Raw genomic sequence first — 288,358 nt, forward strand, 5'->3', positions numbered from 1 at the left:
TCTGCCACTGCAGGAATGCAGTGGACCAAGGGTGTGAAGTTCAATAATCTTCAGGAGGTGCAGTGAGAGAATGGAGGAATTTATAAATGTATATGACAATTGAGACTTTAGACTTGCTCACTGGCCTCTAAATTACATCAACTCATCAAAAGCACCGCTGCTCAGATCCAGGTTCAGAAGAGAAATATTTAGGGTGGCACAGTGGTTAGCACTGTTACCTCACAGCGCCAGGGACCAGGTTCGATTCCCAGCTTGCGTGACTGCCTGTGGAGTTTGCACATTCTCAACCATGTCTGTGATTTCCTCCAGGTGCTCCAGTTTCGTCTCTGATGGGGATAGTATAGAATTCTTAGTATGAGGCCCTTCATTTTAGTTTTACTATAACAAGGAGACTAGGTTAAGGTAATTATAAAGTGCCTTATATATAGTGAGAATTCACAGTGCGCTTGGAACAAAATATGTAAAGATATTATAAACTGTATAAACACAAATTAACCAAGTATTATAAGGTTAAATTGTATTTTCAATATATATGTATTGTGTGCCTTAGCCAACTTCATTCTGAATGCAGTATGATGGGAAACACAGTGGAGACAGACCAAATTCCTTTAACACAATGGGGCACAGAAAGGCAATTTCTCTTATCTGTTTGGGGCATGTGAAAATACGTTTAATCATAGGCCTGGCATTTAAGGGAGTAAATCCGTTCATGGGTAGCAAGGCTGGAGCAGTCTCTTAAGCTGCTAAAGGAGGCCCCGGTTCCAGCGAGAGAGTGATTCCTTTTGCCAATTAAAAATCACAGATGTTAGCTATGGCCTTGGACACTGGAAATGACATGGGTTAGGTTTCCTAGGTAAGGGGGAGGAACCTACATGGGCAATGGCTAAGGTAATAATGTCTAATATTGTGATTCGACCCTCCAGTCTAATTGACGAGACTGGGTGGGATATGGAAATGTTCAGAATAATATAATTTTGCCTTGCAATATTAGCTGTGAGGGGACAGTTAGCCCTCATTGACTGTGTCTCCCTCCTGATGCATGAATTAGCAAATAAATTCCTTTTCATTCTTTAACCATATACTGTCTTTCACAGTCTTATGTGTTGGCTGAGTGAGGTCAGCTATATACAGGGCACCCCAGGGACACCTTAGAAAAATTCCTCTCACACACTCCAACGATGAGTGGATTAGGTGGATTGGCCATGCTAAATTGCCTCTTAGTGTCAGGGGGTCTAGCTTGGGTACATGCATGGGGTTATGGAGATAGGGCCTGGGCGGGATTGTGTTGGTGCAGACTCGATTGGCCGAATGGCCTCCTTCTGCACTGTAGGATTCTATGATTGTGTGTGTAGGTTAGTGAATTAGTCATGGTAAATGCACGGGGTTCCAGGGATGGGGTGTGGCCTAGTGTAAGATGCTGTTTTAGAAAGACAGTACATACTTGATGGGCTGAATGGCCTCCTTCTGCACTGTAGGGATTCTGTGATATCTAGATATTCAATTTAAAATCTCGAGGTATAAGACACATGAGATTACTCATTTTGAATTAGTTGGTCACAACATCATGGGCCGAAGGGCCTGTTCTGTGCTGTACTGTTCTATGTTAGTCATAATGTAAACATTTTCATTTATCTGGCTAACTTGAACTAAAATAGAACTGAAAGTCACCTTTTTTGATTGTGAAGCACTTGTGTTGGACAGATTCCAGTTTTTGATGTTTTGTCTATGGATGTTGTCAGACGTTACCATTTCAGTAACTTTACATGAGCAGTCCTTCGCCAAAGTTGCATAAGACAGTGACATTTGTAGGATGCTTAAGAAAAGTTGTTTCATATGTTTGCCGGTTAAAGAAAACACCACACAACTGGCATGCAAATCATCCCAAAATATCAACCTATTAATTGAACTGCCCTACTGAGCTCAAGAAGAGTATTATCTTTTACTGACTTCTCGGTTCAATGCATCCCCACAGAGCACCTGATATGTTACACCAGCTACGGATGGTTACAGGTTAGGATCCTTTGCTGTAATACATGCTTTATGGATATTGGTTTTTTGAAAGCCTGCATTATGTACCTATATTAACTGCTGTTTTGTTTGTTTAATGAAGGTCAATCTCAAGATTGACATTTTCTATCTTAGTTCAACGTAACCTGTTTCATTCGAGTAAAAAAAGTAAAGTTTATTAGTCACAAGTAAGGCTTTCATTAACACATTTCATTAACACCGCAGTGAAGTTATTGTGAAATTCCTGTAGTTGCCACAGTCCAGCACCTGTTGGGGTCAAATCACTTAACCAGCACGTCTTTCAGACTGTGGGAGGAAACCGGAGCACCTGGAGGAAACCCACGCAGACACGGGGAGAATGTACAAACTCCACACAGACAGTGACCCAAGCTGGGAATCGAACCCGGGTCCCTGGCGCTGTGAGGCAGCAATGCTGCTAACCACTGTGCCACCGAAGGCATTGCTGATGGCTTTGAAGTGGAAAAGGAAACAACAAGAGAGCCCAAAGCCCACGGTTACATCCTATAACATTTCTGAAGCATATTCTATAACATTAAGAGTATGGAAGTCACGCTAACAAAAAAGTGACAACGGTGTAGATGGCGCACAGCTACAATGTCCTCCACAGTCAAATGGCCCACTGGCACTCACATGATGAATGATCAATGCTGACAGCAGACTTGCGAGGCTGCCAGTCCTGTGAAATTGCAAAGGGAGAAGGACACAGAGTGGTCAGCTGCCTTCCTGAATAAAACTGAGTGCGGCTTTGCTAGGCCATACCCGAGGGCAGATGATAGTTGACCACATTGCTGCAGCCACGTCTGGGCCAGAATGGGGAAAAAAAATGGCACATTTCTATTCTTACAGGAGATTAGTGATCGAGATAAGTTTTCACAATCTGGTAGTTTTATGGTCACCATTACTGGTACTAGCTTTTAACTTCAGCTTTATTTAATTTAAGTTCCCCCAGCTGTCTTGGATGGGCTTGAACTCACATCTTTGCTCTCAGTTCTCACTAAGGGTCAACCAGACTCGAAACGTTGGCCAACTTCTCTCTCCACAAATGCTGCCAGACCTGCTGAGATTTTCCAGCATTTTCTGTTTTTGTTTCAGATTGCAGCATCTGCAGTAATTTGCGTTTATCTTTGTATTGTTTGCCTGGGTAAGTGGATTATTAGTCAAGTAATATTACCACTGTGCTACCGTATCCCCCTTCCATGAAGAAAAAAATGAAAATCTCATCCAGGAATTTCTGTAGTTGTTTTTATTATAAATGTAATTTACAGATGACATAGATTGCTTTTTTAAACTCTGCAATTAAACTCAACAATCAGTGATTACTTAGTAAAAAAAATAGCCATGAAAGCAATTTTAACTAAAGCATAAAATACATTGCTTAGTTCTGTATGCAACCACAAAATTAAAATGAGCAAATTTTCCAAGACTGCAATTTGATGTTAAGAGGCAAAAAACATTTATTGAATGTAATTTCAGAGATTACATGCAGTGATCTGCAAATTAGTCTGCTCCATTTAAAACCATTTAGAAAATTAGCAGCCCTTTCTAACGCATTTGAAAAAAAAAATGTTGGCAGCAGTATGCCTGAATTTAATACAATATATTGTATGGATTCAGTTTTTCCTCTTTTACAACTTCACCCATCTCCCGTACCCCTTCTTCAAAGTTTGCACTCAAAAGGGGAACAAATGCAGCTCCTTTTCTAGGTCAGTTTAAACACTTCAGCATAAATAGAGATTTCCCTCTCCCCCCCACACAAACCATAGAAGTTAAAGCTTGAGGGACTCGGCGTAGATTTAAATGCGACGTCTCTCCATGAGATCGTCATCACTTAAATCTGAATCATCGTCATCTACCTCCCCCTCAATGACTGATCGTTTCCCTTTGCAACAGGAGACGATTAGCCCAATTAGGAAGACCTGTGAATACAAAATAGTCCCATTAATGCAAAGCATGAATTGAAACATTTCAAAAGGTGACTTTTAAAAAAAAACAAAAACTGCTCACAGTTACAATATTGACTGAAATAGAGAGAGAACACTGTAGAAACTGGGTCACAGAAAATAAGTAATGTTGAATAATGGGGTATCAAACACTCCCAGACCAGGTAAGACAGGGCCAAATTCTTCTTTTCATCAGTGTAGGCTCAAAACTTCCAAAGCACACTGTTGACTACAGTAATGTGACATTTACATTCTTTGCAAGATGCATCCTTTTTTCCCCAATAAGTGAGACAACCAGCTTAATGCCAAATTGTGGGATGTTTTATATCCATTGTACGTAAAAGAAAGTTAACTGATTAAAATAAAAGCCTTGCACATTCTGCATGTGTTATTTTGGAAGACAGGCCTGTAAATCATTTGCTCATGAAATTCAGCACTTATAGGCACCTTATCCCCCCAACACTGTTCTTGGACTTGAAATTAATGAAGAGTTTGTTCCATGCTGTTCTCAGGACAGGAAGGACACATCTGCCAATCTCACTGGGCACCAGATACAAATGCCACCAATTGTCTCAGGTTTCTTTACGCCAGCCATATGACAGATGGAGTTGAATCCCATGTCAACTCTGAAAGGAAATCTTGGGAGAGACAGGGACAATTGGAGTGCCAGTGACTTGGGTTCTGCTGCCTTCCCCATCTTGTTCCACTGGAGTTACACAGCTTTCTGTGGAAAATCCAAGCTCTGTGTTTCTCCCTCCAAAGAATAAAAGAATGAGGTCCATATAGAGTCAGAGGTTTACAGCATGGAAACAGGACCTTTGACCCAACTTGTCCATGCCGCCCAGTTTTTACCACTAGTCCCAATTGCCCACATTTGGCCCATATCCCTCTATAGCCATCTTATCCATGTAACTGTCTAAATGCTTTTTAAAAGACAAAATTGTCTACTACTGCCTCTGGCAGCTCATTTCAGACACTCACCACCCTGAGTGAAAAAATTGCCCCTCTGGACCCTTTTGTATCTCTCAACTTAAACCAATGCCCTCTAAGTTTAGATTCTCCTGCCTTTGGGAAAAGGTGTTGAATATCTACCTTATCTATGCCCCTCATTATTTTATAGACCTCTATAAGATCGCCACTAAGCCTCCTACACTTCAGGGAAAAAAGTCCCAGTCTATCTAGCCTCTCCTTATAACTCAAACCATCAAGTCCCGGTAGCATCCTAGTAAATCTTTTCTGCACTCTTTCCAGTTTAATAATATCCTTTCTATAATAGAGTGACCAGAACTGTACACAGTATTCCAAGTGTGGCCTCACTAATGTCTTGTACAACTTCAACAAGACGACCCAACTCCTGTATTCAATATTTTGACCAATGAAACCAAACATGCCAAATGCCTTCTTCACTGCCCTGTCCACCTGTGACTCCACCTTCAAGAAGCTATGAATCTGTACTCCTAGATTTCTTTGTTCTATATCTCCCCCCTACCATTAACTGCCCTGATTCGATCTACCAAAATGTGTCACCTCACATTTATCTAAACTAAACTCCATCTGCCATTCATTAGTCCACTGGCCCAACTGATCACAATCCCACTGCAATCCTAGATAATCTTCTTCACTGTCCACTATGCCACCAATCATGGTGTCATCTGTAGCTTAAAGTTGCCAAGTCAGGTACGTATGATTCAAGTGGTAGGCTAATGTTTTGTAATGATCCAAGGTTTTCTGTTAAGTTTTAGTGATAGTTTTAGTGATAATTTCAAGGATAAATGCTGGCCAGCAGTTAAACTAAAATAGCAACCAAAACAATATACTTACTGCAATGAACACCCAGTTGCCAAAGTAGTACACAACATTGAAGAACCAGAATTTGTGAAGAAACAGATATGTCCTTGTCACTGTGCACTGATCTGAAAAGTAAAGACAACAATCAAACTCTGAAATCAAGATGCATACTGAGAGTCAGATAACAGAGGCAATTTAGTTTGTATCCTCAATTTGCTACTCTCTTGCTTCTTGATCCACGTTAAGTACCCTCGAGTACTTTTGTGGCAGGCAACTAACAGCTGCAGCATGTTCAATGCAGTCTAAATGTGGAGATGTTCACCTGACGAAGGAGCAGCGCTCCGAAAGCTAGTGGCGTTTGCTACCAAATAAACCTGTTGGACTTTAACCTGGTGTTGTTAGATTCCTTACAATGCAGTCGAAGCCAATGATTCACTGAACAGGGATTGAAACCAGGAACGTGAATGGATTTCCTTCTCCTCCACACTGGACCTCAGTTTAGCTAATTCAGGCAGGTTAGGGATTGAACCTGGACCTTCCTGGTCTGTATATCTCTGCTACTCACTGTTGTAATCAGCTGAACCAGTAGAGTAGGTCAACGTCATTTTCTTAAAGTAAATGGCATGCTTGTTTACTTTGTACTCCCACTTTCATCTGCCTTTTGTTCCCATTTAGGATATGCACATGAATCTTTGCAATAATTGAATGCTTTGTCTTCATAAAGGAAGAGTGTGGTGCAGGCGTGACTCATTTACCTATCGCATATTAAATTACAGCACTGAATAACACTACACAAGTTCAGTGCTGAAGAAATACAGTAACTATGCACTCGGTAAGCTTGCCTCTTGAACATACATTAACTAATTGCAGTGTGTGACCTTCTTTCAATCTACCGAGTTACTTCAATTCAAAATTAGCCAAAAAGTATCAAATGAAGTCTCATGAAAGCTTAATGGAAAGAGTATGCAAAGGGTTACCGATAAAACCTTTCACTTGACTACTGCAAGGATATTTCCTGACTCGGCCTCACCCTCCAAACCAAATTGAGTTACCTACCGTCTTTGCTAACTTAAATTGGCACCTTTGCCCCAAACACCTCCAATTTAAAATTTTCAGATTTTTAACCCTTCATTGCATTCCTCCCTCCCTGTAACCTCCTCTCACTCCACCACCCTAATAACTCTAAACTCTCTATGGAGTCACCTCCATCACCCAGCAATTGCTGACCATGCCATCAGCCAAGAAAATATAACCAGGAAAGATTCGTAAAAGTGCCATCCTCGTTTCCCAAGTGTCCGTGCGAAAAAGGACAGTGTAATGTAGTTACAGGCAGGGTTATTATTTTTCCTTTTTACACTCTCATCTGGTTGTTGAGTGTTATAAATAGATGGGATAGTTTTCCCAAACCAGTAAAGCGAGGTCCTTATTCTCTGCACTGGACATTAGGTTGCACCCATAGCAAACCTCTGAGCTATTCAATATCAAGTTATTTCAGAATATCTTTGCTGCAGCGATCCTGTGGGATTGACATCAGGCTGCATGGCTGTAAGGTATTACATAAGACTGAGGAACCTTTGCTTTATAAAAAGTATGTCCGTCTGCTGGAAAGTGGAATTAAATTGGATAACTGTTGTTCGACTGGCACAGGCGTGATAGACCAAATGACCTCTTTACTGCTGCAGGGTGGATGCTGGTCTGTATGTGTGTGCAGGGTGGATGCTGGTCTGTATGTGTGTGTGCTGGGTGGATGCTGGTCTGTATGTGTGTGTGCTGGGTGGATGCTGGTCTGTATGTGTGTGTGCTGGGTGGATGCTGGTCTGTATGTGTGTGTGCTGGGTGGATGCTGGTCTGTATGTGTGTGTGCTGGGTGGATGCTGGTCTGTATGTGTGTGTGCTGGGTGGATGCTGGTCTGTATGTGTGTGTGCTGGGTGGATGCTGGTCTGTATGTGTGTGTGCTGGGTGGATGCTGGTCTGTATGTGTGTGCAGGGTGGATGCTGGTCTGTATGTGTGTGTGCTAGGTGGATGCTGGTCTGTATGTGTGTGTGCAGGGTGGATGCTGGTCTGTATGTGTGCAGGCTGTATACATTTCTGTGTTGTGTGTTGAGGAAGCGAAGTATCTGTCTGTTCTCAATCTGTTGCATGCATTTCTTTATCAGACTTGCACAATGGCTACTTGGCAGGAGGCTGCAATTCCAGTTTTACAGCACGCGTGAAACAAAATATTCACAATACTTTTTCCAATTTACAATTAAATGGTGAAAAATTGGAAGGTTAAAGGTAGATTTTAAAACTTTAAAAAAAATTGGCGTCTCTCATATTGTGTAAATATCTGAATAAAATTGGAAGTTCCACGAAGCAATTAAGTTTAAAATTTATTTATTAGTGTCACAAGTAGGCTTGCATTAACACTGCAATGAAGTTGTTGTGAAAATCCCCTAGTCACCACACTGCAGCACCTGTTCGGGTACACTGAGGGAGAATTTAGCATGGCCAATGCATCTAACCAGCACATCTTTCAGACTGTGGGAGGAAACCGGAGCATTTGGAGGAAACTCATGCAGACACGGGGAGAACATGGAAACTCCGCATAGACAGTGACTCAAGCTCAGAATTGATCCTGGGTCCCAATTTGAGCTGAGGGGTAGCAGTGCTAACCACTGTGCCACCGTGCTGCCCCCATTGATACCATTGTCCAAATAACTAATGCATCAACGTTTAGGCATCAGCTACATGTACTTCGCTATCGAAGTTACAGTTATCGAATCTTGCAAAGCTAATTAGGATGCTGATTAGCTAACTTGGGATACTGCATATAGGCTTAGGCCTACTTGCATTTCAAAGGCTGAAAGCTAGGCTAGCTATAATCTAAAGTAAATAAAACTGCTGCAAAATAAAGATGTAACACTGAATAATAAATACAGGGTAAGTTCCCACCCATGGTGCAATCTGCAATTCTGCTTGTAGGTGGGTTTGCAAGGTAAACAGTGCAGATAAAAATTATTGCTAACTTTAGATGGTTCTGCCAGTTTTACACACAGATATTTTGAAAGGGTTGGAAGGAAAAAAGCATTTCTAACTTCAGAGTAACTATTTTAAACAGCACTGCACCTTACACTCCCCCACACCTCTCCCACTGAAGCACCTCACCCCCGACCAAAACAGCACCACCCATCACTCACCAATTTGTGTCATTCCTCACCCCCCACCCGTCTTGTCCAAGCCCCCACATCTCATTCACTCCCTATTTTGGCCAAAAAAATAGAAAGGCAAATTATTATTTAAATGGAAAGAAATTCAAAATGCATCTGGGCAGAGGGACCTGGTGTCTTTGTTCATGAATCTCAGAAAGTTGGTATGCAAGTACAGCATGTAATAAAAAAGATAAATGGAATGTTAGCATTTATTGCAAAAGGACTGGAGTATAAAAGTAAAGAAGAGTTGTATCAGGTGTTGGTGAGACCACATCTGGAGTAGTGTGTCCAGTTTTGCCCTCCTTATTTGAGGAAGGATGTGGTGGCATTGGAGATAGTTTAGAGGATGGTTCCGGAGATTAAAGGTAAACAGTGCAAACAAAACTAGACTTCCTGTGCTAAGGTCAAGTGAGGTTCCTGTTGGCTTAGGTCAGAGGTTAATGAGGTTCAAAAAAGACTGGTTTTTGAATGTGTTCAGTTTTCAAACTTATGGATAAAGGATACTAATTTTAAAAAGCTTTCTTCATGACTTAAAAGCCATTGTGCTGATACTCAACAATATTGCTGAGTCTCTCTCCTGGATTATTCATTTAAATAGCAGTCACTTTGAAATATAATTGTATTACATTTGATAATACACTTGCTTAAGTGCCAAATGCTAAATGAATATATATATATTTTTTTAGGAACTTTCCCTATTGCAAAATAACCAGTCGAGTAATCTAATCAAGTGGTTATAATGATGGAATTGACTTTTGATATTAGTAATTAGAGTTGTATTTCATTCAGTACTGGGGACTACATACATTTAATCAGCTTGTTATAACTGATATTTTATGTGCTGCTAGAGTAACTGTCAGAACCTACTTTATGATCCTTTATTAATGATTAATCATTTACCCCTGGGCCTGAACACTTTCCTTTCAGCTCGATGACTCACACACGTGTACCCCTACTGTCACAGCATGAAGCTCTCAATGTATGCCACATATTTTAGATTGAGATGCATAAGTGGCAATCAGCAGTGGATAGCCACTTACCTGTACTTGAATTGTATAGCCCGTCTCGCCCAACCTTTGACCGAGTCAGACTGAACAAGCAAAACGAACCCCACCAGCAGCAGCCAAGTGCAAAAGGAGCGGAGTGAAGGCTGCTGTAAAGCAGGTGAGTTTAAAAGCCCCACTGAAAGGGAGAAAGCAAGTTTCTGAGATAACATATGAATATAGGAATTAGGAGCAAAGTAGGCAATTCAGCCCTTTCAGCCTGCTCCGCCATTCAATTAGATCATGGCTAATCTCTCCCTGGTCTCAAAACCACTTCTCTACCTGTTCCCCATATCCTTTTAACCCATTTTAAAAATTATAAATATATCTATATCCATCTTGAAACCATGTAATGATTCAGACTCCACTGCGCTATGGGACAGCAAGTTCCACAAATTCACCACCCTCTGCAAGAAGTAGTTCCTCATTTCAGTTTTAAATCTACCACCTCTCAATCTATACCTGTGACCACTTGTTCTCACTTGTCCATAAGAGGAAACATTCGGTCTACGTTCACTTTATCAATCCCTTTTAGTATTTCATATACCTCGATCAGATTCCCTCTCATTCTTCTAAACTCCAGCGAGTACAAGTCCAAACTGTTTAATCTCTCCTCGTACGTCAACCCTTTCATGGTGCGAAGCTATTATCTGTGGGGTTATGACTGAATGCCTCTGAATCAGAATCCCGCCTAAAACTGGCAGAACCATCTAAAGTTAGCAATTTAAATTGCTTTGTCGGATGGTTCCGGCACAGCACAATTGTCCAGGGGAGATTAGCATTTCTACACAATTGCCTAGTAAACCCTTACTTGGGAACTTCCGAGAAGGATTCCCCAGCATGATGAGGCAGCCATAAGACCATAAGATATAGCAGAAAAATTAGGCCATTCAGCCCATTGAGTCTGCTCTGCCATTCAATCATGGCTGATATGATTCTCATCCCCATTCTCCTGCCTTCTCCCCGTAACCTTAATCCCCTTGTTGATCAAGAACATATCTATCTCTGTCTTAAAGACAGAAAGTTTTGGCCCAATGTTACCAATCAGATCATTTCTTATGGGTGCCCTATATTGCTTGAATTTATAAAAATGTATTTGTGGGATATAAGCATTGCTGGAAAAGCCAACATTTATTGTCCATCCCTAATTGCCCTCGAGAAGGTGGTGCTGAGCCATTTTCTTGAATCGCTGCAGTACACATGGTGTAGGTAAAACTGTTAGAGAGAAAGCTCAAAGATTTTAACCCAGCGACAGTGGCAGACTGATGATATAGTTCCAAGTCAGGATGGTGTAGGACGGGAGGGGAACTTGCCAGTGCTGTTTTGAAGGTGCTGTCAAGTTGGTGTGTTGCTGCGGTGCATCTTTTAAATGGCACATACTGCTGACATGGTGTGCCGGTGGTGGAAGGAGTGCATGTTTACATTGGTGAATGGTGTGCCAATCAACAGGCTATTTTGCCTTGGATGGTGTTGACCTTTGTGTGTTTTGCTGGATTTGCACTCATCCAGGCAAATGAAGATGATTCCATCCAGATAGTGGACAGTGAGGAGGTAAACTAATCACCGAAGAATTCCAAGCCTTTGATCTGTTTTTGTCACAGTATTTATATGGTTGGTCCAGTTAAGTGTCTGGTCAATAGTGACAGTTAGTATGTCATTGGTAATACCATTGAACGTCAAAGAGAGGTGGTTGCATTCTCTCTTGTTGGACATGGTCATTACCTGGCACTTGTGTGCTGCAACAGGTGCTTGCCACTTGTTAGCCCAAGCCTGAATACTGCCCAGATCTTGCTGCATATGAATACGGAGTGCTTCAGCATCTGAGGAGTCACCAATGGTGCTGAACATTGATTGCACATTCCCATTTTTGACCTTATGATGAAAGGAAGGCAATTGAAATGATTGGACTTAGGACACTTTTCAGAATTACTTTTGCAGCCATGTCCTGGGGCTCAGAAGATTAGCCTCCAAAACCACAACCATCTTCTTTTGTGATAGGTATGATTCCAATCAGTGGAGAGATTTCCTTATTCCTACTGGCCTCAATTTTGCCAGGGCTTCTTGATGCCACAGTCTGTCAAATGCTAACTTGATTTCAAAGTTAGGGACTCACCTCTGGAATCATTTCAATTGCCTTCCCTTCATCATAAGGTCAAAAATGGGAACGTGCAATCAATGTTCAGCACCATTGGTGACTCCTCACATGCCCCTTGCAGAACCCAAAATGAGTGCGAGTGAACATGTGTAAGTGCCACTTAATAACACTGTCAAAGACACCCTCCATCATTTGGGACATCAGTGGCTTGCTTGGATTTATCTTCCTTTTCTGGACAGGATATACCCGGGCAATATTTTTTACTTTGTCGGATAGATACCAGTGTTGCAATTGTACTGGAACTGGGAGCTAGTTCTGGAGCATAAGTCTGCAGTGTTATTTCTGGAAAGTTGTCAGGACCCACAGCCTTTGCAATGCCTTTAGCCATTCTGTGACATTACACAAGATGACTTGAATTGGCTGTAAACTGGCATCTGAGATACTAGGACCTCAGGCAACAGCTAAAGTGAATCATTCATGCAGCACTTTACTGGCTGAAGATGGTTGAAAATGTTTCAGCCTGGTCTTTTGCACCGATAAGCTAGGTTCCCCTGTCATTGAGAATGGGGATATTTGTGGCGCCTCCTCCTCTGATTAAAGTGTCCATTGTCATGACTGGATGTGGTAGGAGTGCAAAGCTTTGATCAAATCTGATAGCTGCCGCTATTTAGCATGCAGGTAGTCCTGCGATGTAGCTTCACCAGGTTAGCACCTCATTTTTAGATATGTCTAGTGTTGTTCCAGGCATGCCCTCCTGCACTCTTCATTGAACTTTCTTGTTCTGATGCTAATAGTAGAGTGAGAGATATACTGAGCTTTGTGGCTATAGATTGTGTTTGAATACAATTCCGCTGCTTCCCAATTTTGAGCTATTAGATCTGTTCTGAATCTGTTCCATTGAGCACAATGTTAGCGCCACATAACCCGATGGCTGGTGCCTTCAGTGTGACAGTATCAACACCGTGATCGGTAAATTGGTCAGGGTGAGTTCAAGTAGTTTTCCCCCTTGTTGGTTCCCTCACCTCCTTCTGTAGGCAAATCAATCTGGCAAATCTATCCTTCAGGACTTGGTCAACTTGGTCAGCAGTGGTGCTACCAAACTACAGGTGGTGGTGACTATTGAAGCACTTCACCCAGAGTACATTCTGTGTGCATGCTACCCTCAGTATTTTTTTCCAAGTAGTGTTCAACATAGAGGAGAATCAGCAGAAGGCTTCCTTGCCCATTTTTGATCTGATGTCATGTAGTTCAAGGGCTCCATGGTCAAAGTTGAGGATTTGCAGGGCAACTCCTTCCTCATTATATACCACTATCAACAGCTCTGCCATGTCTGTTCTGCAGGACATACTCAAGAATGGTGATGGAAATGTTTGGGACACAGAGTACGAGTATGTCCAGCTACTGTTTGACTTGTCTGTGGGACAGCTCTCCCAATGTTGCTGCAAGTCCCCAGACATCAGTGAGGATGACCTTGTGGGTTTGACTGAGCAGACTGTGCACTGTTGTAATTTTCGATGCTTGGGTTGAAGCTGCTTTGTCTGTTTGGTTTTACTTTTATTTAAACTTTCTGTCGGAGTTTAGACACAACTGAATGGCTTGTTTTAAAAGTCAATCACATTGCTGTAGATCTGCAATCATATTTAGGCCAGATCAGATAAGGACGATAGATTTCCAAATGTGTTTTTCATGACAATCCACTGGATTAATCATCATTATTAAGACTAAGTATTTAGTGCAGATATATGAATAAATTAAATTTAAATTCCCTAGTTTACTTGATGGATATCAATTAGTGTCTCTGGAGTAATAGTCCAGGTCTTTGGATTACTAATCGAGTAATGCCACCACTATGTTAGTGCCCCCTCAATAATCCATACAGGAAAGTAGAGTGCAAGCTAAGCAAGTTTAAAAGGGCAATTTGCCACATGAGAACATCCTTAGAAAAATATTCAGTCATGTGGACTGAATCGCTCTAGCTTTAGGAAAGGTGGAGATAGAAATGATCTTCTGCAGTTTATTGGAGAAAGATAGAAACATATAAATGGCTAAATGAAGGAAACTAAGACCCAATAACAATAACTAATATTTACAGAGCATTTTTAACATAAGAAAACATGCCGAGGCACTTAATCAAACACATAAGGAAATATTAGGGCAGATGGCCTAAATCTTGGTCAAAGACGTAGGTTTTAAGAAATATCTTCAAGAAAGAAAGAGATCGAGATATGGAGAGCAGATCTCTATCGCTCGAACTTAGCTAATTGTCCTCCATCTGCAAGACCGACACTATAGTTGATTCTCTTGATGCATTCTGGTCGTTATAAATTTTAATCCCATTACTACACAGATATTTATACCACTTTTCTTTTCGGAAAGCAGTTGATTCGCACAGCTTCAACTGTTAATCACTGCATAACCCAGTCCAACATACCTACTGTCCGGGACAGGGAAGCAAGGTGGTGATTGTGGTGCTTTATTGAGTGGAGGGTTCCAGCAGTCTTCATCTCACTGAGGCTTTATTAACGTGGAACCAGTGTTCTTTAGCTCAGTGCTCCCAGAGCAACTTGCTTATGTCACTGTGTTTTTCAACGCAATTGCATCTCATCTCAATATTCTCTTCAAAACCTCAGACCTGTGAGTATTTCACAACAAAGGCCCATCATCCTTTTGTGCTTCTCTTTGATGAATCAGTCTTTTGAAGATGAGGTATGCAAACCTATTTAATATTCAAGGTTTTTTTTCTGGCTTTCTATGCAGTAATACAAGCAAGCCCCGACCCTTTTTCCATTTTCATTTCTGTTCATGCAAGTCTTCCACAGGAGATGGGCTGAATTCGTTTCTTGGATGTGTTGCTAATGAAAATCAGCATACGCACTACTGCGTAAGGAGAATGATTATTAAAACTATTTATTCCGTATCCTTTCATTTCTGGAACCGGGAAGTTTGCTTTATTGGAACAAAGTGAACACGGGAGAGGGAAAAAAACCCTTTTCATTTAATACATTATCTTTGAAACCTACGGTTACTCCTTCAGTGCAACAGCCCTCGAGAATGCAGCTGACAAATACAATCAGAATAACTAGATGGCATTTTGAAAGCACAGCCAGCAACATTTTGATCAGTGAAATTGTCAACAGGGCAGAGTGTTAGAAATTATATTTAAATGTGACGAGTTGCATGGACTGCCGATTCAGATATATATTATATATAATTTTTTTCAAAAAACGCTATGTTAAAACATTGACAGCAAAATAGAGAGGAACTAACATTCCCAATGAGCCACACTTGGTAAATGAGGAAGTCAGACAGAGAAATAAATGCAAATACATAAATAGCATCTGCTTTCCACTGGAAAGCTGAGATCCCTCACCAAAATGCTGCACGGTATCACCACGTTCAGAAAATATAACTAACAACTATTTTAATGATCAGTTTAACTACAAGAGTTACAGACTTCAAATCCTTTTAACAATGTGTTGTTTATTAAAACATGCCAACAACAACACATCTTAAACCAGAGTGCATGTGGGGCTAGCCCAAAGGACAATGCTTGTTAAATCTGGTAGTCTTGTTAACCTCCCCGAAAATTAAAAGCCGGCCTAACCAAATGGTTGAGGCAGGGTTACATTTAATAAAATAAAGAACATTTAAAGGTAATTATTTTGTCCATTCTAGGATCATTAAGTTGAAGTTGCAATAGCTGTGGTGCTGGATGAAGGCCATTTCCCAAGCAGAACATCGGGAATCAACTTTAATAGATCTTATTTGAGGATAGCTATTCAAGATTGCCCAGAACTTGCGAGGAGTGGCAATAACAATTGGATTGCCACTCTGCCTCTTTGCACTTATAACAGAATGGAGTTGCACCCTTTAGCCTGACCTTGACTCAAGACAGGTGAGAGAAGTGCAGTGCAGTCGGTTCCCAAGGTCTTCCGTCAAGGGCAGCAGAGTCAGAGTTAGGAAGCCACTCCCCCATTTTTTTACCACGAGCTGCCTTACTACTTTGTGACACCAGGGAGAAGGAAGAAGGTAAGTGTGTAAGACGTGGGGGTTGGGGTGGCGACAAGATCAGTTGGCAGGTCAGTGTGAGGGGGGTGTGTTCAAGTGGTCATTTGGGAGTGTGCTTGGAAGATAGTCGGGAGGGGAAGGCACTCGGCAGGGTTGTCAGAGGAGACTGGAGGGTAGTTGGTCTGGAAGATAGTCGGGTGAGAAGGGAAATGCATCAAGCGGTGTCCAATGGAGGGTGGGGAGGAGCTGGTTTTAGTTCTACCGTGATCCATGTGGTTTTAATTCTTCTAACCTTTCCTTCGTAACTATTCAAGTCTCTGATTTAATTCATACTATTGGATGGATCGCAGTTCAGGGCAATTTTCCATTGGAAGTTCATAGAATCCCTATAGTGCAGAAGAGGCCATTCAGACTGCATCGACTCTTTCTGACAGAGTGCTTTGCTCAGGCCCTTTCCCCTACCCTAACCTGTAACCCCACACATTTATCATGACTAATCCATCTAACCTACACATTTTTGGACACTAAGGGGCAATTTAGCATGGCCAATCCACCTAACCTGCACATAGAACATAGAACATAACAGCGCAGTACAGGCCCTTTCGGCCCTCGATGTTGCGCCGACCAGTGGAACCAATCTAAAGCCCCTCTAATCTACACTATTCCAATATCATCCATATGTTTATCCAATGACCATTTGAATGCTCTTAATGTTGACGAGTCCACTACTGCTGCAGGCAGGGCATTCCACGCCCTTACTACTCTCTGAGTAAAGAACCTACCTCTAACATCTGTCCTATATCTCTCATCCCTCAATTTAAAGCTATGTCCCCTCGTGCTAGCCATCACCATCTGAGGAAAAAGGCTCTCACTATCCACCCTATCTAATCCTCAGGAACATTCTTTCTGAATCTACCCTGTCTAATCTTGTTAGAATTTTAAGTTTCTATGGGATCCCCTCTCACTCTTCTAAACTCCAATGAATATAATCCTAACCGACTTAGTCTCTCTTCATAGACAGACCTGCTATCCCAGGAATCAGCCTGGTAAACCTTCACTGTACTCCCTCTATAGCAAGGACATCTTTCCTCAGATAAGGACACCAAATCTGCACACAATACTCCAGATGTGGCCTCACTAATGCCCTATACAATTGCAGCAAAACACCCCTAACCCTATACTCAAATCCTCTCGCTATGAAGGCTAATATACCATTTGCCTTCTTTACTGCCTGCTGTACCTGCGCGCTTACTTTCAGCGGCTGATGCACAAGGACTCCAAGGTCTCGTTGAGTATCCACCTCTCTCAATTTATACCTATTCAAGTAATAATCTGTCTTCCTATTATTGCTACCAAAGCAGATAACCTCACACTTATCCACATTATACTGCATCTGCCATGCAGATGCCTACACACTCAGCCAGTCCAAATCACGCCGAAGCATCTCTGCATCCTCCTCACAGCCAACTTTGTATTGTCTGCAAATTTGGAGATAATACATTCAGTTCCCTCTTCCAAATCATTAATGTATAATGTGAACAGAATCATAGAATCCCTACAATGCAGAAGGAGGCCATTCGGCCCATCGAGTCTGCACTGAACACAATCCCACGCAGGCCCTATTCCCTTAACCCCGTACATTTACCCCGTGCAGTCCCCCTGACACCAAGGGACAATTTAACATGGCCAATTCACCTAACCCACACATCTTTGGACGGTGGGAGGAGACCGCAGCACCTGGAGGAAACCCAAGCAGATACAGGGAGAATGTGCAAACTCCACTCAGACAGTGACCTGAGGCCAGAAGTGAACTTGGCTCCCTGGGGCAGCGTGCTAACCACTGTGCTACCGTGCCGCACCGTTTGAACTTCACTGGCAATTCCCCTGTGGAATTATGTGGATTCTAGTGCCTCTTCTGAAATCCGTCCCAGGTAGGACCACCCAGAGATCGGATGTTATGGGCTTATATTTCTAGTTCCTAGTCAAATATGTAAGCAAAACTAAATGGCTTTTATGTATCGTTCATTGAGGCTTTTGAGCAAATCACTTGCAATAGAATCAGCCAAATCTTTAACCCTGTTTTGTTCATTGAGCTGGACTGCATGATAATTTCTTATTGGAGGTAACCTATGTTGCCACAATAGCAGGACTGAGATTGAATGAATTTACTATTGTGGTATATCATCTTGCAGCCGGTGAAAATTTTATGTTAACATTCAACAAATAAGCTATCACTTCCAACTCCTCTCACTGCTCCCCAAATAAAATCCACATTAGCATATTAACAGTTAAAACTGCTGCTGCAAAAGCAGTTCAAGCTCACATTTAATGGAACAAACAGGAGGTGAAAAACAGCATTCCTTACCATCTGCAGTACCCCAGCTGCACACCTGAATTACACTGCAGCTGAATGCAGTCCACAGATGGTTCACTCCACTGGTCTCACTAACAAATCATTGCAACAAAAAAAAAACCTGACCTGCTTCACCTTCAAATGACAGAACTTTATTGGACCATCGCAAAGAAGATAGTCACCCTTGCTTTACACTGATGGAATGCACAGTTCAGTAAAAAGATAAAAATGATTTACTGAAATGGCCACTTTAGAAAATAAGCCCTAGTTAGAGGGGATAAAAAGCTAACTGCATAGATGAGCCTTTTAAAAAACAATAAGCAATTGCAGAAAATTTCTAGTGAAAAAAATGTTGTTTAATTAAAGCAAGATTCATCGAATAACATCACAGAATGATGAATGTCGAAGAGATGAGGCCAAAGGGCAAAATGGAAGCATTACTTTGTTCAAAATGTCTGCATGCACACTTCTAGAATAGTGCTAACTAGCTGCTTGAAGAAACCCTTTCATGGAATTTTCATCATTAGATTAAAGGGGGAAGAAAAGGCATGTCTGTATTTATTACATTTTCACATTGGCAACCAATCTGCTTTGAATAATTGAGATTTGAATCAAGTAGCCTGCAACAAAGAATGTGTCTCAAATGTGCATTTATATAGCATCAGACATATCAAACCTCCCAATAAGCTGTTGAGACAACAAGTACAACTCCCTGCTGGTCTTCAAATGCTGCTAAGTGAACATTAATGCCTCCCTAAGCCATCGTAAGAGGCAGCGGGATCTTATCTGAAGTAAGACTGACAATGCAGCACTTTGTTAGCATTACATAAAGGTGCCAGCCTAAACTATGCACTTAAGACTGAAGATCAAACTACGTGTACTCTCCCTTTAAGGAGCAGTGTTGTATTAATTGCTACCCAACTTCAGAACTCCCTTCAAGAGGTCATGCAAATTAGATTTCTCAATTATGGAACAATCTCAATCTTTTGTTGAAATCTGATTATTAAAATAGATCTGATCAATTTCATGTAGACTACATCTTCTTCATTGTCTTTAACACAAAGAACAAGGTTACTGCAATGTACATAGGAAATATGAGCAGGAATAGGTCATTTGGCCCTTTGCTTCATCATTCAATAAGATCATGCTGATCTTCAACCTCAACTGCATTTTGCTGCACTATTCCTATATCCCCCTCATTCCGAGTATACAGCTCTAACGGTGGCTCATGCGCATCGAAACGTTGGTTCTATTCTCTCCCCACAGATGCCATCAGACCTGCTGAGATTTACCAGCATTTTCTAATCTTGTTTCAGATTCCAGCGTTTGCAGTATTTGCTTTTATCTTAGCAGTTCCAACACATTGGTTTTGACAAGAGAGTCTCCGAAAACAAAGGCATCCTGACTCCAGCTGAACACCTAGATTCTGACTTTGGGAATATACATCCTGAGGAAGTATGTCACATGACCTCCCCAAGCTGCAGTAACCTTCAGGGCTATGGCACTGGAAAATGGGATTAGTATAGTCAGTGTTGACCTGTGTGGACATGATAGATCAAATTGCTTCCTTTTGTGAATATATACATATGAATCCACAAGCTGCACTGTAATATTGTCTGGTGGAACTGAACTAAGGCAGGTCCTGTTTAACTTACAATGTGAACAGAGCGCCAGCCTGTGCTGTCTATCATCAAGCTAGTGGAAGCAGAAAGAACTCTGGCCCTCAGCAACCTGCCAACCGCTGGAACCTTGGAACTCGTGCCTCCAGACTAACTCACCCTACGTGCCTTCTCCAGACATGATGCCATACTCTGGAAAGATGGAGCATTTTACAATCAGTAAACCTCCCCTCGGAAGGAACGCTCCAGTTGATTTCTGCTTCTGGACACATGTAAAACCTATATTTATAGTTTACGGTCATGCCTTAAACCCTCTTCCTTTTTCATTATTCCCCATTTATCGTGGGGATATAAAAGGGGAGGATGTTGCAAACCTCAAGTTTGCTGTGCAAGTTATTAATAGAGGATTGGAACATTCCAAATTTAAGAGTTGGGGAAAATGCGGGAAATTCCCCCATTTGTAAAGGGGGAAATCAGAATAAAAGGAACAGCTTTCTGCTTACGGGTGGGTAGAGCGCAGGGAAATCAGGGCAGTTAAAATTGACCCCACCCTTCTGTCCATAACACTATATTCGAACAGAAACATTTTGTATAATGATTGGCAAATTAGGGTAACTAGAATGGGAAAGAAAAAAAACTGGCATTCCTGAATTGTCAATCATAAGGTTCAAGAAATGTCATTCAATGAGTCCTCAAATCTACCTCTGGGAAGACAAATGGACAATCCTTATACAAACATATTGAATTAGGAGAAGCTCCACCATTCAATAAGATCATGGCTGACCTGATTGTGGCTTCAGCTCCATGTCCCTGACTACCCCCAATAACCAAGCCTTTTATTAATGTCACATGCATTAGTATACAGTGAAAAGTTTCTTGCACATGGCATACTGTATATAGAGAAGGAAATGAGAGAACGTAGAATGTGGTGTTACAGTTATAGCTAGGTGTAGAGAAAGATCAACTTAGTGCGAGGTAGGTCCATTCTAAAATGTTTGATAGCAGCAGGGAAGAAGCTATTCTTGAGTCGGTTGGTATGCGTCCTCAGACTTTAGTATCATTCTTCTGACGGAAGAAGCTGGAAGAGAGTATGTCCGGGTGCGTGGGGTCATTAATTATGCTCGCTGCTTTTCCAAGGCAGCGGGAAGTATAACCAGTGCCAATAGGTGGGAGGCTGGTTTGAGTGATGGATTGGGTTTCGTTCGAACCTTTGTCATTTCTTGTGGTCTTGGACAGAGCAGGAGCCATACCAAACTGTGATACAACTGGAAAGAATGCTTTCTATGGTGTATCTTTAAAGGTTGGTGAGAGTCATAGCGGACATGCCAAATTTCCCTAGTCTTCTGAGAAAGTAGAGGCGTTGGTGGGCTTTCTTAATTACAGCGTCGACATAGAGGGAGCTGGACAGGTTGTTGGTGATCTGGACACCTAAAAACTTGAAGCTCTCGACCATTTCTACTTTGTCCCCATTGATGTAGACAGGGGCATGTCCTCCACTACACTTCCTGAAGCCGATGACTATCTCCTTTGTTTTGTTGACACTGAGGGAGAGATTACTGTCGTCGCACCAGCTCATCAGATTCTCTATCTCATTCCTGTACTCCGTCTCGTCACTGTTTGAGATTTGACGCACTACAATGGTGTGATCAGCAAACTTGAAAATCGAGTTGGAGGGGAATTTGGCCACACAGTCATAGTTGTATTAGTAGTATAGCAAGGGGCTGAGGACACAGCCTTGTGGGGTACCGGTGTTGAGGATGATCGTGGAGGTGTTGTTGCCTATCCTTACTGATTGTGGTCCGTGGGTTCGGAAGTTCAGGATCTAGTCACAGAGGGAGGAGCCGAGCCTCACGACATGGAGTTTGGAGATAAGCTTTGTCAGAATAATGGTGTTGAAGGCTGAGCTGTAGTTGATAAATAGGAGTCTGACATAGGTGTCTTTGTTAGCTAGGTGTTCCAGGATTGAGTGCAGGGCCGGGGAGATGGCATCTGCTGTGGGCCTGTTGTGGCGGTAGACGAACTTAGTGGATCCAGGCAATCTAGGAGGCTGGAATTGATTTGTGCCATGACTAGCCTTTTGAAGCACTTCATAGTGATAGATGTCAGAGCCACTGGATGATAGTTATTAAGGCATGGTGCCTGGCTTTTCTTTGATACCGGGTTGATGGTCACCTTCTTGAAGCACATAGGGACCTCAGACTGGTGTGAAGAGAGGTTGAAGATGTCTGCAAATACCCTTGCCAGCTGGTCAACGCAGGATTTCAGTACTCGTCCAGGTACCCCAGCCAGGCCAGTCACTTTCCGTGGGTTGATCTTCAAGAGATCTGCAATGACTTCAGATACAGGAAAAATATTTCTTCTCATCTCTGTCTTAAATGGAAGAACCCTATTTTTAAACTGACCCCCCCCCCCCCCCCCAACCCCCGAGTCCTAGGCTCTCCCACAAGGATAAACATCCACGATGTCAAAGAACAAAAGAACAATACAGCACAGGAATAGGCCCTTCGGCCCTCCAAGCCTGCACCGATCATGTGTTCCTAACTAGACCATCGATTTGTATCCCTCTATTCCCAGTCTGTTCATGTGGCTATCTAGATTAGTCTTAAATGATCCTAGCGTGTCTGCCTCAACCACCTTGCTTGGTAGTGCATTCCAGGCCCCCAACACCCTCTGTGTAAAATACGTCCCCCGCATATCCGTATTGAAACCTTGCCCCCCTTAACTTGAACTTGTGACCCCTTGTGTTTATCATTTCTGACCTGGGAAAAAGCTTCCAACTGTTCACCCTATCTATGCCCTTCATAATTTTATAAACTTCTATTAGGTCGCCCCTCAACCTCCGTCTTTCCAGGGAGAACAACCCTAGTTTACTCAATCTCACCTCATAGCTAATACCCTCCATACCAGGCAACATCCTGGTAAACCTTTTCTGCACTCTCTCCAAAGCCTCCACGTCCTTCTGGTAGTATGGCGACCAGAACTGGACGCAGCATTCCAGATGTGGCCTAACCAACGTTCTATATAACTGCAACATCATATGCCAACTTTTATACTCTATGCCCTGTCCAATAAAGGCAAGCATGCCATATGCCTTCTTCACCACCTTTTCCACCTGTGCTGCCACCTTTAAGGATCTGTGGACTTGCACACTCAGATCCCTCTGTGTGTCTATACTCCTGATGGTTCTGCCATTTATTGTATAGCTCCCCCTTGCATTAGATCTACCAAAATGCATCACTTCGCATTTATCTGGATTAAATTTCATCTGCCATTTCTCCGCCCAATTTTCCAGCCTATCCTGCTGTATTCTCTGACAATGTTCATCACTATCTGCAACTCCAGCAATCTTTGTGTCGTCTGCAAACTTACTAATCAGACCAGCTACATCTTCTTCCAAATCATTTATATATATCACAAACAGCAGAGGTCCCAGTACAGAGCCCTGCGGAACACCACTAGTCACAGACCTCCAATCAGAAAAAGACCCCTCCACTGCTACCCTCTGTCTTCTATGGCCAAGCCATGTTCTGTACCCATCTAGCTTGTTCACCTTTGATCCCGTGAGATTTAACCTTTTGCACCGGCCTGCCAGGAGGGACTTTGTCAAATGCTTTACTAAAATCCATGTAGACGACATCCACGGCCCTTCCCTCGTCAATCATTTTTGTCATCTCCTCAAAAAACTCAAAGCAAATTTGTGAGGCATGACCTCCCTCGTACAAAACCATGTTGTCTGTCGCTAATGAGACTATTCAGTTCTAAATGTGTATAGATCCTATCTCTAAGAATCTTCTCCAACAATTTCCCTACCACGGACGTCAAGCTCACTGGCCCTCAAGTCCCCTCAGAATTTGATATGTTTCAATAAGATCACCTCTCATTCTTTTTAACTCCAATAGGTACATGCCCAACCTGTCCAGATAATTACCCCAATCCCAGGTATCTGTCGAGTGAACCCTCTCTGATCCTCTGGTGACATGATTATATCCTTTCTAAAGTAAGGAAATCAAAGCTGCATACAGTACTCCAGATGTTAACTCACTAACACCTTGTACAACTGTAGCAAAACATCCCTACTTTTATATTCCATTCCCCTCGCAATAAATGACAATATTGCATTTGCCTTCTTAATTACTTGCCGTATCTGCATACTGACCGTAACTCTGTGCTGCGATTGCTGTCTGTGGCAATAGCAAGGATGGCAAACATTCCATTACCTATATGGCACTACATAGCTCCAGCTGAACGGATACTGCCAGTAATCTTCCACCCTTGCCAAGTTACCAAGATAATTACACACTTAAGGATGCCAAATTACAAACAGCTATTTATGACAATTTCTTATTTTCTCTCTCCTTCGTCCCAAATAATTGCTTCTACTAACTGCTCTTTAATTCATTCAGAGGTTAAAAAGCACCCAATTGTTACTAATAGACTGGAAGTTACAACACTGTGACACAATTGCAAAGTTAATTGCGTGCTAGAATTCTCTAATGCTTGTGGGGGATTTGGGGGGGGGGGGTGGTGGTGCTGGAGAAAGCTAGATGGACTTGTGCCTGCACATTATCCAACAAGTACTGATGGGAGTTTCGACTGAAACCTGAACACAAATGATGATATTCCAGTTAGGTTATGAAATGATTCATGATGATGACATTCTATGGACCTGTTATATATTCTCTAACAATTTTATCTATTAATCATCTGATACCTGCAGAAAACTTATACAGAAAATACAACAGAGAATGCTTATACATATCCACTCCCTCTTTTCTCTCAAAGAATAATGTATTCGTTATTACATCATGTAAAAGTAGTTACATCTGACATGAGGGATTTATTAGCAATGTTCTCTAGACTTCAGTATGAATGAACCAAGACTGTTTATCCCAGCAACGCTATCCCTATCAATAAATAATGTAGAATTTATACCAACATGGCACTTGCCAACTTCTCCTTGAACAAAGTGAATGGCTATAGGAAAACTGAATAGGTAGTCACATTATCAATGGTCTATACAGGATTTATGCAACCTGTTTTGATCTATACCCAACAACTTTTGGGATACATTCCAGTAGCTGAATAACGCAAACACATTATGGTTTTTTCATCAATTACTTCAAACAAAATCCTGTTTTATCTTTGATAATGGGACAGTCAACATGCAGGTTTGTCCTGCACAATTGTGCTTCATCCAGCGTTGGCCGTCACTAAACACTCACATTCTTAGTTTTGTGAATGGAAAAAATGCCACTGAAATTAGAATGTTGCAAATGTTGGTTTGATGTAACTTTGCAGTTTTTGACCATTACTGAATCCTAACCCGGGTGGGTTAGGGATTGCCAAGTAGCTGAAGATCTGAGACTTAGATCATCCTTGGCCAATTAGCAGGCATGATAGCTTCAGAGGTTTGCCCTACAGACCAAAAAAAAGTACAATTGGCCACTGCCATTTATTCATTTTATTAGTCTAAAAACAGTTTACAGTCTTTTCTCAGTCATCAATAAGTACAGGGCAGACTAGAAAAGTTTCTTTCTTGCTTCAAGCGTTTGGAGATATTGGCAGCCCACAGAAAATTCAAATTCAGGTAGTCTGTTCCCTCTTCACAATCCATGCCATCCAATCTTCTGCACTGTAGGGATTCTATGATTTCTAATCTTCCCTCTTACCAAATCTTGCCTCAAGCAACTGTTCATTCCAATATCAAGCTCTTCCTATCTCCATCTAATCCCTGCCCACCGTAGGCATCTTTCCTTCACAATTTCTCACTTCCCCTCTCCCTGCTACCAGTTCTAAGTCTTGACTGAATTCTCTCACGAACCAATGTGGTCTATGGTCCTGGTTCCTCAGGTACTGGGTGGCTTCTATCCCAAAACCACTTAAAATCCACCTATTACTTTGTTAACTCATGTTGCCTTCCTTCTTACATCACCTTCCACCCAAAAAAGGACAAGGGCTGGACAAGAAGTGAGAACAGTAGAATTTAATTTTAAAATGTGAGACAGTTAAGAGGACAAAAACATAAGTGCTAGGGTGGAGGAAAGTGAACACCAGATAGACAAGACTGGGCCTGTAAAAACAACAGAAAGAGGTAAATGTGAAGAGAAACAGCACACTGCAGTTTTATTTGAAATTCATGTTTTTATTTAACTCTGTGCTCTCTCTTGCTGCCACAAGGCATCTCCTGGGCCTTCCTACATTCATCATTTTAATTGAATAGGCCTCTTCTGCTTACTTCTAACTTGCTCCCTGCAGACCTTTTCTCCCTTCCCAATTTTCTGGCCCTGAATCTATTGCCCGCTCCAGCCTCTTAATTTCTTTTCCTGCTTTTCGTGTCCTTGTTTTACTGAGACTCACCTGCCACCCTGACCCAACAGCATCCTCTCCTGGGCCTGCTCTCTTCTGTGCCTGGGTATACTGCCTCTGATTAGCTCATAAGTTTGCAATTTTCCAGCACTATACTAGGAAACCTGCATTCCCATTTTTAAGGCATTCCTGGCACCTTGAAAATAATAGTTATCAAATATCTGAGGGGTGGTAGAGGAGACAAACACTAATTTCTACAAAAGCTTTAGGGCAACAGTGGAGTAGAGGGGGGTGGGGTAGAAACATTAGGTGAGAAGCAGGAAGTTACAAACGTCTTGAGAGATGAGGAAGGGGAGTCAGCAAAAAGAGAACAGCTACAGGAGAAGGGAACAAGAGAGAATAGGCGTAAAGGAAAGGTAGGAAGGGAATGGCAGGGGGGGTGGTGGGTGGCAACAGTGGAAGAGTGACTGGTCAAAAACAGGGAGAGAGAGGAAGGGATGCAGCCTGTAGTCTTTTACGCCTCACTTCCAGGAATGTCACCCACCACCTCACACCCAAAAGGATAAAGGAAGCAGAAGAGAATAAAGAAGGGAGAGAGAAGCATCAATACAAAAAGAGATAGAGAGACATATGATGCCTAAAGCTGTCTGCTATCTAGCCCTCCCACTATTGGAGATGATACAGTAAGAGTCACGCATATTTGCATTTAGCTCATTACAACCAACACAACTAAAACACGCACCATTTGATTTAAAATATCAAACTGCATGGATACTTAAAAGTTTTGACCTCTTTTGTGATCCTCTTCAAAAAAAATCACTGTCATTGCTACTTTGTGAATAGTCTGACTATTCCAGTGCTGATCTTTATGCCCATGTTAATCACATCTGTTATTGCCTTGGGCAGGGTCTGACACTGCAATTTCAAACAAGTTTTCATCAAATAACCTCCCTTAAAGACTACTTTTCTGGCTGTCTCAAATTAGCTGTTTCAAACTGCTTTCTCCATGCCATACTTGATAGCTTTCCTCCCACTTTTTCCAAACAATTTAGGTTCCCCAGGGCTCAGTTTTCACTCCCACCATGTTCCTTGTTCACATCAATCACCTTCTTACTCATTGATCACATTTCCACAGTCATTTTCTGATGATTTTACTCTACAACAAATAGCTTTCAGGCAACATACTGTTAATGTACACAATTTTCATTTGCCTCCTAATGCAGTGGCTGAATCAGTACACCATCATCTCCCCCATGCCATGAAAGATACTAAAAATGTAATTTCTTCAGATCTCTTGCAGTTGCAACCAACAGCTATCAAAATATACCTTTAAGACTTTTTCAGTGGACATCATCAGTTCTATTGTGCCTGACTTCAAACAGAACTGGCAGGTTTCCTGCATTGCTAAAGCTGCCTCAAAGACATTAAGAGTCTTTTGTGCCCAAACATTTTTCCTCCTCACCTCAATCATTTGGATTACATTTGTTTGGTATTATGTTTTAGTTGTGTTGGTTGTAATGAGCTAAATGTAAGTATGTGTGACTCTTACTGTATCATCTCCAATAGTGAGAGGGCTAGATAGCAGACAGCTTTAAGCATCATATGTCTCTCTATCTCTTTTTGTATTGATGCTTCTCTCTCCCTTTCTTCTTTGTTCTCTTCTGCTTATTTATCCTTTGGGTGTGAGGTGGTAGGTGACATTTCTGGAAGTGAGGTGTAAAAGACTACAGGCTGCATCCCTTCCTCTCCCTCCTGTTTTTGACCAGCCACTTTTCCACTGTTGCCCCCCGCCGCCACACCCCTCCCCCTGCCATTCCCTTCCTACCTTTCCTTTACGCCTATTCCCCCTTGTTCCCTTCTCCTGTAGCTGTTCTCTTTTTGCTGACTCCCCTTCCTCATCTCTCAAGACATTTGTAACTTCCTGCTTCTCACCTAATGTTTCTACCCACCCCCCCCACCCCACCACTCCACTGTTGCCCTAAAGCTTTTGTAGAAATTAGTGTATTACAGCCCACCAAGGCCTCTGCTTTCTCAGAAGGCTAAGGAAATTTGGCATGTCCACTACGACTCTCACCAACTTTTACAGATACATCATAGAAAGCATTCTTTCTGGTTGTATCACAGCTTGGTATGGCTCTTGCTCTGTCCAAGACTGCAAGGAACTACAAAGGTCATGAACGAAGCCCAGTCCATCACGCAAACCAGCCTCCCATCCACTGACTCTGTCTACACTTCTCGCTGCCTCGGAAAAGCAGCCAGCAAAATCAAGCACCCTGGACATATTCTCTTCCACCTTCTTCCGTCAGGAAAAAGATACAAAAGTCTTGAGGTCACGTACCAATCGACTCAACAACAGTTTCTTCCCTGCTGCCATCAGACGTTTGAATGGACCTACCTCGTATTAAGTTGATCTTTCGCTACACCCTAGCTATGACTGTAATACTACAGTCCACATCCTCTCCTTTACTTCTCTATGTACAGTATGTTTTGTCTGCAAGAAACAATGCTTTTCACTGTATATCAATACATGTGACAATAATAAATCAAATGATTTAAAAGTGCAGTCCCATCTAACAGAGGATGTGGAACTAATACCGGGAGCAGGGAGATCTCCCAGTTTCCTGGACAACATCCTTCTATCAAAGGGACAAATTAACTAGTCATATATCTCATTTTCTGCCCATGGAAAATTGCTGTGTGCAATTCAATGTCCTGTAAAAGATATATTTCAGTGAATGAAGAAATTCATTGCAGTGCTGAGATGACCTGAGAATGTGCTAAGGGGCTATATAAACGTATATTATTTCTACATAACTCAGAATAAGAGAAAAAGCAAAGGCACATAAAGGACAGCAATAACACTCTCCTCCTCCCAGCTCCTCCTCAACCCCCAAAATTTGGCAAACTATCCACAAAGCTCATCGTAGAAACCTCAAGAAATTAACAGAGGCAATTAGTGATACTTTGGTTGACTTTTTTCTCCACTAATCCATTAATCATCCATTAAAATTACATTACCAATTCAGTCAGGATCTTGCTTTAGATATTCTCTCAAATACAGGAGCGGCAGCCAGTTCTATAAGTGGCCATACTGCCCAAAATCTAACTACACAATAGCTGGAGCCAGGAGTGGAGCAATAACATTCACATGATCTGAACGGCACAATTGCAGCTGTTGCACTTGTGCTGCTCAATTTCCCTGAAGGTGGAACCAAAACAGTTCTTCGTGCGAAAAGGCCAGAGACTGATCATTACTCTTATTTCACAGTGTGCAAACATACAGACTAAATGTTATGGTGAGATTGGAAACCTGTCCTTACTTAATATAAATAATGTACTATGCTTCCCCATATCAATGGATGCTTTGCTCGACTTAAAATAGTTTCTAATGATGCCCTGCATTTCAAACTCCTTGCCTTTGCAAAGCCTGCGGAGCCTTATGTTTAAAACAGAGAGCAAGGGTTAGAAGTGTTTACTCAGAATGGCAGAGGGTAGGAAGTGGTGTTTCATATGGATCAATGCTAGGAACACTGTTACTCAGCATTTACATAAGTGATTTGGACTGGGAAAAGGAGAACATCGAATTGTGCGGTATAGCCAGTACAGAGGAAGAATTTTTAAAAATCTATCTGTGGGATGTGAACATCATTGGCTAGGCCAGCATATATTGTCCATCCCTAATTGCCCTTGAGAATTCAACAAAATACGTACCATCTGCAAGATGCACTACAGAAATTCACCAAGATTCTTAGGGATGGGCAATAAATGCTTGTCAGCCAGCAACACCCATATCCCATGAATGGATATAAATAAAGGGCAGCACTTTCCAAACCCACGACCACTACCATCTGAAAGAACAAGGGCAGCAGCTACATGGGAACACCACCACATGGAAGTTCCTCTCTCAGCCACTCCCATCACTGTCTTTGGGAATAAATCCTGGATCACCCTCCCTCGCAGTACTGTGGGTGTACTTACAGCACGTGGACTGCATTGGTTCAAGAAGGTAGCTCACTACCAACTTTTCAAGAACAATTAGGCAATAAATGCTGGCCTAGGCAGCAACATTGACCACCCTCAGATCCCAGGGTCTGATCTTTCTTTCCCCCTTCCACTCCCAGTCTCAGAGTCTAAAATCTCCCACCACCTCCAATATCAGGGTCTAAACTCCTCCCCCATTTCTCCCTCCAGTCTCTAAACTCCCTCGCCGCTACCCATCCAGTTCCTGGGCCCCGTTGAACTCGATGTGGATGTGATGATGTTACTAATCGCGAATGATTAAGTGCTGAAAATTGCGAAATTGATGACAATAACGTCAGTTACTTTGGACTGAATGTTTGATTGGGAATAAGTACCAAAAGATACACACAAAAAAAACCAATGACTGAAAAGCACATTTTAGTAGTAGACCGGAAAATGTTTATAAATGTCAGTTACAGCAAAGTTTACTAGTTCAGAAAATATTCTATTGGCATTAGGTTTTATCTGGTGTTTTGGCTTTATCTTCAAGTTTGACTGCCATAAAGTAAAACTGCACAGTAATCTGCAAGAAATTTAGGATGGAGATGAGGAGACATTTCTTCACCCAAAGAGTGGTGAACCTGTGGAAATCATTACTATAGGGAGTAGTTGGTGCCAAAACATTGAATGTATTCAAGAGGCGGCTAAATATAGCACTTGGGGGCGAATGGGATCAAAGGTTATGGGGAAAAAGCAGGAGTAGGCTATTGAGTTGAACAATCAGCCATGATCGTGATGAATGGCGGAGCAGGCTCAAAGGGCCAAATGGCCTCCTCCTGCTCCTATCTTCTATGTTTCTGTGTATCAACTCACCTTCAGGTGCCTTTGCATCACACATCTTTGTCACCCAAGTTGCATTTGAATTCTCTTGCCTCAAGTCAAATGAAGTGTGGTTGACCTGGAAAAATATACACATACAAAAATACAAATGCTATTAATGAGTTTATATAAAGCTTACCTGTCTTATACTCACACAAACTTGCTTTCTGTAATTCTCCCACCTGCTTAATTAGGTCAAGACCCTCAGGCAGTAGATTTTCTTTTTCATCAAGTCTTAAGTAAACTATTCCTCCTATTTTACTAAACCTTGTTCCAATAGGAATGGTCTGTGGCTCAATTCCTTAAAATTATTTTTCATGGACAGATGACATTATCAGTATGCCAGTTTAAGAGTTCACTCAAAGAGTTGACTCAACATGTCAAATCAACTGAGCTCTGTGATCAAACCAAGGATTTCAGACAATAGAAAACTACTTTTTCCCATTACATCCCATTTTAAAAATGGTAGAAATAGAAACATCAGTAATCAGCCGTGACAACTTAAGGATGAAGAAAAGGCAAACCAAATAGCAGCAGCATCTCTGTAATGGCTGAAACTTTCCCACTGACTAGATTCAGCAAGAAAGAAAGAATGTAAATCTGCAATTATCTTTTGTCTTACTCTAATCAGTTTAAAGTACAGTTTAAAATACGAGTCAGTACAATAATTTGTACTTTGAAAGATTCTGAGCCATTTTACAATAATTACTTCTGATCATCTCGTTTACTTCTTCATGTCACCTCACAGTGAGGTACATCCAAAAATATACTGAAGTCCCACTGCCCCTGTATAGAAGCGATTTAGAAAACTCTCAACTTCGAACTAAATGCAATAATTTTAGGTCTTTGATCTACTGAAGAGAATCAAATTGGGGATGAACGAATGTCAATATGTTCAGACACTTGGGTACCACATTAAACACATTAGGTTTCTAACTCCTACCTTTGGAAAAACAATATTTTTCACCGTACAACCAAACTCCCAACTTTCATTTTTTTAAGAAAATGTACGTAATTGGACTAAGTCAGAAATTTTACATTGAAATAGGTCAGATTGGCTATTTTCACGATAATGGTTAATTTTTCCAAAGGTCAAGGAATTCACAGACTTTTGTAGCACAGAAAATGGTCATTCAACCCCATGGAGTGTACCATTAAGTTCCAGGACATTGTATTGGGGTGTGGGTACCCCAAGGTGGCACTGGGAACACACCTCCACTCTAACCTCAGAGGTTCACAGGTAAGGGTTTGCACAGTAATTGCCCGGAAGTGCAAACAACCCTTGAGAAATTGTCCTGCACTGGGAGCCACCCTAAAATGCAATTTAAATGACAAACTTTGGATGTTTCCAACTGTCTCACACCAGTAGTTATCCAGAAAAAGTGGTAGAATTAAAACTACTTCTAACTTCTGGGTAACATGACATGGTGGCACAGTGGTTAGCACTGCTGCCTCACAGCGCCAGGGACCCATGTTCAATTCCAGCCTCGTGTCACTGTCTGTGTGGAGTTTGTGCATTCTCCCCGTGGCTGCATGGGTTTCCTCCGGGTGCTCCGGTTTCCTCCCACAGTCCAAAGATGTGCAGGTTAGGTTAACTGGCCATGCTCAGTTGCCCCATAGCATCAGGGAGGTCAGCAGGATAAATCCGCGGGGTAATGGGAATGGGCCCTGGATGGGATTGTTGTCGGTGCAGACTCGATGGGCCAAATGGCCTCCTTATGCACTGTTGGGATTTTATGAGCCTCCCACTCTCTAAGGTTCTACCCACAAGCACAACTAATAACCCTTCCACGCCCATGGGGACACTCTCCACCCCGCCAGGCCTGAATCTCACACAACTCCTCCCAAACCTGGCCCGAACCCACCCTTACCCCCACCCCATCTCACACAAGGCCCTCCTCCCCCACCCAAACACCAGAGTCAGAAGGCCAAGCAGAACAGGACACCAAGATTTTAAGACAAGAACTTTTGAGTGGAAGAGCAATCCGACTCAATTGCCACTCCATCAGAAGTTACAGCCCATTGTGTTCATACCAGTACTTGGCGAGAGAAAATATAAACCAATCCTACTGTTCGATTGATCCGTAGCTCTATATAATTCCTCTGTTGCAAATGTATGTTGGAAGCTTCAGATTCAAAACTGCACCAGCAAAGTAATGAACGCACATGTCTAAGCAGTCATAACAAATGTTTGAAACAGAATGCAAAAATAAAATTTCAGATAGGTTAAAAGGGAAGTAGAGATTAATTAAAACCAAAGCATGTTTTTTCTAGTTCAAACCAATTAAAATTCAGCTTTCTTAAAAAGTTGCGCTAATATATTTTTTAAAAGCCCTGTAATGCACTTAATCTTTTTTACAAGTAGAATGATCTGTACTAGTGACCTTGAAGCTTGCCAATGTTCATTTATCACTAACTCACAAGATTTAATGATGTGATAACGTTGACAGAAGATGCACTTCTAAGCTTCTGTGGCAGACTGCTTTATTTCAGAGTGATGCTGTACCTCAATAAAACCTTGCAAACACTGCTCCTGGTTGACACTATCACTCGTTTACCAGGCTGTGACGAAAATTAGGATTTAATTATATCTAGACAGTGAGGGAAAATTCAGCTGGCAGTCAATGATTTGATTAATAACTGCCCTGATAAAACAATTAAGACAACATGCAAGATCATTTAAAATTGGTCGAAACAATGGCAGATCTGACCCAATTTGTCCCTGTCTATTAAAAGTGAGGCTTGCATATGGAGAAAAAAAAATCCAGAATAATGACAAGGCTTCTAAAGATATTAGTGACACTCCTGCACATTGTCTAACAATGGCATCATATCTTATTCAATTTATCACAAAATACATAAAAAATATAAAATCAAATAAAGAAAATTGGTAGAAACAAGTATTTCAAAAGAAGGCCATGAAGTAGAAGATATTTTCTCAAAGAAAGCAGCCTTCAATTTAGCTGCAACGTATGTTTAATTTTGAAGAGGGAAGATTGGATTTCAAGTTCACACTAAACGACAAATTTTGTACATTAGGCAACTTAATTAAATTCAATTAATTCTTCTCATTCATAAAAATATTAAAATCTTAATGAATCACTTAGCCATTTATTAGGATACTCAAAAATTCATAATTTTCATGCAATTAGAAAAGTTAATATTTCCTAGCAATTTTCCTGTATTAACAGTACATTTGATACCTTCTCTGTGTAATATAATTAGTTCCACTGCTTAATGTACAAATTCAGATTACAAGAGCAGCATGTCATGAGGGAGAATTCGAGGAGTAGTTCACGTTCACAATTTGGATTTAAAACAAAATCTTTTCCCTTGACCTAAGCTATCTTTAATGAATATAAAACAGGCCTTCTGGTAGGATAGATTGTTTCTGATAGAAATGTATAAAATTCTAACAAGGCTAGACAGACTAGATGCAGGGAATCTTCAGAAAATGGTACAGAAAAGATTTACCGGATGTTGCCTGGTATGGAGGGCATTAGCTATGAGGAGAGGTTGGAGAAACTTGGTTTGTTCTCACTGGAACGATGGAGGCTGACGGGTGACCTGATAGAAGTCTACAAGATTATGAGGGACATGGACGGAGTGGATAGACAGAAGTTTTTTCCCTAGTGTGGAAGAGTCAATTACTGGGGGGCATAGGTTTAAGGTGCGAGGGGAAAGGTTTAAAGATGTACGAGGCAAGTTTTTTTTAAAGAGTGTGTTGGGTGCCTGGAATTCGCTGCCGAGGGAGGTAGTGGAAGCAGATACGATAGTGAGTTTTAAGGGCATCTGGACAAATACATGAATAGGATGGGAATAGAGGGATATGGTCCCCGGAAGGGTAGGGGGTTTTAGTTCAGTCGGGCAGCATGGTCGGTGCAAGCTCGGAGGGCCAAAGGGCCTGTTCCTGTGCTGTAATTTTCTCTGTTCTTTGGAGGATGTTTTTGCCAAGTTGGGGAACCTAGAACCAGGAGACACAGTCTCGGGATACAGGTAATATGATGAGATAAAATTTCTTTACTCAAAGGGTAGTGAACTTGTGGAATTCTCTACCACAGAAGGCTGTGGGTCCAAGTCACTGAATGCATTCAGGAAAGAGATAGATAATTAATTTAGATTTTAATGGCACCAAGAGGTATGGAGAGAAAGTGGGAATCTGGCATTGAGACCAAAGATGAATTGGCCATGGTAAATTGCCCCTTAGTGACAGGAGATTAGCTAGGGTAAATAAGTGAGGTTATGGTGCGAAGGCCTGGGTGCGATTGTCGTCAGTGCAGGCTCAAAGGGCCGAATGGCTTCCTTCTTCACTATAGGGATTCTATTATGATTCTATGATAAGATTGAGGGTCAGCCACGATCATATTGAATGGTGGAGCAGGCTCGAAGGACTGAATGGCCTACTTCTACTCCTAATTTCTATGATAGCACTTGAATTCTAGTGTACAAGTCCTTTAAACTACAGTTCTAACTATAGAATTTCAAATAACAGGTCACAGCCATTGATTCATTAGGTATGATAGTATTAAATTAAGAGAAAGGAAAAATTGGTATCTACCCCATAGGTGAACATCAGCCACAAGAGCAATGCCAAAAATAAGACACAAGTAAATAATTTAACTTGAATGGTCAGCGCTAGATTAATCAAGCCAAAATTAAATGACACTTAAACATGGCTCCAGATTAGAAGGAATTTCTCCTCTTTGTTCCCTCCCTCTTTCCTTCTGTACAAATAAGAATCAGGCCATGGAAATACATAGAATCCCTACTGTGCAGAAGGAGGTCATTTGACCCATTGAGTCTGCACCAACTCCCTGAAAGAACATCACATCTGGACCCTCCTCTCACTCTGTAATCCCACACATTTATCATGGCCAATCCACCTAATCTGCACATTTTTGGACTGAGAAAGGAAATCGGAGCACCTGAACGAAACCCACGCAGACATGGGGAGAACGTGCAAACCCCACACAGACAGTAACCCAAGGCTGGAATTGAACCTGCATCCCTGGCACTGTGAGGCAACAGTGCTAACCACTGCAGTGTGTCACAATGCTGCTCAGAAGACATTTTCAGAAAAAAAGCAGTTAACATTTTGATAACACTTTTGAGAATGATTTGATGTTTATCTGGTTGGGAAAAGGGTTGAAGGTGACAAGAAAATAACAGGTAATCAAATGCTGTGCGGAATGGGTTGATTGCCAAGATGGACAGATTTTGTGAATGTCATGCTGAGACACGTAGCATTTATACATAGGGTGCTAAGAAAGAATATTCTGGACTTCAATACACAAATTTCATTTTGGCCATGGGGGGGGGGAGAAACCTTTTTCTCAGAAGAATCAATGAGCAGGATTAGGTCTCTATATGCAGCAGCTGCTTTAGAGCAATATTTCTATTGTTCATTCTTGGAATGAGAGTGTCGCTGGCAAGGCCAGCATGCATTGCCCACCACTAATTTCCCTTAAGGGTGTGGTGCACTGCCCTTGTCGAGTCATAGAATCCCTACAATGCAGAAGGAGGTCATTTGGCCCCTAGAGTCTGCACCAACCACAATCCCACCAGGCCCTTTTCCCGTAACCCTACGTATTCATCCTGCTAATCCCCCTGACACTGGGGGAAATTTAGCATGGCCAATCAACCTAACCCGCACAATCTTTGGAGTGTGGGAAGAAACCGGAGCACCCAGAGGAAACCCACACAGACATGGGGAGAATGTGCATACTGCACACAGACAATGACCCGAGGCTGGAATTGAACCAGGGTCCCATGTGCTGTGAGGCAGCAGTGCTTGCCACTGTGCCACTCTTGTGAGCCATTGCAGTCCAAGTGGTGTAAATGCACCCACAGTTTGCCAGCCTTGCCCTTCTAGGTTGTGGAGGTCACGGGTTTGGAAGATGTTGTCAAAGGAGACCCCCTGTTTGTTCTTATATACGTAAACCGTGAGAGCTAGTGCTGCAGTGGACATGCAGTTCGGAAAAATTAGTTCTCTTATCCATCAATCACTGTGTACGTTTTGCATACATTCAAATTATTTCTTGTTTTTGCCAACCCTCTATTTGGGGCCCAATGGACTGCATTGTCAGAATTTCTCAGTACAGCTAGCATCATAGAAGAATCAGCCAGTCACTCTCACATGCATATTCCCCAACAGAGACCTTTTGCAATCTAATCCAGCATAGACCATATAATTGTGATCAAAATGACTGAAGAAATTTTGGCTGCAAATTAGATTGAGGATCAGTGAAGGGAGAGTTGGAAGATAAACTTTACTGAACAGTTTTCAGTACCTGGCGTTTTACTCGCATACATGTCCAATTTAGTTCAATGCCATATTTTTCAAAAAACAGCTTGTCCACTGATGCAAAAGTCCATTTACTATTTGTAAACGTATATCCATTACAGATGTTCTTACAGGTGTAGTCATCAGATTGAGCACTGCAATATGCAGGGGATTGGGAGAAAATCCTTCTTTGGCTGGAGTCATACCAAGCACAAAGACGATTGTGGTTGTTGGGCGGCACAGTGCCTCATAGTGCCAGGGACCCAGGTTCGATTCCGAACTTGGGTAACTGTGTGGAGTTTGCACGTTCTCCCTGTGTCTGCGTAGGTTTCCTCTGGGTGCTCTGGTTTCCTCCCACACTCCAAATGATGTGCAGATCAGATGGATTGGTCCTGGTAAATTCACAGGGTAACAAGGATAGGGCCCAGGTAGAGTGCTCATTTGGAGGGTCGATGCAGACTCGATGGAGTGAATGGCTTCCTTCTGCCCTGTAAGGATTCTATGATTAATCAGCTCAGCCCCAGGACATTGTTGCAGGAGTTCCGAGACATAACTATCTTCAGCTGCTTCATAAATGAGCTGCCCTCCATCATAAGATCAGAAGTAGGGTTGTTCTCTGGTGACTGGAGAGTGTTCAGTCTCAATTCCTGAGATAATGAAGCAGTATGTTTCTGCATGAAGCAAGATCTGGAAAACACTCAGGCTAGGATTAAGTGGTAAATAACATTTGTGCCACCCAAGTGCCAGGTATTGACTACCTCCAACAGGGCAGACATTCAGGGGCATTACCAACACTCAATCCTATACCATCAACATCTCATTACCATTGACCAGAGGCAGAATGGGATCAGTTACGTAAATATGTTGGCTACAAGAGTAGGTCAGAGAATGAGAATTTTAAGATGAGTAACTTGGTCCTGACTCTCCAAAATCTGTCCACTTTCTACAAGGCACAAGCCAGGAGTATGATGCACTACTTGCCTGGATGAGTACAGCTCCATTCAGGACAAAACAGCCTGCTTGATCGTCATTCCATTCACACCTTAAACATTCACTCCCTGCACCACCACCTATCCTCAAGATGTACTGCAGCAGCTTGCTGCGACTCCTTTGACAATCCCTTCCAAGCCTGCTGCAACCTCTCTGCCTTCTAGGAGGACAAGTGCAGCTGATGCATGGAAACACCATCATCTGCATGTTTACCTCCAAGTCACTGGCCATCCTGACTAGGAAGCAAACCACCATTTCTTGACTATCACTTGGTCAAAAGCCTGGGACTCCTTTCCTGACAACACTGTGGGTGTACCACAGTACAAGCACGGACTGCTGTGGTTTAAGGCAGCAATTTCAGACCACCTTCATAGAAATCATAGAAACCCTACAGTGCAGAAGGAGGCCATTCGGCCCATCGAGTCTGCACCGACCACAATCCCACCCAGACCCTACCCCCACATATTTACCCACTAATCCCGCTAATCTACGCATCTCAGAACTCTAAGGGGCAATTTTTAACCTGGCCAATCAACCTAACTCGCACATCTTTGGACTGTGGGAGGAAACCGGAGCACCCGGAGGAAACCCACGCAGACACGAGGAGAATGTGCAAACTCCACACAGACAGTGACCCGAGCTGGGAATCGAACCCGGGACCCTGGAGCTGTGAAGCAGCAGTGCTAACCACTGTGCTACCGTGCCGCCCAAATTTTTTAATTTAATTTACACCAGCAGCCTTGTTAGGATTTGAACCCATGTTCCCTAGCATTAGCCTGGGTCTCTAGATAACCAGTCCAGTGTCATTACCACTACACCATCATTTGCTTCCCTTCTTGTTATCTTTGCCTCTGATGTTAAGCAGAGGTATGGTTTTTGCCTTCTCAAGGGATCACCAACAAGTGGTCTTGCCAGCGATGTTCATATACCATGAAATAATAAAATATTACTATTGAACAAGGCAAACATTTAACAAAAAAATCTGAAGAATTTTGCCTTTGGAAAGGTCTCTGCCTAAGACACTGCTGGCTGATGCAGTTTCCTACTTTAGCATTTCCAATCATGAAACTCTTGCTAAAACAAAAAATGAATAGGTGCATTTAAAGCAGAGCTAACAAAATTAAGCCAATTTTTCCTCCCACCATAGTTAAGACACATTATGATCCACTTTCCCATAGAGCAGCCTGACCTAGAAATTAATAAAATTTCAACGACAACAGACCAATTGTGTGACTAGCAGCTCTGGGATTCAAACACCATCTGGCTGAGAGGCAGGCACTTTAGTCTTAATATCAGCCCCATCCCCAAGCTCAACAAAACCACAACTACACAACAACCTTGAAGCAGGCATTCTTGAGGCAAGGTTAAGTGAGGGAAAGTATCAAAACAAATACAACACAGCTGTAAAATGGTAGTTTTTTTGTCTTTTATGCATGGCATTGAGCCTATCAGTAATGTAGAATCACACTGAATCTGCTATGTTTGTAACAAGTAACCATGGAAAATGTTTTTAAATTAAACTGACTATGTTTAACCATTTGTTATGATCCCCATGGGAACACAGTAAACCATAACCAAGTTGATTGAATGACCCTCCCGCCGGATGACGAAATTACCAACAGGATTTTGCTTTTTGTAGCTCTCACATTAATAGAAATCAGAACCAAAACATTACATATTAATTAATAGTACTTAAAAGATAAACTTCATTTTAAATAGTCAATACAACAAAAACCTATCTTATGCCACCACAAGCATTCATATCACTCCCGATACAAATGTGGCAAATTAGATTGCTACACATTTCTACACAATTCCACAATGTGCTGTTCCTTATTCATGCAGGGTAGGCCAAGAGTCCTATCTGATAGCAGCTTTCACCTTTGAACTGCACAGGTGCGATTATCACCAGCAAGGCACACTTCTATAAACCCTCTCTCTTCCCTGGGTCACGACTGTCCTGATGCCCTTACACTATAGCCCGAGGTGGATGTGGGAGCATGTCTTCAGGGAGTCTGGCCCTCAGACATGGCAGCAGTACAATGACCTCTCACACCAAGGTGAATGCAAGCAGCCTCAACTTACATCCCATACTTACTGCACCATCAATCTCCCACTCTGCTCGATCCACCACACACCCATCACTTACCCAGCAGCACTCCCTGGCAGTCAGGGTTCATACTTATTTATTACTGTCACAAGTAGGCTTACATTAACACTGCAATGTAGTGGATTGTGAAAATTCCCTTGTGGCCATACTCTGGCACCTGTTTGGGTACACTGGGTGCACTTAACCAGCACATCTTTTGGACTGTGGGAGGAAGCCGAAGCATTCAGAGGAAACTCACCCAGATGAGGGGAGAACGTGCCGGCTCCGCACAAGGAGTGACCCAAACCCTGGAATCAAACCCGGGTCCCTGGTGTTGTTTAAAGTTTATTTATTAGTGTCACAAGTAGGGTTACATTAACGCTGAAATGAAGTTACTGTGAAAATCCCCGGTGCCTGTTCTGGTACACTGAGGGCGAATTTAGCATGGCCAATGCACCTAACCATCACGTCTTTTGGACTGTGGGAGGAAACCCACACAGACACAGGGAGAACATGCAGACTCCATACAGAGTGACCCAAGCCAGGAATTGAACTCAGGTTTCTGGCACTGTGAGGCAGCAGTGCTAACCACTGTGCTGCCCATATCCAACATTCACATTCTGAACCTCACCAGCACACAGCTACCAATGCATCCAACGTCACAGCTACCTCCTGCGGGTATCCTGTGTGAGGCTCGGTGTGGGCCTTTAAAATAGTTACATTGAAGTTGGAAGTGCTTTTTCCCTTCCAACTCTTTCAGAGTGCCACTGTGTGTAAATCTGGCAGAACAATCTGAAGTTAGCAATTTAAATTGCTTTGCGGATGATTCCCAGCCCCAGCACAATCGTTGAGGGAAGTTAGCCCTTCTGGACAATTGCTGGGTAAATCCTTACCTGTGAACTTGCGACACTTTGGAGTACCCCCCCAAATCTGACACTGGCAAGCCAAAACGTTGTGTGCCAATATTATTTGTGTATCAATAAAACCCGTGAAACATTTTGTGAAATGGCCAGCACTGTTTTTGTCTGGTTGGCTGACACACAAGTTGGAAGAGTTTGTTAGAATTAATGAGGGGCTCAACCCAGGAGAAATAATTTTTGTGTATCTTGCATTAAAGAAACTCAAAGTTTGAAAACAAGCAAAGGTTGTAAACATGCAATCAATTTAAATGTGTTAGATGCTTTGCTGAAAATTAACTTTAAATACAGCTGTTTGATTGTGTAGAATTAACTTCCACCAAATTAATACCAGAGTCTACGTTAATTAGTCTTTTTAAAAAAGCACGCTGTAAACCAAAACTCTTGAAAGGGGTCATGTTCCTAGCCTCTTCTACTTAACAAGTAAGAAAAAGGAATAAAACCTTTAGGATTATCAACTCTACTTCAACCACTTCGACCATGTACCTTGTGGCCCGCACATATAGCATCCTGGGAGAAAGTTTTGCAGACTTTCTTATTAATCTGCAAATGGCAGAATATCTTCAGTACTAAGAACAAAGAAAAGAAAATTACAGCACAGGAACAGGCCCTTCAGCCCTCCAAGCCTGCACCGACCATGTTGCCTGACTGAACTAAAACCCCCTACCCTTCCGGGGACCATATCCCTCTATTCCCATCTCATTCATGTACTTGTCAAGACGCCCCTTAAAAGTCACTACCGTATCCGCTTCCGCCCCCAGCAACGAGTTCCAGGAAGCCACTACTCTCTGTGTAAAATATCTGCCTCGTACATCTCCTTTAAACCTTGCCCCTCACACCTTAAGCCTGTGCCCCCTAGTAATTGACCCTTCCACCCTGGGAAAAAGCTTCTGACTATCCACTCTGTTCATGCCCCTCATAATCTTGTAGACTTCTATCAGGTCGCCCCTCAACCTCCGTCGTTCCAGTGAGAACAAACCAAGTTTCTCCAAACTTTCCTCATAGCTAATGCCTTCTAGACCAGGCAACATCCTGGTAAATCTTTTCTGTACCCTCTCCAAAGCCTCCACATCCTTCTGACACTGTGGCAACCAGAATTGAACACTATATTCCAAGTGCGGCCTCACTAAGGTTCTATAAAGCTGCAACATGACTTGCCAATTTTTAAACTCAATACCCCGGCCGATGAAGGCAAGCATGCCGTATGCCTTTTTGACTACCTTCTCCACCTGCATTGCCACTTTCAGTGACCTGTGCACCCAGATCCCTTTGCCTATCGATACTCTTATGGGTTCTGCCATTTACTATATATTTCCTATCTGTATTAGACCTTCCAAAATGCATTACCTCATATTTGTCTGGATTAAACTCCATCTGCCATCTCTCTGCCCAAGTCTCCAACTGATCTATATCCTGCTGTACCCTCTGATGGTCCTCATCGCTGTCCGTAAATCCACCAACCTTTGTGTCGTCTGCAAATTTACTAATCAAACCAGTTACATTTTCCTCCAAATCATTTATATACATTACAAACAGCAAAGATCCCAGCACTGATCCCTGAGGAACGCCACTTGTCACAGCTCTCCATTCAGAAACGCACCCTTCCGCAAGTGAGGTCCCAGAGGATTGGAGGATAGCTAATGTGGTCCTGTTATTTAAGAAGGGTAGGAAGGATAACCCGGGTAATTATAGGCCGGTGAGCTTGACGTCCGTGGTGGGGAAGTTGTTGGAGAAGATTCTTAGACATAGGATGTATGCGCATTTAGAAAGGAATAAACTCATTAACGATAGTCAGCATGGTTTTGTGAGAGGGAGGTCATGCCTCACTAACCTGGTGGAGTTTTTTGAAGAAGTGACCAGAATGGTTGACGAGGGAAGGGCCGTGGATGTCGTCTATATGGACTTTAGTAAAGCGTTTGACAAAGTCCCTCATGGTAGGCTGGTGAAAAAGGATGGATCTCATGGGATAAAGGGGGAGGTGGCTAGATGGGTGGAGAACTGGCTTGGTCACAGAAGACAGAGGGTGGTAGTGGAAGGGTCTTTTTCCGGCTGGAGGCCTGTGACTAGTGGTGTTCCGCAGGGCTTTGTATTGGGACCTCTGCTGTTTGTGATTTATATAAACGATCTGGAAGAAGGTATAACTGGGGTGATCAGTAAGTTTGCGGACGACACAAAATTGGCAGGATGGTTGCTGTGACGTCACTTTCAAGGATCTGTGGACTTGCACACCCAGGTCCCTCTGCGTATCTACACCCTTTATGGTTCTGCCATTTATCATATAGCTCCTCCCTACATTATTTCTACCAAAATGCATCACTTCGCATTCATCAGGATTGAACTCCATCTGCCATTTCTTTGCCCAAATTTCCAGCCTATCTATATCCTTCTGTAGCTTCTGACAATGCTCCTCACTATCTGCAAGTCCAGCCAATCTGCAAGTCCTGCCTTCCCTCGTCAACCATTTTGGTCACTTCTTCAAAAAACTCCACCAGGTTAGTGAGGCATGACCTCCCTCTCACAAAACCATGCTGACTATCGTTAATGAGTTTATTCCTTTCTAAATGCGCATACATCCTATGTCTAAGAATCTTCTCCAACAACTTCCCCACCACGGACGTCAAGCTCATCGGCCTATAATTACCCGGGTTATCCTTCCTACCCTTCTTAAATAACGGGACCACATTAGCTATCCTCCAATCCTCTGGGACCTCACCTGCGTCCAGTGACGAGACAAAGATTTGCGTCAGAGCCCCAGCGATTTCATCTCTCGTCTCCCTGAGCAGCCTTGGATAGATTCCATCAGGCCCTGGGGATTTGTCAGTCTTTAAATTCTCTAACAAACCTAACACTTCCTCCTTTGTAATGGAGATTTTCTCCAACGGTTCAACACTCCCCTCCGAGACACTCCCAGTCAACACATCCCTCTCCTTTGTGAATACCGACGCAAAGTATTCATTTAGGATCTCCCCTACTTCTTTGGGCTCCAAGCATAATTCCCCACTTTTGTCCCCGAGAGGTCCGATTTTTTCCCTGACAACCCTTTTGTTCCTAACGTATGAATAAAATGCCTTGGGATTCTCCTTAATCCTGTCTGCCAAGAACATTTCGTGACCCCTTTTTGCTCTTCTAATTCCCCGTTTGAGTTCTTTCCTACTTTCTCTGTACTCCTCCAGAGCTCCCTCCGTTTTTAGCTGCCTGGACCTACCATACGCCTAGTTCCTAGTACAAATCCAAGCTAAGTTCATCTGCCTTACCTATTACACTTCATGCATTGAAACAGATGCACTTCACTCCACCAGACCCTCTTTGATTAGCAACCCCACCCTGCCTGTTGTTTCTCTGGGTCTTACTGGCCCTACTCTCTGGTTCCCCTTCAGCTAATTCACCTTTGCTTTGGTTCCCACCCCCCTGCCCAACTAGTTTAAATCCTCCCGTGTGACACCAGCAAACCTCCTGGCCAGAACATTTATGCCCTTCCAGTTTAGATGCAACCCGTCCTTCTTGTACAGGTCCCATCTGCCCCGGAAGAGACTCCAATGGTCCAGATATCTGAAAAACCTCCCTCCTACACCAGCTGTTTAGCCACGTGTTAAGCTGCACTATCTTTCTATTCCTAGCCTTTAGTTGTTCAAGCAAATTTAGATGGTTGCAATCCTTCAATCATCAGTCTATACTTGTCCCTATGAACTACAGTTTTATTTATAACCAAATCTCTTATCCAAGGAATTAACTAATGACATTAAATGCTTTTGCTGGCAGTCTGCCCATGTCCACAGGGGTGCGTGCATCAATGTAACATGAACTTATTTACTCTCACCTGAGGCTTGTTAATTTTAAACATCAGTTATGCATGCTTAGGTCAAATTAAATGCTTTACAGCTACATTACCTGTGGTTCTCAGTGTTAGGAAGACACCAACCCTGACCCCAACCTCCTGTACTGAAAATAAATTAAGTTAAACAATCTCTCTTCATAATTTAGGGCTTCAGGTTTTCCCTGAAATCTCTCCAGCAGGTCAACATCATTTTGAAAATCATACCCAGCAAGGCCAACAGCATGGCTCGAGTGAACACCTACGGATAAAAGGCCTTTGTCCTTTTTGCAAAATTTACCATTACTTTGAGTTGCGTGTCTCATGATATCCTGCGAGTTTCACAGCTGCACACTGGAAATGCCAGCAGCCACTGAAAGGGTGCTGGTTGACCAATATGTGGAGATGCCGGCGTTGGACTGGGGTAAGCACAGTAAGAAGTCTCACAACACCAAGTTAAAGTCCAACTGTTTACTTGGTAGCACAAGCCACAAGCTTTCGGAGCACTGCCCCTTCATCAGGTGAGTGGGAGTTCTGTTCACAAACAGGGCATATATAGATACAAAATGAATTTACAAGATAATGGTTGGAATGCGAGTCTTTACAGGTAATCAAGTCTTAAAGGTACAGACAATGTGAGTGGAGAGGGGGTTAAGCACAGGTTAAAGAGATGCGTATCGTCTCCAGCCAGGACAGTTAGTGAGATTTTGCAAGCCCAGGCAAGTCGTGGGGGTTACAGATAGTGTGACATGAGCCCAAGATCCCAGTTGAGGCTGTCCTCGTGTGCGGAACTTGGCTATCAGTTTTTGCTCAGCGATTCTGCGTTGTGTGTTGTGAAGGCCGCCTTCCCGAAGATCAGAGGCTGAATACCCGTAACTGCTGAAGTGTTCCCCAACAGGAAGTGAACACTCCTGCCTGGTGATTGTCGAGCTGTGTTCATTCATCCACGGATGACCTCATGATGCTCCACTTCTCCAGCTTCCACCCTAAGTACGTTAAAGAAGCCATCCCCTATGGACAAGCCCTCCGAATACACAGGATCTGCTCAGATGAGGAGGATCACAACAGACACCTCCAGACGCTGAAAGATGCCCTCATAAGAACAGGATATAGCGCTCGACTCATCAATCGACAGCTCCAACGCGCCACAGCGAAAAACCGCACCGACCTCCTCAGAAGACCAACACGGGACATGGTGGACCCTTCGTCGTCCAGTACTTCCCCGGAGCGGAGAAGCTACGACATCTTCTCCGGAGCCTTCAACATGTCATCGATGAAGACAAACATCTCGCCAAGGCCATTCCCACACCCCCACTTCTTGCCTTCAAACAACCGCACAACCTCAAACAGACCATTGTCCGCAGCAAACTACCCAGCCTTCAGGGGAACAGTGACCACGACACCACACAACCCTGCCACAGCAACCTCTGCAAGACGTGCCGGATCATCGACACGGATGCCATCATCTCACCTGAGAACACGATCCACCAGGTACACGGTACATACCCTTGCAACTCGGCCAATGTTGTCTGCCTGGTGTATTGCAGGAAAGGATGTCCCGAGGCATGGTACATTGGGGAGACCATACAGACGCTACGACAACGGATGAATGAACACCGCTCGACAATCACCAGGCGAGAGTGTTCTCTTCCTGTTGGGGAGCACTTCAGCAATCATGGGCATTCAGCCTCTGATCTTCGGGTAAGCTTTCTCCAAGGCGGCCTTCATGACACACGACGGCGCAGAATCGCTGAGCAGAGACTGATAGCCAAGTTCCGTACACGAGGACGGCCTCAACCAGGATCTTGGGTTCATGTCACACTATCTGTAACCCCCACGACTTGCCTGGGCTTGCAAAATCTCACTAACTGTCCTGGCTGGAGACAATACACATCGCTTTAACATGTGCTTAACGCTCTCTCCACTCACACTGTCTGTACCTTTAAGACTTGATTACCTGTAAAGACTCGCATTCCAACCATTATCTTGTAAATTGAGTTCGTATCTATATATGCCCTATTTGTGAACAAAACTCCCACTCACCTGATGAAGGGGCAGCGCTCCGAAAGCTTGTGGCTTGTGCTACCAAATAAACCTGTTGGGACTTTAACCTGGTGTTGTGAGACTTCTTACTGACCAAAATGTGTCTGGCTGTCAGGCACTGTCCTGGCTTTTGGAAGAGACTGGGGGAGGAAGGGAGAGAGGTATCAAATATTATGATATACATTAATAGCAACTTCCCAAGTGTCAGTTTAGGTTAGGTGCTGTGTAGATGGAACACGGCAAAGGTGCTCAATGCTGCACCTAACCCAAAGTACGATTGAGAATAATTAGATTAATGGACAATTTGGGCACAGCTCTCTCAGTTCCCTCCGAGATCCGCACCCAGAGTGGTGCACCTTGGTGTCTTGCTGACCCCTATGTCTGATTTTATAATGAACAGCACACAATGTGCTGAATCACATTGGTTGCCTGCTTTGTGTGAATACTTCAAATATGATTTACACATCAATCGATACAAGATTAGGATAACTTCTTAAACATCATAAATAACTCCAAGATGCAGCCTAGTACTTGCTAATTGATTCACATTGACTGGAAACTCAAACTGGTGCTTGCTTGCATCTTTGTAAACTATCATTCATTTGAACATCGCTGGAAAGAGGGACATGTTGCTGAAGCTTTTCATCTTGCTAACATTGGACAACTGCAAGAATACCAAATTTCAAACGATCATGACAATTTATACTACAGGAGAAAAGGGTGGTGATTGGTTAGCATTGTGACTCTGACTATTCGAGTTGTTGCCGTGGAGAAAACAGCAGGGAACAATGGGATCCCCAAGCTCCTGGGCAATTGAAAAAAGATCCAGGACTTGAACATATTCCCTATTTCCAGACAATGGGTTTTTAAAAATTCATTTGTGGGACATGGGCGTCGCTGGCTGGCCAGCATTTATTGTCCATCCCTAGGGTCCTGGCCTATGAAGGTATGCTGCTTCCACCATGCACAAATTTACAAACTCAACTGATTATCTAAATTTGTTGTAGGTATAGCTGTTAACACATTCAGGATTGTTCCACAAGTGCTGCCCAATCACAGAATCAAATCTAACTATTGACGTGTTGTTTTGGGATTTTCAAGCGTGGGCTGGTCGAGTACTGTCTCTGCCGATTATGAACAAAGAAATCATACTAAGTTCAATCATTTAATTGTTGGGAGATACCTGCAATTGCACAGGCATTAAAATTCATACTAAGTCTCACAATGCCAGGTTAAAGTCCAACAGGTTTATTTGGAATCATGAGCTTTCGGAGCGCTGCTCCTTCATCAGGTGAGCACCTCACTACTGGTGTAGTGAGACTTCTTACTGTGCCCACCCCAGTCCAATGCCAGCAACTCCGCATTAAAATTCATACACAACGTTACTCAGAAAACAGCAGACTTGAAATAAGCAGTGGAGGCCTCATTAGCAGATTTTTCAACTAGCATGACGAGGAGAGAGAGAGTATTGGACTGCTCCATCACAAAAGTGAATCTGAGTTTGTGGTGGATTATGGAAATAATCAAAAATGTTAGTGAGTGCACTGGACCAATGGATGTATCTCTCTGGGCATACATAGTGTCATTAAAACCGTATTCTGTGTAGGTCGCTAAGTGCAATGAATACAGATTCAGAAACTGGCAGCACGTTTATTTCGCTGTGATATAGTGCAGATGTCAAAGGTTTCCCTCAGTGACACTTTACAAAATAGGTTTGTAATGTTGAACAAACACATAGGCAAGGTATTACTATCAATAAGTAAGCCACATTTAGTCCTCACAAGGTGAAGGAGTCCTTCACTGCATATGTAGAAAACTCACTAAGAATTCGCTGTAGTAATTCAATCAACCAATTCATGCTGCATCAATGATAAAATAGGGCACAATGGACATCACTTTAGTGTGTCTTTGGCAGCCCATAAGCGTGTGGACAAGCTCACTATCATATATGTTGCAAATGCAGTTCATACTCTCGCACAAGTCCGCCAATATGTTTGTTGCTTGCTTTCGACCAAAGTTGCGCAGTCATGCTTGATAGCACATCTAATAGATACAAATTCATCCATTCATCTCCTACCTACAAATTCATTTTACAACCAGCACTGTTATAAAGGGATATTTTGATTCACTTCAAGAGCAAAGTTCATTAAAAACAGATTGTAGAAAAGTGTACCAATGATAAAAATTATAAAACTCAAAATAAGAAAATGTAAGCTCAAAATAAGAAAATGTAAGCTAAGTGCACATCAGATTAGTCAGTATCTGAAAGAGGAAGGTAACCAGTTAGTGGGGGAGATGGGGAGCCAGGATGGGGGTAAATCAGAACTGACATGGTCAGGCTAGATAAGCCATTTATAAAACTTTTCAATATAAAAGAAAGGCAAACGCTCAGCAATTTCTGTTTCAATATTTTGCAGTATTGCCTTCTTTTGCATTTAGTTATTCTTCTCTTCTCAAATTGTTTTGATCACTCCTAAAAAGGCGTTTCGTCAGAGCACACATACCAATTTTAATGAAACTTAACCCTTAATTCAGATACTGACAGACCAGTTGCACATTTTCATTATTCTCTGCTTTTATTCTAACACTTTAAAGTCTCTATAGAGTTACACCTATGCAGAAGTACAGTTGTAGCAATCCAATATACTTCAGTTACAAATGAATGTTACCGTTAATCACTTTTAACATTATTCAAGTCTTGCTCTGCTCAAGAGTGCACTCTTTGCAATGTAATTTTTAAATAGCAAATTGTGGGTTGTAAAATTCGGTTGGGGGAAACATTTTGCGTTACATCTCAACATTGAGAGTACTGTGGCAAAGTAAGCTAAAACCTGGCATGTGTTAACATTGGTGAAAAGTCAACTGAGAACTAATGTGAGGGAGAACCTTGGCTGATCAACATTTGGAATTGTTTTAGGAAAGGGCAGTAGAGGCCAGAACCTCAAATTCTTTCAAGTAGATATTGTGATCGGGGCTACAATTTTTTTTTTGCTTTTTGGATGGACAAGTGAACGGCCTACCTCAAGTATATTTACCTTGCGGTCTGCCAGATGTCATAGACAGGCCATATCAATGTGAAATTACATAAAAAGGAATTAACAACCGACTTAGGAAAAGGGTGAACATATAATTAGACTCACATGCTCTTGATATTTTTGACTTCCGTACATAACGTACTGGGGTGCAAGACTGTAAATCATATAACTTGTGTGCAGAACCATCAGCAGCAGGATCATACAAAGAAAAAGAAGAGCTTGGGGTCGTGTTCGGCCAGGTCTGATCTTGTACAGCTAGTTGCAAGAGATGGGAAAAAAAGAGATTTAATCTACCGTATGAACTTGCTATTCATAGATTCTATGTTCCTCACTACCATCGCTAATAGAGAATTCTTTATTATCACACACAACAAACATTTGAGAACATTATATAAAAATATACTCTGTGCACATAAATAAAACAATGGTCAAACCAAAAGGACATGGTAAATTGAGTTCTTTCATTAAAACTCTGAAACACAGTGAAGAATTAACAATTTCAATCTAATCATAAAATGCCAGGATGGAACTCCAGACATGCTGGGCTCCTGCCTTAAAAAATCTTCTGCACTATTCGGCTGAGGTTAAGTACAATATAAAGGTCCTTAAACTTTTCAGCAAGCTAATTAACTAAGCATTAACTGAAACTAATCTTAATTTTCAAAGTTTTAGGAAGAGCAGCTTCAATTCATTTCACCTAGTCTCCCTTTCCTTTTAGGTTTATTTATTAGTGTCACACGTAGGCTTACATTAACACTGCAATGAAGTTACTGTGAAAATCCCCTCGGCGCCTGTTCGGGTACAATGAGCGAGAATTTAGCATGGCCAATGCACCTAACCTGCCTGTCTCTGGGACTGGGAGGAAACTGGAGCACCCGGAGGAAACCCACACAGACATGGGAAGAACTGTGCAGACTCTGCACAGACAGTGACCCAAGCTGAGAATCGAACCTGGGTCCCTGGCACAGTGAGGCAGCAGTGCTAATCACTGTACCATGTGCCACCCCGAGTTTGATTTTTAGAGAAAATGTTCAATTATAGAACAGATTTGAAGAAATGAAATAGATGAAGCAATCTAAATTTACTGTGGCTACAACCACGCCTCATCTTCTCTGCAAATCAAAGGCCATAAAACTTAAAATTATGACTTCCAGTTTTGTTTATGATGCTCCACTATTTTACAATTACCATTTTGTCAAAAATGCTCTACATTAGATAGTTGTAATGGGGGAACATAAGAAGCATGACTCATACAACACTATTTTATAGTGCTCCGTAATCATAAATTGGGCAGTATAGCAAGATCAGTTATTCTTTGGAATTTACTAATAGGTTCCAGTTTGTTCTCTCCATTATTTCCCTCTTCTTTCTGAATCCAGGTGCAGACATATATCTGCACAGACAATGATAGAAATTACCCTTATCCAGAAAAACCAGATGCCCATATTTCGGATTCCGGCCATGGAGGTGAAGACCAGGTACACTGTGATGATAGCAATTAGGATATAATCCAATGGGAAAACCTGGGGAGGAAGAAAATAAAGAATATGATTTTTATGTTTATAAAGTCAAATAGGATGCTTACAATCAAACTGCAGCAAAAGAAGCACAATAACAACCATTTAGGATCCATGTTACTTAATGTTTCTCAATTTAGATTTTTAACTTAATTGGGACGTTCATAAACATTTGACTGAATGATCTTTAATAAGTGAAATTCAATTGAAAAATATATCCATATTGTGTTCCTGGCTGAGTTATCAGTTTCAGAGTTTAGCTCTGTAAATGTTCAGTTTATCAGCTCTTAATGAGGCATTGAGTTCTCTTCAATACTTGCTGCTAAAGGATTTTTTTTCTGTGTAGGGACAATGTTCTGATTGCAAAAATTAGAAAATATTTTTCTGTTTAGTCATATTTCCATTGCTAGTGTTTATCATTGTTGTGGCTGTGTGAATACCATCCATATTTCAGACTATTAAAGATAATCATAAACAGGTACTGAAATTCCACATGTAAGAAATTTAATTTAGTATTGAAGAGAACTCATTGCCTCATTAAGAGCTGATAAACTGAACATTTACAGAGCTGAAGTCTGAAACTGATAACTCAGCCAGGAACACAAATCCATCTTCATTCACATGCTCAATCTGAACAGTCATGTAATAGGAAACTCCCACCCGCCAAGCATCATCCCACACACCCTGCTGTGGTGATCAAGACATTACAAACACACATCAGTCCCTATCTGCAATAAGGTGGTGAGCTGTAGTTGTGTGTGGGAGTGGTGCACAGAGGAGCACTTGACTTTGTTTGTGCATCTATGCTGCTTCTTAAAAATAAGATGCATGTAAGGCTGGGCAGCATGGTGGCACAGTGGCTAATGTTGCTGTCTCACAGCGCCAGAGACCTGGGTTCAATTTCTGGCTTGGGTCACTGTCTATGCGGACTCTGCACATTCTCCCCTTGTCTGCGGGGGTTTCCTCCGGGTGCTCCGGTTTCCTCCCACAGTCCAAAAGATGTGCTGGTTAGGAGCATTGGCCGTGCTAAATTCGCCCTCAGTGTAACCCGAATAGGCACCGGAATGTGGCGACTAGGGGATTTTCATAGTAGCTTCATTGCAGCGTTAATGTAAGCCAATTTGTGACACTAATAAATAAAACTAAAAAGAAAACTTAACTGTCCCTGAATCCTAACTCAGAGCCATCAAATATGGGTCAATTGAGGTATTCAATTTTGGCAATTTCACTTCCTATTGTTTACTATCAACTTTGCTGGAACAGAGGGTGGACTAAGCATAAATTTTCATATAATGGTATCCAGAATAAACCAAGGAAGTTGTGGTTACTATTTCTGGTCTACAGGAGCTGGTTTCAACTGAGAGATTCTACAGTTAGCTTCATCATGCCAGGAGGGAAAACAAAGATTGCTATCCAGTGACATCCACTTAACTAATGGCACCTCTCTGAAGAAGATTGGCTTTGGTTTTCATGATCTCAAAGTGAACAGCCCAAATTAAGTCCCCACCCATGGCCAAAAGGGACCAATACATCAGAAGAAATGCAAGGAGTGAAAAAAAGATAAAGCAAAATCGGGCAACCTGGAGTTAAATAAGGCATTAAAAAAAAAACCTACAGCACCAGAAGTATTTACACAATATGAATATGAGCCATTCAGAAACTACTAAATGTTTGAAACTTTTCTGAGGATTTGAGTATAGGAATAGGGATGTTTTACTGTAATTGTATAGGGTTTTGGTGAGGCCGTAACTGGAGTATTGTGTGCAGTTTTGGTATCCTTATCTGAGGGAAATTATCCTTGCTATAGAGTGAGTACAGTGAAGGTTTATCAGACTGATTCCTGGGATGGCAGGTCTGTTATACAAGGAGACACCAGGTCAGTTAAAATTATATTCAATGGATTTTAGAAGAGTGAGAGGGGAGCCCATAGAAACTTGTAAACTTCTCCCAGATTTAGGCAGGGTAGATTCAGAAAGAATGTTCCCGCTGGTGGGCAAGTCCAGAACCAGGGGGTCATAGTTTAGGATAAGGGACAAACCTTTTTGAACTGAGGTGAGCAGAAATTTCTTCACCCTGAGAGTGGTGAATGTGTGGAATTCACTATCACAGAAAGTAGGTGAGGCCAAAACATTGTCTGATTCCAAGAAGAAACTAGATATAACTCTTGGGGCTAAAGGGATTAAGGGATATGGAGGGATAGGGGCTCAGGATATGAAATTTGATGATCAGCCATCATCATAATGAATGGCGCAGCAGGCTCGAAGGGCTGAATGGCCTACTCCTGCTTCTAGTTTCTATGTTTGATAATCAAGATGAGATGGCATTCTTAAATACCATAGATCGTGGTGTATGATACAACACCAGTTTTTTGCACACCAAAGGTCAGATTTTTGCTTGGCGTACAAGTCCTTTCCAGCCACCACATGTTCACTCCATTGGTAATCAGTCTCAAGATTTCACCCCATAAATGCATGCTTTACTTAGCGGTACCTTATAACCGGTTGCAAGAGATCAAGCAGGCAATATCAGCTATATTGCAAAGATGCACAGGAATAAGACATGCCCACACAGAACAGGTGCCATATGATGAACGACAAAGGTGGTGACCACCCACACTGGCAGTTCACTTTTATATTCAGCGTATAAGTCAGCCCATGTTTTTGGAGGGATTGTAAAAGGCATCAATGACCGACTTATAACTTTGATTTTTTTTGTTTTAACATACAAGGTGTAACCATTAGAGACACGAAAATCAGATAATTTATATAATGGGAAGCAAAGATCCACCATATCCTTACAATCATATACTTTTGAGAATAATTAGAAACAGGTGTAGAGCCTAGGATTTGAAACTAGCAACATTAATTTTTTTATAAGGGAAGAGAAACTGTAGGAAAGTAAACCCAAGTACCTCCTGTTCGCCAAATTTTAGAAAGTATCCTGAGTAATAAAATGGTTTGATAGATACAGGTTGATCAGAAGGAGTCAGCATGGACCTATTGGAGGGAGATTTTTCTTCATGATCATGGTGGCACAGAAATTCAGTGGAACCGCTACAGAATCTACTCAATTAATACTTGGTTAATTCAGTTTCTAGAATTTTACTGTGCAGAGTCTTGCCCAATTCAAATTATTCGAAAATTCTTTTTATTTAGTGCAGTGCCGTGCCTGGTCAGTATTCTACATCTAATTTCAATAGGATTTTTGATACATTGATCGCTTTTGTGCCAATCAACAAGCCAGGGAACTATAGAAATGAGATGTGATCTGAAGTGGTCCATAAATGAGCAAAACAAGAGAGAAAGTGAAATGTAGTTTTGAATCGAGCTGCACTAAGGTTGTAAGAGCTCATTAATAGGGTGACACTGGAAAAGGGCCACCATATCTTACACTTATATCAATCACTTGGAGCTGTGACAGAAGGAAGCGGTCTCAAATTTTCAGAAGGTCATCATACATAGTAAGGAAAGAAAAAGGAGTATGAAAATGAACTACAGTGGGAACTGAAGGGGAATGAAGTGGGAATATGTTGTGGATATATGTAAAGCAAGTATACTGGGAAAGGAAAACAACATAAGCCAAGCTGTAGGAGATAACCCAAGATTGCCGGGGGGGGCATTTTACTGTGCAATGTACATTGCAGTCTTGTAATATGTTCATACTTACTGTCTGTAGAACAAGCAACAACTCATTCAAAGGATTTGCCAAGTTAGTTTCAAATATTATGAATCCAGAATCAAAACCCATTGAATGGAGTGCTTTATCGAGGCTGCAAGATATTTGAAAAAAACGAGTTTAACCTCTAAACATCTACAAGTGGTTGAAAGTTCGCTTATTTTTCTTGAAAACACAACACAAATATATGATCTCTCAGTATATCTCGGAGGAGCTAATGAGTTAGTGAAACAGCATTCAACGAAGGGACAACAAAAGTTACCCAAAAGTTTGCATTATTTTACAGTAATTAAACATAGTCCCTTTACTATTTCTACTGATTGATAGACAGGCAAAGATTGATACACAAACTGAAGAATAGTGTGGTATAAAATTATGCCATCCCAGCATCTGAAAACAGCCACTGCATGGTGGAACTTCTTCCAAAAAACTTATAAAAGTCAAACTGAAAGATTTATCAACAATGCATTTAATTGTTACCATATAGATTTCTATTTATAAACCAAACAAGTAGCTAAATTTCCCTTTTTTAGAATTTAGGCTGTCTTCTAAATGATCAAGTGCTGTCTGAAAACTGACCAATATAATTTTTGTTGTAAAAGGATAAAGCCGTGGTGGCGGCAGGCTTAATTGGCAGATATGTGTTTCATCTTTTAAAATTTATAGAAGCAGGGAGCATATCAAGAACTAAACAATGTCATACTAAATTGTGAAACCAGGAAATGGGCATGATAAAACAGGAAGTCTCAAAAATATATATGTATATCTCTAGCTAAACAAAGAAAATATCAAACAAGGTATTGATTTTTTGTAGTCAAAGGAAATTAGGTAACCCTGCAATACGAACTACAGGCATGAGTAACTAATTATTCAATTTACAACATAGGCAATGGGTCATGCGGAAAACAGTCAGCAGCAAGTTCGAGGAAAACAAAGCAGCATGTTATACAGTGGAATTTCATTGTGGGCCTTTTCAGACTTATGGGGACAGAAACAGATTGAAGAGGCACAAAAATGGAAAAGTAGGACACATTTGGGAGATGACAGTATGTCAATACCTTTGGAGAGGAAAAGTAGGTTGAAAATGGGATCGTTCAGAAGGACAGAGAAACTATGGGTAGGTTTTTATGTGGACAGAAGCATTGCTAGCAGCTCTGAAATGGAAGGTGACAGTACCTGCAGAGAAGGAACTACTCAGCAAGTCAACAAACATGGGGGTTGAGATGGAAAGGGAAGTTGATTTGTCAGATGTATTGTGGAAACAGGGTCAAGAAAGCAGGAAGTAGGTCTCTCATGGGTAAGATGAGGCTGAAGACAACATGAGGGATGCCAGGGTGTGCAAAATAGGAGACAAATTAACAAGTGTCAACCAACACTCACGGATAGACTTTCAGATCACGCCCACCCTCAATAACCTAGCTCATTCTTGGTCCTCACATTTTGACCCAATAACCCCTCCCCATTTTCCACTGCAAAACACTCAGCCTACAAAACCTTTGCCATCTACCTCCCCACAGGCTTCTGTTGCCCCTCAGAGATTATCCCTGCAGTATTATTTAAACGGTGAAAAATTACAACATGCTACTGTGCAGAGGGACCTGGGGGTTCTTGTGCATGAATCACAAAAACTCAGTTTGCAGGTGCAGCAGGTGATCAAGGCGGCAAATGGAATGTTGCCCTTTATCGCGAGAGGGATGGAGTATAAAAGCAGGGAGGCCATGCTGCAACTGTACGGGGTACTAGTGAGGCCACACCTGGACTACTGTGTACAGTTTTGGTCCCCTTATTTAAGAAAGGATGCATTAGCTTTGGAGGGGGTACAGAGAAGGTTCACCAGGTTGATTCCAGAGATGATTCCAGAGCTTATGAGAAGAGATTGAGTAGACTGGACCTGTACTCACTGGAGTTTAGAAGGTTGAGGGGAGATCTTATAGAGACATATAAGATAATGAAAGGGCTAGACAGGGTAGAAGCAGCGAGGTTATTTCCACTTACAATGGAAACAAGAACTAGGGGGCATAGCCTCAAAATACGGGGGAGCAATTTAGAACAGAGTTGAGGATGAACTCCTTCTTCCAGAGGGTAGTGAATCTTTGGAATTCTCTGCCCAATGAAGCAGTAGAGGCTACCTCATTAAATGTGTTTAAGTCACAGATAGATAGATTTTTAACCATTAAGGGAATTAAGGGTTATGGGGAGCGGGCGGGTAAGTGGAACTGAACCCACTATCACATCAGCCATGATCTTATTGAATGGCGGAGCAGGCTTGAGGGGCTCGATGGCCTACTCCTGCTCCTATTTCTTATGTTCTTATGTCTATCCTACATTTCCACACTTTACAGAAACTCCCCTATTCCCTGTGCCACCCCACTGGATGCAATTCCCCTCGATGTGGAGATGCCGGTGTTGGACTGGGGTAAGCACGGTAAGGAGTCTCACAACACCAGGTTAAAGTCCGACAGGTTTATTTGGTAGCACAAGCTTTCGGAGTCTCGCTCCTTCATCAGGTGAGTGAGGAGTTGTGTTCACAAACAGGGTATATACAGACACAAACTCAATTTACAAGATAATGGTTCGAATACGAGTCTTTACTTCTTACTGTGTAATTCCCCTCCACAGGATCTCTTTCTCCTCTGATGCCTCAATACTCTCACATCTAAATGGCTGATATGGATTTTTCTTCACTTTTTGTGACCCTTCCTTCCACTCTCCTTCTTTACCAGTTACCTCATCTACCTTTCTCCCATCACACTTTTCCTCCTCCTTGCTCCACAACTACTTATAATCTATTCTGTGCCCTCTGCAAGGGACTAAGGTCTCTCACTGCATATTTTCAGGAAATATATGTTTGGATATCCTCATCTCTATTTCTAAAATTTTAAACAACTGAACAAAGATCGTGGAAATGGTTGAATCCCTATGTTGTCTGTGACTGCCAAACAAAAGAAGCTGCCTGGCAGTATCAGGGAAACTCACATGTTGTTGTCTGTGGGGAGGCATTGTGGGCTACACAGGCCAAATTCAAAGAGGACTTAACATAGGTTGTCTGAATTTCACAACTCAGGCTGGCCAATAGGAGTCTGTTCATTTGCTATGACAAAGGGCCCCGCAACCTTCCTTTCAATTCTTATGGTTCAGACATTTAACAATCTCAGGGACACAGATGAGGAATAAAAATCCTTTGTTAAAGACAGTGTGGAGAGATGGAGTCATGTGACATAGGCCTCTGGCTTGTGGAGCCACTAATAGTGCCTTGGTGAACGGCAAAGCTGATTCTGTTTATTATCTAACTGGCAGCCTCAGAGAAAAGGAGCTATTCCCAGGTTGCATATCCGGTCCCATCTACACTGCTTCTGCAGGAATTTCAGTACCATCGCCTACAAGACTGATTCATTTCTGCGTGCCTATCCCTGAAGTCAACACCACTGGAAAAATGAATTCTATGACATCGGTTTTCAGCCCGCCAACCTCCATGAAGGAATATCGCATTGGACTTAATTTTAGACTCTGGAACTCACATGAATATTAATTTTTTCTTTGTAGTCTCTGTACTGTAGATCCTTCTTTTCTCTATCCCTCTCTTTATTATCTAAGTATGAGGGTGACATTGTGACACTCCCTGTCACTCTGCGTTTTTGAATGTGTGCAACAAACTAACCCTTTGAGGTCACCTTAACTTGAGTTTGCTGTGGGGTTATTAATAGAAAATTGGATCACATCAAAACTGAGGGGTTGAGAAATACATCACCGCTTCTAAAGAGGGCAACAAATCAGAAACATCTCTCTGTTCTGGTGCGGAGTGAAAGAATAAAAAAATGCTGTTTAAATTACCCCCCCCCTCCATAACACCTCTCATAACGGAATTAGACATGAATCTCAATAAGTAATACTGATGCATTAACACAAGGAAATGCAGTGGAAGTTGAACATTTAATATATGCTGAATAATACCATTCTCTAACTCCATACCATTTCCTCACATCAGTAGTAGCCACATTTTCACAAATCTCACATGTCCTTCAAACTCAGTATATAATAAACAAAGCTCAATTCATCGTAAAGTTCAAACATTTTTAGGTTGTTGTAGACGGAAAAGCCCATCTATCAATGTGTAGCAACATGACAAATTAATTTTGTTTTGTTTCTTTTCTGAGAGAAGCTGATGGGTATAATGAAATAATTGAGATAAACTTACTTTGACAGAAAGAGGGCGACAATGAACAAAAGGGCCACCAATATGAAAAATATCCCCAGAGCAATCTGCAAATTAAAAAAATTCTTAAATTCACACCCATTATATTCCATCCACAACATAAGCGTATGACTGCAGCTGCAGAAAATCAAAATGCAACAAAGTTAGCAGATAGATGAGAAAAGCTGAAGAACTCTGCTGTAAAGCATAATTGTTTAATGAATACAAAACTGAACTTCGTAGTTGACCATAATTTGTAACTGAACAATTGTGCTTTAGTGTTCAATACATAGTTACGTTTGACAGCTTTGATTGTGACACATAAAAGTTTATAATACCAAATTTTGGCACAGCAGAGATTCTGAACCAAGCAAATGGACAACATATCATACTTAAATACAATTAAACACAAGACCATACATTTAAGGTATCACAATAATTTGAGCAATAGGTGAAGCCAGCCATTTCACGCTGCTACTATGAAGTAGCGACATGTGTGGTATTTTCCATAAGCAGGTTGTTGCCACCAAGCCATTAATAAGTTCTGCCTACCACACAAATGAATAATGCAAATATGAATTTCAGTGCTAGTGCAATTCCAGGTACATAGACTATCTGTCCCAATGATAATGAGCAGATCATATTAGACAGCATGTCCCTTTGGCTATTCTCAAAAGGCAGAGTACGAACAGTACTCAACCAGCTCATGCCTGCAAAACTCAGTACACGGTGGCACATGGTTAGCACTGCTGCCTCACAGCGCCAGGGACCTGGGCATTACTGCATCTGTCCTGATAAGTGCAAGATGAAAAGCCATGACAGCATGTCTCTTTTCTCAGCAATATTCAAACCTCGTTTAAGGGGTTGGGGTGTCACTGACCAGAGTTCAGTCAATATAAATCTGCTCCGAAAGCCTTTTAAAATGGGAGGAATCTGTAAACCAATTAATTATAAATTAAAACAAGCTATTATAGTGATACACAGAATACTAATGGCCTTCATTGCGAGAGGTTTTGAGTACAGGAGCAGGGATGTGTTGTTGCAACTGTACAGGGCCTTGATGAGGCCACACCTAGAGTATTGTGTGCAATTTTGGTCTCCTTTTCTGAGGATGGATGTTCTTGCTCTCAAGGGAGCGCAGCAAAGGTTTACCAGGCTGATTCCGGGAATGGCGGAACTGATGAATGAGGAGAGATTGACAGGATTGTTTTCAGTGGAGTTCAGATGAATGAGGGGGGATCTCAGAGATTTATAAAATTCTAACAGGTTTCGACAGGATAGATGCAGGGAGGATGTTCCCGATGGTGGGGGAGTCCAGAACCAGGGGTCACAGTCCGAGGGTTCAGGGTAGACGATTTAGAGTGGAGGTGATGAGACATTTCTTCACCCAAAGAGTGGTGAGCCTGTAAAATTCATTACCAAAGGAAGTAGTTGATGCCAAAACATTGAATGCATTCAAGAGATGGCTGGATGTAGCACTTGGGGCAAATGGGATCAAAGGTTATGGGGAAAAAGCAGGATTAGGCTATTGAGTTGGATGATCAGCCATGATTTTAATGAATGGCGGAGCAGGCTCGAAGGGCCAAATGGCCTCCTCCTACTCCTATCTTCTATGTTTCTATACTGCGAATGCAGTATGTAATTTTGGGTGTCCTATTTTTGTAAAAGATATACATGCCTATGAAGATAGAGGAAAGGAACAAGGCTAAACCTTGTGATATGGACTTCCAAGTAATGAGGGGAACAACTTGGCAGTTCTCTTTCCCATACTACTACATCACACCAATGAAGCCTAAGTAACTAGACTAATTCTGGTTTGCATTTTGATCTTCAGTTTTGGTTTTGACAGTTAATCTATACAGCATCTGTGATGTCAGAAACCTTATAATACTTGCCCACAACTAATTTTTGGCCGCAAATTGATCCATCTTGAGTTTAAATAATTAGAACTCACATTTTGTTTAAGTTTAAAATACTTTCTATTCCATTCAATATTGAAGTGACTTGAAGCCATTCACGTTTGGCAGTAGTTATTTTTGAAATTAAGTTAGATATCTACTTTGGAAAGCAAAACCTGAAGTATTTATACAGTAAAGATATTTAGTGTCCATGTGGATAATCTTGCAGCAGCATTTTGAGTGTTAAATCCTCATAGCTCTTTATTCTTAAATCATAAAGATACAAGCAACCATGACCTTATACAAACGTGGTTGAATATCAGTTGCTCCCATCAGCAATAATTTAATTCAGTAGAATCTACAGCCACAACTAAGTGAGAATTGTTTTGGTGTGAAAGACAATATGTAGATTGGACTGTTTATCAGAATGGAAGGATTCCAAGTATGTTTCTAGATCCCAGAAGTGATTATGCAGCTACAAGGAAACCAACGCTGCTGTAATGAAGGTCAATTCTTAACAAAACAAAGCTGTCCATTTTACCACTACTAGTATGTGCGCTAACTGAAACAAGATGGTTACTAAAGATGGAGGAAAAGCTCGCAGATTATAACCAAGGTATATAGTTATTTTTGCATTAAAAATATTGAACAATAAACGGTGAATAGTATTAACTTACAGTCAACATCAAAATGCGGAGTGAAGCAAAGAGGCTGAGTGTAAGCTTGGAGTTTGACAAGTGGGGGCTTTGTTGGGTGAGGGCAGGGGGACGAGTTTGTTTCCCTTTGCTTTTCCTACCTTTTGCAGCCTTTACGATTGGTTCTAACTCTACTACAGGGAAAACAGCTAGCTATTGGTGAGAATCTGGTAAGTGGGTAAATTCTATCCCCAAAGTTTTAAGCTGTACACAATTTGGTGGTAAATAAATTAACATCGCCATAAATACATAAATAATTTAATTAAGTATTTAAAACACATTAAGGATGGCGGGAAAGTTGATGAGCCAAGGCTTCAGCATGGTACAGGAAGCCTGGCAGAGTGGTCTATTGAGTGGGGTGGAGCACATATGTATTTAGTGGTAGTAGCGGATAGTATAATGAGGAGCATTGACACTGTTAGAATCATAGAATTATAGAAACCCTACAGTGCAGAAGGAGGCCATTCGGCCCATCGAGTCTGCACCGACCACAATCCCACCCAGGCCCTACCCCCACATATTCACCCGCTAATCCCTCTAACCTACGCATCTCAGGACTCTAAGGGGCAATTTTTAACCTGGCCAATCAACCTAACCCACACATCTTTGGACTTTGTGGGAGGAAACCGGAGCACCCGGAGGAAACCCACACAGACACGAGGAGAATGTGCAAACTCCACACAGACAGTGAACCGAGCCGGGAATCGAACCCGGGACCCTGGAGCTGTGAAGCAGCAGTGCTAACCACTGTGCTACCGTGCCGTTCTCTGTAGTAAGGAGTGAGAGTCCAGATGGCTATATTGTCTTCAGGTGCCAGGGTTCAGGATATCTGCTCAGGGCAGTGGGAGGGGGAGGATCCAGTGGTCATAGTCCATGTAGGTACCAATGCCCCAAATAGGCAGAACATGGAAGGAGGTTCTGCATAGTCAGTATGAGGAGTTGGCACCAAAGTAAGAAACAGAACCTCAAAGGTAATCATTCCCTGAGCCATTTGCAAACTGAAAGGAAGGACAAGAAGATAAGAAAAGGAGGAGGTATGGCTCTGTTAACAAATGATCATATCAACACATTAGAGGATGACCCAAGTTTAAGAAACCAGGATGCAGAAGCAGTGTGGATTGAGATGAGAAATGATAAAGGCAAGAATCACTTATGGGAGTGGTGGCGAGGCCCCCTAATTGTAACTACACAGTCGGACTGAGTATAAAAGAAGGGATAATGGGAGCTTGTCAAAAGGTACTACAATAATCACGGGGGATTTTAATCAACATATAGATTGGAAAAAACAGATTGGCGAAGGTAGCGTAGAGAAGGGGTTCACAGAAGGTTTTTGAGATGGTTTCTTAAAACAGCATTTTCGAGAGTTAACCGGCTAAAGTGGACCTAGGATTGTGGAATAATTTGGGATTAATTGATAACCTCAGTGAAGGCTCCTCAAGGTAGCAGTAATCATAATATGATTGAATTTTACATTCAGTTTAAGGCAGAGAAGAGTGTGCCCAAGACTAGCATTTTAAACTTAAATAAGGGCAACTTAGAGGGCATGAAAGTGGAGCTAGCTAAAGTGAACTAGTTGAAGAGAAGTGGTAAATGTGTTTAATTTGATTGGATTTATTGTCACATGTATTGGTATAGTATAGAGTGAAAAGTACCGTTTCCTGCGCGCGATACAGACAGAGCAAACCGTACATAGAGGAGGAAAGGAGAGGGTGCAGAATGCAGTGTTACAGTCATAGCTAGGGTGTAGAGAAAGATCAACTTAATACGAAGTAGGTCCATTCAAAAAGTCTGATGGCAGCAAGGGAGAAGCTGTTCTTGTGTCAGTTGGCACATGACCTCAGATTTTTGTTCCCAACAGAAGAAGGTGGAAGAGAGTGTGCCCACGGTGTGTGGGGTCCTTGATTATGCTGGCTGCTTTTCCAAGGCAGCAGGAAGTGTAGACAGAGTCAATGGGAGGGAGGCTGGTTTGAGTGATGGACTGGGCTTTGTTTACGATTCTTTGTAGTTTCTTGCGATCTTGGACAGAGCAGGAGCCATACCAAGCTGTGATACATCCAGAAAGAATGCTTTCTATGGTGCATCTGTAAAAGTCAATGAGAGTCGTAGCAGAAAAGCCAGATTTCCTTAGCCTCCTGAGAAAATAGAGGCGTTGGTGGGCTTTTTTAATTATAGCGTCGGTTTGGAGGGACCAGGACAGGTTGTTGGTGATTTGGACATCTAGAAACTTGAAGCGCTTGACCATTTCCACTTCATCCCTGTCGGTGTAGACAGGGGCATGTCCTCCACCATGCTTCCTGAAGTCGATCACTATCTCCGTCGTTTTGCTGACATTGAGACATTGATCATGGTCGTCGCACCAATCCACCACATTCTCTATCTCTTTCCTGCACCCCGTCTCATCATTAGTTGAGACCCAACCCACTATGGTGGTGTCATCAGCAAACTTGAAATTCGAGTTGGAGGGACATTTGGCCACAGTCATAGGTGTATAAAGAGTATAGTAAGGGGCTGAGGACATAGCCTTATGGGGCTCCGGTGTTGAGGATGAATGTGGAGATGTTGTTGCCTATCCTTACTGATTGCGATCTGTGGGTTAGGAAGCCTAGGATCCAGTTGCAGAGGGAGCCGAGTTGCAGGAGACCTGGGTTCGATTCCCGGCTCAGGTCACTGTGTGGAGTTTGCACATTCTCCTCATGTCTGCAATCACATAGTTTGGAGATGGGTTTTGTAGGAATAATGGTGTTGAAGGTTGAGCTGTAATCAATATCTTAGAATCTTAGAAACCCTACAGCACAGAAAGAGGCCATTCAGCCCATCGAGTCGGCACCAACCACAATCCCACCCAGGCCCTATCCCCATATCCTTACATATTTACCTACTAATCCCTCTAACCTACGCATCCCAGGACACTAAGGACAATTTTTTAGCATGGCCAATCAACCTATCCCGCACATCTTTGGACTGTGGGAGGAAACCGGAGCACCCGGAGGAAACCCACGCAGATACGAGGAGAATGTGCAAACTCCACACAAACAGTGACCCAAGCCAGGAATCGAACCGCGGTCCCTGGAGCTGTGAAGCAGCAGTGCTAACCACTGTGGTAAATAGGAGTCTGACATAGGTGCGGCACGGTGGCACAGTGGTTAGTACTGCTGCCTCACAACGCCAGGGACCCTGGTTCAATTCCGGCCTCGGGTCACTGTCTGTGTGGAGTTTGCACATTCGCCCCGTGTCTGCGTGGGTTTCCTCTGGGTGCTCTGGTTTCTTCCCGCAGTCCAAAGATGTGCAGGTTAGGTTGATTGGCCATGCTAAATTAACTGTGTCAGGGGGATTAGTAGGGTAAATATGAGGAGTTACGGGACCAGGGCCTGGGTGGGATTATGGTCGGGGCAGACTCGATGGGCCAAATGGCCTCCTTCTGCACTGTAAGGATTCTATGATTTCTATGAGGTGCCTTTGTTATCTAGGTGTTCCAGGGTTGAGTGTAGGACCAGAGAGATGGCGTCTGCTGTGGACCTGTTGCAGCGATAGGCAAACTGTGGTGGATCCAGGTGGTCCAGGAGGCTGGAATTGATTCATGCCATGACTAACCTTTCGAAGCACTTCATAACGATGGATGTCAGAGCCATCGGACAATAGTCATTAAGGCACGCTGCCTGGTTTTCTTTGGTACTGGGATGATGTTCGTCTTCTTGAAGCAGATACGGACCTCAGATTGGTGTAAAGAGAGGTTAAAGATGACCACGAATACCCCCGCCAGCTGGTCCACGCAGGATCTGAGCGCTCGTCCAGGTACCCCATCCAGGCCAGCCGCTTTCCATGGGTTGACTTTCAAGAAGGTTGATCTAAGTTCTGCGACGGTGACCTCGGATACAGATTCATCCGAGGCTTCTGGGATGGAAGGCAAGTGCTCACTGATCTCTTGCTCAAAATGGGAATAGAATACATTGAGCTCATCGGGGACGTGCATTGGTGCCGGCGATTCTACATGCCTTCATCTTGTAACCTGTTATGTCTTGCAGACCTTGCCACAGACGGTGGGAGTCCATGTGGCTCGCCTGGGAGTTTAGCTTGGTCCAGTACTGACTCTTGGCATCTTTGATGGATCTCCATAGATTATATCTGGATTTCTTATATAGGTCAGGGTCGCCTGACTTGAATGCCTCAGACCTGGACTTCAGAAAGCAGTGGATGTGATATCTCTGTTCATCCATGGTTTTTGTTTGGGAAACACATGGATTTGCTTTTTGGCACAGTCTTCACTCACTAATGAAGTCAGTTACCGTAGTGGCGTACTCGTTCAGGTTGGTCGCTGAGTCTTTAAATATTAACCAGTCCACTGACTCAAAGCAGTCCCGTAGGAGATCATCCGATTCCTCAGACCAACATTGCACGATTTCTTTAACGGATTGTCCCACTTCGGTTTTTGCTTGCAAGTCGGGAGCAAGAGCAGATAAATGGAAGTGCAGTGGCAAACATTTAAAGGAATATTCAAAATGTACAGAATAGACACATTGCAACGAGAAAGGAAAATTCCAAGGCAAGTGCCTGTCTTCTGCAGTTAATGAAAAAAGTTAAAAACAGTATCAGACATAAAGAGGAAGCATATACTCACGCAAAGACAAGTAGCAGGTCAAAAGATTGCAAAGAATATAAAGAACATCAAAGAATGACAAAAAACCTGACTAAACAAAACTAGAATATGAGAGAAAGATAGCGAGTAATTTAAAGAAAAATAGAGTTTCTATAGATAATTGAATAAAAGAATTAAAGTGAGTGATGGTCCTACGGCGGATGAATGAAACAGGTATTTTGATCAACTTCACTATAGAGGACATAAGTCACATCCCAGAAATAGCCGTAAATCAGGAAATGGAAGGGATATCAAGAAAATTACATTCACCGAGGGAGTGGTATTGGGCAAATTGTTGGGTCTGTGGGTTGACAAATCCCTGGGTCTCGATAAACTTCACCCTAAAGTTTACGAAGTGACTAATGAGTTGGTTGATGCATTGGTTTTAATTTTTCAAAATTCCTACATATGGGGAAGGTTTAATTAGATTGGAAGAGAGCAAATATGAGTCCTTTATTCAAAAAGGGAGGGAGACAGGAAGCAGGAAACCACAGGCTAGTTAGTCTGTTATCGGGAGAATGTTAGAAGCCAATTTTAAAGATGTTATGGCAGGCACTTGGTAAATTCAAGGCAATCAGATAGAGTCAACATGGTTTTGTGAAAGGGAAATTATATTTTACTAATTCATTGGAGTTCTTTGAAGGAACATCCCCGCCTATCACGTGGGAGACCGAGGTTCAATTCCCGACGGGGAACTGCAAAAACTTTTTAACGCGCTTCCTTGTATAGTGGTTAGTATCCCCACCTGTCACGTGGGAGACTGGGGTTCAATTCCCCGGCGGGGAGCTGCAGAAATTTTTTGGAGTGGCATGGTGGCACAGTGGTTATCACTGCTACCTCACAGCACAGGTACCCGGGTTCAATTCTGGCCTCAGGTCACTGTCTGTGTGGAGTTTGCATTTTCTCCCTGTACTTGCATTGGTTTCCTCCCACAGTCCAAAGATGTGCGGGTTAGGTTGATTGGCCATTCTAAATCAACCCTAGTGTCGGGGGATTAGCAGGGTAAATATGTCGGGTTACGGGAATAGTGCCTGGGTGGGATTGTGGTCGGTGCAGACGCGATCAGTCGAATGGCCTCCTTCTGCATTGTAGGGATTCTGTGAGTCACATGTGCTGTGAATAACGGGGAACTGGTGGATGTATTGTACTTGGATTTCCAGAAAGGGAAGGTGCCACATCAAAGGATATCGAAAAAAAATAGAAGTTTCTGGTGTAAGGAAGTAACATATTGGCATGATTGAAGATTGACCAGCTAATAGGAAACAAGAGATGGCATAAATGGGTCTTTTTCTAGTTGGCTGGATGTGAAAACTGGTGTGCTGCAGGGATCAGTGTTGGGGCCTCAACCTTCTACAATTTATATAAATGATTTGGATGAAGGGAATGAAGGCATCGTTGCTAAATTTGCTCATGATACAAAGATAGATAGGAAAGTAAATTGTGAAGAGAAGGTAAGAGGGCTATGAAAGAAATAGATAGGTTAAGTTAGTGGGCAAAGATCTGGCAAATGCATTATAACGTAAACAAATGTGAAGTTGTCCATTTTGGCAGCAGGGATAAAGAAGAAACACGTTATCTAAATGGTAAGAGTCAGTCAGAAAGTCCGGAGGTGCTGAGGGATCTGGGTATGTTAATGCATGAACTACAAAACACTCATATACAGGTACAGGAAATAATTAGGAAAGCTAATAGAATGTTATCATTTATTGCGAGGGGAATTGATGATTAAAGTAGAATGTTTATACTTCAGTTGTACAGGGCACTTGTAAGACCATATCTGGATTGTGTACAGTATTGGTCTCCTTATTTAAGGAAATATATAAATGCATTAGAAGCAGTTCAGAGAAGGTTTACCAAATTAATACCAGGAATGAGCAGGTTGTCTTCTGAGGAAATGTTGGACAGATTGGGCTAATATTCACGAGAGTTCAGAAGAGTAAGGGTCGGTTAATTAAGACAAAGTGAGGAAAATCTTTTTCCCTCAGACAGTAATGAGTCTCTGGAATTCTCTCCCTCAAAACGCAACAGAAATAGAGTCTTTGAATATTTTTAAAGCAGAGCTAGATAGATCCTTGATTAACAAGGAGGTGAAAGGTTACCGGGGTAAGGCAGGAATGTAGAGTTGAAGTTACAATCAGATCAGCCATGACCTTACTGAATGGCAGAGCAGACACAAGGGACTAGTGATCTACTCCTGCTCCAAATTCGTACGTTCTTACATAAATAATATTATTAGAGCACAACTAATTAGCCGACAAGACAATTTTGTCTGTCAACACTTTTACAGACCAAATTATAACCGGAAGCTATGTTATTTCATTTCAACACGAGCCAGTTTTCACATATTTATTAAATTATCTTTCTGACTTAGTCATCATTTGAAATGAACTTTGTAAATAATCCTTTCCTTGTTCCTTCAGCATGGGGCGCTGATATTAACAATGCTCCTTTCAGTTACGATAATGGAATGATAACATTCTAAGTGCAGTCAATGCAAATAATGAACTTTGCATGCACGTAGAGGCGAGAGGCCAAGAGGGCGGGGGGCGCGAGTGGACGGGGGGGGGGGGGGCGAGTGGATGGGGGGGGGGGGGGGGGGGGGGCGAGTGGATGGGGGGGGGGGGGGGGGGGGGGGCGAGAGGGCTGGGGGGGGGGTGGCCGAGAGGGCTGGTGGGGGGGGGGGGGGGGGGGGGGTGGTGTTGAGCGGGGAAGGGCTGAGGGGGGGAGGAGTGCCGAGGGGGGGGGGAAGTGCCGCGGGGGGAAGGGAAGGGGATGAGAGGGGAACGGAAGGGGACGAGAGGGCGAGGGGCGGGGGCCAGGCAGCGGCGACAAGGGGTGGGAGGCAACCAGGGTGGTTGGGAGGGCGATAGGGGCGGGGATGAGGGGGGGGGCAGAGAGGGCAGGGGGCCGAGAGCATTGGGGGGGGGGGGGGGGGGGGGGTACTGGTGCCAAGAGGGGAAGGGCCGAGGGGGGAAGGGCCGAGGGGATGAGAGGGGAAGGGAAGGGAAGGGGATGAGAGGGGAAGGGAAGGGGATGGGAGGGCGAGGGCCAGGCGGCGAGGGGAGGGAAGCGACCAGGGCGGGGGGGGAGGGAGGCGACCAGGGTGGGGTAGGCGACGGGCGAGGGGGCCGTGGCGGGGGAGTGAGAGAGAGAGAAGCAGGCAGGCAGACAGAGAGAGAGAGCGAGAGACTATCTTCGCCCCTCCTAGTCCTAACAACTCACCGACAACAGAACTTCCAATTTCAGAAAGGGGAAAACAAGAGACACTGCACTCTCTGTCCCAAGTGCAAACAGCATCTGAGAAACTAAAACCTGGACTTTTCTCTGAAGCAGAGCCATCCCTAAAAACATGACATGTTGAAGAGTACTTTCAAATCCTCAACATTCAAAATTAAACTGATATATAGCCTTTAACATCTACAAATATTGTGAACCATATTCAAGGTTAACTAAATATATATTCTGCCTGTTTTCAGAATTTGTCTTTAAGAGCTAAGTATGCACAAAAATGTCTTCAATAAGAATCTATAAGACGTATATATGCCAGAGCCAATAGAAGCACCTTAAAGGGTCGTAGAGCACAGCAAAACTTCAACCAGCAACTCCTCTCAGCTGTTTCTAGGTGTCTGTCTCGTCTTTTAAGTGTCCGCAACTTCTCCTGTAGTTTCTGTAAAGCTCTTCGGTCTCCGGTGGACAGTGGGCGGCCATCCATGCACTGTTGGAAGATTCAATGAACATCATTGAGCGCAGTTCAAGTCACCATTTTCCTCTGACGCAAATAAACATTCAAGCACGTTTACATTTTGGGAATCAGAATGTACTGTGCTTTACATACATTACACCAGTTTGTCTCGGGGGGGGGGGGGGGGGTGGTGCGGTTTGTCTTGCGGCGGGGGGGACGGTGTGTCTTGGGGGAATTTTCTGCTCTGATTTCTATCATGGCGGGATTGACAACGGGTGTGGAAAGTCCTGTGGGAGGCCCAAATCACTTCTCATGCCAATGTAAAGGCATGGCATGATTGAATATGCACCCCCACTAGGAATGCAACAGTAATCCCAATGTTCAATGTTGGGAACCCCATCATAATAAACAGACAATAACGGGATTGGCTTCTGCGGTGCCGGAGTGGGCTGCGGTGCCGGAGTGGGCTGCGGTGCCGGAGTGGGCTGCGGTGCCGGAGTGGGCTGCGGTGCCGGAGTGGGCTGCGGTGCCGGAGTGGGCTGCGGTGCCGGAGTGGGCTGCGGTGCCGGAGTGGGCTGTGCGCCGGAGTGGGCTGTGGTGCCGGAGTGGGCTGTGGTGCCGGAGTGGGCTGTGCGCCGGAGTGGGCTGTGGTGCCGGAGTGGCAGCGAGTGTCTTCAGTTTTGACTTTATTCCATCGGGGTGCCTTCTTTTAAAGAGCTTTAAAAAGCTAAGTTGGTGGAGGACCCTCCCTTGCCACTTCATTTTCTTTTCCACTATAAGCTGAAAAATACGGATAAAACCACTGTTGGAGTCAATGTAATTTTTCCTGCCCACTGCATCATTCTGCCAAAAAATTTAAAATTCAACCCCAGTCACCGACTCCATCTCCCCCCCCCGCCCCCCAGTCACCGACTCCATCCCCCCCCCCCCGCCCCCCAGTCACCGACTCCATCTCCCCCCCCCGCCCCCCAGTCACCGACTCCATCCCCCCCCCCCCGCCCCCCAGTCACCGACTCCATCCCCCCCCCCCCGCCCCCCAGTCACCGACTCCATCCCCCCCCCCCGCCCCCCAGTCACCGACTCCATCTCCCCCCCCCGCCCCCCAGTCACCGACTCCATCCCCCCCCCCCGCCCCCCAGTCACCGACTCCATCCCCCACCCCCCGCCCCCCAGTCACCGACTCCATCCCCCCCGCCCCCCGTCACCGACTCCATCCCCCCCCCCCGCCCCCCCAGTCACCGACTCCATCCCCCCCCCCGCCCCCCAGTCACCGACTCCATCTTCCCCCCCGGCCCCCCAGTCACCGACTCCATCCCCCCCCGCCCCCCAGTCACCGACTCCATCCCCCCCCGCCCCCCAGTCACCGACTCCATCCCCCCCCCCCCCCCAGTCACCGACTCCATCCCCCCCCCGCCCCCCAATCCCCAGCCACCGACTCCATCTCCCCCCCCCGCCCCCAGTCACCGACTCCATCCCCCCCCACCCCCCAGTCACCGACTCCATCCCCCCCCGCCCCCCAGTCACCGACTCCATCCCCCCCCCACCCACCGACTCCATCTCCCCCCCGCCCCCAGTCACCGACTCCATCTCCCGCCCCGCCCCCAGTCACCGACTCCATCTCCCGCCCCGCCCCCAGTCACCGACTCCATCTCCCGCCCCGCCCCAGTCACCGACTCCATCTCCCCCCCGCCCCCAGTCACCAACACCATCTCCCCCCCCCCGCCCCCAGTCACCGACTCCATCTCCCGCCCCGCCCCCAGCCACCGACTCCACCGCCCCCCCCCCCCCCCCCCCCCGCCCCCAGTCACCGACTCCATCTCCCGCCCCGCCCCAGTCACCGATGCCATCTCCCGCCCCGCGTCACCAACGCCATCTCTTGCCCCCCCCCCCAGTCACGGACTCCATCTCCCCCCGCTCTCAGTCACGGACTCCATCTCCCCCCGCTCCCCAGTCACGGACTCCATCTCCCCCCGCTCCCAGTCATGGACTCCATCTCCCCGCTCCCAGTCACGGACTCCATCTCCCCCCGCTCCCAGTCACGGACTCCATCTCCCCCCGCTCCCAGTCACGGACTCCATCTCCCCCCGCTCCAGTCACGGACTCCATCTCCCCCCGCTCCCAGTCACGGACTCCATCTCCCCCCGCTCCCAGTCACGGACTCCATCTCCCCCGCTCCCAGTCACGGACTCCATCTCCCCCCGCTCCCAGTCACGGACTCCATCTCCCCCCGCTCCCAGTCACGGACTCCATCTCCCCCCGCTCCCAGTCACGGACTCCATCTCCCCCCGCTCCCAGTCACGGACTCCATCTCCCCCCGCTCCCAGTCACGGACTCCATCTCCCCCCGCTCCCAGTCACGGACTCCATCTCCCCCCGCTCCCAGTCACGGGACTCCATCTCCCCCGCTCCCAGTCACGGACTCCATCTCCCCCCGCTCCCAGTCACGGACTCCATCTCCCCCCGCTCCCAGTCACGGACTCCATCTCCCCCCGCTCCCAGTCACGGACTCCATCTCCCCCCGCTCCCAGTCACGGACTCCATCTCCCCCGCTCCCAGTCACGGACTCCATCTCCCCCCGCTCCCAGTCACGGACTCCAACTCCCCCCGCTCCCAGTCACGGACTCCATCTCCCCCCGCTCCCAGTCACGGACTCCATCTCCCCCCGCTCCCAGTCACGGACTCCATCTCCCCCACTCCCAGTCACCGACTCCATCTCCCCCCACTCCCAGTCACCGACTCCATCTCCCCCCACTCCCAGTCACCGACTCCATCTCCCCCCACTCCCAGTCACCGACTCCATCTCCCCCCACTCCCAGTCACCGACTCCATCTCCCCCCACTCCCAGTCACCGACTCCATCTCCCCCCACTCCCAGTCACCGACTCCATCTCCCCCCACTCCCAGTCACCGACTCCATCTCCCCCCCGCCCCCAGTCACCAACTCCATCTCCCCCCCCACCCCCAGTCAGTGACTCCATCCCACCCCAGTCACCGAATCCACCCCTCTCCCTGACAAATGCCTGAGGCTGAACCAAACACTTTTCACCCTTGATGTCATATTTGACCCCATGATGAGCTACTGAGATACCCATACAATCACTAAGATTGCCTGTGCCCATCTTTAACGTAGCACGACACCACCCTGCCATAGTTCAACTACTGCTGAAACGCTCAACCAAGCAATTGTTCCCTTTAGTTGCATACTGCAATGTACTCCTCACTGACCTCCCTCATTCTATCCTCTGTAAATTTGAGGTCATCCAAAATCTAATACCTGTATCCTTCCTGCATCAAGTCCTTTTCACGGAGCCGACTGCTGACCTAGCTCTATGGTCTTGCTCTCTCTAACTCTATTTTCCTCAGCGCCACAACCCTCTGAGATATATCCGCAGCTCTAAATCTGTCCTCTTGGGCATCCCCGATTACAAATGCTCCACCATTTGTGGCTGTGCCTTCAGCTACTTGGACCAAAAGCTCTGGAATTCCCGCCCTACACCTTCCCACTTTGCTTTCCTCCTTTAGGACGCTCCTTCAACCCTACCTCTTTGGCGAAATTTTTGATCACATGCCCCGATATTTCCCATGTGGCTTGGTCATATTTTATTTGATAATGCTCTTTTGAAAAGCTGTGTGACATCTTATTACAATAAATACAAGTCATTGCTGTTGAAACATAATTTAATGTTTAATTAAAAGGTTTGTTAAAGTTTACTGGCTTTATGATTGGAAAAGTAATTCAGATATTCACCAGAAATGATATAAAAATATTTTATGAATTTTTGCGCAGCCACAAACTTGATTAAGAGCTCCTAGAATTCTAAAATTGTACAAATTATTGGTAAATTACAACGATGTAGTTGTCAAATTCATAACAACCTTATCCCTTTGGGAATGAAGCCGACAAATATATCATACATTTCACGCACGCAGTTGATTTAGACTTTAGATATTAGACCATAAAACATAGGAGCAGAATTAGGCCACTCGGCCCATCGAGTCCACTCCGCCTTTCAATCGTGGCTGATATTTTTCTTATCCCCATTCTCCTGCCTTTTCCCCATAACCCATGGTCCCCTTATTAATAAAGAACCTATCTATCTCTGTTTTAAAGACATTCAATGACTTGGCCTCCACAGCCTTCTGCAGCAAACAGTTCCACAGATTCACCACTCTCTAGCTGAAGAAATTCTGCCTCATCTCTGTTTTAAAGAATCGTCCCTTCAGTCTGATGTTGTGCCCTCTGGTTCTAGCTTTTCCTAATGATGGAAACAACCTCTCCACATCCACTCTATCCAGGCCTTGCAGTATCCGGTAAGTTTCAATAACATCGCCCCTCATCCTTCTAAACTCCAATGAGCACAGACCCAGAGTCCTCAACCGTTCCTCATACGACAAGCTCAACATTCCAGGGGTCATTCTTGTGAACCTCCTCTGGACCCTTTCCAGGCCAGCACATCCTTCCTTAGGTAAGGGAACCAAAACTGCTCACAAAAATCCAAATGGGGTCTGACCAGAGCCTTATACAGCCTCAGAAATACATCCCTGCTCTTGTATTCTAGTCCTCACAACATGAATGCTAACATTGCCTTTGTCTTCCTAACTGCTGAATGAACCTGCACGTTAATCTGAAAAGAATTTTGAACAAGGACTCCCAAGTCCCTTTGTGCTTCTGATTTCCTAAGCATTTTTCCATTCAGAAAATAGTCTATGCCTCCAATCCTCCTTCCAAAGTGCATAACCTCACATTTTTCCACATTGTACTCCAGTTGCCACTTCTTTGCCCATTTTCCTAGCCTGTTCAAGTCCCTCTGCAGCCCCCCTGCTTCCTCAATACTACCTGCCCCTCTACATATATTTGTATCATCTGTAAACTTAGCAACAGTGCCTTCAGTTCCTTCTTCCAAATCGTTAATATATATTGTGAAAAGTTGTGGTCCCAGCACTGACCCCTGAGGCACACCACTAGTCACCGGCTGTCATCCTGAAAAGGACCCCTCAATCCCCTTAATATTCAGGAGGTCTAGCAACAGAGTTAATGTTCGAGTCAAATATGACTCTGCTCCAGGGTTCTGAAGAGTCATACTTGACTCGAAACATTAACTCTTTCTCTCCCCATAGATGCTGCCAGGACTGCTGAGTATTTCCAGCATTCTCAGTATTATACTTTCATTACACTGCACATATTCCTTGTTTTCACACCCCTTAGCATATATGTTAAGTGCTTACATTCTGCCTGATTTATTCAATGAACTACATTATAAACTGCAGTGAAGAATGAAAGTCACGAAGCAGTAACAAATATTCATCTAATAAATAAGAGGCAGGTTACCACCATGAGTGAGAGAATGGTGTGTTGCCTGGAATACCTGTACAATAAAAAGGAAGCAATTCGGATTAGATACGGTGGGAGGTGGCTTGGGTGGAGTTTAAACATTAGTGTAGATCTGTTTCTGAGCTATAAACATAAACTTCACCGTTTATCATCTTTCACCCAAATTGGTAATATTTCACAGTTAGAATGCTACAAAATATTCCAAATGACCGAAATAAAATTCTCGTCCTTCGTATGCACCATTTTGCAATTTTTTGCTTTTAGCAGACAGGGAGAAGACTTTTGTAAGATCAGGTGAGGAACAAATCACTGAACATAATTTTGCAGTCATCGAATGTAGAAAAACGGTTATGATTTATTTATGGTTCAAATTGTGGCTTCAAAGTATTTTTTAAATGCACCCCGCTTGACAAGGTGCCTCACCAAAGGCTGCTGCTTAAGATAAAGGTGCACGGTGTTACGGGTAATGGATAGAGAATTGGTTAACTAACAGAAAGCAAAGAGTGAGGGCAAATGGGTGTTTTTCTGGTTGGCGATTAGTGACTAGTGGTGTGCCTCAGTGATCAGTGTTGGGATGACAATTGTTTACAATTTACATCGATGGTTTGGAGTTGGGGACCAAGTGTAGTGTGTCAAAATTCACAGATGACACTAAGATGAATGGCAGAGCAAAGTGCGCAGAGGATGCTGAAAGTCTGCAAAGGATATAGATAGTCTAAAGGAGTGGGCAAGGGTCTGGCAGATGGAGTACAATGTTAGTAAATGTGAGGTCATCCATTTTGGTAGGAATAACAGCAAAATGGACTATTATTTAAATGGTAAAAAATGCTACTGTGTAGAGGGACCTGGGTGTCCTTGTGCATGAATCACAAAAAGTTGGTTTGCAGGTAATTAAAAAGGCAAATGGAATTTTGTCCTTCATTGCTAGAGGGATGGAGCTTAAAAACAGTGAGATTATGTTGCAGCTGTATAAGTGCTGGTGGGGCCACACCTGGAGTACTGTGTACAGTTTTGGTCTCCTTATTTGAGAAAGGATATACTGGTACTGGAGGGGGTGCAGAGGAGATTCACTAGGTTGATTCCTAGTGAGAGAATTGAGAGAGTTGGCTTAGGAGGAGAGAAAATGAGTAGACTGGGGTTATACTCATTGGAATTCAGGAGAATGAGGGGAGATCTTACAGAAACATACAAGATTATGAAGGGAATAGATAAGATAGAAGCAGCAAAGTTGTTTCTGCCGGCAGGTGAAACTAGAACTAGGGGGCGTGGCCTCAAAACAATGGGGAGCATATTTAGGACTGAGTTGAGGAGGAACTTCTTCACACCAAGGGTTGTAAAATCTGTGGAATTTCCTGCCCAGTGAAGCAGTTGAGGTTACCTCATTGAGTGTTTTTAAGGCAAGGATAGATACATTTTTGAACATTAAAGGAATTAAGGGTTATGGTGAGCGGGCGGGTCAATGGAGCGGAGTCCACGAAAAGATCAGCCATGATCTCACCGAATGGCTGAGTAGGCTCCAGGGGTCAGATGGCCTATTCCTGATCCTAGTTCTGATGTTCTCCACCACATTAGTGGGTTGGTTAACTTTGCCCAATTAACTCCAAACCATTTTGCTTTTTTAAAATTCTGAACTTGGCCAGGATTACCTTCAGAGCTTTCTCTTGGAAAAATAAGACTGCACCAGGCCTGACTTTTTTAAATTCATTCATGGGACGTGTGCGCCACTGGCTGGGTCAGCATTTACTAGATATCCCTGAGAGTAGTTAAGAGTCAACCACATTGCTGTGGATCTGGAGTCACGTGTAGGCCAGACTAGGCAAGGATGGCAGATTTCCTTCCCTAAAGGACATTAGTGAATCAGATAGGTTTCACCCATTTACAACACAAAACCAGAGGTTGTACAACATCATGGGTGCGAGTTGTTAACTGAGATAGAATAGGAAATTGCCTTATTTGAAACAATGACCTTGAGATGTGGGTGACACTGATAAGTCAATATTTCATTGGCCATCCCTAGTTGCCCTGAGGATGCTAAGAGGCATCAATGTAGTGTGCTTGGAGTCACTTGGCCAAGATGGGGCAGCACGGTGGCACAGTGGTTAGTACTGCTGCCTCACAGTGCCAGGGACCCGGGTTCGATTCCTGGCTTGGGTCACATCTATGTGGAGCTTGTACATTCTCCCCGTGTTTGCATGGGTTTCCTCTGGGTGCTCTGGCTTCCTCCCTCCACAGTACAAAGATATGCAGGTTAGGTGGATCGACCATGCTAAATTGCTCCTGTCAGGGAGTCTAACTAGGGTAAATGAGTGGGGTTACGGGGATAGGGCCTGGATGGGATTGTAGTCGGTTCAGACTCAATAGGCCGAATGGCCTCCGCGTGCATTGTAGGGATTCTATGATTCTTCTATGAAGGGGGCAAGTTCCTCCTTGAAGAACATCAAGAAAACAGCTAGGTGGTTACAGTAACCATCTGCTTTTGTATTATTTTGCTGATATCAGCCACAAATAATCAGATTTTATTCAATTTAACTTTACAATTTGCAGTGACTTGACCTAGTCACCCAGTCACATGACCACCATGCCAAATTTTATACAAATGAATTTTATCAAAGCTTAACTAATTAGTATTTTAATTTAGCATTCCAGCGCTTTTAAAAAGACATGCGAATAAATCAAAGTTTCAAATACATTCAAAATTAACACAACCTATCTGTTGGTGATGATTAAAGGATTCTGAAACCTATTGACATGAAGACGCTTGTACCCAAACCTTGGATTTAATCTTCTCCATTTGTTGCTCCACTTCTTCAAGGTCTTCAGTATTCTGCAATCGTTCATAAACCACGCTCCTTGTACCTCTTATCAGGTTCAATGGTAAAGCAGACATACCATAAGCCTTGACGAAAAAAAAGTATACAGAATAAGCACTCGAAACCAGAGAAGATAGAAAGAAAAAAATCCTTCATTGATAAATTTATTTTGGTACAACTGGAAATGAATTAATTAAACCAGAAATCTCATATGGCTAGTAAAATACAGTCTTTTCCCATTCTTAAATAAACCTGAAAGTTACACTATTTACTGCAGTATAGTTTGATTTGATGCACAGCAGGAGGTGAATACTATAAATTTTAAAATACACATTTCTTTATTCTGGCATAATAAAGAAACTTGTAAGTTACCATTCTGAAGATAATGTGAGTTTCGAATGCCTTCCCTGTCTAACTATCTTCCAGGGAATTTTCTATGGAGCTACATTCAGTCAAGGACTTGGATAAATTCCCCATCTCACACCTCCCATGATAAATGCTGCAATCGTAAGACTCATGAAGCTTCTCTTTATGCCCAATATAGAAGGGCAATCTGAGGAACCCATTATAAATTATTGACATGCCAATTTATAGAAAAATTAAGTCCTTGTACAAAATGTGGATCTTAAGCCAAATGGAAAATTAACGGAGAGCGAAATTTCAGCAGAAACTGGATGCGGATGGTTCAATCACCTTTGGTTAGAAATTATATTCCAAATATTTTTCAGTTCACACTTTTGTGACAGTAGAAAAGTCATGGTACAATTCTTGACTCAAAATAGGAAATAGATCTCAGGTGAAAGAACTGAGGAAATCAAAACGGTAAATTAAATCCAACTGACATTACAGTTCACTATGAGCTAAAACCAATAGCAAAATTGCAATTTTCCATTCAAAGAGTGTCATTCATAGGAGGTTGCATTCATTGGGAATGAATGAAGATTTTTTTTGAATATAGCAAGCCAACTGCAGAGCTTCTAAATAGCTTTGCATAAACACAATGCAAACAATTTGAGCGCAAATAGGTCTTAAACAATTGAAATAGCTGCAATTTGAATAAAATTAGGTTGCAAGACAGATGTTCAACAGATGTTGAAAATGCTCCAAAATACATGAGACAATAAACTTAGTAATTTCCCATTCCAGTGGCACGAGGCAGACAAGACATGTATGTTTCCGTGGCTAGATTTTTCCTGGAACAGACTTCTAGCTTGTTGCCAAAGGCTATACTTGATGGGTACCACTCTACGTTAAGCATGGCTGACCAGGAAACTCTCCTTCCCTTACTGCCTGCCAAAAGGGTAATGGAAGGATTTACAGATCGATAATCAACTGGTTTAGCAGTGCATCTTCTGTGGCCATCAGGTCCTGGAGTGGGACTCCAACCTAGACTTCTGGCTCAGAGACTCTACCCACTGTGCCGCAAGACCTCCAACAAGTGGCATGAAACAAAGTGTAATTAATTAACTTAGGGCACTGTACAAAACTCTTTTCTATTTTATCTTATATCTCTCAGAGGAGACCTGATATGAACTAGTCATGACATTACCAGGAACAGACGGCCAATCAGTCTTTCAATAATTGAGATATTAAATGAAGACCATGGCAGCCTGCTTCTTATCTGTTGTGATTGTCTGAACACCATGGTTTCTGAGGCCAATAAAAGGTCATCAGTGTCATTTTTCATTCTGCCTACTCTCTCATAGCTTTGGAATTATTCATGAGATTGGAAGAAACTGGGCAAACGCACACAGAAACCGGAGCACAATCATGCAGAGTCACAATCCAATGCAGTAATAAGGGAATGCTGTATTGTTGGATAAGACATTAAACTGAGCCCCCACGTGCTGCCTACACGTGTACACGTTCCCACGGCACTATTGCGGAGGGGAGTTCTCCATGGTGTGCTAGCCTACATTTATGTTTCAATGAACTTCATAAAAACAGTATCAGATCATCATCACATTGCCGTTGGTGGCAGTTTGTTATGCACAAACTGGCTTCTATTTCCTACATTACAAGTGACCGCCCTTCATTGATTTTGAAGTGCTTTGAGATGTCAGGGGGTCATGAGAAGTACTGTATAAATGTAAATCTTTCTTCTCCACCCTGAAAGGGACAAGTCCCTTGGAAAAAAAGGTTGAATCCATTTGGGTGGAAATTAGAAATAGTAAGGAGAAAAAGTCACTGATAGGCGTAGTCTATAGGCCACCAAATAATGACATCATGGTTGGTCGAGAAATAAACAAAGAAATAACTGATGCATGTAAAAATGGTACAGCAATTATCATGGGGGATTTTAATCTACATATCAATTGGTCAAACCAGGTCGGTCAAGGCAGCCTTGAGGAGGAGTTCATAGAATGTATCCGCAATAGCTTCCTTGAACAGTATGTAATGGAACCTACGAGGGAGCAAGCTATCCTAGATCTGGTCCTGTGTAGAGACAGGAATAATTAATGATGTTGCAGTTACGGATCCTCTCGGAAGAAGCGATCACAGTATGGTTGAATTTAAAATATAGATGGAGCGTGAGAAGGTAAAATCCAATATCAGTGTCTTGTGCTTAAACAAAGGAGACTACGAAGGAATGGGAGAGGCATTGGCTAAGGTCGACTGGGAGAAAAACTTTATGGCGGGACAATTGAGGAACAGTGGAGGACTTTTAAAGCGATCTTTCACAGTGCTCAGCAAAAGTATATACCAGTGATAAGGAAGGACTGTAGAAAAAGAGATAATCAGCCATGGATATATAAGGAAATAAAGGAGGGTATCAAATTGAAGGAAAATGCATACAAAGTGGTAAAGATTAGCGGGAACCTAGAGGATTAGGAAATCTTTAAAGGTCAACAGAAAGGCACGAGAAAAGCTATAAAGAAAAGATGGATTATGAGAGTAAATTAGCTCAGAATATAAAAACAGATAGCAAAAATTTCTACAAATATGTAACATGAAAAAGAGTGGCTAAAGTAAACATTGGCCCTTTAGAGGATGAGAAGGGGGATGTAATAACTGGAAATGAGAAAATGGCTGAGGCATTGAACAGGTATTTTGTGTCGGTCTTCACAGTGGAAGACACAAATAACATGCCAAAAATTGATGAGAGGAAGGCTCTGGCAGGTGAGGACCTAGAAACTATTATCACGAAAGAGGTAGTGTTGGGCAAGTTAATGGGGCTAAAGGTAGACAAGTCTCCTGGTCCTGATGGAATGCATCCCAGGGTACTAAAACAGATGGTGGGAGAAATTGCAAATGCACTAGTGGTAATTTACCAAAATTTGCTGGACTCTGGGGTGGTTCCCGCAGTTTGGAAAACAGCAAATGTGACGCCACTGTTTAAAAAAGGAAGTAGACAAAAGATGGGTAACTATAGGTCGGTTAGCTTAACTTCTGTAGTAGGGAAAATGCTTGAATCTATTGTCAAGGAAGAAATAGCGAGACATCTGGATATAAATTGTCCCATTGGTAAGATGCAGCATGGGTTCATGAAGGGAAGATCATGTTTGATTAATTTGGTGGAATTCTTTGAGAATGTTAAATTGTCCCCTAGCATCCAAAGATGTGCGGGTTAGGTGGATTCACCATGTACTATTATCACGAAAGAAGTATTGTTGGGCAAGTTAATGGGTGCTCCGATTTCCTCCCACACTCCAAAGATGTGCAGGTTAGGGAGATTGGCCATGCTAAATTGCCCCTTAGTGTCTAAAGATATGCAGGTTAGGGGGATTAGTGGGGTAAATGTATGGGGAAGGAGTCGGTGCAGACTCGATGGGCTGAATTACCTCCTTCTGCACTGTAGGGATTGTATGATGGAAGTGAATGGACTTTGTGAATATTAGATCAACCATGATCTTATTCAATGGCAGAGCAAGAGCTGAATGGCCTCCTGCTATTGCTATTTCTTTATGGTTTTATGGTCTGAGGATGTGATGGGCGCTATGTAAGTAAACACGAGCTCTCTCTTTCACAGTTTGGAATTTGCTTCCACATTGGCTATGCACCACTTGCTCCTTGCATCTGGGTTTCTCTGACATCTTCTGTCCTGCCCGCAGCTTCCCTGTGCCCCAGACGTCTGGACTGTGCACTTCACCGTCGCCACCCCTGCCCGCCGGGGTCACATGACTGTGGCCTCTGTCTCCCCCATTACCCAAAGAAGCACAACAGGAAATGCGTGCTCGCGGGACGCCAGGGGCAGGGTGAGTGGAGACTACATTGTCTAAATTACATGTGCAGTGGACAATGGGGAACCTGTGGATGTGATGTATCTGGATTTCCAGAAGGCATGTGACAAGGTGCCGCACCAAAGACTGCTACATGAGATAAAGGTGCACGGCGTTATGGGTAATGTATAGCATGGATAGAGGATTGGTTAACTAACAGAAAACAAAGAGTGGGGGTAAATGGGTGTTTTTCTGGTTGGCGATCAGTGACTAGTGGTGTGCCTCAGGGATCAGTGTTGGGACCGCAATAGTTTACGATTTACATAGATGATTTGGAGTTGGGGACCAAGTGTAGTGTGGCAAAATTCGCAGATGACACTAAGATGAGCGGCAGAGAAAAATGTGCAGAGGATGCTGAAAGTCTGCAAAGGAATATAGATAGTCTAAGTGAGTGGGCGAGGGTCTGGCAGATGGAGTACAATATTGGTAAATGTGAGGTCATCCATTTTGGTAGAAATAATAGCAAAATGAACTCTTATTTAAATGGTAAAAAATTGCAGCATGCTGCTGTGCAGAGGGACCTGGGTGTCCTTGTGCAGGAATCACAAGGAGTTGTTTGCAGGTGCAGCAAGTAATTAAGAAGGCAAATAGAATTTTGTCCTTCATTGCTCGAGGGATGGAGTTTAAAAACAGCGAGGTTATGTTGCAGCTGTATAAGTTGCTGGTGAGGCCACACCTGGAGTACTATGCACAGTTTTGGTCTCCTTACTTGAGAAAGGATATACTGGCACTGGAGGGGGTGCAGAGGAGATTCACTAGGTTGATTCCGGAGTTGAGAGGGTTGGCTTATGAGGAGAGACTGAGTAGACTGGGGCTATACTCATTGGAATTCAGAAGAATGAGGGGAGACCTTATAGAAACATATAAGATTACGAAGGGAATAGATAAGATAGAAGCAGGGAAGTTGTTTCCACTGGCGGGTGAAACTAGAACTAGGGAGCATAGCCTCAAAATAAAGGGAAGCAGATTTAGGACTGAGTTGAGGAGGAACTTCTTCACACAAAGGATTGTGAATCTTGTGCCCACTGAAGCAGTTGAGGCTACCTCATTGAATGTTTTTAAGGTAGGGATAGATAAATTTTTGAACAGTAAAGGAATTAAGGGTTATGGTGAGCGGGCGAGTAAGTGGAGCTGAGTCCACAAAAAGATCAGCCATGATCTTATTGAATGGCGCAGCAGGCTCTAGGGGCCAGATGGCCTACTCCTGCTTCTAGTTCTTGTGTTCTTAAGTCGCTTACCATCATGAACTGAGGAGGCATTATTCTCTCCTTATCACAGCTGGGATTTTACAAGGCCTCGAGCAGAAAGCTGGATGGTGTGGTGGTGGGTGGGGGAAGAATCAGGTGGGATAGCAGCAGGTGGCAAATCTTTCACCTTCTCACTGGCATCTTCCCAGTGATGGGGGAGGTGGTGGATGGCCTTCCTGTACTGAGGCCAAATGAGGCCCAATTAGGCCCTTAAGTGGCCCCTGAGGTTTTTAACCAGTACTGAAGTGGCCCTTGTGACATGGAAATACCATTAGTTAAACCCTGGAGATCTCATCCTGTGCTTGGTGGGGGGAACGTACTCTTAATCAGGCACCTTATGGCCTGCCACCATCATCCCCCCTCCCACCCTCAGCAACGGCTGCCTCCTCAGAAACACAGTAAGAAGTCTAACAACACCAGGTTAAAGTCCAACAGGTTAACAAGTAAGAAACACCTTAAAAACACCCTCAGAAACTCCCAGCCGTCCTCTTCTGCCCTCATCAATGATTCCTCCACTCCCCATCAGGCAGGCCCTAGCAGGTTCCACCACACTCACTTGGGTCCTGGAGGCTTTTCCATCAGCACTGTTGCCTGGTTGCAGTTCCAGCTCCTGATGACACTGCAGCAACTGAAGAGCTACTGGCCCTCCGATTGACTGGCAGCTCCTGGAAGTGATACCTCATTCCTCACAGGGAACAGAGCCTCAGTAGATAGCATTTAATTCCTTGCTACTTGTAAAAGCCGAGGTTGCCCTTGACTTTCCGGCCAATGGATGGGGACACCAACTTCCCCTAAAATCCCAGCCCATATATGCGAGACCTCGGGACTTATCTGGTATCTCCTTACTGGTTAATGAAGGTTGGCTGTTTTGGAATGGAAAGTACCGACTGAACATTTCAGCTGACAAAAATCAAAGAAAAATGCAGATGTTGGGTACTATTAAAAAAATCTAAGTGATCTGAAATAAAAAGGTGCTGGAATTGAATAGGTCTCACAAGCATCAGTTCCTGCTTGGGATTCCTTCTATTGGAACACAGGCATCAAGTTTTAATGAACCAAATTGACCAAGTCTTGTTCTAAGACAGTCCCACAGGATCAAGAATGATTTGCTTCCACTCTAGATCAATAGGTTCTGAAATGGCTGATAAGTTCAATGCATTTTCTGCACAATCCACCAGATGTGGAGCAGGTGGTGATTAAAGGATTGGCTAGACAGGTTGTTTCGAACTTGTGTGTCCCTTTGTGCCTCGACTTCCCTTCTGCACTCTCCTGGCAAAGTCTCTCGATGTGTTCGGTGCCTTTCCAAATGAATCTTCTCCATTTTGGTCAGTCGTAAGCAACGGACGCCCATGAGTCAGTGGGGATGTTTTTCTCTTCAGGGATACTTTCAGAACATTCCTAAAATGTTTCTGCTGTTATCATGACCAACTCTCAGACAACAAGGAATCTACATGGTGACAGAAGACCTAGATGCCAATAAGACTACTTATTACAGTTAACTCTGGACCTGTGAAACCATAGACCAGTCATTCATTAGGTTAGCTAACCAGTTTGTTGGATACTATGGATGATCCATCTGAAGTTTCTTCTCCTCAGAAATCTGTTTAGCAGCCCAAGGTCCAATGGCACAAATTAAATTCTGACGACTTTTGGAATGACCAGAGTTACTTTTCTCTGATCTGGTCAATGCACAAGGGTAATTTGGAAGGCAGATCCTGCAACTGTATACAACATCCGAAGTGTGGCTTACAAATGCAACACATTGGGCCATTTCATTTCTCACTGCTCATAAGCATTCCATCATGTCACAGAATTTCAGAATGGTTACAATAAGGAAGGGCCATTCCGCCCGTTATGTTTGTGCCAGCTCTCCGAAGGATTAATTCATCTAGTGCCACATGCCTGCCTCCTCCCCATAGTCCCGCACATTCTTCCATTTTAGATAATCCAATTCCCTCTTAAGTGCCTCAATTGAACTTAACTCCACCACACTCAGGCAGTGAACTTCAGATCTCAACAACATACCATAAAAAGTTATTCCTCATATCACCATTGTTTCTTTTATATCTGGGCTCTCTTGTTTTTGATCCTTCCACCATTGAGAACAGTCAGACCCCTTATGATTTTGAATACATCTATTAAATCTTCTCTCAGCCTTCCCTTCTCCAAGGAAGGGTCTCAACTTCTCCAATCTATCTCCGAAACTGAAGATCTCATCCCTGAAACCATTCTCGTGAATCTTATGTGCATAATGTCTTCACATCCTTTCTACAGTGTGGTGCTCAGAACTGGACACAATATTCCAGTTGAGGCCGAACCAGTGATTTTTACAATTTTCAACATAACTTTCTTGCTTTGAAACTTTATGCCCCTATTAATAAAGCGCATGATGCTGTATGCTTTATTAACAACTCTCTCAACCTTTCCGACAACTTCAATGATTTATGCATATACACACCCAGATTTCTCTGCTCCTGCACCCCTTTAGAACCGTAACCTTTATTTTCCATTGTCTCTCTGCATTCTTGATTCTTCCAGCTAAAATTTACCCACCACTTGTCCCCTATTCCACCAACTTGTCTATGTCCTTCTGAGGTTCTAGACTAGCCTCCTTATAGCTCACAATACTCTCAAGTTTTGTACCATCTGCAAATGTTGAATTGTGCCCTGTACACCAAAGTTGAAGTTCATTAATATTTGTCAGGTTAGATAAAGGGCCCGACCCCTGGGGAACTCCACTACAAACCTTCTTCCAGTCTAAAAAACTTCCAATAAATCACTATTCGCTGCTTCTTGTCACTCAGCCAATTTCATATCCATTTTGCGACTGTCCCTTTTATTCCATGAGCTATAACTTTGCCCACAGGTTCAACACTTTATCAAATGCTTTTCTGAAGTCCATAAACACCACGTCACTAGCATTACCCTGATCAACTCTCTGAAACCTCATAAAAAAACTCCAGCATATTAGTTAAACACATTTTGCCCTTTACAAATTTGCACTGGCTTTCCTTACTTATGATGTGGAGATGCCGGCGTTGGACTGGGGTAAACACAGTATGAAGTCTCACAACACCAGGTTAAAGTCCAACAGGTTTATTTGGTAGCTCAAGCCACTAGCTTTTGGAGCGCTGCCCCTTCATCAGGTAAGTGGGAGTTCTGTTCACAAACAGGGCATATAAAGACACACACTCAGTTTTTGTCTTTATATGCCATGTTTGTGAACTGAAATCCCACTCACCTGATGAAGGGGCAGCGCTCCAAAAGCCAGTGGCTTGTGCTACCAAATAAACCTGTTGGACTTTAACCTGGTGTTGCGAGACTTCTTACTGTGATTTCCTTACTTAACTTGCTGGGTGAATCTTTACACCCTCGAGCGAATTATTACATGTAGATGTTTTCCCACCACCATCATTAAACTGACTGGCGTGTTGTTGCTGGGCTCATCTTTACATACCTTAAGTGAACAAGAGTGTAACATTCGCAATTCTCCAGTTCTCTGGTACTATCCCGGAGTCTAAGACTATAAAATTATGATCAGTGTCATCGCAATTTCCACTCTCACTTCCCTCAGCATCCTTGGATACATCCCATCTGGTCCTAATTCTTAAGTACAGATGATCTATACATTTTAAACTCATCAAGTGTCTGAATTACTTCATCTTTCACCATGATCTGCGTAACCTCTTGTTCCTTGGTAAAATGTTAGGAAATACAGCTGGTTTAAATAATTATTTGTATTGTGGATATTAGAAATAATCTGCATTTTTGCATTTGCGTGCTAAGGGTTAAAACTTCAGTTAGCTTCATGTTAAACAAAGGTGCCTGTATATCTATAGGTTTTAGTTTCACTTTAAACTTTGCCTGTATTGTAATTAGGGTTTATAATGTAAAAACAATTACAGGCCTTTAAAAAACTAAGCTGCTGCTTAGCAACCAGAGGTCCACACTGAAAAATAGACACATTTGAGTTTAGTTGAAACTAGGTAACTGAGAAGAAAGCGCTCTCTCAGAAACTATCAATACAGGCATGACAATAGAGAAAGGGGTAGAAAGCAAATCCCAGAAGCTAAAGAACAGAAAATACCAGGAATACTGAAGTCAAAGGGATAAAGAACTGGAATCTGAACAAGGTACTGCTCATTCAAATTAAAGGTGCAAAGAGAGGCTCCCAGTGAGAAACTGAATGTTAAGGTGCAAACCTGGTGAAGTTGGCCAGCGAGAAGCCAGACATCTTAAGGATGGTAATACCTTAACACAGCCTGTGAAGCAGTAGTGTTCCATTGGCATGACTAGGTATATGAGAGGTTGTGTGGAAGCTTGAATGCTCAGGACAATCCAGAACAGAGAAATTCTGAAAGGAGGTTGAAATCCTGGTTGTAGATCCTTGGTGAAGGCACTTGCGGGGCAAGATTTCAAAGTGTGTCTGAGGAAAGTGGTGATGAGAGTGGTGATTGGAAACCGTTGTGTGGAAGTCAGAGCTCTAGTGAAACCAGTTGGCTCAGAGTGTATTAAGCATCTGGGGGGAATTGATGTGAAATCCACAGAAGTGATATTGGGTAGCATCTGTCACTTGGTTTCACAGTGTGGTATATCTGATCGCATTTCACCTATTGGCTTACATGGACAGTGTACTTACTGAGAATATTAGAGTACGGATAGATTTTATAATTTGTGTAATCCTTATAAATCTGCATGTATCTGCTACGGTACAATGGGAGTGAAGGAGTATTATAATTAACTTTTTTTTTAAAAATGTTTTATTCTTTTGCTAAAAGTTGATCAGCAGTCCTGCCACTCTGTTCATCCACATCTCCAAACAAAATATAAAAGTTATACAATCTATTGAGCTTGGGTTCCATCCTGAGAACTGACTGCCCAGTAGCAACATCAGCTGGGATTGTAACAAAAGACTGATTGATGCAAGGTATTAATTTAAATACCTTAGCTGTGGCCCCTTGCTCCCAGGCATAAATTTCCTTTTTGGACTCTAATCAGCTCCACACCATCTTTTATATTATTTATATGCCTACTGAAGACTTTTGGATTCCCTTTGATATTAGCTGCCGGTCTCTTTTCATACTCTTTCTTTGCTTATATTCAATATTCAGCCTGGTTGTATTATCCACCTGACATCTGTCACAAGCACACGTGTACTTCTTCATTTTATCTTTCTTGTTATTCAGGGAATTCTGGATGGGTTTGTCTTGTCTTTCCATTTCTGTGCCTGAGCTCGCTCTCCTCTAAAGGCAACACATTGTTCAAACATTGCTTTGCTCGTCAACCATTAATTTTGATTTATCTAAGCTAGATCCATAAAATCAATCGCATTTCTTCCTCTGAAGAAGGGGCACACGCACTGGAAACATTAACTGTTTCTCTCTCCACAGATTCTGCCAGACTTGGTAAGATTTCCAGCATTTTATGATCCTATGATTTTCTATTTTTATTTAAGCGCCATTCTCATCCCCATTGAAGTTGCCTTTTCCCCAGTTAATATTCTTACTCTAGAAACTTATGATTAGTTGCAGAAATGCCTATCTTTTTGATTATGGAATCTCTTATAACAACCGCATTTCTACACATGGTGTTCTCACCTGTATCGTCCCTTGGTGTCATGAACTGGATACACTCTTTCAGGGTATCGTCACTCCCAGAGATCTCCAATGCTTAGTATCTGTTTAAGACTGCACACACATGGATTGCTTCTGTATTTTCTGCCTCTTTCTGATGGCCACCCACCTACAATTCTGAACACCTGAGATGGCCACCTCTTGGAATGTATGATTCAGGATACTCCCATCCTCTCCGATGTTTCACAGTGGCTCCAGCTGCCCCATGATGTTTGGAAAACTTGAGCTCAAACAGCTGGAGACACATCTTACACATGTGGTCACCTAAGACACATGAAGTGTCCTGGTGTTCCCACGTGGCACAGGAATTGCTAGTAATAAATAACAGATGTCCATCCATGATGTTTTCATTACGAATGTGCATTATTTAATATTTATTCAAATAATCTGGTTTTTCAAATAAGTTTGCTTGTCTGTGCAATATGGTGAAACAGATTGCAATATCCATAAGAAACTATTAAGGAACCAGAATCCAGTCTAGGTTTGGACCATCTGCTTAAAATCTATAATTACCCTCAAATAATCTGGTTCTTGGTGAAGCAAGTACGTAACAATGAGAAAAGATCTTCAAACTGGCTTGTGTATTTCAGAGAATGGTGTAGCTTTGTATCTTATATGGCTATAATTAAATCTCCAGAATGATGATTTGTCTAATGCTCTGTCTGTGTCCATAATGCTGTTCATGAGTGCCGACATTTATTAATTGGTGCAAATACAAGTGTTGTGATTTGAGATTAGGCAATATTAATTAAATAGGATTCTTTTCATGAGAATATGGCAACACACATGAATCCACCAGGACACACTCTTCCCTTGATCTAACCACTTGTTGCTTACCCACACACATTTGGACTCTATCCAAGACCAACAACAACACATTCCCAAGAGGATGAACACACAAAATTACTTCACTGTCTGTACATGGATTTTGCTTTGGTTATATTCCAGAGGTTCTATTTAACATTAATTCTCCTTTTGGTCACATGAATTTATCCAATTTACAAATAGGGACTGCATTTTCTCTTTTGTCCTCTGCTTCCTCCTCTCTACATAAAAATGGTCTGCGTCTCCAAAGATTTCACTTAAAGCAAAAAGTCACTTCTCCTGTCCTTCACTCCTCAGGTGTCTGGCTTCAAGGGTCTCAAGTGGATGTATGCAATACTTACTGTTAAGAAAACTTTCTTGAAACCAATTTACTGGTCATAAATAAGCTACAGATAAACGGTAGCCAATACAGGAAAACCCACAGTCCTTTCCTCCAAACTTCCTGTGACCATTTTGAGTGAACAGTATAAGTTTGGTGGGGGCTGAGTAAAGAAAAATCAGTGATGATCATGAGATGCCAAGAGTCAACATTTTAAATATTAAATGTTTAAGAAAAAAGTAGCACATCCTTCATGGCACATACATATTTAATCAGATTAGAAAATCTGTTGGAAAAAGTTCCTTATTGAAAATAAAAAGCTAAGAAGAACAGCAATAACCCGAGATAGAGATGATTGGCCTCCAACAACATCTTCCTTTGTGCTAGGTATGGTTCCAACCAGTGGAGAGTTTACCCTCCAAATTCCCACTGCCATCAATTTCACTAGGGCTCTTTGATGCCAGACTCGGTCAAATGCTGCCTTGATGTTAAGGACAGTCACTCTCACCTCACCTCTGGAATTCAGCTCTTTTGTTCAACTTTGCACCAAGACTGTGATGAAGTCTGGAGCTGAGCCATCCTGGTAGCATAGGAACTGAGCATCGATTTGTATGGTTACCCTATCCTTTGGCTTCCCTTTCAGAGTCAAACAGCAAAACAATTGAAATTCATAATACTTGTCTCAGCAAAGAAACAACATGCAGGAATAAGATGGTTGGCTCTTAAACACCCTCAGGGATGAGCAATAAATGCTGGCCCAGCCAGCAATGATCACATCCCATGAACAAAAAAATAGACGGACCAGAATAGTGGAATCTGTGACCAATTCCGGGACAGTGCTCATAAGCTGCAGCTTTTGTTCTCTGGAGCTAAGTAAACATTCTGTGCACCAAATAATTTTTGAATAGTTATAAAATAAATAACTGAATTTCAACAAAAGGTGAGTAGTCCAGCTCCCACATTTAATAACAAGGTAACCCCACCCCAACCCCCATAACAAAATGGAATTTAAGACAATAAAATACTTGTGTGTTTAAGCCAGTCACACTCGGAAGAGTTGCTAAACTGGCTGCATTGCATCACCCTCTACTGGCAAGAATTAATGGCAGACCAATTTCAATTTGACGAAAGATTCACAAATTTCTAAATGCTGTCAAATTTAATTTAAGCTCCTAAAATTTGGAGTAATTGTACAACCTTTTGCTACAACAGTGTGAACCAGAGTCAGTAACCTCAATTATAGGTTAGTTGCTCTCTATCTTCTTCCACAAGGCACCATTTCAATGTACCCACATTTAGTTTTTGATACAAGTACTGATAATGCTGCACAACACAGAATTAGGCCATTTAGCCCCTTAAGCCTGATCTGTCATTCAGTGAGACCATGGTTGATCTATGACTTAACTTCATATACTTGCCTTTGCTGCTTCCCAACCCCACCCCACCCCCTTTCTCTTAATACCTTTGGTGAACAAAATAAATATCATAATTAACTGATCTAATATCAATCGCCATTTCCAGAAGAGTTTCAAACTGCTACCACCCTCCGTGTGCAGAAGTGTTTCCTAATTTCACTCCACAAAGGATAGGCTCTAATTTTCAGACAAATTGAAATTCACTTATTTATCCAGTAGCTGCTGTAATGAGGATGTTTAAAGGCACAAGAGAGCAGGTAAGTGGTTTAATGGGAGGAGGGGATGAAGACCAGGAACGAAGATGAGGGGAGACCGGGAAGAGAAGGACAGATGAGACCAGGAAGTGTTGGGGGAAGATAGGAGTGGGGTTGATCAGAATGGGTGTCCTGGGCTGGATTAAAGGGGGTGAAGAGGGGAGCCTACTAGGTAGGAGCGGAAGGGGTGGGGGTGTCCTAGAGTGCAGTGCAGTGGAGCAGAGTGGGAGTGGTGTCCCGGGCTGAAGTGGAAAGGGGCACATTGGACCAAAGGAGGGGTGGTTGCAGTGGTGGGTCCCGATACGAGACTTGGTGTTTTGATAGTTATTCTGGAGTTAGAAGTGTTTTTTCCCTTCTAACTCTTTAAAAGTATCAGGGCGAAATTTGCAGAAGGTAGCGATTTAAATCGCTTCTGTCGATGGTTCCAGCCTAGAGCATTTGTCCAGAGGAAGTTAGCTCTTCTAGGAAATTACTGGGTAAACCCTTGCATGGGAACTTCCTGGAGGGATTTTCCGGCACATCATTGTGGTACTCCCCAAATGTGAAGCTGAGGAGCCGGGTAATTATCCTAAAGTTTTAAATCAGAAATGGTGTTCATTCACGAACACAGGGACTACAGAAAATATCATGACATTTTTATGGTCCCCCACTGATGGTTTGAAGGCGGGGGTCCTCATAAAACGCAGCACGTGGCCTGCGTGCTGCCTACTTGACTGCCACTGACCTGCCTCCCATTTTACAGAGGGTGGCAGAGGCATGGGTGGCTCACCCATTCTTTGCCCTATTGGCGATGATGCTGCTGCTGGTCTACTGTAAAGTTTTATTCAGCCTCTGGAAATGGGCCTTAATTGGCGACCCACTGTCCTTCAGTCAGTGATCCCATCTCTGGGAAAATAGTCCAGGGCCAGAATAGTGCCAGAATTTGGTGCACCAGTCAGCGGTGCGAGTTTTTGTGCCAGCCTGCCTCCACCCTTGCCCTCGTATGTGGGGTAAATCCTGCCCATGGACTCTAACCGGTGTCTGGCACAATTAGATGGCTCTCTGCTCTGCTCTTCTGCCCCAATTGCATTCATATGATGTTTACCATTTTCTACAACAACCATTCTGTGGCTGAGAACGAATTAGTTATTTAATCATGGTTGGTTACATTCTGTGCCCATTCATAATAAATTAAAACATCCCAAATTGCTGTGATACAAGGCCCAAAAAACAAACAGATGAGGACGATTATGTCAACAATTTGGATTATACTCAAACTCAGGTCCTAGGGGTGAAAAGCCCAATGCATTGTCAAGTTCTCCTAGTATTGAAGAGAATAAGAAAGGCCATTGGATAATTATTGAAAAGATTTACATGGTTACAGGGAAAAGCTGGTGGAATGGAACCAGTTGGGACTTGAGTTGCTCTTGCAGAGAGCTGGCAAGGACACAACAGGCTGGATGGTCTCCCTTCTGTGCTGTAACCATTCAATTTTTTAAAATTGGCAATCCTTGAAATTCTAATTGAAATTTAAGATGCTGCACAAAATAAAAGCTCTGATATGTGACTTGTGCTGTTTCAGAAGCTATATCTGGGAAGGACCCATGTGACCCTAGCATAGTTAAAGACAGCACCAATTAAATTCCATTTGACATAGTGCAGTAGGAAAGGAAAGGCATGAAAAGTTAATGGGCAGAATTTAAAAGTGCATATCAACATAGTAATCAAATACAAGTCTGACTACAGAATCAAAAACTGAAGGTATGACACTTCGAGGCTGTCAGTGTCAGTTAAGATTTTTAGCAAAGTTCTACTTGAGCTTAAAAGTAACTGTCTTTTAAGGCCAATGGCACTGCTGAAAACAGTAGGGTATGTTTTAATTACTGCACACATGCGTTAAATATATTCTCACAGATGTGCTTGATTATTTATCGCTTCTATGTGAAATAAAAAATAATCCAGTCAATTTTACAGCCTATTCACAGCACACCACACAGTTACCATCTTGTGATTTTGAACTGGCATTACAGTTTATATGCATCCAATTTTCTCAATTTACATTAAAATCTAAAACGCACACATCTTTGAAACTACTACCCTAATCCAAAAACAGTGGGATCCACTTTGTAATTTAAAATTATCAAACGATTCTCCACTAATTATGGTGCAGTTCTTAAAAATTGCATTCTTCAAGAAACAGCAGGATATGTGAAGGCTTGGTATAACACACAGAGGACAGGAACAATCCTGCTGTCATTTGCATATCTTAGATATCATTACATCAATGAATTTATTTTCTAATGAAGTTCACATATGTTAAGATTTCTGAGTTAAATGCATATGAGCACAAACAGAAATGCATTATTTATTATTGCGTGCAAAGTACTCCAAATTGGGACTTAAGTTCCAAATTTAATTTATAGTACAATGTTCGACAGTACTGATCCACATTAGGGATGGAACCCAAGCCAAAAAAAACACACAAAATGGACTTGAATGTTGACACAATCATTTAACTATCCCAACAAATTTCACTACCATTAGTAAGATGCACCATCACAGAGTTATATCATAGAATCCCTACAATGTAGAAGGGGGCCATTTGGTCCATCAAGTCTGCATCAACTCTCCAACACAGCATCTCACCCAGGCCCAGCCCCCACCCTATCCTTGTAACCCCACGCATCTCAGTTGTGCACCAGTCACTGAGACCTCAATGTAATGGAGACCAATCGCAATGGGCAGCATGTGCTGCGAATTTTATGAGAGATACGAATTATGAAACTTACCCATTGTTTTCATACTCCACATGAACCATCCACCAGAGCCAACGAAAAGGCTGACGACCTTCCCTTGACACCTATGACACGTGCTGCACACTATCTCTCAGCACTAAGCATCAGCGCAGATATGGCACAATGGCTGTGACCTTATTGGATGAGTTATTAGGGCACAGATGTGAGGACACAATGCTCACTGGTGCAGTTAGTGGACACAGTAAGAAGTCTCACAACACTCACTGGTGCAGTTAATGGAGACAGGGAGTGCCCAGGGCACCGACAGTCAAAGAGGACTGCTGGAGACAATGACCTTGCTGAGCCCGAGGAAGATGACGACCTCTGAAGCTGACAATCAGGTAGAAAATGCTTGATGTCCAGTGGGATGCGCAGGGAGATCTGGTGGAGATCACGGAGGGTCCATGTGCCATGGTATCTGTCATGGAGTCCTCGCAGAGCACTGATCCTGCGCTTTGATGATTCTCATGGAAAGATGGTTCCAGGAGTGCATTAACGGCATTAACCTTGATAACTGCATGGGTTCAATTTTTGGCACCTGGATGTGGGGAAACCCTGCAATGGCAGCGAAACGTCACCTGCTCAATCTGGCAGGATGAAGTCCTGAGATGGATGAATCTTCTCACATATCTGAGAAGTGACCAGCCTGCCTGAGAGATTCCATATAGATCACCCACAGTGCCCTGGAGCGATTTGAAGACATAACAGTTTAGTGCCACAGTGACCTTCACAGCCACAGGCATTGGCTGTCCACAATTTCAGTCCATCTTTCTTCCCAATCATCTGGCAGATGTTTGTCATAGCTTCTCATGAAATTGGGAACTTCCTGCCCACTGGACCTAGCGGGGTTCCATTCTCAGCTTGGGTCACTGTCTGTGCACAATCTGCATGTTCGCCCCGTGTCCGCATGGGTTTCCTCTGGGTGCTCTGGTTTCCACCCACAGTCCAAAAGATGTGCATTGCTATGCTAAATTCTCCCTCAGTGTACCCGAACAGGAGCCGGAGTGTGCTGACTAGGGGATTTTCACAGTAACTTCATTGCAATGTTAATGTAAGCCTACTTGTGACACTAATAAATAAACTTAAACGCTGTCATATCAAGGTAGTCTGATCGCTGCCTCTTCACCCTGGTAGCAGGGTGGTGACATCATCTCTGGGGGTGATCTGCTTGCCCTCTCTGCTGGCCCTCTTCGTCCTGCACCTCTGCCCGAGGGAGATGTCTGTGAGGCGTCCTCACTCTGTTCCCTCTTCTCTGCAGTGGAGGTGTTCCCTACCAAGTAGCCAATACTCATCTGTAAGTTGGCAAATGGGGCTCACAAGGGGTGTCAGAGGAAAGTACAGTGAACGCTCCAGAACACTACCTCACCCCTAGAAACTCTGAACTCCTCAGCTAGCGTTCGTACCAGGTCCCCTTTATTCTGCCCTTTCATGAAAAAAGATCAAATTTGGCTTAAAATCACACTGTCAATTTTAAATTCTGGTCAATTAAGGTTTTTATCCCCTTAACTACTTCCATTGTCAGCAGGTGTGCTGCTGATATCAGCCTGCGCCCACTGATTGCAATATTGCACGACTGCGCATCGACATTGGGATGCGCGCCCAACATCACCACTTGCGATTTAACGCTCTTCCAAGTTGGGTGCACATTCGTCCGTCAACATAAATTCTACCTCATGTATTTGAGATGAGCTTCCAATCCGTTGTCCTCTCCGTTATCCAGACCACCTAATTTGCCCCTTTAGAACATTACCTCTCTCGTTCTGGCCTCAGCTTATCTACTTCTGAAATCCTCATCAAAAATTTTGTTACTCAAAGACATCCCAAATGCTCATGCCATCCCCCTTCCTATTTCTGTAACCTCCTACAGCTGAATGACTCTGAGATCCCTATGGTTCCTAATTCTGGTCTCATGTGCATCCTCAGTTTTCATTGCTCTAGCCTCGAGGGCCATTCCTTCAGCTGCCATGGCCCCAAGCTCTGAAAGCTCTGCTCTTCTATTGTCTTCTATTGTCCTTTAAGGTACTCCTTGAAACCTACCTCATTGACCCAGCTTTTGCTCATCTGCTTTGATATTGCTTGTGTCTCAATGTCAAATACTTTTTGATAATGATCGTATGAACTGCTACGTTAAAGATATGATGTGGAGATGCCGGCGTTGGACTGGGGTAAACACAGTAAGAAGTTTAACAACACCAGGTTAAAGTCCAACAGGTTTATTTGGTAGCAAAAGCCACACAAGCTTTCGAGGCTCTGAGCCTCGAAAGCTTGTGTGGCTTTTGCTACCAAATAAACCTGTTGGACTTTAACCTGGTGTTGTTAAACTTCTTACTACGTTAAAGATAAGCAGGCTACAGTCTTTTAAAATAGATGTTTAACTATTATTTTACCATTTACTCAGATATACCCGAAATGTGATTATTTTTTGGGAGCTATAATCTATATGGCACCTGGAAGTCAGATACAAATTAGCAGAAAACCACTAATACCTCCAGAAGTAAGACTTATTTAAAGTTTATTTATTAGTGTCATAAGTAGGCTTACATTAACACTGCAATGAAGTTACTGTAAAAATCCCCTAATGGCCACACTCTGGCGCCTGTTCGGGTACACTGAGGGAAAATTTAGCATGGCCAATGCACCTAACCAGCACGTCTTTCGGACTGTGGAGTTGCTTTTGCATTACGCCTTTCACGACCTTAAGATGTCTGAAAGCTCTTTAGAGCCAATGAAATACTTTAAGTGCAGTCACAGTTGTGATGGAAAAAATACGGAAGACAATTTGTGCACAGCAAGTTCCCACGAACAATGTGATAATGACCAGATAATCTATGTCTGCGATGTTGATTGAGATATAACATTTTTAATGCATGGAGGAGAATATAGCTTCTTTGCAAACTCACACAATAACTCTGGTTCACTGACAGATGCAGTGGATGAATACTAAAATCATACATCTCCCACCAGAACAGTACTGAGGGAATGCAGACATTGCAATTGATGGCAGCTTCCCAATAAGCTTCAAATCCCAATGGTGCCTGAAGAAATGAAGCTTTGTCATGTTCCGTTGATAACTAAAATTAAAAACTGCTCATGTGGCTTAAATAATTTTGTGGAAGCTTTATTACAACAGCTATTAAATTTACCAACCATGTGGGATAAAGCTCATCTCAAATTAATACCAAACCAAGAACTCCCTTTTATATAGTATATTAGAATTTATCCAAAAAATAAACTGATGTGAATCAATAATTTCCATATTATTTTTTTCAAATGATGAAAGTGTCTTTCAGTGTGATTCTTAAAAGGTACCAATTTTATAGGAACACAGGAAGGGGATTAAGGCCAATCAACCTCTCTGGCCTGTTCTGCATTTAATTGGGTCACAGCTAATCTGAAGTTCAACTTCATTTACCTGCCTTTAACAGCATTATAGTGGCTCATAAAAAACCTGTCTATATCTGTCTCAAAAACTTTAACTGACCCAGCACCCACACTTATTTTGGGAGAAAATACTATATTTCCATACCCTTTTGTGATTTAGTAAATTTCTCCCACATGATAACAGTGACTGTGCCAATCGAAATTTAGTCACCAACAGTGCCTGACCAAGGCGATGCTAAACATAGTTTTGCACTCCTTTAGACTCAACCATGGAGGTTGATAGGGGGACCATTGGGCAGCCCAGGGACTCCACAGACATTGTGCCCTGGAGAAGACACTCCCCAGTTTCATTGTAGAGCATTAACATAACACAGAAAACAGCAGTTATGAGCAATAAGCCCAGCTGAATTGATATAGAGAATGATTGCTTCAGGTTGTCTCCAATAGTAGGAGGGGGTCATTGTGTCCCACTGGTCAACCCCCATCCACTCAAGCTCCCAAATAGTAAGGTTTTGACCTTCACAATTCATCTGCTTCAATGTGTTCTTGGAGCTTGGAATCTCTGTTCAGCAGATGGATGGAATCCATCGCACCAGGAAAAACAAACAAGAAACACAAGATGCCAACTCTTCAATTGGAGTGCTGAAATATCAGGATCATGTGCACGGGACTTTGAGGACTCGCAACTTGTCGATAATGTGTGCAAGACAGCTCTGATTGACATGGAACTTGACAGGTTGAAATTTAACATAGCTTCCCTCCAAGAGACCATATTTGCAGAAAGCCGAATACCAACAAGAAAGACATTTTGCATCAATCTGGCAAGGCTTCACTATATGGAATTCGTCACCTTGATGAGAGAACCCACCCCACAAATAAATTCTTTCCATCTGCCCCTCAACTCAAGGAGTTAACCTCATGAGTACCTATTATCCAACATTGCTCCACTTTAGACAAGAGACCAGTTTTCTGAGGAGTTTAACACTGCTCTCAGTAGAATTTCCAAATCAGAACATCTTTACCTACTGGAGAATTTTAATGCAGGATTTGGCATGGATCATGAGGCTTGGCCCTTCTGTCTTCGACAGCACGGCCTGGGAAAGATAAATGAGTAAGAAGTCTCACAACACCAGGTTAAAGTCCAACAGGTTTATTTGGTAGCAAAAACTACTAGCCTTCGGAGCGCTGCTCCTTCGTCAGGTGAGTGGGAGTTCTGTTCACAAACAGGGCATATAAAGACACAAACTCAATTTACAAAATAATGGTTGGAATGCGAGTCTTTACAGGTAATCAAGTCTTAAAGGTACAGACAATGTGAGCGGAGAGCGGGTTAAGCACAGGTTAACGAGATGTGTATTGTCTCCAGACAAGTCAGTTAGTGAGATTTTGCAAGCCAGGCAAATCGTGAAGGTTACAAATAGTGTGACATGAACCCAAGATCCCGGTTGAGGCCGAGCTCATGTGTGCAGAACTTGGCTATCAGTTTCTGCTCAGCATTGTCGTGTGTCATGAAGGCCGCCTTGGAGAATGCTTACCTGAAGATCAGAGGCCAAATGCCCGTGATGCTGAAGTGTTCCCCAACAGGAAGAGAACACTCTTGCCCTTGTGATTGTCGAGCGGTGTTCATTCATCCATTGGCGTAGCGTCTGCATAGTCTCCCCAACGTACCATGCCTCGGAACATCCTTTCCTGCAGCGTATCAGGTAGACAACATTGGCCAAGTTGCAAGAGTATGTACCGTGTACCTGGTGGATGGTGTTCTCACGTGAGATGATGACATCTGTGTCAGTGATCCGGCACATCTTGCAGAGGTTGCTGTGGCAGGGTTGTGTGGTGTCGTGGTCATTGTTCTCCTAAAGGCTGAGTAGTTTGCTGCGGACAATGGTCTGTTTGAGGTTGTGCGGTTGTTTGAAGGCAAGAAGTGGGGGTGTGGGGATGGCCTTGGCGAGATGTTCGTCTTCATCAATGATGTCGTAGCTTCCCCGCTCCGGGGAAGTACTGGACGACGAAGGGTACTCTGTCCGCCGTGTCCCGTGTTTGTCTTCTGAGGAGGTCGGTGCAGTTTTTCACTGTGGCGCGTCGGAACTGTCGATCGATGATTCGAGCGCCATATCCTGTTCTTATGAGGGCATCTTTCAGCATCTGGAGGTGTCTGTTGCGATGCTCCTTATCTGAGCAGATCCTGTGTATACGGAGGGCTTGTCTGTAGGGGATGGCTTCTTTAACGTGTTGAGGGTGGAAGCTGGAGAAGTGGAGCATCGTGAGGTTATCCGTGGGCTTGCGGTACAGTGAAGTGCTGAGGTGACCGTCCTTGATGGAGATGCGTGTGACCAAGAATGCAACCAATTCCGGAGAGTAGTCCATGGTGAGTCTGATGGTGGGATGGAACTTGTTGATGTCATCTAATAGTTTCAGTGATTGTCCACCATGAGTCCAAAGGAAGAAAATGTCATCGATGTATCTAGTGTATAGCATCGGTTGAAGGTTCTGTGCGGTGAAGAGGTCTTGTTCGAACCTGTGCATGAAGATGTCAGCATATTGAGGTGTGAATTTGGTCCCCATGGCTGTTCCGTGTGTCTGGATGAAGAACTGGTTGTTGAAGGTGAAGACGTTGTGGTCCAGGATGAAGCGGATGAGTTGAAAAATTGCATCTGGAGACTGGCAGTTGTCAGCATTGAGTACTGAGGTAGTTGCAGCAATGCCATCGTTGTGAGGGATGCTGGTGTAGAGTGCCGAGACATCCATTGTGACGAGGAGCGCTCCTGGTTCAACTGCTCCATGTGTGCCGAGTTTCTGTAGGAAGTCCGTAGTGTCGCGACAAAAGTTGGGGGTTCTTTGTACAATGGGTTTCAAGATGCCCTCGACGTAGGCGGAGAGGTTCTCGCACAGGGTCCCATTGCCTAATACGAAGGGACGGCCGGGTGTGCTTGCCTTGTGTATCTCTGGGAGGCTGGGATCTTCCCTGGAGCGGAGAAGCTACGACATCTTCTCCGGAGCCTTCAATATGTCATTGATGAAGACGAACATCTCGCCAAGGCCATCCCCACACCCCCACTTCTTGCCTTCAAACAACCGCACAACCTCAAACAGACCACTGTCCGCAGCAAACTACCCAGCCTTCAGGAGAACAGTGACCACGACATCACACAACCCTGCCACAGCAACCTCTGCAAGACGTGCCGGATCATCAACACGGATGCCATCATCTCACGTGAGAACATCATCCACCAGGTACAAGTACATACTCTTGCAACTCGGCCAACGTTGTCTACCTGATACGCTGCAGGAAAGGATGTCTCAAGGCATGATACTGAAGGGGATGACTTTTATGCTTAATAACATGGGCATTTTTACGCGTTTATATCGAATTTATGTTGCCCGGCAATGAATGATAGGAAATATTGTCAGCAGTTCACAGCAATGCGATGACTCATGGAGAGGCTCCTTGCACCCCCTAATCACTTCAGACAGTCTTAATCACTTTAGACTCCAGGCAGGGAAACATAGACAATAGTTCAACTGATTAGATTTTGCAAGAAGTTCAAATTACAAAGTGAACTCGACAGAAAGAGATCGGCCCAGGAGAAATAGGATCGCTTCACCATTAGCCACAGATCAACCCCACCTATCCATAATGGCTTTTCAATACTTCGCTATTGTGTCACAGCTTTGTGTTATTGCTGATAGTTTTAGCAGGTACTGATCGCATAACTTGTAGTAAGTGACAATAACCCACGTGGATCCCATTCATGCTACCAGCAACTGCTTTGAATGAGCCCATTACCATACATTTGGCGCAAAGTTCAAAACCTTATAAATTGCAAAGCGCACACTGGCCAGAGGAAGCAGTTGGCGAGCAGCTGTCTTCCCCCAGGCCTGTGGTTTGTTATTTTGGACAGGGAATAAAGCTTGTGTTGCCTTTTTGTACTGTACTCGTGTCTGCTTGTCTTTTATGCTGGTAGGAAGCAAGAAACATCCCCTTACAGTTTGGTGCCGAAACCCTGGAAGGAAGAGACCACTCGCTGGACCCACGGTGACAAGGATCAAGTTGGTGAGAAGTCAATTTCAGATCACCACCCTCGGCGCTCGGATCCTCGAGGGGACTTCCTCCAACCTGGATACCAGCTGTAGACTGAGTGGGTACAAAAAGTGAACTTACACTGATTGGCTACTGCACAAATTTCACTGATTGAGAACTTTAAATTTGTAATACGGTTAGGTACACTGCTGTCGGCTACCTATTGGTCGGCTACCTATTGTGAGAGGGACTTGTAAGCGTCCATAAGAGGTGGACCATTGTCATGGCAGGCCTTCATGTCCCTGCTAACCACCCGGTGCGCCAATAAGGGGGATAAAGAAAAAGACATTATTGGATGTGCGGGTAGGTTAGGCATACCTCTGCGAGCCAGGAACTTAGGGAACTGAAAGGGTTGACAGATTCCAGAAGCACTCACAATAGGAGCGGGGTACGGGCTAGGGGGAACGCAAACGGTACAGAAAGACAAGAGAGAGAGAGAGAAAGAGACACAAAATTCCCCCATGAAGGAGAGCCCGAGGAAAGATTACCCCAGGACAGAGGTTCCGAAGTAGGTTGCGCATACGTAGGGGGAGGAAGGGAGCAAGAGGATAGTCTCTGCCTAGAATGGGGGCCAGAAGGATCTCTTAGCCGAGCATTTGGGATGCAACAGCAGAAACTAATCAGGAAAATGTGCAAGGAGGGATGGGACCCCTGTGCGTCCTTCCCCCTACAAAGGGAATGGTGGAATAGCCACCAGCGGGACGCTTCTAAAAAGGCTGCAGTAATTTTAGTTAAACAGTTAGTGATAGCGGTGCGTATGAACCAGGTTTACCAGGAAAAGATAGAGGAAAAGAACAAGAGTATTGCAAGTTTAGAGGCTCAGATCACAGCCGAACCCAGTAAAATCAGCACCCCGGAGACCACCATGTCTTCGGTGTACCCCGTACTTCCCAGTGCACCACCCGAGTATGAACCCGGCAGCGTCCAGAAATGTGCCCCGGTACAGAGGACAGCTAATGGCCAGGATCGCTATAAAGCATTCACTCCCTTAGAAAAGCAGACTATCCTAAAGGAGCTAGGTACTCTGCGTACCCGAAGTAAAAATAGAGAGTTCTGGAGGACTCTTGATGTGGGATGTCCACGATCTCCACCCCCGTGATACCCACCAGATAGTCAGAGCGAAGTGCCCCTCAGATAAATGGAGGACTCTAACCAGCGCTGACCCGGAGAACCCTGCCACCTCCACGATCCAGGATGGGGCATGGGCGAACGGAGTCCCTAACAATGCCTCCAGGGCGATCCAAAGGGAAGCATACAATGCCTTTAAACGCGCAGTCTGTACAGCTCTGGGAAACCCTACCCAACTGGGGAAAAATCCAATCCTGTAGGCAGGAAAAAGGAGAATCCAGCAGCAACTATGCTGCTCGCCTGGATGAGGCGAAATGTGAGTCGTCTGGGCAGGAAAACCCCGACCCTAACGATGCCCCGAACATCCAAATGTTTTTAGACAGACTTTCCCCGACACATCAGGAAGTTTTAAAATGAGGAATCGTCACTGCGAACACCTACGATACCGCAGTACAGTGGGCAAGCCGGGTAGACGCGAGGGCTGGGGCAGGGAGCAACCGAACCGCACCCAGGTCCCGGACAGCCTCTGCAAAAATAGATGCCCCTAACTTTAAACCAACAGCTCAGTGCTTCCGCTGCGGAAGACCCGGGCACATAGCTAGGCACTGTCAATCAGAACCTGGACAAACTTGTGGGACCTGTGGCAGAACAGGTCACTCAGCTGAGCAGTGCAGGTTAAAGCCCAAGCCCAAGCCTGAAACCCACTTCGACATGTAGGAAGCCTTCCTGAACTGGCTGAGGGACCAGGGGAAGGCATGAGCACAGGCGGCTCCCATAGACGCAGAGGGGGACAACCGCGTCTATGTGCCTGCCCTCCTGGGGGACCTGCCTTGCGAAATGTTAGTAGACACAGGAGCCTCTGTATCCCTGACCGACCTACCCCTTCCCGTGACCAAGGATTACATCCACATAGTAGGGGTGGGGGGAACTCGTATTAAGGCTTACAAGAGCAAGACGGTAGTCTTAGAGGTAGCAGGGCGATTGGTGCCGGTCCAGTTCTTTGTATGCCAGAATAACAAGGGAACCGTGCTAGGAATGGATATTTTAGAGGAATTAAGCATACTCACAGACCCAAGGAATCATAAGATTCATTGGCCCCACAGTAATGGGAACAAATGTAAGCTCCACCAACCCTGCCAAAACATCGGGAGTGTTAAAACGTTTCAGAGGGACTGGGATAATTTGTAAAGTACTGACAGGAATATGGGCTAGGGATAAACAGGACACAGGAAAGGTCCCTATGGATACAGTCCACGTCGCCGGCCCAAACCACAAACCCCACAGACAGCACCCTGTCAGCTCAAATCGCAGAATGAGAGGCTTTAACACAGGCTCTGACCCTGGTAGAGGGTAAAACCGTGAATGTATATACCGACAGCTAATACGCGTTTGGAGTCATACATGACTATATGACCGCCTGGAATCGCAAGGGGTTTGTCACATCGGGAGGGGACAGGATAAAGCACCAGGAAAGGATTGAAGCTCTATCCCGTGACTCAAAGCTGCCCAAAGAAGCAGCAGTAATTAAAGTCAAAGCGCACAGAAAAATAGAAGCTCCAGAACAAGCAGGGAACGCTGCAGCTGATAAGGCAGCGCAGCAGGTTCTAAGTCACGCTCTCCTAACAGCTAGTATCACCACAGATAGTGTGGACATAGTCCAGTTACACCGGGACACCCCCGAAGCAGAGAAGCAGGTCTGGGAAGAAAGGGGCTGGAAACCAGATGCCCAGGGCGTCTGGAGGAAGGAAAGAAAGGTAATAGCCCCAGTCTGCATCAGGCGCACCCTGCTGCAGTTAAACCATGGCCGTGATCACACCGGCAGAAACGTCATGAATCATCGCCTGAGTAGGGATTGGTGGTGGTCGGGGATGGGAAGAGACATAGCTAAATACTGTCAGCGATGTCTCACATGCGCACAGCACAACCCCGGGCGACCCATAAAGATCCGAATGGCTCACCAGCCAAGACCCCGGGGGCCGTGGGAAAATCTCCAGATAGATTTCACAGGACCACTTCCCGCTTCAGGGGGCAAGAGATATTGTTTTGTCATAATTGACCAATTCACCCGCTGGGTGGAAGCATTCCCCACCCGGGATTGCACTGCTTCCACTGTGGCAAAAATCCTAGCGAGTGAAGTAATTCCCAGATGGGGGGGTCCCTTTGCAGATCGACTCCGATCAGGGCACCCACTTCACGGGAACAGTTATGAAAAAGACGTGCGAGTGGATGGAAATAAAGCAGTCCAAAGATGTGCGGGTTAGGTTGATTGGCCAGGTTAAAAATTGCCCCTTAGAGTCCTGAGATGTGTAGGTTAGAGGGATTAGCGGGTAAATATGTGGGGGTAGGGCCTGGGTGGGATTGTGGTCGGTGCAGACTCGATGGGCCGAATGGCCTCCTTCTGCACTGTAGGGTTTCTATGATTTCTATGAAGTTCCACATCCCCTACCATCCACAGAGTTCAGGTATGGTAGAGAGGATGAATCGGACCCTGAAGTCCGCACTCGAAAAGGCTTTCCATGGAAAACACAGCAGGTGGACAGAGGTCCTACCCACTGTACTTATGAAACTCAGGGCATCCCCAAATCGCCTTACGGGATTAACCCCTTACGAACTGATGACCGGGCAGGCCATGCAATTGCCCCAAGGCATAATTACCGGAGGGGAAGATTTGGGATCCTTAAAAGACAAAATCAGCAGATATGTCTTAGAACTGAGTGAGCAGCTAAAAGAAATGAGACAGCAGGCGAGAGAACAGCAGGAGCTTAAAGATAAAGAAAGGCAGAACCCTGAACAGGCCACGGTGCCAAAAGCAGGATCCCAAGCAATGGTTAAATTGCTACCGGAAAGGCCTGGTCTAGCGCCCCGGTGGTCGGGGCCACACTGAGTCCTCATTAGTGGGGATACCTGCACCTGTGAGGGGAAAGGGGCAATGGAAGCATTGGACACAACTAAAAAGATGCGAGAACAGCAATGATCCAGTAACGGGAGTCTAATAATAATAATTGTACCTCCAAGCTCATTGTACCTGTTTTTCAGGCAGGTCACAGCACCGGACAAGATGATGTATATCGCTGTTTGTTTTTATACTTTACTGCTTAGCAGGGGAGATTGTCTCTCAAACCGTTACCGACGCGAGTTGAATGTAAATACGTACTTGTATATGTCACGTGTATATGCTGAGAAATGGAATGCATCTAATTGCTGGACATGTGCCCACATTCCAATACATTCCAAAGGTGGAATCCCCCTCAGGCCAATCCCTTTAACAGCCCAAGAGACCATAGAGTGGGTTATACAGGAAGCAGGCAGGAGCCTCACGCAGTCTGCTGGGTGCAAGGCAGGGACACTCGTTAAATGGCGACTGCCGGGTTACGACCGCACACACTAGCCACCCTCCCTGACCCTGACAAACACCACTGGGATTGGGTGCCCAATCGGGCCAGTCTGTATATCCAAAACAGGGACAGACAGGGCCCTCAGAGTAGGGAAGAGCAACTGTAACCAGGCCTTTGACATTACGCCCGCAGCACCTAATAGTTCCCTTAGAGTCCAGTGTGCACCAAACAGCACGGTGCAGATCCTTCTGCAGCCAGGAATTTTAAACAGCCCTACTGCTTATAATGGAACTTACTTTGTCTGCGGTCACAGGGCACACCCTTGGTTACCCCATGACTGGACAGGGACATGCTATCTAGGCTATGCTATTCCCTACATACACCACATCCCCACCCTAAAGGACCATCCCCGATGGAAGGGGGGTAGGCAGAGGCGGGGGGTCTTTACGAACCTGGGAATCCTTTTCCTTCCCTGGGAGGGCGAGGATTACAGATGGGCAAACTCACAGCACGAGTGCAAAAAGACGCTCACGTTCTGGAAGAAGTTGCTAATGCTACTGCGGAGGCTGTGGCAGAGATAAACAGCGAGCTGATAGCCCTTAGGACAGTAGCCCTACAGAACTGCCTGGCCTTAGATTATCTCCTTGCGAGTAAGGGAGGTACCTGCGCCTTAATAGGAACAGAATGCTGTCCATACATCCCTGACGCCTCAGAGAACCTCACGAATTTAGTAGAACACATTCACAATGAAGTGACAAAACTACATGAGATCCCCAACAGCAGCTGGATGGATTGGCTGATGGGGGGCTCATGGGGGACATTTTTAATGCAGGGAGCCATAGTTCTAATTGGCATAGTCATTGCTTGCTGTGTGCTGACAGTCTTTATAAGTGCAATTTGTAAAGGTTTTGTGCCCAGGCTAACTGCTGTTGCCGCGTATCGCACCGAGATCCCTTCTCCACCGCAGCTCCGCAACCACACTGCCCAGGCAGCGACAACATTTATTTAAAGACCGCCATGGAGACACCCCCAGAAGACACCCATCATTGGAGCTCGGAGGAGCATGGATCACGCCAGGTCTGTCAACTGAAGGAAAGCAAAGACTCTTTGATGAACCACTGAACATCTATTAAACACTCCGGAATCTCCACTAAGAAAACATCGAACTCTTCAATCAAGATGGGGTGCTCACTGGGGCGCAAGGACGGCGCCCAGGAGCAAGAGGAGGGGTTGAAGGGGGCGACTTTTATGCTTAATATCATGGACATTTTTACGCGTTTATATCGAATTTACGTTGCCAGCAATGAATGATGGGAAATATTGTCAGCAGTTCACAGTAATGCGATGACTCATGGAGAGGCTCCTTGCACCCCCTAATCACTTCAGACAGTCTTAATCACTTTAGACTCCAGGCAGGGAAACATAGACAATAGCTCAACTGATTAGATTTTGCAAGAAGTTCAAATCACAAAGCAAACTCTCCAGAAAGAGATCGGCCCAGGAGAAATAGGATCACTTCACCATTAGCCACAGATCAACCCCACCTATCCATAATGGCTTTTCAATACTTCGCTATTGTGTCACCGCTTTGTGTTATTGCTGATAGTTTTAGCAGGTACTGGTCGCGTAACTTGTAGTAAATGACAATAACCCACGTGGGTCCCATTCATACTATCAGCAACTGCTTTGAATGAGCCCATTACCATACATTTGGCACGAAGTTCAAAACCCTATAAATTGTAAAGCGCACAATGGCCAGGGGAAGCAGTTGGCGAGCAGCTGTCTTCCCCCAGGCCTGTGGTTTGTTATTTTGGACAGCAAATAAAGCTTGTGTTGTCTTTTGTACTATACTCATGTCTGCTTGTCTTTTATGCTGGTAGGAAGCAAAAACTTCCCCTTACAGTACATTGGTGAGACCATTCAGACGCTACGACAAAGGATGAATGAACACCGCTCGACAATCACCAGGCAAGAGTGCTCTCTTCCTGTTGAGGAACACTTCAGCAGTCATGGGTACTCGGCCTCTGATCTTCGGGTCAGCGTTCTCCGAGGTGGCCTTCATGACACACGACAACGCAGAGTCGTTGAGCAGAAACGGTTAGCCACGTTCCGCACACGAGGATGGCCTCAACCGGGATCTTGGGTTCATGTCACGCTATCTGTAACCCCTACGACTTGCCTGGGCTTGCAAAATCTCACTAACTGTCCTGTCTGGAGACAATACACATCTCTTTAACCTGTGCTTAAAGCTCTCTCCACTCACATTGTCTGTACCTTTAAGACTTGATTACCTGTAAAGACTCGCATTCCAACCATTATTTTGTAAATTCAGTTTGTGTCTTTATATGCCCTGTTTATGAACAGAACTCCCACTTACCTGACGAAGGAGCAGCGCTCCAAAAGCTAGTCGCTTTTGCTACCAAATAAACCTGTTGGACTTTAACCTGGTGTTGTGAGACTTCTTACTGTGTTTACCCCAGTCCAACCCCGGCATCTCCACATCAAAGATAAATGAGAACAGACAACGTGTACAGAAGCTATTGGAGCTATGCTGCTACCACAAATAACATCCATGATCAGGATACTGGCATCAGCAGGATCTGATCATCACCAGATGTGATTCTTTCAACACATGCAGCTACCAAAGCACGGACTCTGATACTAATCACTCCTTCGTGTACACCAGGGTTAGGATGCAACCCTTGACATTTTTTCAAAGTAGAAATGATATCCTTGTATCAATGTCAACTATACTGCCTACCCAATAAAAACCAATAGTTCCTCAACTAATTGAACAGGCATTCTCTGGCAGTCCTGCACAGAGTGCAGAAGTGAAATGGAACAAACTTCAAGCTGCCATGTACAGTACAGCACTTTCAACAAATGGAAAGGTGGAAAAATACTGAATGGTGAGGCTGACATCACTGTGATGAAACCTGCGATTGAAGTCAAGTGGTTCACTCTCATTAAGAGGTCCAAGCAAGAAAACTCTGAAAGCACCAAGAGATGCTCAAAATCAGGTTGAATGGACAGCTAGCCAGTGTGCCAATGAACAGTATTGCAACTTTTTCAGAATATCCAGATGTCCTTCGACACATGGAATGCTAAGGGTACATATGAAGGGATTAAGATGGTAGTGGGCCCATCAGCAAAGAAAATAGCTCCATTGAAAATAAAGTCAGAGGATGTCATCACTGACCTGCAACAACTGCTGGAGCGATGAATGGAACACTACCTTGAGTTGTACTCTAGGAAGAACACTGCTACTGAGGAAGCTCCAGACACCACAGGAAGCCTGCCTGTCATGGAGCTGGATGTCAAACCCACAATGGAGGAGCTATTGATGCGAGTGAGTGTTGACTCCATACTGCCTGAACTCATCAAACACAGGAAGCCTGCAGTGCTGCATCTACATGAACTTCTCTGTCTCTGCTGGCAGGAGGGCCAGTGTCCCATATGAATAATGCAAAGATTGTGACCCTATACGAAAACAAGGATGGCTGCAGCTATTATAACAACTATTGAGACATTGCCCTGCTGGACACTGTGGGACAAGTATTTGCCCTGGTCAGACTGCAGATCCTGGATGAACGCATCCATACCAATTTCCAGTGTATTTCAGAACTGGAAGATCTACATTTGACATGATCTTCTCAGTCCAGTGGCTGCAAGAGAAACGTGAACAATGGAGACCACTATATATTGCCTTCATTGATCTCATCAATACACTTGACTCAGAGTAGAAGGGGACTATTTAAGCTGCTGGAGAAAACTGTCCTGCTCCATGCGATCTCCTCTTTCCATGACAACTTGATGAGTAAGGTCAGCCATGACGGGGAAACATCAGAACCCTTTCAGATCCGCAACTGGGTGAAAGAAGACTGTGTTTTAGCACCGACACTCAAGCACATTCTTCTCTTTGTTGCTGTCATCTATCTTTAAGTCAACTACAGAGGCTACCTACTTACCTCGCAAAACTGATGGAAAGCTGTACAACTGTGCTCATCTGAAATCTAAAACAAAAATGAGCCAAGTCCTAATCGGAGAGTTGCTCTACGCTGACGATGCCGCAGTAACACTCACAATGAGGAACACCATCAGAAACAAATGGACAGACCTCTCATGCCTGTAAAGAATTTGGTTTTACCATCAGCAGCACCAAGACGACAAATATCATGGTCCAGGAATTTGCCATCTACCAATGATAACATGACCCCGGAGGTTGTTGATCACTTTTTAATATCTCGCTCCACAACCATCAACAATCTGTATCTTGATGTTGAAATCTACACACACATCACAAAACTGCAACTGTTATGTCCAAGCTAAGTGAGAGAGTACAGAACCACAGCAACCTGACTGAGAACACAGAACTGAGTGTCCCACCAAACCAATGTCCTCCGCACTCCTCTACACTGTTGAGACTTGGAAAACATACACTAGGCAGAAAAGGCTGAAGGTTTCCACAGATGTATATTCGATAGCTCATGGTAGGACAAGGTCACCAACTCAGAGGTCCTGGAGTGTGCCAATCCCATCAGCATTGCTAAACCAACGACGTATGCGCTGGCTCATCCATGCTTGCCAGTTGGATGGCAACTGCATATCCAAAGGCCTCCTGAATTTAAACTGACCACACTGGGTCACGTCCTCCTGAATGCCTATACCTCTGCTATAAGGACACCTGCAAGAAAGATATGAAGATGCGGACATTGATGCTGACAACAGGGAGACAAATCGCTGGTGGCTCTGACTTCTGGAGGTTAACTGTTTGGGCAGGCATTGGGAGAGGCGAGCTGAAGCAAAAAGCTCAGCTGACCGAGGTGGTGACCCAGAAAAGAGTCCAGCAAATCGTGCACCTTTTCAGCTCACTATCTTCCTCTGCAGTAAACATGGGAGAGACTGCCATGCCAGTGTGGGGCTTCTACGCCATGCCAGATGATGTTTAATAGAGTTGATCACCACAGCACACCATCGTCTTATGAGATGAAAGGCTGCCCCCACAACAGTGACTACACCAACAGAATTTAATTAGCTGTAAAACACTTTAGGCCGTCATAACATTGTAAAAGCATTATCCCAGTTTTTCTTTCAAATTTCACTCTGACTGACCTATCTCTAATTTCAAGATTGTGTCACTTTGTTTTGGTTTCTCCCATCAATGGAACTAGCCTCTTTGTACCTAGTCTATCGCATCCTCTTAGAATTTAAAATATTTAAATTAGATCATTCGTCTAAACTCAAGGGAACACAACCCAATTTTACACAACCTGTTCTCATAATTTAACCCTTTCAAGCTAAAAGGGTTAAAAATCAGATGCATGCTGCAAGAATTTCTGTGAAGCAGCTGAGCGGCTGCACATGAAGTACAATAATTGTCAAAGATAGGAACTTTAGAACCACAAGGGAGTCTCAAGCTACTGCTCCAGATAAGTTACAGACCATCAAGGACTTCGAATAGGTGCTTCATTAACAATCAGATGGTATATTATGTAGACATGCCTTATTAGTATTCATATATTGTAATTAGGCAAGTGTATTGATGCTGTAACTGGATAACACAAATCATGCATATCGAGCGTCATAAGTGGGACTATTGATCGTAATGGGTTATAGGTAATATTAAATTTAAATGTTTGTTCTTGATTAGTGGATATAAATCACTTGTAGCTGAACCTAAGGTACAACTGCTGTTGTATTCCTTTGTCCTAGGAAGAAATCATAGAAACCCTACAGTGCAGAAGGAGGCCATTCGGCCCATCGAGTCTGCACCGACCACAATCCCACCCAGGCCCTACCCCCACATATTTACCCGCTAATCCACGCATCCCAGGACTCTAAGGGGCAATTTTTAACCTGGCCAATCAACCTAACCCGCACATCTTTGGACTGTGGGAGGAAACCGGAGCACCCGGAGTAAACCCACGCAGACACGAGGAGAATGTGCAAACTCCACACAGACAGTGACCCGAGCCGGGAATCGAACCCGGGACCCTGGAGCTGTGAAGCAGCAGTGCTAACCACTGTGCTACCGTGCCGCCCTGGTGTTTCCCGGAACTGGGAAACCACATGATGGATGACGAGTTCTCTTGCTGTAGCTGGAAATACAGGCCATTTGTAAAGTTGGTCAATTGGAAGAGTGAGGTACAATGTAGTTGTACAGCTGTGAAACTCTCCACAACAAAGCCCTCGTATTATTTTGAAAAATCTGTAACGTACCCTCACATGAGATGAAATGCACAGAACTGATCAGCGCACACCAGATGTGATCTAACCAAGACTTTGTATGACTCAAATAACAATCCTTTTGTGTTCTAATTATTTGGAAATAAAGATCAACATTTCATTTGACTTTCTGAATACTTTTTGTACCTGTGCAATAGTATTTTATGATTAGTGCACCTGAACAACTTAAATCTTCACTCTTCCAGAACCTCTAACCTCTCATCATTTGGAAAAAAATTGTCTTTCTTGGATCCAAAGTACATTATGTAACACATTTCCACACCGGATGCCGTGTAGCATAGTTTAGTCCACACACTGAGTCTATGTACTTTTCCAACCCGCTGCTCTGATCTACACAACTTACTGACGCGCGCTGACTAAGTGTCATTTGCAAATTTGGAAACAGAAGACTTTATTCCTTCATCCAAGTAATTAATATATGTAATTGGAAGCTATTTTTTCCAAACAATAGCAGGAAAATATTAACTAATGGCGCATTAATTCATGTGGCGTGTTAAAGCAGAAATGCTTGGCATTTTGAAATGGCAAGATGTCAGCTTGATCATTAATGTTGTTGCATGATTAGAATGGAACATGGTAGATATCTGGGGTCTCCACCAGACTATTTTGCATACACCCACTCAGTTTGCCAAGAATAACACTGACAGTGGGCCAACATTTAATCAACCCATCCTGACAACTGTATTATGTGCTCCAGCAGCCTAAGCCATAAGTATTCAAGCAAGAGATACAAGATTATTGAATACAAGTGTGTTTTCTCTCATTGCACCTGCACACAAATTGAAAATGTTAACATTCACTTATCAGGAAGGGAAATGGGAGAAAAGTGAACTTGGGGCCCAAGAGGAACATGGCACCATTAAGAATTTTTTTTTGTGGTGAAAACAATGCCACAATTAAGCCTGACATTTTCTCATTTGATAGTTGTGGATTGTTGTACCACAACGAGATAATAACCATGCTGGGGACTAATGTAATTTTTACAAGTTAGCAATGCACATTTCAAAGTGAGAGTATCAAAATGCTATGTTTCTCTAACCCAGGAAACCATTCTGTATAATCTGGTCTTCTCAAGATTGAAAGAATCAAATGCAGTCACTGAAGGGATGCCACGGCGTGTAATCTGCGTGGATTAAACAATGCTCAGAATGATAAGCATAACCACTTTCCATAAACAGTAAAGGCAGTGAACTTATTTAGGTTTCCTCAAAAGGTACCTTATGAATGTTGCATCATGCCCAAAACAACAGGAGTTAGTTCTTCCTTGCTTGCTGCACTTAACCATGATCTTTCTGTCACTCTTCTCAAATACAGATAGAAGTGTGACTTTTATTGAGTGCACAAAAGAAAGATGGTCTCAATAAAGCACCTGAACCTGCAGCAACAAAACTCCTCCTTAAAAGTCCATTCTGTATCTCTGTCCTTTAGGTACTGCACTATTTTTAACTCATGTTCTTATACAAGGTTTACAAATTTATCACCAATTCCATATTCACCTTTCCCAACAGTTGTTGCTAGAATTCCAGGTCTGACTTTAGGTAATTTTGTGATTTTCTACAATCTTTGATAAACCTGAGTGGTAATACCTTTATATAGAATCATAGAATTTTGTCTGTATAGCGCCCAAGAAACAATACTTTTCACTGTATGTTAATACATGTGACAATAATAAATCAAATCAAATCAAAAGGATCATAGAATCCCTGGAGTGAAGGATAGACCATTCGGCTCATTGAGTCTGCACCGACTCGCTAACAGAGTATCTTACCCAGGCCCTCTTCCCTCACTCTATCCCTGTAACCCCACACATTGAACATGGCTAATCCACCTAACCTACACATCTTTAAACTGTGGGAGGAAACTGGAGCACTTAGAGGAAACGCACGCAGACACAGGGGGAATGTGCAAACTCCATAGACAGTCACCCAAGGCTTGAATTGAACCCGGGTTCCTGAAGCTGTGAAGCAGCAGTGCTAAAGCCTGTGCTGCCTTTCATCTATATCCATCACAACATACACAGCACATCTGTTGCAATGACTTCTCCTCCAGAACATTACAATCTCATTCTTCACCTGTACATATTCTTTATTGGAGAAAAAGTTTGCGATGCTCTTGAAGTTGGAGGGAATATGTTAGCATGGATAGAGGATTGGTTAACCACATCTAGAGAGTGAACATAAACAGAATACTTCTGGGTTGGCAGGCTGTGACAAATGAAATGCCACAAGGATCAGTGCTGGGGCCCGAATTATTTATAATCTATATTAATGACTTAGCTAAAGAGACAGAGAGTAATGTATGGAAGTTCGTTGAAGATACAAAGCTAGGTGGAAAGGTAGCTGTGGGGAGGATGCAGAAGCTGCAAATATATAGACATAGAAACATAGAACATAGAAAAACTACAGCACAATACAGGTCCTTCAGCCCACAAAGTTGTGCCGAACATGTCCCTACTGTAGCGATTACTAGGCTTACCTATAACCCTCTATCTGACTAAGTTCCATGTACTTATCGAAAAGTCTCTTAAAAGACCCTATCGAATCCACCTCCACCACCATTGCTGGCAGCCCATTCCACGCACCCACCACCCTCTGAGTGAAAACTTACCCCTGACATCTCCTCTGTACCTACTCCCCAGCACCTTAAACCTGTGTCCTCTTGTGACAACCATTTCAGCCCTAGGAAAAAGCCTCTGACTGTCCACTCGATCAATACCTCTCAACATCTTATACACCTCTATCAGGTCACCCTTCATCCTTCATCTCTCCAAGGAGAAAAGGCCGAGCTCACTCAACCTATCCTCATAAGGCATGCTCCTCAACCCAGGCAACATCCTTGTAAATCTCCTCTGCACCCTTTCTATGGCTTCCACATCCTTCCTATAATGAGGCGACCAGAACTGAGCACAGTACTCCAAGTGGGGTCTGACCAGGGTCCTATATAACTGCAACATTATCTTACAACTCCTAAACTCAATTCCTCGATTGACAGATCAAATGAGTGGTCAGGTTGAAAGATGGAGTATATGGTAAGTATGAAGTTATTCATTTTGGCCACAAGAATGGAAAGAGCAGAATTTAAGAATGTGTGAAATTTGGAAATATGGAGAGAGACTTGGCTGTGCTTGTACAAGGAAGGCAGAAATATAGCATGCAGGCACAGCAAGCAATTATGAAGACAGGTGGCATGTTGGCTTTTACTGCAATGGGATTGGGAGTGCAAAAATAAAGAAGTCCTGCTACATTTAGAAAGGGTTTTAGTGACATCACATCTGGAATACTGTGCGCAGTTTGGTCTCCATATTTAAGGAATAAAAGATTGTTTCCACTGGTTGGGTAATCTAGAACACGGGGCACAGTGTAAGGATAGGGGCTGATCATTTAGGAATGAGGCAAAGGGAAATTACTTCACTCAGTAGGTTGTGAATCTTGGAATTCTCTGCCCCAGAGGGCTGTGGGTGTTCCATCTTTGAACATATTTAAGGCTGGGATAGACAGATTTTTGGTGTCTCAGGAAATCAATGAGTATGGGAAGCGAAGGGAAAAGTGGAGTTGAAGCTCAAGATTAGCTATGATCATATTGAATGGCAGAGCAAGCTCTATGAACTATGTGGTCTACTTCTGTTCCTAGTTCTTTTGTTGTTGTATTTGTGTGATGGGATTGGCACAACATGAAACCTGGCAGTATCTGGCTTTCCTATTTGTTTAAACTGGTTTGGCCGGCGGGGGGGGGGGGGGGGGGGGGGGCGTAAGATCCAAAGCAATAGGGAGACAGAAGAGAAGTTTGAGGACAGCACAGAAGTTAAAGAGACCACATTAATTAGTAAAGGCAGTGTCAGTAATCCTAGTAACAGACAGATCAGGCAGAAGCAAGACAGAGCAAGGGAAGTCCAGATTAAAATGCATTTATTTCAATGCAAGAGGCCTGAAGGGCAAGGCAGATGAACTCAGGGCATTGATGGGTACGTGGGACTGGGATATTATAGCAATTACTGAAACATGGCTAAGGGAGGGACAGGACCGGCAGCTTAATGTTCCAGGGTACAGATGCTATAGGAAATTTGGAACAGGAGGTAAGAGAGGAGGGGGAGTTGCACTTTTGATTAGGGAAAGCATCACGGCCGTACTGAGAGGGGATATATCCGAGGGTTCGGCCACTGAGACTATATGGGTAGAACTGGGAAATAAGAAGGGGGAAATCACTTTCGTAGGGTTGTACTATAGGCCCCCAAATAGTCAGCAGGAAATTGAGGAGCAAATTTGTAAGGAGATTACAGATAGCTCCAAGAAAAGTAGGTAATAGTCGGAGATTTTAATTTTCCCAACATTGACTGGGACAGCCATAGTATTAGAGGGTTGGATGGAGAGAAATTTGTTGAGTGTATTCAGGAGGAATTTCTCATTCAGTATGTGGATGGCCCGACTAGAGAGGGGGCAAAACTTGACCTCCTCTTGGGAAATAAGGAAGGGCAGGTGACAGAAGTGTTAGTGAGGGATCACTTTGGGACCAGTGACCATAATTCTGTTAGTTTTAAGATAGCTATGGAGAATGATAGGTCTGTCCCGAAAGTTAATATTCTAAATTGGGGCAAGGCCAATTTTGATGGTATCAGGCAGGAACTTCCAAAAGTTAATTGGGGGAGTCTGTGGGAAGGCAAAGGGACGTCTGGTAAGTGATATGCTTTCAAAAGTGTGTTAACCAGGGTTCAGGGTAAACACATTCCTCTTAGAGTGAAGGGCAAGGCTGGCAGAAGTCGGGAACCCTGGATGACTCGGGATATTGAGGCCCTGGTCAAGAAGAAGAAAGAGGCACATGACGTGCATAGGCAGCTGGGATCACATGAATCTCTTGAAGAATATAGGGGGTGTAGGAGTAGAGTTAAGAGAGAAATCAGGAGGGCAAAAAGGGGACACAAAATTGTTTTGGCAGATAAGGCAAAGGAGAATCCAAAGAGCTTCTACAAATACATAAAGGGCAAAACAGTAATAAGGGAGAGAGTAGGGCCTCTTAAGGATCAACAAGGTCATCTATGTGCGGATCCACAAGAGATGGGTGAGATCCTAAATGAATATTTCTCATCAGTGTTTACTGTTGAGAAAAGCATGAATGTCAGGGAACTTGGGGAAATAAATAGTGATGTCTTGAGAAGTGTACATATTACAGAGGAGGTGGTGCTGGAAGTCTTAAAGCGCATCAAAGTAGATAAATCTGCAGGACCTGGTGAGGTATATCCCAGGATGTTGTGGGAGGCTAGGGAGGAAATTGCGGGTCCCCTAACCGAGATATTTGAATCATCGATAGTCACAGGTGAAGTGCCTGAAGATTGGAGAGTGGCAAATGTTGTGCCTTTGTTTAAAAAGGGCTGCAGGGAAAAGTCTGGGAACTACAGGCCAGTTAGTGGGTAAATTGTTGGAAGGTATTTTGAGAGACAGGATCTACAGGCATTTAGAGATGCAAGGACTGATTATGGACAGTCAGCATGGCTTTGAGAGTGGAAAATCATGTCACACAAATTTGATTGAGTTTTTGAAGGGGTAACCAAGAAGGTAGATGAGGGGAGTGCTGTTGATGTTGTCTACATGGCCTTTAGCAAGGCTTTTGACAAGGTACCGCATGGTAGGTTGTTGGATAAAGTTAAATCTCACGGGATCCAGGGTGAGGTATCTAAATGGATACAAAATTGGCTTCTTGACAGAAGCCAGAGGGTGGTTGTAGAGAGTTGTTTTTCAAACTGGAGGCCTGTGACCAGCAGTGTGCCTCAGGGATCAGTGCTGGGCCCACTGTTACTTGTCATTTATATTAATGATTTGGATGAGAATATAGGGGGCATGGTTAGTAAGTTTGCAGATGACACTAAGATTGGTCGCATAGTGGACAGTGAGGAAGGTTATCTCCAATTGCAGCGGTATCTTGATCAACTGGGCCAGTGGGCTGACGAATGGCAGATGGAGTTTAATTTAGACAAATGCGAGGTAATGCATTTTGGTAGATTGAACCAGGGCAGGACTTACTCAGTTAATGGTAGGGCGTTGGGGAGAGTTACAGAACAAAGAGATCTAGGGGTACATGTTCATAGCTCCTTGAAAGTGGAGTCACAGGTGGACAGAGTGGTGAAGAAGGCATTCGGCATGCTTGGTTTCATCGGTCAGAACATTGAATACAGGAGTTGGGACGTCTTGTTGAAATTGTACAAGACGTTAGTAAGGCCACACTTGGAATATTGTGTACAGTTCTGTTCACCCTATTATAGAAAGGATACTAAACTAGAAAGAGTGCAGAAAAGATTTACTAGGATGCTACCGGGACTTGATGGATTGAGATATATGGAGGGGCTGAATAGAGTGGGACTTTTTTCTCTGGAGCGTAGAAGGCTGAGGGGTGACCTTATAGAGGTCTATAAAATAATGAGGGGCATAGACAAGGAAGATAGTCAATATCTTTTCCCAAAGGTAGGGGAGTCTAAAACTAGAGGGCATAGATTTAAGGTGAGAGGGGAGATACACAAAAGTGCCCAGAGGGGCAATTTTTTCACACAGTGTGTCTGGAACAAGCTGCCAGAGGTAGTAGTAGAGGTGGGTACAATTTTATCTTTTAAAAAGCATTTAGATAGTTACATGGGTACGATGGGTATAGAGGGATATGGGCCAAATGCGGGCAATTGGGATTAGTTTGGGGTTTTTTAAAAAAAAGGGCGGCATGGACAAGTTGGGCCGAAGGGCTTGTTTCCATGCTGTAAACCTCTCTGACTATAATCGTTTCTATAATCCATGCTTCGGTAACTGCTGTCTTACTGTTCAATATTAAGTTGGAGCTGAGGAATCAGAAAATATTTCAAATAAACATTGCAATGATCAAAACCTTTTTCATCTATAGTTTCATATTATACAGTTTATCTGAGAAGGAATATGTTTGAGGACTAGAAGCAGTTGTTAACCATGTTCCTTTCTCAGATGGGGTTGCACAATGGCACAGTGGTTAGCACTGCAACCTCACAACACCAGCGATCCGAGTTCAAATTGAGCCTTGGGGATCTGTGTGTGTGTGGAGTTTGCACCTTCGCCCCGTGTTTGTGTGGGTTTCCGTCGGGTGCTCCAGTTTCCTTCCACACTCCAAAGATGTGCAGGTTAGGTGAATTGGCCATGCTAAACTGCCCCTTAGTGTCCCAGGATGGGTAGGTTACCCATGGTAAAATGTGCAAGATTATGCTGATAGAGCAGGGCAAAGGGCAAGTCGGTACAGACTTCATGGGCCGAGTGGCCTCCTTCTGCACTGTAGGGATTTTATTTATCTTTCATGTGCAACTTACTGATTTTCAACCTAAAATGAAGGTTCAACTCCACATTCACCTTTTTGTTGAGAATTTCAATCCAAGTGAATGTCTTTTTGTCCTGTTGACAGCTATTGCATACATGAGGCATGATTCACCTGTAGATGACATATTAATTGATCCCAACCAATGTTCTTTCAGTGGTGTATCCTTAGTTTTAACAAATGCTTGGCAACTGATGGCATTGGTAACTCTGCCGTGCCAATCAGCACCAGTGCACTAGTGTTGCCTTGGAGCGGGGGGACGGGGAGTATCAGGGCCTTGGTGCACTTAATGGAGGGACTTCCATTGTGTAGGGAGAGCGGAGGGGCTAGGATTATTCTCCTTGGAATGGAAAGGTTTGAGGGAGAATTGGAGATGGTTCCGAATCAAGGGAAGGCTTTGGTGGAGTGCATTGAGAGGGGCTGTCTTCACCAGCAGGAGGGTTGGTGACTGGAGGATACAGATTTCAAGTGGTTGGCAGAGGTGCCAGAGGAGCAATAACAAGAAGTTTTTTGACAGCAAATTATGAAGATCTGGATGGTGTTGCCTTAATTGATGACAAAAGCAAAATCAGTGATAGCTTTCAAAAGAGAATTGAAAAAATTTGCAGGGCTGCAGAATGGAACTGACTAGATAGTTCTTTCGAAGTATTGGCAGAACCACAATGGGCTGAATGGCCTCTTTCTATCCTAATTGTTTGATTCTAAATTTTTAAATCAGTAAACTGCTGCAAAAGCGCCCACTACTATTTATAGAGCTATATTAATACATTTTGACAGTCACACAATTAAGCTGTCATGATGACGGAATTTTAGTTTGGTTAAAAATAATGCGAAGGAAAGGGTTTGCTTGCAAGCAGCCCGAGGTCTGGAAGGGTTCTGGCATTCATCATGTATAAAGCTACTGAATGCTGCATGATGGTTAAGCTGCTCAACCACAATTAAAGTCCTTTCATCTAATAATACCCTTAAGGAACAGATACACCATCTGCTACAACTGTAAACACAAATAGAGGTCAAAATGTTTATTTGCCCCTTAGGCCCAGTTCTACAAGGCAAACATTAAGAGAACAGTAATACATATATAAAAATTAAGTCAGGAAATGCATACAACCCAAGTAAAACAAAAAACAATTATTAAACTAAAAAAAGTCTCAAATGAGCCCAGATTAATATTTATTTTGACCACAGTAACATGTTTTCATGTATTCTTAATGAAATTCCAGTTGAAACATGAAGCACCTCGCATCTTGCATATGTTAAAGCAGATGGCAAAGTAACTACCTAGTGATTATAAATCTCTTTACAACTTGTGTCTCATAACAGGGCAGGTCTTTTTGTTTACAGGGCTAAACAATGCATCACCCACTAATTTCTATTTACTGTAATGCTGACATTTTGCTCAAACTATTCCCAAACGAGCAACTACAGATAATCTGTGCAACTTTATCGTACACTTTTCTGGTTGCATTTCCAAAGGGCTCTGCTTACAGATTTAACCGCAACCAGAATTTTAATCATCATTCACATAGAGAAAACAACTGTGGCCAACCCTGAAGTTAGGGGAGAGAATTGGGTTTTATTATGGAGAAACCAGAATGAAAGGAGACAAAAAGAAAATGATCAACGAGACTCAAAATTTGGCTTTCAAATACACTAACTCTTTTTTTAAAAAAACTATTGCACGTCTAAATGTGCCTGTGACATACAAAATTTATCATTCATTATCTGCAATGGCACTAATGTTACTGTCGATTTCATTTCAGATCATGAAATGTCCATATTAAAGCTTTTCATTTAAGAGCCCAGAACCCAAAATCCAGAGATTATGAATGAAAGTGATGGCTGCTGTTCCTGTTGGGGCATAGAAAACCAGAGAGCCCATTTATTAAGCATCTAGGGATGGATGAATAGTCTCCCACAACTATAATCATTCTCACACTCTGAAATGTTAAGTACATGCATGTTGATAGCTGGCACCAATGAGAAACTATCTATTTCAGAACAGTTGGATGCACATTCACACCATCTACAGGAAAATAAGCCAAAACAATTAGCCAACAGTCAATAGATAAGATAATTCATGCTCTACTTACTTTATATATTTGATGGAAGACATCCCAAACACATTTTTTGGAAGATACTTGCTCAATGAGCAGGAGATTCATTTATTTTGGTATGCAACATGTTGCCTGAGAAAGATGCAACTCAGCAGCATACTAGTTTTTCTAGTTTGAATTGCAATTTAGGAGATACAGTACTCCTTGAAGCACAAGGCTTACATATTTCTGAGAACTTATTTCTTTGACCAAGTATTTGGTTAACCTATCCAACTGTCTCTATCTTTGGTTCAGTGCCAATCGTTGGGTGGCACAGACGCAGAGTTCAGCACTGCTGCCTCAGTGCCAGGGACCTGGGTTCAATTCCAGCCTCAGGTCACTGTCTGTGTGGAGTTTGCACGTTCTCCTCGTGTCTGCGTGGGTTTCCTCCCACAGTTCAAAGATGTGCAGGTTAGGTTGATTGGCCATGCTAAATTGACTTTGGTGTTAGGGGGATTGGCAGGGTAAATATGTGGGATTACGGGAATGGGGTCTGGGTGGGATTGTGGTCGGTGCAGACTCGATGGGCCAAATGGCCTCCTTCTGCACTGTAGGGATTCAATGATAATCTATGATCACATCAGTAAAACCTTTGGACGCTTTGCTGTATTACTTGCACTGTGAAAATGCAAGTTGCTGTTGATATTCAAGGACACATACAATTGCTGTGCCCTTGAGGTCAATGCAAACCAACTTTGCCACAAAGAATTAAGCCCAGTTCATTTTTGTCCAAGTATCTTTTTAGCAGTATAAGTCTTGGTTACTGTCAGTCAATCTGCCTGGAACTAAAAACTAAATGCTATAAGTGTGGAATCTCATTCTTTCAAATAATTAATTGATATTGAAGCTTTTAAATTTTTAGTATGTCGTTTCCACCATTTAGCATGCATGCAGTCCTGTGTTGTACTTTTTCTGGATTGATACATCACTAAGTTACACCTGCTACACCTGGCAGGCTCTCCTACACTCATTGTTGAACCAGGGTTGGTCCGAAGCCTTTTTGATAATGGCAAATTAAGGGATAGACCAGGAAGTTATAAATTATGGTTGAATATAATTCTGATGTTTCTGAAGGGCCATAGTTTCTTCTGAATGCCCAGTTTTGAGCTGTGGATCTGTTCTGATTCTATCATATTTGGCACAGGGGTAGTGGCGCACATGATGGCAGGTGTTCTCGCCATCCTAAAGGATGTGCACTGATCACCAGAACCAATACTATCAACGACAGACATATCTTCAACAGGGAGATCAGTAAGAACAACATTAGGTAGGTTTTTTCCTCACTGGTTCGCTTATTGCCTGCCACAAGCCCAGCCAGCTCGGTCTGTGGTGCTGCTACCAAGCCACTCTTGGTGATGGGCATGTCAGTGCCCCAACCCAGAGTATATTCTGTGCCCTTGCTACCCTAAGTGCTTCTTCCAAGATGGAACAGTACTGATTCATAAGCAGAAGGGTGGCGAGTGGTAAGCAACCGGAAGTTTCCTAGTCCATGTTTGACCTGATGAAATGAAACATCATGGGGCCTAGATTCTACATTAAGGATTCCCATAGTCACGCCCTCTGAATTGTGCATCAATGTGCCATTGGGTCATTTATAGCACAGAAGGATGCCAATTGGTCTAACACATCTATTCTGGTTCTCTGTAAAGCAAACCAGCCAGTCAGTCCAGGTGGTGGGATGATGATGGATAAGTCTGACATTGGCTGGAAGATATGATTCAATAAACATTACAATGTCAAGTCTGTTGCCTGCCTGTTCCGTGGTCTGTGATCCAATTTTGGCACAGGTCCCCAGATGTCAGTGAGTAGGACTTCGCAGAGTTGGCAGGGCTCTATGTGCTTTTTGATATGTCCAGTGTCTGAATGGGTCATTCAGATGCTTTCTTTGATTTTTCTGTAGCAGTTTGATGCAACTGAGTGGCTTTCTAGGCCATTTAGAAGGGCAGTTAGGAATCTATATTATGGTGGTGGAGTCACATATAAGCTAGGACAGGTGAGGACAGCAGATTTCCCTCCTTAAAGGGCGTTGGTGAATCATATGCATAATTACCGAGAATAAATTTTATCCTAGATTTATTGAATTATAATCTCCTCTCGTCTTGGTAGGATTTGAACTCATGTCCCCAGTCCATTAGTCTAGGTGCCTGGATTATTAGGCCAGTAACATAATCATTATACCACCTTTCTCATTAATTAAGGTGATAAACTAATCATTCTGCTATTTTCTGAGGTTCCAGGTGCATGTTTCTCTGAACTTTCAGCTTACACTTGCTGCAACTTACAGGATAGAAAACTATGAGCTGAAGTGTGCAAAGAATGCCAAGCTCCAATCCTGCAAGTTCTGGATCATGTCAAATTTAATAGCCAAATGGCATCCTTCTGTGCTATAAATGACCCAATGGCATAGTGGATCACAATTCAATATTTCATGCTGAGCTACTACAGTGCTGTAGTGGCAGTGAAACTGAGCTACTGTATTACTCGGTGATTTCTTGAGCAATAGTCTTGCTGCCATTTTGGGGTTCAGTTGCCTATAATGTGCAAATGTTGGTAGTGGAGTTGTGAGCATCTTACATGATCCCCCATATTTGACAAGAAAGACCAGTTTTCCTTTTTACTGTTCAATGGATCTATTACAAATACAACTTTTGAGGGAACTGTGTATGACACAGTTAGTAATCAGTGAGGTTTGCTTAAGTTTGGATCAGCCTCAAGGACAATATGTGGTTTAATACTTTATTCATTCACTAAAAATTCACATCTGCTTAACTCATTTAGAGGCAGCACATAATGATATTCAACAGCTTCAAACTGCAATATCCACTGAACAATCAAAAGCATGCTGGTCTTTCTTGTCGAATATCAGGGCTTGGGTAAGGTGCTCTGCTCACAACTCCACTGTCAATATTTGTGCATTATAGGCAAATGAACCTAAAAAGGCAGCAAGGCTATTGCTTGAATCAAGCTCATCTCATGTATGTAACCACTATTTTGCTACATTAAGTTAATTAATATTGCATCTTAGCTACAGCAGCACTTTTAGGAGGTACACAATGACTTTTTTTTTAAAAATGGGATATGGACATCGATTTATTGCCCATCCCTAGTTGCCTTGGAGGGCAGTTGAGAGTCAACAGTTGAGAGCTGTGGCTCTGGAGTCACACGTAGGCCAGACCGGGTAAGGACAGCAGATTTCCTTCCCTAAAGGCCATTAGTGAACCAGATGGGTTTTTCCGACAATCGACTATGGTTTCATGGTCAACAGTAGATTCTTACGCCGGAATTCTACCATCTCGCCCACCACGGAATTGGAATGGGCAAGGGGCGGACAATGCAATGGAAATGTTCGTTGACCTTGGGCAGGAATTTCTGGTCTCGCTCGAGTGCCCCTAATTCCAGATTTTAAAAATTAAATTCAAATTCCACTATCTGCCGTGGTGGGATTCGAACCCGGGTCCCCAGAACATTAGCGGAATTTCTGAATTAATAGTCGAGCAATAATACAACTAGGCCAGATATCAATGACATTTTTTAAAGTTTATTTAATAGTGTCACAAGTAGGCTTACATTAGCACTGCAATTAAGTTACTGTTTGGATACACTTTGGGAGAATTGAGCATGGCCAATGCACCTAACCAGCATGTCTTTCAGACTGTGGGAGCAAACCTGAGCACCCAGAGGAAACCCACTCAGACACGGGGAGAACGTGCAGACTCCACACAGACAATGACCCAAGCCAGGAATCGAACCCGGGTCCCTGGCGCTTTGAGGCAGCAGTACTAACCACTGCGCCAACTTCCTGCCCTTAATCCTTTAAGCAAACAACAGCTTTTTGGGCTGGATTTTCACCAAATCAGAAGGACTCCAGAGCTATTCAAACATGGCGGGCAGTACTCAATTGAGACAGCAACAGAAGATACACAGAACAATAACTTATCATATCTCAGGGATATCAATCAAGCAAACTCAACATTTTGCTGCATATATAAAAACAAATACACTCACCCCTATTATGAGAGTCTGGGCTTTCAGCCAAGCCAATAAGTTATTTTTTCCTTGCTCTCTTCTGTCAATATTTATTTGCACAAGGTTGAGATGTGTCAAGTTCCCACAGCTTTGTTATTGATACTTTAATAATGTTTGATTGACATTTTTTGAGGATTGCAGACATACCAGTTTTTATTAAAAATTATGAATGGGTGTTCTTCCTAAATGGCTTCACACGTCATTTTTACTAATGGGGTCATTGGTTCTGTACATAGTGAATGGGAGGGAACGACCATGAGTGACATGGTGGGTAGGAGGGGGCCATTGGAGGGTGGGTGAAGAGCCTGAGTTGGCATGAGAGTTATAGGGAGCCATGGAGGTATGTGTGGGGCATGAGTTGGCATGGGGCAAGGACATAAAATGTAGCCAAACAATTGATACAAAGTGCCAGAGAACAGAGGTTGGCCTTTTAACCAGCCTGCCTTGATTGTCCCTGTGGCTGCCTCTGATATCTTTCCACAGTGACAAACCAGTTTCTATCCTGCCCCCCCCCTTCCCCAGCACACGCAAGGAGAGTTTTATACTAAGGCAGGTAGCTCGAGTCAGAAAATTTCCTGACTTGCTCTACCCACCTTGGTAGTGAAAATCTGGCCCATGGTTCCCAATATTTGGCCTGCACCGCATACAATTTAAGGTCAGTGTGGCAGCAAACAGCAGTCATTGGTACTTACTGTGTAGGTTATTACTGCTAGCATCCCGATCAAGGTTAAGGTGCTTATGGAGAAAGACAAGGCAGCCAAGCCATCTGCAAATAAAACAAAAGTATTAGCTGGTGACAGCAACTATTTTTTAGTATCTGGACAGTTTTAAAAGGGAACTCTCTATAAGTACCCACGCAGGAAAATTGGCAGGAAGCAAACGGGTGAAAAATTATACGGCATCTTAATTTTCATAGTCTCAAATCTTTAACTAATTAAAAACATTAAAGAAAAACAGAAGATAATAAAATTCCAATAATTTATAAAGATTGGATTCAGTTCTATCGCTCACCAGCTGGATTTCAATAATTCATTCAAGGTTTCACTCTTTATATCCAGCTCTTTACTGCCCTGCTTGCCCATCATCCCTGTCCTCAGGAACTGCAATTAGTGAATTCTTATCCCCCACTGCATCAAATTCAAAATCTTCATTTATTAGTCCTTTCATGGCTTCACTCCATCTTACAGCTACAATCCCCCTAAGCCTCACATCCTAACCTGTGCATTTTGTTCCCAGAATCTGACCACCTCCTCTCTCCTCTGCCGCAGTATTGGATGAGGGTTCAGCTATTTTCCCCACACTCCAAGCCTTTACAACTCTGACCATTCTTTGTACATCAGCACATGCAATGCATTCCATAGCAAATGAAAAGAACTTGCATTTTAAAAATGCTGTTCATAACACTTTATTGTCCCACTTGACTTCATAATCAACTAAGTGCTCTTCAAGTATATTTTTTTATGATGGGGCAAATTACACTAGCCAATTTGCACACAGCAAATTCCACAAACAGCAGCAAACTAAATAGCTAGGTAAGTTGGTTTGAAGATGTTGCTAGACAGATTGATGGTGAGGATACCAAAATCCTGCTCTTCTTTGTATATTGCTATAGGACTCAATTTAGATTTGATATCTGTGCGTCACGTGCCTGAAATCCCTGAAAGTGATTCTGACACTGAGAATTCCCAGTACAGTTGTACTGCATCCTTATATTTGGGCTAATTTTGGCCACCTTCCCATCTTCAATGCAAGACAACTTTCTTTGGTGCAGGTTCTCTTTTGGTGCAGGTTCTCTTTTGGTGCACCCTTTAACACCCATTGATCTTTATCACAGTCTCATATGAACAGAAATAAGATAAACAAACCATGTGTGAATGTTGTGAACTTAAGTGTTGCTAAAAATGTTGGCTGTGATGTTTTAATGCATGACTTTACAACATTTCTGAGATTAAAATAGGTTCTCTTAAGAAATTGCATATCTTATTATACCAGTGTAGTTATCAATTGAAGTAAATTGGGTGCAAGAGAAAAGGTACTTTGCAGGTTTACGCTGTAATTGAGGCACAAATTAACTGCTCAATTTATTCTGACATTGATCACGGCAATTGTTAACAAATGAAGTAAAATATCTCTCTCTACCTCCAGTTTTTGGAATCAGTTAAATACAGTCATGGGAAAGATACTTGCTCATCAATTTTGAAATACTGGCACGCTCAGGGGTAAAATTCTATGAAGCTGGAAGTGGTTAAAGATGATTGATTACTTCCAAAAGAGGTGGATATCTTTTACATCCCACTTTGCCCAGTTCGACTTGAAAAAGTACAAAAGGTACATATATTTCACATCAGTCTTCAACAGATCTTCAGCTCACTAATGAGAAGAACGTGGGAGCATGTTAAATCTCGCAAGCTTCTTATAAATCCGGGTCCAGGTTAGGTATTTTTAAGGAGAATTAGTGAATGACGAAATGCTGCATGCTCTGTTATTTATGCATTCAATAAGAAGGTAGAAGTTAAAATGTTCCAGAGCAACCTGATGTGTTGTTTTGCCACGACTGTTTAATTATATAATTCGGAGGTAGTTAGGGCCTGCTTAATGTTAGCAAAATTCTAACAATGTAATTTTGATAACTTCCTATTTCCTCCCAAATATTTCACTAATTCCATTTATTCAGCAATACAAACATATGTTTCTACTTACGGCTGCTTCCAAGTTCCTCAAATAAAAACTTCACTTTTTCCCATTCTGTGGAGTTCTGGTTCGCTGGAATATTCAATGGAACAAAAGCACTGCAATACAAAAACTTGTTTTTATTAAAAAAATACATGCATTACAACATGGACACTTCTTAGCTCATACATGTTTTATTCATATTTCAGCATGCAATTATTATTCTGAACTTCTTGATAACTTTTATGACTCACCGGGAAATTGCAATTCGATAACAAATAAAAGTGACTCAAAATAGTATGGATTCTGAAATTAAAATTTATTTGAGAGACCTTTTCAATTTCATAAATTCAAGGACTTGCATCTTAATGGTCTTTGATGAAAATGATAATTTACTGCGACAAAGAAATGACAGGAGCTAATTGCACAGAAACAGTTCTTTGGCATTTTAATTTATATGGCACTTTTTCAAATGTTATTTTTAAGAGATGAAAAGGTTTTTGATTTGGAAAAAATAATTATTTTCATCTAAAATAATAATCCCGCTTTGTTTTATGGCTTGATAATAACTGTAGAGTAACTTGCAATTTTAAGTCACAAAAAAAACCATTTGCATTTTTGCCCAAGTCACATCCATTGAATTTTCTAAGCATCGAGGACAAAAAGGAATTCATTAATTTGCTGTTCTGCAATTTGTTTCTATTGAAATTTAATGCATTATGTTAATTTCCACCAGGCCTACTCAGCTGCAGATCTCATTATGGCCTTGATCAAAACACAGACACAAGAGCTGAATTCCAGAGTTGAGGTGAGAGTTACTGTTCTTGACATTAAGGAACGATTTGGCAGAGCAGAACACCAAGAAGCTGGAGTAAAATTTAAGTCAATGGAAATTAGGGAGAAAATTATCTGCTGACTGCAATCATATTTAGCACAAAGGAAGATGGTTATGGCTTTTAGAGATCACTTAACTCAATCTCCGAACATAAGTTCAGGAATTCTTCAGAGCATTGTTTTCTGTCCAACCCTCTCCCTCATTGAATCATAGAATCCCTACAGTACAAGAAATGGCCATTCCCCCCGCCCCCACTTTATCCCTGTAATCCCTCAGATTCACCATGTCTAATCCATCTAACCTACACATCTTTGGACACTAAAGGGCAATTTAGCATGGCCAATCCACCTAACCTGCATATTTTTGAACGGAGAGGAGAAACCGGAGCACCTGGTGGAAACCCACAGACACAGGAGAATGCACAAACTACGTGTCCCTGTCAGTATTTAAAAACTCTGCAATCAGCCTGAACGAGTACGCCACTACAGTAACTGACTTCATTAGTAAGTGTGTAGAAGACTGAGCGCCAAAGAAGCAAATCCGTGTGTTCCCCAACCGGAAACCATGGATGAACAGGGATATCCACTGCTTGCTGAAGTCCAGGTCTGAGGCGTTAAAGTCAGGCAACACTGACCTATACAAGAAAGCCAGATACGATCTAAGGAGATCCATCAAAGATGCCAAAAGACAATACTGGACCAAGCTAGAGTCCCAGGCTAGCCACACCGACCCCCGCCGACTATGGCAAGGTCTGCAAGACATAACAGGCTACAAGATGAAGGCATGTAAAATTGCCAGCTCCAACGCACCCCTCCCTGATGAGCTCAATGCATTCTACGCCCGTTTTGAGCAAGAGGTCAGCGAGAGCATGCCCTCCATCCTGGAAGCCCTGGATGAACCTGTATTTGGGGTCGTCACTGCACATGTCAGAGCAGCTTCTTGAAGGTCAACCCACGGAAAGCAACTGGCCCGGTCAGCGTACCCGGATGTGCACTCAGATCCTGAGCGGATCAGCTGGCAGAGGTATTCACAGACATCTTCAAACTCTCTTTACAACAACCTGAGGTCCCTATCTGCTTCAAGACGATGACCATCATCACGGTACCCAAGAAAAACCAAGCAGCGTGCCTTGTCGGCTGCTGGCTCTGACATCCATCATTATGAAGTGCTTCGAAAGGTTAGTCATGGCACAAATCAATTCCAGCCTCCCGGACTACCTGGATCCACTACATTTGCCTGCCGCTGCAACAGGTCCACAGCAGATGCCATTTCCCTGGCCCTGCACTCAACCGTAGAACACCTAGATAACAAGGACACCTATGTCAGACTCCTATTTATTGACTACAGCTCAGCCTTCAACACTATTATTCCCACGAAACTCATCTCCAAACTCCGTGGCCTGGGCCTCGGCACCTCCTTCGGCGACTGGATCCTGAATTTCCTAACTCACAGACCACAATCAGTAAGGATAGGGCAACAACACCTCCTCTACGATCATCCTCAACAATGATGCCTCACAAGGCTGTGTTCTCAGCTCCCTACTATACTCCTTATACACCGATGACTGTGTGGCCAAATTCCACTCCAATTCGATTTTCAGGTTTGCTGACGACATCACCGTAGTGGGCCGGATCTCAAACAATGACGAGACAGAGTACAGGAATGAGATAGAGAATCCGGTGAACTGGTGTGACAACAATAATCTCTCCCTCAATGTCAACAAAACAAAGGAGATTATCATCGACTTCAGGAAGCGTAAAGGAATACATGCCCCTGTCTACATCATTGGGGGCGAAGTAGAAAGGTTCGAGAGCTTCAAGTTCTTAGGTGTCCAGATTACCAACAACCTGTCCTGGTCCCCCCATGCTGACACTATAGTTAAGAAAGTCCACCAACGCCTTTACTTTCTCAGAAGACTAAGGAAATTTGGCATGTCAGCTACAACTCTCATCAACTTTTACAGATGCACCATAGAAAGCATCCTTTCTGGTTGGGTCACAGCTTGATATGGCTCCTGCTCTGCCCAAGACTGCAAGGAACTACAAAAGGTCATGAACACAGCCCAATCCAACACGCAAACCAGTCTCCCATCCATTGACTCTGTCTACACTTCCCACTGCCTCGGCAAAGCAGCCAGCACAATTAAGGACCCCATGCACCCCGGACATTCCCGCTTCCACCTTCTTCCTTCGGGAAAAAGATACAAAATTCTGAGGTCATGTACCAACAGACTCAAGAACAGCTTCTTCCCTGTTGCTGTCAGACTTTTGAATGGCCTTATCTTGCATTAAGTTGATTTTTGTCTACACCCTAGCCATGACTGTAACACTACATTCTGCACTCTCTCATTTCCTTCTCTATGAACGGTATGTTTTGTCTGTATAGCGCACAAGAAACAACACTTTTCACTTTACACAATGTGTAATAAATGTCACATTTATTATACATGTGACAATAATAAATCAAATCAAATCAAATCAAATCCACACAAGCATCCTTAATCATATCATAAGTGGGCATGTTAACTGATGATTGCAGTGTTCAGTTCCAGGAACAACTCTTCAAATAATGATGCAATTCATGCACTTATGAAAACCAAAGCTTGTCTACCATCTACAGGGCACAAGTCAGAGTGGAATGGATTATGCTTCATTTCCCTGAATGAGTGCAGCTACAACAACATTCAAGAAGCTCAACACCATTCAGGACAAAGCAGCCTGTATAATCGGAACAATTCAGCATCTGAAGCGTCATTCAGCACCAGGGATGCGCTGCAACAACTCACCAAGGGTCGTTCCACAGCACCTTCCAAAACCACAATCTCTTTCACGTGGAAGGGAAAATGCAGATGCATGGGGGACACCACCTGAAAGTTCCTATCCAAGGCACTCACCATCTTGATTTGGAACTATATCGCCACTCCTTAACAATGGGTATACTTGCACCTCTTACCCAAAGACTAAATAATAAGCCCAATTCATCATCCACTTCACTACATAATGCAATATATTAGGTTCAGCACATTCATTTATGGTATGCACATTTCTTGATGCAAATTGCATCCATCACCTGCATTTAACTTGCGATCTTGTAAAAAAGCCATGAATAGCACAATTCATAAATTTTGTTTGATGCCACCAATTAACCTTGCAACTGATTAACTTAGTAATTATTTGCTACACTTAGGATTTTCTGTCATGTTAAAGAAAAAAAAACATACTTTAAATGTTCGTAAAAATTTCTGTAGTTAGATATTACAAAGAACCTGCAATTATATAGCATGACTTCAGGGTGCCCTAAAGCATTTGCAGACTATTAACCATCTGAAAAATTTAAATTCAGGTCACATTGTGTCCAAACCTCCCTCTCTAACAGCACTGTGGGGGTGGTACGGTGGCACAGTGGTTAGCACTGCTGCCTCACAGCGTCAGGGACCCGGGGTCGATTCCCAGCTTGGGTCACTGTCTGTGCGTTCTCCCAGTGTCTGCTTAGGCTTCCTCCGGGTGCTCCGGTTTCCAAAGACGTGCTGGTTAAGTGCATTGACCATGCTAAATTCTCCCTCGGTGTATTCGAACAGGCGCTGGAGTGTGGCGACTGGGGGGTTTTCACAGTAACTTCATTGCAGTGTTAATGTGAGCCTACTTGTGACACTAATAAATAAACTTTTAAACTTTAAACCTACATAATCGTGGTTCAAGAAGGCAACTCACCACTCATCTTCGAGGGCTTTTGGGGAAGGACAGTGAAAGCTGGCCTTGCCAGCAATGCTAACATTCCAAGAATGGATTATTAAACAAAATGGAGGTTTCAGTGTCAAAAGTTAAAACAAATTTTGCCACTCAAGGTCAGTAATTTAAAATGAATACGTGGCTGAACAAAAAACGCAAAAGTTTATTGTGACACATTGTGCATTCACACAATACGCTTTTCATTTTTGAAAGAAATATATATTCCCAGGCTGTTGTTGCATACTCAAAGGCATACACACAAAGGCACTGAAACTGATCAGGCATAAATCCTCGTCACTCTCTAGGCCACTGCGTGATGTGTGGCACTAATGAGCGAGAGATCGAGAAAAAAATAAATTGGCAAAAAAAAACTCTAATTCAAAAGGAAAATAAAAGTGAACTTCTAAATCAAACATTTTACGGACTTGAAGATGTTTGGGATCTAATGATTGAAATTTTTTTTTTTTTTAATTTTTGTACCCTTGGAATCTTCATTTAAAAGGACATCTGTGCATTCACAGCATGAATTCTTTTATAATCACAATCCTGGATAGGAACTGGCACAGGGAAGCCACTGCCCTTATGCTCTACACCTGCTATGTATTGTCCAGAGACATACAGTGAAGTGGCATTGGACTGTGACATCTCTTTACCTTAAAAATAACAAATGGCATGACAAAATATGATAGATAATTATCTCGTGCTCCAGTTCTACATTTCTTAAAATAGAACTGATTTATTAGTTAGAAAGCACTACATGGCAGTAGTTATAATACAATTATCCATTCCAAAAAAAACTGCCCCTCTTTCGTTTATGTCTGGGTACACAAAACGATAAGATCTGAGTCTATTTATTCTATAAAAATGAATCAAACAGAACAATCATTGACGACAAATACCAATTTGTTAGTGTTGTGGAAATAGAAAGAGCTTCTTGGTGATTCTCTGGCTATGGCTAGATAGATAAGCATGGAACCAGAAGAGTGCAGTTCCACTCAGTTGGACAATGGTGGAAAGAACTGGAGGAAGATGGCGTAGTCAGCCATGCCAAGACTGCAAACCAGTTGAGAACATACAAAGCTGGAGCAGGAATAGACCCTTACAGCCTGCATCACCATTCAATAAAATCATGGCTAATATGACTGTAACTTCAACCCCACATTCCTGCCTAACAATAACCCGCTCTGCCAAAAATATTCAAAGATTCTGCTTCCACTGCCTTTTGAGGAATACAGTTCCAGAGACACGTGACCCTCAGAAAAAATTCTCCTAATCTCGCTTAAATGAGCAATTTGTTTTAAATTTGTCGAAGAGATTTTGCCATCAGTGACTGGGCCAACAATTAAATCCCTGGCAGCACTCAGTGTCAGCCACTTTGCTTTGGATTTGGAATCAAATGTAGGCCAGATCAGGTAAGGATAGTAGATTTCCTATCCTAAAGAACATTAGTGAATCTTTTTTTCTATTCATTCATGGTAGAGGCAAATGCAATCAGGCTTTCGAAAGGCAATTGAAAAAAACAGATCAAAAAGAAAAAAGTGCAGGACCACAGGAAAGTGGAGGGGAGTGGAATTAGCCGAGCTGCTCTTGTAGACAGCTGGCATGGACATGATGGGCTGAATGACTTTCTTCTCCACTGTAACCATTCTATAATTTTACACACTAATTCACTGAAAATCTTACCCTCAGTTCATGGGTGAACATTCACATCTGTAACGTCAATCCCTATCTGTAGCTAGGATCAGGGCTGGAAAGGCACTTCTCATCTTCAAAACCTCTTTACCCACCATATTTTTGTGAACAGCTTTTGCACCCTAGAGGATTGTCAACTACATTTATAACTCTCTGCTAAACACCGCTACAATTATCATCATGGGAAAGCAGCATTGGAGAAAGGTGCACAAGTTAAGCAAAACCTTTAAGGAATTAGAGAAGAGCAAAATCTTGTGGCCAAAGATTTAATTTTCTCTCAAGATTAAGCTTTTTATCTATGCCATTTCTCTCTAATCAATGTCCTTCACACTAAAACTAAGAGCAGAAAGACACGAGAACCAATTATAGGATGTTAGAAAGTGATTCAAGTATGTAGGAAGTAACAATGGGGAAAGCCAACTGATTCACATGGTCCAACAACGTCCAAACTGAGCTTTGAAGCTAAATTCAATGCAGCAGCAACCACAAAGACAGTTTCTCCATGAGAGCCATACAAGTAAATGGCAAAGGAAAATACTCAGAGAAAACAAAGAATCCTACAGTGCAGAAGGAGGCCATTCAGCCCATGGAGTATGCACCAACCACAATTCCACCCAGGCCCTATCCCCATTACTCTATAATCCCATGCATTTACCCTAACTAATCCCCCCGACACTATGGGACAATTTTAACATGGCCAATCCACCTAACCGGCACGCGTTTGGACTGTGGGAGGAAACCGGAGCACCCGGAGGAAACCCACGCAGACACGGGGAGAATGTGTAAACTCCACACAGGCAGTGACCCAAGCTGGGAATCAAACCCGGGTCCCTGGCACTGAGGCAGCAGTGCTAACCACTGTGCCACTCCCTGTGGGGATGTTGGGGAAACCAAGCACTGCTGGAAAACAACTGCCAGCAAAAAAAAATACTCTAGGCATTGGATGTGAACCTGTGTCAGTAATAAAAGCTTTAACCTTTACTTTTCAGATGCACCTGACATGCATTGCCTGAATTCCTCATACAAGATCATCGCAAATTGTGATTTCCTTAGACAGATGTGTAACAGGTTGTAATTATACGAACACTTCAAAGAGGGGAATTGCTATTTTAGAGGGTAATCTTAACTACTTGGTTGTGAAAGATTTAAATGCCACGGTGGGCGGCACGGTAGCAGTGGTTAGCACTGCTGCTTCACAGCTCCAGGGACCTGGGTTCGAATCCCGGCTCGGGTCGCTGTCTGTGTGGAGTTTGCACATTCTCCATGTGTCCGAGTGGGTTTCCTCTGGGTGCTCCGGTTTCCTCCCACAGTCCAAAGATGTGCAGGCTAGGTTGATTGGCTATTCTAAATTGCCCTTAGTGTCCCAGGATGCATAGGTTAGTGGGTAAATATGTAGGGATATGTGGATAGGGCTTGGGTGGAATTGTGGTTGGTGCAGACTCGATGGGCTGAATAGCCTCTTTCTGCACTGTAGGATTCTATGATTTGGATTTGGATTCAAACTGGATTTTGAATTTGGTTTTTGGAGCAAGCAAGGATTTGGGTTTGCCTGGCACTCTGAGCATTGGCTCTGTAACTTTAAGAATGGAGTAAAAAAATTAAAGATGGCTTTTGATCACACACTTTAAAGTGGTCTATGAACAGGTTTAAAGAAAACTTACAAGAGATATGTCGCCTTGCAACAGACTGGCCAAATCTCACCAACTCCACTGTTACAAATTAAAAATTGCCTAAAAATAGCGCTAACTGTGCAGGTTTGAAAGTCATTCCCTTCAACGTATATTTGAAGATAATTTAAAACTTTAATTAGAAATCTTGATGAGAAAATGCCTTTTAAAATAAACACCAACCGCTGGTGTGCTGCAGAAAGAAAAATGGTACGCTTGATTCTCAAGTGAGGAGTTAATTAAACAGCAATTAATGAAGGAACATTGCACCTGGTTAACAGCTTAGCCTGATCAACGAAGGCAGTTTTTCCTCAAAAAAAAGTTAAATTCAAACAGAATGTGGAAATGAATTACCTAATGGATTGGAAACAGCAAACCTACAGCATTATTTTACATTAAACAATGGGTAATGATTCAAACTTAAAAATAAATTTTAGGCATGATATCTGATCATTTTTCTTCAATGATCAATACATGAATAATAACAGGTCGAGTACTAAAAGAAGCCCAAGGAAAGTTTAAACAACTGGAGGCCAGGAACTTCAATATCTTTCTGTAGGCATAAATTAAGATGGGCCAAATATCCTTTCACAACTATAGTTACCTCAAAGACCAATTTCAGTGATCTGGATGATTATCTTGGTCTTGAAGAAACTAAGCTTGTGTAAGCAGGACAAAGGTGGAAGCTATTCTGAATCCAGTGAGATTTGAATGCTTAACTCTAAGAACACGGTGGGGGAATTTTAATGATTGAAACAGCTTCTAAAATCTAGTCTGGTTTGCATTAATTGAACTGTAAATTGTAGGGCAATATCTGACCAAACAATGAGATGGAGATGCTGGTGTTGAACTGGAGTGGGCACAGTAAGAAGTCTCTCAACACCAGAAAAAGTCCAACAGGTTTATTTGGAATTAGGAGCTTTCTGAGTCTCGCTCCTTCATCAGGTGAGTCTCACCTGATGAAGGAGCAGTGCTCCGAAAGTTCATGATTCCAAATAAACCTGTTGGACTTTAACCTGGTGTTGTGAGACTTCTTACTGTTACCAAAAAATGGCAGCAAGTTGGTTCTGGCTCAAAAAACAGAGAGTTTCCCGCCGACAGCGCCAGTGTGTTTTTGGGTCGAATCTTATGCCTCATTAGCGATAACTTTTATGCCCACAAGTTTCACGTCGCTCTATCAGCGTGTTCCCTCTGATTCGCCCGCTCCGCAACGACTTAACTGCTGCAAGCGCTGGGGAGCTCCATATAAATGGCTCCCCGGCACTTATTCCACAACAACTGCAGGAGATGGCAGGCAAGAAGGCAACACCGTGCTTTTTGGAGGGGGCCCTCTCAAGGATGCTGGATGGAGTGGACACACTACCCCTGCTCCAGGAGACAGTCTTCCAGCTAGGTCACCATTGTGACGTTAGTGTACCTTTAAGAAATGTTTTTTCAAACAATGTTCTCTGCAGCTACAAGCTGTTTTGGTTTCATTGCTGCCAGGCCGTCTGCTGGAAGTCTTTTTATTGCTCCTTCAGTGGTTTAAATGGGGTTGTTTATTTTTATTCTGGGATCTTTTATGACCCTGCATTGTTGGGAGGAAGGTCATGAGTTTTGAACAGTTTTTTTCTTCTTAGTGAATTTAAGGTTTCATTTTCTGTTTTGGTTGGCTGCAGTTTTTAGTTTTAGAAGGAACATCGAGCTGAAAAGAAGTGTTACTCTCCCACCCTGGTTTTGGAAATTCTGCTGGTTTGCTGAAAGCAAGGCTTCTTGCTTTCCTGGAGTAGAACACCTGTTGTTGGTGGCTTGACCAGAGTCTCTCCCTGGTGTTCTGGGAAGCTATTCTGACTTCAAACTGTTCTGAATGTATCCAGAGGACTGCAAGAAGTTACAAGGCTGAGAGTTCAGGGTTTCAATTCTCCAACCAAAGAACTCAGTTCCAGTACCACGTGAGCATTAGTCTTTGCTGCGTTAAACCTGTGGAAAGGGTTTTTGTCTACAGGAAGTTTTTTGTTTGATTGGAACATCTTAGATATATTTGTTAAGGGTTATACATTATCATAGTTGTTTTGTTTTTGTTTGTAATTGATAAAAGTTATTGCTAATTTTCTTGCTATACATTTTAACTATATTCTTAAATAAACTTTGTTTGATAAAAGCCCCCTAGTGGGTCACGAGAATCATATCTGAAGTGAAACACATCATGCTTATCCCCGCCAAATTCCAAGTGCAAAACTTATGATCGGGCTTCATAAAATAAAAATTCTGACTTGAATTGTAACACCACCCCCATTTGGGATACAGTGGCAGTCCTGGTCAGTGCAAGCGCACTCCAGAAGAGGACGGGCAGTAGGCCAAAATAAGAGGAATGATCTTCATCGTTCAGCCAGGGTAAGTGAATCACCCCTAGTCTCCCAGTGGACCTCTTCGCACACCCCTCATGCCCAACCCTTTCTCTCACTCAACTATCTTGACCTTTACCAACACCACAATCCCCTCTCCCTCCCACATTCCATGGTCCCCATGTAGCTGCTATGTTCCTCACATTCCAATTCCCACCCAATCCCCATGTCTGTCACATCTCATCGCCATCTTAAATGTCAACATTCCCATCTACACTCTTCCTCTCTGCATCACTGCAGAACAACCTCAACATGCATTAGAGGGCGTAGCTAGCTGGAGTCATGCCCGTGCTGAGGGCAACAGAGAAACACGAGAATCCTCAACATATATATGCTGTCATTCCTCATGTCTCAATTGAGTAATCAATGTTCTCACTGTATCCCCTGTAGTGCAGTGATGCCATGTCCCTTCTTTGGCAGGCCGGCCAGCGGAACAGGCCAGACCATCCTCGTGCCCCGTGGATTCCAGCAACTCAGAGGAGGACTTTCCAACCTTACCGCTGAAGAGACGTCACAGGCTATCACCCATACACGGCACCAGTGCAGGTATTGGTGAGCACCTCACAGCTGAGGATCCACAGCAGGCAGAGGCAAGGACAACTCGGGGAACCTGCACTTGGAGGGATGCCAGAGCTCAGGACTCTGCTGAGCCCCTTGCCGATGACGTGCCCCTGGGCCCTGTCATCCCATCACTGCTGGAGCTGCAAAGGCAGAGTCGCAAGTATCAGGAAGGGATGACAGTAGCCCTCTTTGGAGTGCAAGGCCGATTGGAGGAGTCCCATCGCCTTCTACACGAGGAGGTGATGCTATTGCTGCAATGCACCGAGGCCAACACTGCAGGGTTGGCATCTGCAGTGGAGACCTTGGTGCAGGGCTTTGACTGCATAATGCAGGCACTGGGAAACCACGAGTGTTAGTGCCAGGGAATGGCAAGGCTTCTGGATCTCACTCTAGTTGCCCCTTCATGCCATGGAGGAGCACAGAGGCCCCTGGGAACCTGAAGGAAAGATGATCGGCAGGAGTATAGCCCAGGGCCTCTCTCGAGCCCCTGACACGAAGGAGGGAAGCAGTCAAACATCCATGCTGCCCGAAAGCAGGCCTGGATCCTCAAGGTCTCGCCTCACCCTCCCTTCCCACAGGAGTGTACCTACAGCATAGGGGCTGCAGCAGTTCAAGGCGGCCACTCACCAGTTTCACGAGAGCAATTAGGGATGGCCAATAAATGCTGGCCTATCCAGCAAAGCCTACATCCATTGAATGAACAATGGAACAAATTAATTGGATGTAGCAAGTGCACTTTTATGCAGGTGTTGGGAGGGAAGAACTGTGAGTCACCTTAAGCTTCTATGAATAGCATGGATTTGTAGTCAATCCTCAAGTATATATAAGGCAAGGATTTGGAGAAATGGGAAGAGGACAGTGATAAAGACAAGGAAGAAACTGGCTATGTTTCCCCCCCTTGTCTCATTCCTTCTATCTTTGGTTATGATTATAGCCGTAAAAACAGAAAAACAAGCTCCAGCACAATGAGAAGCTTCAAAAGACTGCCTCTTGTCAACAGGGTTGTAACTTCCAAAATTGATGGCGCTCCTTTTCTTCCAACATTGTGATTATAAACTGACAGTGATTAAGGGAACAGGGGCAGGCATACAGAGTGCACCCCATTTCATCCAACACCCAGACTGAAAGACAGACTCTGTTAAAGACAGTGTAATGCTGCTAGCTTATACAAGATACAAGTGGTTAATGTGTTTCTTATGCACATATCTTGTTGCTGCAAAGTAGAACAAAATAGACAGAAATGTCTTCCTCTTTACCAAGGGCTCATTCCCAAGCTTCTGCCATACTGTTTCACAGTGACTGTGTTGTTGAAGGAGTTTAGAATGATTGTCAATCTTTTCTTCTCATTGTGGCTTTCCTTAACAGGCATGCAAAATTTGCTGCCATGCCTCAATTATATACTTCCTTGCATGCATTTTACAAAGAGGTCCAATTTCCCATAGCATTACAGATAGATTGGTGGAGTACAAGTCAGTGGTTATTGCCCTAAAATGATCAACCAATGCATTGTCCAGTTCTTGTCATGCAAAACATAATAGGAAACATTCAAACCCTGGAGGCAGATCAGAAAATAACCCAATATTGGAATTGAGCTTTGAAGGTAGATCAGAGAAACTTGTGCTCTTCAACTTGGAAAGAAGGCGATTAAAACAGAACCTTATAGATATATGAAATGGTACATTAAAGGCAAACGTTGAGCATTGGCTTGAGTTACATTGCTCTGGGGTTTTACTCTTCTAAGACCCATTTTGGGCAGCAAGTTCAATTTTCTGTAGACTCTTTGGATGGATGAGCAAAATAGTAACCTATACCTGCATCCATCATGTTACTGCATTATTGTGCATTGCAAACTATAGAGCATGACTTTATCAACTTATACTTAACTGGTTTGAAATTAAGTTTTTAACTTTCTGATCTTGGATTTCTTTAGTACAATTTTCTTAAGTATCACACTTAACCGAAAGATTGATTACACAGAAGCATCCCTTCGAGTTGTCATTTCACTTTCCCCAAGTTCCTACTTTCTTAGCATCAAAGTTGATTTGTGTCCAAAATGTCAAACTCTATATTCAATCTCTTAAAAAATAACTTCTGCCACAATTCAACTGGCAGCAGTGCTTGATTAAGCATTGCACGCAAACTAGAATTCAAACTGATGTGAGTAAAATATACAACCCAAAACATACAGCCCAAAAACAGGCTTCTCGGTGCATCTGTTTCAGCTCCACATCGACCATCTTGCCAACTCCTTCATCCAACCCTACCAGCGTAATTTCCCATTGCTTTCTCCATGAAGTGCTCATGTAGTTTCTTCTTAAATGCATCTTTGCTATTGATCTCAAGTTTTCCAAGTTATAGCTTGTTGCAACTTCTAACTATGCTCTGGGTAAAGATGTTTCTCCCGAATTCCCTACTGGAATTATTAATGATCATGTTATATACACTGCCCCTTGGCAACACAGCCACAATGAAATACCACCACAGGGGCAATGTAGGGACACAGTCTGAAGATACTGCAGACAAAATTAAAAGACTCTAATTGCACCAATTATCACCCATCGGCTAAACTATTGTGACTAAATATCACATCAAAAAGTGAAGCATACGGAGATGTTTCTGAAGTAAACCTATTGCAAGATAAATGTAGTCTGCTGAACATGCAGATTAAACAGAGGGGCTTAACCTGGCAGCAGCCATTAATCAAGGTTTGCAAGACCAGATGGATGACAGAAAAATGTTGTTCTTGCATCACTGCAATTGCAATATTAAAGGTGATTAAGTACAGAAGCTCTAACAGGGATCTGGACATGTTCCATCTGTTTGAGAAACTGGAAAATGTGGCACAGTTTTATTCATTGCAGTCATATTCATTCTACAGCATTTTGGAGTGGAATATTCCCCACCATTACATGCATGAGTAACCTCATGACTTCAAGATATACCACAAATTTTCATAGATATATACATACTGAGTATTCATCCATTCAGGGTCAAACATGGAATCAGGGTAGTGGTCCTGGTGGATCAAAATCATGGCACAATTTGATCAGAGAAATATATAACTGAAAACGGTGACATTCAGACAACAGTGGTTTAACTTTCCCATTTTTCCTTCTTCGCTGTCTTTTGGATGGACTTTTATTTTCTGCAGTTCTATTCTTTGATAAAATTATGAAACCTTGACAACCAGTAACTATCATTCGATGTTGTGTTTTTGGACCCTGCAGATCACAGAATCATTACCGGGCAGAAAGAAACTATTCAGCCATTGTGTCTGCAGCTCTCCAAAACAGCACTATGACTTATTCACATTCACCAAAATGAATTTTTTATCTGTTTCAATATTTAGGATGATCTGGTTTGGATAATCCGAGTGTACGTTTGAGACATAGTGCTGCCTGTCGACTCACTGCAAATTGTCACAGCTATCTGCCGTGAATATGACTGAACTGCTGTCATGGTTGGCTATTCATGGTTGTAATAATTTCAATGTTAATTTAAATAAACAAATACACGAATCTCAGTTAGAACTTGTTTTTAATAAAAGGGTTGCAAGATGGCATGATCTTAAATAGTTTGATTGTATCTTCTTGTTGTAAGTGGGAGAAATGGACAACTGCAGTTACTCGCATCAACACAATGGTCTTAAATTCATAGAGTCATCAGTACAGAGGAGGCCATTCGGCCCATTGAGTCTGCACCGACCACAATCCCACCCAGGCCCTATCCCCACAACCCCACGCATTTACCCTGCTAGTCCCCCTGACACTAAGGGGCAACTTAGCATGGCCAATCTACCTAACCGGCACATTTTTGGACTGTGGGTGGAAACCGAAGCACCCGGAGGAAACCCATGCAGAGACGGATAGAATGTGCAACCTCCACACAGATAGTGACCCAGGCCAGGAACTGAACACAGGTCCCCGGTACTGTAAGGCAGCAGTGCTAACCATCGTGCTGCCCCAGCATTCCTTTTTCACAATGCAGCATTAATCGATACTGCTGCATGTGAAAAAAGGAATAAAAAGGAATGAAAGATAGGACAAGTCTAAGGTTGTTCAGCCCCAACGATAGATAATTAGGTTTCAAATATTTGAACTAGACTCTGACCTAAAATCCCGATCTCAACTGCATTGCTCCAGATAGTGAGGACTAGCCTGACACATTCCTTGAATGGGACAGTGGAGGAAGAGAACAACTCAGTAAATTTTATTTATTTCTGAGCAGTGTCAGCTGCATCAGAGAATAGAAGAAAGCCACTTTGTCTGGATAAGGCCATTGTACTGACTCAGCCTTTACTACGGGAGGTACATTGACAGAAGAAACTGGCAGGTCCCAAAATTCAAAAATGGAATACTATTGTCTAGCTCTTATATCCCTCAGTCACTTATTTCATCAAAATGTATGCAGTTCCCGCTTATATACTGACATGTTCTGCCTCTAAGTATTCTGCTTTTCATATTCCCAAACCACTCTGATTAAAACACTTTCCCTCCTCTGAGCTCAAATCAATTTACTCTTTGAATACACACAAAAGGATTTAATACATGATCAAGATAAATCCCATCTTTGAAAGTCACTTAGCACTGGGCTCGCAGATTATGCAGCCACTTTGTGTTTTTGAATACAGCCCCAACCTGTTTCCTGTGCATTGAATTTGAGTACATAATGCTCCAGTGCAATGCTGGGCATGTGTTCTTCCATATCAGGCATTAAACCAAGAATACTGTCCACTCACAGAATCAGCACAGTGTGAAGAGCAGAGAGCTCTCCCATTGTCCTGACTAATAGACTTCCCTCAGTGAACATTACTACAAACAAAATATCAAGGATTGTCCATGGAACTTTTCTATGTGAAAACTGGCTGCACATTTGTCAGCATCAGTGTCCCCATTTCAAAATGAATGGAGCGGGGCAATTCTGAGAAACGCAGGGCATAAAATGAAAGTCCTGCAGTTTTGCTTGCTGCAATTGTAGTTTAATTATTCCTTAAGCCACGAAATTTGAAAATTTTGAGATTACATAAATAATGCAACACCAGACTTAGCTTACAATTTAGCACTTTGAACACCGCCACACAGCTAACAAAAAATTGATTTCATTCTAATAAACTTACCCAATTAACAGGAGGATGGAACAGGCAAACACAAAACCCAGGGTATACTTCAGTGCATTCTTCACTTGCTGAAAAGAACAGAGGGAATTCCTGTCAGTATCAAGATCAACCATAAGTGAGAGCGACATGTATCCGATTTTAAAATAGTTACAGTTTTAACTAAACAAGTTGCAAAGAAAGAAATCTCAAAGTCAAGGTCACATGTCAATTCTCCAAATTAAACTTACTTTTGAAAAGGAAATCGAAATGCAACACTCCTATCACTACATTACCACTAATCATGGCAATTTAAATAACTACATGCATTGTAGCTGCAGTTCAACGCCCATTTCAAAAGTTGCATTCTGTGCGTAGATGGGTAAGTACATTCAGGTTCCGAACCTATCACCATAACAGAAACAGCAGAGACCAGTGATAATAGATTTAACATCACACTAACCTAACAGTTAAACTTTTAGACCTGAAATACTTCATGCTATAAAGAATCCACTTCATTGCTCCTTTTGAGATCCAGATTCTGAATTGAATATTATGATTTTAAGACACATTTTGGAATTGAACGAACTAAGTTAACCTGAAAGCTGCTAGCAACAAGATTTAAAATGTGAAAGTAGTAAGCGTATTATATCTTCATCTACTTTAGACTGGGACCTCAACCCATTGACTGGACAAACACGGATATCAACGTTTAAAAGAAGTTCTGTTCTTGGATTTGCATATAATTGAAGGGGTGGATTTTGAAATGCCAATTAGATTGAAAACGGAAGTGGACACTATTAAAAATCCTGGAGGGTGTGGCTGGATCCCAATATCTCAGAAACGCACCAAATATTTGAGGGTGGGCAAAAATGAGGAAAAGCAGGAAACCTGCTCGCCTTCAATTAACGGACCATTAAACTCTTCAAGGAGCTTGTTTACTGGCTGAGGACAAGAATCCAATTTTCAAATAAGAATTCATCAAAACCAAACACAGTGCACAGTTATTGGGTTCAAAGTGAGCTGAGGTGAAAGGTTTCTTTTATGAAGCGGAAAGTATCAGGATCCGAGAGATCTTGTTCCAGACTGTGCTTATTAGCTTCACTTGACTGTATGGCTACTCTCCTGCACAATTAGGCTGCTGGCCCTCCGAGATGCTGCCTCCTCTCTTCAGAAAGACAGCCGCAGGCCCAATCATGGCTGCCATCTGCCCTTGCTGTACATATTCTGCAGACAGCTTCCACCTTCTGAAGACATTCAGAACAACGAATCAGGTATCAAGTTGGTCTCCGTCCCCAATTTGATCATTTGTTTTAAGTATCTGTTCTGTTACAGGATGTGCAGCATCACTGGCTCGGCCAGCATTTATTTCCCATCCCTAATTGTCTTTGTGAAGGTGGTGGTGAGCGGCACGTTAGCACTGCTGCCTCACAGTGCCAGGGACCTGGGTTCAATTCCGGCCTTGGGTCACTGTGGGGATTTTGCACATTCTCCCTGTCTGTACATGGGTGTCCTCCGGGTGCTTCAGTTTCCTCCCATAATCCAAAGATATGTGGATTAGGTTGATTGGCCAGGCTAAATTGACCCTGGTGTCAGAGGGATTACCAGGGTAAATATGTGGGGTTACGGCAATAGGGCCTGGGTGGGATTGTGGTCGGTGCAGGCTCAATGGGCCGAATGGCCTCCTTCTGCTATTCTATGAAGGGATTCTATGATTTTATGTTCTTGAATCATATGTTGTAACTACATGCATAGTGCTGTTAGGAAGGGAGCTCCAAGATTTTGACCCAGTGGCAGTGAAGGAACAGCAATATAATATAATTCCAAGTCAGGAATGTGTGTCACTTGGAAGGGAACTTAAAAGTGGTGTTGTTCCCCTGCATTGTTGCCCTTGTCCATCGAGGTGACAGTTTGTGGATTTGGAAGCTGCTATTAAGGGAGCCTTGATGGGTTGCTGCAGAGCTTCTTGCAGATGGTACACATTACTGTCAGTTGTGCACTTGTGGTGGTGGGAGTAAACGTTTAAGGAGGCAGAAAGGGTGCCAATCATGTGATGGCAATGCCATTGAATGTCATGGGGAGATGGTTGGATTCTCTCTTGTTGGAGCTGGTTATTACCTGGCATTTGTGTGGCATGAATGTTGCCTGCCACCTGCCAGCACAAATCTGAATACGTCCAGGTCTTGCTGCATTTGGATATGGTCAACTTCAAGGTCTGAGCAGTCACGAATGGTGCTGAACACTGTGGTGATGTTCACAGATGATTAAACCTCCTCTGAACTGCCTCCAATGCCACGACATCCTTCCTCACATAGGGGGACCAAAACTGTACACAGTACTCCAGGTGTGGTCTCATCAATGCATTGTACAGTTGCAGCAACACTTCCCACCTTTTATACTCTATCTGGCTATAAATGCCGATATTCTACAAATATGTCCAGTGAGCAACACAGTTGCAGCGGAGTTGGAGATGCAGGAGTTATCCCAGCAACAGGCTCCCACCCCAAATTGAAAATCCTACCCATAGGACCGACAGCACAGAAACAAGCCATTCAAACCATGCTGTTGTTTGTGCTCCACACCAGCAACCTCTTCCCACTCTACCTCATCCTCCTATTGATTTCCCCATTTACCGATCTAGTTTCCCTTTAAATTCATCAATGCAAATCACATGGAATCTACTGGCACTACTTCTATTGATTCAACTTCACTATTTTGTTTAGAAATCAAAAACAGTAAAGAGACATAATGACACAAAGAAAGATTATTTAAATCTAGATTAGATATGTCCAAACTTTTACTCTTTGCAAGATGTAGAGGCTTGTAAATAGGAACCACAGAGGGCAGTTTAAATCCACCATTTCTGCATACCTCTTAGCTTGTTGATACTAACAGATTCCAGTATCAGATTCTGATATTGAATTTATCCGCCACTGAAACAAAAATACCAAGGAAAAGCTAGCGACAAATTGGCAAGTCTACAAAATTCAAACAGGGCTAAATCAGCAAAGATTGAATAGGAGCATAAATAGGACCATGCTAGTTAGGCTTTGAAATCAGACGATGTGATTTTCTGGTTTGTTGGAGGTCAGACACAGCTGCTGTTCAATCACCCCAATCTAAACAATATGGTGCACTGGGGCTTTGAGACAGTCAGAAAATCTGCATTGAAATTACTTTAGGGAGTGCGGTTAAAGTAGGGGTTGGTGATAAGGGGGAAAGGGAGATGCCTGCCATAATCAATGATGAAATGGCCAGGAAAGCACTTGATGAAAAGGAAGGTAATGTCATCAATACAAGGTGCCTATGTTCAGTTCTATTCAGTGTCCACAAAGTAAATTGTGATTGTGTGCAACCATCACATTCTCTTCCCTTAAAACTTAAAGTATGTTCTATTAGAATGTTTGAGGCTTTATTATTTTCACCAAAATTGTTTGTAATCACAAGTTGACAGTAGGTTATGAAAAACAGATCACATCCCATTTCTTAAAGCTTTAAATGTTCAACACACAAAAAAACAATGGACCACAGAGTTAACTATGGGCCATGCAAATTTTTGCAGCTGCCTAAGAAAATGCTATTTTAATTTGCAACAGTGATGGATTGGTAGGAAGAGTCATCTATCAAGGAGACATTTCTTCCTTTCCCACATGAAGGATGCTTCTCCTTGAATACCCAACAGAACTCATTCTGATGCACAGAATAGTAAACCTCTCATTAGTAACAGATGCTGCTGCCAACACAACGTACCAAGTTATAGAAACGTTAAAGCGCACAGCTGTATTCCAGTTCAGGAGTACCCATTCAACTATAATAAAGAGGCAAAATCTTTTTTTTAAATCTAAGGGAGACACATAATTACATCACTCAGCATCAACCAGTTTAACAATGACCAAGCAGTTGTAAACAATTAGGTCATATCATTAAGAACAAAGGAACAGGCGTAATTTGGGGACTGGCTGCAAAATTGGGAGAACTGTTCCACAGTCTAATTTTTTTTATTCATTCGTGAGACATGGGCGTCACTGGCAGGCCAGCATTTATTGCGGCACGGTGGCACAGTGGTTAGCACTGCTGCTTCACAGCTCCAGGGACCTGGGTTCAATTCCCGGTTTGGGTCACTGTCTGTGTGGAGTTTGCACATTCTCCTCGTGTCTGCCTGGGTTTCCTCCAGGTGCTCCAGTTTCCTCCCACAGTCCAAAGATGTGCGGGTTAGGTTGATTGGCCATGCTAAAATTGCCCCTTAGTGTCCTGGGATGCGTAGAATAGAGGGATTAGCGGGTAAAATATGTACGGATATGGGGGCTGGGTGGGATTGTGGTCGGTGCAGACTCGATGGGCCGAATGGCCTCTTTCTGTACTGTAGGGTTTCTGTGATTTCTGTGACCCCTAGATGCCCTTGAACTGAGTGGTTTGCTAGGCCATTTCAGATGGCAATTGCTGTGGCTCTGGAGTCACATGAAAGCCAGACCAGGTGAGGCCAGCAGATTTCTTTCCCTAAAGGAGATTAGTGAACCAGATGGGTTTTTCTGACAATTGACAATGGTTTCATGGTCATCAGTAACTTAATTCCAGACTTTAGAGTCCATCATCAAAAGTGGCTCGATAGCACCAATACTGACCAAGCTGGTCGGGTCCTGAACGACACAGCTATCAGAATGGACCTGAAGCAGATGGTGAGAATCCCTACAGTGCAAAGGAGGCCATTCGGCCCATCGAGTGTGCACCGAATCTCTGACTCTCTCCCACCCTATCCCCGTAACACCACATATTTACCTAATCCCTCCAACATACACATCTTGGGAAACTAATGGGCAATTTAGCATGGCCAATCCATTTAATCGGCACAATTTTGGATTGTGGGAGGAAACTGGAGCGCCCAGAGGAAACCCATGCAGACACAGGGAGAACACAGTCACCCAAGGCTGGAATTGAACCTGAGCCCCTGGCACTGTGAAGCAGCAATGCGAACCACTGTGCCAGTGAGTTAAGTTTTTTTCTTCTAAACTGGGGCCATAATTTAACACAGTAAGAGTTTTAACAACACCAGGTTAAAGTCCAACAGGTTTAACCTGGTGTTGTTAAAACTCTTACTGTATTTACCCCAGTCCAACGCTGGCATCTCCACGCCATAGTTTAAACCAGCAAAGGGGAGATGTAAGCATAATATGAAGTGTATAGTTTAACTAGTTAGACTTCATAACAGAACAATGGATAAATGAAACATAATTAGTTAAATAAAAGCCAAATGAAGATGGCAGGGCAGTTGATGAATTGTTGCTCTAGACAATGGGAGCTGGCCAACTACAACTGCAGTAAGTGGCTCGAATTGATGAGCTGGAACTTGACCTTTGAACACTGAAATGCACGAGGGAGGGGGAAAGTTACCTGGACACTTTGTTCCAAAATGCAGTCACACCCCTAATATTGCGTACTTCGGATTTGTTCGATGGTCAGGGACAGGAAGGTTAACTGCGAATGAAACAGGTATGGGGATCCAAAAGGTACCATGAAGGAGCCTCAGCCCGCGCAGGTATAAAACAGATTTGATGTTCTTGCAGCTTGTGCGGACGAGATGAGAAGCTGCAAGGAGGATAAGCAAACTGGCTACAGCACCAAGGTGCAGGGTGCATTCAAAAGGAAAGAGGGAGCAGAAAGTAATAGAGCTATAATAATGGTGAGCATAGTTAGAAACTGTTTTCTTCCATTGAGAGCAAGAGCCCAAATGATTGTGTTGACTCTCCTGTACCATCTTCTCCAGGCTGGAAAGCATCTTGGAGTGGGAAGGGAAGATAGTCATGTTCCACATGGGTGCCAAATGACACAGATAGGACCAAGAATGAGGTCCTGTTGACAGAGTGTGAGCAGTTAGAGAATAAATTAGAAAATAGAACCACAAAGATAATAATCTCTGGATTACTACGAGAGGCACAAGCAAATTGACATAGGGCAAATAAGATTAGAGTTGGATATGTAACTAAAAGATTGATGTGGGAGAAATGGCATGTCATATGGCATTAGTACCAGTAATAGGAAAAAAGGGAGCTGTATAAGTCCAACAGCCCTCATCCAAACTGCGCCAAGACCAATGTCCTGGTGAATTGTACAACTGGGACCATAGAGAAGGCTTTAAACTAAAAAAAAGAGGGTGGAGGGTTCACGCGAGGGGTGGTTTGGAAAGATAAAGACAAAAAATAAGGCAATAGTGCAGAGTATCGTTGCAGGTAATGATAACAGTGCGACAGATTAGAACACAGTGTACCAAAGGAGTACACCAGCAAATAAGGTTGAGTAGGGATTTTTAAAAATTATTTCATGGAATGTGGGCATTGCTGGTTCGGCCAACATGCATTGGCCATCCCCAATTGCCTTGCCCTTACACAGCATTAATCTATAGCAAGCAATCACCTCACAATGCTGCAAAGCTTTCCACCATAAGATTTGACTAGTTATAGAATTCTTGGCTGAGTCAGATAGTAAAGCATTCATATTCTATTCCAGAGACTTGAGTAGAAAGATCCAGACTGACTCTCCAGAGCAACACTGAGGTGCTTTCTTTTGGATGAAATTTTAAAGCCGGTCCCCGTCTATGTTTTCAGCTGGATATAAAAGATACCATTCTGAAGAGGAGGAAGATAATTCACTTTCACCGAATATTTATCAGACTGCAGGGGCAGCAGATTATAGAGCAGGAGGCGAGGCCCCAGGGTCCGGAACCTACTGGCAGCAGGAGCAGCATATATTTGGTGACAAAAACATATCACATGGCATAAGGTGTGATTGGTTAGTGAGTACTATTGCTGTTAGTTTTAAAGCTTTCTCTATTAAGGCAGAGGGTTCGGCCAAGAAATTCAGTTAGTGGCTCAACAAGTTTTATGCTTGGTCAACTTAAGTCTGAAGTTCAGTTTTATTTCTGGTAAGTTTAGATAGTTGGCAAGGCACCTCAGTCCCATCAAATGCACATCTTGTACCAAGTGGGAATTAACCCTGTCTAAGAACATCAGAAATAGGAGCTGGTGTAGGCCATTTGGTCATTCAAGGCTCTTCCACCATTTAACAAGCTCATGGCCAATCTTCTACCTCAACTCCATCTTTCCGCACTATCTCCGTATCCCTAATTTTCCTTAGCACCCAAAACTCCATCGATCTCTGTCTCAAATATAATCGATAACTGAGCATTCACAGCTCTAGTACAGCTGACAATTCATAACCCTTTGAGTGAAGAATTGTATCCTCTTCTCAGTCCTAAATAACCAAACACTTACTCTGAGATGGTTACTTCTCATTCCAGATTCCCCAGCAATAGGAAACATCTTCTCAGCATCTATTTTAGTCCAAGACCCTGAATTATTTTATATGTTTCAATTAGGTCACCTCTCATTCTTCTGAACTTCAAAGAACATAGCCCTAAGTCTATTTAATGTCTCCTGATGTCAGAGTCAAGGATGTCACTGTACGGCTGGAGGGTGAAAAAAAAAGATCAGGTGAAAAAAAAAGATTGTGATCCATATTGGTATAAAAGACCTAGGTAGAAAAGGGATGAAGTCCTGTTGGCAGATTTGAGAGATCTGAGGAAGAAATTAAACAGCAGGATATCAATGATAAAAATCTGTATATTACTCAGTGCCATGTGCAGTACAGAAAATGGCGATAGTGCAGCTGAATGTGTGACTGCAGGAGGGAAGGCTGTGGACTCTTGTGGCATCGGGATCAGTGCAGAGGGGAAACAGCCTGTACAAGCCAGAGAGTTGCACCTCGACAGCATTGGGATCAATATTCATGGGGAGGTTTGCTAGTGCTGTTGGAGGGGTTTTAAAATAGTTTAGCAAAGGATGGAGACCCGAATACAGATTCAAAAGGGAGACAAATATAGCTGGAAATTGAAGGCAAGACCTGACACTTGCTACTTAATTGCACTATGGGGGTACCTACATCACACTAAATTCAAGATGGCAACTCAGCACGACCTTTTCAAGGGCAATTAGAGAGAAATAAATGCTGACCTTGCCAGCAACTCCCACATCTCGGAACCAATAAAGTAAGCCATTCAGCCTCTTAAGCTTTCTCCAATTAGATTATGGCTGATATAAATATCATTTCTATCCATCTTTTGTCTGCTTCATTTTGATTTATATGGGAATCTAGAGAAAACTTCAGATTTAAAATTAACTAATTGTGCCAGCATCTACTGTTTTTAGTGGATGAAGAGTTTCAGACTTTTATCGTTTGCGTTATATCCCCTTGTCCCTGACTCCACCACCACGATCAAACAACCCCTTAATCATTTACCTTTCAGGAAATTAAAACCTAGTTTATGTAATCTTTCCTCATAATCTAATGCCTGGTGTCCTGGTTACATGATGCAAAAAGTCATGTATCTATTTTGTAGGAACTTACAGAACATTTATTGGGATCATCATCCTCCTTCTCTTCATAGTAGAAGTAGACAAATGGAATCCAGAGGAAGACGCAGAACAGGATGATGGAGTATAAGGCTGTAACAAGAAAATAGCAATGATGTTTCGAGATATAAAACATTCCATTTCTCAACGTCATCTTAAAAAAAAAAACATTTACATGATACAGGTAGCCTCTGATTTCCATGCAAAGTGGGTTCTAATTTGTCCAGTCAGGATTTCTTAATGGACACCACTAATATTGTTCCAACAGAAACACCAGGGAGAATTACAAAGGTATGACTGATCCCGCTCAATCAAGAACCCAAAGAGATTCTGCCGAGCGACTCAACCAAGATTTTTCCCAATTAGTTCTTCTTGCAAACTGAAAAGCTTTCACAATTAGCTGACTCGTTTCAAATTTTAGCTTCAGTGCACTGATTAAAAATGAAAACAGCTGATTTAATCCATTCACAACCGCCAACTAAAATGTTACAAAGGAACAGATTTTAGTGGGTCGATTAAAAATGAGTTTCAGTTGAATAATATGTCATGCTACAATTGAGCGTGTGACAACAGATACAGGTGTAAAACACCACTGCCCACCAACTGTGATACATCGTTTAGGAAAGACTGCACAGATGTTAGCCATGGATGAAAGTAATTTTTCTATTAAGAGGCTGCATCTATTACTGATCCACACATGTAGCAAACAGATGCACAGATTATGCTTCTCAATTTTAAAAGCAGAATACACTACAGCTAACTATTTGAAGTAGAGTTTAAGGAACTAGATAGGGAATCAGCAAACAGGACCTCAAAAATCGTTATCTCCCAATTACTCCCAGTACCATGTGCAAGTGTTTGTAAAAATAGGAGGATAAAGCAGACGAATTTGTGGCTGCAAAGTTAGTGGAGGAGGAAGGACTATAGATTTGTGAGACACTGGGACTGGCTGTGCGGGAAATAGAACTTGCACTTATGTGGAGCAAAGGCAGAGTTTATATCATAGAATCCCTACAATGCAGAAGGAGGTCATTCAGCCCATTGAATCTGCAACAACTCTTCAACAGAGCATCTCACCCAGCCACCCCCCCCCCCCCCCCCCCCCACCCCGTATCCTCATAATGCCGCTGTATCCTCATAACCCCATTTATGTATCCCACTAAATTATTTTATTCGTGTCACAAGTCGGCTTACATTAACACAAAGAACAATACAGCACAGGAACAGACCCATCGGCCCTCCAAGCCTGCACCGATCATGTGTTCCTAACTAGACCACCCATTTGTATCCCTCTATTCCCAGCCTGTTCATGTGGCTATCGAGATAAGTCTTAAATGATCCTAGCGTGTCTGCCTCAGCCGCTTTGCTTGGTAGTGCATTCCAGGCCCCCACCACCCTGTGTAAAATACGTCCCCCGCATATCCGTATTGAAACCTTGCCCCCCTTAACTTAAACTTGTGACCCCTTGTGTTTGTCATTTCTGACCTGGGAAAAAGCTTCCAACTGTTCACCCTATCTATGCCCTTCATAATTTTATAAACTTCTATTAGGTCGCTCCTCAACCTCCGTCTTTCCAGGGAGAACAACCCTAGTTTACTCAATCTCACCTCATAGCTAATACCCTCCATACCAGGCAACATCCTGGTAAACCTTTTCTGTACTCTCTCTAAAGCCTCCACGTCCTTCTGGTAGTGTGGCGACCAGAACTGGACGCAGTATGTGTGACTAACCAACGTTCTATATAACTGCAACATCATATGCCAACTTTTATACTCTATGCCCTGTCCAATAAAGGCAAGCATGCCATATGCCTTCTTCACCATCTTTTCCACCTGTGCTGCCACCTTTAAGGATCTGTGGACTTGCACACCCAGATCCCTCTGTGTGTCTATACTCCTGATGGTTCTGCCATTTATTGTATAGCTCCCCCCTGCATTAGATCTACCAAAATGCATCACTTCGCATTTATCTGGATTAAATTCCATCTGTCATTTCTCCGCCCAATTTTCCAGCCGATCTATATCCTGCTGTATTCTCTGACAATGTTCATCACTATCCGCAACTCCAGCAATCTTTGTGTCGTCTGCAAACTTACTAATCAGACCAGCTACATCTTCTTCCAAATCATTTATATATATCACAAACAGCAGAGGTCCCAGTACAGAGCCCCGCGGAACACCACTAGTCACAGACCTCCAATCAGAAAAAGACCCCTCCACTGCTACAGAGTCTTCTGTGGCCAAGCCAGTTCTGTACCCATCTAGCTCGTTCACCTTTGATCCCGTGAGATTTAACCTTTTGCACCAACCTGCCATGAGGGACCTGGTCAAATGCTTTACTAAAATCCGTATAGACGACATCCACGGCCCTTCCCTCATCAATCATTTTTGTCACCTCCTCAAAAAACTCAACCAAATTTGTGAGGCATCCCTCGTACAAAACCATGTTGTCAATCGCTAATGAGACTATTCAGTTCTAAATGTGTATAGGTCCTATCTCTAAGAATCTTCTCCAACAATTTCCCTACCATGGATGTCAAGCTCATTGGCCTATAATTACCCGGGTTATCCTTGCAACCCTTCTTAAATAACGGGACCACATTTGCTATCCTCCAATCCTCTGGGACCTCACCTGTGTCAGAAAAACACTGCAAAGAATTTATTGGGAAAATCCCCTAGTTGCCACACTCCGGCACCTGTTCGGCTATACTGAATGGGAATTTAACACAGCCAATGCACCCAACCTGCACATCTTTGGACTGTGGGAGGAAACTGGAGCACCCGGAGGAAACCCATACAGACAATGACCCAAGCTGGGAATTGAACCTGGGTCCCTCCTGCTGTGAGGCAGCAGTGCTAACCATTGTGCCACCCTAACCTACATATCCCCCCCAACCTACACATATGGCTTGCTAGTACTATTGGGGAGGGTTTTAACTCACTTGGAAAGGTTGTGGGAACCAGGAGGAAAGATCAAAGAGGAATGACAAGGTGCACAGAATACAAGGAGAGATAAATATCACTGAAGTAGGGAATTTTAGGTTTTTAGGTGTGGTCAGAATAAGGGAAAAAATAATTCACCTGATTCAGTACATGCATGTGAATCTATGGAGTTTGGTTAATAAGATTGGTGAGCTACAGACGCAGCTTGCTATGTGGAAATGTTACGTTGTGGCTATACCAGACACCTGGCTCAAAGAAGGGCGGGATTGGATGATAAATATTCCTGGATACAAGGTGTTCAGGAAAAAGCGAGGGGTGACGGGATTGATGGACAGCATTGCAGTGCTGAAGAAAGATGATATCCCAAAGGGTCTAGGGGATAATCCATTTGGCTAGAGGTAAGGAACAAATAAGGTGCAATCATATTGCTCGGTGTAGTCCACAGGCCACCAATTAGTGAGAAAGATGCAGAGGAACAAATCTCAAGAAAATTAGAGAGGTGCAAGAATTATAGAGTAGTTATGATATTGTGAGTTGGGGGGGTGAGGGGCTGCATTAAGTACCCAAATATAGAACGGGATAGTAGCAGTGCAATGGGAGGAAAGGGGAAAGAACTCCCAGAGTGTGTTCAAGAAAACTTTCCACGACAGTCTGCTACCAGTTCAATAACAGGAGTGACACTTCTGGACCTGGTTCTTGGGAATGAAATGGGCCAAGTGGATCAAAGTCAGGAGGAGAATGTTTGGGAGAAAATGATAATGGTATATTAAGTTCCAGGGTGGCTTTGAGAAGCCATGATGTGGAGATGCCGGCATTGGACTGGGGTAAGCACAGTAAGAAGTCTCACAACACCAGGTTAAAGTCCAATAGGTTTATTTGGTAGCACAAGCCACAAGCTTTCGGAGCACTGCTCCTTCATTAGGTGAGTGGGAGTCTTGTTCACAAACTGGGCATATAAAGACACAAACTTAATTTACAAGATAATGGTTGGAATGCGAGTCTTTACAGGTAATCAAACAGGTATCTTTACCTTTACAGGTACCTTTAAGACTTGATTACCTGTAAAGACTCGCATTCCAACCATTAGCTTGCAAATTGAGTTTGTGTCTTTATATGCCCTGTTTGTGAACACGATTCCCACTCACCTAATGAAGGAGCAGTGCTCCGAAAGCTAGTGGCTTGTGCTACCAAATAAACCTGTTGGACTTTTAACCTGGTGTTGTAAGACTTCTTACTGGGCCTTGAGAAGGACAAACAAGAATGGGGTAAAAATGGATCTGGGCCAGGTAAATTGGAATCGATGGTTGGCAGGAAAAACAATATCTGAACAAGGCCACCTTCAAAGAAGAGACAGAACAGGTACAATCATGATATATTCCCTCAAAGGGGAAAGGTAGGACAAATAATGACAGAGCTCCCTGGATGACAAAAGCGATAGAGATTATGAAGGAAAAATGCATTTATGGCATGTCAAGTCAACAACACAATACACCAGGCTGAACATAGAAGGTTCAGAGGCGAAGTGAAGAAATAAATAAAAGAAGCAAAGAGGGAACACAAAAATAAAACTGGCAGATGATATAAAAGGGAATCCTAAAGTCCTCGATAGGTATATAAATAGTAAAAAGGTGTAGAGTTGATTAGGGACCAAAAAGGGGATTTGCACATGGAGGCAAGAGAAATAGCTGAGGTATGGAATTAATACTTTGGTCTGTTTGTACCAAGGAAGACAATACTACTCAATTTCTGCAATTTCCTCCCCAAGACTCTCCTTCCCTCTTTGCTAAGGCACTCCCTAAACATCTAGCTCGTTCACCAAGCTTTTGATCACCTCTCCTCATATCTGCTTATGCAGCTTGCTATAATATTTGTATCCTAATGCTCCTGTGATGCATGTTGGGCATTTAATTACAAAAGACAAATAGAAACACAGAAAATAAAAGTGGACCATTCAAGCCTGCTCCGCCGTTCAATATAATCATGCCTGAACCTCTACCTCAACGTCATACTCTTCATGCTCCCCTCAATGCCTTTAGGGTCTAGAAACCTATTTTCTTAAATATATTCAGTGCTTTATTTTCTTAAATATATATATTCAATGATATATTTCTCCACAGCTTTCTGCGATAGAGAATTCCACTGGTTCACCACCCTCTGAGTGAAGTAGCTCCTCCTCATCTCGGTCCTAAATGGCATTTCCATTTATTCTGAGATCGTGATCCCTTGTTCTAGACCCTCCAGCCAGAGGAAACAACATCCCTTCATTCAGCCCTGTCAGAATTTTATACATTTCAAAGAGATCCCATCTCATTTTTCTAAACTCCAGTGAATACAATCCCAGTCAATCCAATCTGTCCTCATAAGACAATCCTGCCATCCCAGGAATCAGTCTGGTGAACCTTCACTGCACTCCCTCTGTGAGAAATATATCCTGAGATCAGGAGCCTAAGACTGTACTCCAGGTGTGGTCTCACCAAGGCCCTGCAAAGCTGCATTAAAACAGCCTTCCTCCTGTACTCAAGTCGCCTTGCAATGAAGACCAATATGCCATTTGTTGATCCTCATGCCATTGTGAAACAATGATGTGGAGATGCCAGCGTTGGACCGGGGTAAACACAGTAAAAAGTCTCACAACACAAGGTTAAAGTCCAACAGGTTTATTTGGTAGCAAAAGTCACTTTTGCTACCAAATAAACCTGTTGAACTTTAACCTGGTGTTGTGAGATGTCTTACGTTGTGAAACAAGCCAATGGCACTGATCATATTTTCATTTGTACAGAACCTTGCATAAGCCGTCCCGGTTTATTTTGTCAAAAGCCTTGGTTAGCTCAATGAACACCGTATTGATGTCCTTATTCTGTTTGTGAGACTTTCCTTGAATTTCATGTGATGCAAATATCATATCCATCCTGACATTGGTACACAAAGTCAATGAGACGAGTGACAATCTTTAAAATAATTTTTCATGCTATTGAAAGAAGTGGTATTCCACATTGATTGTTACAGATGGACTTGTCTCCTTTTCATTTCTGGAGATGAGTTATGGAGGCATCCTTGTAGTCTTGGGTCTCAATGCTCTGATTCCATGTTAGGCAGAAGAGACTAGTGAGCTTTGTGACCATGCAAATCTCTCCATATATGAGTTCTTCAGGTGGGATGCCATCCGCTCCCAGTGACTTGCCCATAGAGAGCTTTTGTGGGCTTTGTGACTTACACTTGAGAATATAAGCTCTTCCAGCGTATGGTGTCGTGGAAACAGCTGAATGGTATCATGGAACTCAATTGGTTGTTGGTTTGGGAGATTTTTGAAGGGCTCTCATGCCTATGTGTTAGGAACTGACTGCCAACTGCTGTGAGGGTGGTTGTCACACCTTTCGGGTTTGGAGTAGAGACCTGTGTTCCTTGCTGATGGTTTCTTGTGAAATGCAAGGTCTGTGAGCATCATACATTTAGTCTAGGAGCTTGCCTATGTTTTGGTCATTGTTGTCAAATCAGTCTTGGTGCTTGTGTTTAACAAATCCTTGGACCTCAGATGCCATGCTGCGAGTAACATCCTTTAATTTTTGTCACGAATCTTCAATATTGTCCTCCCAGATATTAGCAATTGCTGTGGCTGGTTTCTGTTCCAGTTCTTGTCTCTTGGCCATGTCTTTAAGAACGGTTATATCAAGCTTCCTTTGTGGCTTGACTCTGGTGCCAATGGACCTTAGATTTTATCTTCAAAGACACAACACTCCTGATAAGCCAATGGTCCAGGATTCTGCACCTCTAAGCAAGCTGGCACAGCAAACATTCTTCAGATCTCTGTCATACAATAACATAGTTTAACATATGACAGTGTTTGGATCTGGGGTGCATTTACATTGTGTTCAGTTCTTACACAATCATGAAGCAATGAATTGTAGAATAGTTATTGAAACAAAAGGACTAGATTCCTTTTAATATTAATTAGTACAATTTGGTAAAGCTCCAAATTCCACAAATGTCTTTCACAAGAATTATGGAAACTATCACAAGATTGGTGTTTAAAGAACAAAAAATAATGGAAACTATCACATTTATTTAAAAATTCAAATGTGAAACACAATTAAGGGCAAAAGATTTTAAGGATGCAGCTGCCTTGAATGTCCTAAACATTGATTCTCTTAGCTCCATCAATAAAGCCATTTATCACTGGCTATGTTAACTACAATCTCAGGTTATTTGTAAGGTTCTCTGAAGTAATAATATCCCCTCCTAAGACTGGTAAATGCATGAACATTATCACAATAGCAACCTGGTTTACTTTAGTCTATGACAATTAATCAAATTTCCACCAAAATAACTCACTGTAATCATACTCATTTACATCTGTACATGTTGGTCACATGTTCATTCTTCGAAGCCATTGCATACCGTTATTTATTCTATGAAGTATCTTCCCCAACAGCTGCACTCTTAAAGCGATTGGGCTCATATTGTAAATAAAAGCTGCACGTAAAAGCTTTTTTCAGTCAGTGTCATCAAATTAAGTGTTCTTTGGTTATCTTTAAATAATTTATTTTAAATTCAATGCAACACAAATGATGATTTAATTTTTAAAAATTAAATAAAAGTTAGGATATTCAAATTTTATTTTCCTAGACAGCAGATTTTGTTGACACATGGCTATGCTGATGGAGGCAGACCTAATGTACATTCTATTCCATCTGTCATAGCATTAAGCCTTCTGAGCAACATGCAGGATATTAAATAAACTGACATTCAGCATTCTTTGGAGAAAACTTGTTCTCCTCTGTTAATAACCTTTTCAATCCCAGCTGACTCATCTGGGAACAAATGGGACACTAAAACCCTACACAGCACACCATCAGCATATGGCTCAGGGAGTTTAACAAACAATATTCATCATACAAGCATGAATATTTACTCTCAATGGAAATGTACAAAACAGTGCGACATCCTGTTGCATCCAATATAGCATATCACCAATAAAAGCGGAGAAGACTACATATGACTAAATATCTAATTAATTCCCTCAATAAAGCAGGACTCAAAACGCAAAATGCTGAACACCATTTTCAGAGACATCATTTACTATTGTCCAGCTGTTACACAAAGAGATCACCACAGATTTTGCCAACCTTAACAAATGCAACGCTAAGATTGCCTACGCACACAGCAGTTGAGCCTAAACAGACTGCAGATTACAGTTCAAAAACACATCTCACTCACAGGGTAAGGAATGGAAGCACAGGAAAATGCATACAGTTTCATCGTGTCCATATAACAATATAATTAGAACAATTATTCCACAACCATTCCCCACAATTTCTACACTCTAAAGCAAACAGTATCAATTTTGCAGTTGCCCAAGTTTAATGCTAAGTTGCTGGAACACAACAGGGAATATAGATTCAACATGCAGAAGTGACTGAATATTCCATAACAACGGACATAGCACATCTATTAGTTTCATGAACATGGTTTTATGGTACTCGATAAATGGGACTGCAGTCAACCTTCCCCACAGCTTCAATACAAAAAAGAAACCAGGAACAGAGTTACCAGAATGCAAGGCAGACCACGAGGAACCTACAAGAATTTTTCCTGGGTTCTGAGAATTTTCAGAATCTCTACCAAGGCAGTTCATATTTTCAAATGTTTAAAAAATGTTAATTCACTGTTCCAACAAAGCACTATTGAAAATATATCATTACATCTCGTGGCACCATGGGTGGCTCTGCTACTCAGAGGGTGGGAGGAAAACGGAGTGGCAGGGCTGTGGTAATAGAGGATTAGTTAGAGGGACAGACCGAGGCTGCAAATGTGAATCAAGGATTGTATGTTGCCTCCCTGGTGTCAGGGTCCAGGATGTCATGGACAGGCTGCAGGACATTTTGGGGTTCTGCGGACCTGTACAAACAGGATGGGCTGCACTCAGGCATAGTTGGGACCAATGCCCTTCTAGGGGCTTTCGCTAGCTCTATTGGAGAGTATTTAAACAAGTGTGGCAGGGGTATGGGATCCCAGGAGTAGGATCAAATAGGTCAGATTCAGATCAGGGAAATGGAGGTACAACATTAGCTAGTGATGTAGAAGATAGTGAAAGGCTTGGAATTGCAGGAGAAGCAAAGTCTAAAAAGTGTCCAGAAAAGGAAATTGATGGAGCTAAACTATGTATACTTCAATGCAAGGAGTATTGTAAACAATATAGATGAGTTAAAGGCACAGACAGCAGGATGTCATTGCTATAATGGAAATATGGTTAAAAGAGGGGCAAAATTGGCAGCTCAATATCATTGGTTATAGAGTCTTCAGACACGATAGAATGATAGATAAAAAAGGAGGGAGAGTATCACTAATGGTTAAGGAATACATTCCAGCTGGGAGGGGGGATGAAATACTAAATGGGTCAACAAACGAGGCTTCATGGATTGAGCTTAAAATTAAAAAGGGGCAATTATGAATATACTACAGACCCCCAAATAGTGAAAGGGAGATAGAAAATTTCTGCCTGTAAGAACAAGAGGGCAATAACAGCAGGAGACTTTAACTATCCCAATGTTAACCAGGATTCAAACAATGTAAGGGGCACCGAGGGAGAAAAATTCATGTAGTGTGTCCAGGAAATTTTTTTCAACCAATTAGTGAAATCCAACAAGAGATGCAGTTCTAGACCTAGTCTTGGGGAATGAAGAAGGGCAAGTGGGTGAAGTGACAGTTGGTCACCACAATTCAGTTAGATTTAGCATTACCATGGAAAAGGACAGAAATAAAGCACGAGTAAAAGGTTTGAACAAGGAGGGGCAAATTTTGCAGGAATTAAAAAAGATTTGGCTGAGGTGGACTGGACAGCACTGCTAGAGGGTAAATCAGTGAAAAACAAGTGAGAAGCACTAAAAAGAGAGACCCTAAATGTACAAAATAGACATGTCTCCTCCAAAAATAAAAGTGGTACTGCCAAACCTAGACCCTCGTTGTCTGGAGGAATGCAGGAGAAGATCAAACAGAAAAAGAAAACATACTATTGACAGAAAGAACTAAGTACTGCAGATAGCATAGTTGAATATATGAAGTGCAGGGACAAAGTAAAGAAGGAAATCAAAGAGAGGACATGAAAAAGATTAGCAAGTTAAAGAAAACCCAAAGATGTTTCACCAATATATTAATGGTAAAAGGTTAGTTAAGGAAAAAGTGGGATGAAGCAGGGAACTTGTGTATAGATGTAGAGGCTGTGGGGAGGGTTTTAAATGAATATTTTGTCTGTATTTACAAAGGAAAGGGATGATGCAGAGGAGGAACACTGAGATATTGTACGGGATAATCATAAAGAGAGTACTCGAAGAGTTAAGAGTCCTTGAAAGTTGATAAGTCACCAGGGTTAGATGGACTGCTTCCGAAGCTGAAGATCAGGGAGAAGACAGCAGATGTTCGAAGGATGATTTTCCAATCCTCACTAGATACAGGGGAGGTACCAAAGGACTGGAGAAATGCAAAAGTAGTTCCATTGTTTAAAAAGAGATCAAAGGAAATGCCAAACAGCTATAGCCCAGTTAGTCTTGCATTGGTGGTGGGCAAATTAGACCTAATCCTGAGAAATAGGATTAACTGTCATGTAGAAAGGCATGGAGTAGTCAGGGATGGTCAACATGGATTTGTAAAAGGAAGGTCTTGCCTCACAAATTTGATTGAATTATTTGAGAAAGTGACAATGAGGGTTGATGAAGGCAATGCAGACAGTGGGTGTTGTGTGCAGTGGATGTTAGCAAGTAATCTGACAAGGCCCCACATCGCAGATTAGTCAAAAAAATAGAAGCCCATGGGATACAGATTAATGTGGCAAACTGGGTCAATAGTTGGCTTAGTAACAGGAAACAAAGAGTAATGGTCGATGGATACCCTTGCGAATAGAAGGTTGCTTCAAGTGATGCTCCTCAGGGCTTGGTGTGTGTGTGTGTGTGTGTGTGTGTGTGTGTGTGTGTGTGGTGGGGGGGGGGGGGGGCAGGATTGGGAAATTTGCAGATGACACAAAGATTGGCCCAGTAGTGGACAGTGTAGAGGATAGCTATAATCTCCAAAACAATATTGATGGATTGGTGGAGTAGGCGGTAAAGTAGCAGATGATTTTAATGAAGAGAAGTGTGAGGTCATACAATTCAGGTAGTCAAACAGTTACAGGGAGTACACAATAAATGAGAATATACTAAGATTAGATGAGTGAGAGATCCTGGCGTACACTTACATAGGTCCTAAAGGCAGCAATTCAAGTAGACAAGGTTGCAAAGAAGACATATGGAATGCTCTCCTTCATTTGCAGAGGTACAGGATATAAAAATAAGGATATATCGCTGGAACTGTATAAAACACTGGTGAGGCCACAACTGGAGTAGTGTGCGCATTTCTGGTCACCACATTACCAGAAGGCCATGATTGCTTTGGAGAGAGTGCATGGAAGGTTTACAAGAATGTTGTCAGGGCTAGAAAGGTGTAATTACGAGTGGAGAATAGATAAGTTGAGGTTATTTTTCTCGGAATAAAGAAGGCTGAGGGGTGACTAAAATTATGAGGGGAAGAGATAAGAGTGGACAGAATAAAATTGTTTCCCTTGGTGGAGAATTCTCGAACCAGGGGACATTGATTCAAGCTAAGTGGCAGAATGTGTGAGGGGATACGAGGGAGAATGTTTTTATGCCGAGGGTAGTGGGTGTCTGAAATTTGCTGCCCGAGTTGATGGTGGAGGCAGAAACCCTAAACTATTTTAAAAAGTACCTGGATCTGCTGTAAGCTACAGGGCAATGGTCGGGTGCAGGAAGGTGGGATTAGAAAGGACATCTGGGTGTCCTCGTGCTGGCATGGACAAGATGGATCAAATGGCCTCCTTCTGTGCTGTAACTTTTCTATGGCTCTACAATATATTGCATGCCAAACATCTGTTAAACATGTCAAACATTTGAAGCAAAGACAAAGTCGAAGGCAGAAAAGTTAAAACATCTAACAATTAACAGAGACCTCCAAAAAATTGCAGAGCAATAATCTTTGTTGCAATAATACGCCTTTCAATCCCCATCCCATCTGTCCCATGCCATCCCTCTCCTGCATACCCATCCTATTTACCCTTATCACATACTCACCATCTCATGCCTCTCATGCCATCCCTAACTCCCATAATATTACAACCCACCCCACCACCTCCCTCAATCCTTCCAACCAGGGCTCCCATTACTGTGTTCTATGATTCTATGTCCAATCTATAAATCATTCACAGCAAAATTAATGTATTTGGGAATAAAGGGATATGGTCCCCGGAAGAGTAGGGGGTTTTAGTTCAGTCGCGCAACATGGTCGGTGCAGGCTTGGAAGGCCGAAGGGCATTTTCCTGAGCTGTAATTTTCTTTGTTCCCCTTTTCTCGAGTAGTGGGGTGGGTTGTAATTTTCTGGGAGTTAAGGATGGCGTGAGAGGCATGAGATGGTGAGTATGTGAGAAGGGTGAATGGGATGGGTATGCAGGAGAAGCATGGCATGGGACAGATGGGATGGGGATTGAAAGGCATATTAGAAACATGGAAAACTACAGCACAGAAACAGGCCCTTCGGCCCCACAAGTTGCGCCGAACATATCGCTACCTTTTAGGCCTACCTATAACCCTTCATCCTATTAAGTCCCATGTACTCATCCAGGAGTCTCTTAAAAGACCCTATTGAGTTTGCCTCCACCACCATTGATGGCAGCCGATTCCACTCACCCACCACCCTGTGTGTGAAAAACTTCCCCCTAACATCTCCCCTGTACCTAGCCCCCAGCACCTTAAACCTGTGTCCTCTCGTAGCAACCATTTCCACCCTGGGAAAAAGCCTCTGAGAGTCCACCCGATCTATGCCTCTCAACATCTTATAAACCTCTATTAGGTCTCCTCTCATCCTACGTCTCTCCAAGGAGAAAAGACCGAACTCCCTCAGCCTATCCTCATAAAGCATGCCACTCAATCCAGGCAACATCCTTCTCCTCTGCACCCTTTCAATCTTTTCCACATCCTTCCTGTAATGAGGCGACCAGAACTGAGCACAGTACTCCAAGTGGGGTCTGACGAGGGTCTTATATAGCTGCATCATTATCCCCGGACTCCTAAACTCAATCCCTCGATTGATAAAGGCCAGCACACCATACGCCTTGTTAACCACCTCCTTCACCTGCGGGGCCGATTTTAGAGTCCTTTGGACCCGGACCCCAAGGTCCTTCTGATCCTCTACAGTACTAAGAGTCTTTCCCTTTATATTGTACTCCTTCATCCCATTTGACCTGCCAAAATGGACCACTACGCATTTGTCCATCTGCCACTTCTCCGCCCAGTCTTGCATCCTATCTATGTCCCTCTGTAACTTCTGACATCCCTCCAGACTATCCACAACCCCACCAATCTTCGAGTCGTCGGCAAACTTACCAACCCATCCCTCCACTTCCTCATCCAGGTCATTTATGAAAATGACAAACAGCAAGGGTCCCAGAACAGATCCCTGGGGCACACCACTGGTGACCGACCTCCAATTAGAAAAAGACCCATCTATACACACTCTCAGCCTCCTTTGGGCAAGCCAGTTCTGGATCCACAGGGCAGCAGCCCCTTGGATCCCATGCCCTCTCACTTTTTCTAGAAGCCTTGCATGGGGGACCTTATCGAACGCCTTGCTAAAATCTATATAAACCACATCTACCGCTTTCCCTTCGTCAATGTGTTTAGTCACATTTTCAAAGAACTCCACCAGGCTCGTAAGGCACGATCTGCCTTTGACAAAGCCATGCTGAGTATTCTTGAGCATACTAAACCTCTCCAAATGCTCATAAATCTTATCCCTCAGGATCTTCTCCATCAGCTTACCAACCACTGAGGTTAGACTCACCGGTCGGTAATTTCCTGGGCTATCCCTATTCCCCTTCTTGAAAATAGGAACCACATCCACAATCCTACAATCCTCCGGCACCTCTCCCGTCTCCATCGACGACGCAAAGATCATCGCCAGAGGCTCTGCAATCTCTTCCCTCGTCTCCCACAGTAACCTGGGGTACATCCCATCCGGACCCGGCGACTTATCTATCTTGATGCCATTCAAAGATTCCAGCACAACCTCTTTGTTAAAGTCCACATACTCAATCTTTTCAGTCCACCACAAGCCCACAGTACATCCACCCATGTCCTTCTCCTCTGTGAAAACCGAGGCAAAATACTCATTCAGCACCTCTGCCATTTCTACTGGTTCCGTACTGATTTTCCCGCCTTCACCTTTTATAGGCCCTATTCCTTCACGTCTCATCCTTTTACTTTTCACATATTTATAGAATGCCTTAGGGTTTTCCTTAATTCTACTTGCCAAGGCCTTCTCGTGACCCCTTCTGGCTCTCCTAATTTCCTTCTTTAGTCCCTTCCTACAAGCTGTATACTCATCTAGATCCCTATCTTTGCCAAGCTCTCTGAACCTTTTGTACGCTTTCCTTTTCTTCTCGACTAGGTCCCGCACAGCTTTCGTACACCACGGTTCCTTTAACCTACCAACTCCTCCCTGTCTGCTCGGAACATTGTCCTGTAGAACCCTAGAAAGACATTCCTTGAAAAACTGCCACCTCTCTTCAGTAGATTTCCCCGAGAATACCTCCTTCCAATTTACTCCTCTAATTTGCTGCCTTATGTCTTCATATTTCCCCTTACTCCATATAAACGCTTTCCTAGCTTGCCTGATCCTCTCTTTTTCCAATGCAAGCATAAAGGAGATAAGAGTTATGATCACTATCCCCAAGATGCTCTCCCACTGAGAGATCTGACACCTGTCCAGGCTCATTGGTCAGTATCAGATCAAGTACAGCCTCTCCTCTTGTAGGCTTGTCCACATGCTGTGTCAGGAAACCCTCCTGAACACACCTAACGAACTCCTCCCCATCCAATCCCCTTACCCTAGGGATATTCCAATCTATGTTTGGGAAATTAAAGTCTCCCATCACAACAACTCTGCTATTATTGCAACTCTCCAGGATCTGTTTCCCTATCTGCTCCTCCACCTCCCTGTCACTATTGGGCGGCCTATAGAAAACTCCCAGCAAAGTGATCGACCCCTTCCCACTCCGAACTTCCACCCAGAGACTCTGTAGACAATCCCTCCACAGCATACACCTTCTCTACAGCTGTGACACTATTCCTGATCAGCAGTGCCACTCCACCCCCTCTCTTGCCTCCCTCCCTGTCCTTCCTGAAACATCTGAATCCCGGCACCTGTAGTATCCAGTCCTGTCCCTAAGATATCCAAGTCTCCGTAATGGCCACCACATCACACTTCGAGGCATCGATCCACGCTCTGAGCTCATCCCCTTTATTCACTATACCCCTGGCATTAAAGTAAACACATCTCAATCCTTTGGTCTGTGCTCTCCCCTTCTCTATCCCCCGTCCATCTTCCCTCTTGCACCGTCTATAACCCTTCTCTGTTTGCGAGCTAACTTCCTCGCTCCCAGTCACCTCGTCTCGATCCCGTTCCTCCCAACCTATCTAGTTTAAAATTATTACTGCAACAAAGATTATTGCTCTGCAATCTTTTGGAGTTTCTCCAACCTCTCCTCATAGCTAATGCCTTCTATACCAGGCAACATCCTGGTCAATCTTTTCTGTACCCTCTCCAAAGCTTCGACATCCTTCTGGTAGTGTGGCGACCAGAATTGAACACTATATTCCACATGCGGCCTAAATAAGCCTCTATAAAGCTGCAACATGACTTACTAATTTTTAATCTCAATGCCCCAGTCAATGAAGGCAAGCATGCCATTTGCCTTCTTAACTACCTTCTCCACTTGCGTTGCCACTTTCAGTGACCTGTGTACCTGTACACCCAGATCCCTCTGCCTATCAATATTCTTAAGGGTTCTGCCATTTACTGTATATTTTCCATCTGTATTAGACCTTCCAAAATGCATTACCTCACATTAGTCCGGATTAAACTCCATCTGCCATCTCTCCGCCCAAGTCTCCAACTGATCTATATCCTGCTGTATCCTCCGACGGTCCTCATCGCTATCCGCAAATCTACCAACCTTTGTGTCGTCCGCAAACTTACTAATCAATCCAATTACACTTTCCTCCAACTCATTTATATATATTACAAACAGCGAAGTCTGAGGAAGGGTGTGTAGATAGTTTCGGTCATGTTGAGATGAAAAAGGAGGTAGTATTGGGTTTCTTGAGAAACATTAAAGTAGACAAGTCTCCAGGGCCTGATGGATATGCCCCAGAATTCTGAGAGAGGCAAGGGAGGTAATTGCTGGGGCCTTGAGAGGAATCTTTGTATCCTCACTGGCTAAAGGGGAGTTCAACAGGTTTATTTGGTAGCACAAGCCATAAGCTTTCAGAGCGCTGCTCCTTCATCACTCACCCGATAAAGGAGCAGCGCTCTGAAAGTTTGTGGCTTGTGCTACCAAATAAACCTGTTGGACTTTAACCTGGTGTTGTGAGACTTCTTACTGTGCTTACCCCAGTCCAACGCTGGCAACTCCACATACAGGGGAGTTCCCAGAGGATTGGAGAATCGCCAATGTTGTTCCTTTGGGTGGCAAGGATAATCCAGGTAATTACAGGCCAGTGAGCCTTAGGTCAGTGGTAGGGAAATTATTGGAGCGGATTCTTCGAGATAGGATTTACTCCCACTTGGAAATAAGTGGACATATTAGCGAGAGGCAACATGGTTTTGTGAAGGGGAGATTGTGTTTCACTAACTTGATCGAGTTTTTCAAGGAAGTGACAAAGATGATTGATGAGGATAGGGCAGTGGATGTTGTCTACATAGATTTCATTAAGGCCTTTGACACAGTCCCTAATGGCAGTCTGATACAGAAGGTGAAGTCGCACGGGATCAAAGGTGAACGGGCTAGATGTATACAGAAGTGGCTCAGTCACAGAAGACAGAGGGGAGCAGTGGAAGGGTGCGTTTCTGAATGGAGGGCTGTGACAAGTGACATTTCTCAGGGATCAGCGCTGGGACCTTTGCTGTTTGTAACACATTTAAATGATTTGAAGGAAAAGTCAGCCATTCAAAAGAGACTGAAAGTGAGGCAAGTAGAAGGATTAAGGATTTTTTGCCAAAAGTCTGGTCTCAACTTGCACAGAAGATTAACTAATACTTGAGTATGCACAGCAACCAAACTTACCGAATAACCCCCAAATGAAGGAATCACCAACAAAATTCCATATTTTCTAATTTATTTAAATCAGAATGAACACAACTTAAACATGAATCAGCAGACAAATTGTACTTCAAATAAAATGGTCAATTTCACTTCAAATCGTCTACACAACAAAGATATATCTTTCAATATCTTTCTGGAGCGGAGGCAGCTGAGGGGAGACTTAATAGAGGTTTATAAAATGATGAAGGGGATAGATAGAGTGAACGTTCAAAGACTATTTCCTCGGGTGGATGGAGCTATTACAAGGGGGCATAACTATAGGGTTCGTGGTGGGAGATACAGGAAGGATATCAGAGGTAGGTTCTTTACGCAGAGAGTGGTTGGGGTGTGGAATGGACTGCCTGCAGTGATAGTGGAGTCAGACACTTTAGGAACATTTAAGCGGTTATTGGATAGGCACATGGAGCACACCAGGATGATAGGGAGTGGGATAGCTTGATCTTGGTTTCAGATAAAGCTCGGCACAACATCGTGGGCCGAAGGGCCTGTTCTGTGCTGTACTGTTCTATGTTCTATGTTCTCTAATACCAATACACTGTAGGGATTCTATGATATCTGCATCACCCCATGTACATGGCACAATATGCAGTTCCAAAGTTCTCTAACTCAGCCTCCAGAAAACAACTCTCAATTTCCCACTCAATCGATTTGGCACTCAGTTAGTTCACCAGGAGCCGTATTCTGAGGTCCCTCGACATACAACACCAGCATGGCATATGTCAAAGGCCCCCCCCCTCTCACATTTGGGTAACGTCAGTCCGAATGGAGTAACTTTTTCAGAGTTCTTTTTCAACTGACCAACATCCAATCATTGCCTGATCCTAGGATATAAACTTTCAACACTTTGATTTGCCTATGCTATTTGCACCACTTTTAGGATTTGGGCCTTTTAGGTCACTCATACATCACTTCCCCAAAGCCTCTGGAATTCTATTTTTTTTATTAATACTCCCAAACAGAATACTGACATTTACATTGGAGCTTTGTTGTGTTCACTTCTTTCTACGTCTGCCTGCTTTCTCTTCGTCCCTGCATTTGTGCGCTAAGCACCTTCATCCTCCATCTCTCCTGTCTTTTGGCTCTCTAGGGCACCTGGCCACATAGATTCCATAACTTAACTTTCTTCCTGTTGGTATGGATTCCAGGTCAAGGATCACCACATCTCTCACTGACCCCAACCTCCTAACGCATCCCGAGGTCTCACCAATAGTTCTCCCAACATTCACTCCACTCCAATAATACTACCAAGGTCGGAAATCTTCATAATCGATCACCAACAGCACTCACGACCTCGCAAAAGGTACTCCTGTGGCCTGTGACTTTCTGACTCGATACTCCATCAAAAGCCAATCACAGAATCTATGGTTCCTGATGTCTGCCTGTGGATTCAGTTCTTGGGATACACCCCCAGTAGCAGAATACACTGTGTGGAACTTAAAACGGTCCTCAAATTGACACCTGTTCTCAGAGTTAGATCCTCAAAAAAAACCCAAGAAATTTTGTAGGAACCAGGAGACATAACAACAGCCTCCTTTCCTGTCAGCACCACTGGCCCTGCCACCCGCAACTCATGTGGATTCAAATCTGAATAACTCATGCTAGAATCTAGCTCCTTTTCCAGACATCCAAGATCCAACCCAAACACTTGCCTGGAAGCTGGAACAGCAACCAAGCAGGTTCCTATCACAATGCAATCTACATTATGACAAGGTTTGAAAACCAAGATCCGCGCTCCTCCCCATTTGAGTGTTGCCCGTTAACAGTGTGTGGATAAGGTACCCAAGAATAGGTGCACCCAAATGTCCAGGCCCATATGTTTATGCAGGTGTTTCCAGTTACATTGGTGACCTAAAATCTTTAGGATTCACTCCAACCTGGTGATTCCTGAAGCATGCATTTGATATTGCTATCTCTCCAGTGGGATTAATGGGAATTCAAATCACAGCTGTAGAAACCTTTGTTCAGACTTTTATATGCTCTATTCTTTCCCATCCCAGATTTAAGTGATAGCGGTTTTTACATGATTAATTTCTCAAAACATCGGAATCCTGCAACATTTATGTTTCCAGATAAGTCATGTTAACAAAAAGCACCGCAATAGGCCTGCAATAGTCACAGTAAATTTAATGAACTAAAACTACTGGGGTTTTTTTTTGGAAATACAACAGAGTAATTATGTTAAAAATGACATGTACTTCTACATGGATGTTACATGCACTTCTACATGGATGTTACATGCATGGAATTAAACACCATTTGCATCTTAATTTCAATCCAATTATTTCAATAAAACTCAATAGAAGTTACTGACAAGCTACCAAATTATTTAAGTGTTAATGCAGCCATAGAGTGCAAGCCTTATTTAAATACTGAGCAGCTGTCAAACAGCAGTGGGTCACTGTGATCTCCAGGATTATATGTGAGAATTTTAGTATCCATTTATAAAGGTTTTTACAGAAAAAAGTGTTACAGAAGCAAAACTTCAGCTAGAGGACAATGTTCCTGATAATGTCATACTCGTGTGATATTTCTCCCAGGGTAATAGTCCAAATGCTAACTCTTTTCCATACAATATTTGAAATCAAAGCGTGGGCTGAATTTTTGCCGAAAGCCACCAGTTTCTGTCCTGTCAGCATATTTGTCAAAACAGAAAATACATCGCTGCCACTTCCTTCTTCCCTCAATCTTCTCCCACACTCCTAACCGCAAGTGGTTCATGGTAGGGCACACCTAAATGGGCTTATACCACACATCGCTAGTCTTAGCACGTACACCAACATAATTGAGTGTTAGCAGCTTATGCAATCCATAGTGGATCCATCCAGTGGAGCAGCATCTAACCTCATCTAAATATGGCTAGTGATTAGCAATGGGAACCTGATTCTTCCCCTCAGGATCCAGGACACCTAGACCAACTGTAATCACTTCCACCCTGGAATTGAAACTTTTGCCTCTACATTTGAGTGGTTTTTATCACTTGTATGCAAGAATTGTGTTTGATTTAAAAAGTGGTACTAAAAGTTCACAGCTTTCAATCTCTAAGCTCTTCAAAAACAGTTAAAATTCCCCAGCTTTGACGTAGGATCGCCACGTAAAGTAGGATTCTGAATTTGCTCTTTAAACTTCTGTGTGCTTCAAGCATTTTCACATTAATTTAAAATGGATTAACATTGCATGATATACGGCATTGAATGATAACCAAGCAGAGGTGGAATTGCCCAGTTTTAAACAGGATAAAGTACAGCATCCATGAATAAAGAGCTAAATGAGAAAAAATGGACCAAAAACACTTTAGCCATTCAGCTTAAAGTAATGAAAGCTTCAATTACTGTCCAACAAGAGAATGAACCAGTTGCAAGGGTTTTACTGACTCTCCAGATAGTTAGTTGTATTTAAAAGCCTGAAAGATAATCAGCAGGCACAGTACAGAATCCATCAGTTAAAAATACAAAATTCAATATCAATATCAGGCCATGAGCAATCTCTGTCCAGTTGTTATCATATTAATACAGTAGACCATACAGTCCATATCACTGGTGTTGTCAACTGCCTTGGTTAACAAAGTGTCAGTCTTTAATGACCAGTTAGTGCCTAGCACTGAAAAGTGGTGCATCAGCCTGTACGTACATCTGTTAGTGCATAGAAAGTAAAATCCCAGATCTCGCTGAATGGGTATTGCTACAGGCATCTCATGCTGATCAGCTTATCCTACAATCAACTGGATTTTATCTAATCTGCAATTACCAAAATGGGTGACATTCTATACACCAAAGGTCTGCACCAATAAGTATTAGAATTCTGGTAGCAGTCATCATCAGCAATAAGATGTAGTCAATCAACAATGGCCCAGATTTTGCAGTCAGTGGCAAGTGACATTCACAAAGACCTCTCTGGCAAGGATTTCACGTTTAAAGTTAATTTATTACTGTCACAAGCAGGCTTACATTAACACTGCAATGAAGTTACTGTGAAAATCTCCTAGTCGCCACACTCCAGCGCCTGTTCAGATACACAGGTAAAATGCACCTAACCAGCACGTCTTTCAGACTCTGGGAGAAAGCTGGACCCCCCCCCCGCCCCCGGCAAGGAAACCCACTCAGACAAGGGGAAAACGTGCAGACTCCGCACAGACAATAACCCAAGCCAGGAATCGAACCCAGGTTCCTGGTGCTGAGGCAGCAGTGCTAACTACTTTTCCCATATCCTGGCTTCAACTCAAAAGGGTTCTCTGGTGGTCAACGATGATGCTATCAACTACACCAAGCAATCACATTGAAGAATTATCTGACAGGCAGCAAACCACAAAGTTAAAAGCACTGATTATCCTTAATGGGGTGGCATGGTGGTACAGTGTTAGCACTGCTGCCTCACAACGCTAGGGACCCGGGTTCAATTCCCGGTTTAGGTCACTGTCCGTGTGGAGTTTGCATGTTCTCCCGTGTCTGCGTGGGTTTCCTCCAGGTGCTCCGGTTTCCTCCCACAATCTGAAAAACGTGCTGATTGGGTGCATTGACCTGAACAGATGCCGGAGTGTGGCAACTAGAGGAATTTCACAGTAACTTCATTGCAGTATTAGTGTAAGCCTTACTTGTGACTAATAAATAAACTTTACTTTACTCATTTACAGCAAGTGAAATAGAACTTGAACATACTACAGGAGATTAAGGTAGAAGCTGAAATATCATACAAAAATCGTTTTAAATTATTTTTAAAATCGATTGTTTTTTTCCCCATATTGGGGAAATGTGTCATTCCACAAATATAAAATTAGCTTTTCAGGGCCAAAGATGCTGTTTATCAGTAATTATGAACATAGCACGCTGTTACAAACCCAGTTACACCTGATTGAACAAGGTGCAAACTTTATCATGGGTTTGTACAATGAACAAATCTTCCTCTGGTGAAAATGGTAGACTGTTTTAAAAAACAACCAAGTCTCCCAAAGCTAGTGAGCCTTTGCATGTGTTTCTGCAACATCCCAATTATCTCATGCAGGCTCATGTACCGGAAATACACTCTAAGTTAACTTGAACAGCAGGTAGGAACAGTCTAACTTAGCCTTCCTGGTGAGCTGAAAGAAAATAAATTCACTAAATGCTCAACCACAGCAAAGGCTGCAAACTGCCTGCATGGGAACTGGATGAGGAATGATGTAACTCAAATATTCATTCGTGGGACATGGGTGTCGCTGGCTGGCCAGCATTTATTGCACATCCCTCATTGCCTTACACATTTAAGAGTCAACCACATTGCTGTAGCTCTGAAGTCACATGTAAGCCAGTCCAGGTAAGGATGGCAGATTTCCTTCTCTAAAGGACATTAGTGAACCAGATGGGATTTTCCGACAATCGACAATGGTTTCATGGTCATCAGTAGATTCTTAATTCCAGGTATTTTTTTAAAATTGAATTCAAATTCCACCATCTGCTGTGGCGGGATTCAAACCCAGGTCCCCAGAACAATGTGTGTATATTTATGGATCTCAACTGGAGATGAATCCAAATATATCATGGTATAAGAAACATCATTAGAATCATTCCAGAGGGTAGTTCAACATGTTTTCAGAGAAATTTGGGTACAGGTGTTACAGGCAATACTTATTTTGCACTTCAAATTAGCTTCCCAAATTATTTAGATTGCTTGGCATTGTTTTTGGAAGGATTGGGGCTTGCTCCAGGTGGAACCCAATTAAGTGGAACATCTTGCATTTGTATAGCACTTTTAATGGAACTAAAATATGGCAAGATACTATGCAGAAACATTAGAAAACAAAGTTTGACACAAAGCTGTATACGGGGATATTTATATTGATGACCAAAAGCTTGGTCAAAGACATAGGTTTAAGGAGCACCTTAAATGGAGGAAAGAGAGATTTACAAAGTAATTTCATAGCTTCAGATCTTGGCAAACATTAATCCAGTAAGAAGTCTCACAACACCAGGTTAAAGTCCAACAGGTTTATTTGCTACCAAATAAACCTGTTGGACTTTAACCTGGTGTTATGAGACTTCTTACTGTGTTCACCCCAGTCCAACGCCGGCATCTCCACATTCAAATATTAATCCACCAGTATCCATATGCAATACAGTTCCTTCCTTACTGAACAAAAAAAAACTTGGTTTTATGTCAGAGACTTGCTTTAAGACACAACAGCTTTGACACATCCAAAATATGTTGACATAGACAAACTTGCAGTTGACTAATGCAAAAATTGATTATATTAAGCTAGTTAAGATGGAAAAACCAACAGTCAACTTGGGGACAATAAGAATATTCAGAGCTCAGCTGAAGGAACAAAAACCTACATGGGAGAAATTTGGCCCAGATTTTGCTATCAGAGGGGAACAAACATTACTCACCATTCATCATGCTTAGAACTGCCCAAAGGCTTTTTGTGGGCTTGTGACCATTAACATACTATCAGGAATCCGATACAGCACAGCATCTGTACAAGGAATCTGGGTTATATGTGACAACAAACTATCTCCTCATCAAATTAGACTAAAGCACACAGAACATAAACCAGGATATTAATCCCTTAATTTTATACTGAAGGAAATATTTTGAGAGAGCCGAGAGACACAAATTAAAAACATATTTTTAAATTTCCAATAAGAATTAAGATCTGAAGGATTAGACTTTCCACTTGTAAAATTAAATTTTCAGTGTTAGAAATATTATTTGGTGTCAATTAAGGTTTGATCATGCTGTTAAAATTTCACATACATGTGAATGGATGAGTTGTTACTTTATCTGATCTGTTTAATAGCTAACTACAGCAACTTCAGGTCCTTCATGCACATGAATGTCAGGTCCCTCAACAAGGTTCTGGTGTAGAGAAACTCATAAAGGAGCAAGAAAAGTGGAAAGCAACTCCCCGATTTCTGCATTTAACTGTTTGTCAGAAGATGCCATACAATTTACTCATGAATAACAGTGAGCGCCAAAAACCTAACCATTATTCCTACTTCAAAATATTGGCCAATGGCTTTCACATTGGCACAATGGTTAGCACTGCTGCCTCACCGCGCCAGGGACCTGGGATCAATTCCGGCCTTGGGTGACTATCTGTGTGGAGTTTGCACATTCTCATGTCTGCATGGGTTTCCTCTGAATGCTCCGATTTCCTCCCACACTCCAAAGATGTGCGGATTAGGGGGATTGGCCATGCTAAATTGCCCTTTAGTGTCAGGGGGATTAACAGAGTAAATAAGTGGGGTTACGGGGATAGAGCCTGGGTAAGATCATTGTCAGTATAGGCTCGATGGACCGAATGGCCTCCTTCTGCACTGTAAGAATCCTATGATTTTAAGTGCAGCTTAGATGTTACGAGTTTGACAACTATTCCAAGAGGACCTACAGCAGAGGACACCTAAATATCAACAAAACAAATTCCTCTGTCTTCAATAAACTAGCATTGCTTTTATTCAAAAAAAATTTAAGTTAACATTTCAAATCAGCTATTCTGCAACCAATGTAATAGTTTCAGTAATGCTGAGACTCAGTACAGACATTTAATCCAGAAAAATATTACGGGCCTTACAACACGCAGTGGGTGATACTTCTCTGAATAGACTGCACTACATCAGTAATTACCCAGGTGAACAATCACATGGACCCCATTGCCCCTCATTCAGTCAGAAATCTGTTGTACTCTAATCAGGGGTGCAGAAAAAGCATGTGGCACTGTTGTAAAATGTCACACATTATCGCTGAAGCAACCAGCCTGAAGATGCAATGGTCAGATATTTCAGCTCAGATATCAGTGAATGGCTCTATCATTGAATGCTCCGTATTTCCCAGTGCAGTGAAGAACGGTCATGTTTTTGCAGGGATCAAAAACTTGCAGCACAACATTGGGAAATTTCCACCTTTCCACAGATTTCTATTGTGCTATGCTACCTACATCTTCAAGTCAAAAATACGTGAAGGAACAAACTGTAATTTAATTGTGTTGTCTCTCTAAAATACTGACATTACTTCTTAGATTCCTTTAAGAAAATCCACTAATCAAAATGTAATTCCAAACATTAAACAGAAAATTAGTATCCAAAGTGATTCTTGTTCACCAACAATTAAATTAGTTGGTTGCTTTCCAGCACTGCATCAAAATAGTTCCTATTTGCTTCTATAAAGTTTCTCCAAAATTCCACTAAATCTTCCTTTTAGATGGAATTCTCCTGGCAAAAGTAGGCATCTATATTTTTGATGTCAATAAGTATTTGATAAATGAACATTACAAAGACTTGTTTAGCATTAGTAAGCGCGAAGAAGTTAAGCAGGTACTCTACCAATACATTTCAAGTCTCACTTAAAAATCCTAGAATTTTCAAAATGGATAATTTTAACTGATGGGCACAACTGTCCAAAAACAAAAATAGACACATGAAGGTTGTACTCAGTAGAACACATACCTCCGCCATGCTGTGTTAACATTATTACAATAACGCAGCTCTTCTTTGAGGCGTTTCCCTGACTGGATGATGTTCCGTAACTACAAAGCTGAAAAAAGGTTCTTTTTATTGAGAGCTTCTTTCTCAGAAGCGGTTTTGGGCCATTCCACATCCAAGAACCTGCTATGAAAACTCTGCTCAATTTTGACAGTTGTGACAAATCCAACGACAGCATTTGAGACAACCACAACATTCTAAAACAATCCACAGCATTCTAAGCCAAATAACCTACAATATTCTAAAGCAATTCACTCTACATCCCAAGGTTAACCAATCCTTTAGAATTTCTAGTATCTGGGTCTGAATCTTAGCTAAAAACTAATCTGTTCTTCCTTAGACTATACCTTGTGTAGCATGTTTCACTAAAAATCTGTTAGTTTCTGAGATATATTGTTAACAGACTAGTAGACAAACAGGCAAGAACATTATCTCCACCCACCTTCAGTGGCAGAAGTAACATAGAAAACATAGAAACACAGAAAAACTACAGCACAATACAGGCTCTTCAGCCCACAAAGTTGTGCCGAACATGTCCCTACCTTAGCGATTACTAGGCTTGCCTATAACCCTCTATCTTACTAAGTTCCATGTACTTATCTAAAAGTCTCGTAAAAGACCCTATCGAATCTGCCTCCACCATCGTTGCTGGCAGCCCATTCCACGCACCCACCACCCTCAGTGAAAAACTTACCCCTGACATCTCCTCTGTACCTACTCCCCAGCACCTTAAACCTGTGTCCTCTTGTGGCAACCATTTCAGCCCTGGGAAAAAGCCTCTGTCTACCCACTCGGTCAATACCTCTCAACATCTTGTACACCTCTATCAGGTCACCCCTCATCCTTCATCTCTCCAAGGAGAAAAGGCCGAGCTCACTCAACCTATCCTCATAAGGCATGCTCCCCAACCCAGGCAACATCCTCTGCACCCTTTCTAGGGCTTCCACATCCTTCCTGTAATGAGGCGACCAGAACTGAGCAGAGTACTCCAAGTGGGGTCTGACCAGGGTCTTATATAGCTGCAACATTATCTCACGACTCCTAAACTCAATTCCTCGATTGATGAAGGCCAATACACCATACGCCTTCTTAACCACAGCCTCAACCTGCACAGCTGCTTTGAGCGTCCTATGAACTCGGACCCCAAGATCCTTCTGATCTTCCACACTGCCAAGAGTCCTACCATTATTATATTCCGCCATCCTATTTGACCTGTCAAAATGAACCACCTCACACTTATCTGGGTTGCACTCCATCTGCCACTTCTCCGCCCAGTCTTGCATCCTATCAATGTCTCGCTGCAACTTCTGACATCCCTCCACACTATCCACAACACCTCCAACCTTTGTGTCATCAGCAAACTTATCAACCCATCATCCTCCACTTCCTCATCCAGGTCATTTATAAAAATCACAAAGAGTAAGGGTCCCAGAACAGATCCCTGGGGCATTCCACTGGTGACCGACCTCCATGCAGAATATGACCCATCTATAACCACTCTTTGCCTTCTGTGGGCAAGCCAGTTTTGGCTCCACAAAGCAATGTCCCCTTGGATCCCATGCCCCCTCACTTTCTCAATAAGCCTTGCATGGGGCACCTTATCAAATGCCTTGCTGAAGTCCATATATATTACATCTACTGCTCTTCCTTCATCAATGTGTTTAGTCACATCCTCAAAAAATTCAAAGCCATGCTGACTATTCTTAATCATATTATACCTCTCCAAATGTTCATAAATCCTACCTCTCAGGATCTTCTCCATCAACTTACTAACCACTGAGGTTAGACTCACTGGTCTATAATTTCCAGGGCTATCTCTACTCCCTTTCTTGAATAAAGGAACATCCGCAAACCTCCAATCCTCCGGAACCTCTCCCGTCTCCATTGATGATGCAAAGATCATCGCCAGAGGCTCAGCAATCTTCTCCCTCGCCTCCCACAGTAGCCTGGGGTACATCTCATCCGGTCCCGGCGACTTATCTAACTTGGTGCTTTTCAAAAGCTCTAACACATCCACTTTCTTAATATCTACATGCTCAAGCTTTTCAGTCCGCTACAAGTCTGCACTACAACCACCAAGATCCTTTTCCATAGTGAATACTGAAGTAAAGTATTCATTAAGTACCTCTGCTATTTCTTCCGGTTCCATACAAACTTTCTCACCATCATCACTTGGTCCTATTCTTTCACATCTTATCCTCTTGCTCTTCACATACTTGTAGAATGCCTTGGGGTTTTCCTTTATCCTGTCTGCCAAGGCCTTCTCATGACCCCTTCTGGCTCTCCTAATTTCCTTCTTAAGATCCTTCCTATTAGCCGTATACTCTTCAAGATCTCTAACATTACCTAGCTCCCTGAACTTTTTGTAAGCTTTTTTTTTCTTCTTGACTAGATTCATTACAGCCTTTGTACACCACGGTTCCTGTAACCTACCATAACTTCCCTGTCTCATTGGAACATTGCTATGCAGAACTCCACACAAATATTCCCTGAAAAGTTGCCACATTTCTTCTGTACATTTCTCTGAGAAAACCTCTTTCCAATTTAAGCCTCCAATTTCCTGCCTGATAGCCTCATAATTCCCCTTACTCCAATTAAACACTTTTCTAACTTGTCTGACCCTATCTCTCTCCAATGCTATTGCAAAGGAGATAGAATTATGATCACTATCTCCAAAATGCTCTCCCACTGAGAGATCTGACACCTGCCCAGGTTCATTTCCCAATACCAAATCAAGTACAGCCTCTCCTCTTGTAGGCTTATCTACATACTGTGTCAAGAAACCCTCCTGAACACACCTAACAAACTCCTCCCCATCCACACCCCTTACTCTAGGGAGATTCCAATCAATATTTGGAAATTAAAATCTCCCATCACGACAACTCTGTTATTATTACACCTTTCCAGGATCTGTTTCCCTATCTGCTCCTCAACATCCCTATTACTATTGGGCGGCCTATAGAAAACACCCAGTAAAGTTACTGGCCCCTTCCTGTGCCTAACCTCCACCCACAGAGACTCCATAGACAATCCCTCCATGCTGTCCATCTTTTCTGCAGCCGTGACACTATCTCTGATCAACAGTGCCACTCCCCCACCTCTTTTGCCTCCCTCCCTGTCCCTTCTGAAACCCGGCACTTGAAGTAACCAGTCCTGTCCCTGAGTCATTCAAGTCTCTGTAATGGCCACCACATCATATTTCCAAGTAGTGATCCACGCTCTAAGCTCATCCACTTTGTTCACAACACTCCTTGTGTTAAAATAGACACATCTCAAACCTTCGGTCTGAGCACTCCCCTTCTCTATCACCTGCCTATCCTCTATCTCACACTGTTGGCAAGCTTTCTCTATTTGTGAGCTAACCTCCTCTCTCCCAGTCACTTCAATTTGATTCCCACCCCACAACCATACTAGTTTAAACTCTCCCCAGTAGCCTTAGCAAACCTCCCCACCAGGATATTGGTCCTCCTGGGATTCAAGTGCAACCCGTCCTTATTGTACAGGTCACACCTGCCCCAAAAGAGGTCCTAATGATCCAGAAACCTGAATCCCTGCCCCCTGCTCCAATCCCTCAGCCACGCATTTATCCTCCACCTCATTCCATTCCTACTCTCACTGTCGCGTGGCACAGGCAGCAATCCCGAGACTACTACCTTTGCGGTTCTTCTTCTCAACTCCCTATATTCTCCTTTCAGGACCTCTTCCCTTTTCCTACCTATGTCATTGGTACCAATATGTACCACGACCTCTGGCTCTTCTCCCTCCCACTTCAGGATATCTTGGACGCGATCAGAAACATCCCGGATCCTGGCACCAGGGAAGCAAACTACCATCCGAGTTTCTTGTCTGCGTCCACAGAATCACCTGTCCGACCCCCTCACTATAGAGTCCCCTATTACTACTGCCTTCCCCCTCCTTTCCCTACCCTTCTGAGCTACAGGGCCGGACTCTGTGCCAGAGGCACGGCCACTGTTGCTTCCCCCAGGTAGGCTGCTCCCCCCAACAGCACTCAAACAGGAGTACCTATTGTTAAGGGGCACAGCCACTGGGGTACTCTCTAGTACCTGACCTTTCCCCTTCCCCACCGTGACCCACTTGTCTGCCTCCCATGGCCCCGGTGTGACCACCTGCCTGTAACTCCTCTCTATCACCTCCTCATTCTCCCTGACCAGACGAAGGTCATCGAGCTGCAGCTCCAGTTCCCTAACGTGGTCCCTTAGGAGCTGCAGTTCGACGCACCTGGCGCAGATATGGACGTCCAGGAGGCTAGGAGACTCCAGGACCTCCCACAGAGGACAACAAACTGGCCTCACACTCATAATTCCCCCTTTCTTTGAATAACACAGGAAACAACTAAGAACTAAACCTACCCTGCCTCACCCGTTTCCGCCTAAGCCCATTGCGCCAAAGCCCTTCAGCCTTCACTCTGCTCCCTCTCAGTCCGCTGCCCGCTGGATAGAGCGGCCTGCTTTTCAAAGGAAAAAAAAACTTCCCAGGTGTCACTGGGGCCGACTTCCAGTTTTACCCTCCCAGCTGCCTTAGAGAAAAAAAACCTCTTACCCACTAGCTCTCCTCTCCTGAAAACACCACTCTGGCTGCTCCACTGGAACAAGTAATATTATTGAAAACAGTCAGTTATTCACCACCTACCAATGGAACAGACAAGCTAAAGTTTCAAAAGTAGATTTATCATTCGAAGCACTTTGATTTTATAACATCTGTTGATTTGACAATCTTGATTTTTGATTTTATGGCCACATGACATTGGAGTTGTGATACCTAGGCAGCCATATAATGCAAGAAACACGATAAGACATACACTACTAGAATAAGGACTTTTAAAATGTGCAAGTGAATTACCAATTCTTCCAAAGAGCAAAGGGGGCGGGGGGGGGGGGGGGGGGGGGGGGGGTTAAATTGGTGACACAAAAGAGGCCTAAAATGATTTATCTTCAGGCAAGCCAATGCCATAAAAGGAAATGTAGCAAATATTTTTGTGGAGCGATTGCTTTCTCCAGAGCTTTTCCAGAATAGCATCCAAATTTCATATCATCAAACACTTCAAATTTCAAAAACACCCCATCAAGTCAAGCAAACAGAAGACTATTTTAGACCAAGCTAGCCTTATCTAAGATGCAACATCACCAGAATTGTTTTTTTATTCTTCCAGGTGTGAGAGCACAGCCAACAAGGCTAAAATTTACTGACCATTCCTCAGTAGTGAGCCACTTTCTTGAACTGTTACAGACCTTGTGGCATACACCAACAATGCTATTAAAAAGTGAGTTCTAAGATGCTGATATATCCTGTAAATGGTACATATTGCTGTCACAGTGGGCCAGTGCTGGAGGGAGTGAATGTTTGAGGTGGGGTGCCAATCAGTGGGCTGCTCTGTCCTGGATGTATCACAAGAATAGTTACAGCAAAGGGAGCCATTGTTCATATCGGCACTCTAAGTGCAAACCAGCTTAGTCCGACTCGTTTGTTCTTTCATTGTGGCTCCACAAATTTATTCACTTCAGGTGCTTATTCAATTCTCTTAAGAGCCATAGCTGAATCTGTCTCCTCCACATTTTCAGGCAGTGCATTCCAGATCCTCACCACTCGTTGCGCAAAAAGAGTAGTCATTTTGCATGTATTCATGCCATTTACCTTATATTGGTATCCCCTAAATCTCAACCCTTCTATCAATTGGAATAATGTTTTCTACTCTATCTAGATGGTGACATGTTTCTGGAGGGTTGGTTGAACTGTGCTCATCCAGGAAAGTACATTGCATTCTATCACACTCCCGACTTGTGCCTTGTAGAGAGTGGAAAGGCTTTGAAGGATCAGGATATGAGTCACTAACTGTAGAAAACCCAGTCTCAGACCAATTCTTGTAGCCATAGTATTCATATGGCTGGTGGGCTTAAGTTTTTGGTCAATAATGCCCCTAGGACATTGGCAATAGGGAATTCAGCAATAGTAATGACACCGATCAAGGGGATGTGGTTAGGCTCTCTGTTGTTAGAAATATGTATACCTTGCACTTGTATGGCATAAATATTATACATCACTTAACACAAGCCTGAATGCTGTCTAGGTTTTGCTGCATAGGGGCATGGACTGCTTCATTATCTAAGGAGTTGCAAAACTGAACACTACAATCACCAGCGAACATCCCCATTTCTGACCGTATTATGGAAGGAAGTTCATTGTTGAAACGACTGAAGAAGATGGTTTTTCTTAAGTGTGGCGATTGTCCCTTGCAAGAATTATTACACTAAGGCAGTGCTCCAAGGATCACCTGCAGCAGTGTCCTGTCCTGGGGCTGAGATCATTGGCCTCCAACAACCAGAACTATCTTACTTTGTGCTAGGTACGCCTCCAACCAAGGTAGAGTACCACCACCCCCACGCCTCCCCTCCTCCAATTTCTATTAGCTTGAGTTTTACTGGGACTCCTTGAGTCAAAGGTGTCACCCGACCTCTTGAATTGAGCTCATTTTCCATGTTTGTACCAAGGTTGAATTGAGAATTGGAGCAGAGTTGTCCTGATGGAACCCAAACTGTATGCAGGTTATTACGGGTAGGTGCCGCTTCAGAGTGCTGTTGACGACTCCTTCATCAATTTGCTGATGATCAAGTCAACTAATGGGGTGGTAATTTGTCAGATTGGATTTGTCCTTTTTGTGACAAGAAATAACTGGGCAATTTCCATTGTGGGTAACTGTCCAATAGCTATATTGGACAGTTAAGTTAGCAGCACAACGAGTTCCAGAGCATGTCTTCAGCACTACATTCTCGACCATGTCATGGCCAATTGCCTTCCAAAACCAGTATAATCACCCATTTCTTGATATCACATGGAAAGAATCAAATTAACTAAAGTCTGGCATCTGTGTGGATATCAAGAGGAGGCCAAGATGGATCATCCACTTGGCACTGTACGGGCTAAAGATGGCAGCAAATGCTTCAGCCTATCCTTTGTACTGAAGTACTGGAATTCCCATCATTGAGGATGGAGATGCACATGGAGCCTTCAACTCCCATTAGTTGTCTCGCACCATTCATGAGTGGATTTGGTAGGACTGCAGAGCTTTGAGCTGATACACATGGTGCTGCTTCTGGCCTTTGCTCTGTGGTTGGTGCTCTGTCTTGATGGCAAGGTTAGAGAGAGAAATGCTCGATTCCTCCCTCTACCCCATCTTAAACAGTGTACTTCTTATTTTGTAACTGTGCTCACGAGTTCTAGATTCCCCCACAAGGAGAAACACCCTCTCAATACTATCATGAACGAGTCAATATATTTGACAAGTAGACTGAGAGCGAGGTGAAGTAGATTTTTCTCCTCTTGTTGGTTCTCTCATACGTGCCACAAGGCCAAGTCTGGCAGAATCATCCTTCATGAGCTGGTCAGTAGTGGCACTACCGATGGTAAGTGCTGAACTCCTCCATCCAGAATACGACTTGTGGCATTGCTGCCCTCACCACTTCTTACAAGTGGCATTGAAAATAGAAGAGTACTGATTAAACTGCTGAGAGGGGCCAGTTTCTAGTAATCACCAGCCCTTGCTTGACCAGAGGCCATGAAAGTTCATGGGGTCCAAAATCAGGTTGAAGACTCCCAGGGTCAGTGCTTCCTCACGATATACTACTGTGCGACGAATTCGCTGCTGGTGGGACAAGGTGCACCCAGGTGATGAAAGATGCTGGGACCTTGGCTGAAAGTATGAATCTGCTGTTGATAGTCTGAGAGACAGCTCTCCCAATTTTTGCACAAGATTGCAGATGTTAGTGAGGAGGACTTTGCAGAGTGGACCTGGCTATTTGTGCATTTGTCACATCCAGCACCTGTGTCAATGCCGAGAGGTCCATTTGGTTTTATTCTTATTAAATCATATTGTGGCAAATAAAAGATTTTTTTAAATGAGGATGGTTTTGAATGATTTAACCTTCCTCTATAATGTCAGAATCACCCAACAGCCTACAAACCTGCTGCCAACCCCCTCTCACCCTTTTACCCTGGATACCTATCCTATTCAATTTACTTGATACAGTCATTGCAAAGGTCAGGCATTCATAGGTGCACCTTTTATTGCCTCAATCATCTTTTTTAACTACCAAGATGAATGTATCAACAATCAAGGTATACAGAAGTGACATGGTGTGCTATGGTTTAAGCTATTGTACATATGAAGTGTCAAATTAGGAGAAGGCCATTCAGCCCTTTGAGCCTGCCCCACCATTCAATATCATTGCTGACCTGACTGCAGCCTCAACTCCACATTCTGCCGACTCCCGGTAACCCATGACTCCCTGTTGCCAAGAATCTAAATCAGCCTTAAAATATTCACTGATCCTGCCTCTCTGGGAGTGTTCCAAAGATTCATGACCCTCAGAGAAAAAAAATTCTGTGTCCCCTAATTCCAGTCCCTCCCACAAGAGGAAACTCCGCTTCAACAACCCCCATCAAGTACCCTCAGGAGCTTGTATGTTTCACTAAGATCACCTCTTAAGCTCGAATGGATGCAGGCCCAGCCTATCCAAAGTTTCATAAGATAACCATCCATCCTGGTATCAGTCCAGTGAATCGTTTTTAAACTGCTTCTAATGCATTTATGTGCTTCCTTAAATAAGGCAACCAAAACTGTACACAGTACCCCTATATGTTGTCTCACCAATGCAAACATCCCTACTTTTATAATCCATTCCCCCTGCAATAAATTACACATTCCACTTACCTTCTGAATGACTTGGTGTTTTCCTAACTGGCTTTTCTCAAGTCGTGTACCTTTGAGTTCACAATCTCTCTCCACTTAAATAATGAGGCTTTTTAATTCCTCCTGCCAAAGCGGACAAGATCACCTTTTCCTACATTATATTCCATCTGCCAATTATGAGTCTACTCACTTCACCTATCTATGCCCCTTTGCAAACTCATGCCCTCTTCACTACTTGCTTTCCCGGCTATGTGTATCATCAGCAAATTTGGCAACCGTGTGCTCCCTCCCTTCATCAAAGTTATTCATATTGAGGCCCCAGCGCTGCTCCTGGTGGCACTCTATTCAGCACATCTTGCCAACCCAAAAAAGACCCAATTATCCATACTCCATGTTTCCTGTTAGCTAACTGAATACCATCATTCAACTGAATGCACAATCTGTATCCTAAAAAGGAGTTTTTTGTGACACTTAATTAAGCAGGTTTGGATTTATGCAATATTCCAATAGTGTTGTTCAATACATTAGCCAGTGATCAAGCATGGAAATCCAAATACGGCACACTGCACTTCCAATTATGAACTGAAGTACAAGTAATAAACACCATCATTGGGCATACAATATCAATAATCACTCTCATAACGTGCGCATTTTCATGTTTTTGTGCATTGGTCGGCAAAGTGCTAAATTGAAAAGTAAAATCTACCACTTTTATTGATGATTGCATATTTTACTTTACAGTTCGTACCATATGTTTATATAAAAATACACAAGTACATTTATCTGCATCGTGAGAGTTCATACATTGTAAGAAAATCATGCTCTGTACAATCATGTATTTAAATTATGACCTTTAATACATGTTTGTATAAGTTTAAAGATTATAAAATGTAAACTTTAAGTGAACCTTTGCAATCTTGGCTTGCATGTTTTTTTATTCTTTCACAGGACATGGGTGTCAATGGCTAGGTCAGCATTTTGTTACCCATCTTTAATTGCTCTTGAAAAGGTGGTAGTGAGCTGCCTTCTTCGACCTGCAGTCTATGTGGTGTAAGTACACCCACAGTGCTGTTAGGGAGGGAATTCTAGGATTTTGATCCAGTGACAGTGAAGGAACGGCAATATATTTCCAAGTCAGGATGGTGAGCGACTTGGTGGGGAACTTACAGGTAGTGGTGCTCCCGTGTGCCTGCTGTCCTTGTCTTTCTAGATGGTAGAGGTTGTGGATTTGGAAGATGCCAGTGAAGAAGCATTAGTCAGTTGTTGCAGTGCATCTTGTAGATGGTGCACACCGCTGCCAGTGTCTCCATGGTACAGGGAGTGGATCTTTAAGCTGGTGAGTGAGGTGCCAATCAAACAGACCTGTGTCTTGGGATAGCGTCCACCTTCTTGAGTGTTAATGGAGCTGCACTCATCCAGGCAAATGAAGAGTATTCTATCCCACTCCTGACTTGTAGATGGTGGGCAGGCTTTGGAGAATCAGGTGGTGAGCTATTTGCTGCACAATTCCCAGTCTCCGATTTGCTCTTGTAACCACACTATTTATATGGATAGCCCAGTTCAGTTTTTGGTCAATGGTAACCCCCAATGGGGGATTCAGTGATGGTAATGGTCATGGTAATGATTGGAAATAATCACTGCCTGGTACTTAAGCGAATGCTACTTGCATACTTGATTGTAACTGCCTGAAACTGATCAATTCCAGTTAGAACCAGTACAAATCGATAAGATGTCTGGATGTGAGAGAACGTTCTCATTTAGGAATGTACTGGATTAAGAGCCAACATCAGATATTCACAGCCAATTAAAAATCAATTGCGTGTCCTGGAAACTGCTCAATTGGTTCAAGTGGTTTGTGAAGGAGAAGACTACTTAACTGTTTAAGGAGTGTAAGAAAGGAGGCCAAATTGACATTCTTTAGATTAAAGAGAACATCGTTCCAAAAGGTTCTACTCAGGATCTGAAAAGTACAAGTATAAAGTATAAGAAGCCCGAAAAGGGGACAGAAATCCAAAGACACAGCAAGAATTTATCTGGGAAGGTGGCAATTTAGTGTTAATGACACTAGACTAATAATCCAGAGGGCCAGGCTAATCTTCTGGAGATACGGGTTCAATCCCACCACAAAAGCTAGTGGACTTTAAATTTGTTTAATAAATGTGTGGTTAAAAACTAGTCATTGTAATAGTGACCAAAGGAACCCCTGTAGATTGTCATTAAAATCCTACTGGTTCACGAATGTCCCTCACGGAAGGAAATATAGCCATCCTTATCCGATCTAATCTACACCTAATTCCAGGTCCATAGAAATGTGGTTGACTCTTAACTGCCCTCTGAAATGGCCTAGCAAGCCACTCAGTTGGTATCTAGCCACTACTAAGTCTAAAAGGAACAAAACTAGACAGACCACCACCCAGCATCGACTTGGGACCATTTCTAACAAGGGAGAATCCAACCAGATCACAACTCCAGTGAATGCTTTGACAAAGGGTCGTCTGGACTAGAAACGTCAGCTCTTTTCTCTCCTTACAGATGCTGCCAGACCTGCTGAGATTTTCCAGCATTTTCTCTTTTGGTTTCAGATTCCAACATCCGCAGTAATTTGCTTTTATCCAATGAATGTACCTTCTTGTGGCAGGAGCTGATCCAAGAGCTTCTGGTTCATGCAGGGATGCTATCCACTGCGTCACAAGACTCCAATATAATCTGTTAGGCTGTGTTAGTTATAGCCTAGTTTACTAAGTCTCCAAACAATAACATGTAGGGGGAGGCAATGACCTGGTGGTATTATCACTAGACTATTAATCTAGAAACTCAGCTAATGTTCTGGGGAACCCGGGTTCGAATCCCACCACTACAGATGGTGGAATTTGAATTCAATAAAAAATAATCTGGAATTAAGAATCTACTGATGACCATGAAACCATTGATTGTTGTAAATGGGTTGTAAATGTAAATGTTCACGAATGTCCTTTAGGAAAGGAAATCTGCCATCCTTACCTGGTCTGGCCTACATGTGACTCCAGAGCCAAAGCAATGTGGTTGACTCTCACCTGCCCTCCAAGGGCAACTAGGGATGGGCAATAAATGCTGGCCAGCCAGCGATGCCTATGACTTATGAATTAATAAAAACAAAATTGCATTTATATACCTTTAACTTAGCCCCAAGGCACTCATTGTAGTGTTAACAAAATCTTTTGATGTTGAGCTACATGAGGAGACATTAGGACAGGTGCTAAAACCTTCCTCACAGAGGAGCTCCATGAAGGAGGAGAGGTGGAGGGGTTTAGGGAAAGAATTCCAGAGCTGAGGGCCAAGGTGTGGCTGATAAATGTGGAGCAAGGGATTAGAAAAAGGCCAAAACTGAAGGAATTCAGATAGCTTGAAGGGCTGTAGAAATGCAGGTTACAAAAGATTTGGAGAGACAAGGCCCGGAGTGATTTCAAACCAGGATGGAAGTTTCAAGATTGAGGCATTGCTCAAACACTAGCTAACAGAGGTCAGCGAGAACAGGGCTGATGGAGGTACGGCATTGTCAAAAGAACCAAAAGAGTGCAGAAAAGATTTACTAGGATGCTACCGGGACTTGATGGATTGAGTTATAAGGAGGCTAAATAGACTGGGACTTTTTTCTCTGGAGCGTAGGAGGCTGAGGGGTGACCTTATAGAGGTCTATAAAATAATGAGGAGCATAGACAAGGTAGATAGTCAATATCTTTTCCCAAAGGTAGGGGAGTCTAAAACTAGAGGGCATAGGTTTAAGGTGAGAGGGGAGAGATACAAAAGTGTCCAGAGGGGCAATTTTTTCACACAGAGGGTGGTGAGTGTCTGGATCAAGCTGCCAGAGGTAGTAGTAGAGGCGGGTACAATTTTATCTTTTAAAAAGCATTTAGATAGTTATATGGGTACGATGGGTATAGAGGGATATGGGCCAAATGCGGGCAATTGGAATTAGTTTAGGGGTTTTTTTTTAAAATGGCGGCATGGACAAGTTGGGCCGAAGGGCCTGTTTCCATGCTGTAAACCTCCATGACTCTAATTTGGGAGCCAAAAGAGAAAATGCTGGAAAATTGCAGCAGGTCTGGCAGCATCTGTAAGGAGAGAAAGGAGCTGACGTTTCAAGTCCAGATGACCATTTGTCAAAGTGTTTTGTCTCCAATTTGTGAGTCTTGTCGTCAACTTATTTATCACATCTGAATTGCCCACAGCATATGCAGCTAAACCGTTGTTGCTGCAGCCAAACCCATGGCTAGTCAGTAATTTATCATAAGCAACACTGATTTACAGGAGTAATAGAATAGAAAATATATCCCACAAGCAAAGCTTAATTTAGTCAAGTTCTCAAATAAAGTTCTAACTATTTAACCACAACCTCGATCCAAGAGACCTCCACCTCCCACTCATACAACATGATACTAAACTGAGAATTTGACAGTGGGTTCACTCTCTAAATATGCAATATCTAAAAAGTGTTAGTTTGCATTTTTGGGGTTGGACAGAGAGAGGACATGTCCCTTTTTCTTCTTGCTCTGCCACATTTTGTGCAGCTCACATCCAACCCTTGTTGCCCCTTGTCGTCTAAAAAGTGGTAGTTTGGGGTTGAACAGGTGATCTTGCAGGAAAACTATTCACTAAATTAAGGATATCGAGTCTTAACCAGCTGCATCGTATCCTCATTTTATATATAGGAACAGAGGTAATTGCTGCTTTGAGACAAAGTTGTAGCCAGCACATTGGACTTTGCTAAACAATTAAGAAAACTAAGGTCTCAAGTAAAGATTTCCATTGCTCATGATATCAAAGCAAGAAAGAGCCTACATTACAAGATCTACAGATTTTTTTTAAAACTCCTCGAAGAGAACGAATGGAAGTAGCACAAGAAAATGGGAGTTGAACTTAGACACAACTTCCAGTCCAATTAGTTTTAGGCATTAACCACAAAAGACAAAGCTGAGAAATGTTGGCATTCTATCGCTGGTAATTATAACAATTTGCAAAAAAGTGATATTCTATCCTTCTCATCAAACTGCTGCCCTCGAGGCAGAAATAATAGTGGACATTTGCTGCAGGAAACTTAATAATCAATACCGAGTTCAGAAATGGGAATAAATGGGGGAAGGGAATGGAGACAGGTACAAGAGGAGGAAACCTCCCTATGAAGTAACTGAACTGGAGATGCACTTATTCACTAAACCCGATGGAACATGTATAGCAAGTGCACCCCTTTAAAAAAGCATCCCCAATCATAACCTGCCATAAAATATGAAGGAAATACCATTTTACTGTAACTTGTTACAGAACAGAAGAAATGCCGCAGTGTTGAGCATTAATAAGAATGGTATCAGTGCACATCTTGTGGGACGCCCCTCAGCACAACCTCCACTGCCCCCATTCAGTTCCATCATTCAAATTCTAGCATAACCAACATTAAAAAGAGCCAGCATATAGAAATACACTTAAATGTATACCATATGAAAATTTCACACAATCTGCAGCACTCCTCACTGAAATCCCAGTTACAAAATGGTGCTATAATGGGATACAAATCATCCTCACAAGCAAAAATACCAATTAGGAACTAAAGCAGGCATTAAAAGCAAATTTCCCTGCATTGTAAAGTGTTAATTTAAATGACTGTCTGTTTGGACATTTAACACTATTGTAGCCACTGACTTGCCAATGGTTTTCATTCTGAATAAAAACTTTAATGAAGACAAATCATCTACAAAACCAGCTTTGAAATGCAAGATGTCTCCAGTGCATATCGGGCAATACCCATGTTTGTAAATTTAGTGTCCATTATCGTACTGCAGGCCTGATATAGCGATCAGAAAAAAAGAAAAATTACCAGTGTAAACATGGAAATCATGTACGTCAGTAACCAGCATTCCCAAAAAGTACTTTGCCTCCATCTACTGGCAGAACATTTTACTGTTATGGTAGCGGATACATTTAATCTAGATTTAGAAACATATTACTGAAAATAACACTCAAATGAATGTTTTATTCAATTCTTACTTTAGCATTATGGGGGTAGATTTTGCTGGTTTCCATCTACATATAGCATTAGATGTTTGTTAGTGAGACAGCAAGAAAAAGTGAATCCAAACAGATATGAATAGTGAGCTGAAGCAATATTCTTCATTGGATAGGAAAGCAGCAATTCCCCACCATTATTCAAGGGGAACAGAAGAATTGTGATCCCAAACTGAGGTGGTGGAGGGGGGGGGGGGGGGGGGGGGGGAGAGACGACAGAGCAGTTCAATTTTACTGTTGAAAAAGAGGCAAGCACAGAGATACTTCCTTTTCATGTCGAATTCAAGTACAAGGTTATGAGATTTGCTTAACAGGCAGACTGACCTTTTAAATAAAATCTACATATTATTCTATTTGTGTGCTCTACAACTCTCTGGGCTGTCAACCATGCCGGGAAGAGAAAGATGATCACAAAAAGCTTTAAACTGTTGTTGAAACATTACAGGAAAATGAAAAATTACACTCTCTTTTCCAGTGTGTTACATAATGACACAGGACTTAGGCCATTTGGTCCTTTAAGCTTGCTCCAGCATTCAATAATATTGTGGCCAATCTGATTGTGGTCTCAACCCAACTTTCCAATCTGCCCCCATATCCTCAATTTCCTTGCAGCTCAAAAATCTATCTAAGCCACTCTTAAATAAAGTCAATGACTCTCTCTGGGGATGAGAATTCTACTTATTAATGAACCTTAAAGAAAAATATTCTCCTCACCTTGATTTTAAAATTCTTAAACTGTGTTCCTAGGTTCTCGTCTCTGAAGCAATCCTCCCAGTATCCACACTATGAAATTCCCTCACTTTCTTGTATGTTTCACCTCTCACTCTTCTAAACTCCATTGAGTATAGGCTCAACCTTTCTTCATAAAATAGCCCTACATCCCAGGATTGAGTTGAGTGGACCTTCTCGGAACTGCTTCAAATGCAGTTATATATATCGTTTTTAAATTAGGAGACCAAAACTGAATCCAGATGTGCATCACATGAGCTCTCAACAAGGCCCTCCACAACTGGAATTAAAACTTCCCTACTTTTATATGCCATTCTCCTGACAAATGCCAACATTCCATTTCCCTTCCTTGTCCTTTGCTCATTCACTTTATCTATATTGCAGACCCTTTATCTCTTCCTGACAACTTATTTTCTATCTTGGTGTACTCAACAAATTTGGCTACCATACACATTCGGTCCCTTCATCCAAGTCATTAATATAGGCTATAATATGGACTATTAATATAGTTGAGGCTATTAACATAGTTGGCGCAGCATGGTAGCACACGTGCAGGTTACATGGATTGGCCACGCTAAATTGCCCCTTAGTCATTAAAATGTGTAGATTAGACGGATTAACCATCTAACCACCATTGTGGGTGGCACGGTAGTACAGTGGTGAGCACTGCTGCTTCACAGCTCCAGGGACCTGGGTTCGATTCCCGGCTTGGGTCACTGTCTGTGTGGAGTTTGCACATTCTCCTCGTGTCTGCGTGGGTTTCCTCCGGGTGCTCTGGTTTCCTCCCACAGTCCAAAGGTGTGCGGGTTAGGTCGATTGGCCATGCTAAAATTGCCCCTTAGTGTCCTGAGATGCGTAGGTTAAGGGATTAGTGGGTAAATATGTAGGGATATGGGGATAGGGCCTGGGTGAAATTGTGGTCGGTGCAGATTCAATGGGTCCAATGGCCTCTTTCTGCACTGTAGGGTTTCTATGATTCTAACCATGGTAAATGTTGCAGTGATAGGGCGGGGGAGAGGGCCTGGGTAAAATATTCTGTCAGAATGTCAGTGTAGATTCGGTGGGCCAAATGGCCTCTTATGCATATGTTGACGATCATTAATATGTTACCTGCCATTGGTCCTCATACAGAAATAATTTCAAAAATACAGTTACCAGGATGCACTGAGCTTCAACCAAGTAAGGATTGAGAAATAGATGGGCAAGGCTACTTTAGGTTTTCTTACATCGTGTGTTGCAAAAGTAGGAGATGTTGTAGAGAGAGAGAGAGGGGTGGCTGTATGTCACCCTGGCAGAAGGAAAGATAATTCAAGTTGAACTTGTTCAATGTCATAAGCAATTTTGGCACAAAGTCAAACATCACGTCATTGTCCCTTCCCCTCGCTGTCTGCTCCTGTGCTTTTGATGTCACTCTCCCATTCAGATTGGTCATTAATCATTTAATCCTTTATGTTCTCTCTTTCTACTTGTATCCCATTCCAATATTTTCCCCAAGGATGCCCACTGTGAGCTCCATTGCAGGCATGGCCATTCAATCTTCCTACCACAGCTCGTTACTGAACAAAAGCTACTCAAATGCCAACCATCCTCTTGGCAAGGCTGACAGCCTCAGGTTTCTGGCCAGATTCAGCTTTCGGCACTGACACACACTCAATTAACCATCGCATCCCAGATGGGCAAATGACAAAAGCCGGAATTCAATAACAACTTTCCTAAGACCACTGCACTTATTGTGTTAAAGTTTAAAGTTAAAGTTTAAATTTAAGTTAAAAATGATGCCATCTGTGGTTTGGTTTTCCCAGAATATGGTCTGAACCAAGCTCAACTCCACATTGGACGGAAAAAAGATCAAGTAATGTTTAAAATCAAAACTTCAATCTTTCAAAGTCTATATGGGCATCAAACAGCAAGGTCCATTATTTGGACCCTTCAATTCAATATCTGTGCCCACAAGGTAGCTGAAAGCATCAAGTTTTAGAAAGATGGTACCGGGGCTGTCACTGGACAGGGCAACCTACAGGGTATCTGCTTAACCAGTCAGATTTAAGAATTGGAAAATAAACACCGAAAGGAATTAAGGTAAATTAAAGAGGTTGAATTCAATGTCAAATTAGTTATAGAATGTGAAATAAAGAGAAGAAAAAAGGGTTTGGACTTAGGGAGCTGTAAGAAAAGAGAAAAACAAAATAAATTTAAAATTAAATTTTTTAAATCTCTGAAAAATCCAAAACTTGAAGGAATGAGACTTCAAACTTCTAATAGTTAATGTTCAGCACCAGTAGGTCGATTGACAGTAATTACCATTTATCACATCATTTAAAAGTATGCTTATGTTGATAATTACTAGCCCTAAACATGAAACATTTTTAACCAAGATATTTCTTAAAAAGAAAGCAGCAACTGATTATCATAAACACTTGGCACTTTCTGGAAGAGGTAGACAATCTGTTCTGGCTGACTATCTGTCCAGCAAGGTTGCGTATTCTGAACATTTACTCGAGCCTCCGAATGGGGTTTAAAATTTCACAAAAATGTGTAAGTTGACATGAACGGCTGTCTCTTTAGGGAAGTGGATAACATAGGAGCAATTTCGATTTTGGGTGACGGCGGAAAACCGATAATATCGATTCAATTGCCTGTTACAAATTTCTCCCAATTTCACTAACTTCAACGGATCCTGTCTCTCAAAATACATTCTCGCGAGGAGGATTGTCAGAGAATACAGCAGGATATAAATCAACTGGAGACCTGGGCCAAAAGATGGCAGATGGAATTTAACCCGGACAAATTGGAGGGTGGCAAATGTTGTGCCTTTGTTTAAGAAGGGCTGCAGGGAAAAGCCTGGGAACCACAGGCCAGTGAGCCTCACATTTGTGGTGGGTAAATTGGTGGAAGGTATTTTGAGGGACAGGATCTACAGGCATTTAGAGATGCAAAGACTGATTGGGGACAGTCAGCATGGCTTTGTGAGTGGAAAATCATGTCTCACAAATTTGATTGAGTTTTTTGAAGGGGTAACCAAGAAGGTAGATGAGGGCAGTGTAGTTGATGTTGTCTACATGACTTTAGCAAGGCCTTTGACAAGGTACCGCATGGTAGGTTGTTGCATAAGGTTAAATCTCACAGGATCCAGGGTGAGGTAGCTAAATGGATACAAAATTGGCTTGATGACAGAATAAGAAGTTTAACAACACCAGGTTAAAGTCCAACAGGTTTATTTGGTAGCAAAAGCCACACAAGCTTTCGAGGCTCTGAGCCCCTTCTTCAGGTGAGTGGGAATTCTGTTCACAAACAGAACTTATAAAGACACAGACTCAATTTACATGAATAATGGTTGGAATGCGAATACTTACAACTAATCCAGTCTTTAAGAAACAAAACAATGGGAGTGGAGAGAGCATCAAGACAGGCTAAAAAGATGTGTATTGTCTCCAGACAAGACAGCCAGTGAAACTCTGCAGGTCCACGCAACTGTGGGGGTTACAGATAGTGTGACATGAACCCAATATCTCGGTTGAGGCCGTCCTTGTGTGTGCGGAACTTGGCTATCAGCTCAGCGACTCTGCGCTGTCGTGTGTCGCGAAGGCCGCCTTGGAGAACGCTTACCTGAATATCAGAGGCCGAATGCCCGTGACCGCTGAAGTGTTCCCCAACGAAGGCCGCCTTGGAGAACGCTTACCCGAATATCAGAGGCCGAATGCCCGTGACCGCTGAAGTGTTCCCCAACAGGGGAACACTTCAGCGGTCACGGGCATTCGGCCTCTGATATTCGGGTAAGCGTTCTCCAAGGCGGCCTTCGCGACACACGACAGCGCAGAGTCGCTGAGCAGAAACTGATAGCCAAGTTCCGCACACACAAGGACGGCCTCAACCGGGATATTGGGTTCATGTCACACTATCTGTAACCCCCACAGTTGCGTGGACCTGCAGAGTTTCACTGGCTGTCTTGTCTGGAGACAATACACATCTTTTTAGCCTGTCTTGATGCTCTCTCCACTCCCATTGTTTTGTTTCTTAAAGACTGGATTAGTTGTAAGTATTCGCATTCCAACCATTATTCATGTAAATTGAGTCTGTGTCTTTATAAGTTCTGTTTGTGAACAGAATTCCCACTCACCTGAAGAAGGGGCTCAGAGCCTCGAAAGCTTGTGTGGCTTTTGCTACCAAATAAACCTGTTGGACTTTAACCTGGTGTTGTTAAACTTCTTACTGTGTTTACCCCAGTCCAACGCCGGCATCTCCACATCTTGATGACAGAAGCCAGAGGGTGGTTGTAGAGGGTTGTTTTCCTAACTGGAGACCTGTGACCTGCGGTGTATCTCAGGAATCGGTGCTCGGTCCACTGTTATTTGTCATTTATATTAATGATTTGGATGAGAATATAGGAGGCATGGTTAGTAAGTTTGCAGATGACACCAAGATTGGTGGCATAGTGGACAGGGAAGAAGGTTATCTTGGATTGCAACAGGATCTTGATCAATTGGGTCAGTAGGCTGACGAATGGCAGATGGAGTTTAATTTAGACAAATGCGAGGTGATGCATTTTGGTAGGTTGAACCAGGACAGGACTTACTCAGTTAATGGTAGGACATTGGGGAGAGTTACAGAACAAAGAGATCTAGGGGTACAGGTGCATAGCTCCTTGAAAGTGGAATCACAGATGGACAGAATGGTGAAGGAGGCATTCGGCATGCTTGATTTCATTGGTCAGAACATTGAATACAGGAGTTGGGACGTCTTGTTGAAGTTGTACAAGACATTAGTAAGGCCACACTTCGAATATTGTGTACAGTTCTGGTCACCCTATTATAGAAAGGATATTATTTAAACTAGAAAGAGTGCAGAAGAGATTTACTAGGATGCTACCGGGACTTAATGATTGAGTTATAAGGAGAGGCTGGATAGATTGGGACTTTTTTCTCTGCAGCGTAGAAAGCTGAGGGGTGATCTTATAGAGGTCTATAAAATAATGAGGGGCATAGATCAGCTTGATAGTCAATATCTTTTCCCAAAGGTAGGAGAGGCTAAAACTAGAGTTTAAGGTGAGAGGGGAGAGATACAAAAGTGTCCAGAGGGGCAATTTATTCACACAGAGGGTGGTGAGTGTCTGGAACAAGCTGCCAGAGGTAGTAGTCGAGGCGGGTACAATTTTATCTTTTAAAAAGCATTTAGACAGTTACATAGGTAAGATGGGTATAGAGGGATATGGGCCAAATGCGGGCAAATGGGACTAGCTTAGGGGTTTAAAAAAAAGGGCGGCATGGACAAGTTGGGCCGAAGGGCCTGTATCCATGCTGTAAACCTCTATGACCTTATGACTAAATGTGACGTGATGCGATTTGGAAGGTCTATTATAGAAGTATACAGTAAATAAGAACATAAGAACTAGGAACAGGAGTAGGCCATCTGGCCCCGCGAGCCTTCTCCGCCATTCAATAAGATCACGGCTGATCTTTTCATGCACTCAGCTCCACTTACCCACCCGCTCACCATAACCCTTAATTCCTTAACTGTTCAAAAATTTATCTATCCTTGCCTTAAACACATTCAATGAAGTAGCCTCAACTGCTTCACTGGGCAGGGAATTCCACAGATTCACAACCCTTTGTGTGAAGAAGTTCCTCCTCAACTCAGTCCTAAATCTGCTTCCCCTTATTTTGAGGCTATGCCCCCTAGTTCGAGTTTCACCCGCCAGTGGAAACAACTTCCCTGCTTCTATCTTATCTATTCCCTTCATAATCTTGTATGTTTCTATAAGATTCTTCTGAATTCCAATGAGTATAGCCCGAGTCTACTCAGTCTCTCCTCATAAGCCAACCCTCTCAACTCCGGAATCAACCAAGTGAATCTCCTCTGCACCCCCTCCAGTGCCAATATATCCTTTCTCAAGTAAGGTGACCAAAGCTGTACACAGTACTCCAGGTGTGGCCTCACCAGCACCGTATACAGTGGCAAGATAACCTCGCTGTTTTTAAACTCCATCCCTCTAGCAATTAAGGACAAAATTCCATTTGCCGCCTTAATTACTTGCTGCACCTGCAAACCAACTCCTTGAGATTCCTGCACAAGGACTCCCAGGTCCCTCTGCACAGCAGCATGCTGCAATTTTTTACCATTTAAATAATAGTCCATTTTGCTGTTATTCCTACCAAAATGGATGACCTCACATTTACCAACATTGTACTCCATCTGCCAGACCCTCGCCCACTCACTTAGACTATCTATATACCTTTGCAGGCTTTCAGCGCCCTCTGCACACTTTGCTCTTCCACTCATCTTAGTGTCATCTGCAAATTTTGACACTACACTCAGCCCCAACTCCAAATCATCTATGTAAATTGCAAACAATTGCGGTCCCAACACTGATCCCTGAGGCACACCACTAGTCACTGCTCGCCAATCAGAAAAACGCCCATTTACCCCCACCCTTTGCTTTCTGTTAGTTAACCAATCCTCTATCCATGCTAATACATTACCCGTAACACCGTGCACCTTTATCTCATGTAGCAGTCTTTGGTGCAGCACCTTGTCGAATGCCTTCTGGAAATCCAGATACACCACATCCACCGGTTCCCCATTGTCTCTTAGAACTCTTAGAAATATTAGCATACAGATCTAGGCGTGCAGATCCACAATTCTCTGAAGGTGACAACTCAAGTAAGGACAAGGTGGTCAAGAAGGCGTATGGCATGCTGGCCTTCATCGGTCAGGGCACTGAGTATAGGAATTGGAAAGTCACGTCGCAACTGCATAAAACTTTGGTAATCCGTATTTGGAGTATTGTGTACAATTCTGGTCGCCACACTACCGGAAGGATGTTGATGCACTTGACAGGGTGCAGAAGAGATTTACCTGGTTTAGAGGATATGGACCATGAAGAAAGGTTGAACAAACTTGCATTGTTTTCATTGGAGCGTTGGAAGATGAGGGGGGACCTGATAGAGGTTTACAAGATTATACCAGGCTTGGATAGAACAGATAGTCAGAGTCTTTTTCCCAGGGTCAAACGGTCAATTACTGGGATGCATAGGTTGTAAGTGGGTATCACTCTGACCTGAGACGCAAGATTATGAGTTCAAGTCCCACTCCAGAAACCTGTGCACAAAATTCAAGGCTGACATTCTGGTGAATAATAAAGGGAGGGTGTACTGTCACAGGAACAATGTCTGGAGACTTTGCAATGAGACATTAAACTTAGGCCCTGGCTGCTCCCTCAGTGGATGTAAAAAATCCCATGGCACTCTTTCAAATAGAATGGGGAGTCCTGACCAATGTTAGCATAGATCCTACAGTGCAGAAGGAGGCTGTTCAGCCCATCTAGTTTGCACCGACTCTCTGACAGAGTATCTTACCCAGGCCCCAAACTAATAACCCCATGTATATATCCTAATCTCCCTACACATATTGGGACACTAAGAGGCAATAGAGCATGGTCAATCCACCTAACCTGCACATCTTTTGACCCTCTCGATCAACATCACTGAAATATATCATCTGGATGATTGCTGCATTTCTCGTCCATAAGAGCTTGCTTTGCACAAAACCGTCTGTTGCATCTCCTGCAACAGTGACGGTACTTCACAAGTACTTCATTGGCTTTAAAGTCCTATGGGACATCTTGAGGTCATGAAAGACGCTATATAAATGCAACTTTATTTTAATGCATATTTTGTCTCTTCTAACAAACTTCATTTCCTCTTACCCGTGTCCATATCCTACTCATCCTTGCCTCTGATCATAGCTGTAGTTTATATTTGAAATAATGTTCTTGTTGATTTCTTTATCCCTGTCATTATTCCTTGTTGTTGCCAATAGGCAACTACGGTACTTTTTATTCAATAAAATATACTTGTTTTGCAGTCTCCCAGGTACATCATTGAATCTTGTTCTGTTTGCTCACTCTTTTCTCAACCCCTCAAAAGGCTTCTTTTCTGAAGTTAACAGTCTCCTCGGACTCAAATCTCCTTCTAAATTCTACCATGTCACTGGTAACTACTAGCTAGTAATTCATCACTTTGATCGACACTTGACCATTTCATAACACTTAAGCCTAACACAGCTCCACCTCCACTATACAGCGATATATCATTTGAGTCACTGGTTATCAGAAACTGTTTGATTTGCCAGACATGCAGCAACAAAGAGCCAGTATAGGCAAAATCCGAATATGCTTATTCAAATCAAGTGAAGTTTCCGGATTACCTTTCAATGGTACAGTATTTGACAAGTTGGAAATAAGATCAAAAAAAAGAGAATTGTTTTGTGCACCAAGAATACTGCAGGAGGAAAGAACAGAGGATCCCCAAAACAAACATGTCTTCAAAATAACAAACATCAGAAATAGCCATTACAATTTTTCCTGAACTCGACCAAGGATTTAAGTTTGCTGCAAAATTCAATTTGCCACATTTCAAAGATCAGAATACCTACTGTAATATCCATACAGCACGGTGTCTTCAATATTCTGCCTTGTGATGTTATCTGCTGCCCAATCCTAAGAAAAAGCATACATGATGTTAGTGGGATCTATGTCTTTTGTTGAGATAAAAGTAAAGTTTATTTTCATTAGTCACAAGTAAGGCTTACATTAACACTGCAATGAAATTACTGTGAAATTCCCCTAGTCGCCACATTCTGGCGCCTGTTCGGGTCAATGCACCTAATCAGCACGTCTTTCAGATTGTAGGAGGAAACCAGAGCATGTGGAGGAAACCCACGCAGAAATGGGGAGAACGTACAAACTCCACACAGACAGCGAATCGAACCTGGGACCCTGGTGCTGTGCGGCAGCAGTGCTAACCACTGTGCCACTAGTTCCTATAAACAACAATGCAGTCTTTTACACCATCATAAAGTGGGCTTTTAGTATAATGATATAGTCAGAGTGTAATTTCAAACCTATGCAAAACCTAAAAATGGACCAAACTATCTTTAAAAAAAAATTGAAATGTGTTTTTCACATCTCAGGTGTCCCATATACATGTTTGCTTCATACATGAACAGCAAATTAAAAGGAGAGGGTCACTGAATTGCAATGTAAAATGTACCATTATTATTCTGTGTTACTGTATTTGATTTAAATTTTTGTTTCATTACTTGGAGTAGAACTGCAAATACTACAATTCTAATAATCTAGTTACGATCTAATATCTTAAAAGCTAATGCTGAATTATAATGAAGCAACATGTTCTACTGCACTGATGAACTTCTAAAGCTCCACCAATACCTTGGAACCACTCTATTCAGTTCATACATAAGCAAAGCTATTAGACTAGGGAAGGTGAAGAGATAGGTTTACAGTCCATTATTTGTTAAGAACAGCATGGTAATTTAATTTTTAAAAATTAAGTGCAGTTTTGAATTTTCTGTTTTGCAAGCAAACGTGGAGTTTAGTTATGATTCACCCTAACAGAACAAGTCTAGAAAAGGTAGAGATACAAAAGATTGCAACAAAAGACAGAAGGTGTCAGGTGCAATGGGAACCAGAGTAGATTGGAGAAAGTGAGATCATGTCATTCTTCCCCTTTTTTCTTTCATCCATTTCATTTTGTCCCTCATCAAATGTGACACCAATTAGTTCGATCACGTCCCAGAAAAGCGAACAGTGCAGTTAAGAGGTATTAAGAAGTATTTTGCTATTGCCAAGGTTTGAACCTGCAGGTGGAGGTGGAGGTTGAGTAATTTTAAAAGGATGCTAAAAAAAAAGTTATTACCCATGCTCTTTCCTATTCTTTGAATACAATATGTTCTCTCCACAGGTATCACCACAGCTGCTACAAAGGGTGAACACCTTAGAATTTACTGTTGTGATGTACGATTTGCTAACCATTTTAAATAAAATAAGAGAAGAAAGACAGTGGAGGTTTGGTAAATCAGGGGCAATTATATTTAAAGGAAAGGGAATACCAAAGTTCCTCTGTAATGTTACAATGGACAAAGTAACAGACAGGACAGACTCAGCAATTTTCGTTAAGACCACTGGAAAAGAAAATTGTGAACTGCAAACCTCCTCCTTTATATAGAAGTATGAATATGAGGAATTAAGGTTTCTTCACACAGCAATTTTACAGATCCAAGGTAAACGAGCCTTCAGGCTGCTTCTTCCAGTTCCCTGCATGTCACCATTGTTGTGCCTGCGCAGAGTCTGTTTTAATCCTTATACGGTGGACAAATAACTGCGAGTAGACGTCTTGTTAGTACAACCAATATTTATTTAAGACACACAATCAATAATCACCCACCCAACCAACAATAAGTTATCTTACAGAAAATACTAGAGTTCAAGTCCAATACAAGACCTTGACTTAACTTTGCGTGACTGGCAAGTACCCAAGCAGATATTGGCCTTTATCTGTGCGTTGATCTCGGTCATCCTCTGCGTAGTGTGGACCTTTGGTCTGGTCTGGCACTCTGGCTCTGGTCTTCCTTCCTTCTCGGGTATGGTGGCTCTCCTCGTGCTGGTCGCCGCTGGCGATGGTCACCGTTGTTGTAGCTCATTCATGGGGTCAGAGAGAGAGAGAGAGAGATTCTTGGTTGCGCAGCACCCTTTACACCCCGTTGGGTTTCGCGCCCCTTTTGGCCTTTGCCAATCAATCGGTCAGGACTTGGATCATCCTGATCGATGAAGTCCAATCGGGTGCTACCACACCAATCTCTGGGTGTGTCCCCAACACCATGTCTGCAGGTTCTGGGGGCACGTAGAATACACACCTCCCTCCCAAATAAGGGGTTACGGTGCCTCTATGTCTGGTAAACAACCCAGTTTGACCAGAAAATCTCTTTTGTCCTGGAGATGGCCCATATCCTGTGTATTCACCCGTCTGGGTTGCAGCCTGTTTATCTCTGTCTTTTAGGCTGCAGCCTGTCGTTTTAGTTCTTGCCCAATTGTCCCAGAGTGCTTTACACATCGCCATTTTAGATGGTCCATTTGGCCACAGTCCCCCCTTTGATCCTGAACACGAAGCGTGATGGATCACAAACTCAGGACCAGTATCTGTCAGGAATTCCCCAGTCACTCAACAGTCAAGTAAGGCCCAGGCATTGGCATGCACAGTAATACATTCCAACAACATATTCCAGAAGCTACAGACAACAGCCCTCTACAAATACAAACAACCATATATTCTAAACACCATTATTACAATAAGCTAATTACCCACAAATACAGACAATCAGATATTCCAAACACCATTATTACAATAAGCTAATTATAAACCAACATTCAAACAAACATTACAATAAAGTATTCGCAGATCTGAGGCACATTTTGGTAGTAGGATTTCCAATAGCTCATTAGCACAAATCGCAAAATGGCAGCCTTCCTGTAAACATTGCTCTCCTGAATTAGAGGGGACCATGGTTCAAGGGCGGACCCTACGTTCTGCCTCTGCGTGATCCTCTTTTTCCATCGGCTGAATGGGACTGTGAGGATGATTAGGTTTACCAGGGTGAACAAAATCAGTACTACCGCCAGGTGTGACATTGTGCGAACAAATGGATGGATTTGGATGTTTGAGCCCCAGTACCAAAGGTCATCCCACCAAGAGGTGACTTTAATTTCTTTAATCCTCCTTTTCACCTCTTGGGTCTGCTGTACTACGTTGGTGAAGGTTCTGTGGGCTGTAGCCAATTTTGCCCGAATCAGGTTCAATTCCTCTGGCAGGAGTTTTAGGCTTGTGTCATATTTCTCATGGTACTCCCCTAGAGTCTGTCGGAGCTCGTCAGTGGCGTTCAAATCTATCCTCTCCCTCTTATGAATGTCTATTAGTTGAATGAGGCCCACCCTGGCTGGTATGTCTGGTTTGATAGTAGTGTTAGTCATGTTACAATGTGTCGTGCCATACTGATATTGTTTCAGGGAGGTGGTGAGACAGTATCTCCCTGCTCCCTTGTAAGCCACCCGAGTTATGTCTGTGTCCAGGCTACGAGCTTCTACTGAGCAATTTAGGCTAGTGTTTGTTCTGAAGCCACACAGTGCATGCTCATTTAAGTAAACTGGGTACGGACATGCGATTGTTTCATCAGTTTGCTGACATCTGTCCAGAGTAGTGCCTATGAGCCTCCCTTCTTTCTCCACTGCGTATGGTAAAGTGCTGTCGTGCCCTATCCAGATATCCTCATGGATAATCCCTATATTCTCCACTTCAAAGACCCTCAGTCCGACCCGGTCGTCAGTGATTATGGGGAACCCCAAAATCATTCCCAGGGCTTTCCCTGGAGTCCCTTTGCAGTCGTCATTGAACCAGACTTTGGTCAACTGTCGCATCTGGCAGCCAGATAACTCGGAGTGTTTCTTACCCGTAAATAAGTGTTCCATCTGTTCGTCACTAATCCGAGACGGAACCTGTCCACTGCGTACCTGCTCTAGGTTTTCCCTTTGCTGTTCTATCATCCACTGTCCATATGCACTACATAAAGTCCGGTTCTGTTGTCAGTCATCCTCTAATTTTTCCCTGATAATTTGATTGATTGTCTTGGCGTGTCCTTCTAACACAGCTACCATGTGGCTGCTGGCTGTGTTCCCAGTCAGTTCCCTTCAGCATCTTGCTGATTGTCCTCATTGATGGAACTTAGTGTCTGTTTAACCTGTTGGGTCAGAACTCTAAGTTTATTGTCCAGGTCAACTAAATCAAGGGTGTTGATGGTTGCTACCCCTGCTCCGTATGCTGTGGCCATGTCATTGACTAACTCCCTCCTGGATCTTTCCTGTCTTTCATCCATTCCTACCTTCCATCCTAACAGTCTGCGAGTTAAGTGGAGGTATAATCTCAAGTTGGGGAGAGCACCACTCTGGCAATTGGGTCCCAGCTATATCCACCACCACAGGTACCAATTCGTGGTGGATGTTGTCATACAAGGTTTTCCCTGTGTGTTTTAGTATCAACCATTCTGTGGTCCAGGGGTGGCTTCAGGACAAATCGAGTGGGATGGGTCTGGGGTTGGCTTCAGCCCAGTTCTTATTTCATACAATGCAAAGTTCCCCTCTATGAGCGTCTCGGGGCACCGCTGCCTGAGCTCCAATCCTTTTTCTGGGCTGTTGGCCAGACATCCAATTTCAGGGCACCCATTATTTGAAAATCCCCACCAATCCCCTTCTATGCTGACACTCAGATAACATTCAGTTGAACTGCCATTTGGTTTTTTGCATACCAGCCACTGGTTGTTACACCCAAACATCTTCTCAGGGTGGACCCATAACACACCCTCCTCACATTCCCCCGCGTCAGGTGGGGCAAACCATAAATAACCTGGATACCACAAGTTCATCTTGCTTGGAATGTCCTGTGTGCTTATTCCGATGATGAGTCTGATGAGGTAGATTGTAGGTTGCATCTCTGTAATTGTCCGTCACTGTCCTGAGGAGATCAATGTAATTTCTGCTGTTATCGCATCTAATATTTGATGTATATACATATAAAGAACAAAGAACAAAGAACAATACAGCACAGGAACAGGCCCTTCGGTCCTCCAAGCCCGCGCCGCTCCCTGGTCCAAACTCGACCATTCTTTGGTATCTCTCCATTCCCACTCCATTCATGTGGCTATCTAGATAAGTCTTAAACGTTCCCAGTGTGTCCGCCTCCACCACCTTGCCCGGCAGCGCATTCCAGGCCCCCACCACCCTGTGTAAAATACGTCCTTCTGATATCCGTGTTAAACCTCCCCCCCCTCACCTTGAACCTATGACCCCTCGTGAACGTCACCACCGACCTGGGAAAAAGCTTCCCACCGTTCACCCTATCTATGCCTTTCATAATTTTATACACCTCTATTAGGTCACCCCTCATCCTCCGTCTTTCCAGCGAGAACAACCCCAGTTTACCCAATCTCTCCTCATAACTAAGCCCTTCCATACCAGGCAACATCCTGGTAAACCTCCTCTGCACTCTCTCTAAAGCCTCCACGTCCTTCTGGTAGTGTGGCGACCAGAACTGGGCGCAGTATTCCAAATGCGGCCGAACCAACGTTTTATACAACTGCAACATCAGACCCCAACTTTTATACTCTATGCCCCGTCCTATAAAGGCAAGCATGCCATATGCCTTCTTCACTACCTTCTCCACCTGTGACGTCACCTTCAAGGATCTGTGGACTTGCACACTCAGGTCCCTCTGCGTACCTACACCCTTTATGGTTCTGCCATTTATCGTATAGCTCCCCCTTACGTTAGTTCTACCAAAATGCATCACTTTGCATTTATCTGGATTGAACTCCATCTGCCATTTCTTTGCCCAAATTTCCAGCCTATCTATATCTAAATATATATATTTAAAGTGTCCATGCCCCCCTCTTTTTGTTTTTGAACACTCATTTGATAGTGGTATGGTCAGGAGGACCCAGGTATATCAAGTGTCGCTTGCATGTTGTAATTTTTTTATTCTAATTGCGGAGCACTATGGAGCAATTTTTTGTTCAGATCGATGAGTAGACGAGTCATGGGGTTGTCAGAAAGAGCTTATTTAACTGGACAGCAAAATCAAGGCTGCCGGTTTTAGTCCAGCAGCAGTCACCATTAACTATAAGGATTCGAACGGCACTGAAGTCGGTCTGTAAGGACCTGAAAAGATGTCTGTTCTATAAGTGTGTTGGAGTTTGGAGGCCTGTAAAATTTAGCACAAATGCCTCTAAGAGTTGAAAATGTGTCCCTTTAACATTAGGGGTAAAGAGACGGCCCTTCTATCATTAGAACACTGGAAATAAAATTCTCAGTGTCACTTGGGAACGCAGAGCAGCTGCATATTGTACCAGGCTTTTGCACTGTAAGAGTTTTGTTTATTTCATTTCCTGTTGAGAATGTAGCTCAGTCGCCTTGAAGATTTTAAAATTTATCACAGTTGCCTCAATGACGTTAAAATTTAGCATAGCTGCCTTGAAGATATAAAATGTGGCATAGCTGCCCAAAGATGTGTATAGTTGGCTTAATGCTGTCTTAACTAGAGAAAAATGGCGAAAGAGCTGGCGTCGGATTATATAAATAACCTGGTTAATCGTACTAGCAGTATACAACTGCTTGTAAGTGGGTGCTTCCATTAGAGGTTCTTGTACCTTGCATTGGTCGGTACTGTCGGCTGAATTTCATCATCTGGAGCACCTTAGATTCCTTCATTCAGCATTTTTGTTAACCAATTGCCCAACAGAGATTCATCTTCTGAATCATTTGTCTCATGGGACTCCATCATTATCTCCTCACCTGGCTTCCATACCCATGTCTGTTCGTTGGACTGCACTGTGGGGTCTGCGTTTGAATCAGGGTTCAGGAGTCCTTCATCCTCGTGTCCCAGTCTAATTAATCTATGCGTCTGGTCCCTTATCCATGTGGGGGATGCAGCATCGGGTGAGCCCATCAAAATAACCCGGTGTCATTTAGTCAGGGCCTCACTGTTGGGTCTGGGGCTGTTAAGGCTAATGTTTTTGGGAGAATCCATAATGCTGAGAGGGCCGATATCGCGCCAGTCCTCTAGGGTGCGCAAGTCTCCTGTTATGTCTGGGTCAATCAGTACCCCTAGGGGCACTTCAGGTGTGGACGAGGCACTGGGCTGTAGTGTGGTAGGGGTAAGGGTCTGGTCTGAACCTGAAAATGGATGAGAAGATGAGAAAATACATTTCCTGGGTGAGGCCATTCCGGTCGCCTAGTGTCATCCTCCCCTATCTCTAATGAGAGATGGTGGAAGTGATTATTCTGAGACCCGTAAGCTTTCAGTTGGTTGACGTGGAACCAACCAGTTTTCCCGTTGGCGATTAGGACTTTATACACTGAGGGGCTTATTTTGTCGGTGATGGTGTGCGGACCTGCATATCTCGGGGACAAGAAAGAACTGGGGTTGTAGAGGGAAATCATCACCTGCTGGCCGACTGTATATTCTACCGGGTGTACCCTTTCATCGAAATATGCCTTGCTCTGTTTCTTTTTAACTCCTAATCAGACAGCCAAGGCTAACTGGGCTGCTTTAATGTTTTCGGTTATCTGCTGGATGGCTTTCTCGTGGGTGAGCGCTGTGATAGCAGGCTCAGTTAAGTCAAATCCCAATAAATATTCAGCTCCCCTCATAAGTCGGCCAGTCATTAATGTGTGGGGGGTGAATCCAGTAGAACTGGAAACGGTGTTACGTACCATCATGAGGGCAAAGGGAAGTACTGTATCCCATGTCGTGTTCTTTTGCTGCACTGTCTTTCTAATGATCCCTTTTAGCGTTCGGTTCATGCGCTCTACGATTCCACTGGATTGTGGATGGTAGGCGATGTCGAATTTCTGCTTGATGCCAAACATAGCCATAACATTCTGCATCACCCGCCCAGTGAAATGTGTTCCTTGGTCGGACTCTATGCTGCAGGGAAGACCCCATCATGTAAACACCTGCTGGGCTAATATCTTTGCGGTGGCCTTAGCTGTGTTGGATCGAGTGGGGAATGCCTCGACCCATTTGGTGAAAGTGTCTATTATTACCAGGATGTATTTAAATCCATTCCTAAATGGCGGCAGTGGGCCGATATAAGCAATTTGGAGATTTGTCCAGGGGCCTTCTACTGGGCGTGTGTGTCTCAGCTCCGCTTTCCTGGCATACCTATCGGGGTTGTTTTGGGCACAAATTAAACAATTATCGATGTAATGGGCAACATCATCATGCAGTTCGGGCCACCAACATAATTCTTTTAATCACTCGATTGTTGTCTCTATGCCCTGATGGCCATGTCCGTCATGGTACTGGTAGATGAGCTGATTTCTGTCCTGGGTAGGGACTACGTATGTGCCTGCCTTTAATATCAAACCATCCTGAATCTGTATTTTGTCCTTCCATTTCTCATATGGGGCTGGGTAGACTCTGTCCAAAATTTGTTTTAGGGAACTGTCAATGCGCTGCGCCTGGACCAGGTCAGCTATATTAGTTTGGCAAATGGTCACAGCGTTTACTTGCTCTCCTACAGGTGGCTGCCAAAACTGTCCCGTACGAGCACCGGCTTTGGCGAGTGCATCAGCTTTACGGTTACCAGGTGGGGGTCCTATGGTGGCTTCTGACCTTAATAATCCCATATATGCGCCCTTCGGTGGCCTGCAGAATGTATTTGAATAAGGGGGCTGATGGAAGGGGCTTTCCGTCCGCGGATACGAAGCCTCTGGCTTCCCATAACGGTAGGAACTCAGTCAGGCTGTTGCACACGTACATACTATCGGAGTGTATGTTGGCGGGGGTTGGAAATAGTCTGGGTGACTCACTACGTATGCGACTGCTGCTAGTTTGGCAGCTTGAGCATCAAATGGCTGGGTCGTTTGAGAGCGAGTTCTATTAGTGGCCGTCCCTGTTGATTTTCTACATAAATGCCACATCCTGTGATTCTGGTCCCATTCTCTATGGTGGATGAACCGTCTACATAAATTCTCATGGCTGAGTCTGTCCATTGGGTGGCTGTTTGTTTTGTCCCCGATTGTCTCTCCTGTTGTTTTGGGATAAACGGACCTGTGGGGTCCTTTGTGGCTATAACCTGACACTCATGCGGATCTCCCCCATAATTTAAATTATCTGCCAGGAATGTGGGCACTTTAGTTCGCTATACAGTGATGTCCCTACCCTGCAGTAGTAGTGTCCAACGGGCAGCGTGGACCTGGCTTACTGAGCCGTCTTTAAGACAGCCATCCAGCAGAAGCTGGGTTGGGGTGTGTTCAGTGAGGACGGTTATTGGGTTCAGTCCGGTGATATCGGCGAAATGCTGCACGGCCCAAAATACCACGAGCAGGTGTCGTTCACACCCGGAGAAGCCTTGTTCGACCGTGTCTAATACTCGTGGTCTACCATGTCTTTCCTGTAATAATTCTGCTGAAAGTGTGTGGTCGGTGGCTGCAACTTCTAAGGCGTCTGGTAGATCTGGGTCAGGGACTAGTAAGGCTGGCGCTGTGGCGAGGGCACGCTTTAAATCGGTTACTGCAGCTGTGTGCTGCACAGTCCACTTCCAGGTTGCGTTTTTCTTTAGCAATTCGGAAAGTGGGGCTGCCTTGGTGGCGAAGCCATCTATATGGTTCTGACAGTACCCTACTAGACCTAGGAAAGGTCGGAGGGCACTCGCATCTCGGGGCAGTGGGAGGTGCTCTATGTTATATGTTCCTCTTTGGTGTTAGTCTGTAACAATAAATCATCTACATATTGGACCAAGCACTCGGGTCGGGAAAACTTTTCTAGCCCGGTAGCTAGTCACCTGTGAAAGATGGACGGGGAATTATGGAAGCCCTGTGGTAGGCAAGTACAAGTGTATTGCTGTCCTTGGAAGGTAAAGGCAAACTTGTACTAACAAGACCGGTTTAAAGGGATGAACCAGGAGCCGTTACTAATATCTAGTACCGTAAAAAACTTTGCCTGGGCTCCCTGTCTCATCATGGTGACGGGGCTTGTGGCTACTGTGGGGGCCGTGAGTGGGGTAACCTTATTTAATTCCTGGTAGTCAACTGTTAACCTCCATGATTCATCTACCTTCTTCACAGGCCATATCGGCGCATTATTTGTGGATGGCACTCGTCTCAACACCCCCTGCTGTAATAGACTATCAATTACTTTGGCCACCTCACCCTCTGCCTGTCTGGGGAAACCGTATTGGCTCTGTGGTTTCGGATCCGGCCCTTCAATTAACACCTCCCCAGGTATCTGGCCACAATCATGTTTATGCCGTGCAAACACCCCATTGTTTCTTTGAAGCACCTCCCTGATGGCTGGATCACTGCTAATCGTTAAGGGATCAAACCAGAATTCCCCTATTGTGCTAACCCTATTAGCATATGTCCCGACTGAAATGATCGATGGCGCTCTGCTAATCGTAGCCATCTGCCAAATGCATCGAATAGATGGATCGAATGAAAGAAAACATTTATTCATATAATTGGACCCCAGGATGTGTTCAGCGCTCGGGGGAAGGTCAACTAACACCACCGGATGGTCACACACCATGTTACCTGGACGGACCAGTACAGGGCTTGTAATGCGTCCCTCCTGCATGTGTCCTGTGAATCCACTGAGTGTAATTGTGCCCGTAGTTGGCCATGGGATGTCTGTTTTTAATTTTAATACATTCAGGGTAGTTCGGGAGCCTCCGGTATCCCAAAGGAATTCTACGAGGTGGCCTCTTACCTCGCCATTAACTAGGGGTCTCCCTACACTATCCCATCAGGTGCTACAGATCCAGGTTGGGGAGGCCGGGCACTGGCAATCTAGGGTTCCATAGGCGGGGACAGTTGGATACAGTGATGGGCTCGTGCTTACGGTATGCATGGGGTGACCGGGACCTTCCATCGGTGGTGGGCAGTGTTCTCTCTCATACCTAGGAGCTGCCCTAACTGGTGGAGCCGGTGGTCCTGGTATTCTCGGGGACCGTGTATTTGATGGCGGGGGTCTCCTACAATCTTGGGCGAAGTGTCCTGGCTGCCCGCAATTAAAACATGTCCCTCTATCTCTCCCCGGGGCTGCTGTGTAAGGTGGAGCTGTACCTCTCTGGTATTGGTGATCCCTCTACCCTCGTTTCTCCATACTGGACCCTGGCTCGCCCTCATCGGAAGCATTCTCGCCTCCCTTTCTGACTGTGACATTGGGGCTCCCTGAACTTCCTGTAACCAGACTCGAGCTGAGCGTCGGAGAACCCAGCTTCATTGTGTGTGGTCTCTGCGGGGTCAAAATTAGCGCCGGCTTTCTTGCCTTCCTCTGTGGTGTACGAGACTAATGTCCGAGCCCATTTGGATGAATCAGCCTCATTTAATCTAGCCCTATCTAATTCCCCATATACTCCTGTGAAGTGGATCCATAAACGACCGGCAAAGGCAGTCGGGTGTTCCTCTGTCTACATTTATTTAACCCATCTACAGGATCCCCTTTATTAAACCCTACCACGGTCAATGTCGCTTCCTTAATTTCGTTTAAGGTTCCTTCCTCGACATTTTGAGGGACTGGCAGGGCAGACCGTACAGACTTGCTTAAGCACATGACTATCAGCTTCACCTCTTCCCTTTCATCTAGCCCATGCATTATCTTCTGCTGCCTAACATCCTCAAAGAAATTGTGTGGATCAGCCGAAGGCTCAAATTGTGATTTTATTTGTGATTTCGGCCAATTGTGCCACCATAAACAGGGTTGTATATGTAACAGCTGGGGCCTGCGACTCTCCTACCCGACGTTCAGTCATCACTGGGCGCATCGGTACTGGAGGTGAATCTGGGGGCGCAGTGGGTAGGACTTCCCCTGGGAAAGATGGTGGTGGACCCCAATCCTCGGTTTGCGTAACGTAAAGGCAAATTTATTACATCTGGGCAATTTTCAAACCCAGTATGAGAAAGCCTACCAAGACACCCAGCGCTATCCCACCTGGTAGTCTAGAATTCTCCTTTAACTCTCCCCAATCCGCGTTCTCTATCTCCTCTTCCTCTACTGTCCCGAAGGTTCACATAAATCCATTCTGAACCGATAATAGGGATTCCAGCCATGAAATTTCTCGCTGGCATTTGGAGTGGTCAGCGGTTGCCTGTCTCTGTTCCTTACTGGCTTGATGTAGCGATTTTATTGCCGCCTGGAGATCAGTGCACTTAGCTTCCAATCGTGCTACTGCCTGCTCGGCTTCACCTTTGGCCAAGACAGCGCGCTGGGCGTCTTGGTAGGCTCTCTCATACTGGGTTTGAAAATTACCCAGATGGAATAAATTTGCCAGGTTGGTTCTCCTTAATTCATCCACCTCTCTGCTCTATCCTCTCCTGCTGTTGTTCCTTTAGTTTCTTAATCTCCTTCTCCTCCTGTGCTCGCTTCGATTCCTCCAGTTCCTTACGAACTGTGTTTAATTCTTTTTCTGTTCCTAACAGCTGTCCTAAGCAGCTCACAATGGCAATTTCTTTCTCACTTTTGTCTGCCCGTTTTCCCTGAACTTTCCTTAGATCATCCCAATACTTCTGCCCTCGGGATCCCGGTCCCGTCTCAGTATTGGCACAAGATCCTGCCCATAGGGGCCACCCTTTCTTCTTACTAAATTCCATGATTTTTGCTTCCCATACGGGACACTTCTCTGTCTCTGTGCTGTTTCCTGCCATTCTATATTCAATGACAAGGGGTAGGGAGTTGATCGGCCTGCAGGTACGACTTTGGGCTATGTTCCGGTCCTAATCCCTCCGGATTCTAATGCAAACCTACAGAGTGTACCATATCCTCCTTGTCAGTAACAATGCATGCACAATAAACAATTTCCCGAAAGCAGTTATTTGTCCAATAAGGAGTTTACACCTGTTGGCTCTGAGTTTTAAATAATCGTTCAATATAGATTCTGCGGGATTCGATATCGGAGCAACAAAGTTACTTCTTGTCGATGTCCGGCGGAGTCGCCAATTGTTGTGCCTGCCGCACAGTCTGTTTTAACCCTTATACGGTGGACAAATAACTGCGAGTAGACGTCTTGTTAGTACAACCAATATTTATTTAAGACACACAATCAATAATCACCCACCCAACCAACAATAAGTTATCTTACAGAAAATACTAGAGTTCAAGTCCAATACAAGACCTTGACTTAACTTTGCGTGACTGGCAAGTACCCAAGCAGATGTTGGCCTTCATCTGTGCATTGGTCTCAGTCATCCTCTGTGTCATCTGGTCTGGCACTCTGGCTCTGGTCTTCCTTCTTTCTCGGGTGTGGCGGCCCTCCTCGTGCTGGTCGTCGCTGGCAATGGTCACCATTGTTGTAGCTCGTTCGTAGGGTGAGAGAGAGAGATTCTTGGTTGCGCAACACCCTTTATACCCCGTTGGGTTTCGCGCCCCTTTTGGCTTTTGCCAATCAATCGATCAGGACTTGATCATCCTGATCAATGAAATCCAATCGGGTGCTGCCACACCAATCTCTGGGTGCGTCCCCAATGGCCATGTCTGCAGGTTCTGGGTGCACATAGAATACACACCTCCCTCCCAAATAAGGGGTTACGGTGCCCCTATGTCTGGTAAACAACCCAGTTTGACCAGAAAGTCTCTTTTGTCCTGGAGATGGCCCATATCCTGTGTATTCACCCGTCTGGGTTGCAGCCTGTTTATCTCTGTCTGTTAGGCTGCAGCCTGTCATTTTAGTTCTTGCCCAATTGTCCCAGAGTGCTTTACAAACCTCCATTTTAGATGGTCCACTTGGCCACACCATTAAGCCAGCAGAGTTATATTCATCGACAAAACATTTCACAGTCTGAAAACATAAAATAGATTCGCTCCTTTCAAGTTTAAGGGCCCTAAGTTATCAGGATAGGTTCAAAGATACAGTTTTTGTTTAAAATCAAAGATTTAGAAGAGATTTGATTAAGATCGTGAACACTTGGTCCAGTGTTATTGATGCTCAGTAACTTTGAGAGGATTATGAGATGCAGTACAAGTTATATAATTAAAATACATACTCAAAAGTACAACTTTTCACAGAGAATCAACTGTCACAGAGACGTTGATGGCAACTGCACAAAGTGCAATCATGCAAAAGGGCACTGGATTAATTCCTGAGCATGGCACAGGTGTTAGTATGTTATTGGAGGTTGAATCACTCAGTAACCTGGTCTCTTGAAAGTTATTTGATTTTTTTGGGTGGGGCTGGTTAAGAAATTCCCCATGTTTTCCTAAATTGTTTTTTTTTGTTTTTGTTTCTCTCCCAGCTGTCTTGAGGGTTGGGGTGGTATTGGTAGGAGGAAAACGTGATGAGTGCAAGTGGTACAAATGACGGGTCATGCCAAGTTAAAACGGGCTAAACAAGCCAGCCATCATTTTTATATGTCCGTGTACATGTGCCTATGTTTCCTGAGAATAACCAACTACTTGCCAGTCATTACATCAATGGGGCCACATAAACTGATCCATTTGTGGGTGAAAACGAGTTATAAATCCACTGTATAACCTGACCTTTAAACGTGTGGTAATAACAATGGCCTCGAGAGTGGTCTTTAAGAAGGCAATACTTCAACAGATCACTGGTTGCGTACTGGAATTCTGGGAAAACTGAAAAATGTATAGAAAGACAGGATAAATGACTCAATGGCCGGTATGCACCAACTGAATACTTATCAAGGTGAAGAGGATAAATACGTTATTCTGCCCTTTAACTAAAGGAGAAATTCCGAGGCTTCCCTATGGAGACCATTTGTAATGCAAAGTTGAAAAAGGGAATTTTTAAGTCTCTAACAAGCAGATCAGACATCACTCACTGATTAAATATCTGACTACTAAAGTACCTGTGTTCATCCAAATTGACTCTTACTGCAGAACAAATCACTTCAGTTGTTCAAAATGTATAAAATATTTTGCTTTAAAGATTAATTCAAACCTGATTTGATCCAGACTCAAGTACAAAATCAGCCTCACATTCCAGCACAATACTATGTTTGAGATGCCGTATTTTGGATAAGACATTAAACAGAAGCCCAGCACGCTCCCTCAGAAGGGAAAGGGAGTTCTCTCCAATGCCCTCACCAATATTTATCCCTTAACAAACATCACTAAAAAAACCTAATCATTGGATCACTGCTGTTCTGTGCCCTTGCTGTGTGCAGATTGGCAGCTGCATTTCTCTACATTGTTATTGTGACTATATTTCAAGTAGACTTCATCAATTGTAAAACACTTTGGGACACCCTAAGGTTGTGCAGGATACAAACTCTCTCTCTTTCTCTACCAATGCTAGCAGAGGACGGGAGGAAAATATCAATGCTAAATGATGCCTAATAAATAGCGTTGCCTGCAAGTGGGGCAGCATTGTTCGAGATGGGACAAAACCAGGTAAAGGCAGCAAGATTCATAGAATTCTACGTTCTTTTTGTGTCATGCTATAAAGACAGGCACCCAAGATCACATTCTGACCCTGTGCAGTGACAACCATAACAAAAACACTTTGCAATGTGTCTGATGGGCCATTTTTTAAAAATTGTAAACAGTCAGTCAAAAATAATTGGCAACATAAACACTTGACAGTGGATTGCATACAAATGAACAAACGTTCACCATTTGCTGGGGCAAAGTAGACATTGCAGAACAGAGAGAACCCTCTGTTATTAAACTGAAGTTGAGTTGTCCGCATGGGATGCTTCTGACATGCGATTTCACATTACACAAATATCTGCAACCTAAGACAATACTTTGGTCTTACTAGGAAAGAAGAATTCTGACTTTTTATTTATGCAGTATATTTGGGCATTTTCACTTTATTTCAGTTTTTTTAGCATTTTTCTTTTTACCTTTAATGCTACTTGATTAAGATTCCTAATTAAATTATGTAAATTGCTGATAAGCCTATACAACTATTTGTGTGAACTGTCAGTACCTTATTAACACATTTAACATCTTAGAATGTATCAATTTAACAAAGAGAAACATATCATGTATGCTTGATAATTAATTGTCAGAGAATAGCTTAAACAGGGGTTGCACTGCAAATCAATTTACGTTAACTATCCTCAATGGTGAAAAATACCACTGGCAAATTGCCAATTGAGCAGAATAGAGAAGAGAATGTGTACTCAAAGGTGATGCTGAGGTACCACGTTGACTTTATGCTAATTGAAGAAGCATCCTGTAAATGTAACACTTTAAGCTAGCTGTAACTGTCAAAAAGGATGATCACAAAATGTCTGGTAAGAAGTCTCACAACACCAGGTTAAAGTCCAACAGGTTTATTTGGCAGCACTAGCTTTCGGAGCCTCAAGCTCCTTCTTCAGGTGAGTGAGGACTTGTGTTCACAAACAGGGCATATAAAGACACAAACTCAATTTACAAGATAATGGTTGGAATGCGAGTCTTTACAGGTAATCAAGTCTTAAAGGTACAGACAATGTGAGTGGAGAGAGGTTAACCTGGTGTTGTGAGACTTCTTATTGTGTTTACCCCAGTCCAACGCCGGTATCTCCACATCACAAAATGTCTAACCGCTCTCCAAAATGTCAATGTCCCTGCAGTAATACCAATCACATTTGGTACTATTCTTCCTTTGTAACACATCACATAAATGAGTGCTCGCATACAACATTACTAATGAACACTATCTGCAACCAAATATGTATAAAGCGACTGGAAACAACAGATTGATCAAGTTTCCATCTTCATTCAAACCCACAGAACAGGACCTCAAAATGGTCAACGGTTTTTCTCAGAGGAATGGCTAAAGCGATCCACAATGGCAACATCATGCATCTGGACACAAGGTTTGAGGTACTGCAAATATTCCTCGATTATTCCATAATGTCTTTCTCTGCCCGCCACCACCCACCCCTTCACATCCCACACTGTTAACTTGCATGTAGAAACTGCATAAATGAAGTCATACTCACTATGTGCTTACAAAATACTCCAAAATTCAAGGGGGCGATAATTAAATTATTTTACAAGTTGAAGGCAAACCTGCAAAAATCTATAGAGACACACTTTCCATCTGTCAACTAATTTCCTACCAAGTATAACTGCTGCGGAAAATAAATTTTCCTCCTCTATAAATTAAACCTCTTCTGCAAGCACCAGGAACTAAAACTGCATGTTAGTAATAATTCCTGTAGAACTAATAGCTTAAGTATTTCACTGTAAAAATTATATTTTCAGAAAAGTATTTGAATCACTGCACAGTTTGAATGTCTATGGTAGTGATCTTTACTTTAGCTTCAATTTGTACAGTACCTTGTAAGACCCTCTGGAGTCTTTCATATAAGAAACAAGGAATATGTCAACAGGTAGCAGGGATGAAGTGATCAGTGCAACAGCGAGTGCACAAATAGCAGTTATGGTGGAGACAACCTCGCTTTCTTGTTGACTCTGGTATCGACGGATATACGTCCAGCAAAACACTAAAATTGCCTAGAAGACACAAAAATTAGAAATTAATGGACATGATCACTTCTGACTAAACCATAACCTGCACTGTTAGCAATATATTAGCAACTGTTTTTTTCCCCAAAGGACAAGCGCAAACAAACTTAACAAAAATTCTAAATGCCCACTGGGACCTTGTTAAAAAAATAAATTATGACAGCATTAAAATTAAACGCAAAATCGTTTTAAGACAGAGTTGATATTTGGTGGGGAAAGACTCAATGTGCAATAGTAGAAGGACATTCAAACAATTTCAGAACCAAACTTGGGCTTGTTACAAACAGATAGTGATGCAATGTAATTTAATTTTGCAAAGATTTGGCAAACCGAGAGCGGGAACTCAACATCCTCCATGTGGTAATATCACTGGACTAGTAATCTAGAGGCCCTGGCTAATGCTCTGGAAGTAAAGATTCAAGTCCGGCCACAGCAGTTGTGGCACGTGCACGCGCACAGCCAACCCCGGCACGCGCGCGCACAGCCAACCCCGACACGCGCGCGCACAGCCAACCCCGACACGCGCGCGCACAGCCAACCCCGACACGCGCGCGCACAGCCAACCCCGACACGCGCGCGCACAGCCAACCCCGACACGCGCGCGCACAGCCAACCCCGACACGCGCGCGCACAGCCAACCCCGACGCGCGCGCGCACAGCCAACCCCGACGCGCGCGCGCACAGCCAACCCCGACACGCGCGCGCGCACAGCCAACCCCGACACGCGCGCGCACAGCCAACCCCGACACGCGCGCGCACAGCCAACCCCGACACGCGCGCGCACAGCCAACCCCGACACGCGCGCGCACAGCCAACCCCGACACGCACGCGCACAGCCAACCCCGACACGCGCACAGCCAACCCCGACACGCGCACAGCCAACCCCGACACGCGCACAGCCAACCCCGACACGCGCACAGCCAACCCCGACACGCGCACAGCCAACCCCGACACGCGCACAGCCAACCCCGACACGCGCACAGCCAACCCCGACACGCGCACGCGCACAGCCAACCCCGACACGCGCACGCGCACAGCCAACCCCGACACACACAAACGCGTTCCTTACACAAAGGTATAGTAGCATATGCCAAATGACGACATGTTAGATACAGGTGAGACATATTGCTCTATGAAAGACAAGTGTGAAATGTACACCTGAACTAACAATTGAAGGAAGCTTTTAGTATATGTTTTAGAGCACTCCAGAGTAAAATAAACCCATTATTGTTCAGTGCACCAGTGTGTGGTATAAACCAAGATAAAAGCACCCATAAAAGGTTTAATGATGCACGATATATCATTGCAGATTAAATCTCGTGTAGCTTGAAACAGTTATGTGGCTAATTAGGCTGCTGGTATTTGCTGTGGGTTTAAAGCATTCATTATTTGTGCACATTTAAATTCTAAGAAAACAGCTCTAATAATTAGACTGTTATTTCAAGTATAAAACTATATTTTGTAGTACAAATTGTTCAACTGCGCTTGCAATGGTTCAGCACAAGTCAGTGGGGTTAGGAAAAGTACAAGTGCAGATGCCTTAAACTTTAGTGACTTAAATACTGCATTCAAAATCTCTTGCTCCTCCTTCTCTTCTCTCATTCCCACTTTAATGTTGAAGAAGTGTTTGGATTCTTTTGATCCTCTTCCCTGGATGCAGTTATTCCATTTTGTAACTGCATTTTCTGTTTTACTTTGTGCTCTCGCTCATTCTCCCCCCGCCCCTCCCCCCCCATCTCCCTTAGTTTATTTCCCTCATTCAACCCAATTGCTAGATCCATTCCTTCATACTTCCTTTACTCGTCATTGTTGTTTGCCACCTTAGTTATATCCATACTTTAATAACTAACACATTCTCTCTCCCTTCAGTTCTGCTGAAGAGCCAAAAGGACGAGAAACATTAACTCTGCTTTCTCTCCTCACAGGATGTTGCTTTTCCAGTATCCTTCATTCTTCTATTACTGTTTCTCCTTGGTCTGTATTTACTGCTCTTTTTTTGCCCCCCCCCCTCCCACAATCTATCCCCTGCATTTTGCAATCCAACACCTGTCATTATAATCTCTCTTCCTTACATTTCATGCGCCTTCCAAGTTACTCTTAATTTTTCTTCCCCGGTCCAAAAATTTATTTGCTCCTTCTCTTCCTTAATTCTGCCATCTTCCAATTTATCCTTTAAATATCTTTTAGCTAATCCGCTTTTTCCATTATTCTCAATTTCTTGCCCACTTTGCACTCTCACTTTTTGTACCCTCCATAAATAAAATCCCTTCAGCCTGGCTCCATGCATGTGCTCCCTTCCTGAAGGTCCAATACATCTTGACATGTGGCTCAGTAGATAATACTCTTTCCTTGGAGTTAGTGTGGTGGGCTCCAGTTTTGCTTCAGAAAAATTCCTACCTAATCCAGCCTGACACTTGAACACTGTGCTGACTGAAAGCTGCATTGTTGGAGAGGCCAGCTTTCAAATGGGCCCGTAATCTGCCTCATCAGGTGAACATAAAAGATCACAATATTATTCAATAAAGAGCAGGAAGCTCCTCTAATATCCTGGAAACATTTACCAGTCAATCAGCCATTAAAACAGATCATTTGATCATTAAATAATAGAGGTCAAACGAGTCCCTGGCTTGTGACCAACAGAAATGGAGAAAGTTCATTCGGAAAGGCACCAAACACACTAACAGACTTCAACATAACATGCAGAGACCAAGTCAAGGTGTCAGAGTGTGTGCACAAACCTCCCAACAACTCATCTCCTCGAAACTCCAAGCACCACCTAACCCACAAATGGTAGTCTGCAGATAGCACATTGGACTTATCAACTATCTAAAACCCATCGAACTGGAGTGGAAGCAAGTCATCCTCAATCCTGAGTCGAAGAAGAAAAACGACATTCGAACATGGAGCGGGAGGAGGCCATTCAACTCCTCGAGCCTGCTGTGACTTTTAATAAGATCATGGCTGACCTGACAGAAACCTTAAATCGGCACTCCGCTGCACCCATTAACCTATCATAAGAACATAAGAAATAGGAGCAGGAGTAGGCCATCTAGCCCCTCGAGCCTGCCCCGCCATTCAATAAGATCATGGCTGATCTGACGTGGATCAGTACCACTTATCCGCCTGATCCCCATAACCCTTAATTCCCTTACCGATCAGGAATCCATCCATCCGCGCTTTAAACATATTCAGCGAGGTAGCCTCCACCACCTCAGTGGGCAGAGAATTCCAGAGATTCACCACCCTCTGGGAGAAGAAGTTCCTCCTCAACTCTGTCTTAAACCGACCCCCCTTTATTTTGAGGCTGTGTCCTCTAGTTTTATCTTCCTTACTAAGTGGAAAGAATCTCTCCGCCTCCACCCTATCCAGCCCCCGCATTATCTTATAAGTCTCCATAAGATCCCCCCTCATCCTTCTAAACTCCAACGAGTACAAACCCAATCTCCTCAGCCTCTCCTCATAATCCAAACCCCTCATCTCCGGTATCAGGGGCTTGGAGCTCCGAAAGCTTGTGTGGTTTTTGCTACCAAATAAACCTGTTGGACTTTAACCTGGTGTTGTTAAACTTTTTACTGTGTTTACCCCAGTCCAACGCTGGCATCTCCACATCTTGCAGATAGTGGACAGGCTTTGAGGAGTCAGGAGGTCAGCAGGTTTCCTAGCCTTTGACCTGCTCTTGTAGCCGCAGTATTTATTTTAGTGCAGGTTCAGTTTCTGGTCAATGGTAACCCCAAGGATTTTGATAGTGGGGAATACCAGGGGGCGACGGTTAGATCCATCTGTTGGAAATGGTCATTGCCTGGTACTTCTGTGGCGCAATTGCTACTTGCCACTTGTCAGCCCAAGGCTGGTTGTTCAGGTCTTGCTGCATTTGGACATGGACTACTTCAGTATCTGAGGAGTTGCAAATGGTGCTGAACATTGTGCAGTCATCAGTGAATATCCCCATTTCTAACCTTATGATGTAGGAAGGTCATCGATGAAGCAGCTGAAGGTGGTTAGAGTAGGACACTCCCCGAGGAACTCCTGCAGTGATCCTGGAGCCGAGATGATTTTCCTCCAACCACTACAACCATCTTCCTTTGTGCCAGGTATGACTCCAACCAGGTGAAGGTTTTCCCCTGATTCCCATTGACTCTAGTTGTGTTAGGGCTCCTTGATGCCAGACCCAGTCAAATGCTGCCATGATGTCAAGGATAGTACTCTCACCCCACCTCTGGCTTTCAGTTCTTTTGTCCATGTTTGAACGAAGGCTGTATTGAGGTCAGGAGCTGAGTAACCCTAGCAGAACCCAAACTGAGCATCCATGAGCAGGTTATTGCTAAGTGTCACTTGTTAACGATCCCTGCCATCGCTTCACTGAGGATTGAGAGTAGACTGATTGAGCAGTAATTGGCCAGGCTGGATTTGTCCTGTTTCCTGTGTACTGCACATACCTGGGCAATTTTCTACATAGCCAGGTAAGCGTCGGTGTTATGGCTGTAGTCGAACAGCTTGGCTAGGGTTCAGCAAGTTCTGGAGCATAAGTCCTCATTTCTATTGCTAGAATATTGTCAGGGTCCATGGCCTTTCTAGTATCCAGTGCCTTCAGTCGTTTCTTGATATCATATGGAGTGAATCAAATTGGCTGCAGACTGACAACTGTGATGCTGGGAACCTCCGGAAGAGGCCGAGATGGATCATTCACTCATTGTTGCGAAGGCTTCAACTTCATCTTTTGCGCAGATGTGCTGGGCTCCTTGATCAAGGATGAGGATATTTGTGGAGCCTCCTCCTCCAGCAAGTTGTTTAATTGTCCTGGATGTGGCAGGACTGCAGAGCTTAGATCTGATCCATCGGTTGTGGAATTGCTTAGCTCTCTCTATTACTTGCTGTTTGGCACACAAGCAGTCCTGTATTGTAGCTTCATCAGCTTGGCACCTCATTTTTAAGTATGCCTGGTGTTGCTCCTGGTATGCCCTCCTGCAGTCTTCATTGAACCAGGGTTGGTTCCCTGGCTTGGTAGTAATGTTAGAATGGGGGATATGCAGGGCCACGAGGTTACGAATTGTAGAGGAGTACAAGTCTGCTGCTGCTGGTGGTCTACCACACCTCTTGGGTACCCAGTCTTGAATAGCTTGAACTTTTTGAAATCTGTGTCATTTAGTAGGGTGATAGTACTAGATAACATTCGATTAGTTTTCCTAATTAATTGCTGTGCCTGCATACTAGCCTTTTGTGATTCAAGCACAAGGACACGCAGATCCCTGTGTACCGCCAAGCTCTGCAATCTCTCACCATTAAGATAAGATTATTTTTTATTCCAAACTGGACAATTCCATATTTTCCCATATTATACTCCATTTGCCAAATCTTGCCCACTCACCTAACCAATCCATCTTTTTTTTAGCCTCCTCATGACCGCTTCACAACTTACTTTCCTACCCATCTTTGTGTAATCAGCAAATTTGGCAACCATCCCTTCATCTAAATCATTTACAAGTTGGAAACAGTTGAGGTCCCAGCACTGATCCCTGTGGCATACCACTCATTACATCTTGCCAACCCATTTATGCCTACTCATTGCTTCCTAATAGTCACCCAATCTTCCATTCATGCCAAGAGAACTGCATAATGTTCTTATTGCTGTAAAATACAGTACACAATGTGATGGAAAGCTCAACAAAAAGCTTTTCATGGCACTTCGTCATTTTCACTTTGAAACAGATTGTAGGTGGTCGAGCATGTACAGTGACAGCAAATAAGTACAGGCAATACTCAAGTCAGGTAGCTCCTGCGAGAGAAAAAAGTTTATTTTTAGTTCAATGACCATCCATTAGAACCACCAAAGGTTATGTTCAACAACTTTGAAGGTCATATAGACATAGGGAAAAGAGAGGGAGAACAGAAATCATAGAAACCCTACAGTGCAGAAGGAGGCCATTCGGCCCATCGAGTCTGCACCGACCACAATCCCACCCAGGCCCTACCCCCACATATTTACCCGCTAATCCCTCTAACCTACGCATCTCGGGGGCAATTTTAACCTGGCCAATCAACCTAACCCGCACATCTTTGGACTGTGGGAGGAAACCAGAGCACCCGGAGCAATGTCTGTGATAGGGTGGAAGGCAGAAGAGATTAAATTAAATTACTAAAGGGATGTTAACAATGGGGTAAGGAGATGCACAAAGTACAGAAACACAAGACAGATCCAGAAGAGGTATAAATGGAGATAGCAACAGTGACAGCAAAGTTATATTGCTTTATAGGGCTCAGAAACATAGAAAATAGGAGCAGGAGACAATTCAGCCCTTTAATCCTGCTCCGCCATTCATTATCATGGCTGATCATCCAATTCAATATCCTGATCCCCCGCCTTCCCCCAAACCTTTTGATCCCCTTTGCCTTAAATTGCTATAACGAACTGCCTCTTGAAAACATTCAATGTTTCGGCCTCAACTACTTTCTGTGGTAGCGAATTCCATTGGCTGATCAGTCTCTGGGTGAAGTAATTTCTCCTCAGCTCCATCCTAAACTGTCTACCCTGTATCCTCGGATTGTGACTCCTGGTTCTGGACACCCCGATCATTTGGTATATCCTTCTGTCTAGTCCTGTTAGAATTTTATAGGTTTTGATGAGATTTCCCCCCTCATTGTTCTGAACTCCAGTAAATACAAATCTAACTGACTCAATCTCTCCTCATACGTCAGTCCTGCAATCCCAAGATTCAGTCTGCTAAACCTTCTCTGCATTCCCTCTAGAACAAGTACATCCTTCCTCAGATAAGGAGACTAAAATTGCACACAATATTCCAGGTATGGCCTCACCAAGAGCCTGTATAATTGCATCAATGATGTGGCGATGCCAGCGTTGGACTGGGGTAAACACAGTAAGAAGTCTCACAACACCCGGTTCAAGTTCAACAGGTTTATTTGGTAGCAAAGCCACAAGCTTTCGGAGTTCTGCCCCTTCATCAGGTGAGTGGGAGTTGTGTACCTGCATACTAGCCTTTTGTGATTCAAGCACAAGGACACGCAGATCCCTCTGTACCTCCAAGCTCTGCAATCTCTCACCATTAAGATAAGATTATTTCACAAACTCCCACTCACCCATGAAGGGGCAGTGCTCGAAAGCTTGTGGCTTTGCTACCAAATAAACCTGTTGGACTTGAACCTCATGTTGTGAGACTTCTTACTGTAATTGCAACAAGACATCCCTGCTCCTGTACTTAAATCCACTCACTATGAAAGCCAATGTACCATTTGTCTTTTTTACTACCTGTTGCACCTGCATGCTTACCTTCAGTGATTGGTGTACGAGTACACCCAAGTCTCTTTGCACATTCCCCTCTCATAATTTATGACCAGATAGTAATCTGCCTTCCCGTTTTCGCTACCAAAGTAGATAACCACACATTTATCCAAATTATACTGCAACTGCCAATCATTTGCCAGCTCATCCAACTTGTCCAAATCACACTTGACTGATAAGAAGGACGTGGAAGCATTGGAAAGAGTGCAAAGGAGATTTACCAGGATGCTGCCTGGTTTGGAGGGTAGGTCTTATGAGGAAAGGTTGAGGGAGCTAGGGCTTTTCTCTTTAGAGCGGAGGAGGATGAGAGGTGACTTAATAGAGGTTTATAAGATGATGAGGGGGATAGAGTGGACGTTCAGAGACTATTTCCTCGGCTGGATGTAGCTGTTACTAGGGGGCATAACTATAAGGTTCATGGTGGGAGATATAGGAGGGATGTCCGAGGTAGGTTCTTTACTCAGAGTGGTTGGGGTGTGGAATGGACTGCCTGCTGTGATAATGGAGTTGGACACTTTAGGAACTTTCAAGCAGTTATTGGATAGGCACATGGAGCACACCAGAATGATAGGGAGTGGGATAGCTTGATCTTGGTTTCGGACAAAGCTCGGCACAACATCGAGGGCCGAAGGGCCTGTACTGTGCTGTACTGTTCTATGTGGGGCTGAGTTTGAAGAAACCAGTAGATCAGCTAAATTTCTGCAATAAAACAGAACAAGCTTTGCCCTACAACCGGAAGGATCAACACCAGAACTTCAAACTGAAATTATGCATCACATCTTAATTTAGATTCATAAATGGTTGAAAGAAAATGCAAAGAATACAGCAGCACAGAATGGCTGGTCTCCTTATGCACAAGTGAGAAGCAGCTAGCAATGCATCCTACTCAGTGTTGCCAAATTACAAATATTTGCACTAACATAGCATCTTTAACATACAAAATATATCTCAATATGCTTCAGAGAGAAGAGGAAGCAAAATCAAGCTATTGGTGCGGTTGACAATAGGCTACATTTCAAAGATTTGTTTTGAATATGTTTTAATAGGAGGATGAGAAGAGGGAATTCCTGAGAGGACGGACAAGACAAATTCAAGCCGTGCCACCAATGGAGCCAACTGAGAAATGCTCAGGAAACCATGCACTTGAGAGGACATGGAGCCAGAGCCTTTTCGTTTTGTTTTATTTCTCATTCTCCAGGAACCAGTCCAAAGTTAATTTCTCCTCACGAAGGCTTGCTTCCTTTTTCCAGATAACTCCTAATCCCAAACTGACTTCCATAGTGAGCATGACTTTGGAGATTTCTCCCTGTTGGCAAAGTAGGCAAATCTTCCACAATTCTGGCCTCATTAATCGGAGCACGGGACCCCACCTGCATTCTGCCTGGTGAACAACAGACCAACTGTCTATCTCTCTGCACTCTGTCTGTCAAGGTTCTTGCAAATTTACTTGTCTGAGCGCTTCAGGAATATCTTAAGAAAATCCTATAAGCTGATTATACACTGGCTTTTTGTGGTCTGGTGGCTGCTCAAAGCCCATCTCCATGGTAATGCTAATTAGCTGTCTCCTAAACTCCCTAACTCCATTCAACCTCAGAATTAAATTGACAGAATCACAGAATCTTTACATTGCAGGAGGCCATCATTCAGCCCATCGAGTCTGCACCGTCTCTCAAATAACTTTCCAGTCCCACTCTTGCCTTATCCCAATAACCTTGCATATTCTCACTTTTCAGATAGCAATCTAATTCCCTTTGGAATACGTTGATCAAACCTGCCTCAACCACTCGCTTAAGAAGTTCATTCCAGATATCAACTGCCCTTTCAGTCAAAAAAAATTCCTCCCATCACTTTTAGTCCCGTTACCAATAATTTTGAATCCATGCCCGAGTTCTTGACACTCGAGAGGGAACAGTTTCTCCTGTCCATACATCTCAGGGTGTGAATCAAGTCTTCTCTCAGACTTCTCTTTTCTCCAAAGAAAACACACCCAAACCTCTCCAATCTATCCTCATAACTACAGTTTTTTATCCCCGAAATCCTTCTTGTGAATCTCCAATGGCTTCACCTTCTTACTCAAAAATGAATGCAGTATTCCAAATGAGGCCTAACTAGTGTCTTATACAAGTTCAATATGACCTCCTTACTGTTGTACTCAATGCCCCTATTCATAAAGTTTCAGATACCATATACTTTATTCACCATCCTCGCAATATGCCCTGCCACCTTCAATGACCTTTGCACATATACACCAAGGTTCTTTTGTTCCTGCACCTTCTTTACAGTTTCTCCCTTTATTTTATACTGTCTCTCCAAATTCTTCCTGACAAAATGAATCACCATACACTTCTTTGCCTTCATCTGCCACTTGTCTGCTCAATCCAACAACATGTCTATGTCCTTCTGAAGTTCAGACTATTCACAGAGTTGACAACTGTTTCCAATCTTTATATCTTCTGTAAATGTTGAAATCACACCCAGAACACCACGGTCTAGGTCATTAATATATACCAGAAAGCAAGAGTCCCAACACCGATCCCTAGTGAACTTCACTCCAAACCTTTCGCCAATCTGAGAAACAACCATTTATCTCTACTCTCTGTTCCCCGTCACTCAGCCGATTTTTTATCCAAGTGCCTATGCTCCTTTTTATTCCATCAGCTAGAACTTTGCTCACAACTCATACACCACATCAACAGTGATGGCCTAATCAACCTTCCCTGTTATCTCCTCAAAAAACTCCAACAAGTTAGTTAAACATGACTTTCCCTTAATGAATCCTTAATTATCCTGCACTTGTCTAAGTGACTCTTGATTTTGTCCCAAACTACAGTTTCCAGAAGTTTCCCTGCCACTGAAGTCAAACCAGCTTGTTTGTAGTTGCTGGCTCCAATCCTCTCACACCTCCTCTTTATCTAAGGAAGACCGGAAGATTACCACTCGTACCTCTGCAGTATCTACTCTCACTTCTCTGTGCCCTTGGATGCATGTCAGCCAATCCTGGTACCTGATCAACCGTGGGATTCTGCATCATGTTAGCTGCTCGTCTCTTTTCATGCCCTCGTCTTGCTTTTCTTATTAGATTTTTTCACTCCCCATCTGGTCCCCCTATATTCAGCCTGATTCTTCATTGTATTTTCTATCTGACATCTGTCATACATGCACATCATCCTCTCTACCTCTTGTATCAGGATACTCTGGATATGTTTGTCCTAACTTTCCTTTTCAAGGAAATATACCTTGACATTACCTGCATTATCTTTTCTTTGAAGGTGGCCCATTGTTCAGCCACCAGCTTTTCTGCCGACATTTGATTCCAACTCACTCAACTCAGATGCGTTCTTATCCCGTCGAAATTGGCTTTCCGCCAATTAATTATCCCTGGATTGTTCCTTACCTTTTTCCATGGCCAACCTAGATCTTATGATACAAAGGTCACTGTCCCCTGATTGCTCTCCCACTGATCTTGATCCACTTGGGCCAACTCATTCCCCAGCACCAGGTCCAACAGTACCCACCTTCTCATTGGGCCAGAAACATAAACTATTTTGAACAAGTTCCAAGAACTCTCACCCCTCTTGTCTCTTTGCACTATTCCTATTCCAGTCTACATTTGGATAATTGAAATCTCCCATTAAAACTACTCTATAATTCTTGCACCTCTTTATAATTTCTTTGCAAAATGCAACATCTGCCTCTGAGACTTGAAGACTGAGTCTCCCAAAGTCAGTAAGAAGTCTCACAACACCAGGTTAAAGTCCAACAGGTTTATTTGGTAGCAAAATGCACTAGCTTTCGGAGCACTGCTCCTTCGTCAGGTACTTACCTGACGAAGGAGCAGCGCTCCGAAAGCTAGTGGATTTTGCTACCAAATAAACCTGTTGGACTTTAACCTGGTGTTGTGAGACTTCTTACTGTGTTTACCCCAGTCCGACGCCGGCATCTCCACATCATGTCTCCCAAAGTCAGCAGAAATGCTCTTGCCATTGTCCGCAGGCATGAATATCTTGCACCTTCTTCCCAAAGTGGACCCATCTTTAACCTTTAACAACCAAAGCAGCCAAGCTTGTGACAGATCATGACCCTCTTCATTCCTCCATTAAAGAGACTGCCGCAAAACAACTTATAAGCTTAATATTTGTAACAGACGGAACAGTCGAATCTAGGAGATGACAAAGTTATGGATGAGACTTCCAGTACCAGCTAAGCGGAAGCAGTGGAGGGACTAGGCAATAACACTTAGGTGGAAGTAGGCTGTCTTGATAAAAGCAAATTACTGCGAATGCTGGAATCTGAAACCAAAAGTGAAAACGCTGGAAAATCTCAGCAGGTCTGGCAGCATATGTAAGGAGAGAAAAGAGCTGACATTTTGAGTCCAGATGATCCTTTGTCAAAGCTCTTGACAAAGCTTGGTGTCTTGATGATGGTTGTGGGGTTGGAAACTCAACTCGCGGTCAAATAGAATACCGTGATTGCGAGGAATCCGGTTTCACCTCAGGTGGCAGGAGGACAAATTCCAAGGGCAGGGAACAAAATTCATGGATGGGGGGTTAGTGAGTGCTGGTACTCAAGACTTCAGCATTGTAATTACTTAAATGGAACTTTTTTTGTGCATCTAATATAGGATGTCAGGCAAATAGTATGACAAATTAGAGGTAGTCAAAAGGGTAGTGGTGAAGTAGTGAGGTGCAGTTAGTGTAAACCAACATGTTTTAGATTATATCGTCAAGAATGTACAGAAAAAATAAGAGGAGCTAAAGGATAGACCTTTGGGGATTTTATGTTTCTGACAGATAGATGGGCATAGAACCAGGTGAGGCCTGTCCCACACAGCTGGACAATGGAGTGGAGGTGTTGGACGAGGATTTGTTGGCAACTAAAAAAAGGAATCAACTTACTGGTATCATCCATGTACCCAAACAAGGGCACATTCATTGTGCATTCTTAGTTGTCCCAAATAGGCTCACTAACAAGATCGTATTGGTGGGTCTTTTATTTCATAATGATTTGTTTGTACAACTGAGTTACTTGCTATGCTGCTTAAAAGGGTGTAAAGAGTTAAGCCAAGGATTGCAGCCATGTATCAGCCAGATCAGATAGCGCACTCCTTCTTCTTCCCCTCCTCCGCACCCGTCCCCACCACCATATCCACCCCACCGGTTAGTTTGATCTGACCCCAAGAAGAAAGGCAAGGACTGATAGACAAGCAGTGAGCCACTTGAACCCAGATAGAATGAGGAGTTTAACCTGAGGAGGACAAGGAGTCGAAGACCTACAGCTAGCTTGAAGATAACAGGAAAACAATCAGAGAAAAAAAAAATCATCTGGAGAAAAGGAGTAAAGGCAGCATCAGGAAGAAAGCCAAGGTAGGGTGGTACACATTCAATTTTTAGACTATGCTTTCTCCCTTATCTGTATGGGCCTGAGGAGAGGAAAGGAAACTGATCGTTTGCTGTCAAACTTACGATCCAGGGCAGAGAGGTTAAGGCAGAGGCTGTGGAGAAATAAATAAAGTAATATTATCACATGCCTTTAAGCATTCATCATATTGTTCAGGACAAGCTAATTATCTGCTGCAGGATGAGATGGTGACGAGCAGCTCCAGTATTAAAATGGTATTTTCCATGCTGTTTCATCTGCCTGGGTGAATTATGACATCCCCTCCTTCTAGAAGAACTGATCTAGCACTATAAGTACCTGTTTGTACTCACGTCATTCTCCACCATGCTCACGATGTCTCTCTTCCTTGAGACATCAGAGCAAATTTACCTCCCTGTATTTACCTGCTTTTCAAAGGATAAAGGAAGTTTATATTTCAAAAACATCGACTCTCCTTATTAAATACTAGGAAGGTTGATGGTGGTAGACCCTTGTTATTATCTAATTAAGATAGCGTTTCCACCCCCTCAAAACACCTTGCAACCTCCCTGCTGGATTATTACTGCATTTTCCACCAGCAGCTGTAAAATAACTGAACTGAGACAAAAAAAGTAGGAATTCACACGTGACAGAGATCTATGCAGTATGGAGCCCCAGTTTGGAGCCTGCAAAGGTGGCCACTGCTCCTGTCACCTCAGGCTTCATTTCAATTTTTAACCTGGAAAAATTATGGAAAGTGCCAGGACAATCAATGCATACACCAAAGCCAAAGCTCAAGTTGGAAGTTCCTCAGACATTGCTGCTGCCACGAGAATGCTTGGAAAGGCCATCTTCTTCCTCAAGACTGGGTAGGTGCTGTTTGCAGCAATAAGCATCATCCCTAGTCACTGAGTCACCATTCTGTTCCAGGTTACTGGTGTCTTCAACTGCTCCACCGAGTCACAAAATGCAGTGAACTTTGCCCTTTATGATAACTGCTGAAGGAAATAGGAGACGACTTCTCCTTGAGGCTAAGTTGAGAAGTGGGCATATCTCCCATCCAGATCAACTGCCGAATAGAAAAAGGGTTCTGTCATGAGACCAGAGTCCAAAACTAGGCCATTGGAGGTGGCGCTTGATCGGTGGCTCTGTCTCAGTCTCTTCTCTGAAGATCTGGTTCTGCAACCAGGAAACCAAAGAGAACCTGCAAGTTGTCAGGCCCAGAGACACATCTGAAGCAGCAACTCCAGCTTTTTGAGGATTTGGAACACAAATTCAGCATTCAAGTCACTGAGGCAGAGAACATGGAAGCAGCTCATTGTGCTTTACAGGAAGAAGGCATTAATACCAGGGTGATTGTGATGCTCTTTACTTCAGCAAGGATGCCTGCAGAATCCGGTGGAGGACTGAGGTGGCAATGAACAGCTCAGGACTCCACAAAGTTCTGCAGCTCTCTACCAGCCCTCCAAAAGTAAAGCTCCAGCAGTACATGCGCTGACCATGAAGTTCCACAAGGGGTTCTGGATGCTTTGTGGGACAACTGTATACAGGTCCTCGGAAAGGTTTGGCAACTGGGGGATACCCCTTTCTTGCTCGAGGGCATAGTCTCACTATCTCTCGAGCAACATAAGCCATTTTTCTCTCTCTCTGCATGGACTACAAGATCATTGCCACAGCATCCATGTTGGCCACAGCATCCATGTTGGCCAGTCGTCATGGTTTCAGGCTGCATTATCCACAAGATCTAGCTGGTCCAAGATTTGGTCGACAATTCTCAGAGTACTGATCTTTTGAGTACTTTTCATTACCTGGATCAGAATATTTACAGTAAGAAGTTTAACAACACCAGGTTAAAGTCCAACAGGTTTATTTGGTAGCAAAAGCCACACAAGCTTTCGAGGCTCTAAGCCCCTTCTTCAGGTGAGTGGGAATTCTGTTCACAAACAGAATTTATAAAGACACAGACTCAATTTACATGAATAATGGTTGGAATGCGAATACTTACAACTAATCCAGTCTTTAAGAAACAAAACAATGGGAGTGGAGAGAGCATCAAGACAGGCTAAAAAGATGTGTATTGTCTCCAGACAAGACAGCCAGTGAAACTCTGCAGGTCCACGCAACTGTGGGAGTTACAAATATTGTGACATGAACCCAATATCCCGGTTGAGGCCGTCCTTGTGTGTGCGGAACTTGGCTATCAGTTTCTGCTCAGCGACTCTGCGCTGTCGTGTGTCGCGAAGGCCGCCTTGGAGAACGCTTACCCAAATATCAGAGGCCGAATGCCCGTGACCGCTGAAGTGCTCCCCAACAGGAAGAGAACAGTCTTGCCTGGTGATTGTCGAGCGGTGTTCATTCATCCGTTGTTAAACTTCTTACTGTGTTTACCCCAGTCCAACGCCGGCAAGTCCACATCAGAATATTTACGCAGATTGGCTCATTAAAGACCATGCAAGTTTGACTCTAATATCTTCACATCGTTTCTAATGGAATGAATTAGTTGGATACATGAAACAATTTGACAGCTTCCATCCTAATTTTTCTGGTCCTAGCTCACAACTAACAAGATTTATTGAATTCAAATTTGCGATTTGCCACTGTGGGCTTTGAACTCTCCAACCTCTGGGCTACTAATCCAATATCAAAGTGACAGCACGCTCATTTCCTCACGCCATCCGCAAGCGATAACACCAGAAGAATATTTCAAATCCTCATACATACTGCGAGGAGAAAAGCTCAACATGATCCAAGATGAAAGCAGTCAGAAATCAGACAAGAATCTTCGAGCTTTGCACAAGCTTAGCAGGTTCTTACAGCAATTAGCGAGCCACACGATCCTAAAAGGTTCGAGGTATGACCCCAAGTTTGTGCTACAATAGTTGATCTCATTTGGATGGAGTACTGGTGGTGGTGGGGTGGTGATGGTGGTGAAAATAAAATTCAGATTTCCTACTCCTGATCATTGCAATACTGTGAATCCAACCAGAACCTTATAGGGGGCACAGATTAAAAACAAGATTCTACTGACAGCAAAAGCTGATTTAAGAATAATGATGCAGTACTGAAAGCTTTTATTAAAATAACCCTTTCATCATGTGACCCCCTGTACAACTTACGCTAGCCTTACAAGACATCAACCTTTTATAGTGTGCAACAAAGCCACAATAGCTATCTACAAATTTTGATTGCAAAATCCATGCAGAGAAACCTTAAATATAGGATGGCAAATAGGAGCAGGAGTAGAGCCCCAAGGACCCCACAAACCTGCTTCACCATTCAACAAAATCATGGTTGATTTTGACCTCAATTCTATTTACATGCTCAATCCTCATTTCTCTAGATTGCCTGTGTTCAAAAATCTATTGACTTCACTCTTAAATACACTTGACAACTGAGCAGACACATATTTCTTGAGTAGAAAACTTCAAAGACTCACTACACAGAATGAAGTTAAAGCAAAATACTGCAGATGCTGGAAATCTGGAATAAAAAACACAAAACACGAGAAATTCAATGGGTCTGGCAGCATCTGTGGAGAGAGAAACAGAGTAGCGTTTTGAGTCTGTATGATTCTTCTTCAGAGAGACATACTGGACTTAAAATATGAACTTTGTTTCTCTCCACAGATGCTGCCAGACCTGCTGAGTTTTTCCAGCATTTTCTGTTTTTATTCCTGATTGAAGTCTTTTTCCTTTGTCTTCATCCTCACCCTGGGACAGTGTCCCGTGTTCTAGACTCAGCAGCCAGAGATGACAATCTCTCATGTTTACTTTTGTAAAGCTCCCTCAGAAACTCATAAATCTCAATGAGATTACCTCTCATTCTTCTAAACTTCAGCGAGCATAGGTCCCTGAACACTGGCGGCGCTCAGATTAGGTTATTAAGCAGTGCTTCATTCACTTTCTTCCACTATAATTGTATTTCACGTTCATAGAACAGCTTTATTTATATTCAAACACAATGACAGGATCTAGAAATACACACCAACTCAGATGGAAAGCATCCACACAGCGTTGACAAAAGAAGTGTGTGGCTGTTTCAGAAAAAGCATTATATACAAACTGGATCACATGGTGCATGCCCTTTCAAACATTCTATCTGCCTGAATTACAAGCTTAAAAGTTATTGATACAATTAGAAGCCCCAGTGCACAAATGAGAAATTTCGAGACAGTGAGGCTAGATTTTAAACACACTTTTCCCACTTCTCCAAACGCTTGTTTCATGAGTAAAAGCCTTCCGAAACATTTATAATTCATTATTTAATGTAAACAACAAGTAGTGTGATCGCTTTCAATGAAGTGGTACAATGCATTCAATTTAATTGCAAACCCAAAGGGGGAAGCAAAACTCCAATCTGTTGCAGTTTCCCAAATATAGCTTTTTTTAAAAATTTGGTCATGGGACATAGGCCATGACCAAAGGGACCAAAGGGATATTGCTCATCCCTAGTTGTCCTTGAGGCAACCTAAGAGTCAACCACATTGCTGTGGACCTGGATGCAAATGTAGGCCAGGCCAGGTAAGGGTGAGTCTTGGACTTGCCACCTCTATCGCTGTGTCAACCTTGTCTCAGTTTGTAACACTCTCACTTCTCAGCAAATTGCCACTCTAAAGACTTGAGCACAAAAAAAAACCAAAGCTGACATCCCAGTGACAGAGGGAGTGCTGCACTGTGGGAGGTGTTGTCTTTCAGATGAAACATTAAATCAGTGCCGCATGTGCTATTTCTAGTGAATGTAAAAAGTCCCATGGCACTAATAAAATAATTTTTCCTGGTGCCCTGCACAATGTTTAACCCTGAAACATCATCGGTACCAGGTGATTTGATCATTCTCACACTGTGGGAGTTTGCTGTATGCAAATTGGCTTCCACATTTCCTACATTAAAACAGTGACGGCACTCCAAAAGTACCTCATTGGCTGTATAACACTTTGAGATGTCTGATGTCATGCAAGTTGCTACACAAAGGCAAGAATTGTTTTTCACCTATTTCCTTCTTTGGCTCATGCCAATTCTGTACAATATTTCTCTAAAACATGTTAGCCTTCCATCTACATTAAATGCACTAGCTTAAATGCATCATTGCAGTTAATCTGCAGAGAGGAGGCTGTTCAGCCTGTCGAACCTGTCCCAGCAACTAAGTTAGAACCTAACTGATATGTGCCTTTAACTTCCACCTGCGTGCCATGCTTCAATAACCCTTTGCCTGACCAATAACCTATAATCCTCAGTTAGGACAGGATCCAAGGGGCTGTTGCCTTGTGGATCCAGAACTGGCTTGCCTACAGAAGGCAGAGAGTGGTTGTAGATGGGTCTTTTTCTGAATGGAGGTCGGTCACCAGTGGAGTGCCCCAGGGATCTGTTCTGGGACCCTTGCTGTTTGTCATTTTCATAAATGACCTGGATGAGGAAGTGGAGGGATGGGTTGGTAAGTTTGTCGACGACACGAAGGTTGGTGGTGCTGTGGATAGGTTGGAGGGATGTCAGAAGCTGCAGCGTGACATAGATAGAATGCAAGACTGGGCGGAGAAGTGGCAGATGGACTTCAACCCGGATAAATGTGTAGTGGTCCATTTTGGCAGGTCAAATGGGATGAAGGAGTATAATATCAAGGGTAAAACTCTTAGCAGTGTAGAGCATCAGAAGGACCTTGGGGTCCGGGTCCATAGGACTCTAAAATCGGCCTCACAGGTAGAGGAGGTGGTTAAGGCGGCGTATGGTGTGCTGGCCTTCATCAATCGAGAGATTGAGTTTAGGAGTCGGGAGATAATGAATGCAGCTTTATAAGACCCTCGTCAGACCCCACTTGGAGTACTGTGCTCAGTTCTGGTCGCCTCATTACAGGAGGGATGTGGAAATGATTGAAAGGGTGCAGAGAAGATTTACAAGGATGTTGCCTGGATTGGTTGGCATGCCTTATGAGGATAGGTTGAGGGAGCTCGGTCTTTTCTCCTTGGAGAGACGAAGGATGAGAGGTGACCTGACCTGATAGAGGTGTACAAGATGTTGAGAGGTATAGATCGGGTGGATTCTCGGAGGCTTTTTCCCAGGGCTGAAATGGCTGCTACGACAGGACACAGGTTTAAGGTGCTGGGGAGTAAGTACAGAGGAGATGTCAGGGGTAAGTTTTTCAGTCAGAGGGTGATGGGTGAGTGGAATCAGCTGCCGACAGTGGTGGTGGAGGCAAACTCAATAGGGTCTTTTAAGAGACTCCTGGATGAGTACATGGGACTTAATGGGATTGAGGGTTATAGGTAAGCCTATATATAAGCCTAGGTAGGTAGGGACATGACCGGTGCAACTTGTGGGCCGAAGGGCCTGTTTGTGCTGTATTTTGTCTATGTTCTATAAGCAAAGCTGGTTTTGCAAGTGCCAGGAAAATTGCAAAGAGTGAATGAAGTCAGGGGGGTCCAGGGGCAGCTTGCTAACCTGGAGTGTATTTTAAAAAAAGGAAATGCTGGACATTCTCTGCAAGTTTATAAAGTGTCACAAGTAGACTTACATTAACACTGCACTGAAGTTAGTGAAAGTCCCATAGTCACCACACTCCTGTTCAGATACACTGAGGGAGAATTTAGCATGGCCAATGCACCTAACCAGCACATTTTTCAGGCTGAGAGGGGAAACCAAAGCACCCAGACAAAACCCACACAGACACGGTGAGAACATGCAGACTCCACACAGACAGTGACCCAAGGCGGAAATCGAACCCAGGTCCCTGACACTGCAAGGCAGCAGTGCTAACCACTGTGCCACCCATCAATAACCCTTTGCTTGACCAATAACCTACAATACTTAGTCAGGACAGGACCAAAAGTAAAGGGCCACCAGGTAGCTGATTTTGCAAGCACCAAGAAAATCACAAAGAGTGAATGAAGGGGAGGGAGGGAGTGGACAGGGGCAGCTTGCTAAGCTGGGTATTATTAAAAAACAGTAAATGCTGGTTATACTCAGCAAGTTCTATGGAGGGAGAAAAAACTTTAACATTTCTAGTCAATTGAGAGTAAAATATAATTATTAGCTGACATTAAATTACTTTAACATATGTGAGTTGGGATGGGCCACACAAACACTGTTCAATGTAATGAATGTTTACTCAGGCCCTGTCCACCTGATATTGGTCTGTCCTTTATGTTTAGAGAATGCGCCAGAGCCCCAGGCCTGAGCCACACACACACAGACTTGCTTCACTAATTAATTAATGGATTCAGACAGGCCGCCTCTCAGGCAGACCCTTTTATTTTTATTTATGGCCTACCAGTAAAACCAGGGAGAATATGGACCAGCCCCACACGGACTCGGTCAGCACCGAACCCATCGTCCCAGAATCTTCCGCCTCCTCTACCGCCACCCGGCCCGACTTGGACCGGCTCACCCCCCACTTAACAACAGAGCGGGCTCGACTCCGTGTGCAGCGTGCGCCGTCTGCCGTGCGCGCACCCGGCCAGCCGCGCGGGGCCGCCTTCGCGCGTACCGAGGCACAGCCGGTCTGCGCGTGCGCGGCACCCTCCTCCTCCTCCTCCCACAGACTCCCTGTCAATCAAAAGGCAGAGAGGTGACCACTTCTCACTGGTTTGGAGTTGGGGGTTGAGGTGGAGGAAGGTTAACCTTTCCAGCCTCCCCCCTGCCCACAAACAGCTCACTAAGGCTCCCTGAGCAGCACCCAACAATCACCCCCCCCCCCTCCTCCCCACAACCGCTACCATCTCGAAGGACAAGGGCAGCAGACATCTGAGGAAAACCACCACTTGCAAATTCCCCTCCAAGCCACTCACCATCCTGACTTAGGAATATATCGACCGTTCCTGCGCTGGGGGTCAAAATCGTGGATCTTCCTCCCTCACAGTGCTGAAAGTTCCAGGAATCACGTGGGCTGCACCCTACCCACCCCCCCCCCCCCCCCCAAAATCCCCACGGCCTTCCCCTTACCCTCTATATCCAGTGGTGGGCAACTGTTGGGGGGGGGGGGGTCATCTGTTGCTCATCAGGGTTCTGAGTGCAGCCCACGAGTCCACTCGCAAGGTTGTCACATTTCTGCTGATTTTTATCTGTGTAATTTATTTTCCTACCCAATGGCTGAAGTGATATGCATGTAAAGCCAGGACAAGTGAGGAGAGGTGAGGTGTGTGCTGATTGCATACAACATTGACTGTTCAAGCCATGCATACATATTTCTTTTGTTTTTACCACTTGAAGTTGATAGTTCTATGAATATATAAGTGATTAAGCATTTTCCATAACTCATTGTAAAATATTCAGCATGTATTAAATGTATTTAATCTTATTCATGGGGTCATGGCTAGCGAACAAGCCCGATTTCAATCTTGCAGCCCACTGAGATGAAGGAGGGACACACAAGCAGCCCCCTCACAAATCTAGGTTGCCCATCACTGCTCTATACCCACCACCTCCACACCCCACCTCCCTACATGCCCCCCCATACACATCACCATCCCCCCCTACATCTCCCACCACCTACATCCCTCCAACCCCTATACCCCCACCCACCCCCTTACACTACCAACCTTTAGCCCGAACACACCCCAACCGCACTTTATCCCCTTCCCCCCCCTTATACCCCACTTTAGCCCCTAAAGAGAGGGGATTCCAGAGACTAGGCAGCCGAAGGCACAACTGCCAATGGTGGAGTGATTAATATTGGAAATGCTCAAGAGGTCAGAATTTGATTAACAGATATCGCAGAGGGTTGTGGGTTTGGCAGAGATTACAGAGGTCGAGAGAGGTGAAGAGTTTTAAAATGGAGGTGTTGCTTAACAATGAACCAATGCAGGTTAGGAAGCCCAGGGGTGATGTAGGAACAGGAATTGATGCGAAGTAGAATATTATAAATAATATGATAACTTCAGTACCTATATGAATCTTCAATCACTGCATTGGTCACTTATTGCAAAAAGCCTTGAGCGGACCTGCTCCAGGGCCACCATTAGAACAGAAGCAGGCAAATAGTCTACCCCCCGCCCCCCGCACAGCACGCAGGCTCCTTGGTTGTTGCAATTTCTCAATTGCTTCTCTGTAATTTAATCATGACAAATAATAATCAAAACATTTTACCATGATTGATTGGACAAGGCTAATTTAAAGCATTGCTCAAATAAAAACAGAAGACAGTAAGTATTGGAAATTTGAAACAAAAATGGAAAACCTAAGTAAGTGTATGTGGACAGAAAGAGATTAAGCAGAAAGACTTGCAATCATAATTTTTGAATTCTCTAACCCCCAGAGAGCAGTGAATGTTTAGTTGCTGAATATATTCAAGACTGAGATCGATAGTGTTTTGAGCACAAAGTGAACCAAGGATATAATGAGAGTGGAGTTGTGGAGAAGTCAGTTGTGATCCTGTTGAATCGTGGAGCAAGCTAAATGGCTCATTCCAGCCCACTGTTGCTCCCAGCTCTTCCATGCTTAACTTCTTATGTAGCACTTTTCACAGCCTCAGCACCCAAAATGCTTTACAACCAATGAAATAGTTCTGAAGTGTAGTAACTGTAGACTGGTGGTCTTGTGTCTTGGATATAGAAAGGGACGTGTGAGTGGCATGGGAATTCTCCCCCTTAGAGCTGCGAAGATTATTGAATAAAACCTTCCACTTGTTGGTCCCTTGTTGTCAGTCTATTCAACTCAGCAACTTTACATGGTGTCAGGCATTGGCCACGATGGCACTTCACAACATTGACCCACTCAATATGAAAATATCACAGTGAACTGGTGGCACGGTGGCACAGTGGTTAGCTCTGCTTCCTCATAACGCCAGGGACCCATGTTCGATTCCCGGCTTGGGCCACTGTTTTTGTGGAGTTTGCACATTTTCCCCGTCTTTGTGGGTTTCCTCCGGGTGCTCCGGTTTCCTCCCACAGTCTGAAAGACGTGCTGGTTAGGTGCATTGGCCATGCTAAATTCTCCCTCAGTGTACCCGAACAGGCACGGGAGTGTGGCAAAGGGGTTTTTACACTAACTTCATTGCAGTGTTAATCTGAGCCTTCCTGTGACATTAAAAAATAAACTTTAAATGCTACTCCACTCACTTCTCCAATGAAAGCTATTGCTTTGGGAAACTGTAAGGGACATAGCTAATTGGCCTTTCCATGAAAATCCTTTATTCAAGTCTTACTCCAGTCCCCTCTTTCTCGAGGATATCGATGACTATATCAGTGTCGCTTCCTGCTCTTACCCCATCGACTTTAGCTTCCAATTTCCACCCCTTCCTTGCCTTCAAATGGTGCATCTACAACTCTTTCTTTTCCTTCCTTGACTTCTCTGTCTCCACAGTAAGAAGTTTCACAACACCAGGTTAAAGTCCAACAGGTTTATTTGGAATCTCCGAAAGCTCATGATTCCGATTAAACCTGTTAGACTTTAACCTGGTGTTGTGAGCCTTCTTACTGTGCCCACCCCTGTCCAACACTGGCATCTCCACTTCTCTGTCTCCAGTTCTGGGAATAGGCTCTCAACCAATGTATAAACCCACTGATTCCCACAGCTACCTCAAATGGTGGGAAGTGGTGTTCTACAAATATCAGTGCTGACACCACAGTCATTCAGCATTTACAGAATTGAATTAGGCTCAAGTACGATTTCAAAATTTGCAGATGACATCCAATTGAGAGTTTAGCTTCAACAGCGGAGGACTGTAATAAACAACAGGAAAACATTAATAAACTTGTGGGGTGGGTGTTTAAATTGGCAAATTAGGGGGCGATTCTCCCATCGCAACCTGCAAATTTTCTGGCAGTCAGGTCAGGAGATGTGAGTGTCGGCCATTTCACTGTTCCTCGCAAGCGTTTACGACCCGCGCGCGTCTCCTAACCGGAAAAAAATGGTGCCGCCGGGACCACGCTGAAAACCGGCGTGCCGCTGATTTGCATTACTTACCATACCTTAGCAAGCCATTATCGGGATCGACACGGCAATCACCACCCACGTTAACGTCTCCCACCTTTTTGGCGTGATGTCACTTTGGCACAAATCAGAGCAGGTTTACAAAAGTCTCAACCTACCGTGGCAGCCTTGAACTGGCATGGGGAGGTAGGTGCTGCTAGCGGAGCGCGGGGGATGTTGCAGGCAGGCCCTGGAGATGCCTGGTGGGCTTTCTCGCCTGTCTTCAGGTGCTGGCCCATAGACCAGTGATATCTGGGGTGGGGGGTTGGGGGCGCTTCTATTTTCTCAGAGCTCTCTGGTGAGGTTGCATGAAGGAGTCCTGCTCAGCCTTCCCCTCCAGGGCAACACTGTAGCTCAGTGTGGGAGGCACCCTCAAGGAGTCCTGCTCAGCCTTCCCCTCCAGGGTAGTTTACAGTGGCATTGTCTTGCCGCGGGGTGTGGTCAGGGACTCGACTGAGTGCTGGTGTTCCGGGGTGGGGAAGGAGTGCACCATGTACTGACTGAGGTCTAACCAGATGAAGCAGCTGCTGCTCCAGGCCGAGATGCAGAGGTTCAGACATGGACTGCATGGAATCTGCTGTCACTGGGCACACATCTGGTGCTGCTTTGCAGTCTGTCCCTGTCCTGTGACACGGACCAGCAACACATGCCTGTAACAGATGCTGCAGTTGCACACATAGCAATGGCTCAGGGGTGCGCTTTTCCCACAGCTGTACACTGACCTGCATAATCTGTGCCAGCATTTGTCATGATGGAAATCTCACACAACCCTAATCGGGTCACACATGAATTGTCTGGTGTTGCCAGCACCCACAAGTGGGGGTACTGGCCCAAGTGACGGATTGGGGTGGTGCTGGGCCTATGCAGCCAATGAGTATAATCTGTCATTCTGTGCTCTTTCCAAACCCCACTGTGCAGATGGATCTCGGACTGATCGATTTGGAGCTGGCCATTATGGTGGCGGCAGAGGAGGAGGAGGAGGCGGTTCAAGAGGTGACAGGCGTGGAGAGACCACCGCAGGAGCAGCTACTACCAGTCCCTCAGGAAGGAGGGCCAGGTGGTGGGTGAGCAGGCTCCCGCGATGGTGCACAGAAGGCGGAGGGTGCCGAGGCCAAGGAGATACAGGCCCCTCAATTCATTCGAGGCCCTCTTGGAGGAGATGTGCTATCGCTAGCTGTGGCTCTCCAAGGCCACGGTGTGACACCTTTGTGAGGTGCTCGCACACCTGAAACCTCAGGGGAGAGGCAGCCACCCACTCCCTGTTGACGTGAAGGTTATGGCTGCCCTGAATTTTTACGCCTCTGGCTCATTTCAGGCAGTAAGAGTTTTAACAACACCACGTAAAGTCCAACAGGTTTATTTGGTAGCAAATGCCATTAGCTTTCGGAGCGCTGCTCCTTCGTCAGATGGAGTGGAAATGTGCTCTCAAACAGGGCACAGAGACACAAAATCAAGTTACAGAATACTGATTAGAATGCGAATCCCTACAGCCAGCCAGGTCTTAAAGATACAGACAATGAGAGTGGAGGGAGCATTAAGCACAGGTTAAAGAGATGTGTATTGTCTCCAGACAGGACAGTCAGTGAGATTCTGCAAGTCCAGGAGGCAAGCTGTGGGGATTACTGATAGTGTGACATGAACCTAAGATCCCGGTTTAGGCCATCCTCATGTGTGCGGAGGAGGACGTGTTACTATGTCACTCTTACTGTGTTTACCCCAGTCCAACGCCGGCATCTCCACATCATTTCAGGCACCCAGTGACGACCTAGTTGGGATCTCCCATGCCTCCGTACACAGATGTATGTGGCAGTTAACAGATGCCCTGTATGCCCGGGCAGGCAGTACATAAATTTCAGTGTGGGCCGTGCACAGCAGGAGGCCCGAGCTCTCGGCTTTGCTTCCATTGCTGGGATTCCCAATGTCCAGGGAGCAGTGGATGGGACACACATCGCCTTGCAGGCCCCACATGCAGGACCGCAGCAATTTTTGAACAGGAAGGGGTTCTACTCCCTGAACGTCCACAATTGTCTGCGACCATCAAATGAGGATCAGGCAGGTCGATGCACACCATTCAGGGAGTGTCCATGACAGCTTTGTGCTCAGGTAGTCGGACATTCCTGGGCTCTTTGAAGACCAGCCCAAGCTCCTGGGATGGCTATTGGGTGACAAAGGATACCTGCTAAGGTCATGGCTGATGACGCATGTGCGGAGGCCCAAGACCGAGGCACAGACCCGCTAAAATGAGGTCCATGCAGCCATCCGGTCCATCTTAGAGCGGTGCTTCAGCCTGCTTAAGATGCGGTTCTGCTGCCCTCCAGTATGACCCTGTGCATGCTTCATGCATCATCGTCGTTTGCTGCGTTCTGCACAACATTGCCCAGCAGCGGGGAGACCAGCTGGAGCAGGAGGAGGAGGAGCGGTGAGGAAGTGAGGTGGACGTCCTGCCATATGAACAGCCAGAGGAAAGAGGGCGGGTGGCAATGGCAGGTGTCCGGCAGGGAAGGGCAGCGAGGGATGCCTTGATTGTAGCCTGCTTCATCTAGCTGGTGCTGTGCAGTGAGGGGGCTGCAACCACCACACATCCACCACACCCCAGGAGCAAGTGCAGCTGCCATTCCACCTCCAAACCGACCTGGACCCTCAAACCACCACATCACCCTTCCCCAGCCTCTCTCATCCCACCAACCTATCCCCCAGAAACATCCAAACCTGTTAATGTGCCTGGGCTGGCAATGGTTGTGAGTCTTGGTTGGAGGCTGGAGGATGATGACGACTCGCTATTGTGCACACTGGGATCCTGCCCCTGGTGCCACTCAAGTCTGACTCCTACCTGTACTCCGAATGCAAGTTGCCATCCTGGCCAAAGTAGCTGTAAGGGTTGGGGACACATGTTTTCTGACCAATAAGTGGGGGGTGCATTTCCACCAAGGGTCTGGTGGATGTTGGAGAAGGTAGAGCAGGCACTCTGTAACATGTGGCTGAGTCTCCAAGGTTCAGCAGACAGCATCTCTCTGTGCTTGGGAATCAGCTCTTTAGCCGGGGGGGGGGGGGGGGGGGGCGGGGGATCAGGGACTCGTTAGTCACAGCTGTGAGGTGCAATTAAAAGTTTCTTGTGTTCTTAGCGTTATTGATGAATAAACCCTGACTACCGGTGACCTTCACCCGTGCCCTCTTAGTGAACTACAACTTTCTACTTTCTTGCAGTCTACTGCTTCTTCTAGGTGCTCCCCTAGGATGCATATTGGAGGTGGAGATGCCCAGCTGTGATGCACGCCCTGTTGCCTATGATGCCTTTGGCGGACGCCCCCTATGTGGACGGGATCGGGAGGGCCCCGGCTGATTTGCGGATGGCACTGTTTCAGTGCCACCCTGCTCATCTCACTGGCCCTGAGAAGCCCTGGTGTGAGGAAGGGAGGAATTGGAAGCTCTCGGGATGTCTGGGATCTCCTGAGTGGAAGGCCCCGGCATGGGCTCAAGCTCTTTCTCGTCCCTTGGGGTGCCCAGAGATCCTGGGGACACTTCATGGGACCCCAGAGTAGCTGGACTGAGCTCCAGAAGCTCTGGCGTCACCTGGCTCTGCCAGTCCTGGAGGCCCAGATGCGTCTGCCCCATGATCTGTGATCCCTCAGCCCTGGCCCTCTGAGACTGGGCCAAGCTCTGGAGCCCCTTCACTACAGCACTCTGTGAGCAAGCCAGGCTCTGGAGCTTCTCTGCAGTAGCCCTCTGAGCCTGGGCTAAGATGTCGAGGCTCACAGCCACGGCCTGCTGTGTCTCTAGAATGCCAGCAAGAGTCCCAGCCATGGGCAGCAGTGTCTCCCACATGCCCCCGACACTCATGGAACGCCGTGCCCCCTGAACGCCGGAAACACACTCACCCGTGGCCTGTTGTGTCTCCAGGTTGGTCTGGACCCTGTCACCCCTGAGCCAGACAATCCACTGCGGTCGCCACCCTTCCCGTGTTGGCCTGGTTCGCAATCTGTGTCAGCACCACCTCCTGCAATAGCACTCCCCTAAACAGTAATGCAGTCGCAGCTTGGTTGCTGACAACCCTTCCACAACTCCCCGGATTTGCTGATGCATCTCCACCAGTCTTGGGAGGAACACACCCCGAGGCCCGGTATCTGGCTTGGCGGCAGCTGAATCCTGGCCTCCAGCAGACTCCGTATGCCCGAGCCCTCGGATGTGCCCACCTGCACGCGATGTGCAACAGCGGCTGTGATGTGCTCACCAGTTCATGACCCAGTGCTAGCCACTGTGCTGCCGTGCCACCCCCGCTAGAAGGGGTAGTCAGTCAGTGCAGGAATCCCCTGTGGTCGTCCCCCTCTCTAACAAGTATACCATTTTGGATACCGTTGGGGGGATGGCCTATCAGGGGATTACAGCAGCAGCAGCCAAAGCAGTGGCACCCTGGCTGGCTCTGTTGTTAAGCAGGGAGGGACAAAGAGCACTAGAGCAACAGTTATAGGGGACTCTATAGTTAAGGGTGCAGATAGGCGCTTCTGTGGACGTGAAAGAGACTCTAGGATGGTATGTTGCCTCCTGGGTGCCAGGGTCCAGGATATCTCTGAACGGGCAGAAAGCATTCTGAAGGGAGAGGGTGAACAGCCACAGGTCATGGTACATATTGGTACTAATGACATAGGTGGGAAGAGTGATGAGGTCCTGCAGCAGCAGTTTAGGGAGTTAGGTAGAAAGTTAAAAAGCAGGACCTCTAGGGTTGTAATCTCAGGATTACTCCCTGTGCCACATGCTAGTGAGGATCGGAATAGTAAGATAGTGCAGCTCAACATGTGGCTAAACAGCTGGAGTAAGAGGGAGGGTTTCAGATATCTGGGCCATTGGGGTCTCTTCCGGGCAGATGGGACCTGTACAAGAAGGACGGGTTGCATCTAAACTGGAAGGGCATAAATATTCTGGCCAGGAGGTTTGCCAGTGTCACACGGGAGGATTTAAACTAGTTTGGCAGGGGGGTGGGAACCAAAGCCAAGGTGAATGAACCGAAGGGGAACCAGAGAGTAGGGCCAGTGAGACTCAGAGAAAGAGCAGGCAGGGTGTGGTTGCTAATCAAAGAGGATCTGGTGGACTGAAGTGCATTTGTTTCAATGCGAGAAGTGTAACAGGTAAGGCAGATGAATTTAAAGCTTAGATTAGTACTAGAAACTATGATGTTGTTGCCATTACAGAGACTTGGTTAAGGGAAGGACAGGATTGGCAGCTTAACATTCCAGGCTACAGTTGTTTCAGGCGGGATAGAGGGGGATGCAAAAGGGATGGGGAGTTGCACTACTGGTGAAGGAGAATATAGTACGAAGTCTCACAACACCAGGTTAAAGTCCAACAGGTTTATTTGGTAGCAAAAGACACTAGCTTTTGGAGCACTCGCTGCTCCTTCGTCAGGTGAGAGGGATTTCAGTTCACAAACAGGGCATATAAAGACACAAACTCAATTTACAAAATAACAGTTGGAATGTGAGTCTTTTACAGGTAATCAAGTCTTAAAGGTACAGACAATGTGAGTGGAGAGAGGGTTAAGCACAAGTTAAAGAGATGTGTATTGTCTCCGTACTTCAACATGTCATTGATGACGACGAACATCTCGCCAAGGCTATCCCCACACCCCCACTTCTTGCCTTCAAACAACCGCACAATCTCAAACAGACCATTGTCTGCAGCAAACTACCCAGCCTTCAGGAGAACAGTGACCACGACACCACACAACCCTGCCATAGCAACCTCTGCAAGACGTGCCGGATCATCGACATGGATGCCATCATCTCACCTGAGAACACCATCCACCAGGTACACGGTACATACTCTTGCAACTCGGCCAACGTTGTCTACCTGATACGCTGCAGGAGAGGATGCCCCGAGGCATGGTACATTGGGGAGACCATGCAGACGCTACGACAACGGATGAATGAACACCGCTTGACAATCACCAGGCAAGAGTGTTCTCTTCCTGTTGGGGAGCACTTCAGCGGTCACGGGCATTCGGCCTCTGATATTCGGGTAAGCGTTCTCCAAGGCGGCCTTCACGACACACGACAGCGAAATCACTGAGCAGAGACTGATAGCCAAGTTCCGCACACATGAGGACGGCCTCAACCGGGATCTTGGGTTCATGTCACACTATCTGTAACCCCCACGACTTGCCTGGGCTTGCAAAATCTCACGAACTGTCCTGGCTGGAGACAATACACATCTCTTTAACCTGTGCTTAACCCTCTCTCCACTCACATTGTCTGTACCTTTAAGACTTGATTACCTGTAAAAGACTCACATTCCAACCATTATTTTGTAAATTGAGTTTGTGTCTTTATATGCCCTGCTTGTGAACAGAAATCCCATTCACCTGACGAAGGAACAGCGCTCTGAAAGCTAGTGGCATTTGCTGCCAAATAAACCTGTTGGACTTTAACCTGGTGTTGTGAGACTTCTTATTGTGTTTACCCCAGTCCAACGCCAGCATCTCCACATGAAGGAGAATATCACAGCTGTACTGCGGGAGGACACCTCGGAGGGCTCATACAGCGAGGCAATATGGGTAGTGCTCAGGAATAGGAAGGGTGTAGTCGCAATGTTGAAGGTTTACTATAGGCCACACAACTGCCAACGGGAGATAGAGGAACAGATATGTAGGCAGATTTTGGCAAGACGTAAGGGTAACAGGGTTGTTGTGGTGGGAGATTTTAACTTCTCCTATATTGACTGGGACTCACTTAGTACTAGGGGCATGGATGGGGCAGAGTTTGTAAGGAGCATCCAGGAGGGCTCCTTGAAATGGTATGTAGATAGTCCAACTAGGGAAGGGGCCATACTGGACCTGGTATTGGGGAATGAGCCCGGCCAGGTAGACAGTTGTTAGGGGAGCAGTTCGGGAACAGTGACCACAATTCAGTAAGCTTTAAGGTACTGATGGATAAAAATAAATGTAGTCCTCAAGTTAAGGTGCTAAATTCGGGGAAGGCTAATTACAACAATATTTGGCAGGAACTAAATAATGTAGATTGGGGGCAGATGTTTGAGGGCAAATCAACCTCTGGCATTTGGGAGGCTTTCAAGTGTAGGTTGATAGGGATTCAGGACCGGCACATTCCTGTAAGGATGAAGGATAAGTATGGGCATGTTTTGGGAACCTTGGATAACGAGAGATATTGTGAGCCTAGTCAAAGAGAAAAAGGAAGCATTTTCAAAGCTAGGAGGCTGGGAACACATGAAGCAAGTGTGGAATACAAGGAAAGTAAAAAGAAACTTAAGCAAGTAGTAAGGAGAGCTAAAAGGAGTCACAAAAAAGCATTGGCCAGCAGGATTACGGAAAATCCCAAGGCTTTTTATACATATGTAAAGAGCAAGAGGGTAGCCAGGGAGAGGGTTGGCCAATCAAGGACAAGGCAGGGAATCTATGCGTGGAGCCAGAGGAAATGGGCGAGGTATTAAATGAGTACTTTACGTCAATATTCACCAAAGAGAAGGACTTGGTGGATGATGAGTCTGGGAAAGGATGTGTAGATAGTTTGAGTCATGTTGAGATCAAAAAGGAGGAGGCATTGGGATCCTTGAGAAACATTAAGGTAGACAAGTCTCCAGTGCCTGATGGGATATACCCCAGAATACTGAGAGAGGCAAGGGATAAGAACATAAGAAAGAACATAAGAAATAGGAGCAGGAGTAGGCCATCTGGCCCTTCGAGCCTGCCCCGCCATTCAACAAGATCATGGCTGATCTGAAGCGAATCAGTTCCACTTACCCGCCTGCTCCCCATATCCCCTAATTCCCTTATCGATCAGAAAACTATCTACCCGTGATTTAAACATATTCAACGAGGAAGCCTCCACCACTTCAATGGGCAGAGAATTCCAGAGATTCACTACCCTCTGAGAGAAGAAGTTCCCCCTCAACTCTGTTCTGAACCGGCCCCCCCTTATTTTGAGGCTGTGCCCTCTAGTTCTGGTTTCCCTTCTAAGTGGAAAGAATCTCTCCACCTCTACCCTATCCAGCCCCTTCATTATCTTATATGCTTCTATAAGATCACCCCTCATCCTTCTAAACTCCAACGAGTACAGACCCAATCTGTTTAATCTCTCCTCATAAGCTACACCCCTCATCTCCGGTATCAACCTGGTGAACCTTCTCTGCACTCCCTCCAAGGCCAATATATCCTTTCGCAAATAAGGGGACCAAAACTGCACACAGTACTCCAGTTGCGGCCTCACCAGTGCCTTGTACAGTTGCAGCAAGACCTCCCTGCTTTTATATTCTATCCCCCTCGCGATAAAGGCCAACATTCCATTCGCCTTCTTGATCACCTGCTGCACCTGCAGACTGAGTTTTTGCGATTCGTGCACAAGGACCCCCAGGTCCCTCTGCACAGTCGCACGATGTAATTTTTCTCCATTTAAATAATATTCCAATTTACTATTATTTAGTAAATTGCTGGAGTTTAGTAAATTTAGTAAATTGCTGAAATTGCTGGAGCCTTGAGAGAAATCTTTGTATCCTCACTGACTACAGGGGAGGTTCCAGAGGATTGGAGAATAGCCAATGTTGTTCCTTTGTTTAAGAAGGGTAATTACAGGCCAGTGAGCCTTACATCAGTGGTCGGGAAAATATTGGAGAGGATTCTTCGAGACAGGATTTATTCCCACTTGGAAATAAGTGGACGTATTAGTGAGAGGCAACATGGTTTTGTGAAAGGGAAGTCGTGTCTCACAAACTTGATCGAATTTTTCAAGGAAGTGACGAAGATGATTGATGAGGGTTGATAAGGATGTTGTCTACTTGGACTTCAGTAAGGCCTTTGACAAGGTCCCTCATGGCAGACTGGTGCAGAAGGTGAAGTTGCATGGGATCAGAGGTGAGTTGGCAAGGTGGATATAAAACTGGCTCGGTCAAAGAAGACAGAGGGTGGCAGTGGAAGGGTGCGTTTCTAAATGGAGGGCTGTGACAAGTGGCGTTCCTCAGGGATCAGTGCTTTGCTGTTTGTAATATATATAAATGATTTGGAGGAAAATGTAACTGGTTTGATTAGTAAGTTTGCGGACGACACAAAGGTTGGTGGATTTGTGGATAGCGATGAGGACCGTCAGAGGATACAGCAGGATATAGATCGGTTGGAGACTTGGGCGGAGAGTTGGCAGATGGAGTTTAATCCGGACAAATGTGAGGTAATGCATTTTGGATGGTCTAATACAGATAGGAAATATACAGTAAATGGCAGAACCCATAAGAGTATTGATAGGCAAAGGGACCTGGGTGTACAGGTACACAGGTCAACAAAGAACAAGGTCGCGGAAAGTGGCAATGCAGGTGGAGAAGGTAGTCAAGAAGGCATATGGCATGCTTGCCTTCCGAGGCCAGGGCATTGAGTTAAAAAATTGGCAAGTCATGTTGCAGCATTATAGAACCTTAGTTAGGCCGCACTTGGAATATAGTGTTCAATTCTGGTCGCCACACTACCAGAAAGATGTGGAGGTTTGGAGAGGGTACAGAAAAGATTTACCAGGATATTGCCTGGTATAGAAGGCATTAACTATGAGGAAAGGTTGGAGAAACTTGGTTTGTTCTCACTGGAACAACGGAGGTTGAGGGTGACCTGATAGAAGTCTACAAGATTATGAGAGGCATGGACAGAGTGGATAGTCAGAAGTTTTTTCCCAGGGTGGAAGAGTCAATTACTAGAGGGCACAGGCTTAAGGTGCGAGGGGCAAGGTTTAAAGGAGATGTACGAGGCAGATTTTTTACTCAGAGGGTGGTGGGTGCCTGGAACTCGCTGCCGGGGGAGATAGTGGAAGCAGATACGGTAGTGGCTTTTAAGGTGCATCTTGACAAATACATGAATAGGATGGGAATAGAGAGATATGGTCCCCAGAAGGGTAGGGGGTTTTACTTAAGTCGGGCAGCATGGTTGGTGCAGGCTTGGAGGGCCGAAGGGCCTGTTCCTATGCTGTAATTTTCTTTCTTCTTTGTTGTTCTATCCGTGGTCTGAGAGTCAACCTGTTGAGTCACATGAAGAAATTTGCAACCTTGAGTAGACGTCATCCCAAAATCGAAGGAAATTGATACTGAATACCTAAAGGAGAGGCAGAGCTGATCACAGGTATGCATATATAATACAATATTGTGTCCATGAACTATACTACAGTGATGGGAGACAGCTTCAGACCCATGGATTCTCACAGAATGACTACCTGATCCACAACAAAGAGGAAAGCTAAGCAAACTGAGGGCAAGTAAAATCAGGAGGCCTATCACCTTTTATTTGTCAGTTGCTGTCATTACTGAATTAAATGAGAACTTCCTGCTATGGGCTGTTAAAACATTACATCAGGAGAGCCAGCATCAAGATTAAAAGTTTACTTGTATGAAGTTATTAATTTGCACAAGTACACTTTAATAAGCATTATGTTTAGCCACATTAAAGAGCAGCATTAATGTCGGTGGTTCACATAAACAATGGAAAGTTATGAGTCACTTCATCATAATCAATCATTCTATTTACAGCAGTATGGATTAAGCTTTACTGATCGCAATGAGAAGTGCCAATTTAGCAAAGTTTCCTGAGGCTTTCAGAAGTATTTTTTCCCTGTGCGATGTTTAATAACCAGTGGAATGGATGTTATGGAGAGAGATGGCAGGTGTCATGATCTATGAATTTGATTCATGACCTCCATGCCATATCACTGACGCCCTGATAAATATGATTCATATCCTTTGAACTGTAACCGCAACCTACTCATGAATTTGATTTATGTCTTTTCAACTGTGAGAGTGACATTCTCTGTGTTTTAATGATCAAGAATGACTCGCTGACCTGTATCAGCAAGGCACTTTTTGTGATTCCGACATTCTTTACTTTGGAAACATCCTGCATCTGTACAATGTAACAAAAGAGCTACCTCAAAGCAAGTCCCAAAATGTTTAAATTTAAAATTCAGACAAATTATCATAATAAAACTCTCTTGAATTAATTGTCTGTTCTGCCAATATACATCATATTGCAACTTTTCCTCAGAATAATAGTATTTCTATTTAACAGTCCCTTTCTCGCTTCAGGTACCAGGCCCTAATAGAGCATTGGCAACCCTGAACCTCCATGTTAATCTTGCTCCAGAGATGTGGATCATCTCTATTGATAGTCCATTCATCCAGATTGCAAGGTTGTTTGATTCACAGAGGTTTAAAAAATAATCACACTTTTAAACTCAAATGCTGGAGCCTCATCATCATACTTGAAAAATAAAACAGTATCACACATAAGAAGAGTTACCACGATTGGCAAAGAGCAGGGGTGTGGAACTAATTGAGTAGCTCTTTTGAATGACCTCCTTGTGTGCTGTAGGAGTCAATAATTCCATGAGATGGATGCTTGTGCAGAGGGGAAGATGTTTGTCCAAATTGACGACATTATTCCAACAGTTGAGCCTGTAATTTTTAAGAGTTACAACTGATTTCAAATGGGCCGCTCATTTTTCTGTTGGTTGAAAAGATTTCTGCTGCCAAAATATATTGATGGGGTTTTTCTGGACGCATGCTCCCCAAGACCGGAGATGCCTACCTGAGGTCAACGGACCTTTACATGGTCTACCGAATTTTCTGTCCTGCCCGCCACGATTCCCATGGTGGCAGGATGGGAAAATTCCGCCAAATGTGTCACAGTGGGATAATCCAGAAGACCTACAAGTTGAGAAATTTGTTTCTGTAGCGTTTCTACCAGTGCTATGCTGACTTACATCAACTCAGTAAGAAGTTTAACAACACCAGGTTAAAGTCCAACAGGTTTATTTGGTAACAAAAGCCACTAGCTTTCGGAGCCTTAAGCCCCTTCTTCAGGTGGCAGGTGTCATGATCTATGAATTTGATTCATGACCTCCATGCCATATCACTGACGCCCTGATAAATATGATTCATATCCTTTGAACTGTAACCGCAACCTACTCATGAATTTGATTTATGTCTTTTCAACTGTGAGAGTGATATTCTCTGTGTTTTAATGATCAAGAATGACTCGCTGACCTGTATCAGCAAGGCAGTATCGTGATTCCAACATTCTTTACTTTGGAAACATCCTGCATCTGTACAATATAATAAAAGAGCTACCTCAAAGCAACTCCCAAAATGTATAAAGACACAAACTCAATTTACAGAATAATGGTTGGAATGTGAATACTTACAGCTAATCAAGTCTTTAAGATACAAACAATGTGAGTGGAGAGAGCATTAAGACAGGTTAAAGAGATGTGTATTGTCTCCAGGCAGGACAGCCAGTGAGACTCTGCAGGTCCAGGCAAGCTGTGAGGATTACAGATAGTGTGACATGAACCCAATATCCCGGTTGAGGCCGTCCTCATGTGTGCGGAACTTGGCTATCAGTTTCTGCTCAGTGACTCTGCGCCGTCGTGTGTCGTGAAGGCCGCCTTGGAGAACGCTTACCCGAATATCAGAGGCCGAATGCCCGTGACCGCTGAAGTGCTCCCCAACAGGAAGAGAACACTCTTGCCTGGTGATTGTCGAGCGGTGTTCATTCATCCGTTGTCGCAGCGTCTGCATGGTCTCCCCAATGTACCATGCCTCGGGACATCCTTTCCTGCAGCGTATCAGGTAGCCAACGTTGGCTGAGTTGCAAGAGTATGTACCGTGTAGCTGGTGGATAGTGTGAGATGATGGCATCTGTGTTGATGATCCGGCACGTCTTGCAGAGGTTGCTATGGCAGGGTTGTGTGGTGTCGTGGTCACTGTTCTCCTGGAGGCTGGGTAGTTTGTTGCGGACAATGGTCTGTTTGAGGTTGTGCGGTTGTTTGAAGGCAAGAAGTGGGGGTGTGGGGATGGCCTTGGTGAGATGTTCGTCTTCATCAATGACATGTTGAAGGCTCCGGAGGAGATGCCGTAGCTCCTCTGCTCCGGGGAAGTACTGGACGACGAAGGGTACTCTGTCCACCATGTCCCGTGTTTGTCTTCTGAGGAGGTTGGTGCAGTTTTTCGCTGTGGCGCGTCGGAACTGTCGATCGATGAGTCGAGCGCCATATCCTGTTCTTATGAGGGCATCTTTCAGCGTCTGGAGGTATCTGTTGTGATCCTCCTCATCCGAGCAGATCCTGTGTATACGGAGGGCTTGTCCGTAGGGGATGGCTTCTTTAACGTGTTTAGGGTGGAAGCTGGAGAAGTGGAGCATCGTGAGGTTATCCATGGGCTTGCGGTATAGTGAGGTGCTGAGGTGACCGTCCTTAATGGAGATGCGTGTGTCCAAGAATGCAACCGATTCCGGAGAGTAGTCCATGGTGAGTCTGATGGTGGGATGGAACTTGTTGATGTCATCATATAGTTTGCTTGCCAATCTTTGATGTAAATTTATTTGGGCCTGTATCATCCTCACCCCATTGAAGTTGGCCCTCTCCCCAATTAATTATTCTTACTCTGGATTGTTGGGCTTGACTTTTCCATTGCCAACTTAAACATTGTAATTAAAAAGACGACTGACCCCAAATTTTCCTGACTGACACCTGAACCACTTGGCCCACTTCCCTTGCAAGAAATAGGTCTCTTTTCTCAAAGGACTGGAAACATACTGATGTGGAAAATTCTTGTGAACACACTCTAGTGACTCATGACCCTCTGTACGCTTCACAGTCATATTACCCCAGTCTATATTTGTCTAATTAAATTCTTCTATTTTAACCACTCTGTAAGTCTTGCACTTCTTTATAATTTCCTTGAATATTTTTCCCTCTACATCTTTGCAACAAGTTGATGGCCAATGGACAATACCAAGTGATGTAATGGTAGCTTTATTGTTTCTTAGCTTTATCCAAATAGATTCTATCCTTTTGGGACATCATCTCTCTCCAGGGCTATAACATTTTTCTCAATAAATATTGCCACCCTTCCTCCGCTCATTCCTTCCCTATCTTTCTTGAACACCTTGTATCCAGATTCCCTGTGATCCTTGATCCAGGTTCCTGTTATCATCACAACACATCATACTGCCATGTGGCAATCTGCATCAATAATTTCCACATTCCGCACATTCATATTCATGCACAGGAATTCAATTTAAACTTTATTACATTCCCTGTTACTCTGACCCCATCTAAAACCTTACAATTTCCTGTCCTAGTTCTGCCGCTCTCTCCCAATTTTCTGTACACTTTGGTGTTCCTCTCTAATATTACTTCCCATCCTTCCCTGTCAAGATAAATTAAACCCTCCCCAATAGCATTCGCAAATCCCATGCAAGGAAATTGATCCCAGCTCTGTCCAGGAGAAACCGTTCCGATTTGTGTGGGTCCCAACTCCCCTGAACAGCACCAACATCTCAAGAATCTAAAGTCCTCCCTCCCGCATTATATCTCCAGCCACACATTCATCTTCTCTCTCCTGTTTCTATGTTGACTTGCACATGGTACTGGGAGTAATCTGGAGATTACTACTTTTAAAGTCCAGTTTGATAACTCCCTGAAATCTGACTGCATGACCATATCCCTCTTTCTGCTTATGTCGTTCTTCCCAATGTGGACCACAACTGTTCCCCTTCCCCCTTCAGGGTGCCCTGCAGCCATTCAGTGACATCCTTGACCCTGACATTAGGGAGGCAATGCACCAACCTGGATTCACATCTGTGCCCAGAGAAATGCCTGTTTCTTCCCCTAACCATCAAATCTCCTATCACTATTGTTCTTCCATCTTCTTTATATTCCCTGTACAGCTGGGCCACCTCATGTTTCTGGCTCTGGCTGCACTCCCTAAATACACCATGGCCAGGATTTTGCAGCCCCTCCAATCTGGCAAGATATTATGGTTCTGCTGAAGTAAATGGCAATTTAAGTGTCCCTCTGCATCCACCGGGACGGGGGGATGGGGGATGCGGGGTGTGGTCTCAGCTGTCCTCTGTGGCTTTATTGATTAGGCAATAAAACTTACCACTTGAATAAATACAGACACACCAACTACTCACTATTTTACAGGGAATTTAATTGAAGTGTTTTATTTAACTTATTATCTAAAAATCTCAGATTTTAATTTATTGAAAAATTCAGAACTTTCTCATGCTTATGCCTTGTTATTTAATTATAATGTTATTCCCTAGGTCTGATTAATTGATTGAGCATTGATTGTAATTATATGATAGATTATCAAATTGGCTTCAGTTTTTAATATCTGAACTAATTGAGTAATCCACCAATTTATCCTTACTTCATATTTGATTAATTTAGATGAAATTAAAAATTTACTGAAAAGCTCACCCCATGTGACTCCCTATCCAGTGACGTCACATCACTTCTGGAACAGCTCGATCCTGCACAGCGCTGGTCACTCTTCATAAAAATCAGAATAAATCTTGAATTTCCCAGCTCCTGGCATAACACAGTGCCTTAGTTCAGAGCCTAAGCTGAAAGAAATACTCACCAGCCAAACACTTAGCCATCTCCCCTTGATGTCACATGATGAATGTTTCGCCCTCTTTCTTCAAAGGTCTTTTTTCTGACTCCAACTGAGTCCCCGACTTTTAATTGGGTGGCATAGTGGTTAGCACTGCTGCCTTACAACCCCAGGGACCCGGGTTCAATTCCCAGCTTGGGTCACTGTCTGTGCAGAGTCTGTACGTTCTCCCCGTGTCTGCACGCGTTTCCTCCTGGTGCTCCGTTTTTTTCCCCACAGTCTGAAAGACGTGCTGGTTAGGTGGGGCAGCATGGTAGCACAGTGGTTAGCACTGCTGCTTCACAGCTCCAGGGTGCCAGGTTCGATTCCCGGCTCGGGTCACTGTCTGTGCGGAGTTTGCACATTCTCCTCGTGTCTGCGTGGGTTTCCTCCGGGTGCTCCGGTTTCCTCCCACAGTCCAAAGATGTGCGGGTTAGGTTGATTGGCCAGGTTAAAAATTGCCCCTTAGAGTCCAGAGATGCGTAGGTTAGAGGGATTAGCAGGTAAAATATGTGGGGGTAGGGCCTGGGTGGGATTGTGGTCGGTGCAGACTCGATGGGCCGAATGGCCTCCTTCTGCACTGTAGGGTTTCTATGATTTTATGATTCTATGAGGTGCATCGGCCATGCTAAATTCTCTATCAGTGTACCCGAACAGGGACCGGATTGTGGCGACTAGGGGATTTTCACAGTAACTTCAGTGCAGTGTAAGCCTACTTGTGACACTGATAAATAAACTTAAAACTTTAAACAATGGCCTCCGGTCGTACCGGCGAGGCCATCAGGACAGGTCCATGTTGATGGAGTCCATACATGATCCGACCGGCGAGGCCACAGAGGCAAGTAAGTGAGCCTGGATGATTCCGCCCTGGGCTCACTTGGAACATTTAAATCCATATTCTCTCTGAATTTCAATGTCTTGGATGGCTGAGCCTTTTAACCGAAAACATAACTTGAAGAGAGCATGCATGGCCCGTCACCCTGTTGTGCTGCACACATGACCAGAACTCTTGGGTCAGACAGGAAATAGCATCCTTGGACTCCACCCAGAACCAAGTAAGATCTAATTTCTTATCAATAGAGAAGCTTCTTTCGTTGGTGGCTCAATGCAAGATAAGGGGAGGCATAACTCTCAAATCAGAGCCAGGAGAGAAGTTAGGAAACACTTCTAGAACAGAAAGGATGATTGAACCTGCCGCTACCTCACGCAAAAAGCAACAAATGTTGACTCAGCAAATAATTTTAAATCTGAGATCAATGGATTTATTTTTCTGGACAAGGATATCAAATCAAAACAAATGGAAGGATTAAGGGTTCAGACCAGCCGTGACCTCAATCAATAGTACCACAGGCTTGAGAACTTGAGTAGCCTCCTCCTGTTCCTCTGCACACAGATACAATGGCGATGGAAATTTCCAACCGTTCTCATCAGTGGGATCTTCCGGCCCTACCAACGGCGAGCCCCTGTCCGTGGATTTCCGGACAACGGGGGAGAGGGGGTGTTCTGTAGAACGGGAAATCCTGTTGGGAATCAAACTGCGGGATCAGAAGAGGCTGCCACCAGCCAGGTCACCTCCATTGTCACAAAACACCCATGGGGCTGCATGGAAAACCCCACCCAGTGAATGCACTTCAAAAATCATTTTTGTGAAGCACTTTGGGAGTCCGGAGGTTAGCACTGCTGCCTCGCAGCGCCAGAGACCCAGGTTCGATTCCTGGCTTGGGTCACTGTCTGTGCGGAGTCTACATGTTCTCCCTGTGTCTGCGTGGGTTTCCTCCGGGTGCTCTGGTTTCCTCCCACAGTCTAAAAGACGTGCTGGCTAGTTCCGTTGGCCATGCTAAATTCTCCCTCAGTGTACCCAAACAGGTGCTGGAGTGTGGCAACTAGAGGATTTTCACAGTAACTTCATTGCAGTAAGCCTACTCGTGACACTAATATATAAACTTTAAATACTACATAAAATGCAATGTATTTTCTTTTTTCTTGCATATTTCTGTAAGATAACCTCTCAGAAGTGTCCTTCATGACCTAAAAATATTTAAATTTTTCCAGGCTTTTCTCATAACTCGGACAACAAAGTTATCCCTTAACTTTGGGGATTAGCTTCGCAGTTCTTTTCTCCATTATCTCCAACATTTGAATGTTCCTCTTTCCTGATATTCAGAACAAGATAGAGCATTTAGCATGTAATTTGGCTAGGGCACTATGAAGTTAGATCATGACTTCCTCTGATCTATATGTTACTGTTTTGGCTGTGGCTAGTTCAACACCTTAATGGTTTTGTTGATGTTGTTCTCCTTGGGTTGGGCACATTTAGTATCAAGGCCACTATGAATGCTATGGGGTTCTTTCAGCTTTATCCAGAGCTACTTTCCCACCATTAATGGAACACACAAATCATCCATTTCTACTTCCTCTCTGTGGTACTCTGTACATATTTTAAGTGAAGGTATCAATTGATTTGCTCATTTATTATTATCCGGTTTTATTCTGTCATTTCTAAGCTGCATCCATCTTCAGTTTCCGCCACCTCTGTTAGTTTGGTCGCATCTGCAAATTTGATCAGGTTGCATTCAATTTCTGAGTCTCGGTCATTTAAGTAAATTAGAAATAGTTATTGGTTCTAGTATTGAGCCATAAGAGACCTCACTCACGAAGGCGAAAGTCCCGTCACCAAAGTTCCTTTAATTACCATACCATACCATACCAAGTTCTCCCAGTGTGCTATCTGCATCAGGAGTGCAGAGGAACTGACACTCCTGTTTAAAGACAGGAGATGGGGCTCCCTGATTGGGCCATCAATTAGTTCTCAATCAGGGACATCTTTTGTTGTCCAACCAAATGAATGAAATCAAATTAACTTAGGGGCAACTCAAAAAGGGCAGCTCCCTAAAAGGAGGCGAACCGTCCAAAACAAAAAACAAAGTGGAAAGGAAACTTAAAACATCAAATTAAAATGTGATTAAAGGGGTCAATAATACACCTCAGTTCCAGTGGTGCCCAGCAGTCACAGAAGGCTTCAACTGTGCCCTCGGACTCTGCATGCTCTCTTTCCAGGGACACCTGGCCGTGAACATAGCCGCTGTAGAGGGGCAGACAGTCAGGTTGGATGACCCCCCTCGATCGCCCGCTGCCTGGACCTGTAGATGGCACGTCTTGCTAGACCCAGCAGCAGGTTCATGAAGAGGTCCTCCTCCATCCCTGACCCCCTCCACACCAGGTGCCCGTAGATCAGGAGCGTGGGACTGAAGTGCAAACAAAACATCAATAAAAGGTTTTTGAGGAAACTAAAAAGGGGGTGCAGCCTATAACACGAAACATAGACATGGTCCACGGACTCCACAAGGTTGCAAAGAGGGACTCTCAATCAGGGATATCTTTTGTGTTAAACCAAATAAACGAAATCAAACTAACTTAAGGACAACTCAAAAAGAGCAGCTCCCTAAAAGGAGGGGAACTGCCCGAAACAAAAGACAAAGCCAAAAGGAAACTTAAAACATCAAATTAAAATGTGAGTAAAGGGGTCAACAATGCATCCCCGTCCCTGCGATGCCCAACGAGCACGGAAGGCATCAACTGTGCCCTCGGACTCTGCATGCTCCCTTTCTAGGGACACCCAGCCGTGAATATAGCCGCGGTAGAGGGGCAGACAGTCAGGTTGGACGAGCCTCTCGATCGCCCGCTGCCTGGACCTGTAAATGGTACGCCTTGCCAGGCCCAGGAGCTCGGTTCACGAGGAGGTCCTCCTCCTTCCCTGTCCCCTCTCCACACCAGGTGCCTGTAAATCAGGAGTGTGGGACTGAAGTGCAAACATAACATCAACATAAAGTTTTTGAGGAAACTAAAAAGGGGGTGCAGCCTATAACACGAACCATAGGCATGGCCCACGGACTCCACAAGGTTGCCAAAAGGGGCTCTCCATCAGGGACTTCATACTCAATCAGGCCAACCTCAATTGCGTGATTAAAGTCATCACAGTAGGAATAGGAGGAAGCCATTTAGTCACAATATCTATCTTAACTCCATTCACCCACCTTGATTCTTTGATCCTCTATTCCTTTGCTAAGAAAAAATTATTGCTCAGTTTTGAAATTTTCCATTGGCCCTCAGCCTTGACAGCTTCTTGCAGAAGAGAGTTCCAGATTTCCACCACGCTTTGCGTGCGGAAGTGTTTTCTGACATCACCCTGAACTGCCTGACCCTAATTTTAAAGTGATGTCCCCTTTGTTCTGGACCGTCCAAACAGAGGAAATAGGTTCAATCTCATTAGCCTATCAAATCCTAATCCATTTTAAATTCCTCAGCTAATTAACCCCTTAATTTACTACATTGAAAAAGATATAAGTCTAATCTATGCAACCTGTCCTCATAACTTAACTCTCAGCTCCGCTATCATTCTCACGAATGTACAAAGCACTGCCTACAATGCAAATATATCCTCCGTAACTTTGAGTTTAACATATAAACTTTTGTGTGGATACTTGCCAAAGGTAAGATGCACCATAAGATAGAGCATACACAAGGTTTATCATATTCCACTTAAGTATTGTTGAAAAAAGACATTTTGTCGCAGCTTTTCACTTTGCACTCAACAGGACAATCACAAGAATACCAACGTCAGGGGAAACAACAGCTTTATGCCTTTTATTTTATTTCACTTTTGTACTGTATGAAAAGAGAGCGCTGATTGGTTGGCAAGTGGACTCTGATTGGTTGAGGTGTTGCCATGGAGAATGCACCAGGTAATGTTTTCAGTTAACTGCCAAGCTTTGTTTGAAAATTAAAACCAGGCAGCATGATTCTGATTGGTAGTGGCTGTGCCCTGAGGAATGAGTAAATAGCTATCACTTGTTTAGTGGGAACTGGCACATTGTGTGCACATGTTTTTTCTGTCTACAAACAACATGGCCCTGTGTATTAATATACACAGTACACGCAAATTGCCATACTGTGAGCCCGACTGACAATCTTAATTTGGTTGTCAGCGTAAGCCTTGGAAGTGCACTGCTCCAGCAATAACAGCTGTTGCTAGAACTATCAATTTGACATGGATAAGGAAGGGGAAAAAAATCTTCTATAATCATATAAGTCAAAAGAAATAAAGTGGGTAAATAGGAAGGAACAAGATTGAATTACATCAGGATAACGAAAGCAAAATCTGCAAAAACACCATGAGAGCTGAAACAAAAATTTAAGATTATAGATTTATAAGGCTTTGAAGAACTAAAAGAGTTTTAAAATGGTAGATAAATAAAATGGTAGATAAGTAAAAAATCAATGACACCTTTTTCATTCAGTATCAGTGGTGGATATTTCTTTAACCTTGAATTGAGGCATGTGATACATTGCTTCAGTAACATATTTTACTACACCAATGGCAAACGGCTGCTGAACTTAAGCTGCTGCAAGATCATGGTAAGCATCTGAAATCATGTTGCAATGCCCTGGGAAATGAAGTCTTGCAAGTTGCATCAGCAATTTTGCCCCAGTGTCCCTGCAATTTGCATAAAAATCATGAGTCATAGAGGTTTACAGCATGGAAACAGGCCCTTCGGCCCAACTTGTCCATGCTGCCCTTTTTTTTAAAACCCCTAAGCCAACCCCAATTGCCCGCATTTGGCCCATATCCCTCTATACCCATCGTATCCATGTAACTATCTAAATGCTTTTTAAAAGATAAAATTGTACCCGCCTCTACTACTACCTCTGGCAGCTTGTTCCAGACACTCACCACCTTCTGTGTGAAAAAATTGCCCCTCTGGACACTTTTGTATCTCTCCCCTCTCACCTTAAACCTATGCCCTCTAGTTTTAGACTCCCCTACCTTTGGGAAAAGATATTGACTATCTACTTTGTCTATGCCCCTCATTATTTTATAGACCTCTATAAGGTCACCTCTCAGCCTCCTACGCTCCAGAGAAAAAAGTCCCAGTCTATTCAGCCTCCCCTTATAACTCAATCCATCAAGTCCCGGTAGCATCCTAGTAAATCTTTTCTGCACTCTTTCTATAAGAGGGTGACCAGAATTGCACACAGTATTCCAAGTGTGGCCTTACCAATGTCTTGTACAACTTCAACAAGACGTCCCAACTCCTGTATTCAATGTTCTGACCAATGAAAACAAGCATGCTGAATGCCTTCTTCACCACTCTGTCCACCTGTGACTCCACTTTCATGGAGCTATGAACATGTACCCCTAGATCTCTTTGTTCTGTAACTCTTCCCAATGCCCTATCAGTAACTGAGTAAGTCCTGCCCTGGTTCAATCTACCAAAATGCATCACCTCACATTTACCTAAATTAAACTCCATCTTCCATTCGTCAGCCCACTGGCCCAATTGATCAAGATCCCGTTGCAATCAGAGATAACTTTCTTCACTGTCCACCATGCCACCAATCTTAGTGTCATCTGCAAACTTACTAACCATTGATGTATCATTTAAGACAGCCTCTTTCCCAATGACGTAATGAATGTTTTTTTATCATCTGTTTTGCTTACCCCTCAGAAAATCAGAGAATGGTACAGCACGGAAGGAGGTGATTTGTCCCACCATGTTGAGAGAGTTATCCAATTAGATCTCCCTCCCCTGCTGCTCAGTTGCTGTTGGATACACTTTCTGAAGGTGGAAGGCTGAAGCAAAATTTACAATTCAAGAAGTTATGGGTTCCTGGTGTATCTGTAATAGGTGCCAGTATGTCTGATAATCAACAACTACTGCAAAACCAATGTATCAGCAAAACGTTTCATCACCCTCATAGGTTCCAGCAGAGGGAGATGGTGGTATAGTGGTAATGTCACTGGATTTGTGGTCCAGAGGCTCAGGCTAATGCTCTAGGCACAGAGGTTCAAATCCCATCATGGTTGCTCATGATATTTAAATTAATTAAAAGTCTATTATTAATAATGTTGCCATGGTCTGACTGTGTGACTCCAGATTTACAATCCTCTGAAATAGCCAAGCAAGTTATACCAAACCATGACAGAAAAGTCAAAAGGAATAAAACTTTACAGATCTCACCCACCTATCTAGGGCAGCACGGTAGCACAGTGGTTAGCACTGCTGCTTCACAGCTCCAGGGACCTGGGTTCGAATCCCGGCTCGGGTGACTGTCTGTGTGGAGTTTGCACATTCTCCTCGTGTCTGCGTGGGTTTCCTCCGGGTGCTCCGGTTTCCTCCCACAGTCCAAAGATGTGCGGGTTAGGTTGATTGGCCATGCTAAAATTGCCCCTTAGTGTCCTGAGATGCATAGGTTAGAGGATTAGTGGGTAAAATATGTAGGGATATGGGGGTAGGGCCTGGGTGGGATTGTGGTCGGTGCAGACTCGATGGGCCGAATGGCCTCTTTCTGTACTGTAGGGTTTCTATGATTTCTATGATTTCTATTCTATGATCTGTCATAGCCACATGGGAACACCAGCACCAACCTGACTTGGAACTATACTCACCATTCCTTCATTGTCATTTTGTTACAAATCATAGAACTCCTTTCCTAACAGCACTCTAGGAGTATCTACATCAGATGGACTACACCAGTTCAAAAAGATGGCCCACAGTGTTGTGTGTTCAATATGTCTCAAAAAGAGGTTCTGGTCTTGTATGGTTGAATGTTAGCTGTTCATTGGTCATACAAAGCTATGTTCTTATATGCAGAGTCTATGCAATAAACTAACTCCATGCTTGCTTCTACACTGGTCTCTGTCGAGCCACAACTGACTCCAGTCTCAGGTCATGAGTCTCTTTACATCATATTGTGGGTGGTATGTTTCCCAATCCCATATTAAACCTTGCCATATCGGTTAGACTTCACCTCCTCCCAAGTCTTTGCTACGTATTTACATTATAACCAGGCTACCCCTTCTCCTCCCACTGCCCCCTCCCCCCCCGCCCCCCACCATCACCACCACCCCACCACTTCAAGTTACTGACTTTATAAATTTAGATAGTCTAGAGGTTTGACAATTCTCCCAGATCTCGTTCTGGTCACATTTGGGAAGTGGTCAGCTCAGTTGATTTGGGAAAGCTTTGTTGATTCGAAGTTTGGGTTGTAGTGTATGACTCTGGCACTTGGTTATCTTCTACTGATAAGCTTTTCCTGCTCCTTGGAGTTGAATTTCTCTTTGTCTACTCCCCATCTGCCCTGCTCGGGGACCACCAGCTTGTCCCTGTTTCTGGAGAGAGTGTTCACTCCATTTATTCATGGTACAAACCCAGCTTATGTTTTTTTTTTTCCATATAGGTCGCCGTGAGGATCCTTGACCTCACCCAAGAAGCATGTCTGTGTCTCTTTCTGGTGTGGTGTCTCAGTCTCAGGGGTTATTTTAGGATCCTCTGCCTGTCTGGGTGCCTAACTTTGTATAGCTTTCTGAAGTGTTCCAAGTGGTTGCACTGAGATTGCTGGACACTGCTCTAACCAAAAGGTTCATTTGCCTCCGTAGTGTTGCTGTGGTCACCTTGGGTATTGCCTTCTTTGGCCAGGAGTCTCTCTGACACTTTGTCGCTTTACTAGCTGGACAGTTGGTGTTGCTCTGTACCATGGTTGCTTTTGCCACATAAAATGGATTGGTACTATTGGCGGATTTCAGACCTTCTGACTATTTGAAAGGCCTTTTCGAGAGTTAGCTCTTCCTTAACCTGTAGGATGTCTGAAAGGGGATCATCAGCCACTCTGACGACAATTCTGTCCATTCTGAGTTCTGACTTAAGGTTACTGTAAACACAAGCTTCAACCAATCTGTGTATTTCATTTACAAAATAATCAACCAGTTCTCCTTTGTCCCATTCCACCCCCCTCCCCCGCCCACACCCATAGTATAAATCTCCACTGATTCTCTTTGCTCTCAGTTCTGACTAAGGGTCATCTCGACTCAAAACGTTGGCTCTATTCTCTCCCCACAGATGCTGTCAGACCTGCTGAGATCATCCAGCATTTTCTGTTTTTGTTCTCAAGGCTGTTGGACACATTTGTTGAATTTTGCTTTCTCTAAAATTGTGTTGCTTCTGAGATTAAAAGATGTATTGGATAGTTTCAGAACATTCATCAAATTTACCTGAGGATTTGTTTAATCCTTGTCCTGCTTGAACCTACTGAATAAAGTAATATATTTACCTGTTCATCATTTACCTAATCCTGAAGTTTTTGATGTGTATTCCATTAAAGTCCCCAATTTTGTATTTGGCCTAGTCTTGGGTTCGTCCAAATTGGTCTGGGAGCAGTGATTTGTTGTCCATGGTTGCTTTAAAGTTCAAGTGAGTACAGCTTTAAATACTGTGTAAGTTTTAAAGATGGCGCCGCAGTGACCATTTTTTAGAATCTTTACACGCTTGTCACATTTTGATGTGGTGAAGACAGTCCTAACCTCATCTTTGTGCAGCAATTTACTCAATCAAGTATTCTACAATATTGGAGGATTTCCAGATGTTTTACAGCAACATCCTGGCTTTAGCTGAGATTTTATGAGCCTTCCAACTCATTTTGTCTTTTTTTCTTACAGTGGACTTGGATGCTTCATGGTACAGTGCTGATCTGAACCTGAGCTGGTCATAGTAATTTCAGAAGCAGGTTGCTCTGATTTTTTTTTTCCAGCACTGAAGCAATTCAAAATATTCCTACCTTAGAACTGAATTATTTTTGCTCACCTCTGCTGGGTCCTTTGACTCTGCACTCTGGTGGGCTCCCACAGTGGACCTCCATGAGATCTTGTGGAGTCTTCAGCTGCACAGTGGAGCGTTTTTCTTCTGCATTTCTGCTTCTAATTTGGCAACGAAGCTTCTTTCAGGTGATCTCCCTCCATGCCTGATGCATTTCATCAGGTCAGAATGCTGCTCATTTAATTTTCTAGTTTTAATTTTTCTAATTTTTGAATTTCTGCCCCAGCTTCTCTGAGGTTCTGCGTTTTTCCATTAGCTGCCGCCATGTTGTATGTCGGCTCAGCAGGTATGTGCTGATGTTAGTATTCCACACAAATCTTCTCCTGCCTCTTTTCATCCAATCCTATCAGTAAATCTTTCTATTCCCTTCTTCCTTATTTGTTTGTCTAGCCTCCGTTCATCTGCATCTACACTATTTGCCTCAACCGTCCCATGTACAACATGTCCCATATGAGTTCTACATTCTAACCATTGTCTGAGTAAAGAAGTTTCACCTGAATTCTCTATTGGGTTTATTTATGACTATCCTATATTAGTGGTCCTTAACATTTGGCCGGAAATCTCCCATCTTGTGCCACTGCTGCCAATGAGAACAGAGAATTTGGTGCTCAGCCAGATCTCCATTCACTGCAGCAGGGGTGGAGAATCCCAGCCACAGATGAGATTGGAGAATTTCAACCTTTATCTCTTCTACAAGTGGAATTTTTTCAATTTTACAGTCTCCACTAAGTCACTCCTCAGCCTCCTTTTTGCCATAGGAAATAGTCCCGCCTGTACAGTCTTCTGATAAGTCAAACTTCTCAGTTCTGGTGTCATGATTTTTCCACCTTCACCTTGATAATCTTTCCATACTATAGAGAGCAGAATTGTGCACAGTAGTCTAAGTATGATCTACCCAAGGTACTGATATGAATATTGACACGTATGTTATAGCAATATCATCTCATTAAAAATATACTCATATATATTTTGTTTGCATCATGCACAGCTGTCTTGCATTACGTAAATTACAAATCTGAGACATTAGGGCCGAAAGTCTACCACCTTGTCCGCCACGGAATCAGAGCAGACAAGAGTCTGACAATGGAAATCTCCATTGACCTCGGCGGGAATTTTCGGTCCCGCTCGAGCAAGGCCGTAAAATCCTGCCCTAGGTGTGACTTACCCACACATTTCTTCTCTTTATTCTTTCATGGGATGTGGATGTCACTGACAAGGTTGGTATTTGTTGCAAATCTCTAATTGCCCTTGAACTGAATAAGTGGTTAGGCCATTTCACAGGCAGCCATATTGCTGCCGGTCTGAAGACACATGTATCATAGAATCCCTACAGCACAGAAAGAGGCCATTTGGCCCATTGAATCTGCACCGCAAATCTCCATCAGAGCATCCCACCCAGGCCCTACCCCGTAACCCCAGCATTTACTCCACTAATCCCCTTAACTTACACATCTTGGGGCAAATTTCCCTGAACAACTCACCACGGGAATCATAGTGAGCGAGAGACAGACCTGTTGACCTTGGGAGGGATTTTCCAGTTTCGGGGTGACGGCGGCCAGAAAATCCCACCTCTTGGGTCACTAAGGGGCAAATAATCATGGCCAATTAACCTAACCTGTCCACCTTTGAACTGTGGGAGGAAACCGGAGTTCCCGGAGGAAACCCACACAGACACCGGGGGAATGTGCAGACTCCACACAATTACCCAAGGTCGGAATTGAACCTGGGTACCTAGCACTGTGAGGCAGCAGTGCTAACCACTGTGCCACCTTAGGCCAGATCCAGATGAGGTAAGAATGGTAATGAACCAACCAAAAATTAATGGTAGTTTTCACGGTCACCATTACCAATTACTAATTGAATTTAAATTCCACCAGCTGCTGTGGTAGGATATGAGCCTATGCCAGCCCCTACCCACCTCCCCCACCCTCAGAAGATTAGCCTTGGGATTACTATTCCATTGGCATTACCACTATGCCTTCATATCCCTCTTCAAATGGGTGGCAAGGTGGCACAGTGGTTAGCCCTGCTGCCAGCGCCAGGGACCCGGGCTTGGGTCACTGTCTGTGTGGAGTTTGCACATTCTCCCCATGTCTGTGTGTGTTTCTTCCAGGTGCTCCAGTTTCCTCCCACAGTTCAAAGATGTGCGGGTTAGGTGGGTTGGCCATGCTAAAAATTGCTCCCTTAGTGTCAGGTGGACTAGCTAGGCTACATGCGTGGATTTCTGAAGATAGGGCCTGGGTGGGATTGTGTTGGTGCAGACTCAATGGGCCAAATGGCCTCCTTCTGCTCTTAGAATTCTATGAACTACAGAGTCTCCATCTATGAAGTTTAAAGTGTTGTGCCTTTTCACCAAATGCATAAAGTGGCAAAGTCACATCTAATATACGGACGGTCCAAAGGGATGATCAGCTGACTTCACGGGTTTGTAACCAATTTTAGTTCCATCGCCAACCTTTGAATTAACTAAGCAAAAAGAAAAAAAAAGAAAGACCTTCATTTGTGTCGCACCTTTTGTGACCTAAGGATGTGGCAATGACTAATGGAAGAAATGTGATGAACCAAATTACAGTAACATGGGAACTGGAGTACGCTACAAACCCCTTTCAGTTCTCCATTCAATTAGGTCATGGTTAATCTGTATCTTAACTTCTTCTGCCTTCCTTGGTTTATTGCCCTTAATACGCTGGTCTGACAAACATTTTCAATCAGAGATCACACCAAAGAGATTGTCTGCAATATAATTTAACTGTTAAACTCTTAAAATTCTGCTCTGTTATACCAGTGGTCACTGTTATAATGTAACCAGTGACAACATGCTGTGGGGGTCAGCTGACCAACTGACCCAGTAGACAATAAGGATGTGATCGCACTGGAAGGGGTGCAGAGAACAGTCACCAGGTCTGGGATGGAACATTTAAGTTATAAAGAGATGTTGGGGTAGGCTTGGGTTGTTTTCTCTGTAACAAATCTCACAACACCAGGTTAAAGTCCAACAGGTTTATTTGGGAGCAAAAGCTGATTCACCTGATGAAGGAGCAGCGCTCCGAAAGCTAGTGGCTTTTGCTACCAAATAAACCTGTTGGACTTTAACCTGGTGTTGTTAAACTTCTTACTGTGGTGACCCCAATCCAACGCCGGCATCTCCACATCTTGTTTTCTCTGGAGCAGAGAAGACTGAGGGGTGACCTGATCGAGGTGTTCAAGATTATGAGGGGCATGGCAGGGTGGATAGGGAGCAGCTGTTCGCCTTAGTCGAAGGGTCAGTTACAAGGGGACACAAGTTAAAAGCGAAGGGTGGGATGTTTAGCGGGGATTTGAGGAAAAACTGTTTTACCCAGAGGGTGGTGATGGATTGGAATTCACTGCCTGGGGGGGTGGTGGGGGCAGAAGGCCTCACATCCTTTAAAAAGTATCTGGATGTGTACTTGGCACGTCATAATATTCAAGGCTCTGGGCCAAGTGCTGGCAAGTGGGATTAGGTGGGCAGATCAGGGACTTTCATGTGTCGGTGCAGACTCGATGGGCTGAAGGGTCTCTTCTGCTCTGTAGTAGTCATAGAATCATAGAATCCCTACAGTGCAGAAAGAGGCTATTCGGCCATCGTGTCTGCACCAACACCAACCCAAGCCCTATCCCCGCTTAATTACCCTGCTAATCCTTCTAACCTATCACATCCCAGGACACTAAGGGTTAATTTAGCATGTCCAATCAACCTAACTTGCACATCTTTGGACTGTGGGAGGAAACTGGAGCACCTGGAGGAGACCCACGCAAGCACAGGGAGAATGTGCAAATTCCACGCAGACAGTGACCCAAGCCGGGAATCGAACCCAGGTCCCTGGAGCTGTGAGGCAGCAGTGCTAACCACTGTGCCACTATGCCGCCCCTGTGAATTTGTGACAATGCAATCAATGGTAAAGTGATGTGGTGGTCAGCTGAACCGGTATAAATAGAAAGCAGATGGGGATTGTGGGAGGGCCATTTGTGGCCCAGGGTGTGGCCTGAGTGCTGGTGTAATGAAGTTTCTTTATTAAACCTTTTGTTTGGTTTACTTTGTGGAGTTGGTTCTTTTATTGCTTGCTACTCGAGTATCCTTGCTGCCAGATGAACGGTCATCACTGGTTGTCATCAAGGTGAAAATAGAGCCAAATAATACTGAAGCGGCAATGAACTATTCGATTTTCTTCATTCAATTTTCCTTTATTTCTTATTTCTCTTTTTCCAATCTCTTCCCAGAGAGCTGGAGAAAAATAGAAGTTCAGCAGGAGTCAAGGCTACCATCTTTCACAAAAGTCACATGATCATGACTATCATGATTTCAAACAGGAAGACCAAGAACTCAGATGTTTCTAACAACCTAAGGCAACAACGCATCTGAAACAAAAACAGAAAATGCTGGAAAATCTCAGCAGGTCTGATGGCGTCTGTGGGGAGAGAATGGAGGCAACATTTCAAGTCTGGATGACCCTTCATCAGAGATTCATCAGAACAACTCATCTGACCTGGATCCTTTGCAACAATTAGAATCATAGAATCATACCGTGGAGAAGGAGGCCATTCGGCCCATCGAGGCTGAACCGACCACAATCCCACCCAGACCCTATCCCCATAACCCCATGTATTTATCCTAGCTGGTTCCCCTTACATTAAGGACAATTTAGCATAGCCAATCAACCTAACCCGCACATCTTTGGACTGTGGGAAGAAACCGGAGCACCCGGAGGAAACCCACGCAGACACAGGGAGAATTCAAGCCAGGATTGAACACGGGTCTCTGGCGCTGTGAGGCAGCAGTGCTAACCATTGTGCCACTGTGCCGCCCTCAACAATTGATCTGAAGGTATTCTGGATGTCAGATTGACATTAGAAATGACTAAGCATTAACTGTGAGCTCCTTGCACTGAATTTCACAGACCAATTACCCCAAATAGAATCTGAAACAGAAAATAGGAAGTGGCAGAACAATTCAGCAGGTCTGGTAGCATCTGTGGAGAAAACAGAGTTAATGGGCAGGGTTTACCGGTGCTTCCCATTAGGGGGTCATTCAGTCCCGCTGACGTCCCCCCCCTCCTCCCCCCGCTGCAGGATCCCCGGCAGCAGAGGGTGCAAACGAAAGGAAATCCTGTTGGCAGCAGCGGGACTGGAATAACCAGCCGCTGGCCAATGTCAGGCCACCTCTGCTATTTCCCCTGCTCTGCTGCCACAGTTCATGCCATTGGGAGGAGGGGTGCAAAATCCTGCCCAATGTTTTGAGTTCAATATGACTTTTCTTCACAACTGGAGAGAGGTGGAAATGTGCTGTTGGAAAAGGTGGAGCAAAATAGAAGGTCAGGGATCGGCTGGAAGACATAACAGATTAAATGATACAAAGATACAATGGGACACAAGACAAAGGGAGTGGCAATGATGTTATTAATGATGAAATCATTAGGGCAGCATGATGGCACAGTGGTTAGCACTGCTGCCTCACAGTGCCAAGGACCCGGGTTCGATTTCTGGCTTGGGTCATTCTCGGTGTGGAGTTTGCACGTTCTCCCCATCTCTGCGTGGATTTCCTTCGGGTGCCCCGGTTTCCTCCCACAGTCTGAAAGACTTCCTGGTTAGGTGCATTGACCCGAACAGGCGCCGGAGGGTGGTAACCAGGGGAATTTCACAGTAACATCATTGCAGTGTAAATGTAAGCCTTACTTGTGATTAATAAATAAACCTTTACCTTTAAATCTGGGCCAGAGCAGAATAAAGGTCAATGCTGCCTGAATAGAATAGAATCCGTGCAGTGCAGAAACAGACATTCGGCCCATCAAGTCTCCACTGCCTCACCCAACCCAGAACCCATCCTCGTAACCCTGCTAATTCCCCCTAACTTGCACATCTTTGAATGCTAAGGGACAATTTAGCACGGCCAATCCACCTAACCTGCACATCTTTGGACTGAGGGAGGAGACCGGAGGAACATGCAAACTCCACACAGGTAGTCACCCGGGGCTGGAATTGAACCTGGGTCCCTGGTGCTGTGAGGCAGCAGTGCTAACCACCATGCTACCTTGCCACCCATTAGTGGGCACTGGGTTCTGGCTATTATGCTCACACATTCCATCTAGATCCCCTGCAGCCAACCTTTAATCCTTGATACATGAGCTTTTACTCCTCTCCTTGACTTTGGGAATGTGGATACAAAATAGCAGAATGTGTTAATAGTGAAAAAAGTCAATGCGGTCTGAAAGCAAAAACATGAGAACAAGATACACACTGGCACTTGGTGGGGGTGTGTGGGGGGACTGGGTTCATGGTCTGAAGCTATTGAACTCAATGTTAAATCCAGAAGGCTGTAAAGTCAGAAGTTGAGGTGCTGTTCCTCCAGTTCACATTGGGCTTCACTGGGGCATTGTAGCAGGCCGAGGACAGAACTGAGCATGAGAGCAAGACGGTAAACAGGAACAGCAAGTGACACAAAGATCAGACCTCTCAGAAGTTTATGTTTTGGTAGGATCATTTCTCATTCTTTTAAACTCCAATGGGTTTAGGTCCAACCTGCTCAACTTTTCCTCATTAAAATAACCCTTTCATCCCAGGAATTATTCAAGTGAATCTTCTCTGACTGCATCTATTGAATTTATATCCCTTCTTAAGTAAGGAGAATAAAACTGTACGCAATGCCTGAGGTGCCCTGTAGTGATATTTGATTTATCTTTCAATAAACGCCAATTTTCCATTTACCACTTGCTCTGCCTACATAATGCCTTTTTGTGAATCGTACACAAGGAAACCTAGATCCTCAGTACTGTGGAGTTCCACAATCTCTCTCCACTCTACCAGGTCTAAAATAGTCTGCTCTCTGGTTGAACATCTTGCTCTCAGAAATTCCCCTGAAATACAATCTCTGAACTCATCTGCCAGTCTACCTTTGCTAATCTAGTTTGTCCAATTTACATGGAGTTTAAAATCACCCATGCTTGTTGCACTTCCTTTCCTGGAAGCCCCAGTTATTTCTTCTAGAGGGCATAGGTTTAAGGTGAGAAAGGAAAGATGTAAAGGGACCTGAGGGGCAACTTTTTCACACAGACGATGGTGAGTATATGGAATGAGCTGCCAGAAGAGGTGGCAGAGGTGGGTACAATTGCAACATGTAAAATACATTTGGATAGATATGTGGATGGGCCAAATGAAGGCAAATGGGACTAGTTCTGTTTAGGAAACCTGGCCGGCATGATCCAGTTAGGTCAAAGGGTCTGTTTCCAAGCTGTATATCTCTATGACACTTTTCTGCATACTTTATTCTATGGTGTAAGCACTGTTGGGGGCCTATAAACTACTCCCACAAGTGACCATGGTGGCACAGTGGTTAACACTGCTGCCTCACAGTGCCAGGGATCCGTGTTCGATTCCTGACTTGGGTCACTATCTGTGCCTGTGTTTCTCCCCGTGTCTGTGTGGGTTTCCTCCGGGTGCTCCAGTTTCCTCCCACAGTCCGAAAGTTGTGCTGGTTAGGTGCATTGGCCATGCTAAATTCTCCCTCAGTGTACCCGAACAGGCGCCGGAGTGTGGCGACCAGGGGATTTTCACAGTAACCTCATTGTAGTGTTAATTTAAGCCTACTTGTGAGACTAAAAAATAAAGTTAAACCTCTCAACTTGTCATATTTTATCTCTACTCAAACTGTTTTTGCATCTTCTGAGCAAAGGCCATCTCTTACTATTGTACTAATGTCACCCTTAATGAACAGAGCAACTTCACTAACTTTTCCTAGCTTCCTGTCCTTCGGAAATGTCAAATAGTTTTGAATATTTCTGTCCTAGCATTGGTCATGCTTTGACCACAAAATAAACTGAGGAAAGCTTTAATATTTTCCACCTTGGGATAATTTGTTGGGTGACAAAGACTCGTGTGCTTTTGTCTTTGGACTGGTTCTTTGAAGATAAGCTAATACTCTCCTGACATTGTTGAATATCCCTACATTCCCCGAACACTTGAGGAAAGCATTATCCAGGTTGTCAGTAAACAGGTTATCTCAAGCAGGCAAATCTAGTCAAACCTCTTCAGAATATTATGTCTGAGAATTGTTCTGATAAACAGAGTAAAGTGATTAAGTTGTTGCTTTTTCCTGGGCTCTGATTTTTTTTTTGTGAAAGGGAAGAACTGTTAGCTTTGATCAGAACTTTATAATCAGAAGCAGCTAAACCTTTTTCTAACTATTGCATTGCATGTCTTATTTCATACTAATAAAATTCCTTATAATTCAGCAACAGTGTGGCTCCTTGCATCTACTTTCATTTCTTTATTCCAGGTTTTCAATCAACACACTGAAGTTTCTCAAGTGATTGTGTAGGTTTGCTGTGGATAATGTAAGTAAAGTAAAGTTTATTTATTAGTCACAAGTAGTCTTACATTAACACTACAATGAATTACTGTGAAAATCCCCTAGTCGCCACAATCTGGCGCCTGTTCGGGTGCACTGAGGGAGAATTTAACATGGCCAATGCACCTAATCAGCATGTATTTTGGACTGTGGGAGGAAACCGGAGCACCCAGAGGAAACCCACGCAGACACGGGGAGAACGTGCAGACTCCGCTTAAGACCCAAGGCCGAGAATCGAATCCGTGTCCCTGGCGCTGTGAGGCAGCAGCGCTCATGGTGGACCTTGCTGTGAGATTGTTTTCCAACATCTGAGAAGACTTCAAAACATACTGGAGCAGCAAGAAGGAAGTGGCCATTGCAGGAATATCTGCAGATCTTCACCCACTTCTTGTGAGATCGAAGTAAGTCAGTGAGCTCAGTAAAGATTCTTTGTGAATCACCAGGATATAATCATTAGTAACCAAACTGTGAAGTGCACTGGGAGGCATCTTGGAGGGGATTAAAGGATATTCAGTTGACTCTCTTTCCCTCTAAGTGAGTTTGAGAATATTTCTGAAACTTGTGAAACTCACTCTGTCGTTGGTTGCTGAATCCTGTTGCCATACTGGTTTGTGATTTGGTTTCCATATTGCACAGTATTTGGATTTCTCTTCAGGTAACTTGTGGCCTAATCTTGGTTGGGAAGGTTTCCCATTACTCACAAGTGACTTGATTTGATTTATTATTGTCACACGTATTGGTATACAGTGAAAAGTATTGTTTCTTGCGCACTGTACAGACAAAGCATATCATTCATAGAGAAGGAAAGGAGAGGGTGCAGAATGTAATGTTACAGTCATAGCTAGGGTGTAGCGAAAGATCAACTTAATATGAGGTAGGTCCATTCAAAAGTCTGATGGCAGCAGGGCAGAAACTGTTCTTGAGTCGATTGGTACATGTCCTCAGACTTTTGTATCTTTTTCCTGAAGGGGGAAGGTGGAAGAGGGTATGCATGGGGTCCTTAATTATGCTGCCTGCTTTTCTGAGGCAGCGGGAAGTGTATAGAATCATAAAATCATAGAAACCCTACAGTGCAAAAGGAGGCCATTCGGCCCATCGAGTCTGTACCCCAATAACAATCCCACCCAGGCCCTATCCCCGTAACCCCACATATTTACCCTGCTAATCCCTCTAACCTGCGCATCCCGGGACACTAAGGGGCAATTTAGCATGGCCAATCAACCTAACCCACACATCTTTGGACTTTGGGAGGAAACCAGAGCACCCGGAGGAAACTCACACAGACACGGGGAGGATGTGCAAACTCCACACAGACAGTGACCCAAGCCAGGACTCAAACCCAGGTCCCTGGAGCTGTGAGGCAGCAGTGCTAACCACTGTGCTACCATGCTGCCCAATGTAGACAGTGTCAATGGATGGGGGGCTGGTTTGAGTGATGGACTGGGCTTCGTTCATGACCTTTGTAGTTTCTTGCAGTCTTGGATAGAGCAGGAATTAGATTTAGGTCTAACTCAGGTAGGTCTCTTCAAAAATACTTTAGTTACACTACATATACTATACAGACTATTCCACCTTTCTTCACAGTCTCTTGCACATAACTATTGATGTCACTGTTATATCATGATACTCATTACTGTCCCATTATCATAACTATTAATCCATTATTTTACAAATACATTGTAGAGATGGATGTGAGCTTCTCAGGGATTGTTTCCCCACATGGCCTGTTGCACAAAAAAACAGAATCAGAGAATCATAGATTAGTACAAACATAAGGAGAACATTCAGCCCTTACAATATGCACTAGCAATCCAGTTCGTCCCTTTTTTAAAAAATTGTTTAGAGTATATGTACATCACTGGCAAGAGCAGCAATTATTATCCATCCCTGACTGTCCTTGAGAAGGTGGTAGTGAGCTGCCATCTTGAGCTGCTGCAGTCCATGTGGTGTAGGTACACCCACAGTGCTGTTAGGGAGGGAGTTCCTGGACTTTGATCCAACGCCAGTGAAAGAACAGCGATACAGTTCCAAGTTAGGATGGTGTGTGGCTGGAGGGGAACTTGCAGGTAATGGTGTTCCCAAGCATCTGCTGCTTGTCTTTCTAAGGTTGCAGGTTTAGGTGTTGTCAAAGGAATCTTGATGAGTTGCTGCAGTGCATCTGATATAAAGTAAGCATTGTTGCCACTGCACATTGGTGATGGAGGGAATGACTATTTAGGGTGTTAATCAAGTGAGCTGCTTTGTTCTGGATGATGATGACTTTCTTGAATGTGGTTGGAGTTGCACTCATCCAGGCAACTGGAGGGTATTCCATTGCACTTCTGATATGTGCCTTGTAGATGGTGGACAGACATTGAGAGTCAGGAGCTGAGTTACTTTCCACAGAATTCCCAGCCTCTGGCTTGTTTTTGTAGCCACGGTATATACTATGGGCTTGGGTAAGATGTTCTTTTGGAGAGTTTGTGCAGAGTTGATGGGCCGAATGGTCACTTTCTGCACTGCAGGGATTCTATGGAAGGTGTTGAGGGGATGCTTGCTGCTTTTCCACCATCATGCTATTTGCCAGCAGTGAGAAAGTTGGCAGACCCAGGCACCCAGCCAGAGGCCAATGGAGCGATTATTGGGTACATCCCCGGGTCTTCCAATTAGCCAAAGCAAGGCCACCTCCCGGTTTCGGACCCCACAGCAGGGCCTTTGCTGTCTCAGTAAAATTCAGCCCATCCTTCCTAAAATATGGTCTTCAGGATTGGACACATTATTAAAACTCACCTGTTCGCAGTAGAGACAGGAGAAGGGACAGGTTGGGAACTTGATTGTTTTCAAGTTGAGAGTTTCTTTGGCTCTTCAACTCAGTCATGGCATTAGCATCTCACCTTCAGGTTTCCAAACCAGACTGCGGGCTCCAAGATAACCCACATTCTGTCAATGGAAGAAATCTCTATTTGAGGGGACTGTGACAAAGATAAGAATGTCTGCCAGAAACTTTGCTTGTGAAGAAGACTGGAGGCAAGAACATGGAAGGAAGACATGGGGCGACTCCCTCCACTTTTCCAACTCTTCCCTGAAGATGATGAGGGCCAGGAGGGAAATGCTGTTTCCTGTAGATAAGAGGAAGAGGTCACGCAGATTAGGCAAATGCGAATAAAGGTTTGTGAGAGAATCAGTTTGTGAGGAGCATGCTCACAAGTATCCTGACTCTGGTGGCGCAGAAGCTTCAATGGTGTCATTTAGTCAGGATAGGTGTAAGGCAAACCACCTCCTGCACAATGCTCCTCAAGACACCTTGCAGCTCCACTTATTCCTCTACTGCCAGGAAATTCCCAACAGCCCCATCTGAACTGTCCCAAGGTGTGCAGGTTAGGATGGCATGGTGGCACACTGGTTAGCACTGCTGCCTCACAGCCCCAGGGACCTGGGGTCGATTCCCGGCTTGGGTCACTGTCTGTGTGGAGTTTGCATTTTCTCCCCATGTCTGCATGGGTTTCCTTGGGTTTCCTTTGAGGCCCATCTAATTTCCCTTTAAAACCATTGATTGTTTCCACTTCCATCCCCCTTGTGGGCAGTGAGTCCCGGGTCATTACCACTTGCTGTTGTAAAATAAATTACTCTTCACATTCCCATTGCACCTCTAGACCAAAATCTTAAATCTTTATCCCGCTCAGCCTTGTGGCATCAGCTTATGGGAACAGTCTTTCTTTGTCTATTTTATCTAAACCTGGCAGAACCTTGTACACCTCCATTGACTTGGTAAAGTGATGAACTTGATCGCTTCAACCTCCTTTTCTCCAAGGAGAACAATGCCAACTTCATAGAATCATAGAAACCCTACAGTACAGAAAGAGGCCATTCGGCCCATTGAGTCTGCACCGACCACAATCCCACCCAGACCCTACTCCCATATCCCTACATATTTACCCACTAATCCCTCTAACCTACGCATCTCAGGACACTAAGGGGCAATTTTAACATGGCCAATCAACCTAACCCGCACATCTTTGGACTGTGGGAGGAAACCGGAGTACCCGGAGGAAACCCACGCAGACACGAGGAGAACGTGCAAACTCCACACAGACAGTGACCCAAGCCGGGAATCGAACCCAGGTCCCTGGAGTTGTGAAGCAGCAGTGCTAACCACTGTGCTACCGTGCCACCCGGTAATCTTGAAGCAAAATCCCAGCTCCCTGTAACCATTCTGGTAAATCTCCTCTGTATCCTCTCAAGGAACCTCACTCACATCCTTCCTAAAGTGGACACAATACTTGTGTCCTAACCAGTACTTCATAAAGGTTCATCATAACCTCCCTGCTTTTATACTTAATGTCTCTATTTATGAAGCCTAAGGTCCCATATGCTTTGCTAACTGCTCTCTCTCAAAGATTGATCACTAACTGATCACTCTCAAACCATAGAGTGAGGGCTATGGGGATAGGGACTGGATGGGATTGTTGTCAGTGCAGACTTGATGGGCCGAATGGCCTCCTTTTGCACTGTTGAGATTCTATGATTCTATGATTGGAAAATTATGAAGCACGTAGCTTGCTACCACAATTCATGAGACTGTGCTGCTGTACACTTTGAGGTACCCCAGTGCCTATACACGGCCTATGAAACATTTATTTGAGAGATCTAATGACTTGCTGAGTTCCTATCCTTGTCTCCATCTGTACTTTATTACAGCATGTCTTTAAAGTGCTGGAGATCCTACAAAGTCATAAGCCAAGAAACTCGCAGGCATTCTTAGCTGGCGCCCAGGAGCCATCTTATAACATTCTATCCATGTCTGTTGAAGTCATGCACAAATGTTAGAGGCACAAGGTACAAAAGCGAAATGGTTGCTTTCAGTGTGTCACATTCAAGAAACGACACCTATTTATGGATATATGGGTGTTAACATCTGAGTGTTCACAATCCACATTCATGGAATCAATGTCCTTCACAATCCGAGAGAATTCAGTGAATCTAGAAAATCTGATGATCCTTTTAGTCACCGGTCCAGGATCACCGTTGAATTATATTCCCTGAGGAGCCCTGGAAAAAGGGCACTCTTGTCCGGTAGATGCTGCAAATTGGCTGATCTGACAAAAAATTCCTGCAGCTCACTGGAATGAGCCTGTGGCTTAGAAGCTTAGAACACTTTTGAGATTGCTAATTCCAAGAGTTTACTTCTTAATTCACAGAGAAATGCTGATTCAATGACTGAGGACTAAGGAATAGGGGGAGAGAGAGCGAGCTGGAGATGATGGGAGTGACTGGGACACTGTGCATCATCTTGTTTACACTGAGAATTTGAAAGGTTTACTTTGCTTCCCAGAGTAACTGGAATTGTGACCTTCAACGGGCTTTCGAGTGTAGTATAAAGGGTTAAAAGATGGGATAGGCTAACAAGGGACATAGATGACACTGACACCAGACAACAATGCACTAGCCTCTCTCAAGGGAGGTTAGACTCTACAAATACATAAAGGGCAAAAGAGTAACTAGGGAGAGAGTAGGAGCTCTTCAGGATCAACAAGGTCACCTATGTGTGGATCCACAAGAGATGGGTGAGATCCTAAATTAATATTTCTCATGAGTATTCACTGTTGAGAAAAGCATGGATGTTCCCATTCACCTGAAGAAGGGGCTTGGAGCTCCGAAAGCTTGTGTGGCTTTTGCTACCAAATAAACCTGTTGGACTTTAACCTGGTGTTGTTAAACTTCTTACTGTGTTTACCCCAGTCCAATGCCGGCATCTCCACATCATGGAACAAGCTGCCAGAGGTAGTAGTAGAGGCAGGTACAATTTTGTTTTTTAAAAAGCGTTTAGATAGTTACAGGGGTAAGATGGGTATAGAGGGATATGGGCCAAACGCGGGCAATTGGGACTAGCTTAGGGATTAAAAAAGGGGCGGCATGGACAAGTTGAGCCGAAGGACGTATTTCCATGCTGTAAACCTCTTTGACTCTATGACTCTATGACTCATGCCACAAAGACACATGCCTACTCTAATATGTTTCAAAGTAGTACTAATAAACAAGTGTCAAGCAGATACCATAGTATTTGTACAATCTGTCTAAGACATTGTCCCACGTCTAGAGTCCAAGAAAGAAGGACTCAATCATGGAATGTGGTGGCAGCTCAGAACTTGATGGCAGTGATGGAGACTTTGATATAAACAACACATAAATGTTATCGAAGAAACCTTTGAAAACAGTTCGAGAAATTTTGCTGATGGAAGGAAGCTGAAGAGAGGAAACAATGAGCGTACCTGGTGAGCAGTCCCTGCCCTTACCTTGCCTGTTCGACTGCAGGTCAGAGGTGCAGACTCCCAGCCTCTGACCTGCTCTGGCAGCCACAGTTAGCTAGACAGCTAGTCCAGTTCTGTTTCTGGTCAATAGTAACCCCCAGGACATTGATAGTGAGCAATTCAACAATGGTAATGCCACTGAATGTCAAGGGGCGATGGTTTTGATTTTTTCTAGTTGGAGATAGTTGTTTCCTGGCACTTGTGTGGTGTGAATGTTACTTGCCACTTGTCAGTCTCAGCCTGGACATTATGAAGGCCTAGCTCCATTTGGACATGGACTGCTTCAGTCCATCTTATCTAACCTAGGGCAAGAGTCGATGTGCTTCTGAGACATATGATTATGCCATAAAAACTGGAAGTGCTGGAATTATTTCAGATTTCCAGCATCCATAGTATTTCCTTGCTGCAGCTGGAAAGAGTTAAGAATGATGTTTATACCTGTACTTGACAGGATGATGCAGTTGAGCATGTGTGGGGCGGGTGGGGGTGGAGGGGGTGGGGTGGGGGTGAATGGGCAAGGTGGGGGTGTGGGGGGGATAGTCAAATTGGGGGAATCTCAGTACACGTTGCTGTGATTCACCCAGGACTGTGCAAAAACTCGACCCAAACTTTTCCTCACGTACAACGGCAAACTGGAGTCAGAACTTTAGTATTGTTAATGTAAAAATATTTTCAGTGGCTTATTTTTACTCGAGAGAGAGAAATTGACATAAACAGAGAGTGAGAGGTGATGATGGCAGCATATTGCCTCTTTTGGTTATATTTGAGTGTTTAAAACCAACCAGAACAGATTTGTTTATACAAGCAATATGACCTTATTTATTTATCCATCTGCCTTGGATAAGGGAAACTCAATTTATTATCCAGGAACCATTAGAAAGGCACTTGCCTCACTGCCACTGGGAGAAAGTAACACACTAAAGGGTAGAACTTCAGGTTAATAAGGCTGTAAAAAGAAGGATAATGGAATTCTGTAGAAGAGTTGTAAAATATAAAATCCCAGAAGTCAATGACTAACCTTTATAAAATCTGAATCAGAATTCAGTCGCTGGGCTTTGCACCACTCCACAGGTATGATACTAAAGCTATAGAGGATTAAAAAGCAAAATACTGCAGATGCTGGAAATCTAACATAAACACAAAGGTGCTGGGAAAACTCAGCAGGCCAGGCAACATCTGTGGAGAGAGAATCAATCTTCCATTCTGAAGTCTAGGTTAGGTGGCGGGCGCATCGGTCAGAGTGATTACGGCTGGTGGGATGGGACAGCTGACCATGGGCGATATTGCACTGTCCCGATCATTGTATGTGTATTGGTGTGGAGCACAGTGAATCATGTAGCAGGGGGTGGGCAGGAAGTTACCATCCTGTCTGCCTGCCTCACGATGACATGCAAGCTGTGCTTCTGACCAACGGATCCACCACAGGCCCCAATTCATGTTCAGACTGTGTCAGGGTTATGTCATCGCACCAACATTCTTCTCCATCTTCCTTGCTGCAATGCTCCATCTCACCCTCAGAGGGCGCCCCACTGAAGTGGATCTAAGCTGCAGAACAAATGGGCAATCTGTTCAACTTCCATGGTTTGCAGGCCAGATCCAAATTCGTCCCATCCTCTTTCATTGAAATACAGTATATGGACAGTGCTTGCATCTGAAATTTCTCCTTGCCACTTTCATGGCAGGATGATAGCAAGTCAGCTGATCCATGTCAGGAATATCATTTGCATACATTAGCACATTGTGAATATTCATTAAAAAACCACTCGGATGAATCATGTTCCCCTCCCAATTACATGCCACACCAGAGGGAAATTCGGTCGGTCTGAATCACGACTGGATATAAGTGCTCTGTAGTTGTCCACCCTCACTTCAGTTGTGACTTTGATGTGAGTGCAACTTGCAATGCCTACCTGCAGCAGCGGCACTCTCAGTGTCAGCGGTGTCAGTGTTAGCCCACACTGGACAGGGTGTATGGTGGGTCTGTTCACCGAGTCTGCCTCATGTGTTGAGCTGCTCTGTTCACGGTGTCTGTCTCACGTGTTGAGCTGGTCTGTTCTCCATGTCTGCCTCACGTGTTGTGCTGCTCTGTTCACCGTGTCTGCCTCACGTGTTGAGCTGCTCTGTTCCCTGTGTCTACCTCACGTGGTGAGCTGGTCTGTTCTCCATGTCTGCCTCATGTGTCGAACTGCTATGTTCACAGTGTCTGTCTCCCATGTTGAGCTGCTCTGCTCCCCATGTATGCCTCACATGTTCAACTCTCTGTTCCCCATGCCTGCCTCACGTGTTAAGCTGGTCTGTTCCCCGTGTCAGTCTCACTAGTTGAGCTGGTATGTTCACCGTGTCTGCCTCATGTGTGGAGCTGCTATGTTCATGGTGTCTGCCTCACATGTTGAGCTGCTATGATCGCGGTGTCTGCCTCACGTGTTGAACTGGTCTGTTCCCCATGTCTGCCTCATGTGTCGAACTGCTATGTTCATGGTGTCTGTTCCCCGTGTCAGTCTCACCAGTTGAGCTGGTATGTTCACCGTGTCTGCCTCATGTGTGGAGCTGCTATGTTCATGGTGTCTGCCTCACATGTTGAGCTGTTCTATTCCCTGTATTTGCCACATGACTCCGGTAGGACAGCATTGTCTGCTGAGAGTCTCAAGCTGAGCTGCACCGTAAAGCTGATACCAGCATGGTGACCAGGCCCGGGGAGGAGGCAGGGTTCGGTGGGGTGTTGGGGATTGTGAGGGGAGATGACAGAGGCATGAGGGCAAAGTGGGTTTGGGAGGGGGCAGACTGATGGCAGCAGAGGGAAAATTGGGGGTGGGAATTTGGAATCCGTGGAACAGAGACACAGAAGGTGGTGGATGGGATTTGGTTTGAATGAAGGGGAGGGGAGACATGCTGAACCTATGAGGGTGGGTGGTGTTGTTGGTTAGTGTGGTACCTGAGGGAAAGGTTGTTCGGAGACTCATGGAGCAGGGTAGAAGGGAAAGAGACACATGGCCATTCATTACAGAGCCAGAGAACTGAGTGAGAGACAGTCACAGTCCCTTGAATAATGCCAAGCGATTGGGGTGAAAGGTTTTTTTTATTCATTCATGAGACATGGGTGTTTCTGGCTGGCCAGCATATATTGCCCACCCTGAGTTGCCCTTGAGAAGGTGGTGGTGAGCTGCCAGCTTGAATCGCTGCAGTCCATGTGCTGTGGGTTGAGGGAATTTTGACCCAGTGACTATGAAGAAATGGTGATATGTTTCCAAGTCGGAATGGTGAGTGGCTTGGAGGGGAACTTGCAGGAGGTACCTGCTGCCCTTGTCCTTCTAGATGGAAGTGGAGGAAGTACTGGGGCTTTGCGCACCACATTACAGGGCTATGCATGGCATGCATGTCATGTTCTCGTTCCAGAGAAGGCCAAGGTCTGTGCATTCCATGGGAATCAGGCAGCGCTCTGTGTGTAGAATGTGGGAACAGTCTTGCAGTCAGAGTGATGCAGTTGTCTGGCTCGGTTACTGGGCTGCAGAGGTGGTGGCCATGGTTAAGGGAGGCATATGCAGCCTGTAAATGGGAAAAACATAATAAAGAGGGATACTCAAAATTCTCTGGGATGGGGGTTGCCTCTTCATGTGACTGTGCACACATCCCCAAGATGGAGAAGGGTGAGGTCCACATGTGGGACGTCAACAGTGAAAGGTTAAGATGGGGGCAGGGGGGGGGTGCAAGGATGCCCACCACAGTGTCAATGGGATCAAGGCTTACTGGGGGAGGCTGGAGAATCACTGAAGGGAGATGTACCCTCATATTGTGAGGCTCCAGGAGAACTGGAGGGACCCAAACACTGACAGGGGGAAGGGAGGGGCATGACATTGACTTTCATGTTGCGATTGGGAGATACACTATAGTTACCCATTACTCTTTGATTTGCTGGATCCAGCCGTCCACAGGGAGAAGGAGGATTGAATAATGGAGCCTACACTTTTGTGCCAGGTACCCTGAGAGTTCCCATGACTTCTATGTCCTGCCTCACTCCTCGGTTCCTCACATACTCAAAGGGTTATGGCACTTATAGAGCTGGCTGATTTAATGGGTATCTGCTCAAAGAATGGCTCATGACACCAGTACTCTGCAGCATTTTCCACAGAGGGTATCCTATACCATTGCAGGCTG

The 288,358-nt window shown here is 43.8% G+C and overlaps 1 protein-coding gene across 2 annotated transcripts; it reads right to left on the reverse strand.

Annotated features, from left to right (window-relative positions):
* Positions 1–3,253: 3,253 nt before the first annotated feature.
* On the reverse strand, positions 3,254–241,024 carry lmbrd1 (LMBR1 domain containing 1). 2 transcript variants are annotated; one of them, XM_078213298.1, is made up of 17 exons: positions 240,862–241,024; positions 220,764–220,940; positions 203,563–203,626; positions 154,067–154,164; positions 145,694–145,761; positions 129,741–129,829; positions 127,733–127,806; positions 78,773–78,898; positions 70,553–70,705; positions 59,768–59,832; positions 55,564–55,666; positions 51,799–51,903; positions 50,486–50,635; positions 31,207–31,291; positions 9,990–10,131; positions 5,790–5,881; positions 3,260–3,944 (listed from the first exon to the last, which is right to left on the reverse strand). In XM_078213298.1, exons 1-17 carry the CDS (start codon positions 240,919–240,921, stop codon positions 3,889–3,891), a joined length of 1,707 nt encoding a protein of 568 aa, XP_078069424.1. In that variant the 5' UTR covers positions 240,922–241,024; the 3' UTR covers positions 3,260–3,888. The 2 variants fall into 2 exon arrangements, with proteins under 2 accessions (XP_078069426.1, XP_078069424.1); XM_078213300.1 differs by lacking the exon at positions 9,990–10,131 and having other exon boundaries at positions 3,254–3,944.
* Between the last annotated feature and the right edge of the window lie 47,334 nt (positions 241,025–288,358).

The sequence above is a fragment of the Mustelus asterias genome, chromosome 5, assembly GCF_964213995.1.
Source record: "Mustelus asterias chromosome 5, sMusAst1.hap1.1, whole genome shotgun sequence".
NCBI classification, from domain to species: Eukaryota; Metazoa; Chordata; class Chondrichthyes; order Carcharhiniformes; family Triakidae; genus Mustelus; species Mustelus asterias.

Excerpts from the sequence above, each read along its gene's own strand:
- lmbrd1 (XM_078213298.1), bottom strand. The coding sequence starts at position 240,921 with ATGGGTTCGGTGCTGACCGAGTCCGTGTGGGGCTGGTCCATATTCTCC. Across the intron at positions 78,899-127,732 it reads TAGCAGTAATAACCTACACA|GCTTATGGTATGTCTGCTTT; the intron begins GTAAGTACCAAT and ends TTTTTCGTCAAG. Across the intron at positions 10,132-31,206 it reads TGATGCAAAGGCACCTGAAG|TGGGGCTTTTAAACTCACCT; the intron begins GTGAGTTGATAC and ends TCTCCCTTTCAG.